This window comes from Talpa occidentalis, unplaced genomic scaffold, assembly GCF_014898055.3.
Source record: "Talpa occidentalis isolate TD23 unplaced genomic scaffold, MPIMG_talOcc4v2.1 talOcc4.3, whole genome shotgun sequence".
In the NCBI taxonomy this organism is placed as follows: domain Eukaryota; kingdom Metazoa; phylum Chordata; class Mammalia; order Eulipotyphla; family Talpidae; genus Talpa; species Talpa occidentalis.
Genome location: NW_023603184.1, coordinates 11,922,019 through 12,194,784, shown reverse-complemented (window position 1 = coordinate 12,194,784; position 272,766 = coordinate 11,922,019). Strand labels below are relative to the sequence as shown.

The following is a 272,766-nucleotide window of genomic DNA, read 5'->3' as shown; positions in this document are numbered from 1 at the left end:
AAGCATTTAATTTTGCAGCTTCCTCCGAACACTCCAGGTAAATAGATACAGTAGGCAATAGAAATAGTAATTCTGTACAGCCCTCCTTATTCAGCAGATTCCAGGAGGCACCTAAATCCATTTTAAGCACGTTGCCTGCAGGGACAGCCCAGGATGTCATCGGCAGGAGGCCGTGAAGTCACTCTGTGCCCAAGAGACAGGCACCCTGGAGGTCTCCCTCCGGATAGCGGATCCCAATACTTGAGCTCATTCATTGCCAATTCGCACACCCCTCCCCTGCCAGCTCCCATTGGCATTTGCTTTCTGTGGTCTGCGGACAAGGTAGCAAGGAACTGCAGTTCCTCCTTTCACTCCTCTCCTGTTGACATTTTTTAAGCCATTACACAATTGAGCAAGATTCTAAAAAGGCCACCCAGGCCCTAGTTCCCAATTACCCTCATCAGTGAGTTTTGGTAGCAATCTCAATTCCTATTAAAAAATGCCCTTTTCTACCTTAAGTAGCCAATTAAGTTCCTTACCCTCCAGCTAATTCTGTAACTGCCCTGGGCCTGTTTCTTAGCAAAGAGGCCATTAGCCAACTAGGTCCCTGGGTTATCATTGGTGCCTTCTTCATCAGAAGTGAGATCAAGCTCTGAGGATATACAGCAGCCCAGAGCAGCTTCAAAGAGCTCTGGGCTCACCAGGGACTTCCTCTGTGCCAAGGCGCTTGTAAATTACAGGCCATTGGTAACAGTTGGCTGTCTCTGTAGCACTTGTTGCAAATGTAGGGCCTTTCAGGGACACTTCTGTCCCCATTCCCAAGGGCGGGCACGTGTGAGGGGTGGGAAGGACAAGAGCCCCTTTATTCTCTTGGAATGAGAGCAACTGAGAATTCCCAGGGCCTTGTCTGCCTCCTACTCTCTTCTGTTGGAGAACTTTTTCATCCCTTACTCCTTGCTCTCATTTTGAATTCAATCTTATAGCACTTGTACCCTGATACTCCTGGGCCTGGAGACCCAGCTTCCTCTTGCCAGACAGAGCCCCTCCAATTTCCCTCTGGCACAGGCCCAAATGTCTCCAGCGGTGATCTGTGAGGCCGGCCAGGCCGGGCAGTGTGAATTTCCCATCACCCTCTTTTCAGTTAATTTTAGAAACTTGAGTTGCCATGGTAATGGTTCAGTGAGGTTTTTGTGGTTTTCTTTTGATTCAGTCATTTACTGGTCTGCCCTTTAAATTAAACTTTTTCAATCCGCATCTAAATTGGGTCTGGAGATGTGCTTGGAATAGGGAGCCACGAAGGGGCTGCAGCCAGCGGGGTATTTAAAAAAAACAACAGGGAATTCAGGTTGGATGTGGGGATGTCTGTAGTTCTCCACGGCCAAGACAGTTTCTAGAAGCTTTTCTGTTTGAGAGAAGATGGCCTCAGGCACAGTAGAGATAATCCTAAGCTTTCAGGGTCTCTCGCTTGCCAGTGAGCTTCCCCAGGGTTAGTTCTACACCATTTTGGTTCCTGAATTCCTGGCACAGGGCCCAGTGCAGGTTCCTAAGTGGATAAATGAAGTGCCCCAGCCAGAATTCGTTCCTTGATTCTCTGCACAATCCTTTGACGAGTCCCTAAAATCTCCCCGTCTGAGCAGCGCCTCCCTCTGCCTCCCCTTCTCCCCATCAGCACTCACCTGGCCCTCTTTAACTGGTATTGAAATCAGTCTTTGCCCAGTTATCAGTCCTCTCACATCAGTCTTTGCCCAGATAGAAGAAAATCACAGAAGCCAGTGCTCAGACAGTTTACTCAGATCTAAAGTGATTGTTTTGCATGTTCCTCTCAACTCTGTGGCGAGAACAGGTTTTTAATCTGAATTTTACAGGCGAAGCTTAGAAAGATGGAGTAAGTTGCCCCTAATCCCTGTATGATCCGAGGGAAAGCCAGAACTCCAAGTCATTGAACCCAGCCCACAGACGAAGCTCCATGCGCACTGCCCTTTCTAAGGGGGTAGACCTTCCCTTCTTGATCCCTATGTGAAGACAGGGGTGCAGGGTGACTAATATTGGTGACTCTGCAGACTTAGGACAGGGATGCCCCTGTGCGAGCTCTCCGTCTCCCAGGGACTCCACAAGGAGGGTGCTCTTTGCCTGCAAAAAAGGAAATGGGACGTTATCACAGGGAAAGAGCAGAAGTGGCCTCTGGGCCAGACCTGAGGACGTGGACTAGATAGCCAGTGAGGGCCTGAGTATAGGCAGTGGCCAGACCTTGTGTAAAGGCAGAACTCTGACCACAACCTGTAGCAACCAGCCAGGCAACCAACCCACAGTCCACAGTCATCAGCCGAGGATCCAGTCAATGTATGTCCTGACTTCAAGGACATGGATTGCTGTCAGTAGGGGAAGCCAGACAATAACTCCCATAAGATGAGCCCAAAACCCCCTACACTTGATTAATAACTAACAGCTTTCCTAATTTTTATCCCCACTTCTTACATAAGACACAACAGAGAAAGCCACACTTGCTCCCCTAACGCATCACATACAAGGGCCCTCTTCTAGCCAGCCCACCTCTAGCTGCCCCAGGCCAGCACGCCCAGGCATGGTACGTATCTGGAGCCTTCCTTTCTTCCTACTATCAGGCTCACCCACCCCTCTGCCTGCCTCTGCATCCCTGCCAAGACACAGGTGACGTGGTGACTTCCTTGCTGCAACAAACTCTGAATGAACAGCTTTGCTGTCTTGCTTGGTTGGTTTCTGTTTATTTCTGCATCAGGTAAAGTGGTCCAGGGCGCCACTGAAGGAAGGGGCTTCCCCGAGCAGAGCTGTGAGGATGGCCAGGCAGTGCTGGGCAGCATTGGGCCAGGGCTGTGTCTCCTGGCCTCAGCGTACAAAGTACCATGTAGTCAGGGCTCCCATAGAGGGGAGGATAATGTGTAGAGAGAGCACAGAGAGGAGCCATTTCCTCCCCATGTGGGGGGTCGGGGGGGGTGCAGTGGACACTCCATAAAAGTAGTAGCCCTGAGCAAAGGCCAGAAGATGGTAGAAGTAGGTTCTAGAAGGAGCTCCTGCAGCCACAGGAGGAGAGACTGCAGAGAGCAAGTGGGGCCAGAGCCGAGGTGAGTGTGACTGGGTGAGGGTGGCTGTAGTGGAGGAGGTGAGACATGGGCGCCAGGGCCAGGCTCAGCCAAGAACTGGGGTGCAGTCCTCATTGGGATCAAATGTGCCTGATGTCCCCGCTTTGAGAAGTCCTTGTGGCAGCAGCACTGGAGCCAGAGCACAAGACCTCAGTGTGTGCCAAACAAACAGCCCTTCCCTGGTGTGGTGTTCCCAGTTGTTGTATTAAGATTTTCTGAAACCCAGAAGCTGTGAATCTGTTCATGGTCAATAAAACTCCCCTTTGGGAGCCCCTCTTGTAATGCTTCTGTTATCCGCCCTTCCCCTTAAATTATTCAGAAAGTTTTCTGCACTCGGAAGCTCCCAGTGTGCACACTCAGCATTTCCCCAAGTAATAAGGTTTAACAGGCAGATGTAGCGCCGATGAGCCGATGATGCGGGGGCCGTGATGAACTCGAGCATCCGGGGAACAGACCCAGGGCAGCCTGGGGTCCTCGTGCATTTGAACTAGTTCAGCTCCTGCCTACTCGGTCTTGTCAGGTGTCAGCATGGCAGGGTGTGGAACAGCTCTCCCGACAGCTCTCATTTCACTCTCACAGAGCCTCCTTGGTGCTTGTCGATGAGGGTGATGCTAAACCTTAACTGGGTGCAGCCTGGGAGGTGAGTGTCGCTGCTGTAGGGGTCCATCAGTGGGGGGCTGGTCAAGTAAGTTGTGATGTGTCTGCACCGTGGGACTCGACACAACGACCTTTAACAAAGGTGTGGGCAGGTGAGGATATATGTTCATACTGCAGGATAAGCACAAGGGGAAGAATCGTATGTGTACATGCAGAGAGAATAGTCTAGAAGCACCTGTGCTATGAGTCAGCCGTCTGCAGCCAGGGGGCCAATCCGACCCACTACCTGTTTTTGTAAGTGAAGTTTGCTTGGGACACAGTCACACATGCGCTGGCACGTTATCCCTGGCGGCTTTCGTGCTGCAACAGCGCAGTTGAGTGGTTGTGAGTGAAACTGTAGGGCCCACAAAGCATAAAGTATCTATTATCTTAACCTTTGCCAGAGTTTGCCAAGCCCTCATCGACACCAAACTGTTGTATTTCTTTTTTTTTTTTAGTAAGTCAATTGGAGGGCAAAGGAGTGGATTTTTCTGTCGTGAACATTTCTGTATACATTAATCTTAATGACTGTTTATACTCAGAAATAAAGTTCTTTTTAAAAGAAAAGAAAAGCTTGTAGGACTCACATGCCCCAATTTTGAGACTTACTATAAAGCTGTGGTTATCAAAACACTATTGGTGTAAGGATTGGTATATTGCTCAATCAAACTAAATAGAAAATCTAGAAATAGACTCAGACTTCTGCAGTCAATTGATTTTCAACAAAGGTGCCAAGGTAACTCAATAGAAAAGGATAGACTTTTCAACAAATGGTGCTGGAACAATTGTGTATCCAGAGGGGGGAGGGAGCGGAGAAGATTAAACTTCACCTTGTTCCATAAACAAAAATTAACTTGCAATGGATCATAGATGCAAATAAAAGAGCTATAGCTATAAAATTTCTTCCAGACAAAGATTTCTTGGATAGAATACAAAAAGCACAAAATATAAGAGAAAAAATTAATACAATAGGCTTCATAAAAAAATTATAGAACACTAGTCTTCAAAATGACACTGAACACTAGATGAAAAAACAAAACAGACTGGAGAAAACATTTGCCAAACGTTTCTGGAAAAGGACTCTTATTGCAGAACATTTAAAAGGCTTACTACTCAGTAATTAGTAGTCAAACAACTCAATTTAAAAATGGGCAATAGGTTTAAATAGACATTTCACCAAAACAACGTATAACTCAGCACAGGAACAGATGCTCAACATCATTTGCTACTGGGAAATGCAACTAAAAACCTCAGTATGATACCAGATAGCTAGAATTAAAAAGACTAGCCCTAATAGGTGCTGGTGAAGATGCGGCACCACTGGGGAGGTGAGATGCCATAGCAGCTTTGAAGAACAGGTGACATTTTCTTACAGAGTTAACATACCCTTCCCACATGACCCAGCAGCATTACCCCTAGGAAAAGATCCAAGAAATAGGAAAAAATATGACTGTTCCCAGACCTGCTGCTAGGAATCTATTAAGATCACTGCACAAATGATGTGGGGGTGAAGAGCACCCCAGGAGTTGTGCAAAACACTGCCTTCTCCACCACAGGCAACTTCAGGAGCCACGGGCAGTTTTGAGAGCACAGTATTCTCTGGTAGTGATCAGTTTGCCTGCAATTAATGCAGTCGAAGCGGCAGACACCGGATGGGAATTCAAAACTGTTTGACAGTGGAGCGTGAGGGCATGGGCTTGAGGGACAGCCAGAATAAATGGAAACTTCATTATCCATGGATTATGCGCTTGGAGCTCAGGTCCCAGGCAACTCTTGTATTAGTGATTTGGCCGGCAGGCTCATTAAGCTCTTAAGAAAAGTGAGTCTAGTTAATGAATTATTACAAGATGACATTTTACACACAGAGCAAAAAAACGAGATCAGACGCCCCAGAGTTATATAACATCATAATTTCTGGAGCGAATATGATTGCTGCTTCTCCCCTGCCAAAGCGGACAGAAATGGAGAGAGCTTGCTTTCCGAGACCTCACGGAGACTTTTGGGATCTGCAAGCTTTTTGCATTCCATTCATTTTATTTTTTTTTTTTTTAAATATTAAATTTTATTTTTATATTCCCCCATACAATTGCAAACGCCCCATTCTGACCCCAATCCTTCCCCTCCCGCCCCCCACCCCCAAAAAGTGTCTCTGGTTCATAGTTTTTTGTTGATTTTGATTTTCACTTTCTTATATTCATTTTCCTGGTCCCTTATTTAAGTTTTCTAGATTCCTGCTATGAGTGAGACCATCCGGTATTTTTCTTTTTCTTTTTGGCTTATTTCGCTGAGCATGATCCCTTCCAGTGCCATCCATGTTGCTGCAAATTGCATGTGTTTATCTTTTTTGAATGCTGAGTAATATTCCATGGTATATATGTACCACATCTTCTTGATCCAGTCATCTATTTTTGGGCATTTGGGTTGTTTCCAAAGCTTAGCTATTGTAAACAGTGCTGCTATAAACATAGGAGTGCAGGTGCTCTTTGGAATTGATGTTTCTGTGTCCTTTGGGTAAATACCTAGGAGTGGAATTGCTGGATCATATGGAAGCTCTATGTTTAGTAGGTCCAGAAATCTCCACACAGCTCTCCATAGTGGTTGGACCAGTTTGCACTCCCACCAACAGTGCAGAAGAGTTCCTTTTTCTCCACATCCTCGCCAACATTTGTTGTTGCTAGTTTTTTTAATATGTGCCATTCTCAATGGTGTGAGATGGTATCTCATGGTAGTTTTGATTTGCATTTCCCTGATTACAAGTGATGTTGAACATTTTTTCATATGTCTGTTGGCCATTTGCATTTCCTCTTCAGAGAAGTTTCTTTTTAGCTCTTCTGCCCATTTTTTGACTGGATTATTTTCTTTGTTGTTGCTGAGTCTCATCAGCTCTTTGCAGATTTTTGTGATCAGTCCTTTATCATTAGTGTTGGGTGCAAAAATGTTCTCCCAGTTGGTGGGGTTTCTCTTTGTTTTTGTTATTGTCTCTTTTGCTGTGCAGAAGCTCTTTAATTTGATGTAGTCCCAGCTGTTTATCTTTCTCTTCACTATCACTGCTTTGGGTGATGTGTCTGTAAAGATGTCTTTGATGTGCAAATCCCGTAGTGTTTCGCCTATATTTCCTTCTATGTATTTTATGGTTTCAGGTCTTATGTCTAGTTCTTTAATCCATTTTGAGTTGATTTTTGTGTATGGTGTGAGGTAGTGGTCAAGCTTCATTCTTTTGCATGTAGCGACCCAGTTTTCCCAGCACCATTTATTGAACAAACTTTCTTTGCTCCAATGCATAGTCTTTGCTCCTTTGTCAAAGATTAGTTGACCATAAATCTGTGGGTTTATTTCTGGATTTTCTATTCGATTCCATTGGTCTGTATGTCTGTTCTTGTTCCAATACCATGCAGTTTTGATGATTATGGCTTTGTAGTAGAGTTTGAAGTCTGGGAGTGTGATGCCTCCATTTCCTTCTTTTTTTTTCAGTAGAGCTTTGGCTATTCGGGGTTTTTGGTGATTCCATATGAATTTCATCAATAATTGTTCTATTTCTTTGAAGAATGCCATTGAGATTTTGATTGGAATAGCATTGAATCTGTATATTGCTTTTGGTAGGATGGCCATTTTAATAATGTTTATTCTTCCAATCCATGAGCAGGGGATGTCTTTCCATTTCTTTGTGTCTTCTTCTATTTCTTTTAACAGTGTTTTATAGTTTTCTTTGTATAGGTCCTTTACCTCTTTTGTTAGATTTATTCCCAAATATTTGATTTTTTTTGTTTCGATAAAAAGGGGTGGTTTTTTTGATTTCTTCTTCTTCAGATTTATTGTTTGTGTATAGGAAGGCTACTGACTTTTGCGTGTTGATTTTGTATCCTGCCACTTTACTGAATTGATTGATGAGTTGAATTAGTTTTTCTGTGGAGATTTTGGGGTTCTCTATGTATATTATCATATCATCTGCAAATAGTGATAGTTTGACTTCTTCTTTTCCTATTTGGATTCCTTGGATGTCTTTCTCTTGTCTTATTGCTCTGGCTAGGACTTCCAGTATTATATTGAAAAGCAGTGGTGAGAGTGGACATCCTTGTCTTGTTCCAGATCTTAATGGAATTGCTTTCAGCTTTTCACCATTGAGAATGATACTGGCTGTTGGCTTGTCATAGATGGCCTTTATGATGTTGAGGTATGTTCCTTGTATCCCAAGAATTTCAAGGGCTTTTATCATGAATGGGTGTTGCACTTTGTCGAAAGCTTTCTCAGCATCTATTGATATTATCATATGGTTTTTATATTTCTTTTTGTTGATGTGTTGGATAACGTTGATTGATTTTCGGATGTTAAACCATCCTTGTGCCCCTGGAATGAATCCAACTTGGTCGTGGTGAATTATCTTATGGATACATTGTTGGATTCTGATAGCTAAAATTTTATTGAGGATTTTTGCATCAGTGTTCATTAGGGAGATTGGCCTATAGTTTTCCTTTTTTGTGTTGTCTTTATTCGGTTTTGGTATTAGTGTAATATTGGCTTCATAGAACGTGTTTGGTTTTCCCTTCCTTCTCAATTTTTTGGAAGAGTTTGTGAAGGATAGGCACTAATTCGTCTCTGAATGTTTGGTAGAATTCATTTGTAAATCCATCAGGTCCTGGGCTTTTGTTTTTGGGGAGGTTTTAATTACCATTTCAATTTCGCTGCTTGTAATTGGTCTGTTTAGGTGTTCTATTTCTTCTTTATCTAGCTTTGGGTGATTGTAGAGTTGTAGGAATTTGTCCATCTCCTCTAGATTGTTGAACTTGTTTTCATATAACTGTTCATAGTAGTTACTGATTATTCTTTTGATTTCTGCTGTGTCCGTTGTGATTTCTCCTCTTTCATTTATGATTATGTGTATTTGTGCTTTCTCCCTTTTTTCTTTTGTGAGCCTGGCTAGGGGTTTGTCTATTTTATTTATTTTTTCAAAGAACCAGCTCTTGGTTTCATTGATCTTTTGGATTGTTTTTTTAGTTTCAATTTCATTTATTTCTGCTTTGGTTTTTATTATTTCTTTTGTTCTACTGGTTCTGGGGTTTTTTTGTTGTTCTTTTTCTAGATCTTTGAGCTTCGAGATTAGGTTGTTTCTTTGAGTTCTTTCTTGTTTTTTGATGTGAGCTTCTATTGCTATATATTTTCCTCTTATTACTGCTTTTGCTGCATCCCATACATTTAGAATATTGGTGTCCTCCTTGTCATTCAATTCAAAGAATTTTTTAATTTCTTCTTTGATCTCCTCGTTAGTCCAGTGGTCTTCCAGTAGTGTGGCTTTTAATCTCCATGAGGTAGGATAGTACCTTGCCTTCTTTTTATGATTTATTTCTAGTTTGATGCCTTCGTGGTCAGAAAAGATGGTTGGTATGATTTCAATCTTGGTGTATCTGTTGATGTTTGTCTTGTGCCCCAGTATGTGATCGATCCTGGAGAATGATCCGTGTGCGCTTGAGAAAATGTGTACTCCGTTTTTTTGGTTTAGTGTTCTATAGATGTCTGTTAAGCCCAAATGCTCTAGGTCCTTATTTAGAGCTTTAGTTTCTTTTTTTTTTTTTTTTTTTTTTATAGAGGCATGTTTTATTTATTTATTTATTTGTTTCTTCATTTGTTTTGTTTATACATGCACTGGGTACAGTCTGAGAGAATTCACCAGAGCCAGAGCGGGGAGCAGAACAGGCAGAAGGACCGAAGTACATGCTCTAGGTCTGCGCACCATGTGGGACCCTCCTTGGCCGGGGAGCAGCCGGGAATCGAACCGGCGCCGCAGAGGCTTTCGCAACCCAGCGCTCTTTAGAGCTTTAGTTTCTTTACTTATTTTTTGTCTTGTTGATCTATCCATTGTTGATAGTGGTGTGTTGAAGTCTCCCACTACATATGTGTTTTCTCTGATGTCTGTTTTCAGAGAGGACAACAGTTGTCTGATATATTTTGGTGCTCTTTCGTTTGGTGAGTATATGTTAATGAGTGTTATTTCTTCTTGAAGTATTGTCCCCTTAATCATAATGTAGTGACCATTGGGGTCTCTTTTTATTTTTTTGAGTGTGAAGTCTGTTTTATCTGATATAAGTATAGCTGTTCCTGCTTTCTTTTTTGGCCCATTTGCTTGTAGGATTGTTTTCCATCCTTTGACTTTGAGCCTATTTTTATCTTTTGTAGCTAAATGTGTTTCCTGGAGACAGCAAAAGGTTGGGTTTTGTTTCTTAATCCAGGCTGCAACTCTGTGTCTTTTTATTGAAGAGTTTAGTCCATTTACATTTAGAGTTAATATTGATATGTTAGCATCTGTATTTGCCATTATGTTTGTCTTTCCTTTGATTTTATTTATTTATTCTTTTAATAACTTTTTTTTTTTTTTTTTGGTCTTCTTTCGTTGTTATTCGTCCCTCTGAGGTTCTGGCTTTAGGATTCCTTGTAGTATTTTTTGGAGTGGGGGTTTAGTCGCAATGAAATTCCGGAGTTTCTCTTTGTCTGGGAAGGTCCATATTCTTTCTTCATGGAGGAAAGAGAGCTTTGCGGGATAGAGTATTCTTGGTTGGCATCTGTTTTCTTGGAGTCTGTTGACTATGTCCCTCCACTCTCTCCTTGCCCGTAGTGTTTCTTCAGAGAAGTCTGATGTCAGCCTGATTGGTTTTCCTTTGAATGTTATCTGTTTCTTCCCTCTTGTCAGCTTCATTATTTTTTCCTTGTCCTGGATTCTTGGGAGCTTTACTATTATGTGTCTTGCTGTGTTTTTCCTTTCGTCGTGGAAGTTTGGTGTTCTTCTTGCTTCTTGTATATCAATTTTCAGCTCCTTCTTCTCATTTGGGAAGTTCTCTTCAATTATATCCATGAATATTTTCTCTGTTCCTACATCTCTCTCCTCTCCTTCTGGAATTCCTATAACTCTTATATTTCCTTTCCTCATGGAGTCAGATAGTTCCCGAAGTCTTTCTTCATTCTTTTTCCTTCGTACTTCTCTTTCCTTTTCTGTTTTGGTTCTTTTTATTTCTGTGTCTTCAAGATTACTTATTCGTTCTTCCATTTCATCTATTCTGCTTTCATTGCTTTTCCCAGAGTTCTTTAGTTCCTCCATTAATTCTTTGATCTCCTGCATTTCTCTTACTTCCCTCTTTAGGGACTCAATTTCCTTCTTCTGATCTATCACTTTTTTAATCATGGCAATTTTAAATTCTCTTTCTGGAAGGCTCAGAAGTTCTTCCAAGTTGCTGTCGTTGCAATCTGGGGAGTGGTTTTCTTTTTGTGGTGTGCTTCTTTCCTGAGGAGTTTTTAGGTTGCGTGTGGTTCTTCTACTCCCTACTGTCTGTTTTCTAATTTGTCGTATGCGTTGGGACACTGTGTTGCTCGGACTGACTGACATCTTGGGTGAACTTCTCCGCTCCCCTCTGGCTCTTCCAGGAGCCATCTCTGTCTTCTGGGGGAGCTTTCTGCTGGTTTTAGGCAGTTTTTACTGAAGAAATGTCCCTGTTCTCAAATGGCGAAGCGGGATGCAGTCCCTGCGCCTCCGGTTTCAGGCACACTCTTCTGCGCACCCAGTCTGCCCCAGACGTGGGTGCCTGCTCCCTCTGTGGGCTCAGACTGCTGATCAGAAGGGGCCTGGCATGGAATAACTTCCCGGCTGGCCACTGGGTCCTCCAGAAACCTTCTGCCCTTTTCAAGCAGTCTTAAGAAATGTCCTGTTTTATAGGGTGTTAGTGACTTTTTTTTTCCTGGTCGCTAGGTGGCGCCAGAGATCTCTCCTATTGTCCTTGGGGGGCTGTTTTTCGCCTCCCCCCACCCCGTGGGACAGAGAACAGAGCGGGAATGGTACGGTACACCTCAACAGCTTTGGGGTGCTGTGTCTGCCTTGTGCCCCACCGTCGTGGAGAAACCACGCCCCGAATTTTCGTGCCCCGGGTCTCAGTTCAAAGCCCTCAGTTCCAGGACGCGGGCTGTAGCCCAGTTCAGTGGCGCGGGAATGGCGCCTTTTGCACAGCTCCCGTGCCTGGGCGCCTGGTTCCTGCTCACTCAGGGAGGGACCTTCACCTCAGTGAGGACCTCCGTGTGTCTCCCGCAAGCCTAGGTCGTCTCCCCGCAAGCCTAGGTCGCAGGCGCGGGGACCTGGGCAGCCGAGATCCAGGTCTGCACTTGCTTTTCAAGCTCCCCGAGCGCGCCGCTCTCCGCGCCAGCTTACCGGCAGCCCGGGCTGTGTGCGCGTCTCCCGGGGTCTTTGTTCTTCTCTAATGGCGCCCGGAGCGGATCCTGCAGGGTTCGCCTCAGCTCCCGTTCACGGGGTGTGGTGGCTGCAATAGTTCCTTTCCACTCACAGTCCCGCTTGCTGCGTCGTTTGTTCTTGTGGGCCGTTTTGGTGTGTTGTTTCCTCCTCTCTGCCGGTTGGAGAGTGCCGCCTCTGTGGGCGGGGGAGGGGAGCAGGGTTCTGCGCTTCCCTCCCTTCTAGTCCTCTTTTATGGCCAGTTTCTTCTTCGGGCAGTTCGCTGGCGTCACCCGTTTATCTTCCGTGTCCCAGTTCTCACTGGGACCTGCCGCTTTTCCTCCCTATTCACTTTTTTTAATGGGAGATCTTACTCGCAGCGTCTCCTTGCCGCCATGTTGCTCCGCCCCCTCTCCTTATTCCGCATTCCATTCATTTTAAAGCGTTCCCGCTTGGATTTTTAAAATGTCAAATGGTTACAAGGAAGTCAGTGTTACAGAATCTCCAGACCCATTTGTTTTCTCGGTAGAAATTTCCCTGGTTAAGAAATGTATCTCGGTCCTTTGGGTAGATCCCTAGCAGTGGAATTGCCAGGTGGTATGGTAGCTCCATTGTTAGTAGACTGAGGAACCTCCAGACAGCTTTCCATTGTGGCTGGGCCAGTTTGCACTCCCACCAGCAACGTAGGAGAGTTCCTTTTTTACCACAGCCTCGCCAACATTTGTTGCTTGTTTTTTTGGTATGTGTCATCAAAAACATTGATTCAAAAGAACATCTGTACACCTATGTTTATTGCAGCACTATTTACAGTAGTTAAAACCTGGAAACAACCCAAATGCCCAAAAATAGATGACTGGATCAAGAAGATGTGGTATATATACACAATGGAATATTATTCGGCAATCAAAAAAGATAAACTGATGCCATTCACAGCAACATGGATGGAGCTAGAAGGAATTATGCTCAGTGAAATAAGCCAGAAGGAAAAAGAAAAAATATCGATGGTTTCAGTTATAGCAGGAATATAGGGGAAACCAAATAAGACATCAGTGTAAAAAAATAACAACAGTACAAAACACAACAAAGCAAAATTGGACAATTATAAAGCAGAGACATCCTGCAGGGGAGGAGGCGGGAGAGGGATCAGAGGGAGGGAGGGAGCAGCACAGGGGGCTGAGGTGATGGTGCACGGGTGCATTGGGGAAGGAAACTCTATGGGACTACACCTGAGGGGGGTGGGGGGAAGCAAGTATTGTTTAAAAATGAACAATGATGTAAAAAATTTTTAAAAATTAATTTTAAAAAAGTAAAAATCAGAATCAACTAGCAACTATAAACCAGAGACACACTGCGGGGGGAGAGGGGCTAGGAGAGATTATGGTCAAAATAAGGGGGGTGGGAATTGTATGGGGACTATAGCCAAGATGAAAATGCATGCATTGTGCAAAATGAAAAATGATGTAAAAAATATATAAAATAAAATTTTAAAATGCATCTTGGAGCCTTCCTGGTGGTGCAGGGGTTAAAGTTTCAACACTGTCAAGCTGTCACCAGCCACTACAGCACGAGTTCAATCCCTGGCCAGGTTGCTGACCCACATGGCACAGCAGACCTCTCCTGTCTGGCCCGCTGCTCCCCTCAGCAGTGTATTTCAGTCCATCTGCCTGTTCTGCTCCCCATTCTGTCTCTAGTGAATCCTCTCAGGCCCCGCACCTCTGGTCTACACCCCAGTTCTTGTATGCATAAATTAAAAAAATCTAAAAAAAAAAATATTTCTTGATGGAAAGGAAAAACAGTCATTCTCTTCCCAGCTCTGTCCCTCCCAAAGGGGAGGATTCCTCCATCCTCTCCACGGGTCCAGAGTCGCTGGTGGCATAAAGGAAAGAATGTGAATGCTGAGAATTAGCATTAACTGTGATGCTGAAAAATGCTGGCAATGGAGCGTGGGATGCCCACCCCAGAACTGGCTTTGAAGTGAAAGCATGGCCAAGCCGCTAACTCTCACTCCTTTTCTTCCTCTTGGCGGGGTCTCCCAGAACCAGGCAGCGGGCAGGTGTTTGTGACTTCGGAAAACCAGCTGGTGTACTACCCCAGCATCACCTACGCCATCATCGGCAGCTCCGTCATCTTCGTGCTGGTGGTGGCCCTGCTGGCGCTCGTCCTGCACCACCAGCGGAAGCGGAACAACCTCATGACGCTGCCCGTGCACCGGCTGCAGCACCCTGTGCTGCTCTCCCGGCTGGTGGTCCTGGACCACCCCCACCACTGCAACGTGACCTACAACGTCAACAATGGCATCCAGTACGTGGCCAGCCAGGCCGAGCAGAACGCGTCGGAAGTGGGCTCCCCACCCTCCTACTCAGAGGCACTGCTGGACCAAAGGTATGTGCTGGGTGAGAGAGACAGAGAGCGGGGCGGACCGTGGTGGGGGGACTTCATCCAGTTCGAGGAGGGGGATGTGTGCACACACCTGGGTCTTGAGGTTTTGCCAAGAGCCTGCATTCAGCTGCTGAAGGCACCGGCCGCATCTTGCATTTGCTGAGTCTTTGCAAAACGTCTCACTCTCATCATCTAGTTAACCTCATCCACGCACCAAGCGAGGTTCTATATTTGCCTCAATTTTACAGATGAGGAAACAGGTACTGAGATTTGAAGTTACGGCTGGTCCTTGAATAACCTTTTGTTCTAATGTTGATGAGAAAACAGTTACACATCCTTCTCTGAAAACCATGGCTTCCAAGAACCTATTTATGAGGTTAAATGAGGAGTCTGACTGTGCTTGTCTGAGGCTATGCAGTTAGGATCCCGGTCACCCCCTGGTCATTCCACACCAGCAGGCATTGGACCTCTGACTAGCTCTGAGGCCTCACCAGCTACCCCTGGGCAGTGCCCAGTATGTAGGGAGATGTGGTTTGTGAAGTGATGGATGGATGGATGACTGAATGAATGAATGAATGAATGAATGAACAAATAAGTTCCTCAACTTCGTGTGGCCTCATCTATAAAATAGAGGTGATGGAAGAGAGCCATCTGGAGCTTCCTTAAGCAGGAGAGCTCTGGTGACAAGTAGGGTTGCACAAGATACCCAACATACAAAATCAGAAAAGCAGAACTCTGTCATGCTTAGCCCGCCTGCCTCCTTTGTTGCCCACCTCCAAGACCCCATTTTGAAGCCCCTGGAGGGCCCCGCTCAGTATCACCATCCTCTGACCCCAGGACTCACTGTGTGGCCAGGGGTATTTTATAGGCTGCGTTCTCAGGGTGACTCTTCAGGCCCCTCTCTGGTGGCAACGCTTGTATCATTTAATCTTATTTTCTCTCTTCAAAAGGTGAGAGTAGCTTGGGGACAGTGCTTAAGGATCTCCTTACAAATAAGTGTAAGGGCGCAGGTCTTCACTCACCCCGCATAACCTCTTCGTTTGGGCTATCCAGTATGGACGAAGGCTAAGCTGCTGAATTTAAAGACAAGAGTACCTGGGTTCAAATCCCGGCACTGCTGCTTACTAGTGAACTGTGATCCTGTGCAGTCACTGACTATACCATTGCCTCAGTTTCCTCCCCAGTACCATAAAAGTCGTGGCTCCCAGTTAGCATCCTTGGGAGCATCCTTAAATAAGGTCACTAGTGTGAGACACGTGGAACGGTGCTGACTCTCAGTAAGCCATCAGTAACAGCTGAAAAACAAAATGTCCTCTGCTACTTCATTGCCACCACGGTGTTTTCATTATCCCATTCTGCAGCTACAGAGATTGAGTCCTCGAGAAGCTGCCCTCTCACTTATGCAGGTCCGCACAGGCAGGAAGAGGTGGCTTTCAGTTAGAACCTCAGATTCTGTAGACCATTAGTGGCTCCATCAAAGCAGCAACCCAGCCTCTTGGCCACAGGCCCCTAGCTGGGGGAGCCAAGCAGCCCCGCCAAACCATCTAGGATGATCCCAGGGAGCCCTTGGCGTCCTCATGCTGGGCCCACCCAGAGGATGTGGCTTTGGCACTGCCCACTTGCAAAGACCCGCCAGCACACTGACCCTTTGTCTTGTTGCAAACCACTGCTTCTCTGGGTGCTTGGATTGCCTTTATACTCAGAGGGAAAATCTCATCACTCACATCAGCATCCGCTCAGCAACGGGCAGAAGTTGGCTGAGCTTCCTTGCCTGGGCGCTAACGCATTCTCTTCTTTCTCCCCGATCTCCTCCACCCATCCTGCTTTCTCCATGCAGACCCGCGTGGTACGACCTTCCTCCGCCTCCCTACTCTTCGGACACCGAGTCCCTGAACCAAGCCGACCTGCCCCCTTACCGCTCCAGGTCCGGGAGTGCTGAGAGCGCCAGCTCCCAAGCAGCCAGCAGCCTCCTGAGCGTGGAAGACAGCAGCCATGGCCCGGGGCAGCCTGGCCCTGCAGAGGGTGCTGCTGAGCCCAGGGACTCTGTGCCCAGCCAGGGCGCCGAAGAAGTATAAAATCCAGTTATTCCTGAGTCCATATGAGTTAATCTGCTCTGACTTGTTACCGTCCCACAACTCGTGCTCATGGGAAGCTCCTCAGGGTGCTGCAAGGAGTGATTTGGGGTGTCTCTCCACTCTCCTCCTCCCCCAGATTTCAGGGATGTTCTTTGGAGGGTGACCTGGCATTTTGCTGGCCTCTCAGTTGACGTGATGTATTGTGCATCTCTGCTGGGAGATCAGCCTTCCTTCGGGGCCCAGATCACAGCCTCACACACCACATCATTCTTCTGTTACTGTTGGAATCTTGCTGAGTAAGCAGCATAAATTTGCAGGCAGTGGGATAAAAAGGTGTTTAAGTGGTCTTAGAGAAAGCAGTGTTTCCGGGCGTTGCTGTATCTTCAGAGGGGCAGAAGGCACTGTGGGCTGCTACTTTCGGTGAGCTACCTTCTCCCTCCATTTGGGGGTAGGGGTGGATGAGCCTGCAGGAGGCAGGCGTGGGCTGGCCACCCTGGAAGGGGTCCGGGTCAGCATTCAGACCTGCCTGCGCCAGCCTATCCATACATTGCTTTCAGCTCAGCAGAGGCAGCGGCCAAAGAAAACGGTTGACATGAGTTTGCACCCATCAGTGCTTGGCAGTGTCATGAATGACTGAAACCATCTACTCTGGATGGATTCAAGTTTAAAATTTTTACCCACAGATCCTCTTTTTGAGAGCTTTCCTCTGGCGGCATATAGCATCAACCTCATCCCAGTTCACACAGGGACCCCCCCACTGCAAGTTTACCCGAATTTTCAGCTCCTGAAGTGCAGGCTGCCAAGTGTCTGGTCTGCTTTGGTGATTGTTCCCTCCCAGCTGACCTGCCGAAGGCAGATGATCCAACTTGAGTTGGCCAAAAATCTCATCTGCCCCTTGGTTTCTGGAATCACACCCAACCTGCCTTGCCTGTTCATGCAGCTTCAGTGCTGGCCTCCCAGTTTCCCTCAGTACTCAGAATTCTCTTATCTGTGCCTTTGGACTTGAGAACACTGTGGTTTCTAACACATGCGAGAACCATACTCATTACCTCCCGCTGCCTGTGCTGCCCACACTCCCCTGCCCAAAACCCACATACCAGCACTCTCATTTAGGGTTAGGATTAGGTTTAGAGTTTCTCCTCAGAGATGTGGACAATAGACAACTTAGAGTCAAGATTTGCCATTCGGACTTAGTTTTTTTTTAAATCTCTTAGAAATGCATTTAAAACAGTGTGTTTGTTTTTTCCCTTCTAGTTAAGGGACTATTTATATGTGTATAGGAAAGCTGTCCTCTGTTGTTTTTCCTTTAGTGAGGTCCAAAGAAAGATGCAAAAGGAGATCACGCCCGTGTCCCGCTGAGCGCTCAGGACCCGCCACCCATTGCGGCTGTGTGCCGTTGCACTTTGTGTTATTATTTATGGAGTTCTTGGAAGATGCAGGAGGGACGTCTTCCCTCTTGGTTCACAGTCTCTGCTTATGCTAGCCTCCCTCTGTCTGTGTGCCCAGCCAGCCACAGGGCCCCCACCCCCTCGGGAAATAATTGGTAGGAACTTAGATGTTTTGGGGGCTAGAAATCACCCCAACTCTCTGAGGACAGAACTGGACCCAGACGCAGCCACTGCAGGCAGCTCTCATCCATCCAGGGCTTCTTCCCACAGCGGAAGGACTTTTCAGTAATAACCTCTTTGAAGCTCACTCAAGTGGCACCTGCAAGAGGGGGCGTGAATGGCATTCAGTGATCCTGTTCTGCAGACTTTTTTTTTTTTTAAACGAATCCAAAGTATGTTACAGGAAAGTGAGCCACTTGGTGATTTTTTTTTTTTCAAGTAAAAGAAAAGGAAGCTAGTAACTTGCATCTTTCACTTTTAAAATAACACTTGAGTTGATTGCTGAGTAATCCAGTAAAGAAGGAACTTTAGATGGCAGCCAGAGTGGGTTAGAAACTCTAGCTGAACATTTCATCTCCTATGAGTCAGAATGCCTTTATTTCTCCCTGCTTCTTTCTGGTGCTGTGAAAGTTGTTTAGAGGGAAGGAGTCTTATTTTAATTAATTGTGCGGTGAATTAATCTCACATGCTTTTCTGCTGCCAGACATCTTAGAAAAAACAAATGGTCTTAGTAGATAAGGAGAGCCTATTAATGTTTTTTTAAAACAAACACAGGGACATTTTTATTATAGATTTGATTTTTTAATGAATGTTTTTTAAAAAATATATAAATAGGACACCAAAGCTTCAGGGGTTTGTTTTTTGTTTTTCCCCTTCTCAAGATGACAAAGAAGTGGCCAGCAATATTTTTTCACTCATTCCAGCCAGGATGTTTTTTTATACATAGCCTAAATTGTATGCCAACCGGAAAACCATCTCTTCTCTCTTTCCTCAGATGAGATCAGTGAGTCCTTTTTGTGCTAGCATTAAAATAATTTCACTGCAATCAGTCTCTTATCACCTACCCAATTCCCTCTATTTTGAAGTTGACATTATTTTTAAATTGCAACTAAGTGGTTAATAAATATTGTGTGATGTTCCAAGCTGATGTAAACTGGAAAGGTTGTGTGTGGTTGCTTTTTGGTTTTGGTTAGGTTTTGTTTTGTTTTTTTAATTTTTATACTTTCAAATAAACTTGCAATTTCATTCTTTCTATTGGTGTTGGATGGTTATTTCTGTCATAACGTCTGCAATGAATGTACATCATAATAAAAGGAGGACAGGAAGGGGCGCACTGATGAGAGCTCAACATGAGGATCCCAAGCTGGTGTGGTTGGAATATGGAGGTGAAGTCTGGGACACCCTGTGATGTCAGTTCAGAAGATGGATATGAATTGCCACAACAGTGGGCACCCTCTGATAACTGTCAAGATACAAATTCTTGCCCTACAGGAGCTGCCCTACAGCTCCTGGACAGTGCTATGACCGTCATTCTTGTTGAACCACAAATGGCTCAGATTTGACTCCACCCTTGATGGGAACAACTTTCTGCTCTTCTAAGTCTCATTTTGGAACCATATGTTGACTGATGGTGCAGGGACAGTTATACAGGAATTCAGGTTGTCTTGGAGGTCACCACCACCATCAAGTTCCACCCACAGAGTGGAGAAGTTACCTTGGCTTTGGCCAAAGTCCACTGAATTTCTAAACACAGGATCTACAGGGCTAAGATTTAGGTCACATATTCATTCCTGTACATCTCAGAAAGAAGAATAAATAAATGCCAGGTCTACTCTAGATGGTCTAGAGTAGACCATCTCATGCACTATGATCCTAAAGGCTTGTCAAGATAAACTACTTCCCTCATCTCTTAAAGATTACCCTTTTTTAATGGATGTCAGAATGAAGAAATGCTTAAGAAGCACCAATCAAAAGCAAAGATCATTAAATGTTTTGTGTAAAAGGCCAAGTAATAAAATATTTTTGACTCTGTGGCCATATGGTCACAACAGCAACTATAAAAGCAGCTATGGATACATGTAAATGAACGGGTATAACTATGTTCCAAGAAAGCAATTTAAAAGAATAGGCAGCAGGCTGGATTTGGCCATGTGTGTAGTTTACTAACCCCTGATACAAAAGGTTATTCCCACACTGGGTCATGGATCCCACCCTAAGGACATTGTAGAAAAGAAATCGTGTGTTAATGGCCTGGGCTGTTAGAACCTTTGAAATGGCATCAACCCCCAAAAAATTAAAAACAGAAGAATTTACAAAGCAGTTAGTTCAGTAGTCTATGAAATTAATCTTAATTGACTCTATTAGCTCCTTTCCAGTGAATAAGAAAATATAGGATTAAGATGAGTAGAGGCTTTCTCTACTTCACTTAGAGTGAAGTTCTGAACACATCCAAGTCAAGACCTTGTTCTCACTAGAATTCCTCTGAGATGATAAACTGCACAGCAGTCTGTCTTTTAGAGAAAAATCCTGGAGATATGTGATCTGAGAGGTAGTGGTCATCTCCATTTGCCACTCTGAGGCCAGATAGTGGATTCAGAGAGTGAGCTATAAGAAAGAAGGAGCTTCAGATGGCTGCAGTCGAGGCATGATAAATGTTCATAAGGAAAGGAAATGCACCTAGTGAGACCCTCGGAAGAAATGTCAGTGAGAAAACATTCTACAGCTAAATAAGTCCATGGGAACCTTATTAGCACCCCCAGTTGTAGATGATAGCTATGCAACTCATAAGCTTAATTGCATCAAATTTTAGAGGATGCATTTCTCTTATGGTTCCTAGCCAAGGATATGAAAGAGTCGGCTTCAGGCAGGACTTGATCTGGTTGCTCAACATCTGTGATTAGGAATCTGTTTCTCCCACTCCAGTTTGAGAGGTGTTGCTTTGCCAGTGTTGGTTTCATGACTTTACATACATTAGGTCTTCTCCAGAAGACCTGGGTTCATGATCTCAGAAAAAGGGATACTGTCTCTCCAGTGTAGATTCTCTTCATGTACTTGTGATTGGTCATCTTTGGTCGTATGACCACGACTGAGAGTGTGAATCAATCTTTTGATTGACAGCTATACCTAAATTATATAGGGTGGGAGAGGGACTATTCCCATATGGAAGGGGCTGTTGGTGGACAAAATACCAGTATGTCTACTCTAGTACCTAACCAAGGAATAAGACACGCAACTGACTGCCATATCCAGAAAAAAACTAGCATTCAACTATGAACTTCATGCCTCATGGCCAGGTCTAAGAAGAGAAGAGGCAATGTTACAGCAAAAATTTCGGGACTCCACAGCCTCTCTCTAAACCTGGGCCAGGCAAGATCACTTTCAAGTTTTTTAAGTTTCAAGACATATTGGGTGTGGACTAGGTGTGCAGTTATGAGACAGTCATCTAGGATAGATGACACAAACATGGATAAGCTGTATAGGAAGAGTTCTGCTCTAAAGAAACTCAGTATCTTGTGGGCTTCAGAATTGTCTCCAAATCAATTGAATGTGCCAAAATAGGACACATTCTACAGGTGCAAATTACAAAGAGTTGCTCCCAACTTGCACAGGATTTTTAAACTGATAGGTAAGATATATTGCCAGTTTTCACCCTTGTCAACTACCCAAAGCCTTAGGTTGAGTATGCATCCTGGGGCCTCCCTCGTGGCACAAGGGTTTAAGCACAGCCCTGTGAAGCTGTCTGCAGCTTCTGCAGCACAAGTTCGATCCCCGGCTGGCCTGGGAACTCCCCACATGGCGCAGCAGACCTCTTCTGTCTCACCCACTGCTGCTGATCCCCTCAGCACTATGTCTGTTGGTCAGTCTGCCTGTTCTGTTCCCCACTCTGTCTCTGATGGATCACTTCCCACACCTCTGGCCTGTCCCCCAGTTCTTGTATGCATAAATAAATAAATCTTTTTTTTTAAAAAAAGGATGCATTCTGTTAACTAGGCTTTCCACAGTTCTCCCTTTACCACCTAGGAGCTAGGATGCATCAATCTCACAGAGAAGCATAGGAGTTGAGATGGCACTTGAATACATTGCCCACTAAGGTGGGGGAGGGAGGGCGGAGAGCTCTTCTTTTGGTGAAACTGCATGAAGTATAACTCATTTGCAAAGATACTTGAACTAGACCTTCATGTCAAAGTGTGTTCCTGGTATACCAGTCTGTGAATAGGCTAAGAGCACATGGACTTGCCTAGAAACTTCCTAGCAGCACTACTCTGTTTGGAGATAGTAGTGATACACAGGGCAAGCTAGGGTTATTAGGCAGTTTTAGGGACAGTGCAGAAGGGGACCTCTGAAAAAATTAGGGAGGCTTCAGAGATAAGGACAACCAAGGGAATGTAACCAATTCCACTGGGAAAAACAAACATCCCAGAACCATTGTTAACAATAGGGGAAAAACAAACATCCTAGGACCAGGACAATATTGTTAAGGATGGTCCTGGTTTTCTTCAGGTGATAAAGTGTAGAGATGCTCACCTGGAGGACTAGACCATAAAGATAAAGCGATAAGCATAACAAATGGGGAAAGAAAAAGCTGTTAGATAAGGAATGTGAAATTCCCCCACTTAGTACCCCCTGGGAGTTAGCCAATCAGGAAGAGAGACTGAAATTTTAACATAATGAGAGAGAGAAAGTATATATTCCTAAAGTAATATCCCGTACAGGTTCATCTCAGCCCCTCCCAGGTACCTTATACCTGGGAGTCTTTCTTCTTTGTCTCTTTTCTTCCTAAATAAAACTCTTCTTTCAAAGACAAGATTTGTCTCTCTCTGCTTACTTACTCCAAAAAGTCTGTGAATTCCTTTCTACGGTTTCGCGAGACAAGAACTCGTGGTAAAGCAGCAGCAGTTGTTACACACGCCGGCATCAGTAGCATCCCCAGTTGAGAGATGAGAAATTAATATTTTGTTCAGACGGGAAAAGTTAGAGAGACATTATAGACAGACGAAGCGGCTGGCTTTCTTGTAATTGAAAAACAAGCCACTTAAATATCTCATTCCTCCAGTTGGAATTGTTAGGGGGAAAAGGATGTCCCAAAGCTAATTCCATATAGGCTTTGTGGACTCCACCCCCACCCCAGGCCAAAGCCAAAGCCACTGGGAACTCCAAATCCCATCACCACCAAAGGGAAGGTGGCTGGGACCTGAGGGTGGGGTTAAGCAGCCAGGTTTGGTAAAACCGGACACGTGGCTCTCCACCAGCTCGCGGCCAGCTCTGAGAGTGCCTTTGGGTTTCCAGGTCGGCGGATCGGGTAGGACGCATGAAAGACTTTATTTCCCTATTTTCTCCCTGAGTTGTAGATTTCCTTAATTCCCTTTCCCTTGTAAATAAACCTTTTATTAACCTTTTGTGTGTGCCTGTAGTGGAGTACTAATAAGTCCCTTTTTAACGTGCGGGTGAGGACCCACAGCCAGGAACCCGTTTTATATTGGGGTTGCCCCATAACAGAATCAGTTGCTAGGTAATGACCGAGTGTCTTGCCCCCCTCCCCCCATTGACTTGGCTTAAATTTAGTAGTGACTCTTTCCTGAAAATGTTTGTGTTTGCCTAGTGTGTCTGCTGGGATCACTCAGAAACACTAAGTATAACAGGAGTAAGGGATTGAATATGGAAATTAGGGTTTACAATAAGTTGGCAACAGCTGGAGGGCATGCAAACCTCCAGCTGGAAGACCTCAGACGACACTGCTTGAGCCTGGGGCAGGTGGGGAAACCAGAGCTTGCAAGGAAGGCCTAGACGTCACCACATTAACTCCACAATGGTCCTGAAGCAGTGGCTTATAGAGAGGACTACTAGTCGAGTGTCTGATCTCTCCCAATCCCCTAAGAACAACAATGGCTGCACTTCTGCCTTTGAAATCTCACATGCACTCTTCTCAGTGGCACATTCAGCCCTAGAACCATACGGGGAAGTATGTGTCTCAGCTTTAGACTAGGGCAGAGCCCACAGGCATTGAGTACACTGTGGCAGGCACCATGATCTCGGGCCATGCATTGGCTTCCAAAACACACACTCCATGCTCCAGGTGAGAGGATTCTTACTATGTAGCAACAAGTGTAGTGGGGCAACCAGGCACAAGGTGGGCAGACAGGGAGGCCAGGAGGCTAGCTGGCCTCCTATCCCCCGGCAAATCTGTACTCCTTTCTCTCTGGACCCTCCAGCGTTCTCCCGTGGTCTTTTCCTCTTGTATCAGTAGCTCATCCTCTCAAAGTTGCTCCACCATCACTGCCCTTGGTCTCTGAGTGACCCGCTCTTATAGCCTCTGCCGCCAGGCTCAGATGTGCCCACTTGCACATGCCCACACCACACTCCAGGTGTGGCCACCATCAGGCACGCAACGCATGCCCCGCACCCACGCTCTCAAGGGCCTCCTGCATTCAAGACCGCAGGTGATAGCCACTGAGGCCGGTGGCTTAAAAGCCTGACCAATTTCACTTACCCTACATGCCCTAATTTCCTTGTGTTTAATGAGGAAAGCAAATTTCATTTTTACCCTTTTCTAGGCATGTCCAGTAATGGAAGTTCATGGTTTTCACACTGGGCTGATTCCATGCCACGGGAGCTGCTCGGACATCTTGTGCTGGGAAACAGGCATGGCTTTGGAGTTACTCTTTTTTTTTTTTTAATAGAGGCATGTTTTATTTATTTATTTGTTTGTTTGTTTTGTTTATACATGCACTGTGCTGGGAAACAGGCATGGCTTTGGAGTTACTCTTTTTTTTTTTTAATAGAGGCATGTTTTATTTATTTATTTGTTTGTTTGTTTTGTTTATACATGCACTGGGTACAGTCAGAAGCGCGGGAGGGTGAGAGAATTCACCAGAGCCAGAGCGGGGAGCAGAGCAGGCAGAAGGACCGAAGTACACTGCTGAGGGGAGCAGCGGGCGGCAGGAGAGGTCTGCGCGCCATGTGGGACCCTCCTCCGGTGGCCGGGGAGCAGCCGGGGATCGAACCGGCGCCGCAGAGACCGCGGGCAGCTTCGCAACCCAGCGCTCAACCGCTGCGCCACCAGGGAGGCCCTGGAATTACTCTTCTTAATGATCTGTTTTGTCACTGAACAAAACTCCCACCCACCATGGGTCTCAGGGAGACTCAGAAAAGGACAGTTGTGGGTATTGGGTGAGCAACTTCATGACAATGAGAGTAAGATGTTTGTCTCCTCCCGTGCGAGGAAGGTTAATAAGGGGACTGTAGGTTTGACGATGAAGCCAAATGAGTAAGAGAAAATAACACTGAAAAGGGTAAAACTTCTGGCCCCTCTCCATGGTTTCCCTCTGTAGGGTAAGTGGAAATTGTCAGGATTTTCCGCCCTCCCACCATTGGCCTCTAAGGTCCACACCTGTGGGTTTACACGTGTGCCTGATGGCAGACACCTGGAGTAGTGTGTGGGCATGTATAGGTGGGCACACCTGGGCTGAGAGGCTGGGCATATAAGGGTGGCGTCACAGGCATGCCAGGGGTAGGAGAAGCAGAAGCAGCAATTGTAGCAGAGAAACAGAGACCACGAGAGAATGCTAGAGAATTGCTGGGGGCAGGGATGCCTGCCAGCCTCCTGGGCCCCCAGCTCCCCTGCCTGCTGTGTACTACAGATGATGTAAAAAAAAAAAAAAGAACCTCAATAAAAGCCTGAAAAAGCCACCGAGGACCCCAGAACTATCCTTTACCCATCTGCCCGGATCACAGAGAACCTCTTCCGTGCCTTGGTGGCACGACCCCTTCTCTCCTGCTTTTTAACACCTTCACAGAGAAGCAAGTGTCCCGGGTAAGAGTCAATCAAGTGAAAATATCAATCGGGCCATGTCAGCCAAAGGACAGATTGTTCAAGCCAGGAACAAGAATTTCTAGAGATTCCAGAAGGAGGCAGCCTCTAGAAAAGGTTGCAGATCCCTCTCTCTGTTCCTCTCCTGTTCTTTTTCTCCCATCTCTTTCCCTCCTTCCTACCGGCTCTCTGTTCCTTGGCTAATGAATTCTAAAGACAGACACTTTGTGTTCATTGGAGCAAGCAGGGTGGCTAAGTGTCCCTGGGGTTTAATCTGTAGCCTTAGTTCTCCCCAGTGGAAGATCTGAAGGTACTAATTTGGGAAGTAGGAGTGTAATAATAGCAGGTCCTAGTTATTTTAGGTAGTAGTCATGTCTTTATCAGCCTTTATTAGGGAGACTAATACTTAGAACAAGAACGGGGAATTTGCATCTACTATTAAAATTGATATCTTGATATTACCTTGGGTTCTTGCCTCTATACTCAAACACTGAGTCTGCAAACCAGCAGCCCAAGGGTGTTATTCAACCAAGAGGTATATTTTAAATGGCTTGTAGACACTCCTCTTTTTCATTTGAATCTGTTGCCAGTGATGAAAGTTCAGGAGATTTCACATAAATATTTAGCTATCTGGCTTCTTTTAAAAACCAGAAGATATAGCAACCTCGGGCTCCCTTCCCACATGTCAAGCCTGCCAGAGCTGAGGAACAGCTGCCCGGCTCAGATGGAACATTTGTTCTTCGGTTGGTTCATCAAAGTCACCAATGCTCCTTATTGTCACCCATCCAACCCACATCAGTCGTCTAATTGCTTGTCTGGCCACCCTCCCAAATGATAAGCTGGAGGGAGCAATTGAGGAGCTGTGTCCAAGCTTCTAACAGTACAGTCACCAGCAGTTTCTTGCTGGAAAGAGCAGGTTTTGGAGATGAAGACAATGGCCAACATAGCCGCTGATTAGTCCTGTCACTTTGGGGGCCTCCATTTCCCCTTTTCTATATCAAAAACCTGAGTTCTGACCGTGGACATTTGTCATGCCCAGCTCCTTTTTTTTCTGTGGTCAAATGTGAATAACAGAAGTGGCCAGGTCAGTGGCATTAAGCACATTTACACGGTCGTGTGCCATCACCACCCTCCGTCTCCAGAACTTTCCCATCATCCCAAATGAAAGCACTGAACCCATTCAACTGTAATTCTCCATGTCCTACATTTCCCCTGGCAACCGCCATTCTACTTTCTGTCTCTATGTATCTGACTGCTCTGGGTACTTCAGAGAAGAGGCATCATAGAGTTCTTGTCTTTCTGTGACAGGCTTAATTCACTCAAAATGCTTTCCAGGTTCATCCATGTTTGTAGGATATGTCAGAATTTCCTTCCTCTCAAAGTCTGAATAATATTCCATTGATTGGATTCATGACATTTTGCATCTCCATTCAATGGTAAACAGACAGGGGATTTGTTTCCACCTTTTACTACGGTGACCAACAATGCATGTGCACTCACCTTCCAGACTGGGAAACTGAGGACTAGAAATACAAGGAGCTGCTTCTAAGACCCAAAGTGAGTAAGTCAGCTTCAGATGTGAGTTCCAAGGCTGTGATCCAAGGGCTAAGTGTTAAACTTCCCATCATGCTATGATGATGGGTGTGTCCTTTTCATTTCTTATTCCCTAGTCCCTCTGAGAAACCAGTGCATGACAGCCACTTCCTTCTTCAAATGATGCCCTCAGGCCTCTACTGAACTGTGTCTGCTTCCTGCCTCCAGCCCATGCTGGGGCTGGAAGTTTCTTCCCTGGGGATTATTTATTGCCTTGGGAGTCTCAAAAGCATTCAGGCCCCTGAGGTCACATTACTCTTGCAGGTAATTTGTGCATTTCAAGGAGCTGACTCCAGGGCCCTGGACAAATACAGTGAGGCCAGGCTTTGTGGAAACTCTAGAGCACACATTTACTGGGACTCTGTTCTTTTCACCCCAGTGTCCCTCTGCTACACTCTCACTTTAGGGAGCCTCGAATCCCAGAGGGCATTTTGGCATATTGTATAGTTCTTATCTGAGTCCAAGTCCAATCACTTAGGCAGGATCTATCTCTGACAAGGCACAACCAGCTGTTGCTGGTCGCCACCTGCGCTCTGCTACAAGGGGCTGGGACTGGCACCCACCCGCTGCTGTCAGGGTAGAACTAAAGGAGGAGCAGCTAGGCAGCCCCTTTCAGGGCCAAGCAGTCCCACCTGTCTGCCCTGAACCTTCCTGTTCAATTGCTTCCTCATCTCTGTAGCTTTCCATTGCTTTTAGCCATCTTAATTCTGGGTGTGTGACTCATCAAACATTTCAGGATTTGGGGAAAACAGGTGGCAGGAACTGGTCTGGGAGGCCCCTGGTAGTTGGGTGTGCCTGGAAGGGGTTGGCTCTTTGGTGTGAAGCCTGAGAGTGTGCATTTGGGCCTACGCACTGCTCAGAAGCCTCTGTCAAATAAATGAATGCTGATAGAATGTTTCTGATTTTCAAAATGAGATGCCCATGGTGCTTACTACCTCTCAGAATTGGCTCATTTGTCATTTCTGCATGTGCCTGTCATGCATAATTCCCAAAGACAAGCCCATGTGTCACCAGGACTGTTTCCACGTGTAAGGCCCTTCTCTGTGCCTTAGCAACCCACTCTGTAAAATGGGAAAGCAGCCAGCCAGCCCCCAAGGAGCCCCCATTTCAGAGCATTGAGGTCCCAGGAGACCAGCATGGTGTGTGGCAGCATTAACGGCAGAAAAGTTCTGCCTCCAAAAGAAAAGCAGGGCCTCTACAGATAGTCTCTCAGTAGGCCTTGTTTCTTGAATAAATTGCATGTTGGAATTTAATTTGGAATCCCTGCTGTTTCTTTGATGAACGCAAACCACACTGCAATTACAGTGATGAAGCAGGCTGTGGCTGCCCCTGGCAGGGGCGATCTGTCTGAGCAAGGAGGGAGGAGACGAGCAGTTGGCAGGTGGCTGGTAGACCCGTGCTGGGCACGTTCTCTGCACTTTTCCCAGAGAGAAAGGCCCTCAGGGGTGAGGGTTGTCTACTCTAACCTCAGCTCAAGGGCAGGGCAGAGGGGGAGGCTTCATCACAGTATGGGGAGTGCCACAAGAACATTGGAAAACATGAACAATTGTGGGCAAATTTCAGTATCTCTTGAATTTCATTAGGCTGATGCACATATAAGCGTGACTGCTTGGCTAAGACCAAAATAACACTTGCTCAAACAATATGGATGTTTCTCACTTAACAGTGCAACCATAAGACATTATGGCCATTTGGATGGCTCTAGGAGATGAGGGATTGAATTCCTTCCATCTCGTGACTCTGCCATCCCTATGTGTTGCCCTGGTCCTTATGAGTGACAGTGGTCTACCACCATGTTCACCTTCAGCCAGCAAGAAACAAGGATGATCCAAAAGTTGCTGTTCACATTCTATTAGCCAGTTTAGTTATATGGCCACACCCAGCTAGAAAGGTGGTTGGGAAGGGGGTTTTTGTGTGTGTGTGGCCATGTGGTGATGGCTAAAGATCTGGGATTCTATTTACGATGTGGAAGACAATGATAAATGGGGAACAAGTTTCCATCACTGCCATACTTGCTTTTCCCTCCTTTAAACCATGACCAAGTGCAGGGTCAAGTGCTATTCTAGTCCCAGAAGACAGAGTCCGCAGCCTGTAGACTAGTTGGAAACCAGAGAATCTAGGACTACTGTAGTGCCTTTGGACAAAGAGGCTAGTAGGGAAATTAGCCATTTTAGGTATTTCCAAAAGAGGGTGTTCATACAGGGAATGGGATATACAGGCAGTGGAAGAGCAAAGTTACCAACAACCCAGTAATTGCAACTATGGGGAGTCATTTCACCCCCAGATTTGAAATGAACAAGGGGAAGCTCAAAATCAGAGACTAACTGGCAGGAACCATCACGGTGTTGGGTTATATCCAGTGAGACCTGGGACCACAGAAGAAAGGGATTTCCATCAGAGAATTGGAACCAAAAGGAGATGCAACCACAATTGGAGATGCCACTGAGGCAGAAAGAGAGAGAGAGAGAGAGAGAGAGAGAGAGAGAGAGAGAGAGAGAGAGATCGATCCTCTAACTATTCCCTTCTTCCCACCTTCTGTCAATCCTGGCCATTGGCCAGAACTATCTGGAAGTCAATTGGAAGGGGATTCTTGGAAATCTGGTTCTCTGCAGTGCAGAGTTGAACAAGGGGAGGTGGTAGATAGATTTGAGCACAGACAAGCACAGAGTCCAAATCCCCATGGGACAGGCCTTTGAGTGTATTATTGAAAAATGGTATTTTCTCCAGGCTAGAATTAATTAATATAATATAGTGGGCATTGATTTTTATGGAATAAGATAGAAACTGGAGTCCTGATTTCAAGAGATAAAGTGAAAGTAGAATGCCATCAAATTAGTTTCCTATCACTGTTGTAACAAATTACCATAAACTTAGTGGCTTAGAACAATGTAAATAATAAGTTATTTTGCAGTTCTGGGATCAGAAATATAAAATAGTCTTAGTGGACTGACATCAAGGTTAGCAAAACTGTGTTCATTCTAAAGGCTCAAAGGAAGAATCCACTCCTTGGCTTTACTAGCTTCTAGTAGTTGTTCCATTTGCCAATCTCTGTTTCCATCAGCACATCTCCTTCTCTCTCCCTCTCCTTTCTCCTACAATGGCATTTGTGATTGCATTGGGCTACCCTGATAATCCAGAATAATCTCTCCATCTCAAGCCTTGACTTAATTGTATCTGCAATTTTCCTATAAACCTGTAAAATAACTTCATCACAGGTTCTGGGGATTAGAAGATGCATTTTTTTCCTTGTTCTAAATTTGTTTATTGGGGTTTTAGGTGGTTTTTTTTTTTTTTTTCATTGAAAAGGTATTGATTCACAGCACTGTATAACTGTCTGGAGAACAGGTTCAGATATTGACATTGGGTGGATAAGGGGGATATTATTGTGCCTAATAAAGCCCTTATTTAATTTTAATCCAAGATCTGAATTTAGGACCCCAAAAACTAAATCAGCAGGTAGAAGTCATATAACCAAACTTCTTTAACCTCTTGGTAGGTCACCCATAGGTAGCCTGAACCATGGCTACTGTCTGAGATTTACAGTGAGCTTTGGTGGATGGGCAGAGGGAGCTCATCTGGCTTCCTTCCTGGGGAGGGTGGCACTGGGTCAGTTAGCAATGCTTCTGACTGAAAATCTGACTTAAACGATGCATTTGTTTTTTCTCTTGGTAGCAAGAGTTAATAGGTAGCTACTGGCATTTGTTCAGTGGTTCATTGATGTCAGGACCAGCATCTCTGTGAGTGTCTTGGCAGTTCCTTAGTGATTTTGCTCCATAATCACTAGATATTGCCCCATGCAGGCTCCATGTCCAAAGTAAAGGCTGGAAGAGGGAAGAGGTGGGACCAGTAACTTCGGTGCCTGTTGTCAGGAAAGCACATTTTTCTAGACTTCCCAGCAGACTTCCACTTATGTTGCATTGTTCTAAAACAGTCATGCCACCAGCCCTAGTATCAAGGGAGGCTGAAAAAGTCAACATTTGACATTTCTAGTCTATAGTGAAGTTGGGTGAGGAAGAAAGAAGTTACATTCAGAATTAACCAAAAAGCATCTGTCACCACTACCTTTCTTGGATGCACTTGGGTCTGCCTATTGAATGTGAGCATGAAATAGAATTGGTTTGGGTGGATCATGCTTAGCAGCAACTGTTATCAACCTTTTCTCTCCTAATTCCTATGGCAAAGTCAACTCTTTGGAAAAGTCTACCGCCTTTCCATCCCTCCTTGGTGAAATCAGGGATCTGGCAGGCCAGTGCTGGAATATTTGGCACTCACTAGAGACCCGTAGCGTGGATGATAATGATTGATGCTGGTGGTGGTGATAAATATATTTCTTTTAGGTAGGTTCTGTTATTAGTCCTATTGTACAGAGAAGGATACAACTTGGAAAAGTTGAGTGGCCTAGCAAAGTACATCACAAGCAAAAGCCTACATTTTGGGTCACTATGCCCTCCCACCTCCTGGAATTCACTTTCCAGGATGAGAAGATCAAAAGGCAGCATATCTACAAAGGTCAGAGGAGCGATACTCCAAGATTAATGATCCAAGTGATGCTACCAGTGTCTGAATTTGTTGCATGCACAGTGTCAGTGGAGTTGGAACGTGATCTGGAAAGGCAGCAGGCATACCACACACTTAGCCTTGTCCCACAGTTCATTAATCACCCTCAATTCAAAAACATTTATCATGATTAGATCCAGCTCAGCCCCTGTGGTAACGGATTTTTTTTTTTAATAAGGCAAATAGAAAACCACATTTCCCTGTGGTTTCCACAGATCCAGATCTGAAGGTCAGGCCAATTCATTCATTTAACAAATATTTATGGTTTAACTACTGTGTACCAGGCACTGTTCTAGTTGCTGGAATTCTACCAGGGATCAAAATAAATAAAAAGCTCTTCCTTCCTAGAGCTTACATTTCCCAACCAGTATAGACACAGCAACAAGCCAAATAAATAGACTTATTTATGATTACTACACAGAATTCCTACACTCCTAGGAAAGGGTTGATTGTTGTTTGTTCTATAGTCATGGTTACAAATTTCCACAAGAACGTTTAAACCTGTCTAATCCATCAATGACACTTATATAATCTTGGTAGTAAGGAAATCAAGAGCTAGTTTTAAACTTGATGAGCTGATAAGCAATAACTCATTTCCATGAGCACAACTCTGATAATCAGGCAATCAACAACATCTGCTGGTGGCAAAGTCAGCCAGTTGGTGGTGGACTTGCTCCTGTATACATACTTGGCTGATACCAACCAACTTCTGCTTCTAAAACCAACACAACCCAAAATACACTCTCTCCAGCTACTCTATAAAACACCAGCAGTTTGCTTTGCTCAGATAAATTTGCCTGAGCAGCACGGTTCTTTCTTATTTAAAGTTAAAGAGGAATTTTATATTTTGATAAATCTGGAGGCCCCAGTGAAATTGTCTTGAAGACCCTCAGTCCAATAGACCCTTGATGTCCAAATTCTACTTGCTCTCGATTTCCCTAGCATGCATCATTAAAATGCCTTTGCTGAATTAATTTTATGTTTGTATTTGTAACTAAATAGTTCTTTGTACAAGAAAATTAGACCTTAGTCATTGCATAATCAGAACTTTTTTGGGATGTGCATCATTTGGTGAATATTTTTGTCATTGATCTGCTATTCTTTTCCTGTTTGCTTTGCTTTTGATTTTGTTTGACTATTTGCACAGTCTCATCTTGAGTGTTTGTTTTGAGCTTGATTGTCTTGTGTCTGGTAAGTGCACAAAGAGAGCTCCATGGGGAGCGTTAGAGGCAGTTCTAATCCAGTCCAAGCCAGCCCCAAAATGATTACAGGTTGGAGGTGCAGAGGCCAGAAACCAACTCATATAAAGTTGATGGATCAACTTGTTCTCAGTCCCCTTCAAAATTTTCTGAGGATACTCCTTGTCTTACAATTCTGGAAAGAAGATCACCATCCCATCTATCCCAAGGTTAACAATTGTTGGGTCATAGATTTCTGGCCTCTGGCTGGGGAATTCGAAGCACCATTCATAAGCACACACACTTTTGACCAATTGTAGTGATGCCTTTGTCCAAGTGCCTTCTTGTGGCAGAATTCCTGTTTTTTATATGAATTCTCATTTAACTTGGTAAATGGCAGAGCAATCAGTTTTTTTAACTTGGTGTATTAATTTGCAAATGCTGCAATAACAAAGTACTATCAGCTGGGTGATTGAAGCAACAGTAATGTATTTTCTCCAGATTCTGGAGAAACTGATAGAATTTTGAAGTCAAGGTATCAGCAGCATAAATTCCTTGCCTTGAACATGACCATCTTCTCCTTATGTCTTCACGTGGTCTCCCCTCTGTGTCTGCCTATGCTCTAATGTCTTCTCAGAAAGACACCAGTCATGCTGCCTTTGGGTCCACCAAATCATCTTTTGACTTAATTCCCTCTTCAAAGATCCTTTCTCCAAATACATCTTATTCTGCAGTACTGGGGATTAGAACTTCAGATGAATTGGGGAGGTGGGGGTAAGGAGATGCAATTCAGACTATAACATTTGCAGCAATCAATCATTGGGGGAGATTTTGACTTGTCAAAATGAAAAAAAATAATACATTTAGCCATAGTTCCAAGATTTTATGAGGGGGAAAAATGTGTAATAAAATTCAATAGGCATCTTAGGTGACTGATATGCTAATGATTCCAAGCAAAACCCTGGCTCCAGGAAAGTCTAGCTCAAGGACTCTATTTTATTTGCTGAAATGTTCAAAATCTCCCCTTTCTGCACTGCTCTCTTGACTTCCTCATCATCACCCACTCATGTCCTCTCTTTCTTCTTCTCTTTCTCCTGGCTTTCTAAATTATGTTTTATCTCAGGAAAAGTACAATCCACACTGCAAAATACCCCCTTAAGACTACTAGACCAGAGGCACAGCTATAGAAGTTGAATTTTAATCATGGTCTAAAACTATACTAAGTTGAAGACCATAATTATACTATTCTGTAAACCTCAGAAGAGAGACAGAAATTTGCTGCAAAATTCAGGATTTTATTATACTGATTGTCCTGGGCTATCAGATTTATACCAACTAGTTCACTTAATTGCCAGTCCCACTGGTGAGGAATAATATTAAAAGTAGCAGTGTAGGGGAGATTAAAGAGAAAAAATGAAATAACTCAGCTATGCCACAATTCTTTAAGAGGTACCTAAAGGACAAGAAAAATAAGAATATTATTACAATAAGGGCATCTCAGAAGACTTTTGGTGGTGTAGGTGTGTTTAACCTATAGCTTTCCTGAGGGAAGGTGGGGACTGTGATTTGTAGCATCTGCAGATTTCTGTGATGTAAATACTGCCCCTGAGGCTGGTTTCATATGACAGTTGACACTCTTGGAATTGTGGGAGCATGCCACTGCTTCCAGGTAGCTCAGATAAATTAAGATTTGCAAATAAAATGCTGATGAATCAACAGGGACTCCAGGAAACTTTCAAGCCACATTCTGAGTTAGACCATCAAAGTCAACGGAGTCTCTCTTTTTGAGAGATGTCCTCTGGCCTGCAATAGGAGAATAGAAAATCAGAATGAAAAGCTGCCAATTAAGACATTTTTGCCGTGGCTTCATAGGAATAAATAAGGAGAAATAGGAAAAAACATCTGGCTTTCTGGGACAAACAGTGAGACCAAACCAAAGAGCTTGATGAAAGGCTCACCTGCTGATGTTGCAAGCAGGAGCTGAGATGGGACTAAGGTTCCACAGTCATGCAGAAACTGAACAAGACGCATCAATTCCATCCAGCAATGCCTCTCAGAGAGACGTTCGTATCCAACAACCATACTCTCCCTGCCCCTGAACTCCACATATAGGGTAGTAGACATCTGTCATTTTGGCTTGCCCAGGTACCCCATCTCTAGAGTGAGAACCCACTTTCCAGGTGGTGATCCACAAGGGAGCCGATCCCAGCTCCCTCTCCCTCTACTGACCTGCTAGCAGGGGACTCAGGTGGGCCATCAGGAACACTAGCCCCTGGACTCAGTGATGGGGAAGTGCCCCCACCTCAGCCAATGTGTGTCCTCCTAGATCTCCAGGATTTTCAGGAAAGATGGTGTCTCTTCAATGGACTTAAGCTACTTGCTAAGCTGATGAGCAGGCATCCATTTCTCCTCACACCTGGGCTTGCCACTGGGGTGGCCCACCTGTATTTTTGCTTCTGCTTCTATTCTTTCTGCATTACTTTCCCTTCTTCCTCTTCTCACCACTCAAAGCTGCTGTTTTTCCATGGCCACTGGTACTTTCTGTTCTTGTCTGTCCCCTTTGCTCTGAGCACCTCTCCATTTCTCCCAATCCCACCCCTGTTTCATGTACTGTTGCAGACCCAGGATCTGGAATACCTTGGAATAAGGGAATGATCTTAATACTTCTCTGGTCTTTTCATGCACACTTGCCAGAAGATGGGATCTGATGGGGCTGAATCCAGCAGGTGTGTCTTTGGTCAAACATCCCACCCTGTTCTAATCCAGAATAGCCCATGTCGAGCAGGGGGCCACTTGTGTGAGAACTCCCTGCAGGTAACAGAAAGTTTTTAGAAAAGAAGTGTAACTTGCAGGCAAGCAGCTCAGTGCCAGAAAACTATGGTGGGTGGATTCTGTCATGATTGTAAGGATCCCTGCCACCTACACTTGAGTAATCCCTTCCCTTTGAGTGTGGGCTAGGCCAGTGACTTGTTCTAACCCAGAGAATACTGAGTTGTTGAGCTGCATTTCCATGATTGGGTAACCAAAGATTATGGCTTCTTTCTTGCCAAAAGTCTGACTCTGGTTTTTTCATATACTTGTTCTGATGGAGAGGACCATTCATCAAGGAACTGTGGGAGACTCCAGCCAACAGCTGGAAACTGAGTCACAGCAACAATCACATGAGCTGGGGAGTTTACCATCCCAGCAAAGCCTTTGAATGAGACCCAACCTCCACTGAGGAGGAACCTGAGGCAGAGGGCCCTGCTAAGTTATGCCTGCATTCCTGCTCTATACCAATGGTGAGATAAATGTTTTAAGTCACCAAGTTTTGAGTTAACTTCTTTTTTTAAAAGATTTATTTATTTATGCATATAAGAACTGGGGTGTAAGCCAGAAGTGCAGGAGGTGAGAGGATTCACCAGAGACAGAGCAGGCAGATGTACTGAAATATACTGCTGAGAGGAGCAGTGGGTGAGGCAGGAGAGACCTGCTGCACCATGTGGGCTGCTCCCTGGCCAGTCGGAGATTGAACTCATGCTGTAGAGGCTGGCAGTAGCTTGATAGCACTATCTTTAATGCCTGCACCACCAGGGAGGCCCTTGAGTTAATTTCTTATGCAAATTTGAAAAGGGTAGTATTTCTTCATTGTTTCTTAATTTGGGGTCTCCCAGTCTGGGCATGTGGTGTGATAGAGCCAGTTCTTCCTTAACTTCCTTTGGAAGGGCCAGAGACAGTGGGAGGAGAGTAAATGTGCATAGATGATCTCCCAACTTGGCGTGGCATCAAGGAGAATGCAACCTCTGGCCTCTCGTGCCTGGAGCATGGGAGTTTTGGTTTCACTGCCCAGGGCATAGGTGACTGACCCTCTGAAGAGAGACCAGAAGGTGCCATGTGTAGGGTAAATGTATTAAGTCAGGCTTTTCTCCACCCTCCTGCCACTGGCCTCTGCAGCTGCCACCCGAGGTCTTGCCTTCTTCCTAGGTTGTGTGGACATGCAAGGTCAAGGGGCATGGGCTTGGGGCATCTGTGTCTTTGATTATGGACACCTGGGCCCAAAGAGTGTGGGTGTGCACATGTATAAATGTGCACACCTGGGCCCAGATGGGTGAAGAAAAGGGCAGCATCATTTTGAGGCGAGGTTGGGAGACTACACAAGACTGAGAGGGAGATTGCCAGAGAGAGACCAGAGCAAGCGCAAAGGTTCAAGGGGGACTAGGAGGCGCTTTGCCTGCCTGCCTCCCAGCCCTTCTGCCAGGCCAGTGCCTGCCTCCCTGCCTGCCAACTTTAAAGGCCTGTAAAATCCACTGAGGGACCCCAACTCTTATCTTTCTGCCCAGATCAACTGAATCTGCCTGGCTTGGGATGGTTCCACTGCACAATGATAATGAAATGATGACTCCTGTTGGGACTCAATCCTCCCTTGCTCTCAACGAATGCTTTATGTTTCATTCCCAGATGCCCACTGGCACCCCTACATACTAGTCTGGGCCTCTGAAGCAAATCTGAGCTGCCTGTGAGTAAGAAGCCATTCCCAGCTTTCCCTGTTTTCAGTCTCTTGTCTTCCCAGGCTCCTGTTCTGCTCCAGCGACCCCCGTCCGCTGGGTCTGGGAGTTACTATGCCCCGTTGCCCTTCCACCAGGACAAAGGCCTGCCCAACCAGGAATGGGGCAGAGTGAAAGCCTCTCCCTATTCTTCCCCAGACAACTGTCTCTTTGGGAATGGAAAACACCAGGCTGAGGCCTCAAACTGAAGACAAAGCATCCCTGTTGACTGAATGTTCTGCTGCCATTGAATAGGTTATGTGGCTCCTCTGAGAGCAGCCAGGAAACCAAAGACAAAAGACTAAAGGTCAGATTTTCTATCGTCCTCAGGCTTCTGGCCGGAGGGTGTGAAATGTAAACCTCCTCTGCACCATCAGCATCTTCGAAGTCCCCAGTCCTAGAAAGGCAGAGCGGGCGCCTCCCGCAGGCCTTCCTTTTGAGTCTCCCTCCCTCTCTTCACTTCTGTGCTGCAGACCAAGGAGGTGGCCTGGGTGGGTGGGGTCTGTGTGCCCTGGCCCACCCGCAGAATCATCACCATATCACCCTCATCTGGAAGAGGAGGGACGCAGAGGGTTGCCACCATCTCTGGGGGGCAGCTCTGAGAACAATGCGGTGTGTTTGAACCACAGTGGCCCTTCAGGCTGTGGACTGTGGGGCACTCAGAAAATGCTACAGGGGCAGCTTCAGAAGTGGAAAGAACAGAGGCCTGGCGCCAGACAGGCCTGGGATTGAATGAATGACCCCTATCCCCCCTGTGAATGTGCGGAGATTAATTTAAATAGTCAGCAGCGCCTACCTTGATGGATTCCACAGGACTGGGGACTAGTGTGAGGCAAGCAAGATACTTGCCTTGGGCACAAAATTTAAGGAGATGCCAGAAAGCTCAGTAACCAATGTAAATGATATTTTAATGCAATATTTTTAAACAACTAAACTTAATGCAAAAAAAAAAAAAATCCCGGGGAACAAAAATCTTGCAGTTTTCAACAAAAGCAGAGCTGGTTCAATAAATGCTTGTAAACATGAGCAGCCTTTGTGAGATGCTCCCAGGGCCTGCTAAGGCTCTTCAAGAACAACAGGCTGGTTTGTGCTACCTGCTACAGTGGTTAGATAGGTGGGTAGGAGTGGGGAGGTCCCACAAACCAGGTCTGAGTCCTGCCTTCACTGTTTACCAGCTTTGAGATCTTGGACATATTACTTCACCACTGACCCTCAGTTTCTTCACATGTGCATGAAACAGAATGATGCCATCTCCACCAAAGGATCATTGGCATGCAGGACACCTGGCTTACATAGTGGTTGTCAGGGTGGCATCATTTAACAAACAGCCCAATTCCCTTGGCTGGGCTGAGGATAAAACACTGGCATTTTGTGCTCCTGCATGCCACTCTGCAAGCTCTCCAGATAAGCTGCATCTGCCCAGCTCTTGTTCATCAAACACGCAGCTGGTCTGGGAGCTGCCTGCCTGGAGCTGCCTCTACCGCTGTTCCTGCCGCCATCTGGATCTCAGAGGGCGCACCAAGAGGGGGCAGGAGGCAGCGTGCAGAAGCAGGAACAGCCGAGGCGGGCGTCCTGGGCTGCAATCTGTTGTTGCATACTTGTTGGAGGCACACAGTTTTCAGCAGGGAACAACTTAACCAGCCACTATCTGCCTTCCTTACTATGTAAGGAGCCTAGAGTTTTGACCCACTTTTGACTGCTGAGCAGGTTTTTTTTAAGGTTTATTTATTCATGCATACAAAAACTGGGGTACAGGCCAGAGGTGTGGGGGTGGGAGGGCTAGAGGATTCACCAGAGACAGAACGGAGAGCAGAACAGGCAGATTGACTGAAATACACTGCTGAGGGGAGCAGCAAGTGAGACAGGACAGGTCTGCTGCGTCATGTGAGTCACCTCCCTGGCTGGGGATTGAACTCATGCTGCAATACCTGCAGATTGTTTCATAGTGCTGACGGTTAACCCTTGTGCTCACAGGGAGGCCCCCCTGAGCAGTTCTGATGGCCAACTTGTCCAGTTTGAGGAGCACTCAGGGTGTAGGACACCAACAGGACAAAGAAGAGAAATTCCTTTTTGGGTACTCCTTTTACTACTGAGCTCGCCTACTAACACAATACTTAAATTTGCATTGCACCAAAGACTTGATATTTGTGATATCAGATGCAGGAAGAAAGGCTCTCAGCAGGTGGCCTGAGTAGGTGACAGTGTTCCTCTGGTCATGTAATAAGCTGCAGCTTCTCCATGAGGTACCAGCGGGGCACTGGAGGAGGAGAGATAGAGCATGAGCAGAGTGCAGGGTCTCAAACTTCAACACATATCGGGGTCACCCCCAGGACCCATTAAAACAAAGAGTTTCTGATTCAGTAGATCTGGGCTGAGGCCCAAGAAGGTGCATATCCAATAAGTTCCCAGGGAATGAGGATCCTCAGGGGTTGGTAGCAAATTTTGAGAACCACCGACATGAGTGGCTATAGGCAGTGGGGTCAGGCTGCCTGGATTTGAGTTAAACCCAACTCAGCTGCCCATTGGCTGTGGGACCTTGACAAGCCAGTCTCCCTGCGAATTCGTTTCCTCATCTGACAAGAAGCATGAGAATGCTAATAGCTACCTCCTGGGTTTCCTGAGAGCCAAGCAAATGGGAGCGCAAAGCAGCGCCCAGCATGTAGGAGGCACTTCATATGCATTAGCTGTCAGGATCTGGAACATCTAAGCATTTTGCAACGAGCAATACTAAATGTGTGCGTTTATAAATAAGAAACGATGAGTAAGAAAAGGTCACTGTGTATTTTTGCAGATTTAAATGTTTGCATATGATTTTAAGGACTCACAGACCTCTGAGAGCTTATTCTGCTTAACACCTCTGGTTTACTAGATGACAGTCACAACGGCTTTTGAGGCTCTGCTGTGTTACATGAAGTGTGGCAGGTAATTCATATATTAAATCACTTGATTCAATCCCCACCGTCTTCATAAGGCAGTTATCATCACCATCATTCTATTTTACAGACAAAATAATTGAGGCTCAGAAAACTTCCCGAGGGTGTGTTGAAGTCAGGATCTATACCTGGGCCTGTCAGCCCGTGTGTCTTACTGCCTCTTCCCTTCCTGGCAATTACTGTGTCATCACTTTACCTAGAAGAACACATATTTAGCAACAGCTAAGTACTCAGCCCTCTAGGGCAGTAATGAAAGGTTTCTCTTGACCTCAAACAAGGTAGATCCAATGGAGGCATCAACAGGTACATATACATATGCAAAACAGTACAGAATTACAGGCCAGATAATGGGCGTGGCAGCAGTATATGAGGTTTTCTTGATAATCATTTGCTCTTCACATTTCTAGCCTCCATTGCAGGTGGATTAGAGTCACATGACTGGACTCCAGCCAATGAATGGGTGTGCGTGTGATGTAAGTTACTTCCAAGACTGACATAAAAAAAGTCACATTATCATTCATTATCTTGCCTTATAGCAGTGATTTCAGAAGCCACATATTCCAGGTGGCTAGCTCAAGATGGAGGAGGAACATCCAAATGATAGCAGGTTGATTCAGGAGGGGGAAATGACCCTCTGTGGGTTAAACCATGGAGAGTCACTGAAACATGATATCTAGTAATGGGATAGGTGTCGTGTTCTGGGAATATTTGTAAGTCTTGATGCCACATCAGTAGAAGGCCCTAATTTAGACCTAGTAAGTCAAGCTATATAGGGAAGGCCCGGGGAGTCCTTATTTTTAATAAGGAGATATTGAGAATCGGCCAGTTTGGGGGAGCCTGGGGCTGTGGTCTGCTATATCCTTCAGAAAATGTCCTACAACACAAGCACCATCATGTGGCCTTCTAGAAAGCAAGTTTGGGGCCGGTGCCTGGGCTGAAATCCTGCCTCCACCTCCTGCTAGTTATGTAACTTTTGGGCCATTTGAGGATCTACTTTATAGCACTGTTGCAATGATTAAATCTATTAGTTATCTATTACTACCTAACAAGCTACCTCAAAAGTTAGTGGCAAGGAACATCAATAACTATCATCTCTCCCAGTTTTTACATGACAGGAAGTCAAGGGATTTCCAGTGGGCAGTGCCAGCTCAGAAACTCTCATGAGGGTGCAGTCAGCTCTTTGTTGGTGTTGTCTCATCTGCAGGCTCATGTGGGGACTTCATGCATTCCACTCCCATCCTATACTCTCTTAGTCACACAGGTCAGCCCGAATTCCACGTAGGAGGGGACTAAATAAGGAGAGTCTGGAGACAGGGACCTCTGGGGGCCATCTGGATAAACATTTCCAGTAATACCTGAAATTCTTCAAATGATGCCAGACCTGTAATTAGCATGCATTAAACATTAGCTATTTTTATTGCTAATGGAATAATCGATAAACTAGCTGGGAGCTCCAGCTCCTCCACCATCTTGGAACTCTTCAGTCATTCCTCAACAGCTCCCCTGAGCTGTGTGCATGTCTGTGTGACTATTGTGCTAGGCTGTGTGCTGGGCACTTGTCTCCAGAAGGCAGGATTCCCATCTGGGTACCTGGGTAGCCCTGGTATGGAAATACTATTGTGAAATGCTGGGAGCCAAGGAAGAAGAAGATGACTAATAATGAATTCTTATATGGGGGTGTCACATTTAACAAGACTTGTTCACGTTGATTATCTTGCTTCAGTGACAAGTGCTGGGGTGGTAAAGCACACGAAGTCTGGAGTGAGACTGCCTGGAACAAATCCAGTTCTCATTTTACTCACTCTGTGACCTTGGACAAGTTACTTAACTTCCCTGGATCCCAGTTTTCCCATCTGTTACAAATAGGGATAATAATAGCTCTTACTCTACAAAGTTGTGTGAATTTAATATTCTAAGCATTGAAAATGCTCAGAATAGGGTCTGGCTGATAGCAAAGTTTCAAAAATACAAGCTATTGGGCCTCCTTGGTGATGCAAGGGTTGGGATGCAGCCTATGGGGCAATCTGCAGCCACTGCAGTGTGAGTTCGATTCCCAGCCAGCGAGGGAGGAACCCACCTGGTGCAGTAGACCTCTCCTGGCTCGCCCGCTGCTCCCCTCAGCAGTGCGCTTCGGTCAATCTGCCTGTTCTGTTCCCCACTCTGTCTCTGGTGAATCCTCTCCCACACCCCCCACCTCTGGCCTGTACCCCAGTTCTTGTATGCATAGGTAAATAAATCTTTAAAACAAAAACAAAAACAAAAACAAGCTATTATTCTTCCTTCCAAGTCATCCTGAGGAGGAGGTCAAGGGCAAGATAAAGAGACAAGGAAGTGGGGGCCTCCCTGGTGGCGCAGGGGTTAAAGTCTGAGCTCTATCAAGCTATTACCAACCACTGCAGCCTGAGTTCTATCCCTGGCCAGCGGGCTAACTCACATGGCACAGCAGACCTCTCCTGTCTCTCCTGCTGCTCCCCTCAGCAGAGTATTTCAGTCAGTCTGCCCGTTCTGTTCCCCACACTGTCTCTGGTGAATCCTCTTGCCCCCTGCACCTCTGGCCTACACGCCAGATCTTATATGCACTAACAAATAAAAATAAATCGTTAAGAGACAAGGAAGTAAAGAAATGTGTGAGCTGCTCAGACCCCCTCCTCCTCATCCCTAACTCCTCAATAATTCCAAGGCAAAACTGGTGTTCATAAGAGACTTGCCTTCAGGACTTGCCCCCAGAATCCCAGACTTTATTAGGAGTGGAAACCACTGGGAAAGCTTCACTGGGAGTGTCTGGGATGGCAGGAGTCGGGGCTGGGCATCCTCAGAGGCACGGGCCCCCTACTTCTATGATGGGGTTCTGGTAGCTGGTTCCCCTCCTTCCATATTTTCTAGCTTTGTGTCCCTTTGTTAGTTCCTTTTGTTTATTTCAGATTGTAACAGGGTGGTCCTGGGAGATGGGGCATTTCCAAGATCCCTGCTGAGCTTCACCCTTCCTTGAGTGGGGCAGGGAACTTGGAAACGCCCCATCTCCTGAAACCACCCTGTTACAAGACTAGTTCAGGGGTTCCTGAGCACATCTTACCTTCCTTTGATGACTGAGAACAAGGAAGGCAGGGCTGGACTGAGGGGCCTGGCCATGGGGCAGTTGGAGGGGGCTGGGCTAGGAGCAGTTAGAGGAAATCAAAGGAAAATTCCACACTGGGGAGAGAGGAGCCCATCAGCTCCAATTTGTGAATGTTGGTTCTATGTTTCAGAATCCAAAACCATGAGGCCACTGGACCTCCCACCTAATGAAAGTGCTTGCTGAAAGGTTCCTAGATTGTGATCAAGATACAGATCCTGTGGGGCTCTCCAGAGAAAGGAGTTCAGTTCTAGAATGTGGGCTCTCCTTAGTGAAAATGACAAGGAAGGGTCATGCTCTCCTGGATCTTGCCTTCTAGTGGGAGGAGACAGACCACACCCAAGGAGAACATCTCAGCAAATGTGCTAAGGACCAAGAAGCCAGTGTGGAAGGTGTCTGAGGGGTACTTTGGACTGGGTTTGAAACAGGGTGCTCCCCAGGAAAAGGGGAGTTTCCATTTCTTTACTTCCTTGTCTCTTAAAGATTTATTTTTATTTGTTTGTGCATACAAGATCTGGGGTGTAGGCCAGAGGTGCAGGGGGCAAGAGCATTCACCAGAGACAGAATGGGGAACAGAACAGAACAGTTTCCTCCACCCAAGGGCGGGTGGAGCTGAGCAGGGATAAGAAAAAGCTGGAGAGAAGACTGAAAGGGAAGGAAGCAGGATGGAAAGCCAAAAGGTAAGCTGAAGAAGGCACAAGGAGCAGAGCGACACTTGAAGAAGCTGCGCTTGCTTCTTGGTCCTGGACTGGTTGGAACAGATGTGGGTGGGAGACCCGTGGGGAAGTTAACCATGGCAGCTTTTATCTTGATTTTGATTTTGCTCTTTTCCACCCAGACTTGTCTGCTTCTGACCCTTTTCTATGGGTCCCTGCTGGAAGGTGCTTTAGTCCTGTGGCAGGCTTTTGGGCCTTGCTCTGGGCCAATCCTGATTGACAGGACATTTACCCACGAGGGGACAGGTAACTTTGGGCGCTTCATTTGGAAACTATATTCTTTGGCTTTTCCATATTATACACTAATTATATTAAAGTTCCTTTCCATTAAATGTCTTATATGTTTTGTCTTGATGTGGCAGATGGCAGAACCTATTTAGAGTGGGCAAGTTTTGGGGCTCTAGGTTGCCCTTCTTCCTGCCCTGTAGCAGCTTGTATAGGGTAAATGAGTTAAATTTTAAATTTTAATTTTTTAAATGAGGCTTTTTACACCCTCCTGCCATTAGCCTCTTTGGCTGACTCCACCTTGCACGCAGACCTGTAATCACGGACACCTGGATCCAGAGAGTACGGGGCATGCGCAGATGTAAATGGGGGACACCTGTGCCGAGGGGCGAGTGGCTATAAGGGCAGCATCATTCTGAGGCATGACTACAAGAGAGAGGAGACAGCCAGAGACATGCTGGAAGAGAAATCTGGTCCATCTCCTGATTCAGCATTAGAGGTCTGTAAGTATCTACTGAAGACTCCAGAATTCTCTTTTCGACTGCAAGAGCTGATAATGAACCTACAGGGCTTGGGGGGGTTGCATGACACCCCTGAAGGGCTTGGTAAAGATAGTTTGGTAAAGAATGGATTTTAGTGGACAAAGTAGAATGGGGAAGCCTCTTAGGGGGACTGTAAGAGTCCCATAAAAGGGGTCCTTAACCCGAGCTTGTGCAGACAGTGGAACTGCAGGAAGTGGGCAGGCTGGAGCTGTGTGCGGCTCTGTGTAGGGTAAGTGAAATATTATCAGGCTTTTCCCGCACTCCTGCCATTAACGTTAATGATGGATTCCTGCGGTCCCACACGCACGCCTGATGGCAGGCACCTGGAGCAGAGTGTGGGCATGCATAAGTGGGCACACCTGGGCTGAGCCTGGGCTTATAAGGGTGGTGTCACAGGGACGCCAGTAGAAAAGAGTGGAAAGAATAGCAGTGGTGGAAGCAGCAGAGACAGTGGAGACACCACCAGAGAATGCCAGTGAGCCCAGAAAGAGTGAAGATTCACCAGGGGGGCCCCTGCCTCGTAAAAAGCTCAATAAAAGCCTGAAAAGCCACCGAGGGCTCCAGGACTCTCCTTTGCCTGTCTGCCCGGATCATAGAGATCCTGCTTCTGAGCCTTCCTGCCCCTGAACTCTGGGACCAGGAGAACATGCTGAGCAGGTGGGGCTGAGGGAAGGACAAGCCAGGCGCCAGAGGGGGCTGGGGCCGCGGAGTGGGAGAGATTCCATCATGGGCCCTCATGCCTCTGATATTTTTGATCTTGGGATTGTATTCCCAATTTAAAAATTTAAGTAAAATGAACCTGACACTAAAATGAAAACATTTTTCATCACTGAGATCCCAAAGGCCAAAGGCAGGACAGTAAATGCCAAGGCCCCACCCCATGTTGTTTGCCAAGACAGGGCTTGGAAAGGAGGCACTGAACATGTTTTGAGGATTTAAAGATCAAAACCCACCTTAAGAGTGTAGCAGAGTTGGGCCTCCCCGGTGGCGCAGCGGTTGAACGCTGGGTTGCGAAGCTGCCCGCAGCCTCTGCGGCGCCGGTTCGATCCCTGGCTGCTCCCCGGCCACCAGAGGAGGGTCCCACATGGCGTGCAGACCTCTCCTGCCACCCGCTGCTCCCCTCAGCACTGTACTTCGGTCCTTCTGCCTGCTCTGCTCCCCGCTCTGGCTCTGGTGAATTCTCTCACCCTCCCAGGCTTCTGACTGTACCCAGTGCTTGTATAAACAAACAGATAAACAAACAAACAAATAAATAAATAATACATGCCTCTTTTAAAAAAAAAAAAGAGTGTAGCAGAGTTGGAAGGATTATATCTAGGAGATTGGAAATGGAGAAAATTTATTTGGAGGGAGATGCTGGTGGGTTGCGGGTCCCCTCTGCTCCCCAGGGATGGATGAAGATGCTCCTCTTTCCCTCTTCCCCAATCCTAGGCACTTCAGAAGGCTTTTGACACCTTGACCCGGGGCCCTGGAGCCTCCGCCTCAGAGGTGGCGTGGACATATATTCTGTGCAGGCCTGTGCTGGAGTCCCAGGACATCGTGTTGAACAAGAAAGACAAGTTTCATCTAATCACGGTATGGCCCAGTCAGGTGACCATAAGTTAAACAAGGACATGCATCCATTCATTCAATTAATAAGACTCTGTATTGGGGAGTGGGAAAGAAATGAACAGGATGCTGTAGTGGAGAAGAAAAGGAGGAATCTTCTTTAGAGAGAATAACCTGGGAAAGTCTCTCTCAGGAAGTGACTTTCTATTGTAGCTGAGCCTTAACGATGAGATGAGAAGCTGGTCTCATGAAAAGGAGGGAAAGTGTTCCTGGCAGGGTGGGGGTGGGGGAGCCCCAAGTGCCAAGGCCCTGCAGCAGGAAACTGCTTGCAGGCCCCTTGGAACTGTCGGAAGGCTGATGCGAAAGGAGTGTTGAAGGAAGGAACATGAGGTCAGGAGGCTGAGGTCAGCAGATGTCATCATGCTCTAGAGGGCACAGAGGAGTGAGGTGCTCGGAAATAAGCTGGTGCAGAGATGGAGAGAAATGAACCGATGGAACTTTATTTGGGAGCCAGAAACAAGAGGACTTGCTGGTGGATTGACAGGGGTGAGGATGGGGCAACATCAGGGAGACGGAGGAGGCAGTGATGTCTTGCACTTTGCTGGCTGGAGCTGTTACTGCTGAGATGCAGAAGACCAGGAAGGGGTGGTGCCAGTTTGGAGGATAAAACAAGAACAAATTTACTTTACGGGAGCATTGTGAAGGCTGGACTTGGGGAAAGACAAGCCCAGGACAGGGAGCCCAGTTAGGGGTCGGTCCAGTATTCCAGGTGACAGGTTACCATGAGGGTGACCTTGGGCACTACAAGGAGGATGGTAGGAAAATCGATGTTGCTGCCAACAGAGCAAAGAGAGGAGTTTTCCGCCTCTTTAAATGCCATGAATTTCTGCCTGCAAGGTGACTGAGCAGGCCAATCAGGAAAGAGTTCTTTCTGGAGAACACTGAAGTGAAACCACCATTTGGAGAGGAGTGGAGGAGACGGATGTGGAAAATGGGGTCAGGAGGGAGACCAGGCGGAGGCTGCAGCAGAGTGCGTCTTCTGCAGGCGGCTGCTCGACATGGGACAGGGAGAACTGGCTGTGCAACATCTGTGCCCGAGAGATGGGCATCCTGGGAAACAGACGGCCGGGCAGCCACACCAGTGCCTCTTGGCTAACCAGAGGCTGCACTGGGAAAACAGTGACTACCCTACAGCCAGGTGACTTTGTGCAAGGTTTAGGACAGAGCATTCAGAGAGGGTCCAGGCACAGCAGGTGCTGGGATTTCCCCCTCAGTGCTGCTAATACCTCGCCCTTGAGCTGAGTTCCCAGCTGCACCAACTGAGACAATCTCTCTCCTCCTTGAACCCCTCCCTCCACCTACCCCCCTCTAGCAGAGTCCCTTCCAGTCTCTGAAATTAGCCAAGCCAGCAGGGAAGGAGGTTGGCCTGGCAGCAGTGGGAGAGAAAGAGGTATACCCCCTTATAGGCAAAAGGCAGTGGCTGGGGGACAGAGGAGTGGCCAGTCAGTCAACCCTAAAGCCTGTTAGACCATTTATTCATACATTCACTCACTCACTCATTCATGCCTGTATTTATTCAACAAACACTCGCCGAGCATGTACAATGGCAGGCAGCAGGAGCTGTGGACAATACAGCAAGCAACTCAGTCTTTGTCATCAAGAAAAGGCAGGTCAAGAACTGGTCGATGTTGACCATAAATCCTCTGGCTCTTTCTTCCTCACCCTGTCCCCTGCTTCGCTTCTTCCTAGTCAGAGCTGTTCAGAATCACCACCCCAGGCCCATCTCTCTGGTCCCTGAACTCACACTGTTTATTGTGCCTTCTTTAATCTTGTTTCATGAGACTAAAAACGTAGGCCGAAATCAAGTTATAAAGAGCACCGAATGACATTTCTCAGTTTGACCTTTCATTCTGAGGACATCGAGAAGATATTTAAGCATTAAAGGCAAGAGAGTGGCATTAGATTTCCATTTAAAAAAACACCTGCAGCCACAATGGGGAGGATGGGGCAGAGAGAAGGATGAGAAGCCTGGAGGCAGGGAAGCCATTTAGGAGGCCTTTGGAATAAACCAGGAGAGAGAAGACAAGGGCCCTCGCCACCCCACCCCTACCCATCACAACCAGCCTACTCTCAGAGGAGAACTGAGGAGTCTCCTGGCCTGCAGGAGGGTTTGCCCCAGCAGAGGTGTCTGTGGTGTTTGAAGTTGGACTGGACAGCTTCTGTGTTGTCAGGAAAAATCAACTTAATTGCTTTTTTAAAGCAATGAAGAAACTGAGAGTTGGCTCCAAGCCAACCTGAATTTGAACACTCACTCCCGTCTTGGTCACTCAGGACGATAAAGCCTGTGGGCTGGGAACTGGACTTTTGGTTCCATGAACAAAACCTTCTTCAGAAGAGTTGGGGCCCACCAGCACTGGGATTTCTGGGATAGCAGCAATGAAGAGACAGTGGGTACTTCTGTGACTGGGTCTTGAGCACAGGCACAAATGGGCTCCCTGGTGGACCTGCCATGCCCCTCTTCCTCCTCCTTCGTGTTTACTACCCTGAGACTAAGGGAGAGAGTCCTATAAATGAAGGGGCCTGGATCTGCAGGCTTCTCAGTAAGTGTCTCTTCTTGCCAGGGTTCTAGGAGAAGCCTGCCCACACCCACACCCTCCCCACTCCTTCCTGGTCTTTGTTTCCATCCTAGGCCAGGGTGGGACCATAAGGAGAGCAACTGCGCCATCTGCTGGGCCTGGTTCGCAAGTACCTACTGCACCCAGGTGAGGAAGAGGTCCGTGTTTCCCTTCTGCAGTGGATTTTGGGCATATGAGTCCTGGCTCACCAAAGAAGGCTCACGAGTGACAAGTGACCTCTGTAGGAGTGACCCTGGAAAGAGAACCTCATTTCTTCAGGTGGCAGGAAGCTTTCATGCTATTGTTAGTCTAGGTATTGGGGGTACAGTGGTAAACAGTAGGATGGGGGTGGGTGGAAGGCAAAATATAGACTAGTAAAAGGCTGTGTGGTAAGAGAAATGAGTTGACTTCCAGGGCCCCTGTTAGATACTGCTGGATATGGAAGGATGAACAGGAGTTCGTAAGGTAAAGAAAGACATTCCAGAAAGAGTGCACAGCAAGGCCTGGAAGTGTGTGCTCAGGCTCAGGGGTGCCCCCTCCTTTGCTGCCTCCTCCTCCAGTTGAAGAGAACGCATGACCTTCACCCTGTAGGTCCCTAACCTCTGCGGCAGAAGATTCTTACTCTCCCCCCAGGGCTCCCAGCTGCTCCTCCTCTTACCCAAGCAAAATTACCGTGGCCAGGAGACTTCTGTGAGCAGACATCCCCACACTCATAGACCCCAGTGAGTTAAGGCCAGAAAGCATGGCAGCAAGAGGGGAGAAGGGTCCTAGTTGCCACGGATACCACTGCAGGTGTTTGAATGAAATCACCTGGGGTGTAAGAGGGATACTGCTGAGAGATTTAGCAAGAGGAATTCAAGTCAACTTGAATTCCATCACTCTGCCTTTCTAATCAATTTGATATAAATTCAACCATCATTTACTAATACAGATCAAATGACCTCTGTGAGCTTGTGGAAAGTAAGACCCAAATGAAGAGTTACTGGGCCTCCCCAGTGGCGCAGCGGTTGAGCGCTGGGCTGTGAAGCTGCCCGCAGCCTCTGCAGCGCCGGTTCGATCCCTGGCCACTGGCGAGAGTCCCACATGGTGCGACAGACCTGTCCTGCTGCGTCCGCTGCTCCCCTCAGCAGTGTATTTCATCAGTCTGCCTGTTCTCCCTGCTCTGGCTCTGGTGAATTCCCTCACCCTCCCGCGCTTCTGACTGTACCCAGTGCTTGTATAAATAAATAAATAAATCTTAAAAAAAAAAAAAAAAAGAGTTACTGCTGTGGGCAGCCTACTGTGTGCTCAGCCTTGTGAGCTACTACAGATACCAAGGTGAAGAGGCGTCTCTCCACCCTTAAGAGGCACCCTATCCCCTCACCACCACCACACACCCACCCACACAGACATTCTGTTCTCTTCTCTTCCTCCAAGAAGCTTGTTCCCAGGAAAGCAACTGATAAATTAAGCCACGCTGAGCTGTACTCAGCCAAGTAGGTGTTTATGACTGGGTCTGTCAATTGTCTCTCTCTAGTTTCTCTTTTATACTACGAGACTTACTCCCCGGCCTTGCAAATTTTGGCTAGACATGTGACTGGCCAGTCAGAAATTGTATTTTCCAATCTACCTTGTACCTAAGTTGTACCATGTGATTGTAGCCAGCTGGAGATGAGTGGAAATGGATGACTCGTGTTTTTTTTCTTCTTCCTCCTTCCCCAGGGGCTGGGATGCAGGCTTAGAATATAATGGTGAGCAGGCCCTGCTCACAGGGATGAAGGCAACAGTTGGTAGTTGGGGAAGCGACGAGGTAGAAGGAACCTGGGTCTCTGGAGCAGAAGCATCCAGTCTCTTAAACCTTCTATCAGCCCAAACTTCTTTATGAGAAACAAAATAAACCATGGAAAATTGGAATTTTGTTAAAGCAGACTCAAATTAATATCCTACTACTATGACTCACTCCCAGAAGTTGAATAAGCCAATGAACAGCCTGAAGGAGGACCTTTATCAGATTCCTGTCACCCCCCAGCACATCTATAACAATGACCCCAGTACCCTCTGATACTCCAAAGTGTTTCTCAATTCATTGATCATTCAGTGGACTAGGCAGACTTTTATTTCACCATGGTCTGTCTCAGGTCACATGGCTGTTGATACCAACAGCCAAGAAAATGGCAGGAGGGCCAGATGTTTGGGCCCCTCCCACTAGCTGGTTCTCTACACAGTGGGTGCTCCATGCAACAGTCATTCATCTAGTTCTGTGGTCTGGCATTTACCAGTTTCCAGGAAGTAAGTCCAGGGTGCAAGAGGCTCTCCACTATTTTGTTCAGTAAGCTGAGATGTTATCAAAAGTGAGAGAGGGCTTTTATTTTTAAAAAGATTTTCATCTAGCAATCGTTGACTACTTGGCATTTTAGAAGTTTTTCAGTAGCTGAACATTCACGAGAACTGTCATTGTTGACTTCCAAATACTGACAATTCCTATACTGTCTTTTACCTGCACAATGTTGACGTTCATACAACTTCTCTCTTGCTCTCCTTTCTGTGCCTTGTCACTTTAACAACTGTCCTAATAGTATTTTCTGGTTGGTGCCAGGGAACCCTAATCTCCATGGAGAACCAGTCTTCTGTTGAGGAAATGTCAAGAGCTCTAAAGGTAAGTCTGAGGAGCTAACTTTGTGTTAACCCTGGACTCGGGAAAGCCTCCAGAGTGGGCTTCTCTGCCTCACCTCTAAGTGAAGGGAACAACTTGGGCAACAACTTGCAATACTAACGAGCAAGGTCTGGAATGGCTGGGGGATAAAACTTCCTCGGCTATCAGACTGGGCAACTTAACATACGATCCTGGTGTTCATTTCCTACAGAAAGGAATCAGAGCTTTCATCAGCTTCGCAAAGGGTTAAGAACTGCCATTTTAGCATAAAGGATATCAGAAAGTGGCAAAGCTTGGAATTTGCTTTTCTCGACTTTCCTCCTATCTCACTAGGCAAACAGAAGCTAGTTCTCACATCTCTACTTCAGCTCCAAGGTTTTCCAAAGGAAGCTGAAGCCACAGAGCTTCACATCCTTTGCAGAGTCCTGTGTGGGAGGGAGAAAGCGAGAGAAATCTGGGCCCACATCCTAATGAGGCCATTTACCAGCAGGTGACTTAACCTGCACGAGTTGATTTCCTTGTTGATAATGACACTTATGGTTACACCAACCCTCCTATAGTGGATGAAGCAATGAATGCAGAGAGCTTCCTACCTTCCTTAATAATCAAAGCTGACATTAGCAAGTCCTTCCCATTTCCCATAACATCGCTAAGTGCTTTGAGGTACATTGTACCATTTAATCTTCACAAAAGTCCTATAGAATAGATACTATTATTATCCCCATTTAATTAAAAAAAAACCAGGTGGGAGAGAATTGATGCTTAACAATCCAGCACCTACCACTGGAAACAGAGCGGGTTCCCAACTCTGGCTGCCTGGCTCAAGAGCCCATCCTCTGAACCTGGGGCTCTACTTCCTCTACTTACACCCCACCCCCTCTGCACACACCACCTCAGAAGCTGCTAAGACAAAGCATCCAGAGAGTAAGCTCTGGGCTGTTGCTACTGGGGTGATCTGGATCGGGGAGGTGAAGTGTCTTCACAGAGTCCTTGTGACTTTTCAGGCATGTGACAGAGATGAACTGGTTGGTTAAACTCTGAGCCTTGCTTTCACCATCACTCTGGTGACAGCTACACAGACTGTCAACCTGGCTGTCTTTTGCTCTTCATGACAAACACATGGAAGGTGGCAAGAGTCATATGCCTGGTTTAAGGTTATCCATGGTCAGGGGCTTATTAGCTAGGAATTAGGAAGCTGGATCATCTTACAAATGAGAGGTGTGCTGCTCAGGCCACAACTCAGGTTAAAGACAGAAGCTCAAGAAGTGTGACCAGAATTATGAAGGTTTTAGAACTGTTATTTATTTCCAATCACTCCTGTTTACTTTACTCTGGGCTGCCCTGTGTCCAGGAAGCCCCCCCCCACCCCCCCGTTTCACGAAGTAGGGAATCAGCACCCATTTCAGACTTCCTACACTGACTGGGAGGTACAGCAGGGCTGAGAGAGCTGAGAGAAGGCCATGGACTTAGGGCTGGGGTGGGCCGCAATCTCAGGCCCTGCTCTGTGGGTCTGCCTGGCTTCTCTGCCAGAGAAGCAGAAGCTGTTGGCATCACCCACCTGATTCCCTCCATGGTTCCAGGGCTGGAAATGAACTAATTAGAGCTGATGCTGGAAAGGAACTTATTAGACATGCTCCACAATTTGGGCCTGGATTTTCCAATCAGCCATGCAGAGGCAGCTGACAAAGCAAATGCTCCCTCACCCAGCCTCAGCGGTAATTAAATTGCACACAGGGGCCTTTCAAAGATGGAGGTTCTGATTGCAGACTTTAGAAAGAGAAAAAAAACGGGCCAGGAGAACAGCGTGGGGGCATGGCATCTTCCTCCCAATCCAACTGCACCTTCAGGGGGCGCCGCCTGCTGGCCCCAAACACGCCATCTGTTGTTGGCTGCAGCTGCTGCAAGGGCAGCTGGGGTTGGGAGGCTCCCCATCGCTGCCGAGCTTCAGACCGGCAGCACGCTGGGGTCACTTGTTGGCCACGGCAGAAAGCTGGTCTCGGATGCGGCCCAGCCCGTCTAACATGGTGTCCAGCGTTTCCTTACTCAGCTCCACGGTGACTGCTGACACAGAGGGTTTGTCCCCGCACAGACAGGGGTCCTCCTGGATCTGAAAGGAGAACATGGCCACAAAATCAAATCTGCCCTTCTTCCTATTTACTGCCTGGACTTGCGAGTTTGACTGTTCTTAGGCCTCCAAGTAGGCCTAGGCCTGAAGTCACTTAGTGATGGGGAGAGCAGGTGTCCCAGAGCCCTGGCCAGCTTCCGTCTGCAGGGAGTGACCAGCGGGTATCAAGCCATGGTTCATACACTCCTCTGACACCCTAACTCAGCCTCCCTGAGGGCAAACATTACCAAGGAGGCTCTTTGAAATGTGAAGGCTCACCCTGCTGTTGTAGCTGAACTCCCCTCAGTGTACACAGTCACCTTTAGGTAGCAGCAAATTATGTTTAAAATGTGTCTTTTGTGTTTGTCTTATTGACAAACATCTACTTTGACATGTTTTACAGTGTCCCTGGCATGGTTGTGCACGCATACATTATAAATACATACTGCACTTGGGGATTCTAATATTCTCTGTGAGGGTAGAGATTCCCAAGCTTTGGACCCTGTCTTCCATGGCCCTCAGGGTGCCCCTTCTTTCTTCCTGAGGAATGTGACAGCAACCTACCTTCATCTGGAGCAGGCAGGTGGGGACGGCCATGCGGCTGATGCTATCTGAGGAGGTTTTGATGTCCACTCTCCAATCCAGATCCACCAGGCGTGGCAGGGAGACTATGGAGGAGACCGTTCAGCTCCCAGCTTATGCCCCCATGTTCACCAAGCCTGCACCCCCTGATGGGAAGCTCTGAGATCTCTACCACTATAATGCATTGACAACCCCCCCCAACAAGTCTCTGAGTGAGACAGACCTCCCCCAACTCCCTGACTGGGCCCCTCACAAGCCTCACCACTGCTGCGTGCCCCTGCACTGAGTCCTTATTCATGGGGCCGGGGGCAGCATCTCCCAGCTTCTGCCAGAACACCCAGCCCTCCAGATGTGAGGACAGAATGAGAAACGACACAGGTAGAGAAGAAGGGGCCGTGGCCTGTGTCTCAGGAAAAGTGTAGCTTCCACACTAGCGGGAAGAGCTTTCATTTGAGAGACAAGGAGACGTGGCTTGTCTATGGGTTCTATCACTTGATTAAATTCTGGGTCTGCTTCCACATTTGTAAAATGGGAATGGTCTTAGCCTAGCTCCTAGGCCTTTGGGGGGACCAATGGAGTTAATGCAGGCAGAGGTCTACAGCACTGGCACTGGCTCAGAATAAGTTTAGTGATCATTTATTAAACACCTATGTTTATTCAACCTTTCAAACTCATCTCAATGAGGGTTTACTTTTTCCTGATTGAAAATTATTTTCAGTCTTTCACTTTCTGCTTTGGATATTTCTGGTGGGTTTTTTTTTTTTTTTTATAGAGGCATGTTTTTATTTATTTATTTGTTTGTTTGTTCGTTCGTTTTGTTTATACATGCACTGGGTACAGTCAGAAGCGCGGGAGGGTGAGAGAATTCACCAGAGCCAGAGCAGGGAGCAGAGCAGGCAGAAGGACCGAAGTACACTGCTGAGGGGAGCAGCGGGCGGCAGGAGAGGTCTGCGCGCCATGTGGGACCCTCCTCCGGTGGCTGGGGAGCAGCCGGGGATCGAACCGGCGCCGCAGAGGTCGCCGGCAGCTTTGCAACCCAGCACTCAACCGCTGCGCCACCAGGGAGGCCCTCTGGTGGTTTTTTTTAACAACTATATTATATTCAGTTTATAATCAGAAAAAAAATTACAAGGTGAAATTAACAAGACAAACACAATGCACACTGTGGATTTGTGCTAGGATCGCTCACCTTGGCTTCTGGTTAAATACTCCAGTCCTAGCAGGTTTAGAGCTGGGGTTGGCAAGGAGGGGTGAAGGGGAAGAGGCACATTTCGTGGTACTTACTCTGATTTGCTTGGGCTTCTGTTCTCCAGGAAGATCTGTTGAAGAGGGAAATATGCAGAAAAAGTAATGGGAAAGCATGAGAATTAGAGACTTCAGATAATGGGGGAAGCCCTGGGCCTCCACCCCATCTGTGATTTTTAACTCTGTAGTTACCTCCTGACAGGAAAGGACCACATAACTGCTTCCCTCCAAGAAGCAGTTTTTTGGTGCATTTATTAAGTTTAGTTATGTTACAGGCCACATGTTTCCTATTAGCTTTTCTGTTAGTTAGCATTAATTTTCTGAGCTAACTGATTCCACTTAAATTGGATATGTCTAAAAGGATTTGCCAATTGGGAAATGGAGCATTCACAAAAGAAACGAAAAGGTTAATAAACATTTGACATCACCAGTATTAAAGACATATCATTTGAAATGAGGTACCATTTGCCATTTGTGAAACTAGGAAAAAAAATTTTTTTAAATCCCTCAGTGCTGGTGAAGGCTTGGGGAGAGGAGCGCCATGTCCTATGGGGAGCAAACTACCACCAAAGCTTTTTGATGGCCAACTTGATAAAGTCAAAGCCTTGATATGTCCAGTGCTTTTAATCCAGTACAGAAATAATTAAGTAATGGGTAAAGTTTGCTCCATAAATTGGCCATTGAAGTGAAAACTGCCAACAGCCTAAATTCCCACACTAAGGAATTTCTTAATAAATAAAGTTATCCATGATATCTTCATGTAAAGGAATATATTTGGCCATTTAAAATGATATTTCAGGTAAATAGTTATCGATCTGCAATACTTACTGATCTGATTAGTACTGTTAACTGAAAACAAGCAAGTTATAAAGTGGCATGATGCCTCTGTGTTACAACAGAAACAAAATCATCAACCTCTCTCAATATGTGTAAATGGGAAAAATAAAAGGTTTTTCATAAGAAATGAATGCTGCTAACCCTGGGGTTTATGGTTTTCTCCTTTTTACTTTTCTGTGCTTTCTAACTTTTCAACAATGAATATATTATTTCTAGAACAAGATACAATTCAGAAGCATTACAAGGAACCCTCAAGACATAAGCACTTACACATGTTCCAGGATGATTTTGGTCAGGAGGTTTTTGAGGTTTTGGTGGAAATTTTCAGGAAAGAGAGCCAGGATCGCCTCAGCGGAGGACAGGTCACGGAAGGTCACCAGCCTGGTGAGGCGGTGCAGAGCCTGGAGCAGCTGCAGGGCAGATGGGGGCAGCCAGGGAGTGAGGAGAAACGGTTCAGGGGCAGAGGGCAGAGGTCAGAGGTCATGGCTCTACCCCACTACGGGGAAAAGGGAGTACCACACCCTGGCATGGCCATTCAAGGGCATCCCCTGGGTCCTGAGGCCTCTGTCACAGATGCAGATGCCACATGCTTCTGTCTTCCATACCTGACTGTTGCTTTAGAGGACAGGTGTAGCAGCTGACATAGGAAGTTGTCCACTTGCCAGACACTCTCTGCTTGCAAGCAAGGGCTACTAAATCCCCTTTCCTGCTGCAGAGACTCTGACCTTCAGTCTACATTCTAGCCTATTCCCCTGGTAACCTGACACAAGTGGAAAGTCAGTGTGTTTGTAGGCCATGTTGCACTGGTCCCCTGCCCCTGCATGGGAGGACTTCTAGACACCCTAGGACTCCACACCTTTGGGTTGTCCTGAGTATGGCAGCAGGCTCCTTGCCAGATCCTGAAATTGTGCTTATTGGATTGTTACCAGAGGTACTGGTTCCAGTGGAATTTAGGCCTGGAATCCAAGGTGGTAGGAGTTGCATGTCCTTGCCCCTAATCTGTCACCTGAGAGGGGACAAAGAGCTGCAGTCCATCTGTGTGGACTCTTGTGGAAGGAGCGCATGATACTACCCTACTAGGATACCGTGATCTACCCGATATCCTTCTAAGTGAATCTGTAGCCAAATGTGGCCTATGGCTTTTTGTGGTATTACAATGATTGGCTAAACCTAGGACTTAATATTCTTTGCCCTGGGGCTTTCTCTGAAGCCATAGAAGGCTGCTTGGCTATAGAGGTACAACCTAGAGGTGAAGGGGGGAGAGCAAGGGATATATGTCCCTGCCTCCCTGCTACCCAGGAGGACCTTCCTGGGGTGTGTTCTATATGGTTTCCTACAGGATCCCAGCAACTGCTCATTAAAATACCCATTTATTAACTTCCTTTCCTTGTTTGATATCCCCACTCCCTCCTTTGTGCTTTCTAGAATCATTTCCAAGTTATTACCTGCACCTAAATCTTGGCTTAGGGTCTGCTTTTGGGGAATGTAAATCAAGTCTCCAACACAATTCCATTATCCTCTACCTTTTACTGTTCTGTAGCTCACGTCAATGAGCAAAGCTCCAGATTGAAAAATAATAACATAGGCCCCCTTTCGATGAACTCCTGTTTTAGAAACATATTTGCCCTGGAAAGATAAGGCTGTGAGTGCTTCATAACTTGAGTCACCTTGCTCTCCCTCTTGGTCACCATCTGAAATCAGCTAAGGTCCAGCAGCACATCCTCCCAAATTATACTCCAGCCTCAGAGCTTCAGCCTGCAATCCCTGAAAATTCTGCACTAAGCTATTCAGTTGACAGTTTATCAGGATCAGCAAGCTACAGGCTGGGAAAGAAAATCACACAAAGGTTGGCTTTTATCCATACTGTCTACGTGACAAGTCTGAAAAGGAAATAGTCAAGAACTCATATTCTGGGTAGAGTTCTCTTAGCCAAGCCTCATTTATAAGGAAGTGAAGATTTAAAGACAATAGCTTTTTAAGTTCACTAACATAATAAAAGCATCCATTTCAAATCTGCTATAATAGCAACAAACATTTCAGGCATTAGACTTCCTTGGATGTAGCAGTGACAGAGAAGCCAAGAAAAAGACAAACGAGTTGAGAGCCCAGTGACCAAAGGTCATTTCTGACCACACTTACTTGCTCTGCCTCCTCCTGGGTCACAGACAGGCTGGAACATGTGATATCCAAGAGCTTTTTTGAGCCAAGGGCTGAACTGGAAAAGCTCTCTTGGCACAGTTGTCTGACAACATCTTTCGAGGAGGCCTATAAATTAATTCACAGATGGAAGCAAAAACTCAGATTCTGAAAAATAAGTTTCAGAACACAAAATTTTCTCAATAATGGCATAATACCTTTGAGGTTCAAGATTTAAAGATGCATTAGACACTTCTAATTGGGGATTAGGTGTAGCTGATATACTTTTCCCTGCTTTTCCAGTTAAGCAAAACTAAAATTCCTGGACATGATATAGAAAACAAACATAAGATGACTCTAAAAGAGAGGACACACATCTGCTTTGGACCTCACAACCAAGACATGGCATGGTGCTAAGTTCCCTGGGTTTTATTTTTGTTCATATATCCAAAACCTCCAGCTGAAAAAGAGGGCAACCCAGAATGTCAATGGGCTCAGGAAGAGAAAAAAAGCCGCCAACAAATATTTGCTCTGTCTAGCCAAAGGACCAAGAAAGAAGCAGACAGCAAGACAAAACTTTTTAGAAAAGAATGATCCTACTCCAGCCAAACACCACAGAAAGAACTGTGGCCCTGGCCACAGCCACGTCAGCAAAGGCTGAGTGGGGAGCTGACTTCCACCCTTGTGAGGCTATAACAAGGTGTCCCAATGCTCTTGCCAGATTAGTGTCCAAAAAGGTAAGATAGGGAGCTGGGACTTTATCCCTGCCATCAGTAACCTGTCCTACTGCATGTGGTATTAGTGGAGACTACATGAAGCCAGAACTCCCACCCACCCCTGCCCAGTAGTAACAAGGGGCTCTCTGGGGTGTCAACAGAATCCAAGTGGGGAACCCAGACTTCACCTTCAACTGGTGGTAAGGAAGCACTCCCTCCCCCTACTTGCTGAGCAGTGACAGAGAAAGCCAGTAAAAGCAAAAGATGTAAATAAGATCCAGACTCTCAGCAAGTAATATAAAGATGTTTAGGTCTCAAATGAAAATCACTCATCATACCAAGAGCCAGAAAAATCTCAAACTGAATTAAAAAAGATAACCAATAGATGACAACACCAAGATGACAGATATTAACATTATCTGACAAAATATTTTAAAGCACTTAAAATGTTTCAATAGATAACTGAAAATATGCTTAATTATAAAAACAAAACATGGAAATTCTCAGCAAAGAAACAGGAAACATAAAGAACAAAACAGAAATTTTAGAACTGAAAAATACAATATCCAAAATAAAAAGTTCAGTAGATTGGTTCAATACCAGAATGGAATGATAGAGGAAAGAATCAATGAACTGGAGGACAGCACAACAGAAATTACTCAATTTGAACAGAGGAAAGAGGCTGAAAATAATGGACAGACTATCAGGAACTGTGGGACTATAATATAAAATCTATCACTCAAGCTTTGGATTCCTGAAAGGATAGGACAAAAGATAGCAAGACTGAAAAAGTATTCAAACAATGGCTGAAAACTTTCTAAGTTTAGCTATTAATATAACATTGTACATTCAAGAAACTAAGTGAATGCAAACAGGTAAATCCAAGGAATCTATGCAGAAACATCATTATTAAAGTTCTAAAAAGTAAACAATGAAAAAAATCTTTAATGAGGGAGAACCAAAACTTATCTGTAACAGATTTCATATCAGAAAACACAGAAGCAAGAAAAAGTATATTTTTCTTGCTGGGGAAAAAAGAAGTGTCAACCTGAAATCCAACATTCAATAAAACTATCTTTCAGGAATTAAGAGAAAATCAAGATGCCTCAGATGAAGAGAAACTAATACAATCTGTCTTATTTCCAAGCTTAAAAGACAGGCAAAAAGAACTTCTCTAAAGAGAAAGCAAACAATAAAAGAAGGAGCTCTGAAACTTCAGGAAAAATACAGGACATGACATGCAAAATACAGTGTAAACAGCTTTTCCTTCTTTTCAGTTTCTAAATTTTGTAGAGGGAATATCAAAAACAATTATATTAAAAAAGAAGAAATGTGAACAGACATAAAGAGAGATAATCTGTTGAAACATTTATACTTCACTCTAGTGATATGATTACAGTGACAGACTGTGATAAATTTTGTGTATATATAATGGAATAGCTAGAGCAACCACTGGAAAGGCATTAAATAGAAATGCATTTTTTAAAACTATAGATAAATCTAAGTCGAAGTCTAAAAATTATTCAAATAACCCACAGGTAGACCAGAAGCAAAAAAAGAAATGAGAGAACATAAAACAAAGCAAAAAATGGAATGTCAAATTTAAGGCTAACATATTAATAATTACATATTGATAATTGGATAAAAATCGGATAAAAATATGTCTGAATTAAATTCTCTTTAAATGTAATGATATAGACTGGTTTAAAAGTAAAATTATAGAAACAGATATAGCATGCAAAACTTTAAAGGAAACAATATTATCAGTTAAATCGCACAGTAAAGAAAATTACCAGGACAGGGACAGAAACAGACAATATATAATGATAAAAGATTTTACTTGTTGAGATACTCTAAACATGCATGCAACCTAACAAGAGAGCAGCAAAATATGTGAAGCAAAAAACAAACAACTGAAAGGAAAGAGAAAAACCCATAAATATACAGAAGACTTCAACACCCCTCTTTCAACAACTGATAAAACAACTTGACAAATATTCAATAAGGACACAGAAGTACTCAACAACAACACCATCAATCAATCTAATTGACATTTATGGAGCACTCTACTCAGAAACAGCAGAATATACATTCTTTATAAGTGCCCACTGAACATATACCAAGATAGATTATATTCTGGGTCATAAAATAAACCTCACTAAATTTAAAAGAACTGAAAACGCGTAAAGTGTGTTCTCAGTAATTACAGTGGAATCAAACTAGAAATCATAACATACATAATAAGAAAATATCTAAATACTTGGAAACTTAAACAACACACTTGCAAATGATCAATAGAGCAAAGAGAAAGACTTAAGGAAATTTTAAGTTACACTGAATGAGTGGAAATGAAAAAACAACATAAAAATTTGTGGGACAGAGCCACGGTGGTGCTAAAAGGGAGATTTATAGCATTAATACATACATTAGAAAATTAAAGTCTCAAATCATTAAAGCCCCACCTCAAGAACCTAGAAAAAGAAGAGTATTATAAAAACAAAGGAAAAAGGAAGCTTTTCCCCTGGAATAAATCCCACCTGATCATAGTGAGTAATCTTTTTCATATATTGCTGAATTCTATTTGCTAATTATTTTATTTGAGATTTTGCATGTGTTTTTATGAGGGATATTGGTTTGCAGTGGTAGTTGTTTTTGTACCATGATTTTGGTATCATGGTAACACTAGCTGTATGAAATGAACTGGGAAGTGTTCTTTCCTCTTCTGTTTTCTAGAACAGATTGTGTAGAGTTAATTCTTTAAATGTTGTTTAGAATTCTCCAGTGAAAACATCTAGACCTGGAGATTTTGTTTTTGGAAATTTTAAAATTATGAATTCAATTTCCTCAATAGTTACAAGGCTGTTCAAATTGCCAAATTCATGTTGGGGGAGCTGTATTTAAAAACAAAAAAAAAATTACTTTTATTTATGCATACAAAAACTGGGCTGCAGGCCGGAGATGGTGTGTGTGTATTCATCAGGGACAGAGTGGGGAGCAGAACAGGCAGATCCACTGAAGTACACTGCTGAGGGGAGCAGCAGGCAATACAGGAGAGGTCTGCCTTGCTGTGTGGGCTAACTCCCTGGCCGGGGATGGTACTTGTGCTGCAGTGGCTGCCCAGAGCTTCACTGTGCAGAGACTTTGCCCCTTGCGCCACCAGGGAGCTCCCAGTTGTATTTTTTTTTAGGAATTGTTCCATTTTCTTACATTGTCAAATTTATGTGTAGAGTTGCTTGTATTCTCTTACTTTCCTTGATATCTGCAGGGTCTCTAGTGATATGCTCTGTTGCATTTCTGATATTGGTCATTTGTATCTCCTCTCTTTGTCAGTCATGCTGTTTGTCGGTGTTATTGATACTTTCAAAGCACTTGTGGGGGCCGTGGGATGAAATGGGGAAGTGGTAAAGCGAATGTAGGAACTACCACCCGAATGCCCCATCCCAAGAGTTAGTCCCAGAGACTATTAGTCCGGGGCACTGGTGCAGCGCATTCAAGTCTGTTATCTATTTATTACCCCACCATCCGGTATTTTGTTCCTGCTTTTAAAAAGCTCAGACAAGCTCAACGATCTGTCTAGTGTCACACAGATGCAGTGGCAGAGCTGTTCGTCCAAATCGGTCTATTTATTCCCAATTCCTGATCCGCCCAAATGCCCAAGGACAAACGCTTGTTTCATGCTGTCCCCACCCCTCACATTTACCTTCAGCAGGCTCTGCAGCGCGGCAAAATTTTCTGCTGTCACAGCAGCCATCTTGTCCGAGTCATGTGACCACGACACGGGGAGGAAGTAGGTCACGTGCCTCAGAGGGTAGCGAGGCATGCCGGGGGCTGTAGTCCTCAGGGAGGCGGGAGGTACCGGTTTGTGGCGCTGTGAAATGGGGTGCGACCAGGCAGCATGTGATGCTGGAGTGCTCAACCCGGAGTTGCTAGCACCTTGACATGGGGAAGACGAAGGCGCGGGAAAGGAAATTCACTATCCTCGTCTATTTATCAGGTCGGGGAAACTTTTTCCCTTGACCCACCTGGGTGGGCTGGCTGATTTGGGGAGTGCACCTGCGGGCTTGACAGGCTTCTCAAAAACTTAGGTTTTCTTTAATTCCTGGCCGCTTGGAATTAAAGTGTGGCTATATATTTTGGAATTCTTGGGATTGAGGACTTCACGCTCCCCACCCTTCCACCCCCCTGTCCCGAAGAATGTAAAATTGCTTTCATATGTATCCTGCCTGTCTTTCGGGATAGGTAGGAGCTGATCTTATTTCTTATCCTGACAAAGAAACTGAATCACTTGTTTTTCATTGACTTTCCATAGACCCAGGAGAGATCTGTTTTGACGAGCAAGTGAAGATGTTTTTTGGGAGAGAAGGTAGGAATGGAATCTAATGAAAGGTACTACCTACCAAGCTCCTGTTACACCTATGACCAGCTGATTGGGGAAAGGGTTTGACTTGTTCCATAATGTAATCATAACAGATGTAAGAGTGGTTTTGAGTGGGCAGGATAGGGCTCTGATATACCAAAGGTTCAGAGTTCCTACTTTGAAACAGATTCAAATTGTAGTGTCCTGGAATTTGGTTTTAAAGAAACCACCTGCCTCTTTTGCCCTCCAACCCCCCAGTTCTGGCATTTTTCCTTATGCACCTTTGATATCTGCTTGACTCTGTCTAGGTTCTGATAAATTCGAGTTGAAGAAAGAATAATCTAATTGTGAAATTCCATACCTTGATAATCTGCTAAGGTCATTGTCTCTCTGCCTCCCATCTCTCCCCTCTTCCTATTTTCTCTTCTATTTTCTCTGGGGGTGTTGTCCAGCCTCAGGGAAGCAAACCTAGCCTGAGAATGTACACATATCTGGGTTTTAGAACCACAGGTCACTGAGTCCTGATTCCAGCTCTCTTTCTTGGCCCTCCCCTCTCCCTTCTCCATGGTTTAATTCTTGTTTTCTGCCTTAAGTCACTATACACTTTAGTTTACTCCTGCCTGTGCTCGGAGGGCCCAGCCCAGTGACTTCCATAAATTAAATGTTTATTAAATAAACACCCATGCACCCCAAAGTGGTTTGCTATAATTAATTTCTGAGACTTTTCTGCAGGGTATTGCCTTAGTGTTTGCCTGATTGTGACTTCTTGTCTTACTTTAGAAAGATGGACAGTATGCTCACCAGCCTCCAAGATGATCCCCCAGGGATCCGTGTCATTAGATTTCCCCACGCTTTGAGAGTCCCCCTCCCTCATTGTGTGACCAGTGGCTCATGACAGAAATGATGGTCCATCTTTTCGAAGATTAGCTGTAAAAGACTGTGTCTCCTGAATGCTCTCTCATTTGCCTGCTTTCTTTTTCTTGAATCTCTTGCTCTGGGAAAAGCAAGGTACCATGTTGTGGGCAAGGTCATGTGGTAAAGAACTGAAGCTTCTGGCCAATAGCCAGCAATAGTCATCCACAAACTTCATTACTAAGATTGGGGAAATATTTTCCAGCCCTGCTAGAACTTTGAGATGGCAGTGGCCTTGGCCAACATCTTGACTGCAACCTCATGAGAGATTCTGAGTCAGAACCAAATAGCTAAGCCAGTCCTAGATTTCTGATTTCAAAATCTGTGTGATAAATAATGTTTGTTGTTACAGTAATAATAACTAATGCATGGGGGTAGTAAAGCATGGAGGATTTAGAAGTCAACCTAAACTTGAATCTCAACACATGTTATTAACTGTACCTTGAGCAAAGGTAAGAGTTCTCACATGTGCAAAATGGTGTTGCTCTCCCCTACCTCAGAGACCAGAATTGAGTGGTAGGGGCTGCCCAGTGGGAGGATATTCATGGAATACCATTACTTTGCCCACTTCACCTTATGGGGAAACTGAGGCACAGAGAGGTTAAGCAACTTTTTCAAGGCCATACTGCTAGGTAGTCGCAGAGCCCAGATTCAAGCTTAGGAAGTCCAGAATCTGTGCTGTTAACCTCCAGCCTGCGCATGTCCCCTTTTCTGCCTATAACTGAAAACTCAAACTTCTCTCTGGGTGTCTGACTACCTTCTACATGGAAACAAGAAAAATCTAAGAGTATTTTTGGACAATCAACCCAGTGGCATGGTGAGAGGCCACAGGATGAGTGGAAGGGGTACACTGAACTTTGGAAAAAGACCTAGATTCTATTCTTGGCTCCTGTTTGCTTCTGGCAAATTACTTCAGGTCTCTGATCCTGTTTCCTCATCTGTAAAATGGAACAATAATAAAAATACCTTTTGGCCATTAGGGGGAGCCCAAGGATGACTTATAACCAACATTAGTTGCAGGGAGACTGCATTCTAGCCTTTGACATCTCTAAAGGGCAGATCTCTCCCGGGTTATGGGAGAGGATTTGCATTAGGATGATCAAAGGTTTCAGTTTACCCCGAATAAGGGATTGCCTGGGACCCAAGACTTTCAGTGCTATCACAAGACAGTCTTGTAAGTTGGTCACTGGAGTTTAGTCCAGAGCCTTAAGAGAAACCATCCCTTTGGAGTTCTTGTTCTGTCTTCTCCAGTGGGGCTGATGTAGAGAGAAGGATATGGGCACAGAAATTTTTTATAGCAGATGATTGAGTGCAGCAATCTTAGTTTTAGATTTTGTTTTTTTGGTGATGACTTTACAGAGATGCAATTCATTGACACAAATCACCCACTTAAGTAGACAACTCAGTGGATTTTAGTGCACTCACATGGTGTGTAACCATCACGACACTCAATTTTAGAACTTATTTACAGCCCCCAAAGATACTCTCATGCCCCCAATTGTGTCCATCACACCCCTAGACCATTATGAATCTTCTCTCTATAGAGCTGCCTGCTCTAGACATTTCACAGACATGGAATCATGTATTTGTCTTTTTCATTTGTGATTTTGTCCAATTAGTCCACAGTTTTCAAGGGTTATTCACATTGTAGCATGTGTTAGTATTTTCTTGCTTTTGATCATTGAATAATTTCCATTGTCTGGATAAACCACAGTTTGCTGGATAAACCACAGTTGAATAGCTTGTTTCCACCCTTTGGGAACCACGAACAATGCTGCTGTAAATACTCCTGAACAGGTTTTTATGTGGATTTGTGTTTTTATTTCTCTTGGGATATATCCCCAAGAGTGGAATTGCTGGATCAGTTTTTGAGAAGCTGCCAAACTGTTTCCCAAAATGATGGCACCATTTTGCATTCCCATCAGCAATGTAGGAAGTTTCCAATTTCTCTACATCCTCATCAACACATATTATTACATGTCTTTTTTTATTTATTTATTCTAGCCATTCTAGTGGGTGTGTGGTGGCATCTCACTATGAGTAATCTTGTTTGAAAGTTGCATTTTCCTAGCAAGTACATTTTGTCACTTAGATACTCTTGCTTATTTGAGGCAACTGGTGGAGGTTAGGGGAGTTTAGCCCCTGCCTGCCCTTCAGTCCCACCATGAAGTCCTGATTCCTTCATCAGAGGAACACCTGCCACAGGTGCAATAGGCCACAGTGCCTGTGGTTCTTTGGATGATCACCCCACCCCCAATTTCCTGGCTGTCCCTCTTGCTGGCCCTGAATCCATGGGCTGAGATCAGAGCAGGTGTTCAGTGACTGGGGAATATTCTGTCTTTCTGGCTTTATTCTACCGGTCCTAAACCAAGGGGTGGCTTTGCAATGACCTGATCAGCTCACCAGAGACTGCAGGCAAGCTGGGGACACAAGACTGAAAATAGGAGGCCTACCCTGGCTGGGACGTGCCATCTGTCCAGATGGGGCATCACAAGCTGCATAACATGGTCTCACATGGCATGGACGATGTCTTAGTTCTGACGGAGTGTTAACATTGGGAGATTTGACACAAAATTCCATATTTCTGGCTTTTCTTTAAATATTGGCTGCTCCCGCCTTTCCACACAGCAGCTATTGCTGAAATTGAGTGCTGGTTGCTCCCCTGAAGACTGGTTGACTGACTTCTCTGCCCTCCCTGTTGTGGCACAGCTGGCCTTTTCCATGTGCACTTATCACCTGCCTTTCCCCTGAGAGTATCTACTAGTGTCTAACTTCCTCAGCACCTAATGGGGTAAACTCAGGCCACAATAGGCAACAAGACCCATTGTGGGGATTTGGGCTCCTGTCTTTCTAGCTGTCTCCACACAGCTCCTCATGGGCCAACATGAGTTGCAGGGGTAATGTGCCTTCTAATTTATTATTCACGCTTCTGGAGTGGTTTTTATGGATGATGCACTAAAATTATGAACTCACTTAATCCTTAAAGTAGCCCAAGAATAATCCCAGTTCACAGGTGGGAAACGTCAGAGAAAACACTCACAGTCCATGGGAGGTTAGTGGCAGAGTCAGCATTTGAAGGCGGGAGCAAATGAGGCCCTTTTGTGAGCTTGTTCATAGACTAGTGTCTGGTATGACGGGGGTCTGTTGGCTACATCGAGATCCATCTGGCCTTAGCAACTGCCACCAGTATGCTGATATACTAAATATGCTACTACGCTGATAGGCTACGTAGCTGGGCATGGTCCTTGACAAGTGCCATCACTAAGATCAGGAGTAGGTGATATATATATTTGGAGAGATGATATTTGTGATTCAACTCTAGCTTTTTTTTTAAGATTTATTTATTTAGGCATATAAGATCTGGGGTACAGGCCAGAGGTATGGGGGCATGAGAGGATTCACCAGAGCCAAGGTGGGGAACAGACTAGGCAGACTGACTGAAATACACTGCCGAGGGGAGCAGTGGGCGAGGCAGAAGTCTGCTGAGCCATGTCTGTAGTGGGCTGAAGTCTGCAGTGGGCTGTAGTCTGAAGTCTGCTGAGCCATGTGGGTAGGGGCTGCAGATAGCTTCATAGTGCTGGGCTTAACACCTTGAGCCACCAGGGAGGCCCTCAACTCTAACTTCTGATGAGTCTCTAAAAGCTGGTAGAAGAGGAGAGTGAGGAATAAGGGCATTTGGGGATTTGCTTGCCTAGGAGGCTGGCTCATACCTAGTTGGTTCCCCCCGGTACTGAAGGCCATGGCTGGGAGACTACATTTCCTCTCCCAGCTCTGACAATGGCCTGGTGACTATGATTAATCAAGTCTAAGCGCATCAGATCCCGGAGGGTACTGTGTCCTCATTTCTCATCTTCCCTTCCCCAAGAGAAGTGCAGAAGTGGCTGGTGACACACGGCATTGTCCTCACACACACAGGGTCCCTTTGTTTCCTTGACACGCGGCGCAGCCCGGCTGTGCTAATGGCCTTGACTGGCACTTTACTCTCCTTTCTCCAATGTTACACTTGTTTTTTCAGTTTGGGAATCTGCTAAACAATGATTTCCTGCAGGGGTGTGTCATTTTTTCATCTTTTCTGCCTACATCTCCCTCAGCCCTCAGGCCCTGGGTGAGTGGGAACTGAGTGGAGAGCCAGGCTCCCCTCTCAGGAGGCTGGGAGGCCCTGGGACCTCGCCTCTCCCCTACACAGTGGGACCTGCCCTGGAGGTAGGAATCAGAAGGTAACATGGGAGAGAGGCCGAGAGCTGCTGGTGGGAACTGGGGGCTGTGCAATGACTGAGAGTGGCTCGGGGTTCAAGGTATCATGTTTGCTGGAAAGCCACTGCCTTCTGGTAAACACAAGTAAGAGCAATATAGGTCAAGATCAACAGCCTCTCAATGAGGGAAGCACTCAGCTTGACTGACCCATTCAATGCTCTTGATATCTTGGGGTGACCAGAAACTCCATGGTCCATGTGGATTTATTGAGGTTGCCACTCCCTTAATAACAGCTGCCTTTGTTCTTAGTATATGTGCTATACGTGTAGACATGTTACTACGTGTGTCTTGTGTTGTTACCAAAAATAGCAAACATAGGATGTGCTTTTCATTCTTGCTTGATTCAAGCCCAATCAGTCTCATAAAATCTTTGCTTGTCATCACCTCAAGTATGATGTTCTTTACAGTAAATCAAGGTTATCCCAAGGCTTCACTTTGAGAGGCGGGTACTTGTAATGATAACTGTATGTATGGAGTTCTGTTCCAGGCACTGTTCTAAGTATGTTGCATCTGATTCTGTGTGTAGCATTCCATGTAATAACTCTATTGGATGGTACTTTCATTATGTCTGTTTTATAGATGAGGATATGATAGCACAGAAATGTTAATAACTCATCCAGAGTCTCCCAGCTGGCAAGTGCAGAGGTAGGATTTGAACTCAGTCCTCTCTGGTATTATGTGAATCCACCCCTGTGACTGGTTTGAAGTTAGTCTCCTCTGGGTCATGAGATAGACCTAGAGAGGGTGTTGTTCTTCCCGGAGTTTGTAAATCATCTGCAATTGAATTGTCAGCTGGAGAAATGCTCACAAGTGGTTTATCTGCCATGTTAGCATTTGCCTTGCTCAGAGGTGGGATTGTTCCATGGTGACAGTGAAGGAATTTGAAATGATAATAATTGTTCAGTGATGCCTCTTTATAAACGGTGGCAGGAGCAGCCTGATTTACATGCAGCTCCTATGTCCCTTACCCTGGTCTCTGTTAACCATTGCTGATGCCGTGTGGTATTGTTGGAAGTTTGTCACCTGGAACTCTTACAGTCTGTAAGTCATTCCTTTAGCCCAAGTTTGCTAGCAGAACATAGTTAAGTCACAGTCCCTGGTCCCTTTCCTAAATGTCTTTCAACCTATCCTGCATGCAATTAGCTTTGAATAGTGTGACCTCAACCCCTTGCTTTTGATCTCTGGGTCTCCTCAGAGGGTGCAATGGGGACCACAAATTAAACAAATATTGAAAAGATGACAGAGAAATTCTTGGCCTTGTCCTTCAAATGTTTATTGATTTTTTTATAAAGATTTATTTTTTTGGGGGGGGTCCTCCCTGGTGGTGCAGCGGTTGAACACTGGGTTGCAAAGCTGCCCACAGCCTCTGCCACGCCAGTTTGATCCCCGGCTGCTTGGCGAGGGTCCCACATGGCGCGCAGACCTCTCCTGCCGCACGCTGCTCCCCTGAGCAGTGAACTTCGTCAGTCTGCCTGTTCTGTTCCCCGCTCTGGCTCTGGTGAATTCTCTCACCCTCCTGCACCTCTGACTGTACCCACTGCTTGTATAAATAAATAAATAAATCTTAAAAAAAAAAAAGAGAAAAGAAACCAATTTTATAAAAAAAAATAATTTTTTTTATTTATACAAGAACCGGGGTACAGGACAGATGCATGGGAGGGTGAGAGGATTCACCAGAGACAGAGCAGGGAATTGAACAGGCAGACTGATGAAATACACTGCTGAGGGGAGCAGCGGGCAAGCCCGGAGAGGTCTGCTCACCATGTGGGTTGCTCTGAGGCTGGCAGGGATTGAACCAGCACTGCAGAGGCTGCGGACAGCTTCACAGCGCTGAGCTCAACTGCCTGCGCCACCAGGGAGGCCCTGCTTATTGATTTTTACAACTCTCTCAGGTGAAAACAAGATTCACTGCTGGCATCTTGAGTCCTGTTAACTGAGAGTGGCTTGTGGATCAGAGTGGGAGTGCCCAACAGGGCAGGAATAGGCAGGTTTGCCCCTCCGGGTAATCTACCTCTAAGGTAGCGCTTGGTAGGGAGGGAAGTGGAATCACTTGAAGTGAGCTGCACTGTTTGTCACCCAGGAGGGTCTTCTTGGCTCTCTCCAAAGCTACTAAGGCACTTCTCATTTCCATACTGACACTCTGGTCTATTTGTCTGTCCATCTGTCTGTCTGTCTGTCTGTCTGTCTGTCTGTCTCTTGCTAAATGCTCCAAGAAGTCCAAGTTATTATTTTTCTGTATCAAAAAGATACAGCTACTACACATTTGATGCACACAGGACATGGGTCTGCAGAGTAAAACTTGAGCATTGCTATGAACACATCTGTCTTCCTTTCCTTGCTCCAAAGGAATCATTCATTTAACAACTAATATTTATTTAGCTGCTATTCTGTGCTACATTTTGTTCTAGTGTTGGTGATAGAGCAGTGCACAAAGCTAAAAAAAAAAAAAAATCCCTCTTGTCCTGGAATTAACTTTCTAGGGAATATTGGGGGAGTTCTGTGTGTGGCCTTCCAATCCCCATCTTTATCATTGGTATCTGTGCTGTGTCGTTCATATCATTTATATCCATATCATTGATATCTAGTTCTGTACCATTTACATCTCTTTGTGCAGGTTCATGGACACATGATTCTGTAACTGACTTTTTTCACTGCCGTTGCATGTTGGGGTTCATTCCTAGCAGCATAAATGGATCTTCCTCACTCTTTATGAGCTGGCCAGTGGTCTTCTGTAGGGAGAAACGCCTGAAGATACATGCTCAGATTGTTCTCATTTTTGTCTCAAACAGTGCTAAGCAATCTTTCCTCTGCCTATGCTGTTGTGTACACAAGACTCTGTATGCTCAACCAGTAACCATGGGGTAACCAAATTAACTTCTCTGGTTATGAAATAAAGATAGTAATGGTACCTCCCTCTATTCATCAAAGAAATGCAAACTAACCAAATGAGATGCCACTTCATGTTCACTAGGATGGCTATCATCAAAAGAGAGATAATAACTGGTGTTGCTTGGCAAAGACGTAAAGAAATTGGAACCCTGTAGACCGCTGGTGGGGATGTAAAATGGAGCAACCACTTTGGAAAAAAGCTTGGCAGTTCCTCAAAAGGTTAAACATAGAATTACCACATGATTCAATAATTCCACTCTGACATATATACCCATGATAAATGAAAACACATGTCCATACAAAACTTAGATACAAATATTCATAGCCACATTATTCTTAATAGCAACAAGGTTGGAATGACCCACATGTCCATCAACTACTGAATAGATAAACAAAAGTTGGTGTTTATACACATTGAAATAGGAAATGTTCAAAAGAGGCAAATCTGTACAAGCAGAAAGGAGACTGACAGTTGCTACTGGTTGAGGGATTGAGGTAGTTAATAGACAATGACTGCTAATGAGGACAGAGTTTCTTTTTTGGGATGACAGGGCATGTTCAAAAATTGATTGTGGTGATGTTTACACAACTCTGCAAATAACTAAAAACCATTGAGCTGTACACTTTGAATTGGTAAGCTGAATGGCATGTGAATTTTAAAAAATAATAGTATCTTTCTCATGGGCTGCGAAGGTTAACTAAGAGGACTTTAAAATGCTTAGGAGATTCCCTAGCATTCTGTAAACTCCAAGTATCTTTCTAACTACTCTTGTTTCTGGAGAATAGATTCCTAGAAGCAGAATCGTTGATGTCGGTATGTTTTCATTTATTAATTTTGAAACACAGTGAAGCAACTATCCCAAAAAATCTTCAGAAGCAGTATACAAAGATGCCTGTTTCTCTCCCTCCTTTTCAAAGGAGTTACCATCCCCAAAAAGTATGAAAGAACACATGCCAGTGTTCACAGTGGTTTCTTTTGGTCAATGGGATCATCTCATATTGCTTTTCTGCATTTTCCCTATTATTAAAAAAATAACATGTCATAGTTATATAATGATTTAAAAGTAAAAATAGCCCTCATCTACTCTTCACCCCTCACAGGCTGCAGTGGTTAGGGTAGGAGACCATGTTATATTTAATCAGACCACCTTAAGAAAGACAAAGATCCTTCCAGTTTTGAAGGTTTTGTTATAACTTTTTGGAGAACAAAACAGCCAGAGGGCAATATTTGTAAACTTAAGAAGGTGCCAGAATTGTAGCTCTCAGCTCAGACCTGTGCTCTCTGCTCTATGGAACCAAAACTCCCTATAATAAAAATCATACCTGTGAGTTGTTTGCACCGTCACCAGGCATAAGCCACTACAAGTTTGCAAATGCTTCCTCTGTGTTGTCATTTAATCCTCATAGCAAGTTTATGATATAGGTAAAGGTACAAAAATGGAATTAGAGAATTTAAGTGACTTGCCAATGACAGAGTATGGTGAGTGGTTGAGATAGACACTGCTTAAGATGTCTTTAACTACAAGTCAAGAGTGAAAAACAAAAAACACACCAGAATTGTTTATCATTGAAAAGTAAGGGTACATTTAGGGCAAGGTTTGGGGGAGTTTGATGCAGCAGTTCAATTGTGCCCTCAGAAAACTTATTCTTTCCATCTTGTTCTGCCATCTTTCTTTTGTTTCCACCTTTAGGGAGTGACAGGACTCTAGCAGGGATATCTCAAGATAGAAGGTTCAGAGAGAAACAGGGTCAGTTTTTTTCTAGGGCTTTCTCCTCACCTTACTTACTTTGTCCAGAAGCCCATCCCCACGCCTCCAGCAAACTTTCCCCACAGGCACACTATCTCATTGGTCCCTTCCCCAAATAATAACTGGCAAAAAAAAAAAAAAAAAAGGAATTATCTCTAGGCCAATTAGGCCCATCCCTAAAGGGAAAATTCTGAGCAATATTAGGATTCCACTTGGAAGAAAAAGGGGAAATGGATGTTGAGGAGTTGGGTGGAGAAACCAATAGTGTCCAATATGAGAGACCAATTTATATTGTCCAGCTCAGGAGTGTCTGCTCCTAGTTGGCTGCTGCTTTGTTGTGCATCTTGACCTAGACTTCCATTGCTAGAACCTTATTATTTAAAATGAAGCTTATAAATCACCCATATCTGCTTTTCTCTATCCACAAGTCCCCCACCACCACCACCTCCATGAAGAGGGACTTGAAAGCTTGATTTAAGAGTGAAATAGTTGCTTTCTGAACATCCCAATCTCAACTAGATAATTTCCCTCTTGGGGCTCTCTAGTCTTGGAGACTGCAAATTCATGGTCCCCTTGGGTCTCCCCAGAAAGGTCCCTTAAGGATGATCTCTTCTTGACAGCTACAGGACTGATGTGATGAATAGGATAGTGTCAGTTTTAAGATGTGGAGGACTTTGGAAAGACATGCTTGACCTCCCTCCACATGTTTAACTGATATGACAGATTGAAGTATTATTCAGCAAATCTTCATCTGCCTAGCTTCCACCTTGCAACATAGTATATGTATTAGCACACTGACTTTGGCCTTGGCCAGTGACTAGTTTTGACCAGTGGAATGTGAGTGAATATGATGTTAGTGATAAATAATGTTTGCAGAGGTTGGCTTCTCTGCTGTTACTGTAACCAACATAAGGATAACACACCTTCCTCTGGGCCCCAAGAGAGCCCCATGGAACAAAACCAAACCCCAACTGGAGCAGCAATGCCCCAACCAAACTGCAGACCAGCGAGCAGGAAAAATCTAAGCTCGTTTTCATCAATCACAAGTTTTTATTCTGCAATAGCTGACTGCTGCAGGTGGTTACTCTGAGTGTTGCCCCACGCATGTAGATCCTGCAGCAGACACAAAAGGACAAGCTGTCCTGTAAGAGCAAGTTTTGAATATAACTCAGATAGGGAATGACTGGAAATGGTTTGGATGAGTTTCTTAAAATAGCCCAAATTCTAAGAATTTTCTATAAACTATTCTCTGATCCATTCTTACCAAAGCAAGCTTCACGGCCAAGAAATTGCTAAACAATATCTTTCATCACCAGCCCTCAAGTGTAGTATAATGTGGAGAAAAGGGCACTGGACAGTGTGTAGATTTGTGCCACAGTTCAGTTCATGTCTAGTCTTGAATTGGGTAAGTCATTGAATTTCACTGAAGCTCACTTTTCTCGTGTGCAAATTGGGATAAAAATACAATGATCATGTATTAGCTATGGTTTTCACAACAAACTTGTAGTGGATGGGATTTTTCTGAAAAATCAATATATAAAAAAGGATACATGGATACTACTGTTAGTTGAAATATTCATTATTTGGAACCAAGTCTCATTGTTGGCAGGGTCTGTTAGGTACCTTCTCAGAGCACAGGTTCAACATAGCCAAATATGGAGTGATCTTACGCAGCTAAACCATTCTACAAACGGTGATGGTGGTGGTAATAGTGGTGATGGTAGCATGGGATTTCAGTCTCCTAAAAGTTTCCTTACCTGTCTTCTTTCAACATCCCTACACTAACTATAATTTGAAAGGCACAATTAAAGACTTTTCTGGTGTGTTTCAGCACACTTCTAGCTCAAAGGGATGAAGAGACTCAACCACACTCAACAATCAGCCATAATCACAGCACATCCCTGCTACAGTTCTGCAATGTTTCACGGTGTCTGTGCAATCATATGTGATTATCCCTCTAGTCACATAGCTGTTCTTCACAAAATGTCACTATTTTAGCATGGTAGCTTACCACCCCGACCTGAAACTCTGCTGTGTCCTCTCAAATAAACACATCATCATTTGTGGCTTTACGTAATGCTTCATTACTCTTCTCTGCCGTATATTGTGTTACTTCCCTCCTGTGTCCTTCCCAGTCCACTGCCCATAGAGTCTTAGCACTTGTGATGCTCTAATAGTGGGATTAGCAACACCAGCAAGTGTTCTCTTTCGCCATGTGACTAGGAAGTGATCCATCTCCAAGAATCCCACCCTAAAATTGCGCTTTTCAGGAGGACTTCTGATACCAAGAAGACATTGAGAAGATCCTAGTATCACTAGTTCATTTTGACAAATGAAGGAAGCCCCAGCAGAGAGTGAGGACATGAGACAGGCAAGAGGAAGTCAGTAAATGGCACATTATCCAGCAAATTACCACAGTGGGTTTAATCCTGCAGGGAACCCTGGAAATCAACATTGCATGCAATCCTTAGCTTTATCCCACCTAAAGGGCAATGGAATGGGGTAATTTCTACTAACTTTGGTCAGTCCTCAGTTGAAGATTGTTGGGCTGGCACTGGTGATGGTGGTGGTGGTGGTGGGGTTTATTGCTGAGTCCTTCCAGCTTGCCTTGTGCCTGGGCAAAGTGGACACAGCGAAAGTTCTTAGGCAAAGAGATGCAGATACTGGGCATTGAAAGCAAGTCAGTGTGCCCTGAAATGGTACCAACCCACAGAACGTGGGCAGGGCACCAACAGCATCAAATACAGGGAGGGCGGATGGGGATAGCTTGAGAATGCAGGGACTCAGTTTCGGGAAGGCAAGGACATACCAAAGAATAACTGGTTGTGAGGACAAATCAAAAGGCACACAAATTGTCCTAATTCTCATTGTTTTAGTACCAATCCTTCTTGAAGGGGTAACTGCTTGGCACTACTGTTTTTTGGTAAAACCCTTAAAGATGTAGACGAAGAAACACATACCATTTCCTGGTGGCGAATATAGCACCAGCGTGATATTTGCACAACTGCAGGCAGGCTCCTCTGACTGGGGCGGGGGCGGGCTGGGAAACAAATGTGTCTTAGCAAAGAATGTTGCTTGGCCCCTAGTGAGCCCAGCCAGAAAAGCAAAGGCCTCCTTGCTTGACCTCCTCTCGAGTTGGAAGGCTAGACTGGATTGAAGTACTTACTATTCTAATGAACTCGGTGAAATTATAGCTAAAGAAACATATGTATGGATTATCTAGTTCAAGGTGTTACATTTTTTTCTGGGCCACAGAGACATGGAATCTTTGGGGAGAAAATGGCGTTTATGGATTTCTCTCTTGACAAAGCAAGATCTTTTGACTATAGGGCTTTTACTGAATGTGTTTTATGTCTTTGCTCTGGTAGATCTTAGGGGTGAGAGTGTTGAAACTTTGGGATACCTTCAATCTCCCCCCTCACTGAGTTCTAACCTCTTCAGATATAAACACAAGGAGTTTATATGTTTGACAAGAAGTCGAAATATGAACTTATGAATAGCAAAAGCTGGCAACAATGTGAATGTTCGCTAAAAGGAGGAAGATTAAGTAAAAGCAGGGCATCTATAAAATGGAACAGAAATGTAGCTATGAAAAAACACAGATGCTTTCTCTGGAAAGTATTCACATGGAAAGAGCACCAAGAAAATAGAGTGTGTGTCGGGGGTGGGGGGGCGGGGGTGTAGCACACATTTGTAGTGTCTAACACATGTAAAGAAAGTTTAGGAGGGATTAAAAGAAAATACTTATGAGTGGAGATCTGCAATGGGCTGAGGGTGGGTAGGGGTCTGAGTGGGAGCAGAGGCTCACTCAATACCATCTTGGAAAATGGGTTAATATGTTACCTTTATAAATCAGAGATGTAGAGAATGACATAGAGGAGAGGTTGCTCCGCTCCTCACTGTAAGGCATCTGACTGTCTCTTGTTCTGGCTTTGGGGAATGGAGAAGAAAAGGGTACAAAAAAGGGAAAATATGAGAAAGTTCAAGTAAAGAGCAGCGGGAAGTATCTGCTGGAAGGTTGAGGAGCATCTCACCTGCTGATGACTGGAGTGCTTCAGACACCTCATCTCATTAGTTGTACTTGATTAGGGACTTTTCCACCTATTTTTCATCTTACTGTTCCACTGGTAAGGTCTGAGCCAGACAAAGTGCATAATCTTGGCACAGCTCTTTATTGCTACACACTTGGTAGTGATGGTTCAGGATGATGGTTAAGAGCATGGGATCCAGGTGCAGCAGACCTCTTCCACCTCTTTTGCTGCTTTCCTTAGCAATGTATTTCAATAAATAGGCCTATTCTGTTCTCAAAAAAAAAAAAAAAAAAAAAAAAACATGAGGAGCATGGGCTCCAGCATCCAAATATACCTATGTTCAAATCCTGGCTTTGCCACTGTCTAGATCCCCATAATCTGCCAGATGGTATTTAGCCCATTGTAGATGTTCAATAACATTTAGAGTTTCTTTTTACTAGTTTGATCATTTATTTTTAATGGCCTGGAGCACAAACCCTGACTCTGTACTTGAGACAGTCTCCAGTTTCTCAGCCTGGGCAGGTCAGCCTGCCCCTTCCTGACTTCCAGGCTGATGCACTGGCCGCCTTCCCATCCCAGGGCTAAGGGCCCCACATAGGGCTCTCCTGAGGAGCTACTCTGCTAGCAGATGTGTCCCTAGGCTTCCAGAGGCAATGCCAGATGTTGAAATGCAGCTGTGCTCTTAGAACACCCTATCAGTGTTTATTCCCTGCAGACTTGCAAAGTAAATGGCTTTCTGTGATCGTGAAAACGATGCTAAAAGTTAATGTTCCTCTAATGAAAGAATCCCCCTCCCACCTCCCAGCAACACCAGTTAGTTCTCAGTCTTCTTCCTGCCTCATGGAACAAAAGCAATGAACCCAGACTACAGCCAGAGTGAGGAATTTACTTGGAGTTTCATTTATCAGAATCTAATCTTGGCCAGGGTGAGGGGAAGCAAAGCAAATGATAGCGATGTTATTGGGGATTTTGTACTCTTTATTATTATTACATTTTTAAAAAAGATATATGTATTTATTTATTTACTTATTTATTTATACAAGCACTGGGTACAGTCAGAAGCACAGGAGGGTGAGAGAATTCACCAGAGCCAGAGCGGGGAGCAGAGCAGGTAGAAGGACCGAAACACACTGCTGAGGGGAGCAGCGGGCGGCAGGAGAGGTCTGCGCACCATGTGGGACCCTCCTCTGGTGGCCGGGGAGCAGCCGGGGATCGAACCGGTGCTGCAGAGGCCGCGGGCAGCTTCGCAACCTAGCGTTCAACCGCTGCGCCACCAGGGAGGACCTATTATTATTACATTTTTAACTCTGACTTCAGAAGTTTTAAGCCACACCAATGCCCAAGATTTGAAGAGTTAAGTGTTTAAGCCTGTAAAAATATTTAATACTTCAAAGATGGTTTTATCCTGGTCCCCACATTCTGGACAGACAAGTTTTACTCTGCTGTGCTGCCAGATCCCGTCTCCTTTGGAAGCAGCAGCAGGTGACAGAGCCCATGAGAGAGCCTGCCCTTCAGATCATGCAGAGACTGCGCAGAACACAAGGCCTGCGACTGGACGACTGGCTTGCACACCCCATCTCATCCCCAGTGTCATCTCTTGTAGGAAAAAGCCAAACTGATCAAATCGGGGCTCATAGCACCCAACCGCCATTGCATTACCTGCACTGCAGTTCAGGCCACCTTGAAGAACAACCCTAGTGTGTGACCACCATCAACTCAGGATCTAGAGATTGGAGGTGAAAGGACCCCTCCAATAGTCCTCCGTGCACTGTTGCCCAGGAAGCGTGGTGCAGTAGTTCAGACCAGGCCTCTAGGCCACACTGCCAGAATTCCAGCCCCACCTGGGCGTCTCACTAATACCTGTGTGGTTGTGACCCCCTCACTCAATTTCTCTTCTATAAAGTGGTGATCATAATAACATCCACTCCATAGTACTGGATATGGATATGGATAAAGCACCGCTATATAGTTTAGTCTCAAATACCCTGTAACGGGTCATTTTCCTTTTTCTTGTTTGGTAGCTGCCACTAAGAGTACCTAGTTCTGTTGAATCATGTGGCTGGCGAGGAACCAAAGTAAGTGTCCTGCAAATGATTTACAGCTTGGACGGATGTCAGTTGGCCCCTTGGGCGTGGGCCCTTGTGCCCACATGAGCCGTTCGCCTCTGCCTTAAAACAACCTAGATCTTGGCTCCTTTTCGAGTTACCCTAAAAGAAAACCCTTGCACATCAGTGAGCAGGTGGACTTGATTGACTTTATTCTGGCAAGGCCTGAGCAAGGAGTGTATAGTGCTCATGCACACATACCTGCACACATGTGTGCACAGAAAGCCCCATTGGGGCCTCAGAATCCTCCCTAATCCACTCCTGTCCATAGGACTTCTCTCCAAAGTCCCTGCTTGGCTATGCTTTGAGGGTTTCCCTCCATGCCCTTTCCCCCACACCCAACTCGGTGTTATTCTCTTCTCTCTGCCTCTTGGGAACTTTAAATTCCTTTTAAAAAAAAAATGCAGAGCTGTTTGGCCCTGCCCTGGTTTCAATCCACAAACTTACCCAATCACAGTCCAGCCTCTCCAACTTGATTCATTTGCTTTATCAGGATGGTGTTTTCCTGAAGGGACCTCAAAGCACTTTGCAGACACCCATATGCCCATTCCCCTAGTGAGTCCCTGCTCTGTTATTTCCCGGCTCCGATAGTGGCAAGTTACTCAACTTCTCTAAGTCAACCTCTTACTCATCTGACAAATGAAGATAATGATAGGACTGGTGGGCTGTTGGAAGACAACATGAAATTGTGCCTGTGGAACAGAACAGTGTCTGGTGTATAATAGGAATGCAGTCTGTACTTTTAAAGTAAATAATAGCCTAATCCCTCACAAAGCATAGATGGGATTTCTCCCAGTAGAAAGTAGGTATTGATAACTTGTTATGATGTGTATAGAAGAGACTATGGCACTAAGGAGTGAGCAGTTATTTCTCCCTAGATGGCATTGGAAACTATTGTAAGTCTCTCAATCACCCCGCTTGTCAATTTGTCCCGTTGTAAAGTAGGGATAATTATAGTTTATTTAATGGTTGTTGGGAAGATTAAATGAGATAATACCTGTGAAAGCTGAGTCTAGTCTGAATTAAAAGTTTAGACAACTGGCTATTATCATTAAAAACTTATGCTTTAAATTGAAGTACTAGGGTGAGGTGGAAGAGTATATTTCCTGGCATAAAATTCAAATGGACGAAGTTCAGCTTAATTTAGGAAACCCCAATGAGATTTTACTGAGCCTGTAGTCCAGATATAAATTATTTTGTTTAAGCTGATAGGTTTGGATTTAGAAATTTTAAATCACTACACAATACATAAACTTACTAATGGTTCTCTCTCAATATTTAGATTGGAAAATCTTAGCTTCTATTTGGGCTGTTAGCTTTGTAGTACTTTTCTTTCATCAGCTACACATTATGAATTAATTTGGGGTATGAGCTAATAGCTCAGCACTCCTGACCAGTGTTCCCTTTGATTTTGTGTAAATTGTGAGCAGTTGGCCATATTCCATGAGCGACTAGTTATGAAGATAGAATATGCATGAGCAGAGTTCAGTGTGGGGACTAATAAGGCTTACAACAAATTTAATGTGGCATTGTAAAAGATATGCAAAATCAATATTGTGCTGTGGGCTAATTAGACATAAATGTAGTCCACGCAGATGACTGCAGCTACCTTGCCCCCTACAAGTTCTTCCAGAACAAGTTATCAAAGGAAGGGGTGAGTCTTTTAGGAGCAGAAAGCCCCAGTGGGACCTCAGAATCCTCCCGAATCCAGAGCAGCTGCATGTCTGCCTTTTGGAAAGAGAGCTGGGTGGCCAGAAGGCTTGTTATTTAGGACCAAGACATGATGGAATCAGCTTCCTTCTGGTTCTTGAAGAGCTTTGACCAGCAAGGGGAGTTTATTAGTTTAGGTCAGGGGTCAGCAAAAGTTAATGAGCCAGATAGTAAATAGTGTAAGTACAGAGTGCCAACTATCTGTATTTCAATGACTCAGTTTTGCTATGGTAGGGCAAAAGCAGCCATAGCCTGACATAGAATAGTGGATCTGACTAGGTTCCAATAAGACTTGATTTAAAGAAACAGGTGATAGGTTGGATTTGGCCCAAGGGCTATTGTTTGCAGACTCCAGATCTAGCCTAAGGCTCTTTTTTTTTTTTTGGTTAAAGATTTATTTATGCATACAAGAGCTGGGGTACAGGCCAGAGGTATGGGGCAGGGGTAATAGGATTCACCAGAGACAGAGTGGGGAGCAGAACAGGTGGATTAGCTGAAGTACACTGCGGAGGGGAGCAGGGGGCAAGTCAGGAGAGGTCTGCTGTGCCATGTGGGTAGCTCCCTGGCTGGGGATTGAACTTGTGCTGCAGTGGCTGTGGATAGCTTCATAGGTTGCCTCTTAACCTCTGTGCCACCAGGAAGGCCCTCTAGCCTAAGGCTCTTAATGGGAAACCAGAGTAAAGACAAACCCAAACTACTTGTTTCTGGATGGCACAGGCTAGCAACTGGCGTGAAAGATGAAATAGGGGCAGGGGATGCTGGGGCCCTGGGAAGGTTCATATCCCCTGTTTTCTTCCCCTTATTCCCTGCACTTGACTTTATTCATGAAGGCAACAGGATGGACAAAAGTATGGTGACTGACTGGCATCAGTTTAAACCTTAACACCCTTTCAATTTGGCTGTGTGACCTTGGGCAAGTTATTCTACCCTTCTGAGCAGGATGATAACTTGTCATAATGTTGTGAGGACTAAGTGGACTTTGCTATGTAGACTCTTCAGCACATACTAAGCAGTAGACCTAGTGTGTCTGTGTACTACATCTTATGGACAATTTAAGGAAGACTCAAGATTAAATTTTGCCTTTGGGGGATTTTTCAACTCTCATACAGACGTTAAAATGCTACTCCCCATAAATTGGGCTGGTGTTAAGGGTTATTTAACTAGTTCTATGGCATACCTAGGACTGGGATTGTTGGGTCCTAAATTGTGCCTGTGGAGACACTGAAATGCCTCGTGGACCCAAGTGGTTTTCCAAAATGGCTCTACCTCCTTATGTTTGCTTGAGCACCTTTATGAGAGTCCCATTTGTTTATATTTCTGGCTTCTGGAGGCTTTAGTTAGTGTCTTCCAAGTGGGTAATGAATTTCTGTGCCTTTTCATAGCTGACTAGTCATTTGAATATCCTTTCCTGTGAAGTGTCTGTTCAAGTGACAAATTTTCTTATTGATTTGTAGAAGTTCTATTTATAGGCTGATATGAGAACTTTAGCTATTACAGGTGTTTTCTGATAAAAGAAAGTTTCTGGTTTTAAGCTAGTTCTATTTATCAATGTTTGCTTTACATTTTTAAGTCAATGATTTATGTAAGCTATTTAGTACTATTTTTACCACATTGCTTGTAACACTTCATGCAGCTGATCAACACACACTAGTAGGAACGAATGGACTAGCTAGTTTCCTTCCAACCCTGAGATAGGGTGAATCCACAAAGCTGCTGCTTGATGTTCACTGGGTTCATTTTTTTAAAAAGATTTATTTATTTATGCATACAAGAGCTGGGGTACAGGCCAGAGATGTGGGGGGTGAGAGGATCCACCAGAGACAGAGTGGGGAGCAGAACAGGCGGATTGACTGAGATACACTGCTGAGGGGAGCAGCGGGAGAGTCAGCAGAGGTCTGCCGTGCCATGTGGGTAGCTCCCTGGCAGGCCAGGGATTGAACTCATGCTACGAAGGCTGCAGATTGCTTCAGAGTGTGGTGCTTTACCCCTTGCACCACCAGGGAGGCCCTGGGTTCATTTTTTATACACCTGACAATGATGGATGTGTGGAACTACCATCAGGTATGAATTGTTGTATACACCAAGAGTGGGAATCTTGGAGCACATAAGTCTGCACTAGGACAGGATTTCAGGGGTGAGGCTACATGGTGGAGTGAGAAATGCAGTCCAGCTAGGTCGGGGTCCTGGATGTCTAGAAAAGCGAAGAGAAATTAAGAAGGGGTGGGTGACAGTGTAGGAGGCAAAGGAAGAAAAGGAAGTTTAAATTAGGTAGCAAATGACAAGAAACTAAGTTATAACTAAAGAAGATGCTTCTGTCTTTGAGAGAAGCATCTTCTTTAGTTATATCAAAGACATCTTTACAGACACATCACCCAAAGCAGTGATAGTGAAGAGAAAGATAAACAGCTGGGACTACATCAAATTAAAGAGCTTCTGCACAGCAAAAGAGACAATAAAATGGGTTAGAAACCCCACCAACTAGGAGAAATTTTTGCACCCAACACTAATGATAAAGACTGATCACAAAAATCTGCAAAGAGCTGATGAGACTCAGCAACAGGAAATAAAATAATCCAGTCAAAAACCCTCAGAAGAGCTAAAAAGAAACTTCTCTGAAGAGGAAATGCAAATGGCCAACAGACATATGAAAAAATGTTCAACATCACTTGTAATCAGGGAAATGCAAATCAAAAACTACCATGAGATACCATCTCACACCAGTGAGAATGGCACATATTAAAAAACTAGCAACAACAAATGTTGGCGAGGAGCAACTAAAGGAACTCTTGTGCACTGTTTGGGAGTGCAAACTGGTCCATCAACTATGGAAGCTGTGTGGAGATTTCTGGACCATATCTCTATTTTGCCTTCATTGCTGTTGCTGTCACGCTTCACTTACATGCATGGCACAACCCACCCCCTAAGAGCTCCCCACTCCCACCTCTTGAGAGCAAAATAGCTAAAGCAGTCATGCTAAAAGCATCCTACCCTGTCCACAGGAAGACTGGGGATCTCTTTGAATGTCTCCCACATAAGACCTGGGATATATAAGCTGTCATTGGCTCAAGGTGCGCCACATGCCTGTTCCTCAGCCTATTACACGCTGCGAGTCTAAGGCTAACCGTGTTAGACCAGGGTCCAATGTGGAGCTGCTGCAGAGTTGGTTCTGCCCAAACTATATGACTGGAATGGGGCAGGAGTGAGGTCCTCAATAAAAGGAAGGATTGGGGATGCTTGGGGAAACATCAAACAGTGGCCATGATACCTAGCAAGGGAACTTGGACTCTCAGGGAAACTTTATCAACAACCATATGATTTAGGAACCAAAAGGCTAAAAAAAGTACAGCTTCCCAAGGTAACTATGGGGTCAGGAGACTAGGCTGGATTGTGGCTTCAATACCTAACAATTCAGTTATCCAAACTTTCTGAACCTTAGATTCCTTATCTGTAAAGTAGGGAAATTATCCCAGCCCTCCAGTTACTGGAGGAGCAGGTGAGAGAATATCTTCATAGTCTTTAGACAATATTTGAAAAAATAGGCTATGGATGTATAGTGTTCTCACTGTGAAGGAGCTGGAATAAATCAACCCCAAATCTGTAGTGTTTCCATGTAAGTTTGACTTCTGAAGCTAATATATGTACAAAGTAAAATTTGGTTGGGCCATCAATAATGATGGTCAGGATCATAATCCTGATTATGATAAAAGTTCTAACCATTAATGTCTATTTAGGGTTTTCTATGTGTCAGGCAATGTTCTAAGTGCTTTCCATATTTTATTTTATTAAATCTTCAAACCACCTTATGAGTTAAGCCCACTATTATCCCCATTTCACAGATGAGAAAATGGAGCAACAAAAGGATTAAGCAACTTGCCCAATATCCCTCTGCTAGCAACTGTAGAGCTGGGCTTCAATTCCAGGCAGCCTGTCTCTAGAACCTAAATTTTGAACCACTATATTATCCATAGCTAAAAGCTTTGAAATCTAATGCTTAGCAAGTCAAATTATGAGCAAATTTGCATAACCATTTTGCATAGCCACATATTAATGTAAAATATGTGAATGAAATCATTAGTTGTAAAAATAATTTCTAAACAGAAGCATTTGTTATGTTTTGCTTTAGCTTTGACTTCTGTGTGTGTGTGTGTGTGTGTGTGTGTGTAAACACGTCACAAGGGGAATGCATGTTATTTATGGGGTGACAGCTCCTGCGGTAGAAAGATTTCAGGATAAGGAGACTAGAATTAGAGGCACAGCTCAGTCAACTATCAGTGATATCCATTTGGCATTTCCATTTTCTCATTTGCAAAACAGAGATGGCGGCTACTGCAGACAGTGTGGGGCCAAAGGCAGATGGTGCATAGGACTGTCTTTTGACAGCTGTCAAGCACTATATAGATCTATGACATTTATTAATTTTCTTATTAATAATGTTCCCAGAGGCCATTTGCACTACCAAAGAATAATGTTCCACACAAACATTTAAAACTTATCTGTATTTCCATGGGATTCTGTCGTTAAATTTCCTTGGAGTCTGGCTCTCCCATATTGCCTCATTGCTCTGATAGCACTATCTGGATCAGCAGTCAGTATGATGTAATGGGTAACTTTACCTATCTTGGGGGCCACCTGAAGCTGGCATAAACCATTCTCTCTTGAGGGAGGGTTTGCAGTCCATGTAAGCCCACCAAGGAGTACTGTCTCAGGGTTAGCTCCTGCTGGGCACCAATGTCAGATTCACCTGTAGATATGAATATTTTATTTCCTTTAAAGCCACATATAGTTCCCATCTTCCCTCATTTATCGGCTACCATAGGCTCTTGAACAACATCACTGTGTTCAACATTGTTTCCTATTATTCTGGTTTCCTTAATACCCCAAAGGTGTCCATGTTCGGGTTGTCTGCATCTTTACATTGCCCAGCTGGAGTGAATTTGGGTGAATTTAAGGGTGCCCTGTCCAGGGTTGGTTGCTGTTGTGCCCTGAGCTGCCAGGATAGACTGTAGCCACCCTTGAAGCTCTGAACTGGATTAAGTGTACTGGAAAATGAATGAATGAATGACTACAGATGGTTATTTCATATTAGAAATATTTTAGGTTTTCTTTTGGAAGTTTGGTGATGTTTTTGTGACCAGAAATATGCCATAAGGATGTAACTCTTGTTAATATCAATCAGCTATGGTAAGATTGATTTCATTATATTTTCTTTCACTTAAAGTCATTTTTTAAGAACCTATGGATGATATTGAGGACTCACTAGAGTGTTTGGTTGGTTGGTTGGTTTCTGCTTTTACTATCTAATATCTATTTATTTTTATCTGGAGGAAAGAGTCCCCACAATGGTTTGGGTAAGTTTAATCCAGTGTTGTGCTGGAGTAGAAGGGTAAGAGCTGACTAAGTACGAGCCAGTTGTCAAGCATAGCCTTTATTAAAAATCAAACTATATAAATGTGCAATTAAAGCAAAGTAATAAATACTCCAAGTTCATCATTTCCTAATTATTTTTCTGTATTTTTTTATTATCTAGCAATATACCCTTGAGGATATTTATGTTTATTGTCTCTCTGGGGGAAATACTATCCAATGATGGGCTACTGCACATCTCATCCCAGCTTGGCCTTCAGTGACATGTTGATGATTTGAGAACAGTCATAGCTGGAGTATTTACCATGGGGAATTCAGCAAATCAGAGGTTTTCTCCCTGAGATTCTGATTTATTCCACTTTCAGCTTCTGATTGACTGAAACTAATCGGTAAAGTCTGTCCTTACCACAGTAGAAGACTATTTGGGCCCAGAGTATCAGCTTTAGGCCCAAGGCTTTTAATTGTCTGTGGAGGGCATGAAGCTGTTGTTGCTGATTCAGCTGCAACCACAAAGAGAGAGCTGTCTAAGAAGCTAACACACAACAGAAAACAAAGAGAAGTTGAGAGATCGAGGGCCTGGGCTTTGGAGATGTCTGTTGAGCCCCTGGATCAAACTACAGCTGACTTTTCACCTGCTTGAGTCAAGTATCGCAAACTGTCCCTGTCAGGGGACAGAGAGTAAGGTTTTAGATTTTGAAAGTCATTTTGTTCTGTCACAGTTATTCATCTCTGCTATTGCAGCACAAAAGTCACGGAATATACATAAACCGAAGAATGAGGTTTTGGTCTAATAAAACTGTCTACAGGCCGGTGATTGACAGTATTTGGTCCAAGTCACATAATTTGCAGATCCCTCATTTAAGGCACTAAATGCCTTTTTTTTCCTTAAGCATATTTGCCTTGGGTTTTCTAATACATGTAACTAAAAAGCCTGCACTATACAGGATTTGGGGTTGTGAACAATACAAATCAACTCTTAATTCCTTAAAGAAGAATAGAGATGTATTGTCAAAATAAAAGTAACCAAAATTCAAATTCCCTGGAGAAAGATTCTCATTGACCTACCTCACGTCACAAGACCAGTGGAGGGAAATTGTTTAGTCCTTCTTAGATTTTCGAGAGGGAAGGGGTTGTTTTCTATAGGGAAAATTAGAGGGTTATTATTAACAGGACAGGCACTAGAGACTGAAATTACTCCATTAAGACATGCAGAAGTTATAAAGTCAAGCATATTTATACAGGCAGCTCATCAAAGGCAGTTTTATGTGTCAGGGAAAAGTGGTCATTGACAGAAGACCCGTGTCCTATGTGTTTCTCTGCCACTAACATGCTGTGTTGCCCTGGACAAGATATGAACCTTCTTTGGGTCTTAATTCTTCAAGTACAAAAAGAAGGCAATGAACCAGGAATCTTTAAGACTCATTGGAGTGCCAAGATTTAGTGGTTCTTTCCATATATCAATTATCTTGCCTGCTAATCCCCAAAACTTAATACCCTATGCCCTGTGGTTCACCTTTTTGCATCATCACCAATGCCTTCAGGTTGCTTAATTTCTGTGAGCATGAATTTCCTCATCTCCCCACCTCATTATTGTAGGTTTACACCTTTTCAGATGTATGTTGCCACACCATATCCCACACCAAGACACCCACAGTCCTCCACCATAGTCCATGGGCCCCCTCCTTTTGTTTCCAGTCCAATCTCCCCAACCCCTGGAGTCTCAATTCGGTAGTCAGATTTCTAGGATTTGTTAAAAATAAGCAAAATAGTCCATGACATTTTCTTTAGTATGTGTTTGGGACCTTGACTGCAATGGCATGAGAAACAAGAGACTATAAACAATTGGTACCATTATTGAACTAAAAAGCTTATGCACAGAGAAAGAAATCATCATTAAAACAAAAAGATATTGAACCAAATCAGAAAAAATACTGCATATCCCACATTTGACAAGGGACTAATAGCCAAGATTTATGAAGAACTCATGAAAATCAGCAAAAAGAAAGCAAATAACCTAATTAAAAAATGGGCAAAAGAATTAAATAGAGGGCCTCCCTGGTGGCGCAGCAGTTGAACACTGGGCTGTGAAGCTGCCCACAGCCTCTGCAGCACTGGTTCGATCCCCAACTGCCAGGGAGGGTCCCACATGGCACGCAGACCTCTCCTGCCATGCCCGCTGCTCCCTCAGCAATATACTTAGGTCCTTCTGCCTGTTCTGCTCCCCGCTCTGGCTCTGATGAATTCTCTCACTCCCCCATGCTTCTGACTGTACCCAGTGCTTGTATAAATAAATAAATAAATCTTAAAAAAAAAAGAATTAAATAGTCACTTCATACAGGCACGTGGAAAAACGTTCATCATCACTTACTGTCAGAGAAATACAATGAAAACCACAAACAAGCTACCACTTCACACCTGTGAGAATGGCTTATATCAAAAAGGCCAGAAACAAGTTAGCAAGGGTATGAAGAAAAAGGAACTCTTATAGACTGTTGGTGGGAGTGTAGACTGATCCAGTCCCCATAGAAAACTGTATGGTGGTTTCTCAAAAATATTAAAAATAGATCTAACATATGATCTGGCAATTCCAGTCCTGGGTATCTACCCAAATAATTAAAAAATACTAATTCAAAGGGATATATATATTTATATATCCATATATATACACATAAATACTTATATATATATATTTCTATGTTGATTACAACACTGTTTACAATAGCCAAGTTATGGAAGCAAACTAAGTGTCCAAGACAGATGAGGTGGATTAACATGCAGTATGTGTACACAATGGAATATTACTCAGATTTTTTTAAAAAAAAAAAGATGGAATCTTGCTCTTTGTGACAACATGGATGGATCTGGAAGGGATTATGCTAAGCAAAATAAATCAAAAGGAGGAAGAAAAATACAGGTTACTTTTTTAAACCCTCTGGTACACATTATCCAGTTTTAATAATCCTAATTTTGATGATCTTGCTTATCTATGTTCTTTTCCCCCTACCTAGTATATTTTAAAGTAAGTTGTACATGTTATAGACTTAACATAAATACTTTAGTGTGTATCTCCAAAAAAAACCCAATTATTAAATACACCTTTCCATTTTGCCAACTACCCACCCCAGACCCCGCCAAATTGTTTTAACAGTTGGTTATTGGAATCAGTATCCAAACTGACATTGTATTTGATTTCTCTATCTCTTAAGACTCTTTCAATCTCTAACAGTTTCTCTTTCTCTTCCCTCCTCTACAGTCCGACCCCTCCCCCATAATTTCATTTATTTGAAGGCCCTTGTCAGTCATTTGACCTATAGGGGATCTCATTATTTCTGAGTTAACTGACAGCATCTCTGTGGTGTCCTTAACTTGCTCCTTCCTGTCATCTCCCTCCCAGGTGGTAGCTGGTAGAGAATCCAGAAGATTGTTTCACTTAAAGTTCCTAAACTATTTAAATGACTTTTTCAATACTCCCTGGAAAGGATGTAACTATTTATAGAATCTTAAACCAGTCTTAAGGACCCAATTAAAAGTTAAGGTAAGTGGTGTAAAGCCTTGTTTACTTAGGAGCAATAAAATAAAATCCTATTATTCTTGGGTTGAATTTCCCTGCTCACCAGTGGGACATGAGATATAAATTTATAGAGGTTTTTTAGGACAGAGTAAGATACCTCACTCCCCACTTACTTCGTGAATTTTCTGGCTTTGTCCCCCACGACTGGGTCTATGGAAAAACAGACAATTATAATACAGGTAGTTTTCACTTTAACACCATCCATAGGGCAGTCTCTCTTTTATTGAACCTGTTGGGTAGGAAAAACTTTCATCTACCCTTTTAAGTTTCAGTGAACAGAGATCTGCAAGTTAAACTGATAAAAGACAAATTAGGGCCTTCCTGGTGGCACAGGGGTTAAACTCAGCACTATCAAACTATGGCCAGCCATTGCAGTGAACTGAGTTTGAGGCCAGGAAGTTAACCCCTATGGCACAGCAGACCTCTCCTGTCTCACCCACTGCTCCCCTCAGCAGTGTATTTCAGTAGATCTGCCTGTTCTGCTCCCCACTCTGTCTCTGGTGAATCCTCTCCCCCCACCCCCTGCACCTCTGGCCTACACCCCAAATCATGTATGCATAAATAAAATAAATCTTCAAAAAAAAGACAAATGAACAAGAAAATAGATTTTTATTTGCAAATGTCTCTGGAAGTTCACTGAAAAATGTGACTCAGAGATGGTTAGAATTGGGGGTTTAAAAGCCATCTTAACAGAGAAAGAGGAGGGAGAGAAAGGCACATAGGGAAAACAAATGCGACCTTAAGAAGAAAAATAGTCCATAAATGGAACATGATAGTTTAGCGACAATGACTGTCTAGTGATTTCTTATCCCAGAGCCGTTTCTCCTCTCTGATGTTAGGATTCAGTCTCCCTGGTTGTGAAACGCCTCAGGAGGAGATTTATGACAATTAACATTTGGGAGATTCTGCTGTTGGCCAGATAAGAATTCAGAAAACCAGGATTCCTCACAGTGGTTATGTTCTGGATCCCTTCATTGACTCCATTTCAGGCTTTCCTAGACTGCTCACAGAAAAGAAACTGAGTTATTTGACTGGTCCTTGCCCCACTGAGCTGGTATCTCCATCCTGGGAATTGATCAATCCAGTTTAAACAGGGGGTCTCTTTCAGGACGCAGTGGTGCAGATAGAAATAGAACCTTTATGTGGTGTTGTTGGGGGAAAGGATGTCCTGAGCTAATTCCATGCAGGCTTTATGGACTCGACCCGCACTCCAGACCAAAGCCATCAAGACATTGGGAAAGACAAATCCCGTCACCACCAAAGGGAAGGTGGCTGGGAACCCGTTTTGTATTGGGGCTACCCTGTAACAGTGTGAGCCATCGGGCAGTGAATGAGAACATTTCTGTGGAAACCAGAGAAAAACAAAGATTAATGGTTGGAACAGATTATCAAGCAGTTTCTTTCTTTCTCTTTCTTTTCCCTCTCTCCCTCTCCCCAACCCTCTCTTTCTTGCAAGTTCAGTGCCACCTGTGAGATTTTCAGCCATGGAGGCCTAAATGTCTTTAGATGGTGGAGTGAGTATGGTAGGGCTGTGTTATAGACTGATCTTGGAGGAGAACATGGAAGAGGATGGTGCCCTGGTGAACTTTCTGAGGGGCACAATATTGTGGGGCTAAGTCTTTTGAAGTTCCAGCAAGTCACCTAGCTTTAGCTTGGAGGGCTTTCGGGACAGTACGTTCATAGTTCTCAGTGATAACAGGTCAGGAGGGTGGGGAAGAAAATTGGAAATATTAGTTACTGATAAAATGCGTAAGATAGCAGAATCCAATTCACAAAAAGATGCAAAAAGCTCAAAGACCATAAATAGAACTAGAATCTGATAACCCACAGAGGCAAATTATAGTTTTACATTAAAAGGTAAAATTTCTCTCTACAATTACCCCCATTTTGATCTGAGATAATCAAAGATTACTCTTGTTTAGAAAATAAATCAAGTCTCATTATAACTGGCCTGCTCATTTACACAAGTGCAGTAAAAACTCTGATTGACCACATAGGTCTTAAAAGTGCCTTTGCCGAAACATTTTTAAGCAAGCTCAGATTGAGCTTTTAATACTCTCTTAAGGTTAGGAAGCCAAACCATGAATATACCATTGGATTTCTCTTGCAGTACCTATAGGCTTGTGTGAATTCCTCTCCCAATTTTTTCCAAATATCCAAAGTTTCCCAGGTCTGCCTGGAAGTGACTTTCCTTATTCACCTGGAAGGTGGACACCCTGTCATCTAGGTAACAGGCTGCTTTTTCAAAGAAGGCTTTTGTAAACATTGGCCCCAGCCAGTCTATCTTCATTCCTTAAAACTGGTCCAATCTGAGTCTATACACATCAGTCTCAAATATGTTTCCCATTATTTCCTCTTAGAAGAAAATTGGATCTTATTGAATTGATGCAAATAGCCATGTTGCCATACAAATAAGAATCCCCAATAGGAATTTCCAATTTCTGGAGACTGTTTCATTCCTATCTACAGAAGCATGACCTGCTAAGTTGTTATAAGTTATAAAGTTTAAGAGAAAAGCGAAAGGAGTTTTTTATGATAGAACATTAAAGAACCAACGTGTCCCAAAAGGTCATAAAAATTACAATCATACTTCATCTGTTTATTCAATCCCATGTAATTAATTTTTGTTCGTCTTGATCTTGGGTTAGCAGGGTTTTGGGCAGAGGGAATGTTAACAGTTTTATGAACCCATCAGCTTCTTTATTAGTTCTGGAAATCATTACTCAGTCCAGTGGTATGATCTTGAAGTTACTGAGGAGCAACATCAGAATCTTATACCCCAAAGTACCTGTCATAGTCCTTTCAATGGTCTCTGAGACAGTCCTGTTCTTGATGAAGCCCTTTGGTCTGTGTTGATTGAAAGAGCTTTCAGGAAGGCATCAGAATAAAACAATAGCTTTCTGAGAATGACAAAAGACTTAAAATGGTCATGGTTAAAGATATGATATGGGGTCATTATAATGCAATTGACAAGGAAATTTGGTTGTCTCTGTGACAGAGTATTTTAAGATAATAACTGATATTATGATTAAAAACATTTTATCAGGACATATCATAGACAATAAAATAGACATTGACAAATTACTAGCAGCCTTATATAATATCTGAAATACTTATATTAATGACATAAACCCACACAAATATAACGTAGGGAAGGTTAAGTATCTCTTGTCTGACAAAGCTTCCCATGTAATTTAGCATATCAAATCTAATTCATTTAATATCTCTCTCTTTACAAGGTGAGAGAACAAGTCCTTTGAGATTTTCCAGGGCCCTTCTGGGAATTCTCAAACTCAGTTTGAAGTAAAAAAGACTGCATTTAGAACTTGATTTGGGGAAAATGTAAAAAATGTTAAAAGTTTTAACCACTTAATTAAATAGAACCACAGATCACTTTTTTACAAAGACTTGGGTATCTTAAACAAAGACATGAAAAAGATAATATAAAGAACAGGAAGATATCTCAATAAAACACAAAATCTTTATTTCCTTGGTGGATTACTTAAAATGCAAAGAAAATTCAGTTTTACTCTTTTATTAAGAGCAGATCAATAATCCCAGACATTTTTTTTTCCTTTTAGAGAGAGAACGCCGAACTCTAGTTTTGTGTTAGTACCTTATTGATAATGAAACTCATTTGAAAACCTTATGATAAACCCATTCAACCTTAGGTAGCTTCATGCATAAATTAAACTTAAACTGACAAAAGGAAGATTAGCAAGAGAAAGGGCAGATTTTCATTCACAGGAGATCACAGAAAAATGTGATTCCAGGATGTGGCTAGAATATGGGGCTTGTATTCGTCAACATTTTCCAGGGAGCTATAATCAATAGGAAATACATATTATGAGGAGTTGGCTCACATGACTATGGAGGCTGAAGAGTTCCACTACATATCTGCAAGCTGGAGACCGAGGAAAACCAGGGGTATAATTCAGTTTGAATCCTAAAGCCTGAGAACTAGGAGACAGGATGGTATGGGCATCAGAAGAACAAAGTCTCAGCTCATTCAGACAGAAGGGTCAAATTCTTCCATCCTCTTCTGTTTTCTCTGTTCAGACCCTCAAAGAAATTGGATGAAATCTACTCATATTGGGAAAGGCAACCAGTTTTAGCGAATCCATGGATTCAAATGTTAATTGAAAGGATTGGGCGCGGTAAAGAGAAGGAGAGCCAGGCCAAGTTTCTCACAGGCCGAAGACTTTATTGCGCCCCTGGGTGAGGCTCCCTGACCATCCTGGGTGTTGGAGAAGTTGTGCTGTTGCTAGGGGGAGGCAGGCCTTTATAGGGTGAGGAGAGGTCAGGTGGGAAACTGGGTTTGCAGGATCAAGAAAGGTTTATTGTCTGATTTTTTCTAGGTGGGCTTCTGCATTCCTGCCCCCAGGTAGGCTTCCGCATTAATCCATCTGGAAGTGTAACACTGTGATTTCCATAGAAAGGAGAGGTTCCAGGTTCCCTTCCCCACCCAAGGAAGGGTAGAGCTGAGCAGGGAGGAGAAGCTGAAAAAGAGGAAGAAGCAGAGAACTGGGGAAAGTAGACCATGGCAGCCTCCCCACCCGTCTCTAAGCCATGTCACTTTTGAGTGTCTCTTTTCACATCCCCTAAGAGCCTGGTACGAGTCCAAGGCTGTGAAGCAAATATGACTTCACCTTCACATATCTCTTTACTCCATATGCTTCCTCCATTCTTTCCCCATCTCTCACAGCTTCTGTTACAGGGCAGCCCCGATACAAAACGCTGTGCCTGACTGTGGGTCCTCACCCGCATGCTTAAAAGGACTTATCAATACTCCACTGCAGGCACACATGAAAGGTTAATAAAGGGTTTATTTACAAGGGAAGGGCAAATGAGAAAATGTACAACTCAGGGAGAAAAGTGGGAGACAAAGTTTTAAATGCGTCCTACCTGATCTGCCGATCTGGAATCCCAAATGGCACTCTGAGAGCTGGCCACGAGCCAGGAGCCGTGAAGCCAGGAGGCGAGCGATAGCGAGCCCCCCAAGGCCCACGTGCTTGGTTTTTATACCAAACCTGGCTGCTTAACTCCACCCTCAGGTCCCAGCCACCTTCCCTTTGGTGTTGACGGGATTTGTCTTTCCCAATGTCTTGATGGCTTTGGTCTGGAGTGGGGGTGGAGTCCACAAAGCCTGCATGGAATTAGCTCAGGACATCATTTCCCCCTAACACTTCTTCCCCATCTCTGCTTCTTCCTCCTCTTCTTTATTTTCTCCTCCCTGCTCAGCTCCACCCTTTCTTGAGTGGGGCAGGGAACTTGGAACCTCCAGTTTCTATAGATATTAGACTGTTACAGAAACACATTCTCAGACATACCCAGAAATAATGTTTAACCAAATATCTGGGCACCCCATGACCCAGTCAACTTGATACCTAAAACTAACAACCATAGGGCTTATATACTATTTAACAGAGGAAGAGGAGGGAGAAAAAGACATTATGGGTCTCCCTGATGGTGCAGGTGGTTGAGTGCAGAACTCTGAAGCTGTCCGCAGCCTCTGCATTGCCGGTTCAATCCCTGCCAGCTGCAGAGATACCCACATGGCACGGCAGACCTCTCCTGCCTCGCCCAGTGCTCCCCTCAGCAGTGTATTTCAGTCAGTCTGCCTGTCCTGCTCCCCACTCTGTCTCTGATGAATTCTCTCACCCTCCTGCACATCTGTCCTGTACCCTGGTTCTTGTGTAAATAAACAAATCTTAAAAAGAAATTTAAAAAAAGAAAAAGACATTATGTGAAAATAAATGATTGTTAGGAATGATAAATGGGCCCTTAGGAGACTAGATGGGAGATAGAATAATTGTGTGACAAGGTCTCTTTAGTTGAGTTCTCATCCCAGTGCCAACTTCCCTCTGGGGATAGAAGTCAATCTTTCTGGTGTGCAGCTTCCAGAAAGGGCATTTATGAGAGGTGAATCTTTGGGGAGGTTTTGTTTTTTGGCAAATAGGAACTCAGGAAAAAAAAAATTACTGATCCCTTCACCCAACAGCATTTTTCTCCATTTGCCCTGACTTGACAACCCCAGAAAAGTTATTCTCATTTTTCAGATTGGGAAATTGATGCTTTGCAGGACTGTGGAATTTGCACTCAGTCACCAAAGTAGGAAGTAGGGAACTGGGTGTCCAGCCTAGCCCAGAGGATTCAGCTTTGTGTTCCCTCTAGGTTGATTATGTTTTGCATTTAAATGGGTCGGCAGGCCTCCCTGGTGGCACAAGGGGTTAAGCACAGCACTGTGAAGCTATCTGCAGCCACTGAAACATGAGTTCAATCCCTGGCCAGGGAGCTACCCACATGGCTCAGCAGACCTCTCCTGTCTCGCCTGCTGCTCCCCTCAGCAGTGTATTTCAGTCAGTCTGTTCTGTTCCCCGCTCTGTCTCTGGTGAATCCTCTCACCACCCCTACACCTCTGGCCTGTACCCCAGATCTTGTATGCATAAATAAATAAAAATTTTTTAAAAATAAAAATAAAAATAAATGGGTATGCATGGACCTGGGTGCGTGAGGCCAGAGGATCAACACAGTACATATCCCTAGGATGTCCAGTTTTAATTAAGATTGGTAACTTTCCAAAAGGGAATTCTCCATAAAGACAAGGATGGCTAACTGGTAGAGGAGAAGATAACATATGCGAGAATTTTTCAGCTCTGTCTAATAATGTTCAAAGGAATTTCCCAGTTGTTGAGCTATGTCTGGGTACTCTGCCCTACTTCTTGTGTTCTTCCCCATAATTCCACTGATCTGATTTACAACAGATCACTTGTATAATTTTCCCATTTTGGCAGTGAAGCTCCACAATGTAGGAAGCATCACTTACAAACTGTGTGACCTTGGGCAAGTTACTTAATCTCTCTGAGTCTTAGTTTCCTTTATTTGTAAAATGCAGAAAAACACTGGATTGTTGTGAGAGAGAAATAAAAACTATCCACCCAAAACCCACTGTTTATTTCTGGGCTTCATTTGGGCTTATTCTTATTTAAATCCTTTTTTCACCTCCGAGTTGGAGGGAAAATAGGAAATATACAGAAATAAATGATAACAATAAATAATTTTATGACAGTGAATAAAAACAGTAACATTATTACCAAAAATCCTCATGAATGCTAAATCAACATTTTTGTATAATCTCCTGGGAAAGATAACATCCTCCACACCAAAACGAACAATCCAAATAGCAAAAATAATAGGTTTATTATAGCTAAAGCTGGAACAGTTCTACTTCCTGTGACTCTGGCTTCAAGGGGGCAAAGAGAACTGTGGTTTGGAATATCAGCTGGAATTAAATAGACCTGAGTCTGAGACCGAGCTACTCTACTATGTAACTGAGTGATTTTCTTAACACTCCATATGTAATCCGTTAGCAATCCTTAAGCCATTTTCTCCTAAACATTTCATCCATCCATCCATTTCTTGTCATGTCCATGGCCTTCCCCATTTCAATGTACCACCGCCTCTTGCCTGAACCATAGAAGGCTCCTAACCAGTCTTCTTCCTTCCTCTCTGGCTTTCTGTATGAAACAGGATTAGATTTAGCTAACAGTGATAGAAAATTCTAAAATATGACTTAAACACAACTAAGAAGTTAACTTTTTTCTCACAAAAATATTTAGGTAGCTTACCACATGTCCATTAGAATAGTCAAAATTGAACAGACATGCAAAGCCAAAGACTGGCAAGAATATGCATGCAATTACTGCTTATGGAATATAAAATTCTGCACTCACTTTGAAAAATTGATTGTTTCTCATATTGTTAAACTTATAACTATCATGTGGTCCAGCTTTTCCACGCGTAGGTGGTTGCCCAGAGAAATTAATCATGCACCCAGACAAAGACTAGTACATAAATATTCATAGCAGATTTGCTCAGAGTAATCCAAACCAGTAAGCAACCCAAATGCCCATCAACTTGTGACTAGACTAAACAAACTATCACACATTCTGATAATAGAATACTACTCAGCAATAAAAAGAAATGAACTGTTAATACAGCATGCATAGATCTCAAAATAATTTTGCTGACTCAAAGAAGCTGGACATACAAGGGTACCTCATGTATGATTTTATTTATATAGATTTCTAGAGAACAAAACTGTAATGACAGAAAGCAGATCAGTTGTTTTCTCATCCAGAAATAGAGAGAAGGGTAAATTGCAAAGGGGCATGAAAATCTTTGAGGGGGGGGGGTATGTGACAGAAATCTTTTTTTAATAATATTTTTATATTCCCCATACAACTGCAACCCCCTGATTTTGATCCCAATCCTGCCTTTCCCTGCACCGCCCCCCCAAAGTGTGTCTCTGGTTCATAGTTGTTTGTTGATTTTTATTTTTTTCTTTCTTATAGTTATTCTTTTTCCTGGTCCATTATTTAGGTTTTCTAGATTCCTGTTATGAGTGAGACCATCCGGTATTTTTCTTTTTCTTTCTGGCTTATTTTGCTGAGCATGATCCTTGCTTATGTTGGCAGTTCCATGTATGGATGCAATGATCAGAACACACCAAATTAAATACATCTTAATAGGACACATTGGGGTATTATTTTTATATATAAAAACTGTATATAAATTATACCTCAATAAATTAAAAAGTTGAAGAAATTTTTTCATGGCTGGTATTATTCTCCACAATGCCTGGAATGCAGGATCCTTTCAACTTGCTGCTCCTCGTGTGTGGCTTTGTCCCCCTGGTCCAAGATGGCAGCATCTGGTTTCCAAGCTGCAGGATGAAGGAATGAAGAGAGGGCAAAGAGCACACTTATCTCTTAAAAGGAAGTCTTAGAAGCCCCTCCCACATGGTACAAGTGGGTTTGTCTGTCATTGGCCATAATCTAGTCTTAAGGACACACCAAGTTACAAAGAAGGCTGGGAAATGTAGTCTTTATCCCACATGATCAACCGTCCATCCTCGGGCAAAGGGAAAAATGGATATTGAGCACAATTAGCAGACCTGCACTGCCACTTACATCTCATTTTCAAAATGCACATCTGGTCATCTCTCTGCTTAAAGATCTTCAGTGACTTTCCACTGCTCTCATAATAAATCCAAAGTCCTTTGCCAGGGCCTCCAAAACCCTGCCTACCTTTGTACTTTATTCTCTTTTGTTTCAGAAGAAACAGAAATGGATGGATACAATTCAGCCATTATTTACTGCCTTTAGCTCCTAGCACACCAGCAGGGTTTTATCTATGTTGTTTCTCTCTGCTTGGAACACATCTCCTTTATCCTTCACCTCCATTGCTCCTCAGCTTGTTTATCTTACTCCTACCTTCCCTGTCTAGCCCCTCTTATAGTTTGAAATGTTCTATTTATGTGGTTTTGATTGCTGTCTCTACCACACAGTGGACTGGAAGCCCCATTTTGTTTACCTTTGTATTCCAGTGTCTCACCCAGTATCTAACTAGGCAGAAGAGCTCAATACCCTTATTGAGTGAGTGAATACATCACTTTATCTAGTACTGTTAATTGAAGTGAGGTTGCTAAGGAGCGGTTTTGTAGTTGCACTGAGCCTTGACTACAAAACAGCTCAGTCGATAATTACCTTTGTTAGGTGTTGGTTTTGAAAGGCTTAGTATTTCATTTGATCATCTGCTCTCCTCCTCCACCCTAAATGTTCATTTCACTCGCTGTGTATGCTTTGAGCCCAGATTTTCCCATAAACGTTGGCAGCTTGGATGGTGCAAGGTGGGGGTTGATGTGAAATGAGTAAAGCTTGTTGGAATAAAAGTTACTGTACAGTTCATTAATTCTTGTCTCCCTATGGGGGAGACTGAATTATTTAGGGTAGGAACTGGACTGGTGTGCAGCGGGTTCTGGGGGGAGGGCAGCAACATGCTATAACTTGCTATGTTGTTCATTTAACTGGGGAGGTGAGACTCTGTTGATCTACTTGAGGGACAAATTATTCTCAAGTACGCGGTGTTTATTTCGAATGCAGATACAATATGGCCTACTTAAGTGGGAGCACTGACAGGATAATTATAGGATATTAATAGATTCAGCAGAACAGGTTCTCTATAGTGCCACTCGTGGTAGCCAACTATATATTAAGCAAAAGCAAAAACCACTTTTCTTTGTAAATATTTTCTTATTTAAAGTTTTCTTTATTTATAAAGCTTTGACATAATTAATCTAATTGATGGGTTTTCTTATAACCTACATGGAAATACTCTGATGTAGTATTTTGCACACCTAAAAACACAGTCAAAAAATAAATAAGAGACTTGTGACATGAACAGAGGGAGCAGAGGGAGCTGTGGCCAAGTGCTTCATAGTCATTGTGCCAGGCTGGAAACCCCTCCTTCCCTTGGGCACGTTATGAGCTGCCTCCAGCCTAGGCATCCCAGATGTGGCTCAATTTCTATCCCTATCACCCTTTTTGCCATATTTACCAGCCAACCAGGCATTGTGTACTAACAGAATGGATTCTCATTTTCAAATTAAATTTACATAGAAAGGCAAACTAAATTTGTGGTGAAGGAAATGTACAATGCCAGCTCCAGCAGGTCAGGGAATTTTCTCTTTTGTTCTCTGCTATTGCCCCTCAGTGTCTATCCAGTAAAGTATATGGTAGGTACTCAAGGAATATTTGTTGACTGAATAAATATCATTATCATCAATAGGAAAGCAAGTATTTTTCTAGGTCAATCTATAGCTACTGCCAATATAGAGCTATTACAAACAAATAGAAATGTTCATCTGTTTCCCGTGCAAAATCCTCTTGCATGCCATCAATATACACCATGCATCGTATTTTTCTAGACCTTATAGCAATTGTCATTGCAGAAATGGTCTCATTTCATCCCTTGCTTATTGTCTTTCTCACTCACTATTCTTAATCATTTTGTCCAACCCAATCGCCAGCGCCTAGCACAGCATGAGGCACATAACAGGTCTAATACGATAAGCCTCTGTGACTGAATGAGTGACTCACCTCATTTAGTGCTTACAGCAACCCTAGCATGCAAACGATTACCCCCATTATCATATAGATGAAGAAGAAATCAAGGCATTGAGACTTAAATAACTTGCCCAAGGTTGCTAAGCTGGTATTGATGGAGCCAGGATCTGAACCCAGGCAATCTAACTCCAGAGTCCTCCTTTCAAATATTATCCTATATACTTTAATATACTCTGGTCCTGCCTGAGCCACTGAACCTGCCAATTTTAGTTAGACCAATTTTAGAAGGATCTGTATTGACTTTCTTATTCCAATTTTTAGAATGATTTTCCCCTCAAAACAGGTTTTAGCACATACTCATTTGTGATGGTTAATTTTATGTGTCATTTTGACTGGGAGCCCAGATACTTAGCCAAACATTATTCTGTGTGTTTTTTGGATGAGGTTGGTCAAATGTTTGGTCAAATATTATTCTAGGGGTGTTTGGGGGGTAAGATTGGCTTTCAGCAGAAAGACTGATAAAGCAGAATGCCCTCCCCAATGTGGGTGAGTCTCATTCAATCATTTGAAGGCTTGGATAGAACAAAAAGGGCTAAATAAGAGAGAATTCAGTCTGTCTGCCAGATTATCTTCGATCTGGGACATTGGTCTTCTCCTTAGATTAATACTTGGGCTGGTATCATCAGCTCTCCTGGGTCTCCAGTTTGTCAACTACCGATCTTGGGATTTCTCAACCGCCGTAACTACATGAAACAACTTATTGTATGTGCATATATATATCTTATTGGTTCTGTTTATCTGGAGAATCCAAATTAATATACTCATGTATTCATCTCATGTGTATTACATCAGTAAACTCCTCTCTAAGTGTCCAAATTCTGTGTTCTCCCTCCTCCCATCCTGACTGCCTAGGTGACAGCAGATTGTTCCACTGCACACCTACCACACCACAATTCACCTTATTCTCCTGATCAAAACCTTCCAATGATTGCCAGCTGCTCTAAGATAAAATCTTGGACTTATGTGTGGGTCAGGATTAAGTTTAGCTGTATGTGAAAAAATGACCCAAAATAACAGCGGCTTAGTTTAAACAGTGGTGTAATTTATTTGTCTGAGTAGCCATCTAGAGGTAGAATGTCTGAGGCTGGTGTAGTCATCACTGACTCCTTCCTTCCTCTCACATCAGCCTTATCAGTCTGTCTCACAATCTAAGATGGCTGCTAAGCTCCAGCCATTGTGTCCACATTCCAGACCTTCCACATAGGACTTTTCCTTAAGTCCACTGGTGTTAACTAAATCATAACTTAGTCACAAACTGTTCCCACTGACAGGTGAGGCCAAGAAGTATAAACTATTTCTGGCAAATAAATTTGATGTGTTGTCACAAAGAAGGGGGAACATTCTAGTTATCTGGCATGATAGGAGGCCTTTCTCAATCCAAGTATCAACCCAGATTTCCAGGTTTACTTCACCTGCCAGATTTTCTGAACACTGTGTTACCACTGAGGTCCTTTGTCCAGTGTCCCTAGTCCTTTGTCACCATCTCTCCATTTACTCAGCCCTCTTGGAATGCATTTTTGCTTCCTATCCAAACCACACCTTTGTCTCCAGGAGACTTTCCCTGACTGCTGGAATCTGAGCTAGTTTCTTCTGAAGCTGAAATCTTCCAGCAATGCCTGTGATGGCTCAGAGCCCCATGTTCTGCTTCAGACTGTTCTTCCCTGGATGATTGAACAGTGTAAACACTCAGTGTTATCCATTTGTTTATTTTTACACATTTCAGTCTTGTCCCCCTGCCCCATCCCTTAGTCTAAATTCACTGAGGACAGGCACCCCTTGAAACCTCAAATTCAGCTCTGTGCTCTGTCTTAGGAATGTAATTGTGACTAAGACATAGGGTCTCTTCTCGAAGTCCTAACACATTCCATCGAGTCTGGTTTTAAAACTTGCCCATGTTAAATGCCCCATAAATTTGCATTGCTTTGTTGAGCAATAAGAACTGAAATGATTTTATTGAAATGATTTATTGAAATGATTATATTACATTCCTAATAATATTTATTGAATAATTGCTATGTGCTAGGTACTATGCTAGCCTTTCATGTGTATCATTTAATTCCTTATGATAGATATGAGATACGCAAGGTTCATTTTTACAGATAAAAACAAGTCACAGAAAGGTTAAATTGCTAGCTCAAAGTCACATGGGTGTAAGGGGACAGGGACAGGCTTTAGTGCTCGTGGCTTGATTCCTGAGTGCAGGCTCTTAGTCACCAAGTTAAGGAGGTGTCAGGAAGGGCCTCCCCGGTGGTGCAGTGGGTTGAGTGCAGCGCTGTGAAGCTGTCCACAACCTCTGCAGTGAGGGTTCGATTCCTGGCCAGGCATGGAGATACCCACATGGAACAGCAGACCTCTCCTGTCTCGCCCGCTGCTCCCCTCATTAGTGTTTTCGGTCTGTCTGCCTGTTCTGCTCCCCACTCTGTCTCTGGTGAATTCTCTCACCCTCCTGCACATCTGGCCTATACCCCAGTTCTTATACAAATAAATAAATCTTAAAAAAAAAAAAAAGGAGGTGTCAGGAAAGAAAGGATGGTCTCTTAAATCAAAGATTTAGTGGCATCATTTATAAAGCCATCCACAATTTGGACTTTGGTTGCTACCCTGTCCCAACAGGGCTCTTTCATAGATTGGGAAGAACACTGCCAATCTAGCACTCCCCATCTGGGTCTCAGCTTCACATCCCTATCAACTCTCTTCCCCTTTGATTGTCAAATCCTACTTCAGATACAACGAAATAGGCTGAATAGCTCTGACCGCATCCACTCTGCAGGAATAGAATGGAGTAACTGAGCAGAGGCTGCAGTTGGGAGGTTCCCAGCCCGATCATGCCACCAGCTTGTTTTGTTTTGTCCATTCCAGTGTTTAATAAAAATTTTAAAGTTCACTGTCAGCATTTACGAAGTGCAGGATGTCACATAAAATCTGCATTTGGAGATGCTTTCAAAAAACTGGAAAATTTTGGAAGCACTGAGTTTATATGCCCCTGGGCTCAGGCTGCCTAGTTCAGATGAAGCATGACACATCTTCTGTCTAAATTGGCATAGTGCCCTCTTCTCTTACCCGAACACCCACATTCAATTTCCTTCCAGCCTGTGGCAAGTAACAATACAATGCATATGCATATGCATATCACACTGCGTGTCACACATGGTGCTAAGGGCTTCATCTTTTATTGCCACAGTTTTCTTTGGGAGAGGTGCTGTTACTAGTCCCCTACTTTCCAGGCGAGGAAATGAAGGCCTGCACAAATTACAGGGAAGGGCTGGGACACACACTGGCCATTCTGGCTCCTGTCTTTGCTTTTGAGCACGACGCTGCTACCTTCCCAGGTAGGCAAGGAATTTGTATCCCTGCCCAAGAGAGAGAGGGAGGTTGGGAGGGGACCTGTCACTGTCCCTCTTGCTGCCTACAGCAGACACATGAAAACACAAACCCACAGAGCTGATTCCCTACACAGCTAACATGCACCAGGCAGAGATTGCTTATCCTTAGTACTCTGAACACAGTTGAAACTGCACCAGAAAAGATCAGAGCAGTGAAAGGCCCCTGATGAGCACCTGGCCGTGTCTTTGGGGCCATCTCAGAGCCAGCTGTGTGAGTTTTCCCTTATCTCCCTTTCCTCTTGGCACAGAGAGAATTAATTAATTCTATTAAGACTCCATCCAACTCCCGCTTGAAATGTTAACCCATAAACAAGTGTAATCCATCTCAGTCCTGATTCTCTCCCAGGGAGGTGGGTGGAGATGAAATGCAAAGCCGGGCTGAACAAGCCTCTCGACCTTCATGCTCAGATGGGGTGTCCACGGGTGGTTGACCCCCCTCCTGTGTCTCCTGGGCTTCTGGGTCCTCAGGGAGATAAATGGAGACAGCAGCACAGAGAGATTGATTTGGTCAGCCTGGGGAAGCTGAGCCTCCACATACTCAGAGGCAGAGGCAGGGGGAGGGTGGCTGGTTCAAGTGAGTGGCAACTGTCCTAGGACCCACGTAGGGACAAATGTCTCTGAAGCTGTTCTTTGAGCACTTCTGCATGCCAGGCACTGTGGGTGCAAAGAGGGACCATGGCTTTGTAACAGGGTGGTCCCCAGGAAAGGGGGAGGTTCCCTGCCCCACCCAAGGGAGGGTGGAGCTGAGCAGGAAGAGGAGAAGCTGGAGAAGAGACTGAGGAAGGAAGGAAGCAAGATGGAGCCAGGAGACCTGGAGGAGGCGCATGGAGCCTAGAGACATGTGAAGAAACTGCGCTTGTCTTTTGGTCGTGGACTGGGTGACACAGATGTGGGTGAGACCCGTGGGGAGGTGACAATGGCAGCTTTTATCTGGATGTTGATTTTGCTCTTTTCCTTCCGGGCTTGTCCGGTTGTTTGTGACCCTTTGCTGTGGGTCCCCACTGGAAGATGCTTTAGACTTGTGGCAGGCTTTGGGGCCTTGCTCTGGGCCGACCCCATATGGATGGAGTTTTACCCACGAGGGGATGGGTAACTGTGGGTGCTTCATTTAGAAACTAGACTCTTTGCCTCACCTGTATTGTTTCCTAGTTTTTATTAAAGTCCCTTCCCATTAAAGTGTCATATGTTTTGTGTTGATGCGGCGGATGGCAGAACCCATTTAGAATAGGCAGGTTTGCGGGGTTTGGGCTGCCCCTCTCCCTGTCCTATAACAGATTCATTAGGATAATCACAAGATTCCAGACCAGGGAGCTGCTGAGAGTGAGCCCCACAGGTTTCAGCTGGGACTCTGGAGCTAAGTGGGACATTTGCTTAGAGGAAGCTGACCTTCTCCATGAGCGTGGCTCTGGAGCTCCCTGTTCTAAACCAAGTCAAGTGACAGTGCAGTGGGCTAGGGAACCTCTGAGCCTGTCACTGGCTGTATGACTGGAAATGAGAATAGTCTAGACGTCTTAGCAAATGTGATGGCTGGAGCGTGCTAAGAAGCCCTCCCTGCAAGGAAATTCTGGTGGGCAAACAAATGGGCTGAGGCACCAGGTGGACTTCTCGGGTGAGAACCAGTGCTCAGTGGATCTGGAAATTCGAGAGAATTACGGAGGCTAAGAGTGAGGAAAAGAAGGGAAAAATGAAGAGATAACTGGAAGAGGAAAGAAACAGGGGTTGTGGCAGAAGGATACAGCTAACAAAGATTTTAAGTCACGCTGTGCTGTGTACACCGACGCTGATCTTCATGCCCCTTTCTGCAAATATCTTCAGTCAAAAGCCATTGCTCATGCATGCCTTGGTGGAGGCAGATCTTTTGGGAGGAGGTGACAGGTTCTAGGTGGGCAGGTGTGAGAGCTGGGACTGCCTTTTCCCCCTAACAGTTCCTGTTCTTAATCACCATCAATATCATGTGCACCAGCTTGGGTCTGTCAACAGTAACCTGGAAATACAAAGCCAAGAACCAGTGGGGTGGGCAGGAGAGTAGAAATGGCCCTGAGAACAAAGAGAGTTTTATCAGAACTCACCATTCCTCGAGAAACCAAGTGCTGGGCAGAACTGACTTCAGGAAACCTCAGGCCAGCTTTGGGCAGCTCCAGACCCACCCCAGTAAGATGTGGGTTGCACTCCTCCCAGATGGGTTGTTTGTAGAATGAGAAGAATGTTAATTAATCGTGTTATCTGAGCTGAGTTCTTTGTGGTTTCATTTCTCTGATAAAACCCGCCCTGAGTGGAGAGTTCTCAGAATACCAAAGGAGGCCCCTTTATGGGATTCCTGAGGTGCAGTGAGACCTGCAAGGCCTGGGGGTGGGGTGGCAATTTCCCAGCCTAGGAACCCGGTTGGGGCACTGACGCTCAGTATTCCCACTGGAGACTCTTACCATCCGGCTTTTTCCCATTCAGCATGGCCACGCTCCAAAAAGCAATGGGAAAAATAAATAAATTACAAAAAAGAAGAAAAAGAAAAGAAACTCCAGTTCAAAACCTGTAAGGCAGTACAGATAGGAAATGCAAAATTCAGAATATGGCATTGCCTAGAATTTTTTTGCCCTATTTTATTAGTCATATAATTGTATGCTTACTTTTACCAGGGACTATTTTTATTGCTTTACAGGTATTATATGTGTAATTTGCTCTGAAGCATTTCAGAATAGACCATGGGATTAATATTTATATATATCATGGAGTGACACTCCCCACCACCACACTAGGCAGTTAACTTTCTAGTCAGGCATCTGATTAGAATTATATCAGAAAAGTCTCACTCTAGAAGAGGCCATTTTAAGTGTTTATCTTTACCTCTAAGAAACACCAAATGTTTTGCTAATTAGCAAACTAATGTTAGAAGTGGATTTTTGTTGGTGGAATTAGTAGCTTGTTGATAGGTATAAAAACAGTAGAAAGGGGCTTTGGGTGACTGAGGTTTGCAGATTGGCTAGAATGATTCATTGCTGATACCTCCTGCCTTCTGTGAATAATATATGAAAATTCAGTTCTTAACCCCTAGATGACTCTAATTGGAGAATTTCTACAGTTGCCTGTCAGCATTCCACAACTCTGCCTCTGAAATACGGTTTCAAATGCCTTAGGGACCTTTTCACCCAAGATGGGTGTTGGTCTGAACAGCTGAAAAGGCAGAGACTCCAACTGCAGCATAAGATACAAAAACTACATTATTCCTAGCAACTGTTGGTAATGTAGGGGGAAAAGTTTGCTCTGTCCTCTTAGGTCCAGTATCTGAGTCCTGTGCATTAAACGGACTAAATGGAAAAGACTTATTTTGTATGCAAATGTTGGTCCTCAGAAAAAATAAGTACAAAGGGAAGCTAAGAGTAATTTAGGGTGGAGGCATTATAAGACCAGAGACGGGAGGGGGGGTACAAATGATTAACATAATTGTTAAACCAGTTTTAGAAATGAAAAATCCTTTTGTGTCAACTACTATAGCAAGTAATCAGAGTCCTATAAAAAGTATCAGGAGGTACAGACCAGAGGTGGGGATATGAAGATGGAGGGCCATTGTCAAAAATCCCCAGGTCCTTACAAATCAACCCAGTCACACCCTAGAAGTAATTAATTTAACTTTAGAGAACAATTCCACAAAGGAATGAATTGCTCCAAAAAGAACACTATAGCAATACAATTTCTGCGCCAGCAAAAGGTAGCTCTCCTGCCTGCCTGTGACTGTGCAGGTGCCTCTCTGTTTCTTTCTCCTTTTCCTAGTAAATCTGTCCTTTTAAAATGTGACCTTCCCCTGCCTGTGTCCGTGCAAACATCTTTGTCACTCTTGGGTAAACTTGCCTTGTGCTGCTGAAAGGGCAACTCTGCCAAAGCTTTTCTCAGAGGTAACCCTAGGACTCCACTCACCCGACCCCACATCTCATCAAAATGACACCAAGCCCACTAACAATGCTAGGCCTGGGAGCTTGTATACCATTTTAACAATGTCTGATAAATGGTGGGAAAGTGACAAAAAGGGATTGGGTTTCTAAGGGTGGTAAATTATGGAAAGAAATATTTGGGGGGCCTCCCTGGTGGTGCAAGGTGTTAAGACTCAACCCATGAAGCTATCTGCAGCCTCTGCAGCACGAGTTCGATCCCCGGCCAGGGAGCTACCCTCATGGTGCAGCAGACCTCTCCTGCCTCACCTGTTGCTCCCCTCACCAGTGTATTTCAGTCAATCTGCCTGTTCTGTTCCCCACTCTGTCTCTGGTGAATCCTCTCACCACCCCCACACCTCTGGCCTTTACCCCAGTTCTTATATGCATAAATAAATAAATCTTTTTAAAAAAGAAATATTTGGGGGGACTAATGGCAGATAAAGGTTAATTAGTAAGGTTTGTTATACAGATGATAATGATGCAGAAGATAAGTATCTCACCATAATTCTGTGAAGCAGACACTGTTATTACCTCCACTGACTGTTGAGGAAACAAGTCCGAGGGGATTAAGTCACTTGCTCAAAGAATAGGCAGGATATAAATCTAGATCATTTTATTATGAAGTCTGTGCTCTTTCCACCATGCAGAAATGTTTTATGATCTCCCCCCCCCTATGATTTTACAAATATCACATCCTTACCAGGCAATTGGAAAACATGAATGTGGAAAATGACCTCATTCCACTAGTCAGAGAAAACAGGCTAGAGCTTGTGCTTTACTTGAGATTAATTTTTGGGTATGTGTAGTTGAGGGTGTACAGTGTTTATGATTTTGTGTCCTGCTTGCTTAACCTGTTATAAATATTTCTTCCTATCACTAAAATTTTTCATTAACAGCATTTTAAAGATGAACATAACATTCCATCTTATGACTGGGCCATATCACCTGTAGTGGGACATTTAATGTTGACTTTGTTCTGAATTTTTACTACCATCATTTCCAAGATGCTATCTCTACTCTTATTTGCATTTCTTGCTATTTCTTCAGGATTGATTCCTGGAAAGGAAATTTCTGGGCCACAGGGTTATAAGGCATTAAAACAGACAACAGTGCACTCTGCCTTTGTAAATAATGAATGCCGCGGACCAGCACAGCAGTAGACGATGAGGCCACCTCAGGGTTGAGAGAAGCGTGCAGGGTGGTCAGGGCATCGGCAAAAGAAATGACAAACAGACACACTTCAAGAGTGAAAATCTGAGTGTAATTTTCTTTGAGTTTGTGACCAGTATATATATGTTTTCCAAAAGCACAGGAATGAATATCAAAGAAATTAGCTTGCTCCTGGGCTCAGTCTATCACCATCAGGGAGGTGATCTACATAACAAACAATGACCATTATAGAAGAAAGAAGGAAGTTTAGAAAGACAGATAAAGGATTAAAGTTTGTAGTTCTAGAAAGGAGGATAAGATTTTTAGCATTCTTGTAGTGGTTCTTGGTGGTCTGGTGGTCGTTATCTATTGATAAGCTTCTGCCTTTTCAGGGAACTTCCGCTGAACTTCCTCTGCTTCAGGCTGTTCTCCCGCCCCGCGCTGTTTGCCCAGCCGGATCTAGGGACTGTGGCGAAAGCCATTCCTAAAGATCACTGCGGGGGGAGGTGCAGCAGGTAGGGTTTTGCTGTTCTTCCCCTGCGCGCTGGTTGCCCAGCCCGACCTAGGGCCGGTTAGCCCTAAAGGTCACTGTAGGGGGAGGTGCAGCAAATGAAGACCAACGTTCCTTTCTGAGACACAGATTTAAAATCAAGATAAATTAACTGAGTCCTTGACTGAGGTGGTCCCCAGTCAGGTTTATCTAGTGCTTCTTTTCTAACCAGTAGGGGGCAGCACAAATACCTCTAGAGAACCTCCTTGGCCATTGAATTTGACTTTTTTTTTAAAAAGATTTATTTTTATTTATTTATACAAGCACTGGGTACAGTCAGAAGCGTGGGAGGGTAAGAGAATTCACCAGAACCAGAGCAGGGAGCAGAGCAGGCAGAAGGACCGAAGTACACTGCTGAGGGGAGCAGCGGGCGGCAGGAGAGGTCTGCGCGCCATGCGGGACCCTCCTCCGGTGGCCCGGGAGCAGCTGGGGATCGAACCAGCGCTGCAGAGGCTGCGGGCAGCTTTGCAACCCAGCGCTCAACCGCTGTGCCACCGGGGAGGCCCTGAATTTGATATTTTTATAGTATTTTTGGTCAAACTTCCTTTGTTAATATTTAGCAACTACAGAGTCATCAAATTTACAGACAAGAGCCAGAGAGGAAAATCTAGTTTCCTTGAAAGATTTACAGCTTTTAGGAATGTTCCAGAAGACTGATCCAGATGGCAAAGGACTAGAGAGGAAAGGGTTTTTCCAGTGTGGACTTGCACCAGGGCCTAGGAAGCAGGTCAGGGTGAGAGCAGCAGCAGGAAGAATGGTGTGGGGCAGTGGAATTGATGGTGCCATTCTGTGCCCAGTGAGAGGTGTCTGAGGGCTGGGAATTGAATTTATCTTCCCCAACAGGATAGCCGGAAGGAGGAGGAAGCACATGATAGCCAGCCTGAGGAAGACCTTTGGAATAGCAGGCACAAGGTCAATGATGCAAGGAAGAGAAGTGTTAATGAATCACAGAGAAATCTGCTGTGTCTTAAACTAGTGACAAAGGGAGGGTGAACTTACTTAGTAAGGAAGGTGCCTGCCGTGTACCTGGGGCCTGGCTTGTTGACCTAGGATTGCATGCCATAGATAACATCTTCAGGAAGTTTGCACAGACCTTGAATTTATGCAGAATTCATAGAGAAAGCACGCAGGTTTTTCTGGGGAACAGAGTTATAGCTTTCAGGGGTCTATGATCCTAAAAAGGTGAGAAACAAATGATCTGTATATATTCCCTGCATCATGAGCAACAGAGGTACTTTTTCCTAGCTCACCTCATTTTCCCCTGTTCCAAAAGCACATTTTGCCCTACAACTGGCAGAAAACCCTACCTAAATAGAGTTTTGGGAGACCCCAGCTTAAGGTGATAGAGGAATTCACAGGAGGTGAGGGTGGGTCAGGTGACAGAGACTGGATGCCCAGGACAAAGCTCTGTGGTCCAGCAGAAAGCTGAGATGTGTCCGAGTAAATCTATCAGGATAAGATTTCTGCTTGGAGACTTAGTCTTTTTTTTTTTTTCCCAGAATTCTTCCCATGGAATTCTGGCCGCACCCAGACTGGCTGCAACTGCTATTTGAGGAGGCTTATTAGTATGGCAAAGCTCCACACTGAAGCCATGTGGATATAGTCATTATATTCAGGGTTGGTTTTGTTTTTTGTTTTTTTTTTTGGATGCTTCAGAGAATAGATGTTTATTATAGCATCGTCTATAATAGCTGAAGTCTGGAAACAATCTGACGGTTCATCAATATATTACTACTATGATGAGCTGGTATACCCCCTTTACTTCTGCACTAAATGTAAGCGTATCCACACCAACCAGTTCTCCAGTGCTTTGCAGACACTAGCTGGGTATCCTACAAATATCAGTTCTGGCACAAATTACCCAGCGTTAGCCCAGAACCCATAGGACAAGTGTCCAGTCCCATAAAGACTTTCCCTTCAGATGCCAGCTGCTAGTAGTGGGGTCTCAGGTCACTTACACTTACCTGATTTGGCTACAAATCCAAGGAGGGTCCCACAGATTCAATACTTTTCTGTAATGGACCCAGGGAAACCACCTACTTGCTATTACAGTTTATTATAAAGACTATTACAAAGGATATATTATAGGACAGGGAGAGGGGCACTCCAGAACTCTGTAGTTGCTGAATAGATGGGCCATCTACCACATCAAGACAAAACATATAAGACCTTTAATGGAAAGGAACTTTAATACAATTAGTAAACAATACAGAAAAGACAAAGAGTATAGTTTCCAAATCAAGCACCCAAAGTTACCTGTCCTCTCGTGGGTAAAAGTCCACCCAAATGGGCTAGGCCCAGAGCAAGGCCCAAAAGCCTGCCACAGGTCTAAAGCACCCTCCGGCGGGGTCCCATAGAAAAGGGTCAGAAACAGTCAGACAAGTCTGGGAGAAAAAGAGCAAAATCAAAATCAAGATAAAAGCTGCCATTGTTAACCTCCCCAAGGTATCTCAACCACATTTGTTTAAACCAGTTCAGGACCAAGAAGCAAGCTCAGTTTCTTCATGTGTCTCTCTGCTCCACATACCTCCTCTGGTCTCCTTCTGGCTCTCCATCCTGCTTCCTCCCTCCTCAGTCTCCTCTCCTCGGTGCTCAGCTCTACCTCCCTTGGGTGAGGCAGGGAGCCTGGAACCTCCCCTTTTCCTGGAACCACCCTGTTACAGATACCTGTGAGCAGCCAGATAAGGAGACACATAGAACAAGACCTGTAGGGGTGCACCCATTGAATTTGGGGTGCACCATGCTTCCAGCTTGATAAATATGCTTATCAACACAGATGTTCTCCGGCTCCTTTGTTTAGTGTGTTTTACGGAGATTCTGTCACAAAAGCATGATTGAGTGAATCATTCGCCATTGGGGAATGAACTCAATCTCCAGTTCCTCTCCCATCCTAGGAGACTGGGAGTTGGGGTTGAAAGTGCCAACCCTCTCATCACCTGATGAGTACCTCTAGCAACCGACCCCCACGCTGAAGCTATCTAGGGGCTCACCAAGAGTCACTAGCATGAACTCAGATTTGGTTACTATAAATAACATGAGTTACTCCTCTTACTACTATCACTGGAAAGTTCAAGGATTTCAGGAACCAGATGAAGACAAAATACATACTTCTTATTATATCACAAATAGTGAAACCATAAAACAAATTGTTTCATCCATATTATGAAATATTCAATAACTTTTAATTAATGTGTTAGGTCTATATCCAGTAACCTAAGGGGTGTCCATGGTATTTTCTTAAGTGGAAAATCAGATTGGAATGTAATGCATAAGGCAGTATAATGCATTAGATGAATATTTTCTATAAAGGCCCAAACAGTAAAAATTTTAGCCTCTGCCACGTAGTGCAAAAGCAGTTACAGACAATACCTAAATCAGTAGGCATGGCCGTGTGCCAATAAATCTTTACTGACAAAAGTCAGTGGTCACTGTTTGCTGACACTTGACATTACAGATGACCCTTTTGAAAGAATGCTGTACATTGTATATATGGTTTGTAAAACTAGGCTGCAAACTGTTAATATTGGTTACCTTGGGATGGGGGGACAGGGAGATTCACTTTTTCTTTATTCATTTCCATTTAATTTGATTTTAAACAGAAACACATGTATTGCTTTTGTGATTTCTCTTTCAAATTCCTGGAACAATAAGATTAAGCATTGGGAATTCTCTGGAGATTTTGCCCACATAGTAGGAAAGTTTTGAGTTGATTTAAGGAGGGTTAGTTGACCACAAGCTCCACAGAAACCTGCAATTACTAAAAACCTAATCCAGTTTGAGACAATAATAATGAAAGTATGATTTCATGATAAATAGAAGGGAGAGCCCCGTTGTTCTTTGTACAAGTCAAGTCACATTCAGGGCTTTCTTTTGGGTTTGGGGTCCTGGGTTGTCAGGCAGATAAGGACAAACTTGATTATTGTTGAAACAGGCTGGGGAGGGGAAGAGCAGGGAAGTCCTGTGAAGAGGAGCAGAACGTGATTTCTCTGCAGTTAAGAGGGCTGGCCCGGAGAAGAGGAGAGGTGAGCTGTTGACCCGGGCTCCAGAGTCTGCTCGAACCACAGAGCCTACATGATCCTCACATGGCCCCTTTCTAAAATACTCCAAAAGAAGCTGGTCTCTGAAGGACTCGGGCAGCAGCTGCTATGGTGGTTTAGGGTCTGGGGAGGAAGGACCTGGGTTTGCAGCTGACCCTGCCAGTTATGAATCCTGCAACCTTGGGGAAACTTTCTGAAGCAATCCAAGACTTTGTTTTTCCTCTATAAAAATTGAGCCTTCCTGGTGGGCCTCCCTGGTGGTGCAGCAGGTTGAGGGCAGTGCTGTGAAGCTGTCTGCAGCCTCTACAGCGCAGGTTCGATTCCCAGCCGGTCAGGGAGCAACCCACATGGCGTGGCAGACCTCTCTTGTCGCACCCGCTGCTCCCCTCAGCAGTGTATTTCCATCTGCCTGTTCTGTTCCCTGCTCTGTCTTTGGTGAATCCTCTCACTCTCCCCCGCCTCTGACCTATACCCCAGCTCTTGTATAAAAATAAATGAATCTTAAAAAAAATTTAAAAAAAATTAACACGAATAGTATTTTTTAAACCATAGGGTTGTCATGAGAATTGAATGAGTCAATCCACAGTTAGGACTTTCCCTGATACCTAGCACAATAACTGAGTGCTCAGCAAAGGTCAACCATTTGCTGTGAGATTCTTATTATTGTGGTTATTACTCCAACTGCCAGACTACTCTTTGAGTCGACTCCTACAGCTGCAGTGCCCATCTTCCTACCCTTACACATTTTTGCCCCCCCCCCCCAATCTCTGACAAGTTCAAGTTGAGATTGACAAGCCCACATGGTTTTTTCTGGGTTTCAGATTCTCAACTACAAAGAAGGCTTCATTGGGCCTTTGTCCTTCTGTAATCAGGCAGCTGACATATGTGCAATCCCAGGGATATGTTGTGGGGGAGTACCAGGCAGGCTATGGATAGAAAGTGACGTGATACCCCAAACCTGAAGCTCCCCCCTTTCCTTGCCACATACCCAAACGCTGTTCCTTTTCCAACCAACTCAACTCCTGCTTCTAATCTCCAAGGATGTCTTCCTGAGAACATTTGAGCGCCTTGGCCATTTGAACTGGCAATTCTACGCCTTGCATCATAAATGGATCATGTTATATGTGTGTGTATCAAAGCCACACGTGAAAGGAAGATCTGGGAGAGTCGAAACTTTGTCTTAGGGATTTCCAAGTGATTAATTATTAATAAGAGATTAATTAAAAACTAATAATAGATGCTAAATTCAAGGAAAATGCTGTGTGCAATGATGCCAGATGCCTGCACATAGAATTAATATTTATTAATATCACCACACCACTCTCAGCAGGATCCATGCTCCTGCTTTACTGATGAGAAATGGAGTTCAGGAAAGTAATTAAGTATTTTATATCAAGTAATTAAGTATATCAGGTTGAGTTTGAGGTGCTGAATTGTTGATTCTTTCCTATTTTCTCAGTGCCCAGAAGAGAATCAGCACACAGTAAGTTCAGGTAAATATGAGGTAAAATACCTACAGTATCCGCCCCTGATGACTTTGAGATTTAAAAACTTGTTGCTTCTAAAAACAATGAAGTTAAACACAAATGGTGTGAACTTGCACCTTAGACCTTTCTGGTGTCTGCTTACCAAACAGGCAGGTAACTCCCTAGAACTGCACCAGGGCCAATGAGGTTGGGGGTGTAGGGGACCCCAGAAAAACCCAGGTTCCCTGCTGTGTGTGTGTGTGTGTTTGTGTGTGTGTAATCCAGGGCTGAGTGTTCCGGCTTCCTTCTAGTGGATTGCTCATGGATTCTATTCTTTTTTCTGGAATCCTATGGTGCCTCCTCTAAAACTAAGCAAGAATCATGAGCACCCCCACACCCCCAGTCAGTTCTACTCATCCCACCATGGAGAAGTGTGAGGGGGGCTTCAGGGGGGGCAGTAGCGCTACAGCTTTCTCTTGTTTCCTCCTCCATGGCAAGGACACACAGGTTTGGCTTACCACTTTTTAAAAAACATATCACTTTCTGAACCTTGCGCTATTGAAGGCATCTTAGAGTGGTAACTTGGTTGGTTCTTTCCTTTAATAACCAAAGAGGGGGGCAGGAAAAAAAGACCATGAAATAAGCCCATCCCCACAGAGCGCAAGCCATCTAGGGCTCTGAACTCCTGTGGGCTGATTTTTCTCCATCACCCCCAGCCCCACCCTCACCGATGCTGGGGTCTACTTTCAGCTCTCTGTACCACTTGGGCCCCAGGGCAGCCAGGATAAATTTAGTTTGCTCTCAGTTTTACTTCCCATATTGTTCTGGGCTAACGGAATTACATTGCTAAGTAAGCACACTCACCTGCAATATAGTAAAGTGGTAAAAAACACAGATCTTCAAGTCAAACTCTTTGGGGTTCAAATCTCAGCTGTGCCTCCATTCAGCTGTGTTAAGTAAGTTAAGTAAGTTGCTTAACTTCTCTGTGCCTCAGTGTCCTTATCTGTAAAATGGAGATAAATAATTCCCATAGGATTGATGTGGGCATGAAATAACCCTGTACTTGTAGGATACTTAGGGTCATGCCGGCACATAGTAAGCACTAGATAGTTATTAATACCCACCATAGCATCTAGAACCTCTCTGCCTTTGACCTGGTTATTATTTCCTGTGTTGCGAAGCCAGAGAAAGAGTACTTTCTTTCATTTTCTCCCCTTATGTAATTCCAGAACCTCTCCAGTGTGCCTATGGCTTAGGCTACAAGGGAAAAATGAAGAAATCTTGTTACTTAATTAGAGAGACCATGTTTAGCTTCCTTTGTTTCTGCTTTCTCACTCTAGTCCAAGCCAGAGAAGCTTTTATACCTGAAGACTCATTACCATGCTTTTTTACCATGCTTTTTTAAACAAAAGATTAGTCCTCCTGCTTCCTCTCCCCCACCAAAATAACAATAGACAATACTTTTGTCTAAATGGGCTCGTTATTTAGAAATGGCTGTGTTTGGCTGTTTTCTTAATAATACTTTTACCTTTGTAGGTGAGAACATTTTTTCTGCTATACGCTTAGGTTCTAGGACTAGAGTCTGTAAAGTAAGTTGACAAACAATAGATTAACAGGAGAAAAACATAAAAATTTTGTTTAATGGTAATATTTTTGTGTGGCATGGGAGCTTTATAGGAAAGAAGTGAAAACCTCAAAAAGTGGTTTGACTTGGAGCCTTTGATGCATTTTATTAAAGGGCAAGCAATTGTGGAGTGGTGGCTTGGCAAAGAAAAGGGATCTGAACTTCTGGGGGTGTTCAGTTGTGGAAATGTGGCTAAGAAATATGATATGGGGGAAATGAATGGATGATTAGGATCATTTTTAGTAAGGATTATTTGTTCAGGACCATCTTGGTATCAGTTCTCCATCTCAGTAATAAGGATGTTCTCTCCTTTCTGGTACCAAATGGACACCTTTCTTGTAAGAAATTTATGCACCCCATTTAGGCCAAGAGGGGGACAGCAGAGGGTCCTTTCTGCATCTCTTGTTTCTCTATTGCCTTCAGCTCAAAATAGCCTTTCTAAGGGTGATTTGTTCATTCATTCAACAAATGTGTACTGTTTATGTCCCATGTGCGAGACTCTGGAGAGGCAAGGGTGAATGAGATGGAATCTAGAGTGTTTCCAATCACAATCGGTGATGCTGTGAAAATAAGTGATCACCTCCCAGGCTTGAAAAGTCTCACAGAGGAGGGTGCAAGGGACAGAAGCCAGAGTGGACATCAATAGAGGTGCTGGAGAACCAAGAGAACATGCTGCTACAGAAGTCAGTCTAAAAATTGAGCTGCTGAGAGCATCAACTTTGAAGTCAGATGCACCTGTATCTGAATCTCAGCTTATTATGACTTGGGCATATTATTTGTTTAACCTCGGTTTCCTTGCCTGTAGAAGGGAGATAATAACAAGAGTAAGCTCTTGATTGTTTTGAAGATTCTATAAGATAATTGATATAAAGCTCTTAGCACCGAGCCCGGGACCTGGTAAACACCTAACCTACAGATCTAATCATCTTTCAGCTTGTACTATTTTATAGTTAGGAGCAAAGTAGTGTTTTCAGCAAAGGCACACCAGTCGCCACCAAAGGGAAGAGTGAGTCATAGGGGCAGTTATTTTAACTTTAGCCAACTGATTGTCCTTTATGTGTGGTCTATGGGTTTTGTGTGTGCTTGGTTTTGAGGTGTTTTATGATTATTACTAAATTTGGTTATTCCCTATATCACAAAAGCAGTGCACTTGCTGCTTAAAAGAGATGTTCACTCATAATGGAAATGAAAGTGGAGGTCATTTTTAAAAATTGGAAGTGAGATAATGCGGTATCCTACATGTACATTGGAGGTGAGGCATTAGACAGTGGGGCTAATGATATACATCAAGTTCTTAGGAAGGAGGTTGGAACATAGTGAGCATGCAGGAAATATCTCCCGTGATGATGATGATGATGATGATAGGCCAGAACAAAGAGGAAATTGTAAAATATGTGGAAAATGTTGAGCTTATGACTGTGCAGTTGACAGCCAGAGGCAAGGAAAACTGAAGAGTAAGTTAGAAAAAATCTTGAATATGTGCTAGAGTTGAGCATCAATTTCAAATTTAGGAGACATGCAAATTTAGGAGACAGCTGTGCATTGAAGAACGTGGGAACTTAGATTGCAGAAAGTAGAAAATGCTGTTTGGAGATGTTTGTTGCAAGCCATGGTGTTCCATGAACTTAAGTTCATTTGACTCTGTTTCTCATTAAAATGGATCATGGGTTATTGGAATATGGATTCCCTGTGGGGATTTCTAAGATGCTTATGGAGACCATCTAGGGAATATCATTTGCACAATAGATTTCCAAATCGATCTGTTTTATGCCCATATGCCCTAGAGAGGGATGCATGACAGCAGCAAGGAGAAACATAGCAGCAGAGCAGAAACTAACACTTACATTTAGTGACTATGTGAACAGCTACCGCAAACTTAAACTCTCCTTGGTCATCTTAGACTTACAAATATTATAGCAACAAAAACAGCTCACACTTACTCAGCATGTAACATGTGCCAGGCAGTGGAGAGTCAGGGAATGTTATGTTCCAGGTATGGAAGCTGAGGCATCACTTGATGAAGGACTGAAGCTGTCAATTTTGGAAGCAAGAGTTGTACCAGGCAATCTGACTCCAAAACCCATACTTTGAACTACTGAACTTACAAAAGGCCTTTCAACACCTGACCTATTTTTAAGTATAAAAGCTTCTGTATTATTATGACAACGACTGCGATTAAGGAAGCACCTCACTGTCATCAAGGAGAATTACCACCAACTCGGAGCCGGAGCCGTTTGATTTAGAAATAAGCACATCATTGACCTCGGTGGGTGGTTTCTGCAAAGGGCTGGGACAGCAGCCAGACTGCAAGGGCTCCTGGAAGACAGGGGAAGTGCTGCATCTATCATTTCCAGAAGTCTGTCAGCCCAGAACGAGAAAGAAATAGATGTGTACTACACGGAGCAGTTAGCCGCTTGAATGTTTCTTTCTTCTTCTCCCCAAAGTGCTGACTATGCACTGGAAGGAAGGAGAAGGGACTGGTGGAGAGGTAAAGGAGGAAGATGCCCCAGGGGGGAGGAAAGTTTCAAACAAACATATGGGAGGGAGGAGATGGTGCTCAGGGCCAGCTAGATTTGGAGGAGATATTTGGGGCTTTATTTTTATATATTAATGATCGGCAGAGAAATCAGGGGTCAGTTTTTCAGCCATCATGGCTCTGCTGTCCTGAACTCATCATGCCCGCATTCTCTGGTGTGGACGTCACTTACCTCATTGTTCGGAGAACTGGGTGTATGCCCGAGTGCGGCTACTAAGCAGCTCTGAGATCTTGCACAAACAGCACTTTGTGTCTCTGAGCCTCTGTCAAGCGGCAGATTTGAACTAAAGGTCTAGAGTCCTTTGCTCTTGCAGTAGTATTGTGTGATGTCTGAGAGTGGCCACAACCACTGCCCTCTGTGCTGGAGAGAAAGGTGGTTGGACCATATGCAAAAGGGCCTGCATTACATGTATAAACATGCAAGGAGATGAACTAATTTGTTAAAAGACTTCTAAGACCATCATTCATTTTTTTCCCCCACCACTATCCCTTACAGCCCCTGTCCTATTCCCTCCCTCATCCCTCTTAGCCTCAGAGACTCTCACATTGTTTATGGATGTCCATTGGTTTGTGAAAGAGTTTTACTTTATAGAATCATCTGCCAGTTGTTAGCAGCATTAAGTAGAATTTCCCCTAGTCACCAGAACTATGTAGTTCAACTCAGCAAATGCATAGAGTACCTACTATGTGTCAAGCATCGAACAGGAAAATGGGGACCATAGATATCAGTTTTGCTCATCAAAGCTTGTAACCACAATAAAAACACAAAACAGGAAACCATGTCAAGTATCTGACTATCTGGTGTGCAGTCATCTGGAACATAAGGGGTGCAATCCATCAGCTAGTGGGTGTGTGTGTGGGGGGTCAAGCTGAATAAGGGTAGAAGGTTTGGGGGTAGACAACCACAGAGAAAACACCTGTACAAGTTATGTTTTTATCTTGTTATGCATTTGTATTGGTCAAAAACATTTTTACCTCCAGCAGCTTAAACAACATGCTTGTGTGCACACGCACACACACGCACACGCGCACGCACACGCATACTCCTATCTCCATAGCACTTGGTGCATACAAATAATCCCAAGTCAGCTATTTGATTCAAGATGCAGGTAGAGCAGCAGTGGTCTGGGGACCCTTGAAGTTGCCCTCAGGACCTCTGCGGTCACACAGGGGCCCCCCATGCCTGAATACTCTGCTGTGGCTATATTGAAATTCTTAATAACTATTGAACAAGGGACCTCACTTTCACAGCTTGAATTGCAAATTATGTAGCTAGTTTTGGTTACTTTCTTAGCATCCATAAACTGAAAACTATTTTAATAATAATAATAAAAGTACTATTTTAATAATAATAATAAAATTTAGGTTATTACTACTAATATTAGTTTTTGGCTCTCCCACTCTAGTTCTCACACAAACAGTGGAGTTTTCCAGAGGTGACATGACATAGGTCTTGCAACAGATTGAATGCAGAGGCAGCTATGAGAACCCAGCTATTTTCTCTTAAACCTGGCACTAAAATATGTGCACCAATGAAAAATGCCACTCTCCTTGCTGTATATATTTTGCTTTGAGAAAATGCAGCCAGGTTTCACAAAAATATGTTATTTGTATTAACATGCAATGGATCCTTAAATTAGTTTTTAAATGAAAGTAAAGAGCTATTTAAATTTTTTCTGTTTTAGTTTCGGAAGCATAAACACTGAGAGGTGAAACCCAAAAAACCCCCTATTTTAGGGAACCATGAATAAATTTTAAGTGTATAGAGGGGTCCAGAGTCCAAAATGTTTGAGAACCATGGGTGTTTACTCTTTCTGTTTGCAAAAAGCAGATTTTGAAGGAATATGATCAAAAGACTGAGTGTTTGTTTATACTTGTTAGTTAGGATTCTCTAAAGAAACAGAGAAATGTGTGTGTGTGTGTGTGTGTGTGTGTGTACACATACAGTTTAACATTGCCATTGGAAAAAATAGGGGAGCCAGAAGCACTGGTGCCCAAGGCCACTGATGTCCTGGATCAAGCAGAGAACATATTTGCCTGTCCTTTGCTCTTTCTGTTCTAGGCAATGGACTGGATGATCCTCACTCACATCGATGAGGGTGATCTTCTTACTTGTCTGCAGATGGAAACACTGATCTCCTGCAGGAACACCTTTACAGGCACACTCACGAATAATGTTTTACAGGTTATCTGAGCCTCCCTTAGCCCAGCCATGTTGACACATAAAATTAGCCATGCTTGTTCATCTTGTAGGTAAATTTATATCTATTTTTTAAAAAATGAGGCAGAGACACACCCTTTTTCTTACCCTGAACTTATGCATAGTTTCAGAACACCAGCTTCTGGTTCTGTCCAACCCGTGGAATTTTCCAGACTGGAGGGGTCACTTTGAGTGGTAGCACCTCTTCCCTGGAGGGGTTCAAGCAGAAGCCACCTGTGCACTTCTAGAGGGGCTGCTGCGGAGGACTCTGGCAAGGGGCAGAGCATTAGGTCAAGGGAGCTGTAGTGTCTCTTGCACTTTGGGGTGCTAGTTGACAAGAAGGCCTTCTCCCTTCACAAGTCCAAAGTCATAGAACTGAAGTAATAATGAGCAGGTACTTATCTTACAAGGGAAAATGAGAGAGAACAAGAGATAGAGAGAAGAGACATTCTGTCAGCAACCCAGGCGGTGTAGCTGTCATTAGTGTTGCATCTTGCGTGTAAGAACAGGGCCCCAGGGAGAGTCTGAAAAGAGAATTTTGCCTAAGTGATGCCCACAGGGAGAATGTGGCGGCAGGCAGGGCAGAGTGGAAATGGGCATGGCATGTTCTCATCCTTATCATTCAGACTCACTGAGGTTGACATATTTTTAAGCCTCTGACCCCTCTGTACCCTTTTTGGGCCCCCTTTCTCCACGGTTAGTACCAAGTGCTGATGTGCTTTGCTTTCATTTGTCTTTTGCAAACCCACAGTGTAAAAAACAACCAAGGTGCTTGACTGTTAATAGTTTAACACATTCCTCTTAGAAAAGGAACAAGGAGATCCTGGAGACAGTGTCTTTTTTTTTTAAAGATTTATTTATTTATACATACAAGAACTGGGGTACAGGCCCTCGAGACGGTGTCTTTATCCCAGGAACGAACCACCCAAGGAGATTTTAGGTAGTGGGCAGGCAGAGTAGACATTTGGGGGAAAGGAACACTCTTCCAGCATCTAATAGCAAGCTGCTGATTTAAAGACATAACCAATGATGCCTGCCTCCTTCCTGTCTCCATCTGTCTTTTTCCTTATCCTCACTTTGCCCCTTTTACTTCCATAAAAGCTTTTAAAGAGGCCCTCTGCCTCCCAGCCAGGTTTTGGGGATTCAAAGATAAATCACATGGCGTCAATGATGTTGTATTTGTAAGCAGAGACAGGTGGGTGAGCAGATCACGGAAACACATGGAGCCAGGAGCTATAGGGGCGGGTGTGTAAGTCCTGGGGTGGCCTGCCTGGGGTGGAGGTGAGGGACAATCCCTCCACCTGGTTCCTGGAGCAGAAATGGATGCTCTAAGGGGCAGCAAGAGAGCAAGGTGCTGTAGGGCAGGGCATGGAAGGAACACCTGAACTCACCGTGGTAAGTTATTTAAAAGTGAAATGCCCTTCGCGGGTATTTCAAGACCAGCGCGGAAAACTGGTTTGGCTCCCTGGCCTGTACCTTTGACCTGTATGCCAGCCTGCCTGTTCCCGACAGACACACAAGCAACCCACTGACCTGGCATCAGGTAAGGGGGGACCGAAGAAAGAGCATCCGGGAATGAGGCAGTGGTCAAGATGTCACATAGCACCCTTTAGTCATGCTGGCGGACAGAAAAGGAAGGCAAGTGTTTATAGACCAGAAGAAAGTAAAGGCCAGTTCTTTGAGATGCTGCTCAATTCTGTTCAAGTCCCAGGTTATTTTACGTGTATCCACTGAGGGCCTGCACATGCCAGGACAGCTGTTCCTCCTGGTCCTCTGTCCAGTCACCACAGGTCAGCTTACCGCCCTAAGCGGGATTCACCGCCAGTGACTCAAGTCCTTTCTGCAGATGCTGTGGTGGCAGCTCCCTGCTGCTTCCTGAGAAGACCTTTTGCCCCTTCTGCTAACAAACAACTTGACTCATCTCTTTCTCTCTTCCTTCCTCTGCCCCCTCTGTCATTCCTCGGAAGGATTGTGAACTGTCCCCACACAGGTTTCCTGCAGCAGGAGAAGGGGCGCAGCTTCTAAGTCAGGGGGATGACCAGGAGTTGACCCATGTCTGCCGAGCTCACATGACAAAAGGAATTGGCCTTCCCCCACCCCCCTCCCGCAGCTTTACCTGCCAGACCCTGGTTGAGAGCTCACCCTTGCACAAGCAGCAGTGCCAAGGAGAATACCCCCCCACAAGAATGCACAATAACAATTGACTATTAATGTCCAGGGCGAACAGGAACCCATTCAGCCAGAAAATCCAAATTGAACAGCAATTAGTTGTGCAAGTTCCCTGGCTCCTGTTAACTTCCAGGACTGCAGGTGGCTCTGTGCTCCTCTTCCAGTCCATTCTAAGGGGCTTGGAAGGGTATTTCACTTTTAACTGTTTTCAGGCAGAGCTCTGAGGTCGTTAAGCCTAAGAACAGGGGGAGAAGGGGTGTCACCATAATGCCGGGGTTTGAATCCCAGCTCTTCCACCTCCTATGTGGCTTTGGCTATTACTTTCTGTGCCTCAGCATCCTCATCTATGAAACGGAAATAATAATTATACTGGCCTCAGATTGTTGTTTTGTAGTATTATGAGAATCCAGTGAGTCAATATTTGTAATGTGGGCCTCCCCGGTGGCGCAGCGGTTGAGCACTGGGTTGCGAAGCTGCCTGCAGCCTCTGCAGCGCCGGTTCAATCCCTGGCTGCTCCCCGGCCACCAGAGGAGGGTCCCACATGGCGCGCAGACCTCTCCTGCCACCTGCTGCTCCCTTCAGCAGTGTACTTTGGTCCTTCTGCCTGCTCTGCTCCCCGCTCTGGCTCTGGTGAATTCTCTCACCCTCCCGCGCTTCTGACTGTACCCAGTGCTTGTATAAATGGATAAATAAATCTTTAAAAAAAGTATTTGTAATGTGCTCAGGATTATGTGTGGTGAACACATTTAAGGGTAAAATTAATAAAGATTTTATTTATCCAACTGTGAGCAGTCCTTGCCCTTCTCTCAGGATTTCTGATGTTGAAGATGAAGTGGATTTAGTAATGAGGCTAAGAGCAGGAATTTAGAGGGGCAAATTCTGATTTCACCAGTTAATTAGAAGTTCTCACCTAATCTTACTTTATCTGTAAATATCTGGGTAAAATGTAAAATCTGGGTTATAATTGTACTTATTTCTCAGGATGGTTGTGGGGACTGAGCCATGTGAAGTTTGTAGTGTCTGCCTGGCACATAGTAAGTGCTCATTAAAAGTTAGCTGCTATTATCAGGCTCGCCAAAAAAAAAAAAAGTACTAGATAAACACAGCAATTTTGGCTGCACAAACTACAATGCCAAAACTAACATTCCAAGAACCCTGGGACAGCTCCTAGCAGCGAGTTGTGTGCTAGTTAACAAAAGCTTGTCAGCTTGGGGAGGTACAGAAGGACTCAATGTTTCTGCATTTAATTTCTGGCTCTCCTGCTGCAAGAGGTGTGATGTTGGGCAAGAGACCATCACCAAACCTCAATGTTTCCTTCCTTCCCCCCTCCCTTCCTTCCTTCCTTTAATAAATATTTATTGAGTATCTGCTGAGTGAAGGCACAGTGCTAGGCTTTGGTGCAGTGCTCCAAATGACAGGTTGATGATGCATCATGGGCAGGCTATAAGGAAGTTTCTGTTTGCAGGGGTCCTCAAGGGTGCCTAGGGGTGGGGGACCTCAGGTGCACTCAGGAAAAATGGCTGCTCATGCTAATTTACTGTCCACCCTCCTTACAGCACATCTGTATGCAGACTCCTCATCCCTTCTCATGGAGGAGATCGCTGGTTATTCTTCTCTCCAGCCCAGATGAGGTCAGGGAGAATGATTGTTCAAGGTCACTCGTTTTGTTTCTGCAGTAGAAAGTGAAGCAGGGATATTTTTTTCCCTGTAAATTTAGGGCACTATCAGTAGATTAGTCATCCAAGAAATTAAAAAGCAGAAAGCAGAGTCTACCAAGTAGACTCAATTAAGATCTCCCCTTGATCTTATTTAGTCCTGGGCCCTTTTCAGAACAAATTTGACCGAGATAATTCTGTCTAGGACAGCATTTCCCTCTTGCGTTCTGGGGAACATTATATCCTTAGATTGTTAATAGTATTGCATGAAAAAAAGGATGAAATGATTGAATGTTGCTTTCCTGCAGACCCTTCCCCCATGCTCTGAGTACTCTAATGCATGTCATGCTATTGTGTGCGGTATTACCAACAATTACTTGACACGGGACCCTTCCTCTAGTAACACTAGCAATATCTTGAGATATTATATCTCCTCAGAGAGCAGTTTGAGAGATGCCCATCTAGGGGCTCTAAGCTGAGCTTCACTGATGAAACTCAGGGGACATGAGTATCACACAGATGGAGAGAAGTGCAGCAGATGCTGAGTGACTGGCTGTCCTGTGTCCTCTCGGCCCAGAACTGTCCCAGTTAGTAGACAGGATGACAGCTCTCTGCCAGGATGGCATCCACTCTCCAGCCTGGCTTACCTTGAACAAGAGACATAGTCAAGCACCCTTAGGGGCCTTACCTACTTGGGACAGGGCATCTTTGCTCTGCCCATGCTCTGTTTCTGCAGAATTCCCCTCAATTCCCATGTCCCCCAGAAAACCTCCCTGCAGTTGGTTTGGATGAAAATATTTATCTTCCCCGAACAGCTCTGCAACTTCCGCTCCCTAAATTGTGAGGCAGTATGACTAAGGGTAGGGAAGAGCTCACAATGGGAAATAAAACCTTGTCATTTGTGGTTATTTCTATTTCTAACAAGTTGTGTGCCTTCGGGAAAGGGCAAAACTAATTACCCCCCATCTGTAAAATGGGGGTAACAACAGCACCGTGTCTTAGTATTGTCTGAGAAGATGCTGGACCTAGACTTGGCGCATAGAATATCTGTCACTGATATTAAAGTCAGCTGTAATTGTTGTTAGAGATTCTATGTATGTGTGAGAGAGAGCGAGAGAGAGCGAGAAAGAGAGAGGAGCAAGGAGGGAGGGAGTAGGGAAGAGAGGCATATGCAATATGCAAAGCTTTTTAAATTCCATCTTAGAAAGGAAGATTTACATGAAAATGGAAAATGAAAAAATGAATAACTTTTCTATTAATGCTGACTCTTTCACCCAAGGAAAGAATTTATCGCTGTGGTTCTAAGCAGAGTCCTGGAAACCAGTATTGCTGGTTACACATTAACTATTATCTTAGTTTATACATTAGTATGTTAGTGTATGCACTGGAGAATTTAGTGAGCACGAGTCAACCCCAAACAGCTTAGGATGAACCTTGAGGGTCTATCTCCACCTCCAGGCTCCTGAAATAGTGCTTAGAGGGTTGTGTGGTGGGCACCAACGCTGAGGAAAGGAGTCCAAACGCCTTGAGGGATTTTTTTATCTGGCCTCTTGATGAAGCCCAGCAGAGCCATCCTGGTCAGACTGTTGCTACAAAAACTCATTTCTCCCTGTCTCCTTTTTCTCTTTCATTTCCCTCCCCCACAGGCAGGAATGAATACGAATACACACTTTTTTTGTTTATTTCCTTTACCTTTATTTTTTAAAAATATTTATTTATGTATACAAGAGCTGGGGTACAGGCCAGAGGTGTGGGGGTGAAAGGATTCACCAGACACAGAGTGGGGAGCAGAACAGGCAGACTGACTGCAGTACACTGCTGAGGGGAGCAGCGGGCAAATCAGGAGAAGTCTGCTGCATCATGTGGGTTGCTCCCTGGTGGGGGGGCCTTGACCTCGTCTTGACCCCTTGCACCACTAGAGGCCCTATTCCCTTTGTCTTTAAATATAGACAGTGCATATACTATATTGTGCCATTGTCCTTGCTCTTAATTTTTTATTTTACCCGTTATTGAAGTGGGGAAGGTTGAGTGTCATGTGTTAGTTTTAAGATTCCCATTTTATTTGCGTATTCTTGGACCACTTATTGAAGTCTCCCTTATACTCTTCTTACAGTATATTTAATACTATGGTGTATTTGTATTGTAGAAATACAATAATTATTAGAGTATAAATAAAGACCAAGACATACGTGAACCAAATTGGAAATCAGGCACAATATAGGGGTTAACCATAAAAGAATTGAGATGATTTACTTAGGGAAGCAAACTTACGGAATATAAACCCACAGATCTCTTATTTGAAATATGGTGGCCTTTACTTTTTGACTGTTACTATAAAGAGGTACTATGATGTGCCAAGGGTTTAGCCAAGTATTTCATCTAACTCTCATAAACCTGAAAACCAGGTTATATTGGCAACTGAGACTCCAGTGGTTTAAGGATCTGCCCTCAAATATTGCTACTACATCCCACCCAAAATTCAACTTCTTCCCACAAGGGAATGTTTCCTGACTTACAGGTTTGGCTTGGCTTACACTAGAAGGGATGACTAGTTTGGTCTATGTCACAAAGGACAGCCTTACATGCACTCCACTGTTAAATAAGAGAGAGACCTCATGTAGAAAAAAGACCAAGCTGGTCTTCAGGAAGCTAGAGACGGACTAGAAAGTGTCCTTCTCTCTCTCTCTCTCTCTCTCTCTCTCTCTCTCTCTCTCTCTCTCCCCACCATCCATCTACCCACCCCAATCTCCTCTCCCTCTGTTTTTCCATGTATTCATGCACATGTATATGTGACTTTTCTGTGGTGACTTTTTCTGTTTCTGAGAATTCATTTATTCATTCATTCATTTCTTCAACAAGTATTCACTGAGCAATATGGGACAAGAAAATCAAGGGTAACCTTGACAGGTCATTTCAACAGTATTGAAAAGATAAAATCCTTATTGGCGAGGGTCAAGAAAATGGAAAAAGAAGACATATTAGGGGTGATGACTGTGGAAAACTCTTGGAAGGTGTTTTGCTCTATATAAACCAGAGGGGTAGGGGTAGGGAGAACCCTAGTGCCCCATTAGGGGGTAGGGAAGTGGAAGGGATGGGATGTAGTACAGAATAGAAGGTTTAACCTCAGATTCTATGCTGGAAGCTCATTGCCCGGAACAGGAGGGAGACAGAATATGGCTACCAATTCTAGCTGGAGGATAGATACAACTGTGGTAGTATATGTGTCTTAGCTTTGGTGGCTATAATAAATACCTTGGTAGGGTGGGACTTAAATAACAGATATCTGTTTTCTCATAGTTGTGGAGGCTGGGAAGTATAAGATCAAGGTACGGGTAGATTTGCTTCTTGGTGAAGCTTCTCTTCCTCATTTGTAGATGCTGCCTTCTTGCTGTGTTCATATGACTTTTCCTTGGTGGAGAGAGACAGATGAGAGATCTTGTGTCTCTTTTTCTTTTATTACAGGCACAAGTCCCATCCTGAGGGACCCATCCTCACAACCTCATCTAACCTTAACTGCCTTTTAAAGGACCCAGTTTCCAATACCATCACATTGGTCACTAGGTGTTCAATATAGAATTTTTCTGGGGGCAGGGGGTACCACAAACTTTCAGTCCATCTTGGAAATTATTGTTAGGTGTTCCTGTGTTCTTACAGAATAAGAACTCTCAGATGAGAGTGAGAATGTGGAAGAAATTTTTGGAAAGATGGATATAGTGGACAGTGAGAGTAAACAGACGGGAGACATTTGGTGTGAGTGCTGAGCAGAACTAAGGACCCATGGTGAGAACGATTAAAGGGGAAAACAGACGGTGTGGTTGTGAATATTTCTCCAGTCATGTGTACACTGATGCAGACACCAAGAAGAAGGAGAATTGTAATGAACAGCTTCTACTTAGCAAAGCAAATGCAATGAGGCAAGAAAGGGGCAAGAGAATCCAGGGAGCATTTGAGGAAGTCACTATAATAATGGAATTTTTTCTGGGTGGGGAGGACACAAGGTTAATGAGGGGTCATGAAAAGTAGTTTAGCCCAAGAAGTTGAAGAATTATGTGAGTTAGGGTCCCTGAGGGAGTAAACTGGAAAGATGGGAAAAGGTGATTAGAGAGGGTGAGAGGGTGACAATAGGAAATGATGTGGTCAAGGTCAAGAGTGATGACTGTTGTAGAGTGGAGGACAAGGTCATTGGAGCAGAGGTCAAAGAACTGATCTGTCAGGAATGGGAAGTAGTATTTCCATGAATAGTGAAATCACCAAAAGAAATCGTTAGGAGAGTGCCCCCGAACTTGGAGGTCAAGTTTCAAGGAAAGGAACTTTCCTACACTGCTGGTGGGAGTGCAAACTGGTCCAACCACCATAGAAAGTTGTGTGGAGTTTCCTCAAACTACTAAAAATGGAGCTACCATATGACTCAGCAATTCCACTCCTAGAAATCTACCCAGAGGACACAAAAACATTCATTCAAAAAGATACGTGCATTAATTGAATAACTATAAGAAAGTGAAAATCAGAATCAACAAAAAACTATGAAACAGAGACACTTTTGGCTGGGTGGGGGGCGGAGGGGAGGGATTGGGATCAGAAAGGGGGGGTTGCAACTGTATGGGGAATATAAAAATAAAATTTATTATTAAAAAAAGGAAAAAAAAGATACGTGCATTATTTATAATAGGTAAGATACGGTAAAAACCCAAATGCCCCATGGGATCAAGAAGATGTAATTCAAAAAATATAAACTTATGCCATTTGCAGCAACATGCATGGAATCAGAAGGGATCATTCTCAGTGAAATATGCCAGAAGGAAAAAGAAAAATATTGGATGGCTTCACTTATAGAAGCAATATAGGGGAACCAAATAAGGGATCAGGAAATAAAATAACAACAACAACAACAATAATAAAAAACCAACAAAATTAGCAGACAACCATAAATCAGAGACATTCTGTAAGGGATGGAAGGAAAATGGATCAAAACAGGGAGAGAATGTTGTGACAGGAGCTTTGTGGCCGCTTTGTGTTGGGAACACGATGAGGGACACAGCAGTCATGAAGCAGGTTGGAAGGCAAGACTCTGCTACTTGAGCAGAAGTTCTTGTGCCATTTATTGAAAGCACACAGGCTAGTAAAAGCTGGTCATGTGACAGTGGTATGAGGAATAAAGTCCAGAGGGTGGGATAGGACTGGCAAAGTTTTACGAGGGACAAGGAAGGGGATGTCACGACCATATGTCAAGAGGCATTTGCGTAAGCAAAGTATTTGATGTTATCACAGGCAGAGTTATCCCGAGACCCCCATGGAGATAGTCACATAATCAGATCAAGGGCAGCCTAGGCGTCTCCAGGCCTGCCTTGTGATATGAGCTATACTCTGAAGGGAGTCAAGGAATGCTCTGCTGAGATTTGTAGATAGCAAATAGGTCACAGTTGCCATGAGTGGCCATAGGAACCCACAAGAGAAGAGCACAACAGACTATGGTGGTGGTTCACGGGTGAATTTTATGGTGGGATACACAATGATGTAAAAGATGTAAATAAAAGGGCCTCTCTGGTGTCGCAGGCGGTTGAGCGCCGTGCTGTGAAGCTGTCTGCAGCCTCTGTAGTGCTGGTTTGATCCTGGCTGGCAGGCAAGAATCCCACATGGCATGGCAGAACTTTCCTGACTCCCCCGCTGCTCCCCTCAGCAGTGTATTTCGTCAGTCTGCCTGTTCTGTTCCCCGCTCTGTCTCTGGTGAATTCTCTCACCCTCCCACTCATCTGGCCTGTACCCCAGTTCTTGTATAAATAAAATCTTTTAAAAAAAATATAAAAAATAAATTAATAAATTATGCAATGTAAAAAAAAGAAGGGGATAAGCCAGAAATTTGCAATGGTTATAATAAGGAGGTGACATGAGTACAATATTCTGATGGTTTGATGGGGATTTTTAGGGTGATACTGTGGTTTGGAAGGGATGTAAGAAGCAAGGAAATCAACACTATCCTTCCCAGTCCAGCGATACACGGAGTGTTGGAGAGAACCACAACCACTTAAGAGGATTTTGGAGGAAGGAAGGGCTCCAGAGGAGAACCAGGCTTCTTTTAGGAACAGTGGTTCCCAAAGTAAGGTTTGGGAACCCCGCAAAATTTCTGAGCTCCTGTCAGAGACTCACAAGTCCAAGATTGTTTCCTAGGAACACTAAGATATTACTTGTCTTTTTGCTCTCATTCTCTCATGAATGTACAGTGGAATTTTTCAGAAACTATGTGAGTTGTGATAAGACGACAGATTGAAGGGAGAAGGGAGCAGCACAGTCCAGGTGTCTTTCACTAAGCCCAAGTTAAAGAGATTTGCAGAAATGTGAAACAGAACAATTCTTCCCATGACTTAAAAAAAATCTATTTTTCATAAAATATGTGATGATTTTGTTATTTTCAAGATAATAAGTCAATTTTAATGTTTCATTTTCAATCCAGTAAATGTTGGTAGATGTAACATCCACACACAAAAACTCTCTGGGGTTCCTGATGATTTTCAAGTGTCCTGAAACCTTGAATGTTGGAGAACTATTGAGTTAGGTCATAAAGGCCAATTGAATGTTCAGGAAAGAAGTTGAGGACACAGGGTATTCTGTTCTTGAGGGACTAGGGATTCCAAAGTACATGACAGAAGGTTTGGGGGGAAGGACCAGGAAATAGATCAGCAATGAGATTGTAAAAGGCCTCCTGGTGATGACAGTCTGGAGGATTAAGGGTAATCTTGAGCTCTGCATGCTCATGAGGAACCCAGATTGTGTTGTGCGTGTAACCAGGAAGTCAAGACCAGAGGGAACCACTTCTTCCTGGGGAAGGCAAGAAGCCCCTTCATTTCAATTTTTTTAAAGATTTATTTATTTATGCATACAAGAGCTGGGGTACAGACCAGAAATGCAGGGGGATGAGAGGACCCACCAGAGAAAGAGAAGGGAACAGAACAGGCAGATTGACTGATATACACTGCTGAGGGGAGCAGCGGGCGAGACAGGAGAGGTCTGCTGCGCCATGTGGGTAGCTCCCTGCCCGGGGATTGAACTCGTGCTGCAGTGGCTGAGGATAGCTGCATAGTGCTGTACTTAACACCTTGTGCCACCAGGGAAGCCCTCCCCTTTGCCTTTCAATTTTTAAAACGTCTCACTGGCACTCTTCTCCTGCCCACTCCCAGGCCCAGTCATCTGTTACAACTCACAGGATGATCTGCCACCCCATCCTGCAGAATCTGAGGTATGTGACGGTTCCCAGAATGTGTGGTCTGATCAGGCATTCCCAAATGCCTGTGAGAATGATGGAGAAAAATGAAAGTTGTTTTTTGGAGCAACTTGGAAATTTAATTTGGAGTGTTTTTTCATTTAGACCTGCTTTAAGGTGTAGAGATGGATTGAATGTATGCTATCTTAAATTGTGACATAAAAATTAGGATACAGAGTTTGCCATCTACATCTGCCATCACCTCTGGAGGTAACAGGCCTTCTGTTCTGAAACAAATTGAGCAATACAATGTCACCGTCCTTGAATGTGGCACTGGTGAGTAGGTTGATGTTTGTAACCAGATTCTTACATCAATGGAGGAGAAAGTTTAGAAGGATCTGCACCAATGGTTGGTTGGTGGAAGAGGTAGGCCAAAGAAGCTTTAGGTCAGGTCTGCCGTCTTGCACAGCTGCAGGGGACACCACTCACCCTGCCATCCAAACGACTGGTGTTCCTTGCAGTTGGACAATGCAGAGCCCTAGTATGAGAAGTTTCCTGTGTGTGTCAGTATCTTACTTCTATATTATTATCTTACTTCTATTTCATCATGACCTCAATATGTCTATGTGTTACATTTAAAAATGTGCTTGGGGCCTCCCTGGTGGCACAGGGATTAAAGATAACAGTATCAAGCTATTGCCAGCCACTGTGGCATGAGTTCGATCCCTGGCCAGCCAGGGAGCTACCCACATGACACAGCAGACCTCTCCTGTCTTGCCTGCTGCTCCCCTCAGCAGTGTATCTCAGTCAATCTGCCTGTTCTGCTCCCCACTCTGTCTCTGGTGAATCTTCTTACCACCCCCACCCCCACACCTCTGGCTCACACCCTGGTTCTTGTATGCATAAATAAATAAATCTTTAAAAAAAAAATGCACTTCACAAACCCTTGAAATCTGACTGCAGAACAGCAGCTACCAGAAGGGGAGGATGAGGGTGAGAGCAAAGGGGATGAAGATTGGTGGGGCTTTATGCTGGGCCTTTACATTTGTAGAAATGTAAATCTAGGGCCTCCCCGGTGGCGCAGCGGTTGAGTGCTGGGTTACGAAGCTGCGCTCAGCCTCTGCAGCGCCGGTTCGATTCCCGGCTGCTCCCCGGCCACCTGAGGAGGGTCCCACATGGTGCGCAGACCTCTCCTGCCGCCCGCTGCTCCCCTCAGCAGTGTACTTTGGTCCTTCTGCCTGCTCTGCTCCCCGCTCTGGCTCTGGTGAATTCTCTCACCCTCCCGCGCTTCTGACTGTACCCAGTGCTTGTATAAACAAAACAAACAAACAACAAAAAAAAAAAGAAATGTAAATCTATACCCCCAAAACATATACAGTGTTGTAATCAACATTACCTCAATATACTTATTTTCATTTTTTTAAATATAATTCATTTATATATATTTTTCATCATTGTTCATTTTTGTACAATGTTTGCTTTTTCCTCTCAGGTATACTCAATATACTTAATTTAAAAAATAAATAAAAATGTGCTTCAAGGTGCCACATTTTGAGAACTTGCTCAATGAGAGCATTTGTTTTTCTTTTCCATCACCGCCCCCCAAATTGTGAGTAGGAATGTGAGTAGGAATGTAAATCAATTTCCTCTACTGGGTAATTCACACCAGCCTTCAAAACATGGCTTACTATTTATTATCCATTTTATTTATTTATTTTTCTTTTCTTCTTTAAACAATATTTGCTAACCCCCACCCCCTCAGGTGTAGTCCCCATAGAATTTCCTTTCCCAATGCACACGTGCACCATCACCTCAGTCCCCTGTGCTCCTCCCTGCCTCCCCCTGACCCCTCTCCCTCCTCCTCCCCTGCAGGATGTCTCTGCTTTATAATTGTCTGTTTTTGCTTTATTGTGTTTTGCACTGTTATTATTTTTTGTTACACTGATGTCTTATTTGGTTCCCCTATATTCCTGCTATAAGTGAAACCATCCAATATTTTTCTTTTTCCTTCTGGCTTATTTCACTGAGAATAATTCCTTCTTTACCCATTTTAAAATCAGTCAAACAAGGGCCTCCTTGATGGCACAAGGGGTTAAGCACCACACTATAAAGCAATCCGCAGCCTCTGCAGCAGGAGTTCTATCCCTGGCCAGCCAGAGAGGTAACCCATAAGGTGCAGCAGACCTCTCCTGACTCACCCACTGCTCTCCTCAGCAGTGTACTTCTGTCAATCTGCCTGTTCTGTTTCCCACTCTGTCTCTGGTGAATCCTCTTACCCCCCCCCATCTCTGATCTGTGCCCCAGTTCTTGTATGCATAAATAAATAAATCAAACAATCGAGTTGACATATTTTCTATTGGTTCTGTCCTGCCCCCACGTACAGCTTCACTTTTCTTCAACTCTTTGAAAGAGTTTTCAGTGTTTTCAACCAAAAAGAAAGTATTCATTTTCTTCAACCTGCTTCCTTTCCTCAGTTTACTCTGTTGGAATTTACTTCCACATCATCCCAATTAAAAAACCCTTATCAGGGTCACCAATGTCCTACATTTTGTCCCCCCAAAAGCTAATTATCTGTTCTCATTTACCTTGACCTTTTGACAGCATTGAACATACTTGACCATTCCTTCTTTCTTGGAAAACCTTCTTTTCTAGGTTAGAACATTCCAGTCCCTGGATTTCCCTATCTCACTAGCAACTCATTTCATTTTATTTCTCCACTGGTTCCTCTTCTTATACCAGACTCCTGTCTATTTTGCTTGGCTTCTCTATCCATTGCTTACTCTCCAAGACATCACCCCTACATGAAGGCCTTTTGGTTTTTTCGGTTTTTTGAATACCCTCTATATATGCTCAAATGTCTCTCTCTAGACCTCAGTGCCATCTCATATACTCAAATGTCTTTTAACACCTGTACTTGACACTCAATTAGGCATTTCAAAGATAACATGGCTTAAGTAGTACTACTGATTGTCCTCCAAACTTCTCTCCATCCTGTGTCTTTCCTATCTCAGTAAATGGCACCGCTATCCTGCCCTGCCTGTTGCTCAAAAATACCAAAGCATCATCCGTGATGCCTATATTTTCCTCACACACACCCCCCATCAGAGTGTCCCACCATCTCTACTTCCATGTCTTATAGTCATTGTTGCTCCAAACATAATCCAGCCACGATCATCTCTTTCTTGGTCTACTGTAACCACCTCCTTAAAGAGGCTGCAGTACTTCATCTTAGCCTTTTCCAAGTCCACCCACCGCACATCAGTCAGGGATTGTTCCAATGCAGAAGTCAGGTCACATGACTTCCTTCTTAAAACCCTCCAATGACTTCCCATTGTGATCAAACCCTTCCCATGCCCCACAAGGCGTCTATGACCCGACCACCATCTGTTTCTGGAACCTCATCTTGTTGCCTCTCTCTACGCCTTTGCGTATGTGTCAATCTTACTGACTTCCTTTTTTATCCCTCCAAATTTACTAGCTGACTCAAGGCCTCTGTTCTGGTCATTTCTCCTGTTTAGAATGTTCTCTTCCCATAGATGCCTCTCTTCACTATTGAAATCTCAACTCCAAATCTCAACTCTGAAAAACCATCCCTGATGCCCTAGCACAGATCAGTACTTAAACTTATCTCCTTTACGTGTTTATGTCCATGTTTATGGGATGTCTTCTGCACCTTGATGGTAGAAGCCCTGTCTGTCTCATTCAATGTTGCATCCCCAGTACCAGACGCCAGTAAAGGACCAGTTAATATGTGTCTATCAACTGACTGACTTGGAATTATGGGAAGGAATAATTGAACTCTGTGTTATCCAGAGAAAAATTCATTTGGGATTGCAAAAATTCTTTTTACTCTTAAGATTTGCTTATTCTCAAGCCAGAAAGAGAAAGAAAAATACCGGATGGTCTCACTCATAGCAGGAATCTAGAAAACTTAAATAAGGGACCAGGAAAATGAATAACTATAAGAAAGTGAAAATCAAAATCAACAAACAACTATGAACCAGAGACACTCTATGGGGGGTGGGGGGCAGGGAGGGGAGGGATTGGGGTCAAAATAAGGGGGTTGCAATTGTATGGGGAATATAAAAATAAAATTTATTTAAAAAAAAGATTTGCTTATTCTCAAAACACATTCAGATTTAATTAAATACCAGCCCCTTTAGATTAAGGGCAGCCACTTCCCAAAACCAAAAGAGGAAAAAGTAAAAACCAACAAATCACTAACACTCTATTGTTATAAAACAAAATGGATGAAACCAATTTTTTGTATTATCCAATCCAAAATTTTCCAAGTTTCTCAATTCTTCTTGTGTGGAAGTTGAAAAGAGGGAAGGAGGGCAAGCTTTTTTCCACTTGTGTGTGAAGTCTTCCTGCTGTACCAAAGGTCATTCACTTTATACCCTGGTGTTAGATCAGATGCTGAGCTTATTTCTGAAATGGTCTCGTTTTATGGATGGTGAAGTGCTCTGGATATATATTGAGTGTTTACGCAACTTCTGTATCTAGATTGGTATTCCTCATAAGTAACTACATTAACCTGTTTTATGACTGAAGCTCTGAGGACCTGGGAAACTGTTACAGTGCTGTATGGAGACAAGGATCACGGGTGAAGGGGCTCTCTGTGCTTCTCATAGCTCTGTTAGCTCTGTTACCAGGTGTTAGCAAAGGGTCTTGGATTTTCAGAGCCTCCAATTTCCCAACTATAAGAAGGAGAAAACTTACAGAAGGATATGACACTTTTTTCACTGGAGTACATTTACTCCATAGAATAAGACATCAAGGTACCTGTACTGAATTGGAGATCCCTTCTTGAACAAATAAATTCAGCAGACATTTATTTTATACCGAATGTACACCAGATCCTTAAGGCATTAAATGCCATGATTTTATGAATTAAAGTAATTACAACTGTTATTCAGAGAGGGAAGTAGTTGATCAGATCAAGAAGGGAGTATAGTGCAATGAATAGGATGAGAACTCCCTACACTGTCCTTTCTCGTCCATGTATAACTTTGGACAGGTTACCTAACCTTCTTGAACTGAGGGCTAAGACTTTGAGGGCTAGAGAGGAGAAATGGGGATGAAGCGGGCAGGCATTGTGTGTGTACAAAGGGAAAGTAGAACAACAGATTTCTGGAAGAGCAGAATTGAAAGGGGATTTGGGCTCCAGCGCAGCTCCAGAGAGGGCCTCCGCTTCTCCTCTGTCTTATGCCTACTTGCCTCCATATCTCCCCCATAGCTGCCTTTATCTTAGTAATATTCAAATTATGTGATTCCAAGCACAGTTTTGTTTTAAAAATGGGTTCTCTTGTTAAGGAGAAAATGTTTTGAACCCATGCCCTCTGGTTGCATAATTTCTGCTTCCTCATAGCTCTGGCCCCTCCTAACTCTTCTGTGCCAGCATCTCTTCTTTGGCTGCCTCAGGGTGGCAGGGAAATGGGTGAAGCAGACAGGGAACAAGAAAAGCAGGGAGTAGCAGGGAGTGGCCAGGATTGGAGCTGGATGTTGCATGCCCTGCCTACAGTAGACACAAGAAACTGTAGCACAAGCTCATTGCAGCCATGCAGGCTACAGCATAATAATGCTAGGTCTTCCAGAATTTTTATGGCAATTTGAAATCCATATTTTGCATGAAGTTTTCTGATTTTTACACTGGCAAGTCATTTTAAAAAGGTTGACACCATGGGGTTTGAGTAATATACATCTACCTGGCCCATAAGCAGCCAATCTATAGAGTCTAGAATTGAGAGTTCAGATAAAGTCATGACTTGGCAGCTTTTGTTCTGGACACTAACTATGTGTGTGTGTCCACATTCCTGGAAGGAATCTGATTGGACCATTGTACCTTTTGGGGCCAGAGTTCATCACAGCACAAATATGTGGATTTGTTACATCTGAGTCAGGTATCCACCAACAGCCCTAAAAGGGCTGCCTAAGGGCTACCCTTTCAACTGTAGTCCTGACTGGGCCAGCCACTTTAGAGGCTGGGACTGTGGCAAGCTGTGTGCCTGGTATACTTAGTAAAGACCTAAAATTCCCTCCTTCATAAATGCATGTTTAAATGGAATGATCTGTACTGATTTCTCCTAAAAAAAAATTCTGTTTCTTAGTAAAAAAAGGTGATGTTCCATGGGCATTTAGTTAGAATTTTGGTAAAGAGTGGTAACAAGAATAATGTATTGGTATTAAGCGTTCTTAGAAGCGCTGATTTAAAACAAAATGTTGACTACTTCTCATTTTAAGAAATTTCTGCTTACAAAATGAGCAAATCTTACTTTTTGAAAACAATGTAACCTCTTTAAACTTCCCTTCCAGTCCTTGAAGCCTCTTTAATGTCATCTCCACCACGCAGGCATCGCCTACCCTGTGAATACTTCCCTTTATCAGGGAGTGCCTCTTTTATCCTCTGTAAGTCTGGTGTCTAGGTTCTTTTTCTTATTACCTAGTGCCCAGCCCACTAGAGGCAATTGGTATCACATATATTTGCTAAATGAATCCATTCATGGAATCACTCACGAGATATTATCTGGGGGCATACAATGTGCCAGGCACAGTTTTAGGATCTTGGGCTGAATCCATGAACAGAACAAATCCACCTTCTTGTAGAGCTTACGTTCTAGCTTGGAAGTAGGAAGTAGTGGAAGAGAGATCAAAACACTTTTTTTTTTTTTTTGAAGAAACTAAGATAGTATGTGACAAGGTGTGGAGATGGAAAAACAGAAAAAGTAGATTTGAATGAGGGGGTTAGGAATGAGAAGTGAGTTGCAATTTCAAGTCAACCAAATAGGATAGGCCACTTTGAGTGAAGTCTTGAAGGAGATCAGGGAGTTTTAGCAATGTAAAATGAATGTTCCCGAGTCAGTCTCCTGCAGCTCTGTAGAGATTGTTTCTTTTTCTCTTCCCAGACTTGCAGGCTAATAACAGTAATAATAACATTATCTTAGTATCTGTTGACTCTCAGTAGAGATTCTAAAACACTTTCTTGATATGAATTATGAAATCCTCATAAAAATTTTAAGAAATACCTACACTTTTATTACCATTTTCTTAGGAGTATCTGAGGCCTAGCTCAGCTCATCACCTGTTAACATCCTACACTAGCAAGAGCAGGAGGTGGTATGCAAACTACTCTGGCTACATGCTTTGACTCTGAAGCCTCCAGCACCGTGGCTTAGAAGACAACTGTGAAGTCTCCTCCCTGCTCACTGCTCCCTCCTGCTTTTCTTTTCCAGGTTGTCTCCTGCCTATTCCCTTTCCTGTACAAAAGGGTCTTCTTTTAGTTCAATGTCATTCCACATCAAGTCGCAATTTCCACCATAAATGAGAACTAATTTTTGTACGTGACATTTGAATTCCCTTCACCATCTTGGCATTTGTATTGAGACTTAACCTTAGCTGTAGCTAATATCCCTGGACAAGTGGGGGCACCCAGAGTTTCATCAGACTCCCCTTGGACACACACGGATCAACAACTCTTGCATTCGCTGTGTAAGGTCACAGTGACCAAAACAAACACGATATTTTTTCTCAGTTTTGACATAAAAAGACACATATATCTTTTCTTCAGCAAATGTCACTGTGGTTTTAGAGCCTAAGTGTGATGTGTGAGAGGGCTGCATTTTAAGAGTATTTCCTGCTCAAACATAGGGTAAAAATTATGCAAGTCAGTGAGTCCTGAAAACAGCTGCATGAAATTCTTAACACCTGCACAAAAAAAAAAAGTCTTGAAAATAATTTTTCATTGTTTTTAACTTTAGGATTGGTTGATTTTCTGTTATTTCACACTCTGAAGGACCTTTCAATTCATAAAACCTTCAGCTAGAAAGAAAATTGGCGAGCTTTTAAAGAATCTTGCAAATCTAAGGGAGCAACTTCACTGCATTAATGCACTTAAAACAACTTCTCTGGAATCAGCCTGGGGACTGTTTCTTAAAACAACAGCAGTCCCAGCCTCTAGCCCTCTAGCGAGCCCTAGAATCACCCCCTTGGCTTCTTGGTAGAGTTTTCGGTTTTCGCGGAGAGTGGTGGACATCCCAACCAGGAGGCGGGGCTGGGGCTGGCGCAGAGGATCTGGTATTGTATGCGGGAAACACAGCAGCACCCAGCTCTGTCGACCTGTTGCATCCTCCCCAGCTTTTTAAGTTAAAGAGCTGCATTTCCTGAAATTGTTGAGCTGGATGTAAGTGCATACGTTACCCCACCCCCTCCCCCAGCGGGGGTGGGTGGGTGGGGGAGTTGCCGCTGGGGAGGAAGGTTGGGATGGGGTGAGCTGTGGGGGGGCACCGGAGAGAAACTAAAGTGATGAGCATAGGACAGGAAAAGTGTGTGTGGGGGGGGGGGGGTGCGGAGGGAGGAGGAGGCCGTAAGATGCCAGAGGAGGGAAACGAGTCACCAGCCGGGCTCCGGGAGCTGCGCGCCCCGCGGAGTTTGTTGACTCGCGCTGGAGAGGAATCGAGTCTCCCCAGACCCTGCCGAGGGCTGAGCTGGAGACCAGGGCGGAGGGAGAGCTGCGCCGAGGTCGCCCATTTTTCTGCGGTGAGAAAACTTTCGCGGGAAGGCTGGAAACTTTTCCCAGGCGCTCGAAGTCTGGGGCGGAGGCGAGCTGCGGGTGTGCGCGCCTCGGGGTGACTCACCCCCGGGACCCCGGGGGTGTGAGTGGGGAAGTTCCCCGCCGGGGCTGGACCCCAGTGGCCGGGGTTGCGGAGCAAGTGAGCAGGCGGGCAGGGCACAGCCCAGAAGAGGGGTCGGGGAGGGCTGGGGTAGGGGCTTAGGGAAAGCGTCCCATTTGGGGGCGTCTGGGTGGGGCGCCCCACGTGCTAGAGAATCCTCTGATCGGGCTGCAGGCGGGCGTGGAGGACTGGACCGGCGACCACCATGCTGGGGGCTGGGGCGGCAGGGCCAAGTCGAGCCCCCTGTCCACCTCCGGGGGGTGAGTGACCCCCGTGGCTGCGCAGGGTCGGAGGGGGCTGCTGCCGATCGATCGCGGGACCCAGGCTGAGCTAGGCGAGCGAAAAAGAAAGTTTGCTTGTTTGTCTCGTTCGCGCTCGACCCCAGGCAAATCTAAAGGGCTGCCTCTCTCAGGCGCGGGCGACTGGACGCCCCCAAAAGCCTGTCTTTTCCAGCCCTGCGGGCCTTTCCGGAGGGCAGCGTGGGAGGGGAGCCGGGGAGGGCGCCCGCTTTGTCCTGCGCGCCCTGGCCGTGCGCGCTCCGCGGGCTGGGCAGGCCGGGCGCTGCCCGCTGGCTACCCGGCTAGGCCCTGCGGCCCCGGCGCCAGCTGCATCCCCTTCATGCCCATCTTTCCCACCACCCCTGGTTTGGGGAGACTTTCCCCTGGGAGCCTACTGTGCACGCCTAGTCCTGGCCCAGGGGCCCGGACCCTCCCTTCCCAGTTATTTGCTTCTATTCTTAGGGGTGGCTGCGGGTTTGGGGAGGGCTGGGGGTGAGGTGTGGGAGGCTGTGTACTTGCAATCTGTGCTTCAGGAATCGACTGAGGGGTGTCTCCCATGTTGGAAACAGGGTTTCCCCCCCAGTTCTGCCCAGCCCCTGCGCACAGTCACATGCAGCTGCCTCTTCCCCCGCCGTGCCAGGAGCCCGCGTTTTGTTTGTCAGCAGCAAGGCGGTGAATATTTATAGACACCGCTGCAGTCCTGCGGTGTGCAAGGTTTCAATTACTGCGATATGCCTCGCAAGACCCGAGGCTCACGTGTGGCCACTCCATAGCATGTTCAAAGACCCGCATGGAAAAAACTCTGGGCTGGAGTCTCAGGGCATCCTTGCTTGGGCGGAGCTCTGGACCTGTTGCCCCCAGGACACGTGCACATCCAATGACCCATACAAAGGACTGAAGCAGTCAGGATGCCAATGGCCAGATTGCCTCCGTTCTTTGGTGTCCCTCCCCCACCAAAGGGCGCTGGAGGGTCAAGCCTAAGACCGCCCTTTTTCACCTTCTCGGGGACCCTGACCACTGTGGTTGCAGCCTTCACATTTTGTTGCTCTGTATTGTGCAAAATGTCATAGTGTTGTGCTCTGGTAAGTCACTCTCAGGATGAAAGGCGTGTTACTGGCAAGGGGAGGTAGTAAGTGGGTGAGGAGGGGAAATAGAGCTTGCAGAAATGAATTTAGCCACATTTTAAATTTAGCTCCTGCTTAGGTTCCTAATGCAACTGTGAAAGGTGCAATGCCCCACTCTGGTGTGTGCTCCACTCTGTGTAACCTGTGGCTTGGTAGACTCTGGCTTGCAGTGGGGAGCCTAGAATTCCACCCAGGATGCTGCTGTGCAGAGAGATTTCTGTAGAATATAGCAGATAAAGGAAGGATGATTCGTCAATGCAGAGTTGCCCTGAGTCTTTCTAATTCCAAACATTGTCCCTTCATTATTTTTGTTTCTGATGGTTTTAATAGCCAGAACCATTCATAGTGTAAAAAAGGAAAGGCATTAGGAATCAGCTAGTCTAACTGGCTCTTTTCTCAAAGAGTTCGTTTAGACTAAATTGTTCAAAATGACAACTATTTCTTTGCCACCCAGAGGATAACGAGATGCATATTTATTTTAGTGGATAAGTTTTGAATCATGTTCTGTGTTTGAATGTTACAAAAATGATCCTTTATTTAAAATAAGGGCAGGGGTGGGAGGCAAAACCTCTTCAGACCTTATGTCTTTCAGTTTACAGTAAGAGATTTTGATATCATTGTATGATAACATTGTATAATCTGCACCAAATTGATGATGAAACACGCACTGTTAAATTCCAAGTATAGTCGGGGGTTTATAGACGGAGGCTTAAAGAACACAAGTTATGGGCCTCCCCGGTGGCGCAGCGGTTGAGCGCTGGGTTGCGAAGCTGCCCGCGGCCTCTGCGGCGCCGGTTCGATCCCCGGCTGCTTCCCGGCCACCGGCGGAGGATCCCACATGGCGCGCAGACCTCTCCTGCCGCCCGCTGCTCCCCTCAGCAGTGTACTTCGGTCCTTCTGCCTGCTCTGCTCCCCGCTCTGGCTCTGGTGAATTCTCTCACCCTCCCGCGCTTCTGACTGTACCCAGTGCATGTATAAACAAAACAAACAAATAAATAAAAAAAAAAAAAAAACTTTAAAAAGAACACAAGTTATTTGTGCAAAGTCACATACAAACACAGAGGGGTAGAGATGAGAATGGATTCCAGATCTATTACTCTGTGTTTGTCCTGCCAGACAAGCTTGTCATTCCTCAGGTGTTCATTAGACCCCATATAGACTAGTGGCTTCCTATTTCTTTTTTTTAATGTCACAAAGGAGCTTGATTATTGAAAAATAGTCCATTCTTTAGAAAATTGTTATATTATCTGAGATTTTCATGCTGGCATTTCAGACCTAAATGGCATACTCTTTAATTTGTTCATGGACCTCATGTGCAACTTTTAAATCATTTTAACACATTAGGGACTCTGGATTTCTCAATTATTTCTCCATGTAAGGATTTATAGGTGTGCACGTGTATATTTTTGTTCCTTTTATCCTGTTCTTGTATAAGGCAAAATATACTGAAATCTTTCTTGAATTACAGTGTTTTTTCCTTTTAATCTTTTTTTCGCTATTTAACTAGTACAGAATTGTTTTGCATGTGAGCCCTTCTGAAAGAGCCCTGCAACATTTAACATTCCTCATTAAAAGTTCCCTAGATTTCCCATCCATATACAAACTATTATACAGATATTTGTTAAAAGCAAAACTTATAGAAAATATTATTTGTTAACAAGTCCATGTGAATTAATATCTTCATTGCTGGAAGTTGGGAATAACATATTTTGTGGATTTGGTATGAGGTATGGGGTTTGGAATTTGAGAACAGAGAGTGGCACCCTTATGAGCAGAAGGTGCTGTTATAAAAGGAAAGGGTCTACTTTGGCACCAAGAAGGGACTTGGGAGTATAGGCAATGCCTGGGGCATCAGAGCTGAGTTAATTCATGATTTGACGGGGGCTAGGGATCCAAGGTTTACTTGGAAACTTGTTCAGTTAAAAGACGTAAGTCAGCCTGTTTATTGGGCAAATCCTGTCAACCAGGCACAGTTATGAAAATATTATTTGAGCCTCCCAACAACCCTGCCACAGAGATAGTCTTTCCTGTATTTTATGATGTGAAAATATAGGCTCAGAGAGGTTTGTTATTTTGCTCATGTCACACAGCATCAGCTTAAGCTCTTTTTCTTTTCAGTACATTTTGATATCACCCTTGGAGGCCTTCCCTGAAGAACCCAGAAGGTCCTAGTGGTTCACCTAGAAGTTTCTGGATCAGAAGTCATTACTAGAACATCATGAGAGTTCTGAGTGAAGCAACAGGAGGTAGGTGGACAATGGAGGCTCAAGGCATAGTCTGGATAATTCTGACAGTAGTCATTCCATCAAAAAAGGAGATGCTGTAAATATGTAGTAACTATAGAACATATTCACAGGACATAGAGAGTTGTTAGCATTGGTCTGGCAGGGGTAGTTTTCACAGTGCAGAGCAAGATCTGGTGATTGGCATGTCAGAGGAGGTGCCCAGGAGAGGAAAGGGGTGAGCAAGCACCTCACCTTCTTAGGAATGTGTCTGTTGTGAACATGCCTGGTTTGACTCGCTGGGTTATAGTTGACATAAACTGGGGAACCCATGAGAACTGATTCCATTTTAAGTGGATTTAACTCTTTAAGGTAACAATCACCAGTCTCTCCTTAAATATTCTTTTCTTATACTTTACCAATTTATGGCCTTTGTCGATCAATCCTTGGATTTCACTTAGAGAGTGGGAAAAAAAAAAAAGTAAAGGTTAGTGATTACCTAAATTGGATTAAGTTCTGTCTAGCAAAGTTTAAAGAAATACCGCTTGCTCTCTAATTACCATCAACTAGGAATTTAAACGGTCTATTAAATTTAAGCTGACTTTCTTTTTTTTTTTTAACCTCCTGACAATTCCAACTCTTAACTAATCCTGAGGTTTTTGGAGGCTGGCTTTTCTATATTCTTCAAATGTGAAGAAGATATTCTCCCTTACCCCCTCTCTTTTAAAAATATTACATTTCTGCAGCAGGATAATATGATATCATTATGTACTGGCTTCATTAAAAATGAGAAACTGGGCCTCCCTGTTGGTGCAAGGGGTTAAGCACAGCGCAGTGAAGCCATCCGCAGCCTCTGTAGCAGGAGTTCGATACCAGGCCTGCCAGGGAGCTACCCACATGGCACAGCAGACCTCTCCTGTCTCATCCCCTCAGCAGTCAGTCTGCCTGTTCTGTTCCCCACTCTGTCTCTGGTGAATCCTCTTACCCCTCACCCCTCTGGCCTATACCCCAGTTCTTGTATGCATAAATAAATAAATCTTTAAAAAAAAAGAGAAACTGATAGTGAGGTTCAGTCAGACTCTGGAGAGCAAACCAGTTAACTGAGTGATTTGTCAGAAATTTAGGGATACCTGTGGAAGCTTTTTGGATGGGTGCTTATTTTCTTCTGTAGTAAAGGAATGGGCTTAAAGTGAAAATTATCTACCTCTACTTTGTGTTTGATCTTTGAATTACCCTTCTAAACAATATAAGGGTTCTTTATCAAAGTAGATGGTGGGTGTGCCTGGGAGTCCAGACTAGGGTGAGCCAAGTCAGATACCAAGGATGTCCTCCAAAAGTTTAGGGCATGATCCTGAGAGAGAGCACCTCATCCCCACCCTGGTCAGCTTCTAGGTGAACTATGCCTAGAAGCATTCTGGAGAGCAGTTGAAGATCTTTCCAGAAGATCTTTCTCCCTCCTTTGACCACAACCTATGGGAAAACCTGGTTAACACCTATCCTTCCCACCACCCAGACAACAGATCATAATTATTTGTATAGTTTACTCTGTGTGTAATTATGTGTTCTAGAAAAGCAGGTATTTACCTCTCTAGGCTTTCGTTCTTATTCCCTCTCCTCAATTTTGAGGTATACAGAGAATAGTTCCCCCACATACTTTCACTGTTCTGCTTTCACTTTAGCTGGTCACCAAACACCAGCAACACCCCCAGTTTCTTGTTTCTCTTCTTACTTGTCCTAGAACTTTATCCAACTTTGCTGGCCCTTTTTGACCCAGGCGGTGTTTTGTGTTTTGTTGAAGGCATCTGAAACAGCAGTTAGATTTCTAGCAAATACTAGGATTAAGGAAACCACTTCAGGTTCCTGGGGCACTCAGGTGCATCAGCTCAAGCTGAGCCTGGGAGAATACCTTGAGAGGATTTGTTCTGTCTTCTTCCCAAGGACTGGGGGCAAAACCCCAGCAAGTACTGTGATGTGTGTCTGTATTGTTGTGAACTAAGCTGTCTCCAGCCCTGTCACAACCTGCTCCATGACCTCAGCTGTATAAATCCTCGTATCAACCGGCATATTCTTGCCACTTAACTTTAAATACTCCTTTGGAACTGGTTCAGCATCATTCCCCAGGTGTCTTTGGCGGAGACCACATCAGCCGAGGCCACCATTTTGGAGAACTCTGCTACTGCAGGCGGGATGCTCGGCGTTCACACCTGTGGGAGCTGTGTGGCCATTTGTTGTGAAATATCGGGAGACAGAATTAGTGGGTAAACATGGTAATCCTTTGTGGTGTTTGTTCTGAGGTAAATTTATAAAAATTCATAACCCACAGAACAATAGATTCCTTTCAGTCTTCAGAAAAGCCTCTAACACACTCCATAATATCAACTATGCACAGAAGAGAATTGTTGAAAGGGCCCACTCCTTGGTCCTCATTGGCATTTTGGAGACCAGACAGGTCAGAGAGTTGAGGTTTGAAATCTGATCTCGGGTCTGGCAGAGGCTGGCTATTTGATGAAGAGTGTGTTGCTAGATTGCTCTAGGGCTTAGTTTTCCTGTCAATAAAATAAGATTGGCCCACTCCTAAGATTCTTTTCTAAAATTCCCTCATGACCAAGGAAGCATGGTCTCGAATAGTGCTTCTCAAGTGCTTATGAATCACCTGGGTACTCTTCATTAAAACCCCAGGATCTGATTCAGTGGGTCTGGGCTGGGTCTGAATGTCTAATGCATTTCCACATGATCATAATTCTGCTGAATCTCACTTCACAGTTTATAGCTTGGCCCCGGAGCCCAGATCGTATTTCTTAATCTTGGCCCTATTGATATTTTGGGTTAGATAACTTGTGGAGAGAGCTGTGTGTTACTGTAGGATGTTCAATAGAGTACCTGGCCTCCCCACCAACTTCCTGTAGCACCTGTAACCCCTCCCTCTCCGCCCCCTCCGATATGACAACCCAAAATGCCTCCAGATACTGCTGAACACCTCCTGAGGCAAAGGGGAGGCTGCAAAGTCACCCCGGGGAGACATTGGTCTAGACCAGTATTAGCAAGACTAGTAGATCAGAATCACCTGGAAGATGCCTAGAAAATACAAATTTCTGTAGCAAACCTCAGACCTAGTAAATGGGAATCACCAGATAACAGCCCAGAAGTCTCTTTCTTTAATAACCCAGTGATGGAGATGGAACAGGGTGGTCCCCAGGGAAAGGTGCCAGGTTCCTTGCCCCACCCAAGGAAGGCACCTCCCTTTTCCCTGGAGACCACCCTGTTACAGTGATAGCCTAGAGTTTTTTGCTTTGAAATTCTGGATAATGCAAGCCCTCAACTTGAGTCCTGGTGCTATCCTTCCATAGCTGTGGAGCCACAGGCAAGTTGCTTAAATGCTCTGAAGCAGAAAATTCACTTCTAAATTGGGGGTAAAAATGGTGCCTAGTGACCAGGAAAATGAATAACTATAAGAAAGTGAAAATCAAAATCAACAAACAACTATGGACCAGAGACACTCTATGGGGGGTGGGGGGGCGGGGAGGGGAGGGATTGGGGTCAAAATAAGGGGGTTGCAATTGTATGGGGAATATAAAAATAAAATTTATTTTAAAAAAATGGTGCCTAGTTCACAAGGTTGTTGGGGAGATCAAAGGGTATGGCATGGGAATGTGCTTCAGAAACTGTAAAGTTCTGTGCAGGTGTTAGTGGTGAGTGCTATACCACAAGGCTTCAGAGGTTTTATTTTATTGGTTTAATTACTTTATTTATTTTTCCCAGGACTGGATTTATTTTCCCTCAGGCCTGCTTCAGTGACCTTCACACTCTTTGCCCATCATTCCTTCAATCCCACATTTACAAACTTTTCTCCACTTTCCAACACAAGGGTCTCAACCTGGTGGCCTGTGGGCCAAATTTTGGCATCAGATGTGTCTGGTTTGGTTAGGATTGTGTTTTGGTGGGGGGATTGCTTTTCTGGTATTTTAAATTGGGAGATTTGACTTATAAACTCAGATTTCCAGCTTTTCTTTTAAAACTAAAAGGTTGGTCTTCAGTTTGCCACAGTCCCCACTGGGCCTTCTTGCCACATTCCTTTCCCTGCTTTGGCCCCCTGCAGGCATCAAATTTGTCATCCCTGCTTCAGACTTTCCTGTCCTGGCCTTTAATCACTACTAAATTACTATTCTCTCTCTCTCTTTTTCCTGTAATTTTGGTAGGACCATATCCAGCTCGTCTTTGTGTCCAAGGTAGTAGGTACTCACTAGATGTTTATCCCAATGTGATATTTTCATCCTATCCTTGCTGATCACAGACAGAAAAGAATATACATTGAACTTTGAAGGTGCTTACCTATGAGGGCTTATTTTATTTTCCTCAGATTTCCTTTCCAGTCTCCAGTGTCCCTATTCCTTAACATCACAGACAAGAAAACAGAGAATCCATCTTTTTCAATTGACCTTTCATTAACTTTGGTAACTCCAGGAGGCGATTTAACCTTTTTGCCTCAATCTTGTCTCAACTCTCCATGCTCAGTTGCAGCCCTCTGCCTTGGGCTGCGTTTAAAACATGACTTTTGACTGTTTCCTGCAGGTACTTTCTTCTTTGCCTTCTCTGTTCACTCCTGGGCCCCTGGCATATGATCCGTCTTCTAACATTTGATTGTTGAATGGACTTGAGTTGAACCCACTGTGAAATGATCAGATCCCACAGCCCCTTCAAGTCTCTGACCTTGCCATTCAGTGCTCTTTCCACCTGGTTTCCACCTGGTTATCCGGTTATCTTTTCCCTTCATTTCCTTTTCTTATGAAGAAGCATTTCATCCCGCTCCTGCAGTGGAGAGTCCATGTTAATAGCTAGCTCATGTTCAACTAGGGCTCATTTCCCCACACTGAAAACTCCCGTTGGCTGCCAGACAGTAGCTTTTGACCGCTTCGTCACCCACCAGGGTTATTTTTTATATATGTCCAAGGCAGAAATGTAATTGTTCACGTAATGGTCAGTCTCGGCTACCACCGGTGTCTAGACTTTTCTATTTATCATCTAGCCGGCACTACAGTCACTTCGGATGGCATTTATGGGCCACCCCCAGTTTGCACTGGAAGAAACTTAATACTTAAAGTGGGGCTTATAGCTGAAGCAAATAAGATATGTGGTTATTCCTCCACTGTTTTGCTTCACTTGAACCAAAGGAGGGAATTTTTCTGGTGATTATACAGTGGTTTGCAGGCCAAGGTGGCAACGATGATGTGATGAAATAATTACTTCCAGGTGGATCTAAATGGTCAGGCTCGGAATCCTGTGGACATTGAGCGATGACAATTATGCAGAGATAAAATAAACACTGCAGCTTGCATCCTGTTTGTGCTAATATTTGCTGTTGCACAAATTTGGACTCCTGGACTTGCGTCTGCACTTGGTTTCCAGTGGAGCTTGGAGAAACTTGTATCATTCTTCCTGTTGTGCCTTTGTCATGCTTCGAACTTGACCCTTGACGTTTTCTAGTTTGTAGGAGCCAGTGTCTGTCTCTCCACTGGCTTTTGTCTCCTAAGAGGAAGTTTCATCCTTAATTGAAAACAAACTCATGACTATTCAGCAGGGCCTCTCCTCTGCCTTGTTTATAGCTTCTGCTGGTGAGAAAACATCCCCAGGCCTGCTCGACCACATGGCCCATGCCCACAATCCTACACATCATAATGCTCAGGTGAGCCCATGCTCAGTAGCCCTGAAGAGAATTTTCGGGCCCCTTAGATGTGGGAGGGCTGGGCCTCTCTGGTGGCTCAAGGGGTTAAGCACGACACTATGAAGCTGTCTGAAGCTTCTGCAGCATGAGTTCAATCCCCCAGCCGGCCAGGGAGCTACCCACATGGCGCAGCAGACCTCTCCTGACTTACCTGCTGCTCCCCTCAGCAGTGTATTTCAGTCACTCTGCCTGTTCTGTTCCCCACTCTGTCTCTGGTGAATCCTCTCACCCCCCACACCTGTGGCCTGTACCCCGGTTCTTGTATGCATAAATAAATAAGTCTTTTTTTTAAAAAAAAGAAAGAAGTGGGAAGGTTGCACTTCCTGGTGGCTTGGGAATCCACATTTCATTCCATCCTTCAAAAATAATTACTGGGTGCCTTCTGTGTGTCCAGCTCTGCCCTCAACAATGGGATTCAGCAGTGAACCAGACAGAAAGGGACTTTGTTTTTTTGTTTTCTTTTTAATTTTTTTTTTATTTTTATGTTCCCCATACAATTGCACCCCCCTTATTTTGACCCCAAAACCTCCTTTCCCCGCCTCCCCCCCTCCCAGTGTGTCTCTGCTGTTTGTTGATTTTGATTTTTCTTTCTTATAGTTATTCTTTTTCCTGGTCCTTATTTAGGTTTTCTAGATTCCTGCTATGAGTGAGACCATCCGGTATTTCAGAAAGGGACTTTGTTGTTAAAGAACTAATCTTCAGCCGGGGCTAGTCAGACAACAAGCAAGTCAACAAACCTGATGACTCCTGCTGGCTTGGCCAGTGTCTTCAAGAAATGAAACCTCCTTCCTTTGAGGGATAGAGTGTGCTTGTGCCTGAATGAGACAGGAAGCCGTTGGGATGTTTGAGAAGGGAAGTTGTAGTGATGGTGTCTCTCAGCCGTGCATGGGGCAGAACTGAGTGCTGTTTTCGAACAGAAGACTGGGGAGTTCAGATCCTGGAATCTGATAGGATTTGACTGTTGGCAAAATGGGACTTACAAGACCTACCTCGCTGGTTCAGGGAAGAAATGAACAGAGATGACACATGCAAAGGCCTGACACCATCACGGCAGGCCTCTGATACGATTATATTCCTATCAGCAATGCTAATAATAGTCATGACAAGCAATTGATTTGCAAATGGTAGCACCACTTTTGAATACCTACTTCTGACTTGGTTTCCATCCAGGGGGCCAGAGTGGGTTTGTGGAGTTCAGATCTGATCCCTTAGGCTGGTTTTGGTGGGTTGTTTGCTGTTTGTTTCCTTTAGAGAAACCACATGTGCTGCTGGCTTGACCTGTCTGAGGAGTATATTTAGGTGATTGGAATACAAAGGGGTGCTTGTGGCTTCACTGAAGAGTTAATGATGGGGTGAGAGTGAGATTAGACAGAGCTAGTTAGTTAAGAGACTGGCCAATAGATGATGTGGCAGGTGGGAGCTAAAGGATCAGCTGAGGGCTGGCTCTGGGTTTGTGCTGTCTTGGGATCTAATCCATGCCTAGTAGGGGTGCAATGCATAGCTGGTGATGCTCAGAGTTAATCATGGCTGTCCTCTAGGCCAGACTATTAATTAACTGGTAGGTCAGCAGAGCTGGGGAAGTGAAGGGACTTGCCCAAGGCCACAGTGAATGATTCATGTAGACTTATATTACCCCAGGCTTAAGTCTTGGGTAAAAGGTTTGAGAAGACTGGTGGTCAGACTGTGATGGGATGAGGTCATAAATCTATAGGTTGGGTCCATAGTCAGCGCTGTGAATTAATTGCCTGATGATGTCATGTTTTTTTTTTTTTTTTAATTTTTGATTTGGGGCTTCTCTTGGAAAAACCAGGTCTGGCAAAATCAGACTTACATTCTGAAATGCAAAAACCAGATTGGATTGAGTAGTGACTGCCTCCTTGAGCCTGGGCAGTCATTGTGATGTCCCAGGCATGACTCTTTTGCCCACTATATGATATGTGTGCAAAGGAAGGAAAGAAATGGGGCCTTCCTTGCATCTTCTTTTCTTACTAGGGTTTGTCTTCTGGCCCATGTGTCCCTATACAAGGCAACACCTATTGTATTATCAGTGCTGAATAAATAAATTTGTGTTGAATGAACGAATAGATGGATGAATGAATGACTGATAATTGATAGAACACTGCACCTGGGCTTAGAAGCTAAGTTTGAATCCTGATGTCCTCCAAACAGCTGAATGACTTTACACTATCATAAAACCTTTATTTTTTGTCTTTGTTTTTTGAGGGGGGAACTGGAAGTCACTAATGTCTATTTGTTTATTTGAATAAATGCTACACTCTCATGTTTCAAAACTCAAAAGGGTTTATAGAGAAAAGTCTTCCCCACTAGGTCCTTGCACCCCACTCCCTTTCCTGGAGTGTTACCAGTTTCTTCTTTTTTTCTTAAGATTTGTTTTTTATTTATGCATACAAGAACTGGGTGTAAGCCAGAGGTATGGGGGCTGAGAGGATTCACCAGAGAGAGTGGGGTGCATAACAGACAGATCTACTGAAATGTACTGCTGAGGGGAGCAGCGGGCTAGGCAGGAGAGATCAGCTGCGCCATGTAGGTTGCTCCCTGGAGGGGTGGGGATTGAATTCATGCAGCAGTGGCTGGGTATAGCTTGATAGTGCCGTCTTTAACCCCTGCGCCACCAGGGAGGCCCCGTTACCAGCTTCTGATTTGTCCTTCCAGAGATAATTTTCACACATGTAATGAATGTCAGTGCTCCTTTCCATCTTTCTTACATTGGTGGTAGCATAACACACACAGAAGCCTACTTTAGAACTTTAATACACTGTCATTCAGCATATCCTCCAGAGCGCTTCCAACCAGGATAGCAAGAGCTTTCTTATTCTGTCTTAGAGCTGCATGGGATCCCAGCATATGGGATACTGCAGTTCACATAGCCAGTCCTTGGGTGCTGAACATGTAGGTTATTTCCACCCCACTGCTGTTATAAAGAAGGCTGCAGTGAAAACCCTCGTCACATGTCACTTGACATGCCTGGAGTAAAATTCCTGGAAGTGAAATTGCTGGGTCAGAAGGTACAACTTTGGTCATTTTGATAGGTCTTGGAAAATTTCCCTTTGCAGAAACATCCACCAACTGATCTCCATTCGGCAATGTGCGAGCGTGCCTGTTTCCCCACACCCTGGCTGTTATATTTGCTGTTTTGTGGAACCTATGAGGGTTTTCTGAAGAACACAGTATTTTACAAAAATATTAATACTACAATTTTTGGAATCCCCCACTAGGGGCCAGGGAGTGATCTAGGTTATCTCGTTTAATCTTACCAATGATGGAATATGTTATACCCATTTGACAGATTCAGAAAGTTTGAGTATCTTGCCCAGAGCACCCAGCTAATAAATTGTACAGACTGAGTTTGAATCCAGGCTTATCGGATTTCCATGCCAGGATGTTTTCATATGGTCGAGTCCTGTGTAACTTTAGGTGTCTGTAGTCTGTATTCTGTACTGACACTTGCTACAGTTCCTGTGTCTTCAGCAGTAGTAGCTGGTAGGTGGCTGGTTCATTTCCACATAAAATATTTGTGGATGTACCTGAAATAATTGAGATGATCTCTGCCCTTTTTCAGAGGAAACCAGTGTTAGGAACATCATAAAAACAATAACAAACAACTTTGTCTTCCTTCATTGAGGTAGATTGTGACAAGACTTATAAAGGAGATGGCAGGCTACCTATAGGATGATGTAATCTAATCAATTGTGAGAGGGGAGGAAGCTCTCTCTGAGCAAGAAAAGGACTGGTGATTGAGGGTGTGTGGGTTTGAGGCTGGAGGAGTAGATGGGAAGTATTTCACACAGAGGACACGGCATGTGTGAGGGTCCTGGGGCAGAGAGGAACAGGAGGCATTGAAAGAAAGGAAGACCAGTGAGCTGGTATGCAGAGTGGTGACAGGTTAAGGATCTGAGAGTTCTACTCTCAGAACTGTGTGGAGCCTTTGAAGATATTGAAGCAACATGGTGACTGAGTTGGGCTCTAGCGGTTATGTTCTTGTGCCAGCACCTCCTCTCATAGCACGTCACCTCAGACAAGTTAAACACGTGGCACCTCCACTTCGTTCTCTGTAAGATGGGCATTGTAATAGCATGCAGGGCTTTTGAGTGTTATGTAAAATATGAAATACAGAATATGTTTCAACTCAGCACACAAGTACACATGGATTATACACATTTCCCCAAAATGCATAGCACTCTGATATTTTCTATTCTAATCTATTTCATTTAAATCCTTTTTGGTTAAAGCCTCCCCCCCCACCCAATTCACTTTAATAAGATGGAGATAGCATATGTCATGTGCTTGCTCTGTAGTTGAAACTCTGGAAAGAGTCCTTCTGTCATCATCATTGGCCTCATAGTGGTCATCTTAATAAAAAAAAATATTCTAACTGCCTTTAGATACTCAAAAGACTAAAAATGCATCTACCATTTGACCCAGCAAGTCCATTCCTAGGTATTTACCCAAAGAGCACAAAAACAGGAAACCTGAACTATGTTTATTTTTTTAAGATTTTATTTATTCATGCATACAAGAGCTGGGGTACAGGCCATAAGTGTGGGGAGTGAGAGGATTCACCAGAGACAGTGCAGAGCAGAACAGGCAGATCTGCTGAAATATACTGCTGAGGGGAGCAGCAGGCAAGTCAGAAGAGGTCTGCTGCACCATGTGCGTAACTCCCTGGCCGGCCAGGGATCAAACTCGTGCTGCAGAGGCTGCAGATAGCTTCATAGGTTGCATCTTAAACCCTTGTGCCACCAGGGAGGCCCCTGAACTATGTTTATTGCAACACTATTTATAATAGCTAAGATATGGAAACAACCTAAATGCCCCTGAGTGGATCAAGAAGATGAGGTATATATACACAGTGGAATACTACTCAGCAGTCAAAAATGATAAACTTTATCATTTGCAGCAACATAGATGGAGCTAGAAGGGATTATTTTAAGTGAAGTGAGCCACAAGGAGAAAGGTAAATACCAGATGGTTTCACTTATATGTGGAATCTAGAGAAACCAAAAGGTCAGACAAGACACACTGTAAGACTGACCCTTGAAAGCAGACCTCGAGCCTGAGACACTCAGGAAGGAGTGGGAAGAGGAGGGACAGGAAGAATAGAGAACCAGGGGGTGAAGAGAGTGCTGTGGCGTGTGGTGTAGGATGATGGGCTCTTTGGTGGTGGGAAAACTATGGTAAGGGGAGAAATCCTATATTGTGAAAAAATAAGCAAGGATGTTTAAAAAATAAAAAGAGAAAGGGCTGGTAGAATTAAATGACAGTATCTAAATCCAGCTGTCGGCTTCTGTGCTCATGTTCCAGAGAAGAAGTTCTGTGTTGGGCTCCCTGACACGGGACCAGCTGAGTGACAGGAATGTGGGCTGTCTCTGGTTTCCTCGGGAACTGCCTTCTGGTGTTCTGGGCAGTCACATCAGACTGTGCTTACTTTTCTTTGACTTCTTTGTTATTTACTCTCAGAGTGGCTTTTCCTGGAAGCCTCAGAGCCTTTATAGGGCACCCACTTCTCTAATTCTAAGTTGTAGCAAGATTCAAGTTCCCTTTTCAGCATCTATGTTAGAGCCTCAGGGGAATCCACTTGCATTTCCCACTAAGGGCACTGCTTTCTTCCCCCGTGGCCCCTCCCCTGGAGGCTGGAGGAGAAAGCAAGGCACCATATTCTTCCTCTCCCAGAAACACATCCTAGGTCTTGAGTGCAGAGGTTTTCAAAGAAACTCCTGCGAGGTGAACCTGGGAGATCAAGACCAGTCACCAGCACATGATGCCCCCAAACATGACCAGCTAAATCATTTTTCCAAGCACATTTTCTTCAAAGTTAGCTGTGTTGGTCCCTCAGAAGAGAATACTGTGGGGTTTTTGTTTGTCTGTGTCTTTTTTAACTCAGATACTTGATGAAGACCTTTTCGTAGTGATGGTGGTGGTGGTTGGGAGCTGAATTGTGTCCCACCCTAAACTTCATATATTGAAGACATAGACTCCCCAGTACCTCATAATGTGATTGTATGTGGAGATAGGGCTTTTGAGGAGGGGATAAAGTTAAAATGAGCCTGATGTCCTTAGAAGAGGAGGGAATTTGGACACAGACCAGGATTATGTCCGTGGAGGGAAGGCCATGTGAGGACTTAGTGGTTAGCAGTCATCTACAAGTCAAGGGGAGAAACCAAACCTGTCAACACCTTCATCTCAGACTTTCAGCTCCCAGAACTGTGAGAAAATAAATTTCTGTTGTTAAGTCACCCAGTGTGTGGTATTTGTTTATGAGCTGACTAATGCTGTGCTGGTGGTAATAAAAATAAACAACACGTTGTATTTATCAAGTACTACTGTGTACCAGGATGATCTTGAGCCTTACTTGAATCATCCCATCCATTCCTCATAGCAGTCCTAAGTCACCTGCCTGGTCACACACAGTTAAGTGTGACTTCAGCCAGCATCCGGTCTCTTTGCTCTTGAGCTTCACTGCACTGGTGTCTGGCACATGCACAGTTCCAGGACTGAGCCGGCTCTTTAGAGACCATCTTTCTCAGCATCACAGCAGTTCTCTAAGGTAACTCTTCTTATTCCCATTTTGCAGAGGTAGGAACTGCAGTTTGGAGTGGTCCAAGGTCACGTAGTGAATGGACTCCTTTCTCGTGGCTCTTAGAGCAAATTACCACCAGCTCACTCGATAGTCTAAAGCAACAGATATTTATTCTTCTCATATTTCTGGAGGCCGAAAGTCTGGAATCAGGATGTCACAGGACCATACTCCCTCCAGAGGCTCTGGGGAGGAGTCTTTTCTTTCCTTCCCAGCTTCTTCTGGTGGTTGCTGTTGTTCCTTGGCCTGTGGCCACGCCACTCCAGGTTCTGTGTTTTCACATCCCCTCTTCAGTGTGGGCCGGTGTCTTCTCTTCTGTCTTCAGTCTCCCTCTGCGTCCTCCTTATAAGGATACATGTGGTTGTACTTATGGGTCCACCTGGATAATCTAGGATAAACTCTTTGAGTTCTTTAAACTGAGCCACATCTTTCCCATTTAAGGTAATATTCCAGGTTTGGGGCCTAAGAAGTGAATGTGTCTTGGGAGGGCCGGTTTTTCTGCTGACACAGTTGGTGCCTGGCAGAAGGAGCACTGATAGCAGGTTTTGTTTGACTCCCAGGCCCCTAGTGGGCACCCATCCTTCCGAGCTACAGCCCTGCTGCTTCTCAGCAACTTTCCTGTAGTTCTGGTTCTGGGCTGTAGCGAGGCGGGTGTCCGAGTCAGAGTCACAGGATGAAGCTAACCACAAATGAGCAGGCTCTTGGACCCAGCAGTTCCACTGCTGAGAATGTCCCCTGCAGAAGTGATTATATGGCCCCTAACACTGGTAGATAAACTATTTCTTTGCAGTTGCAAAAACCTGCTAACTACAGAAATATGCAGCCATATGGGACCGGTTCTATCAAGTGTGGTGTCCCCTAAATGGAATAGTTAAGAAACTATGAAAAAGAATGAAGCAGATGAATGTTCAGTGGTATGGGAAGATGACCATGGTGTATGAAGAAAGGAAAAAATACCCTTTTTTTTGTTTAAAGGATTATATGTACGTACATGTGCATGGCTATTAAAAATTAAAATTGAGTTACATTAAATTAAAATTCAGTTCCTCAGCTGTGCCAGCCACATTTCCAGTTCTCGGTGGCCACATACAGCTGGTGGCTACCACATTGTACAGCTAGAATATTTCTGTCCTCTCATGGAGTCTGGGCACAGCTTCTTCCACGTTTAAGTGGCCAGAAAGAGGCCTTTTGCTTTGCATGGTATGGATTTATGCAAACATTTACATTTTTTATGATAAATAAGCAAGTTTGCTATTATCAGAAACAGGCAGTTGCCAAGACAACATGCTATTTCTTCAGCAGGCAATAGCTTATTATCTTTATTTAAGATGTGTGTGTTTATGTGTATGTATATACTCCTTTTTAAGCATGTTGCATAATGAAAATATTTGAAAACATATAGGGAAAAAAAGAATTGCTTGGCAGGGCGCCCATAGCTGACTCGGCTTTGAGGTTAGAAACTTAGTGCCAGGTCTGGTTTCCTGACCTGACAGCTTTCCAGCCTTGGCCAAGTCACAGCTGCTTGGGCTTCAGCTTCCTAATCTGACAGAATCTCTACTCTCCTTCCATGTGGGGTTAAGGTAAGCTGTGGAAGTGTGATGATGTGTGGGAAAGCAGTTAACTGAAGAATATGCTACACAGAGGTGAAGGGTCAGAAAACAGGGTCACAAGTTACCAAAAGCCAGAAGAGACAAGGCCCAATATATTGTGACCACTTTGGGGGCTCAGAGGCTTTGCCATCACCAGGGTGGGGGCTTTTCCAGATGTTGCTGAGGTTGCCAGAAGCAGGGTAAAGGATTGCGGTAGTCCCACTGCTGTCATTACTGAGAGTTTGAAATAACAAGTTATTTTATTTATTTAGCAAGCTCTTACATAGCATTTGCTGTTTGCCAAGGCACTGTACTTTATAAGTGCTTGACAAATATGTTCTCATTTTATCCTCATACAACCCTGAGGCACTCCACATTAGCATCTTGTTTCATGTAGGAGAGAATTAAGCCTCAACGAGGTCAAGTAATTTGCCCAAGATCACACAGCTAGAAAGGAGAAGGAGGTCTACGCAAGATGTTCTGTGCTTTCTCCTTTTATCCCTTCTCATTGCTTCTCTGGTCCTTACTTAATGTGGCCATGGAATTCTTAAACTTTTTTTTTTTAATTTTTTTTTTTAATAGAGGCATGTTTTTTATTTATTTATTTGTTCGTTTGTTTGTTTTGTTTTGTTTATACATGCACTGGGTACAGTCAGAAGCACAGGAGGGTGAGAGAATTCACCAGAGCCAGAGCGGGGAGCAGAGCAGGCAGAAGGACCGAAGCACACTGCTGAGGGGAGCAGCGGGTGGCAGGAGAGGTCTGCGCGCCATGTGGGACCCTCCTCCAGTGGCCGGGGAGCAGCCGGGTATCGAACCGGCACCGCAGAGGCCGCGGGCAGCTTCGCAACCCAGCGCTCAACCGCTGCGCCACCGGGGAGGCCTTGGCCATGGAATTCTTTATGTCAATTTATCTATCTTAAGGGCATGAGACTTAAATATATGAAATCTCATAACTGGATGTTCCTGACTAACTTAATAACTTTGATTCTGACCCAATTTGGTAGGATGATAAGGGGGGTGGACTGTGGAATTAGGCCCATGTAGGCACCAGTCAGTAATTTGTCATTTATTAGCTGTGTGACCTCTGGCAGGTTACTTAACTTCTCTGATCTTCCAATGGGGTTTTCTGAGGGTTGAGCAAGCTTATCTGCTGTGACAGTGCTTGGCACCATGACAGGAGGCAGCTGATGCTGGTTTAGTTCCTATCCTTGCCTTCATCTTTATCTTAAGCAGCAGGCTGAGGCTTGAGGATATAGACATCCGTAAGCCTCCACGCCTGACTTCCAGGAGTTTGCAGAGTGGCCTAGTGTTTCCTACTTCAAAGTCACCGGGCAAGCGTCCCTGTCCTCATGGACTTCACTTTCATCCCCTGTTAACAGGGACCTGCATTGGCACGTCTGGGGGTTCCATCTTACCCTTTTCTGACTTATCATATGTAGGTCAGGACAAGGGTGTGCTGGAGGGGCCAGGACTACAGCAGGTGCATGTAGGGTGCATCCACTTTTCCCTTTGGGCCTCTCTGTTAGCACCTTCAAGGGCTTCCCCTCACCAGTAGGACTGGTGGTGACAAGGACAGTTTTGGATTGTCTTCAGCTTGTTGCGCTCTGAAGGTGGCGGAAAAAAATGGAGTGAGATGCAGCTTCTTGTGGTGTGTTACCCTGTGGCTGGTAAGAGCCCGCAAGAGCTGCAGTCATGGTCCTTTTTTTTTTTTTCTTTAAAGATTTATTTATTTATTTTATTTAAAGATTTATTTATTTATTTATTTATACAAGAACTGGGGCACAGGCCAGAGGTGTGGGGGTTGGAGGATCCGCCAGAGACAGAGTAGGGAACAGAACAGGCAGATTGACTGAAATACATACAGTGCTGAGGGGAGCAGTGTGTGAGTCAGGAAATGTCTGCTGCGCCATATGGGTTGCTCCCTGGCCGGGGATTGAACTCGTGTTGCAGTGACTGTGGATTGCTTCATAGGTTGCATCTTAACCCCTTGCGCCACCAGGGAGGCCTAGTCACGGTCCTTTGGACTGAACATGACCCTGATTTAAAAAGGGCCGCATGGGGTGGGGCTAGACCTGGCTGGCTGCACACACAGCTTGGAGTGGGGGTGCTAACTGAGAAGTCAAGGTGTCAGGATCCTCTGTGCCACATGGCTTCCTCCCCTGGAGTGATTGTTCCTGCCGGAAGCCGGAGGGTAAATACCTGGAATGATCCTTTCTGCTTCCCTGTACAAGTGCCATCGAGTGGGCAACAGCTCCATCACCTCGAGTTTAAGATCCTCGTAAAAGGAGTTAATATCCTGTTATTACCCAGCTGAATTGTACTTAGCAGGCCCGTTTGAAGAAGGGCAGTGGAATGGATGTGTCTGAATGGTGTAACCTTTACTGAGCAAGATAAATCCCAAAGCCAGCAGTTTAAGGATGGTAAGGGGCTTCCGTGGTTTTCTGACTTCTTGGCCTCATTCATTGATTGGCATCGACCTTTATGAATTCCAGGGGCACTTGTGGAGTTATCGGGACCCTCTGAAATTGAGCAGGATTATTGTGACTTCCCCGGGCATATGTGGACACACTTCTCTCCCTGTTAGCTCTTTCTAAGTTTGGGGTGAAAGGGCAGATGACTGAAAAGGAAAAAGGCACACAAGTTTGCTTTCCTTGAAGAAAAAGTGTAAGAGGTGGGACAAGCTGTTCCTTTTTTGGCCCTCGGTCTTCCAAGTTCCCTGTCACTGTGCCATTGTTCTGGACAGCTGCTAAGCACCTCCCACACCCTCTCCTGGATGGCCTTGGGCCCTGTCCTAAGAAGGAGCCTCATTCCTGTGTTTAATTTGGAGGTGGCTGCAGTGGGGACCGCAAAGCTTATTCCCTGCTATCCTGAAGGTTGACATGAATGGCTGGAACCTGTCTTTTCCTTTCAGCACTGTTTTCTGGGATTTCGCAGAGTTAGTGGTAAGAGTCTATCTCTGGCCTAAACCCTAAACTCTTGAGGAAAAAAGTGATTAGCCTCAGTGGTGGTTCCTTTTGTCCTTTGCACTGACCAGCTTCACAACTCAATTTAAGTCATCGATTTAGATTTAGATTCACTAAGGACTCTAAATGTGGAAAAGGCAGGTCTGGAGGTGCTAAGGAAGGAAGAGATTGGTCTACATGGAGATAGTTGAGGCTGGCGGACGTGGCTCTGCTGCCCTGCTGGGCGGGCCCCACGGCTCACTCCACCTCTCCCCAGCCCTGCTTTCAGACTCCGGTGCCCTAAGTCTCCACACTTGGGAGTGCCCTCATTAAGACTGGAACCCATGTTCATTGCAAAGCCACTGCCTTCAACCATGAAGCCATAAAGCCTCCTAAGAACTGCTCAGAGGACAGTAACCTTGAACTCAACCCTGCAGGATGAGTTGGATTTAGATAAGCGGAGAGGAAAAGGAAGGGAATTCTGGGCAAGAGGAGCTTAGATACAGTCAGAAAGCCTGAGAGAGGGATAGGCCTGCTGGTTATCAGCTCCACAGGCAGGTAGCTGGGCCGCCATGTGTCTCCAGTACCTAAATGAGTGCCTGGTGCATAGTAAGTGCTCACTGAATGTTTAGTGTGGGTGAATACACAAACTGACAGTTACTTCTAGGTAGCCCATAGGGCTCTTGAGGGCAAGGAGTAGGTCTTAAATCCTTAATAAATGGTGAATAAATAGCAAGCACTCAACAAATAGGTTCTGATGGAATTAATATGCACAGCAGGTAGGAATGGTGAGCGATGCCTGAGTGAAGAACTACTGATACTTTAGGAAATACGGTCCTGGGTATGCAGTAGGCCTTGCCATCTTAAGTTTGCATAATTATCCTCTGTGACCATCACACACTGATGAAATCACCTAATGACATCTTCAGGATGTGTCTCTATTGTTAAGCTTCCCTGATGGACACAAGTTGGCATGGTCAGGGCGTGGCATGGAAGGTCTTCTGTGCCTTGACAAGAAATTCTTGTGGTCTTGAGGCATCTTTTTAAAAAGCTGTCTCTTATTGCACAGTTTTGTGGGGTTGACAGAAACCCAGCCACTTCCCAAACTTTGCTGGCATGCCTAAGAGCCACAGTCCAGCAGAGCTTAGAAATCACTTTTCTGTAGGACTGACCTCACCCTGGTCCCCTTGCTACTGCCCTCCCACTTTTGGGGTGGCCACACTGTCATAATCAAGAAAGAGACCTGTTAACTATCCTAAAGTCTTTCTTAGGTTAGTCTCAGCCAATTTCTTCTGAGATGTGGTCTGTTCAGTCTTGTTTTCAATACAAGCTGTTCTCTCTTTTCAGGTGTTGGCTAAACTTGTGATTTTAAGAAAGCCAGAGGGCCAGAAAGTACTCTTGGGAGAAGCCCTGTGTATGGGCAGTTGGATCAAGAGGAGAAACTGCCCCGTCACCCGGACTTATGACCCGCGGCTTCTCTCCCAGCCTGCCTGTCGAGTTCCACAAGATGGGCTCCTTCCGCAGGCCCAGACCTCGCTTCATGAGCTCCCCGGTGCTCAGTGATCTGCCCCGATTTCAAGCCACCCGGCAGGCTTTGCAGCTGAGCTCCAACTCGGCCTGGAACAGGTAAAGGAGGTGCTGGCTATTGAGGGGAGGGCTCCCAGGGGCCAGGGACGGGCTTAGTTCTATTCCTCTGGGATGTCTGCTTCATAAGGTCCTGATAGAGGGACAATTGATGATGACAGCGAGGATGTATCCATCAGCCTTTCTAATATTTAGTAGAGGAAAGTTGATCACGGGGGTCTCTGAGCTATCAGAGGCAGTGAACTGACCAGGATGGGTGGAGTGGACCTCACAGTTACTGTTCATGCTCATTAATCATACCCCAGACTACCAGATTACCCCAGAGTGTGGCCATGTAAGTAATCTCAAGTAACCTATTACCTACTGGGGAAGATAAGACATGTATTTGCGAAAAGCTAAAAAAAGCTGGCCCAAACCAGAGGTTAGTAGTACCTGTGAGCCGAAGAGGTTGGAAGAGGAGACACAGTTTTTGTGAGGAGTCCAGCTGACCTTTTTATACTTAGCATTGAGCTGAGACTGAATTAATGCTAAGTCTGGCACTGCTGTGGGCTACTATTATTTTTCAAATCTATGCAGTTACTCTCTGGATAAATTAGATACATCATTTCAAAGCATCACAGAATTCTTTATAGTTTGGGTCATTTGAATTTTCTCAGTGACATGAACGCACCACTCCTGATGGGGATGGGCAGAGGACTCTGAAATGTTCTGGTGTTAAATTAATCCTTGTTCTTTTTTTTAAAGATTTATTTATTTATGCATAAAAGAACTGGGGTACAGGCCAGAGCCTTGGGGGGAGGAGGTGTGAGAGGATTCACCAAAGACAGAGTGGGGAACAGAACAGGCAGACTGACTGAAATACACTGCTGTTGGGAGCAGCAGGCCAGACAGGAGAGGTCTGCCATGCCATGTGTGTTGCTCCCTGGCTGGCCGAGGATCGAACTCGTGCTGCAGAGGCTGCAGACAGCTTCACAGTGCTGTGCTTCTCTCCTTGTGACACCAGGGAGGCCCAATCCTTGTTCTTTAGAAAAGACCCAGGACCCTTGATAAAGATAAGAGTGTAATCAGTGGCTTGCTGAAGTTTTGGGCTGGGGTTCCAGAAATCATAGATTTAAGCTGTGACTTCTCCAGGGGCTGACCCTACTTGCCTGTACACCTCCAGGAGTGGGAGTTAAAGAGGTAAATGAGACCAGCTTCTGTGAAGTTCTTCCAAGGAAACTATTAAAAGGGCAGTGAATTATTTCCTACTAGCCCCAGGCCTCCAGGCTACCAGTAAAGACAGGAGCTCCCAGGTGAAAGAACTTCAGTCACAGGCCAGCAGCTGCTTGTAGTCAGCACCATTTGGGTTCTCCGGGCCCAGTGGTGCTGGCCACACCATTTCCTAAGACCAGATCCCACTGCCTGCCTTTGTTATTGCCGCTCTCCAGCTGCCAGCAAGGCCAGGGAGGAAGACAGCTTGCTTGCAAGAAAGTGGAGGGAGAGGGGTTACTTGAGGGTCCTTTTGTCTTCCTTCCTCCCCAAGGACCCTGGGGAGGATGTGAAGAATTCCATGGATGGAAATCGTGGCTGTGTTTGTGCCACAGGCTTCCTGGCCCCCCCACCTGCCTTCAGCCCTGAGCTATTTGTTGAGATGGCCCCAGGAGGCAGATCCTCTAACAAGGAGTCATTTCTATTTCCCCACAGTGTCCAGTCGGCCGTGATCAACGTCTTCAAAGGGGGCGGTCTACAAAGCAATGAGCTCTATGCACTGAACGAAAACATCAGGTACGTGTCTGGCCAGGCCAGGGACTGTTTCCCACTGAGCTGGGGCACAGGGGGCTACCCCACCAGCGGCTTTATCGTAAGGATTTTTTTCCTACTTGGTTCTCCTTGCTTCTTCTGTTGGCATTTATGTCGCTTTTATGGCTGTTGTTAAGTTTTGAGACCCTTATCTTGTCTAGACCTCTTTTCCAAAGAGGATTCATCCATTGTTCATGTATATAGAATGTGTGTGGCAGAGGAGGGGGCACCAATGGTGCAGGGTGGCTACCTGGTAGCTCATGGATTCTGTAAACATTTACTGTACCCCGTTTAACTATTAGGCAGCATATAAAGCAAGGTAGCTTGGGGTTGGAACCAGACCATATGGGATTTTATTGTTCTCCTTTTTACTAAATGACTTATCAACTTCTTTGTGATTTGGTTTCCTCTTATTTGAAAACAGAGAGGGTAAATGCACCTAATTCCATAGGATTCTTGTGGAAACTGGGTATGACACAAGGAATCTCTTAGGCCAAGTTTGAAACATGCTAAGTACTTGGTACTAATAGCTCTATCACTAGCAGCGTTGTGTTGCCATTACCATTAGATTTTGAGACTGCAACCCTCAATTAGACATGGTTTTTAGGGAGTTTAATGTCTTCCAGAATCTTCCCAGTAGGGTTGTGTCAGCTTTTCATACATTAATCTGTAACAAATATCTGATTGTCTCCCACGTGGCTAGGTACTGGAGAGATGACAATGAGCCAAGACAGACATAGACTCTGCCCTCCTGGAATTTATATTCTGTTGGGGTGATGATATCAATCAACTAATGATACATGTAAAATGTGAAGTGCAACTGGGACAGCCACTACCACATAGCTGGCAGCATGAAAATATATTTTAGCGTGACTTATTCTCTCCAAGGAGGCCAGGAATGGTACATCAGAAGGACCAGTGGGAAGTAATTATGTGAAGAAGACACTAAGTGGTGGAAACTGTAGGTGCAAATGTTCGGGGGGACTATGAGCAAGACACCATATGTATAGAGCTCCAGGGCCTGGGTGTTGGTGTGGATGGGCATGTATTTTGATGAAATGAGGGCAGAGAGGCAGGCAGCACTCCAAGCAAAGGGTCTCCTGGGGACAGGAGGTTGAACATCAGGTCATTTAATGCCCTGGTGTTCATTCCTCACTGGTGTGTTAAGTGGAGAACATCAAGGCAAAAGGCCCAGCCCTGGAATGGGCAGAACAATAAACAAGGCCATTATGTGGATTCTGTTTACATTTAGTTAAGACCTGTATTAACAGTCAATGAGGTGTTTTAAGAGCTCTGCTTTCATTAAAATCTTTAGGGCTCAGAAGTAAACACAGTTGTGTTGAATTTCTACCCCTGCACTTGAATTTCACATAATGTTTAAACAGATATGGGAAGAGACAATAGGGATCATCTAACCCAAAGCCTTCTTGTACAGAGTAAGAAACTGAGGCCTCGAGAGGTTGAGTGACAGGGGCAAAGAGGGGTTGGCCAATCCTTGAGTTGCAAGAGCTCAGTTTTACTCCAAGAACTGAGATTCTGTCCTGCATAAGATTTCTTTCACTCGCAATGAAGTAAAAATAAATAAAACAGTGAGTCCGGAAAGTGCAAATTGTTCCTCACTTCAGGAAACTAATCCTGAAACTACCTTAAAAATCTTTGTTCTGTGCTGTTAGGAAAGGACTGTCCATGCCAGATTTCCCCAGCCTTGTGAACCCAGGGGCTGCTAACTCAGAAGCCTGCAGGTTCCAAGCAAGTCTTCTAAATGGGTGGGCCTGGCCTGGGTGGTTGACAACAGAGCCAACCAAGGAGGATTACCCTGGCAGAACACAGAATTTATTGTATTTCTCAAGAAGAACTGGAAGCTGGGTTTTTATGTAAAATTTCCTGATCTTTTGTGTTGGTAAGTAATCCACGTTTCTCCAAACATTGGTGTAGGCCAACAAAATACATTGGCACAGGCCAACAAAATACATCTATGGGGTGAATTTTAAAAGATCAGCTAATAGGGTGTGGCACATCCCAGATTCTAGCTCTGACTGTGGATGGGGAAAAGGAAGCTAATGTGGATGGCAGTGCTGGAAAATGCATGGGTACCCTTCACCTACATCCACATACTAGGCCCCCCCCTCGTAGTCATTTGAGGAACATTGTCACCAGCACACCTTTGTCACCTGCATGTTCAGGAACCATGCAGCTAAAAACAGTAGAGTTGGAATTTGCACTCCTGTATGACTTAGACATTGGTGTTAGTTGCTCAGGCTGCTGTAACAAATACAACAGACTGGTTGGCTTAACCAGTGGACATTTATTTCTTGCTGTTCTGAAAACTGGTGAGTCTGAGGTCCCGGTGTAGGCAGGTGTAACACCTGGTGGGGGCTCTCTTCCAGCAGACGCCAGTGCCCTTCTTGTAAGTTTGCTAATGCCATCCTAAGGGTCCCACCTTCATGACCAAACCCAATGACCCTGCAAAGGGTCCCATCTCCAGGCTACCATCATATGAGGAGTAGGGCTTTAAGATATGAATTTGGGGGACACACTGTTACATGATTGTGTTCATAGTAATGTCTGTGTTCTTCATACTATAGTGAGGTGTGAGAGAGAGAGAGAGAGGTTTTAGGTCAGAGGAAAGAGTAAGGTGATGGTCTTGATCTTCCTGCTGTTATCATTCCTCTTCTGAGGTCTCTAGGGCCCCATTTCTCATCCTGTGCTGTTATTCTTAAACACCTTTCTGAAGAGCAGGATATTCCCTGATTCCTCCTTTCCAGTGTTGGGCTCAAGGGGGCTGCTGGCTGTTCTTCTCTACGTCTGTGGTCTTAGTTTGAAACATAATTGCTCGGATATGAATTGAGCCCAGAATCAGTCAAAGCTTTCAAAAATCATTTCTCCTCTTACCCATGTTTCTGGACCTTCCATCCCCCAGCCTTCTATTTAGGATGATTTTTAGAACGAAGATGGGCTTTCTCACTTCAGAGACTCAGAGTGTAACTGAGAATGTGAAAACAATCCTAGGCACATATTTGACTTGGTGGTCCCAAGTTGAGTGAAGCAAGCTCACCCCATGTGTACCCACATCTGCAAGTGTCTATATGAAAATAAACACAGCTGTTTTGCTTCAATAATGAAAATGCCAAAATAGACATGCCACTACTCTCTGCTCTCTGGTTACACTCGAATGGACTGTTGGGTTTAGATTTTCCCTTTTTTTTTCTTGAACGATATGTTTGCTATATAGACTGGTAAGCACAGCAGGGGTGAGGCATGACCTGTGGGGAAGATGCATACATGAGCGAGGAGCACAGGATGGCAGGAATGTAGGGAAGCAGATATGGAGAAGACTAGGTTATTTTCACTGTCAATCAGTTGTGACAGTTTTGTGGGCATTAAGAAGTAGCTACTGGAGTCAGAAAAACTGGGGATCAAGATTAGACTAACTCTGTTACCTTGGGCAAATTACTTTGTTTTTCGAAACCTCTTTTTATTTTAGGTTTTTTTTTTTTTTTATAAAATGTGGATCCTAATAGCATCCACCTCATGGTGTTTGGGAGAACTAAGACAATGCTAAAAGCATCATTGGCACAGGATACAGTGCATAAAATATGTGAGTTGTCATTATTCCTATTATTGTGACAATTCAGCAATGATAAAGTGATAAGTGATGGGCGTGTTCCATGCTAGCAAGCACAGGGAAGTGTGATGAATTGTCCCATGAACAATACTGAATAAAGATTGTCTAGCAGTTTGGGTGAAGTGAGCTCACTTTGAGCTAAGAAGGTCTGGGACAGACTCCTCCAAGAATGTGCTGGATACAAAGCTTGGGTGAGGCTGAGTTCTTACAAGGAGAGCCAGCTGTTCCTCCTTTTCCGCAGAGAAAAGAACAAGAGGAAATGAGGCTCTTGGTTCTCCATTCTGCTCAAGCCAAACCATAATAAACTTTGATGGATTATCCATGTCCAGTGTCAAAGACTAAATCAACTTTCTCCTGGTCACCTTACCCAGCCCTGGCTATCTTTATAACGGTGGAGTTAGTATTGATGCTCAGGAAGCAGGAATTCATTTAAACCAAAGCCAGATGCAAAGGATGACCAGGAAGTAGGAACCCTAAATGGGCCCTAAAATGTAGGCTTGCAAGAAGTTGCTCCTTTCTTCTGAGACACGTCATCGAAAATGAATTCTAGTTTTTAAATGTTAGCAGGTAGACTTTGGAGTAGCTATGAGAAATAACTTTGCACTAAGGACTGTCAAGTTCTAAACACTTCGTTAGATCAAGGGAGGAATGTGGTTTCCTTTTAAGAACAAATTCACTAGGAATGTCACGCCTCAATAAGGCAGCAAATTTTCCCCAAGTAAAAGTCAGGGCATGTGGTCTCTCAGTATGCAGACCATACATCAGAATGTTTTCTACTGAAACCACCTTAGATAATAGGATTTGCAAGGCAAGAATATGTCCTTTTACTAAAGGGGGAGGGTGAGGGCAAAGAAGAAAATGGGAGAAGGCCCATTGGACTTTGGTGGAAGATTATGGGTGCCTTGCCAGTGGGTGTGGTGCAGTACCATGCACCTGAAGAGGTGGGATCCTATATTTCTGAATCATATACAGTGTTGTAAGCCGAATGTTAAACTTAAAAAATTATACAAGAGGGAGATAAATAGGCATAGTCTAGGGTAATTCCTAGTCATCACAATCCACAGTTCTGCCTTCCCTGAGTTTGGACTGGCCCAGAGTGTCTTCTTGTGTTTAAATTCTCGGGCGGGGGGGGGGGTTGGAGGGCTCTCCTGGTGGCGCCAAGGGTTAAGACACAGCACTATGAAGCTATCCGCAGCCACTGCAGCACTAGTTCAATCCCCAGCCAGGGAGTTACCCACATGGCGCAGCAGACCTCTCCTGTCTCACCCACTGCTCCCCTCAGCAGTGTATTTCAGTAGATCTGCCTGTTCTGTTCTCCACTCTGTCTCTGGTGAATCCTCTCACCCCCTACATACCTCTGGCCTACACCTCAGTTCTTGTATGCATAAATAAGTAAATCTTTAAATAAATAAATACATTCTCCATGGGGATGGATGTGGGTTTTAACGTCCCTCTCTAGTTTGTCCTGTTGTGGCTGCATTTGGCAGTGGAGACCTCTCTGGGTTAGGAGTTCAGGTTTCATGAGCTCTTCCAAGAACAAGAGTGGCCAAACTCTGACAGAGGAGCACATGTTTCCCAAATGTTTTCAACCAACTATTCTACTGACTGAATGTCATCAAGAAGACTTAGAAAAGTGTGAGAAGCCTATGACTTAAGGGTACTATTTTTTAGAAGAGCCCAGGCAAGTGGTTTTTTTTCCACTACACTTCACACTCACACTGGCTGGTGTGTGTGTGTAGAGGTGGGGTCATTGATACTTATACTCATTTCCTGAATGAATGTTTGTGAAGTGCTGGGCCAGGTGCTGGGTTCGGTGTTAGGGTGGCTGTTGAGTAGGTTACTTCTTGTTTTGAGGAAACTTCCTGCAGAGTGAAAGGGAACTGATCCAGCAATGATGACTGGAGATGTTAAGGGGGATCTTAGCAAAACAGATTGCTTGGGGAGTGTGGAAGATGGGCGCGTAATTAGATTTGAGAGGACAACCACGCTTCTGTTGAAGTCTGAGGGATGAACAGGTGGGGGGTCAGATGGAAAAAGTAACTAGGATATTATTTTCTCTCCAATGCTCTCTCCATGCCTCTCTTCTCCCTGGGGGGATTTTATTTTTTTCTTTGCAGAAATAAGTGCTCAGAGGGTTTCTGGAAGCCAGAGATGAGTTATCTGCAGCTGGCCTAAGGCAGGAAACTCACATTTTCCTTCTCTCTCCAACCACTCTGCTTCTGTTCTTGTTGGAAGGGAGGCAGCAGTGGGGAGGAAACCCAGAGATTTTCAGGGTAAAAAGAGGTTCCAAGAATGGTGCTTGACCTCTGACAGGGCTGAATCTAAAAGTCCCCCTTCTGAGGCAGCAGGCTCCTTGAAACCCCGAAGGCAAATCCACCTCTGATATTTCCAGCTCTTTAAGGGAGTGCTGAGTGTGCTGGGACAAGGAGGAGGAGAAGGAGAATAGCCTGGATGCAGGTGACTGGCCGGCTGTGTAGACCAGTCTGAGATGGGATTCCATGAGGTAGTGATGATAGCTGACCTTTGTTTTGTCTTCAGCACCTGCCAGCTTCTGTTCTAAGTGCTTATGAATACTGACTTGTTTAAAGCTCACCAACCCTCAGAGACAGGCACTATATCTCTATCTTTCAGATGAGCGAGTAACGAGTCAGAGAGGTGCACCAACTGAGCTAGGGTTTGAACCTGAGCCTCCTGGGTTCTTAAACACAGTAAGTTAGCTGCAAGACTCACACAGGGCTGGCACTGTCCACAATTAGGCTTGATGTGCTGCTGCACAGATCCATGAACAGATCCTGAGGTAAGAGGGCATTGTCTTCTGAGGACCCTGGTTGGGGAAAGTTTAAGGTGCAGTCTCCTCTTTTTGGCCCAGGTGTCTCTGCCTGACTACATGTTACATATTTTGTCTTCAGTGATTGAGAAACAGACCTGACTTTTTGGCCGGCAAGAGTAGTTAGAGGGAAGTGGCAAATTGGAACCCTCCAGGACCATGCCCCACAGTAGTTGGCCTATGTGGTGTTCAGAAATCTGACCAAAACTCCAGGCCTAAAACTTCAGGCCTCTCTGAGAAGTTCACATCAGGTAATGCTGGACCCATAGTCTAGACTGGGGCTGGCTGCTGGCTTTAGTGCCCCCGCAGTTTGCACCCACTACTTCCCTCTCTCCCATTACCTACCTGCCCCTGTGGGCCTGGGGCACCACAGGCTAATATTAGCTCGGGTTGGCCTTTGTTTGAGTTGGGATCCACCAGTGTCTAGCCCCAGGCAAGGCTCTGAGCATCAGTGGTGTCACCTGTAAAAGGAGAATCATTTCTACTGATTCTCCAGCTACTGGAGAATTCTATAAACTGTGTGCCAACTGCCTAGCATCATGTGTGCACATGCACACGTGTGCGCGTTTGTGTGTGTGTGTGAATGTGACAGAATTATGAACTGGAAACCTGCCTTTTGTTGGTTTCTTCCATCCTTTTCATTGTTTCCACTGCAGCACAGTAATAGAGGTGAGGGAATACTAGCATTTTCCCTGAGACAAGGACACCACCTCTAATGGGTCCCCAAGGAACAGTCAGGGAGGAAGGGTCATGCCCATATGTTCCTGCTTAAAATGCTGCCTCATTGAAGCATATCCTCTTGCAGAATCGAGGTGTGTGCTCTAATAATCAGGTTAGACAGGCACTGTCCAGCTATAGAGATGGACAAGGACCCTGAGGCCATCAGCTATTGCAGAGTCGTGAGGCTTCCCCAAAGGGTCAGGGTGGAGTGGAAGAGTGGCGGGGGGATGGGGGGCAGCCCCTAATTACCAGATGGCACAGAAATATTTAACATCTGACACAGTTACCCCAACTCCTCTGGCTAAACTTGAGCCCCGCGCTATCTGTCCCCAAGCTGCTCATCCTCTTCTGAGGATTTGCTGCCTTGCGTCTTCCGTGTGTGCCAGGGACAGTGTGGCTCTTTGCCCAGGTGATTTCTCTGTCATCTCCACTGTGCCATCATCCCTGCACTTCTCAGCCAGTGTGTCTGTTACCTTTAAGCCCACAGAAATGGGAAGTTAAGTTGACAGACAGTGAGGGGCAAGATCTCAGGCCTGTGTCAAACAGGAAATCCTGTCAACTGAGGTGGCGTCTCACCCGGTCAGCCTGCAAGGGAGGGCTGGGTGAGATAATACAGACCAGTGAGCGCTTCCCCATTTTTTCCTATTATGGCCCTTTTGGCTTCTGACTGAACCACCGAACCTCATGCCCTGCTTCCCTTCTGGTTTGGGCCCCACATAAGCCTTCCCTTCCCATTACTCTCAGTGTCCTGCTTCCTTTGTCTAGCTCCATGGCTGCTGCTGATGGTGGTGGCTGGGAACAGAATTGTGTTTTCAAATGAAACCTGGCGTGAAGTCTAATGTGTGGACCAGAGGAGGCAGGAGTTATTTAAGTAGGGAAGTAGCTTTGACCTCAGTCCCCAAGTCCTGAAACCCCTTCCCCTGGGCTCTGCCCCCACCATGTGATCTGTGTTGATCAGGGTAGGCTGGCCCCCATCTTGAATTTCACCTGGGACTTTAATACTAGGCCCCAGGTTGCCGGAGATGCTGAGAAGGGAGTAGAAGGGAGTTCTCAGGAGCATGGGCTCAGGGTCAGCTGGACCTGGGCAGGATCCCAATGGCAGACACTTGCCAAGCCAGACCTGTGCCGGCACTGTGCTGGGAACTCCCCCTTCTAGGAATAATGTGTTTAGTCCTTGCAATATTCCTGAGAGGTAGGTGTCCTCATGATCTCCAAATTCCCTTGAGGGAGCAGATATAAGGGACTAACCTGCAAAGCTCACTCACCGCGGTGAATGTTCACCACAGGCTTCAGGCCTCCAAGCCTGCACCCTTACCCAGTCTGCTGGGTCTCCATCTTGTGGGCCTACTTGCCCTACTCATCACCTCCAGAGTTGCTGTCCTTGTGTGTCAAGACTGGAGCTGTTACGATGACCTTATAGTTTTGTTCTAGGCTTAAATCCTAAAGTCTTTCCTTCTCTATGTCTCTTCTCTCCCTTCTCTCTCCTCTTTTCTCCCCTACCCCTCTGCCTTCTCCACTAAGTAATTGCTTTCCCTTTTCCAGGAAGAAACCCTTGGGAGGGATGACAAAGCAGTAGGCAAGCTGTGGACTCCGGCCTCTGTGTCCACCAAGAAGCACGTGGGAAACCGGGATTTCCATCCCTGCCATGTCTAGGGAGCCACTGGCACTTTTCATTCTTCGTCCTTCTCCTGCTTTTCTTTCTTCCTGTGTTTTATAAGCTGAAGACATAAAGGGAATGAGGAAGGTCCTGGGGTGGCGGCCCCTCTGTGGGTGTAGGTCTCCGGACCGCCACTGCCTTGATACTTTCACTCTTAGTTTTTGGGGAAGATGTTGCTCTTGTGTCTCATGAGAGGCCCAGAGAGGAGAAATCTAGTCCCCACTCCTGTTCCTCTAGCCTCTAGCACTATGTCTATAATATGTGGTTTTCAGTAAATGGCTGTGAGTCATTGAACTAATTCATGGGGTCCCTGTTTTCTATCAGCTGCTCCTTCCTTTTTTTGGAGGGGACCTTTTGCTGAGTTCCCCCTGGAAATGGTGGATCAAAACAGAGGGAGGGAAAATCCCTTTTCTCTCAGTTCAGCTAAGACCAGAGTAGCATTTTCAGAAGCACCCCTTCCTTAAAAACCAAGCGCAAGAAGAGTAAACACCGAGTAGTGAGCTACATCAACAATTTTGCAGTCTGCCTCAGCTGCGTTCTCTCAGGTCAGTTTGGCCAGCCCAAGCTACCCTCAACCTGTCCCTCTCAGCATCAGTCCTCAGGTTTCCAGCCTGAGGTGGATTTGGATCGCAGGTTAGAACCCGCTACCCCCACAACAGCCTGCTTCCTGAGATGTGCCCTTGATGGAACTCATTCCCACAATTCTTTCTCTAGCTTCAAGCCCTCTGGTGATAGCCTTGGTGGTGGTTCTTGTTAATTAAGAAAATTAAAAAGAAATGAATAGGTTTGATTCACAGGGTACAAAATTATTACATGTATAATTAAGTCCATCAGGAAGAATCTTACTCCCCTGTACCCCAGAAACCCAGTTTCCACCCCACCCCGAAACGTGACTATCCTAACAGTAGTTTTTAGGTATTCTTCTAGAACTTCTTTTTGCATATATAAAGACCATGTATGGAAAAGCAATTGGGGAGACTGGACCTGTCTACGAAGAACACAGACTGGTCTGTAAACAGGGAGTAGAGTTTGTTAAAGTGTTTTGTCCTATTTCATTCCCAGCAACAGTTTCAACCTTTTCTAACCCTTCCCCGGGGAGTTGGCGAAGAGGAGGGAAAACTCAGTACATTTAAGAGAAGCTTTAAAATGCTTGTCTATTTAAAAGTCAAGACACTGTATATCTCAGTCCAGAGAGTCTGTTGGAACCCAAATGTCTAGCTGTTGCAGAACCGTAGCTTTAAGAAAAGATTTGACAAATGAATTTGTTGGTATCGCCTATATCGAAATAGGTATTCTTTTTATTCTTTTTCTCTTCCCTTTTCACAAGGTAGCAGATTTAACACACTGTTCTCCATTTTGTTTTTGTTTTCACTCAATGTAATGTAAATTCTTTGGTGTCCTCTACAGCACTTTTCACTCTTTTTTCAGTTGTACAGAATCCCCTTGTATGAATGAACCCTAATTTTTTAAAGAAAGCTGTGCTGCCCGTAGCATAACTTTTTTTTTTAAAGATTTATTTATTTATGCATGCAAGAACTGGGGTACAGGCCAGAGGTGTGGAGGGTAAGAGGGTTCACCAGAGACAGTGCAGGGATCAGAACAGGCAGACTGACAAAATACACTGCTGAGGGGAGCAGCGGGCAAGTCAGGAGAGGTCTGCTGCGCCATGTGGGTTGTTCCCTGGCTGGCCGGGGATTGAATTTTTAATGAGTATTAATTGGTACACATTTTTGTTGTTTCCCATATTTTGCTGCAGTGAAAATTCAGTCCATAGATTCAGTGACCTTGTCCAAATCAAAACTAGCTCAGACAGAAATAAGGTTTGTATTTATTCTACAGCCATCCCAGGCTGGGGAGGTTCATCAGTGGTTCAGGCAGCTTGAAAGAGAACATTGGAGCCCTTGGCATCAGCCCCACAGGTTAGGGGAAACAAAGTTGCTAAGAGACAGCAACTTGGGCCTCAGCATTCATGGCCACAGGGGATAGCCACAGAGGCCAGCAGTGCAAAAGTCTGAGCAGTCTTCATTTACCCTACAGTTTGGTAAGGGTCAGAGCAATTTACTTATTTACCCACCAGGGCCATAGAATGTTAGCTCACGTGATCACATAGTCTGTGCTGTTCTGATAATTTTGTATAACAATACCTTCTGGAGAGGGTTTGGGACTCGGGATTTGATAATAGGACAAACGTGTAATTCTTTTGACAAGACTGGTTCTAGTTCATTAGTGTAAGGGTTTAAGACACAGCCTATGAAGCTGTCTGCAGCCACTGCAGCACAAGTTCAATCCCCAGCCAGGGAGCTACCCACATGGTATAGCAGACCTCTCCTGTCTCATCCACTGCTCTCCTCAGCAGCATATTTCAGTCAGTCTGCCTATTCTGTTCCCCACTTTGTCTTTGGCAAATCCTCTCACCACCCGCACCTCTGGCCTGTACCCCAGTTCTTGTATGCATAAATAAATAAATCTTTTAAAAAAAAAGGTTTAAAGGTTATAAAGCAGGTTCCCACACCTGCATTTGGCCCCTGCTCAGTAAAGGACTGGGGTCACCTGATGGAAGCACCTCATGTCTTCTTTTTTTAATTCTCATCCATTTGCACCTTGTTGAGCTAACTCTTTTTGCTCGAGTTAGCTCCAGAGTCCTTTTTGGAAGCCTTTGTCTTGTATCAGGTCCCCTCATCAGGCTGTGCTCCTTTATCAGCTGCTTCCTACCTCAAGCTTGGCTGCCTGTGCCACCACAGAGTGCTGGCCTTGGCCATGGCTTGCTGCAGCTCTGGGCCATCACATAAAGGCTGAGCCTGCACCCTCCCTGTGGGCCGCAGCCTTTGTGCCTCCCTGGGAAGGAGACGAGACCTCTGGGGTGTCCTGAGTTGGGGAACATCATGGTGACATTCCGGGGGCAATAATCACCTAGTTTAATCACATCCAGCCCCAGTGTCCCCTTGTTACACCCGCACAGATCCCTCCTCTCTCTTGGTCCAGGTGTGTTCCCTAGTTCTTGACCTTGATGCCGACCCTTACCCCTGGCCTCCTTCTTGTTCCGTTTTTCTGAAGCATCCTCAGGAGCAGTTTTCCTAGTGTGGGTTCCTTGGGCACCAGTTCCACAGAGTGTTCTTTGGTCACATAACTGTGTTAGTCCCTCAGCTCTATGGGTACCCAAGATATGCTTGGGGAACTTTGTTCCTGGCTTTGGTTAGGGCATGTTTTTTACTTTTTGATACAACTTGGTTTCTTCACCTATGGGTTTGAGACTTCCCAATGGCTGCTAAGTCTTTGTCAGGAGATGTTTCTTGCTCCCGTGGTTAGAAGCAACCTCTTTGCCTCTTCCTGTTTCACTCTCCAGCTGGGGCTGCCCACTAGATTTCTGGTTCCTGTAAGGGAGATGCCTCTAGCCTCAAAGAGCAGCAATGACTGGCCTGCCCTTGGCCAGTGACTGATAAAGGCATCCCTGTCTGCATAAGCCCCTGGATTGTGCTGGTGGGATAGCCTTCCAGGCTCTTCTCTTCCTGCTTGTCTGGATATCAAAATGCAGTGTCCACAGAACACATTTTCTGTTGTGGGAAGAGTATGTATTTTCCTTGCTTAACACACATTTGTAGCTGCACAGAGGTCTTCCTATTACAGAAATTTAGATCATAGGTGACACAGGGGTTAAGTCTCAGCACTATCACTACTATAGCCTGAGTTCAATCCCGGGCCAGGGACCAAACCCACCTGGTGCAGCAGACCTCCCCTGTCTTAACCTGCTGCTCCCCTCAGCAGTATATTTCAGTACATATGCCTATTCGGCTCCCCATTCTGTTTCTGGTGAATTCTCTCACTTGCTGCACCTCTGGCCTATACCCTAGTTCTTTTACACAAAATAAATAAAGTCTTTTAAAAAAGAAATTTAGATCATAGATATCTCTCTGTCTCAATTCTATTTGTCCATGATGTTCTGTACAGAACACTAGCTCTCTGTAACTTCCTGTTCCTCCTACTGCGACATGTGGGAACGAGTTTGGGGGAAGAGTTAATGCCCAGCAGGTGTGTCAGAAGCTCGAGGGCTTGCTCTTTAAGAATCATGGCTGGTGAGATGAGTAAATGAAAGCATTTGAAGTCATGAAGAGTTTAGTTCCCAGGGAATTCACTGGTTCCAGGGAACCAGTTATCCTTGTTTTTTTAGCTCGCTTGCCTTGTCTGGGTCAAATGAAAGAAAAAACAATAGGGATGGTCCAATATTTTGTAATAGATAAGGGTATCTGGTACCAAAACCCCTATTTAAAAAGAAAATTTGAGTACTGATGACTTTTTGAAATTATTTTGGGAGTTTATTTAACATGCTGTCTATCCACACTTCGTTCCCATCTCCAAGAATAGAAGCTTCCTGAAATAGTCTTTGCCTGTTGCATTTGTTTCCGTACATCTGGTGCTAGAACAATCTCTACCACATAAAGAGCAGCTCAATAAATGTTTGATGCATGGGTAATGATTGTTTTCCCTGTAGTGAATCCCTTTGAAGGACTGCTTCAGTTGCCCAGGGAATGATGTTAAGACCACCCAAATCACAGCACCAAGTTGAATGGTCTCCAGTAGATTTGGAGGAGAGAATAGGGTGGGGTTATGGGAAAAGATGTTGAATTTGCAGAAGACTTGGGTTCAAATCTTAATTCTGCTATTGACTTATTTGGGGGGCCTCTCTGAGCCTCAATTTCTCTAACTCTATAGGATGTATAATATATAATTGCAACCCAAAAAATACACCCACTTTGCCATCCTTGACTGAAGAATGTATGAAAAATGCATTTCAGAACATAAAGTCTGCAAATGTGGAGTGTTTCAAAATAATGGTCTTTCTCTTTCTGGCTTTTTTTTTTTTTTTTTTTTTTTTTGACCTCACGTGAAGACAGGTGCCATGGCCTACCTCTGCTAACTCTTTTTGAATTAGATCTCCTGCAGTGGCCCTAGTGAGCTGGCTGTCTTTCATAGAGTGATCTAAGGAGTGGACCCCGTCTAGAATTTCTACTACCACAGTTCTCTAAAAATCTTGGTGGGGGTGATGCAGTTACAAATGACTGGTTTCTCAGATAAGAATTAACAAGTTTGTCTTCCCCCATCATCTTGCAATTTCCCCCTTATTTGACAAGTTTGCCTTCTTTATGACTGGTTACTCACATAAACATGAACAAGATTGTCTTACCTGTATTTCTTGCAATGTCCCCCCCCTGCTTGACAGGTTTGTCTTCTTGCATTCCAAGGAAAAGGGAGCAGTTGTTGAAAAAAGCAAGCTGGCGCCCACCTGTCTCCCGTGCAGACCCTTCCCCCCTCCCCTTTGCAGACCCTTGCCCATCTGCCCCTTTTTTTCCCTTTGTATAAACAACCCTGCACTCTGCCAAAGAGCAGGACAGTGGTCTTTCAGACATGCGTCTGCGGCCCTCCTCATTTGTCAACAAATTAAACCACTTTTCCTTTTCCTCACTGTTTCCTTTTATTGGCTGAGGGAAACTGAGGCCGGCATTCAGTGTCAGGGGTATTACCAGGGCGCAGAGAAGTGCCCTCCCTTCTTAGCCCTGGCCTTGGCCCCACTCCAGGCATCAGAACTCCAGCACTGTTTTGCATCCTGAACTGCACACAAGCTGAACCATCACGGGCTGCCTGACGGTGTTTCTCTTTCCCCAGGCGGCTGCTGAAGAGTGAACTTGGATCCTTCATATCAGACTATTTCCAGGTAAGCTGAGCTTGTGTCATTATGCAGCTGGGTACATGCACCTAAGTAGATGACTGATGCTGTCCATCTTGGCATTTCTTCAGCATCTCAAATCACATATATCATGCCCCTGCTATGAGCCTGCACTGTGGTGCTGTGACCTCAGAGAACACAGGTGTGGGCCTGGCTGTGCAGACCTAGTCATCCCAGGCAGTCACTGTCCAGGTTTTGGTCCCAGGATCCCTTTATGCTTTTAATATATAGAAATGATCCTTTATTTGGGTTATTTCTGTCTTTATCTATTAGCAGTTAAACCTGTGACACTTTAAAATGTGCCTTAATTCGTTTATATAGAAACCTATTTTATGTTAACATTTTTATGAAAAATAACTTTCTGAACAAAAAATATGAAGACTGTGTTGTATGTTTGCAGTATGTGGTGTAATATTAGATGTTGTCGTGTATTATATGTTTGCAAATTCTTGCACTGTCTGACTTCAGAGAAGACAACTGGATCCTAGCCAATCTGTTGTGACTGGCAGGTCATGCAATTTCTGGAAAACACTATGGTTCACTCCATGGAGGGTGCGAGGATACACACAGATAATGCCATAGTTGTTATTAAGGAAATAGTTTTGACCATGTGAAAAAGATCCGAGGACTCTCCTAGGGGACCCCGATGCTCACTTTGAGACCTTTTGCTCTGGTGTCAGTCTCTCCCATCCCCAGGTATGGATTCTAATCGGGTGTAACTATACATACCCTTTAGCCAAGTTACTCTTGTCACTAAGTCTCCTCGTCTGATCTATTAAAGAGAGAACTGAATCAGATGATCTCACAGCCTGTCTGCCTAAGCACTGTTGTCATGGGGCTAATGAGTTCAAGGTTCCAGGTTCAATTAGAGGCTGGTTTCTAATCCACTGACAGGAACTGCCTCCCTGACTTCAACCATAGATACATGGGCTGGGGAGACATCTTTTGTGACTGTGAATATCTGGGTGACACTTTGGTGAAATCAGGGTCACCACTTTTCACTGACTAGCTAAGTGGTCTTGGGCGGGGTGCTTTGCCTCTTGTGCCTCAGTTTCTCCATCTGTTATGAGAGTAAAAATAAGAACTACCTTATAGATCTTTTGTTTACATGAAATAACACATGGTTATTTGGAAATAACACATGTTTATGGTTTACATGAAATAACACATGTAAAGCACTTAGCATGTGGTGTGTGTGTCATGGAGAAGGAGGCAGCATAGGAGAGTGGTCAAGAGTTTGGCCCTCTCAGTTAAACTATCTGGGTTCAATGTCCAGCATAGCCACTTCCTAGCTGTGTGGGCTTGAGCAAGTTACTTCACCTCTCTGCACTTTCTTTTCCTGTTCTATATAATGGAGATAATAGGAACTAATCATATAAGATGAGGGCCAAATAAATTATCTGTAAAGTGCTTAGAACAGTGAGTAGCAGCAGCACAGAGTAATAAGTCTTCCTTAAATTGATATATATATGCATATATGTTATTTTAAAGCATAAACCATTCCTTTTAATGGGAAAGTAACATTAAAATACCTTACCTCCTGGTTTTGGGCTGGTGATACTGCTCTGTATCCAAGGAGAACATACATTTAAGACAGTTTAAAAAGCTTTTAGGTTTTAAAAACAACATAGGCATCCTTTTATTTATTTTTTTCTTTCCAAAATTCAGGAGGGAAGATTCTATTTTATGTGCACTTTAAAAGAATGACAAATGTCAGTCGTTTAAAACAACACACATACACACACACAGCAGAAAATGGCCACTCTAAATCTGGGCAAAGCAAGACCCAACAGAAGCCTGGAATTCAGTGGGATCAAGGGTCACAGCTGCTTGAAAGAAGAGAGACAAACATAAAGATTAAGAAAGAGATAATTAGTCACAAATGTGAATCATTTCAATTGCCCTGTATTCAAAGGTCACTCCTGTCCTCCCTCGCTTCTTTTGCTGTCTCTAGTGGTTGATTTTTAAATCTAAGTACAGAGATGTGGTTTTTTAATCAGTCCTGGGGAAGCCTGCTGGCCCAGCTGCCTTCCTCACTGACATTTAAAATACACAGGGTTTCGTGTGGTTTCAATCAGGTTTTAAATGTCAGTTGTCTTTTGGCATTGGGGGCCACCCCGAGGATGCTGGGGAAGAGCAGTTGGGTGGGGACTTGTTTATCTGGGAAGCCCTGAGGTTTGGGGGGTGGTTATTACTGCTTACAAAGTATGCCAGACACTTCACGACTAATAACCACATGTCATTTTTTATCGTGAACATAATCAGAAAAACTGTTGAATATTGAGTCTCCTTCTAGGGGTGTGGTTTAGTAACTGATTTTCATAGTTTTGAATCTGGGCTTTTCCTTAGGTTAAGATGCAGACTGCAGAGAAGCCTATCCTCGACACTGTTTATTCAAATGTTTGTTTTAAGTTTCATGTGGCCACAGAGCCTATCCCTCCCCTTTTAAAATATATGTTTGTTTTCCCAGAACCTAGAAAGTACTGGGCGCATAGTAAATGCTCCATCAACATTCTTAGGAGAGAGGAGAGGTTCTCCACTACAGATATGTGAGCTGATTGTAGGGGTACATGAAATGGCACTAAATAACATCCCTTAAGATTTGAAGTGTCTCCGTTCCTTATTTTCTTTGAACATTTCTGATTGTGCTGGGGAGAGTCTTGGTTTGCACCACTGTGTTCTTTGCATTTCCCCAAGACTTGGCCTCCTTTGTTTAAGGAAGAGAGATGGTTACAAACTTGTCTTCAGCTAGAGACATTATCTAATGAGGATGTGTCATAACATTGTTTTGTTTGCATTGAGTTGATCCTTGAGTTTCATTCTGTTTCTGGTAAATGATGTTGCTCTCGGGTCTGTTAAACATATTAACATTTTTTAAAAAGTGGATGGATTCATGAAAAATCGTATGTGAAGAATAATAACTCTGGCCAAATAGTGAAGGTGTTTCAAGAGAGACTCAGGTTTGGAGAGCCCTGTGTTCGGCAACTTGAAGAGTTACACTCACCACAGTGTTTATTACAGCATTATGTACAAGAGCTATAAAATGAAAACAACCCAAGTGCCCACTGATAGATGATTGAATAAAGAAAATGTGCTTTATCTATACACAGAGGAATACTATTTTGCTGTAAGAAAAAAAAGAGATTTTGCCATTTTCAACAAAATGGAAAGAATTTGAGATTATGGCAAGTGGAAATTAGAAAGATAAAGACAAATATTGGATGATTTAACCTACATAAGCAGCATAAAGGAATGAAGCAAATGAATAGATACAACAAAATAAAAATAAACTAGAGGACACTGATCACCAAAATGAGGTTACTAGAGGTGGAAGTGGTGTAATGGATGTTGGTGGGTGTTTTGTTCTGTTGTCTTTTAAAAAAAAAAAAAATCAAAGAAGAAAAAAATGGGTAGGTTTCAAAGTCATGCAAAAAACTCTCCAGATGAGGGAAATCTAGGAGGGAAGATTCTAGAGAAGAACTTAGTCTTCACATTCAACTACCACATGTAGTTTCAAGAAGGAAAGTCTGAAAGGATTTTGGGAAGCCTCCTCCTTTGACAAATGAGGGACACAACCAGAGTGGGACAGGTAGGACCCCAAAGACAAGGATGTGGTTGTCAGGGAAGGTGACCAGTGGACTCTTTGGGCCTGGACTCCTCCCTGTGGGGTATCAGATGGTCTCTCTAATCATCTTCGTTCAGCAATGAAATCCATGTCTTCCTGGGACCCAGACCCTTTACCCAGGGATCACCCACCCCTTGTGAAGTCGTCTCTGTGGCTCGGCTTTTGAAAGTGAACATTGTCATTTTGCAGCTTTAAAGAGATTCACAGAGAGAATATTTTCTGTGAAGAATAGTGACGTGAGGTGAGGGCCGGGGGGAAAGCAGGTGGGAAAAGAATGCTTATCTTATGTCTGCACACAGAAGACAGGCTGTTTGATCCTCAGAAGAGTAGATGAATTTCCATAAGACACTGGCCAGGAAAATCTTTGACATTTCTAGTATTGATTTTCCTTCTTTCTCTGTTTTGAATTGTGCCCAAAAGGAAAATTGGGGTTTCCACAAGAAATGCTATATCCTTGCACCAGCTCTGAGGGATAATTGCTTCTTTATAACTCTGGAAACTGGTAATATGAAATACTCTGCATTTTTCTGTTGTCTAATTAGGTACCTTGGTTCAGGGCCTACTGGAGCTGGAGTTTGCAGATAGTCCTTTCCCTTCCAGCATCTGCTGGCTGAGGTGTGTGTGTTAAAAGCTTTTTTTCCCCACATCCAGAAAGTTAAATTCCTTTGGGTGGAGTTTCAGGAGAATTTTACTTGATACAGAAACTCAGTCTATAGTCAATGGCCCTGAATGAGATGCTTCTTCGGAAAGAGCAGAGAAGCCACCACAATTGCCAGTAGGTCTTGGACGGCCTGGCAATGTTTGAAATAAATATTTCCACTTACTTCTTCTATCTGTGAGAGCCCCAGGAGGCCAGTTTCCCCTTAGCGCACCATGAGAAGGTTGAATTAGGGTTTATCGCACTGGCAGAGTTAAAGAAAGACTCATGGAAGGTCACCAGGGTTTGAAATTGAGGACAGCACAAGGATATAAGTGCATCCAGGAGGTAACTTAGTCATCTGAATGGGCGATAAAGGCTGAGTCACCTGAAGGGGGGATAAAGGCTTAAGAATAGGCCCAACAGAAAATATACCTTATAAAAACAAAGGAGAATCCCCAGAAAGTTGAGGAGAGAGATGATGAAGAGTGGGAAAAATAATCTTTGTAATTTCCAAACCCAAACTGAACAGAGGAGAAACATTTCAGCTCATTTATGATCAGCTTGTGGGCACCCCAAAGCAAATGGTATTCCCAAAATGGAAAAAAAAATAAAGATAGGTAGGCAGATGGCCATAAGGAATGTTGTGCATAAGTACTTGACTTTGAAAGTAAAATTGGGGCCAGTACTCAGAGGGGCTTTGAACAAGGGGAGTTGGACTCCAGAGAGGAAGAGAGAGAGGGAGAGGATGTTTTTAGGTGAGAAAGCCTTTAGGGGTTTGCATTTGGGATTGGACAATACTTGGGAGAAACATATTGTGGAGTTGTCTACCTTGGGGTGGTCTAGAAGCATGCCTTGGCTGCGGTAAGGGGAGAGGGTGGGGCAGCACTAACCTGGGGGTGCAAGAAGGAACCCTGGATGTTTCAGGCTGTTACTGTCTATGGGGCAGCCTGCCAACCAGCAGTTAACTTCTAGCAGTTTTGTCATACTTAATCTCCTAGGCAATTACTTGCCTTTTTTATTGTACTTTTCTCAAATTTTATGCAGTTAACTAGAAAAAATGAGTCTTGAAATTGATAACCATAGGTCTTAATGTAATTGAGAAAAAGATGAAAGTCAATAGCAGGCTGAAATGGCAAATCTTTAGCCTCATCAGACTTAGGTTATTGCACATTCAATTGTTAAAGAAGGAGCATGCAGGTACAAAACGCTGAAAATAGATCACCCGGAGATGAGGTGTAATTAGGGATTTTATCGTCCTTTTTAGCTCAATGGGAACAGAACTCCTCCTTATATCATGTAAGTGTCTTGTTCCACATGAGCACGTGTTTTCAGGAGCCCATTATGTATGAAATTGGGTGATTTCGTGTGGACTAAGCGAGGAATGGCAGGCGCTAGTTTAGGGCCCCAGTGGGGAGAGCTGGAAGGCAGGGGCAGACTCTGGAAACCTAGTGTTCCAGTAAGTGGAAACCTCCAGCAATTCAGCAGCCATGAGAAGTGAAGACCGATTTGGAAGGACCAAGAGATACTTGTTCAGTATGAAAAGCAACAGGGTGCTCTTTTCTGAGTCTGTTTAAGAACTGTAAGGGGGCCTCCGTGGTGGCGCAAGGGGTAAAGATGCAGCACTATGAAGCTGTCCGCAGCCACTGCAGCACGAGTTCAATCCTCGGCCAGGGAGTGGACCCTCATGGCACAGCAGACCTCTCCTGTCTCACCCCACTGCTCCCCTCAGCAGTGTATTTCAGTAGATCTGTCTGCTCTGCTCCCCACTCTGTCTCTAGTGATACTCTCACCCCCCACACCTCTGGCCTATACCCCAGTTCTTGTATGTATGAATCTTAAAAAAAAAAAAAAAAGAACTGTAAGTACAAAAATAATGACAGTGGTAATGGTGGTTAAGACTTCCAAGCATGTGTGTCAGGCATTGTTCTAAGCCAGTGGTTCTCAAAGTGTGGTGCCTGCACCAAGAGCTTGGGCTTCACCTGAGGCTATGGAGAAGCCAATTCTCAGACCTCACCTCAGACAAAGTAAATGAGGAGCTGTAAGGTCAGGGCCAGCCAGCACTGTGTTTAAGCAGGTCCTCCATGATTTTCCTGTCTGTACCAGCCTGAGAACCGCTATCTAAGCGTTTTTACTGTGCTAACTCATTTATTTGTCCTGAGAGTGGATGAGGAAAATTCTGTTATTACCCTTTGCAGATACTGTAGCTGACGCCCAAAGCAGAGAGGTTATCTAGTAAGAGGCAGAACAAGCATCACACTTATCTGGTCTCTTGGGTTGTACTTTAAATGTTAAAATGTCCTTAAGACATCCCCTGAAAAACCCCAAGAGGAGAGATTTCAATGTTATTTTAGATTAAAAAAATTTTGTGTGTGTGGACTGTTGTCCTGCTTCCTTATAAGTTTTTTAAAAGTGCAGTTGAGGGCCTCCCCTGGTGGCGCAGCGGTTGAACGCGGGCTGCAAAGCTGCCTGCAGCCTCTGCAGTGCCGTTGGATCCCCGGCCTCTGGCGAGGGTCCCACATGGTGCGCAGACCTCTCCTGCCACCCTCTGCTCCCCTCAGCAGTGTACTTCGTCAGTCTGCCTGCTCTGCTCTCTGCTCTGACTCTGGTGAATTCTCTCACCCTCCCGCGCTTCTGACTATACCCAGTGCTCGTATAAATAAATAAATAAATCTTAAAAATGGGGGGCCTCCCCTGGTGGCGCAGCAGTTGAGTGCTGGGCTGCGAAGCTGCCTACAGCCTCTGCAGTGCTGGTTCGATCCCCAGCCACCAGCGAGGGTCCCACATGGCGCGCAGACCTCTCCTGCCGCGCCTGCTGCTCCCCTCTGCATTGTGTTTCGTCACTCTGCCTGTTCTGTTCCCCGCTCTGGCTCTGGTGAATTCTCTCACCCTCCCGCGCTTCTGACTGTACCCAGTGCTTGTATAAATAAATGAATAAATCTTAAAAAAAAAAAAAGGCACAGTTGACCCTTTCAATATCATGGAGTGGTGCCAAATGAAGAATCACCATTTATACCCAGTTTTTAATCTTCTACCATCTCTATATGGGGATTTCTCTCTGGTCTCATCACACCCACACACACAGCAGGCCTGGTTTTTAAGGAACTCTCTGGGCCAGGGTGTGAGTTACATTTAAATGACTTGTCAGTTGCTTATCAAGGAAGGCATCCAGGCTTACAGGAAGTGTACATGTTCTTCGAGATGATGCGCGTCTTTTCAAAGGCACAGAGAGGGAAACAAATGGAGCTGGCTCATGATTTCCATCGCCAGCTCTGGGCCAACAACAGGAACTCTGTAGACACTGAAGTCACAGGAAACAAGGGCCAGGGGTGGCATTTGTTAGCTGACACAAATGCTCAGTTGGCAGAGCAACACAGCTGATAGACCCCCGGGGGAGGAGGGTATAGGAAAGTGTCTCAAATGGGGATAGAATCCACCTGGGAGCCAGGTGTTCGCCTTGCTAGACATTGAGTGTGGGTAGCAGAGAGGAAGGGCTCCAGACAGTGCTTTTTGAGAGGAGGAAGCTGGGAAGCTGGCAGCAGGGTTGAGCAACAAAAATGACGCAGCCCTGGGGTGGAAGCCCTGGGGTGGAACCCAGTTACACCTGGGCCTGAACCCTCCCTCTCTGAGAACCCTAAATGGATCTCATCAGCTTTCCTCTGTGAGCAAGGGTGTAAGAAATCTTGCCTAGTTGACAAGACAGGAGAGCAGAATGGTGAAAAGCACCATACCATTGGCCAGGTAGACCTGGATTCCAATCCTTGCTAGAATACTTATTGGCTGTGTGACTGCAGACCTATTACTTAACCACTCTGAACCTCAGTTTCTTGGTAGTAAGCTACCTGCAATCTGTTATCAACTTCCTACGGTTGATGTGGTTACTAGATGGAATGACATATGCAGTGTGCTTGTTACATAGTGAGTAGCCAGCTAATGATGACTGTTTGTGCCTTATTATTTTTTTTATTATCATGTTCAAGTACACCAGAGGCCTATGTGAAGGGAAAGACATGGGCTCTGGATTCAGACCAACCTCAGTGCAAATGCTGGTCTCACATTTTGTAGTTGCTTCTTTGAGGCCCAATTTCTTTATCTGTAAAAAGAGGATAGGTCTGTGGCAAAGGTGAAAGGAGTTAATACAGGAAAAGGGTATCTTATATTACCTGACAATGAGTTATAACCAGTAGGTAACTCTTATCTTCCCATTATCATCATCACCGCTAAAGCATCAAAATCTCTCAGTGACTGGCACCCTTGGCATGTGCAGAACTCCATAGTGGCCTGTCCTTCCCTTTGGGAAGATGGGGTAGCCTTATTTTCCTTAACCATTAGTCCTGTTGGTTCCCCAGTTTTCCTGAGTCCCTCAGGTAGGGCTGGGGAGGTACATGGAATTGACAAGATGGCATCATTGCCCCCCTCCTCTACCTCCTCCTGGCTGCCCTCCTTGATTACCTGGGACGAGCTGGTCTTCCTACCCACTGAAGACTGGGTGAGTTTGGATGCCTTTTCTGCAGGCATCCTTGCTTTTTGCATTTTTTCTTGGCTGAGCCCTGTTTTCCTGTTGTAATCCATTTTTCAATGTCTTAGAAAAACCTGGTATGTAAAGTATTTTTCACTTCTGGGCTCCTTTGCCACTTCATTAAAGTGCTCTGTGTTCAATATCTAAACTTGTTTATGGGGTTGGGGGGATACATTAAGTGACTATGGGCACAGCTCCAAGTCCCAAATTGTTTCCTAGGTGGCTGCTAGTTCACGTAACCGTCCTTTGGCATGAAGCCCTGGACTAGAGAGGTGGTGGGGGTGGGACAATAAAATAGTGGGATTCTTTTCCAGCTCTGTTATCGAACAACTCCATCACCACTGCCCCACAGCAAACATTACTCAGTAGCTTCTGGGTCAGGCATCTGTCGGGATCTGGGAGTAGCGAGAGGTGAGGTCCAGGGAGAACAGATACTTAAAGAGACAAACTGCAAAATAGCCGACTGAGTCAGGTTGGTTTTCTTTCTTTTTGTTTTTTATCTTAAGTCTCTAGAAGCCCATTTGAGCAGCCTTAAGCCCCACAGATGTCCTGTTGCTCCCCTTGGGAAGTGAGCAGCAGAGAGCGGATTTCAGAATGCACTCTCAGGCCTGGTGCTGGGTGGGGAAGTCACGCTCCCCTTCCTTGGCCTGTACTCCGGCCCACAGTGGGTTACAGCACAGCACAGCCTCCATGCTCCTGGAACACAGATCTGCACAGGTCTGGGGTGGAGTGGTTGAGAAGCCCTGGCTGAGTCACCGGCACCCTCACCACAGCCACTCTACATTTCTCCCAAGGTGCTGTGGGTCTCATGCCCAACCCCCGCCCTCCCCGGACTAGTACCTCGGTCCCACCCTATAGAAGATGGTGGGGCAGGACCATGGAGGTGGGGTGTGGATGCGGGACCATGAGCCAGCTGCCCCTCTGCAGCCCCAGTGCCTGCTCCGTTGTCCCACTGGCATTTACTTAACACAGATTCAAAGATAAGTGTGAAAATTGAAGATGGCAAGCACACAGCTTTGAAGCCCAGGCCCTTGGGCTTTCAGACCACCGGACCTTTATGAAGACAGGACCCTTTGGGGCAGAGGGCCTGTGTGACTGCTCATTTCCAGAAGAAAAGATTATTGGCTCAGTTTGAGGCCCAGGTGGGGTAGGGGCAGGAACCAGGCTGTTCAGTTAGGCTGGACGATGCAGGTCATGGTCAAGGGTGGGAGTTGGATGTCAGGGCACAGATCCATTAAAAGAGGCAGACTGTTCTGAGAAAAGGTGCTGTGGACCAAGCTGATGCAGAAGAGCCTTATCCAACTAGCACGTGCAGAATAAAAATGGGGACCTTTTTTCTAGCTTATTTATTCAACTGTAAAATGAGAAGAAAATCTACCAAAAAATGCCTAAAGGTATAAGACCTTTTAAAAGGTGTTTAACTTCCTGGAAAATTAGAACTGTGTGTGACTAATTGATTTTGATTATAGGACGAGGGAGAAGGGAGGACTAGATGATGCTTGAGTCCTCCTTTTAGCCCCAAGTTTTTGTTAGTCTTATTTCCGCCCAAGCTGCAAAATTTCCATGCTGTGTATCGTGAGAATTTTTAAAAAGAATGTTTTCTTTTCCATTTCTCTACAATACGCAAATAACTTCTCTTTCCTGAAAACAAATTTTTTTTCCATATGTCTCCTTGAAGGGGGAAGAACTAGGAAGAGTAGGAAGAGAACTTAGGTCGTTCTTAAAAATTTAGCCTTTCAGATACAGACTAAAGTCATTTTTAACCAATGAAGAACATAGCAACAGATTTAGGGACCCTGTATCATTTTCTTACCCTCTTAAAAATATTCTCTCTTGATTTCTTAAATATATGGTGTGGTCTTTAACAGACCACATAATAGATATGCTCAGCTAATGTTTACTAGCACCTGCTGTGCTCTGGGCGCTGTTCTTAGAAGCGGGACTAGTAACATAATGGTCTTCACCCCTAAGGACCTAAAATGCTGATACATAGGATCTAGGGTGTCTGGACTAGATTTATATTCTCTTGATGCCTTGGTTTCCCCTTTATCCCTTTAAAATGGGTAAGGTTATAGATAAGTGATGAAACAAGATGATGAAAATTGCATCTTAGAGGGCATCTCTGTAGGTCTGCAGGTGCTTCTGGCAACATGAAATTCAGGAGGGTTTGTGAAATTTTTTTGGATGAAGACTTTGAATGCAAACTTTGGATGTCACTGTTCACATTCAAGGTGGTGGGAGAATAAAGACAAAGGAGCCCTTGCAGAGCACTAAGGGAACATTCTGGGAACTTTATCCAGACCAGTGAAAGGCACCCAAGTGAGGACTTCTGGCCCCAGTTGGAATTTTTGCTCAGAAGCATTCAATGGTATGGTAACCATCTGGAAATACCTCTGCAATCCATTCCTGTCCCACTCAGCCATCAACAGTGTCTTGTTTTTGATAGTCTAAATGTGGTTCTGTGCTGTTTCCTTGCTTTTGACCCAGAAACTACTAGGATTTGTTAGCTTGACTGGAAGATAGCAAACACAGTAGGGTTTCTCCTTAATTACTGTCCTTTCCATAATTCTTTGTAAAGGAATTGATTTTCTTTAATGGAGTTAGTATACTCCTTGAAAGTGTCACTCTTAACATTGATTTGAGGTTCCCTCTGCCATCTTGAAATTAAAAGGTGACCAATTACTACTTTAAATTAGATCATATCCTATGAATTTTAAAAGGACCTATAAAACGTGCTTTATATGTGTTAGTCCCAGAATGTGATGGTATGTTCGATAAAATATTTTAATATGTTTGATGTAAGCCCACTCATTACCAACTCTCTTTACCTCCTACTTTTTTTGTGAATAGTTGGTCTGAGAGGGCAATTATTATCGCTGCCCACTACCACTAATTTCAAAGGACAGAAAACACCTACTGTGTGTTTGCAATTATAATGATGAATTCTTTATGATGTTTCTGGTATCACACTGTTTTACAAATGAGGAACTTAAGACTCAGGGAGATTATATCCAAGATCACATAGCTGGAATGTGTCCATGCTAGGACTTGAACTCCTGTCTGATACCCAAGTTCTTTCTACTTGTGCCAACAGGGTGCCAGGGTTTTTTAAAGGAAGATACCAAGAAATGTGTTTAAGGTTTTTTGTAAGATATGTATCACCTTGGACTCCCCCAACCCCATCAGTGTAGACCCTTGATAATCTGATAATGTGTGATGAGTGGAGAGGCATAAGCCTCTCTGCTCTCTGAGCTTCTGTAACTTGTGCAGAGGCTGCTTCATGCCTTGCAGGACCAAGTCATGGAGATGGGTGGGAAGTCTTGCTGGAAGGGAGCAAAGCACAATGAAAAGAACTTGGTTTCTGTAGCCAGGTGGGCCAGTTCTGTCTCCTGTGGGCTAGTTTCTTCTTAAGTCATCAATGAAATAGCTGTAATAGCACCAACCTGGGAGGATTCTAGGGAGTTTGGAATTAGGTGAGACAAACTCTGAGATAGACACTGAACACTCAACACTTGTTAGTTACAATTGCCAAAGTCTGCATCTTTTTCCACAATTCTTCCATGCACATGCTCATTGATGGACACGTGGAGCTGTAGAAGCTTCTATAGACAGTCTCTCACATACTGAGGTGGGAATCCCTAAATTTGACATCTTTAGAAAAATTTATTATTTCTGCATCATTTCCCATTACTTCAGTGCTTCCTTTTCTGAGTTTAGAGTAAGGGCTTGAAGGAGTCCACCATTGTCCTTCCAAAGCTTCAGTCAAGCCTATGGCTGGCCCTTCCCTGGTCAGAGGATGGGGTTTGTGGTTGGGTTTGGCACTTGTATTGCTCTTTGGTGCTGAGCTGCCTCAGTGTCTTCTCTTGAGCTTTGGCTTTTCAAGGGGACAAAAAGCTTACCCTTGGAAACATGACCAGCACACAGTAGTTCCTTGAACTCCGTGCCCTCGCCCAGTAGGTTTGTCACGCTGTGAAGTAGCCCAACTTTGTGTTCTCTGTTCTCTTTTGGCAGAACCAGCTTCTTGCAAAAGGACTGTTGTTTGTGGAGGAGAAGATTAAGCTGTGTGAAGGCAAGTACGAGGCAGCCCTGTTACAGCGGGGCCCCTGTGACTCAGCCTTTGATGTTTGGACAGCTGAAGCGCTTCTGTCCAAATGTGGCAGGCTCCAGGGGGTGACTCACCCTGGCCGTTGCTTCTCAGGCTAGGCGGCAGCACTCTGCTTTGAGTCAGCACTCAGGGAAGTGCAAGTCAGAACTAGGTTTTGAAAGGTGAAGTCGAATTGGGGAGGAGTCCTTGGAGCATGCGTGCCAGTGGTCTCCTTTGAAGGAATAAATTAGCCTGCAGATCCTGCTATGCTGGTCCCTCTGGTCTGGTCCAGGCTATTTCCTATAAGCTTTTAAAAAATTTCTTAAGGTCACACATGACAGGAGACTTTCCCATCTGAGGTACGTTAGGCTAAGCAGGCACCCATTGCTAAGGTACGATTTGACAGACAGGAAAATCTCCTGACCTTAAAAGATGTTAGAACTTAACTGACAAGAATGGAAGACACTGAGGTAGAGGAGGGAGATGGGCCAGAGGAAAGAATCAACCAAACCATGACTTCACCGAAGACCACTCAGCCCCCACCACTGTGGGTCCAGATCTTAACTCCCACCTACTGCCTGGTGACTTGGGCAAGCTTCTAGTTTCTCTGAACCTTCTGGGAGTGATAATAAAAAACTCTGTATAAGGTTACAAACCCATGTTGCAGCAATATAAAAAAGTAAAAGACAAAGAGAAAAGGATAAAGTGGAGCCAGAGAGTGTAGAGGGTAGGGAGCACATACCCACATCTGTACGTGACACATGAGGGGTGTGCAGGCCGCTCTTTTTTCGACTCCAGCCTAGAGACTTCCATCTGTCCAACTTACTTCTGGACCCAGATTTATTAGACATTAGATCACCGTTCTTTTCTTACTCACTGGAAAAGTGACTTGTGTTTAGTGAAAGTGGTTCCTAGAAAGACAAAATAGCAAGAAAAATGAGAAACTGACCCTGGGAGGTTCCAGCACCTGGCACCCAGAGAGTGTTCAGAGGGAGAGGTTGGAGACTGACCTCTGTGTTCTTGAGATCCTGCCCGAACCTGCAGCCTGTCTCCCTTGAGCATGTCTGTTCTGCGACTTTTTCAACCTTATCACTCCCCACCCACCCAAGGCTGTTTTTGGAGTGATTTGCTTTGAACTAAGGGGCCTTTTTGCATTTTGGATTCAGGCCAGTGCACAAGTGTGAAAGGCAGTGCCTAGTGAAGGAGGGAAAAGCAACGTGGTGCCTGGCCACGTTATTTATCTGTAAATCATTTCAGGAATTGTGACATGCTCTTGGCAATGTGGAAAACCCAGCTTTTATCAAAAGGCCAGTGAGCAAAACTGGAGATTCAAGTGCCCTTGAAGGGAAAGCTGCCAGGTGACTCTTAACATAGATACATCAGTGAGACTCCAGAAGGGGCTGGATGGAAGAAACAGTGGTCACCCAGGATTCTGTGCCCCTGCCGCCCACATGACCCGAGAGACCTAGATCCCTGAGGTGCTCCCAGTGGGCGTCCTCTAGTCCTGGGGTCTGGGTGTCAGGGTCCTTTCTGCACAGTGAAGGGGCATGCGGGGAATCTTAAAGAGACTTTCATGTCTTCAGCCAGAGTGTAGTGTCTCTTATCTCTACTCTTCATTTTATATCACAAGTCTAAGAAAGACCTTGTTTGAAAAGGATTCTCTTGCTACAAAATATAGTTGGGAAGCACCTGATTGGCTCCCACCTCTCGCTGACCAGACTTCACTTTATTGCCCTATTTCTTGTCTCCACGCCCGCCTGTGGCTACAGAAAGGACAGAGGCAGCCCTGTCCACCTGTTCTGCTTTTGTGGGCAGGAGGTACCACATTACCATGAGTCACCTTTTCCTAGTGTATTAGTGATCTTGACCTTAAAGGAATTTCCTGAGCTGGTTCTATACAGTTCTGGTCATCTAAACATCCATGGTAACTTAGAGGACAGTTTTTATAGGATAATCATCTAGAAACTTCCATCCAGCCCCCACCCCACCCCACCCCACCCCCAGCATCATTGTAAAGAGCTAAGTCCTTGACTTGTGGGCTGTTTCTGGAGGTGAAGACACCTCCTTCCTTTAACTCTTTCTTCCCCGGGGATTACCCTGTTTTGTTAGCCTGTGTCTGTCTGATGTTCTTCTCTGAACACTTTCCAAAACCTCCATTACTCTCTGAAGTTTGCAGCCAGCAATTAGATCCAGGTTCCCAGAAGGCGCCACTGGACTGCCGGAGGGATTACCTCATGTGCCAAGGAGGTCCCCATCGTGGTGGTAAAGGGGAGTGGGTACACACCTGCACTGACCTGCAGAACCTTCCTTTCCTTGCCCATGTTTGGGCTGCAGGGCCTCTGTTTGTCTTGTAATGAAAGGCTTCAGAGAAGAGCCTTCAATAAAGGAGCTGGACTAGCCTTTTCTCCTTTGGGGTACATTGTGCAGGTGTTGGGGTCCAAGTTAGGTACCAGAGTGACCTAACACTTCAGCTGGTCTTTCGTGAACTCCCTAATTCCTCCTTGTACTAATTAGATAGCTTATATTTGAAAAGGGGAAGGCAATTCATTGGTCTGTTTAAATACTTATTGATTCCCTATTATATGCCACATACTTTGCTAGGTAGAGAACAAAACCCTTCATAGGATTATAGGCTCTCCTGGAGCTCACAATCTGATAGTGACGGGTAGGTAATAATCGGATCATCACCAAATATAATACAACCACCAGGGCAGGTATTAAGAATATCTGGAATTTGAGGGATTTGACCAATGGGGCAAGACATTCCTATGGAGATCCTCAAGTTGAAACTAGAAAGGTAAGCAGGTGTAGGTTAGGCCAAAAGAAGAGGGGAATAGTGAAGGCAGAGAAACAAGCACATGCAGGGGCACTGTGGCATGAAAGAGCATGTGAGTGTGAGCGCTAAAATAAAATCCACATAGTTAGGGCTCAAAGACTGAGTGGAATACAGAAAGGATGAAGACACGAAAGGAGACAGACTCTCCGTCCAGGTCAGCCTTGTCATAGAGCTTTTCTTTATCATGAGAGCAAAGGAAAATATTCAAGCTAGCTAGTAAGTCCCATATTAGGGTTCAGTGGTAACCTCCTTCCACTTACCAACTTTAACATCCCCAAAAACCTATGCACTTGATACCTGCCATTCATTCATTCATTCATTCATTCCAAGATTTCTCAGGATTGATTTATCTATATGTCTGGCCCTGTGCTAGACACTGGATACACAGTGGTGAGTGGGATAAAAACGACCCTCACTCCCGTCCTTTGGGAGGGGCCTGGGAAGTCATGGAGCTATTCCAATAAAGTGCAATCAGCACTTTACGAGGAGAATAGAGGGAGCCATGGATTTGCATTTCCCCCAGTGTGTTTCACACTGACCTTTCAAAGTCTGCAGGGCTTTTGGCCCTGCTAGCTACTAGTCATGCCTTTGTTCTCTCTTTCTCCCAGCCACAGCTTTTATTGCCCATTAAATTAATAGATGGAAGATGCTAAATGAATCTTTCAAGATTTGTTCAGTGGAACTGGCAGTGTTTTGCCAAATGCCTCTCTCAGTGACTAATTTTGGCTGACCCAGTTTCTCTGCCTCTGATGAGCAAAGACAGTGCCCAATCAGTTCTGTTTTCTAGGCCATTAAACAGCCTCCTCTCTGCTAGGGCCCACCTTTCCTGCAGGTGGAAAGTTCACTGGGTGACCTGTGTATGTCTGACCTGGGGTGGAATGTGGCCGTCGTTTAGGCTTCCTGACGCTGGGGCTGAGAGGAGCTTTGCAGGTGACCTCTCCTGAGCTTTGCAGGTGACCTCTCCAGGATTACTGTACAGCAGTGGGTGGGGTGACAGTTGCTGGCCCTCTCAACTGACAGCTCAAACCCAGAATAAAAATCCAGTATCTTAGTGATTAGAAAACACTATATAACTGTGCACTTGATCTTCCCAGATTATGTTGGTCAAGAGCATACGTTCTGGAAATCCAGCTCTTCTTTCTAGCTGTTAACTTGCCCTCTGAGCCTGTCAAAAGGGGTATAGAGTGATATCTACTCCTGAGAGAGTTTATAGATGAGTAGTCTATCACAATTGCCTGCTAACATAACCATTGTCATGATAATAGCAATTATTGTGTGATTTTCAAATTTTTGAAATTTCAAGTTGAAATTTCACATTTCAATTCCTTTTCTGGTTTGGGGATTGAAGGTATGTTTGTATAATCTCAGTTGGATCTTCCCACCCAGTCCCACTTAACCCCATGGGCAATGAATTCTCTTTCTCTCTGCCCCCCAAAAGCTCCATTTCACATCAACCTGTCCTCTGGCCTCTCCTGCAAGTAATGACAAGTTATTTTCTTTCTTTCCCTCCCTGCCCCCACCCTCTCGTCTTCCTGTAGGTGAAAATCGCATTGAGGTTCTGGCTGAAGTCTGGGACCACTTCTTCACTGAGACTCTCCCCACTCTGCAGGCAATATTTTACCCAGTTCAGGTCAGTCTCACTGGGGAGCGACCTCCCGCTGTCCTCAGCTCTCTGTCTTATTTTTGGGCCTTCAAAATCTGGAGCCTCCTGGTAACTGGAGGGAACCAGGAGATGGGATGCTTGAGTTGAAGGACTCTGGAGATCTTTGGAGGGCTCTCTGGTTCTATATTTAGTGTCTAGCCTCAAGCAAAAAAGAGCGCCTGCATACCTAGCAATTTGTCAGCTTCCTCACCCACTTGGTTCTGAATATGTCTTCATGTTCTTGGAGTGGTTTGCTTTTTCTTTTCAGAAGTAGAGAGTAGATCGGGAAGAATATTTAGTGTGTTTTTTTTTTTCTTTCCTTCCCCTTTTTTTCTCCCCCCACACCTTTTTTTGAAGCACAATTAGAAGCAAGTTCCCTGCTGCTTCCACAATGTAGGAAGGGAATACTGTGCCTTGTCCTCCATTAAAGATGAAATGCCGGGCCTCCCCGGTGGCGCAGCGGTTGAGCGCTGGGTTGCAAAGCTGCCTGCGGCCTCTGCAGCGCCTGTTCAATTCCCGGCTGCTCCCCGGCCACTGGAGGAGGGTCCCACATGGCGCGCAGACCTCTCCTGCCGCCCGCTGCTCCCCTCAGCAGTGTACTTCGGTCCTTCTGCCTGCTCTGCTCCCCGCTCTGGCTCTGGTGAATTCTCTCACCCTCCTGCACTTCTGACTGTACCCAGTGCTTGTATAAATAAATAAAAAATTAAAAAAAAAAAAAAAAGATGAAATGCCACACACTGCCGCAGAAAGCAAGCCTGGACTTGGCCTTGGTAGTGTGGGTTTGGGGAAAGCTACCACGTTGAATTTCTCTGAGCCTAGCTCCTTTTCTCTTCCTGCATAATGAGGGATTTAGAAAAAAGCCAAGCCATAGTCTAATTCCGTGAGCTCAGCTCCTTCAACCAGGAGGCTCAATTTCCTTCTACCTTCCTGCAGAGGCTAATAGAGGGACTGCTCACTGCCAGGGACACCCCCTGAGGCAGGTTGATGAATAGCTCTTCCTACATCTCACACTTGGGCTGCTCTGGGCTCACCAGCCCACTCCTTCCATGTCGGTGACAGCTTTCTACCTAACCTAACCTAACCTGGCTTTGCTGAAGTTTGGGCGTGGGGCACAGCAGTGATGCAGCTCTCAGCCATGGCAAGATTACCTCGTGCCAGAGGTAAGGCGCCACGTGCTTTGTTTACTTGAATGATGGTCTAAAGGAATTTGAAATTCTTTTAAATGTGTGTGTTAAATGTTTACAGATTAGGAGGTTATACCTGCAGTCTACTTCCCATGTTAGGCCTGCCGCTGGTGACCCCAGTAGACTATCCTGCTGCCCACTGCTCTTGTCCTCCATCCTCGGCTCCACCCTGTGCAGGATAGGATTTACAGCATTTATGTGGACAGTTCAGTCCCTGTGCCCGCAGACCTCTCCTTGCCCTGCAATAGTCTCTCAGCCAGTAGTGGATGTTCTCATAAGAAGACAGACCTGGGACTAGGGATGCCAGATTTAAAAAATAAAAATATGGGAGGCCAAGGTAAACTTGAATGGCAGATAAACAATGAATAATGCAATATTTGGGAAATACGTATACTAAAAAAAACTACTTAAATTTAACTGGACATCTTATCTGGCTGTATAATGAGAGGAAGTTGTGCGGACCTGAGTCTCTCTTAGGACCATTTGGGCAGGGCATCTAAAGTGTAGGTATTCAGGTGGGTGTAGAATGGGAGCGTGTAGAAGCTGGGTTGATTTGGCTCTGAATTTAATCCTGGGGGGCCAATAAGGGCCCTCTGCATTTCCTCCAGAGCCAAAGGAATCTAGTGGCACGTGGCTAAGGATAGCACTGTCCTGCTTCTCTTGAAAAAAAGTAAGATCTCGTCATATTGGTATTGCCCCCATCCACCACCCCCCTATGACTTCCCAAGTGATACTGCTGCTGCTGATCCAGACACCCCACTTTGAGAGCCACTATGAGGGGTTCTCCCTACTTGAGGTGTCTGTTAGTCCAGCTAGGCCCTTCTCACAGTTTTCTGTGTGTGTCTGTGTCTGAGAGACCTGCTTCCTGGGTGCACAGTGCTTTTGAGTGCCCACTTTGTTCAAGGGTGTGGAACTTTGCCTCCCTTTTCCTACCTTGGTGAAGTGAAAGGCACCCTGGAGATGAAGCTAAGACACAGAAAGCTATGCGCAGCAGTCACTGAGAGAGCTGGGTGCAAAAAAATAGAAAGTGTAGGAGCTTGGAAGGGGCTGGGGGAGAAGCTGCCCATGGAGCTGGTTGGGGAAGGCTTTCCAGAGGGGGTGGCTGAGCTGAGCCTGAAAGTGTGGCTAGTGGTGTGTGTGTTCCTTGGGACTCACCTGCAGGGGAAGGCGAAGATGGCCAAACCATTCTTGCCTGTGATTCAGCAACCTAAGAAGTTAAACCATGAATCTCCCTTAAACCTTGGCAGACTCAAGGGATGGGATGTTTCATCCTGTTTGGAGGGGACCTCAGGGACATCTGATTCTAGAAAGAGCAACAATTTTGGATGTATGCTGTATATACAGGTACAAAGGAGAGCCTAGGAAGTTCCCTTTTCCTTTTCTGTTTTGAGAACATTGGGAGCTTACAAATTATATACAGCTGATCCAGAACAAAAAACGTCTGAACTCTCATTTATTCACGGATCTTTTTTTCCTGACTCAAGCATTCTGCATTCTCCTATTCAACCATCCCCATGTGTTGAATCCACACATACAGCACCTGCAGATAATGAGGGCTGATCTGACTTACACATGAATTTTCCACTGTGCGGGAGGTCACATTCCCTAACCCTGCATTGTTCTAGAGTCAATTGTATGTGATTAGGTTTAAAATCCAGCTCTATTTGGGTAAATTGCTGTCACTTTGGGCTTTAGGGTTTTGGACATGTAAAGTGAGTTTTATGATCATATCTACCTCAAAAGGGGTTCATTTTATTTACATCTAAACTATTGAGAATCATACCCAAGCACATAGACTTTAATCAGCTCTTACAATCACTTGTTTTTGTCCTCTGTTCCCCGCACGTGGTTGAACAAGCCCCTTTCCATTTATTTTCCCAATTATTTTTCCTCCTAAGTTTCTTTTTTTTTAATAGATTGATTGATTGATTGATTGATTGATTGATTGATACAAGCACTGGGTACAGTCAGAAGCGCGGGAGGGTGAGAGAATTCACCAGAGCCAGAGCGGGGAGCAGAGCAGGCAGAAGGACAGAAGTACACTGCTGAGGGGAGCAGCGGGCGGCAGGAGAGGTCTGCGCGCCATGTGAGACCCTCCTTGGGTGGCCGGGGAGCAGCCGGGGATCGAACCGGCGCTGCAGAGACTGCGGGCAGCTTCTCAACCCAGCGCTCAACCACTGCGCCATGGGGGAGGCCTTCCTCCTAAGTTTCTTTTGTCTATAAATGAGTCTAAGGGGTCTGAGGTTTTCTAAGGGGGCACATGATGGCTGCTCAGATCTGTAACGATGCAGTCGAGGCTGCAGTCTTGAATGTGAGGAGGTGGGACTGATCTCCTTTCTCCCTGTCTTCCTCACCATCTAGCAGCATGGCCCGATGACAGGTGTCTCGTGTTACCTTGAGTCAATTAGGCAGGGTGAGTCGCATCTTACCATCATCAGTGCTTTCATTCTCAAAGACAGAGTCAAATCTTTGACGCCCTGACAGCCCCAAGGGGATTTGGAGACACCTCGTCCTGTCCTGTCCCATCCCAGCTGCTCTGTACACATCATTATCCTGACCCCATGTGGTTGGCGGCAGGTCCACCTCCTGACCCCGCCTATTCTCTCATTTTCAGGGCCAGGAGCTGACCATCCGCCAAATCTCCCTGCTGGGCTTCCGGGACCTGGTCCTGCTGAAGGTGAAGTTGGGGGACCTGCTGCTGCTGGCCCAGCCCCAGCTGCCCTCATCCATTGTGCAGATGCTGCTCATCCTACAGGTGAGGCAGGTGGGGATGTGACCCCAAGGCCAAGGGCGGGGAAGAGAGACGGGACTGCCCCTGCAGGGAGTGGGGGAGGGGACCACATAACTGGAGCATCTCAGCTTAATTTGGCATCTTTAGTCAGTCACGATCAGGTCTTCATTTGCTGCACATCCAGAGCACCTCTGGGGTCCCTGTGCAGTGCTGGAAGCTGGGATTCTGGTGGGGAAAGGGAGAAGCACAGTCCTGTCACCCAGGAAGTGGACGTGCCTCTCGGCCGGCATGCCAGGGAGCCACATGGCAAGTGACAACAGGAGCCCATTGCAGCCCAGCTCGAGCCACACCAGGGGCTCATTGGCAGGTTCAGGGGGCAGGCGGGCTTCCTAAGCGACCTGAGACAGCTGTGACCAGGAGCAAAACCAGGTCAGACTACAAAGTTGTCAGCCTTTGAGTGGAGACCACTTAACGGCCTCTGCTTGTGTGTGGTCTCCCTTGCCTTGATTCGGTCTCCTTGGACTTGGTGTCTTTCTCCTTCTCTCAGCTAAGTTGTGGTCTGTGCTTTGGTTTGTGCCCCATTAAACATTGGCACCCCACAACTTGTATGCTTCCACCATCAATGAGCTGGGACTGAACCTGAAAGTTTGCCCCATGTGGGGATCTGGTTCCTTCCAGCAGGGAGTTGGCCAGATCCTAAGGTCACCCCAGAATGGTGCCTTCCAAGGGGACCCACCTACCCAGGCAGCAGGCAGGGTGTGCAACCCAAGCGTTTTCATTTTGCACTGGGCCTTGCAGATCCACAGCTAGGTAGGCAGCCAGAAGAGGGCTGAGGGCAGCTCCTGCATGCAGGGCCCCCCAAGCCAAGTTCACAGCAGCTACCCTGGGAGAAACCATCGCTCACCAAGTCATGTGTTCCTCTTCCATTTTCTACCACCTTTTACCTCTTCTCCTTTCTACGTCATCAGTTAGCTTAATGCTTATGAACTGTAGTAGGAAAAGGCTTGTGGGGAGAATCTGGCAGATGGGAAATATCAGGAAGGGGAAAATAATGAAAAAAAAAAATCCCCTCAGTTCTGAGGCCCCAAATACTTTGATTTGAGTGAGGCCTGGGGTGAATCCCCAGGGGCATGAATAGGACCCTCTCTCCCTTCACAGCCTTGAGATTCCCTCCCTCTGGGCGGGTGTGTGCCTCCCTGGCTTTCCCCTTGATTTTCTGAGCAGAACTGCAGCGAAGCAAGCCTGAGTCCCCATCTGTCTTCTCCCAGCACGCGTTAATAGGTGTGAGGGCCTCAGACCAGTGCCTGGCACACAGCATTGTCTAAGTGCTAGTCATTAGCATTGCTGATGATTTTTCAAGAATCGGGCTATACTCAAATGCCGGCCAGTGAGAACAGGAAGGGCAGGGAGACATTTCCCGGCTAGTGCCTGAGACATCACACGATCCTCGCTTATAGGCCACCACACAAAAGAGGGTCAGGGATAGAAGGTGCCAGAGAATTTTCTGTCCTCTGTCCCCAGATCCCATCTCTCAGTTATCAGTAGTGACATATCACGTTGATGACCATGTACCATGTCTCAGCTGAAGTGCTGTTCCGCGGGGCTGAGGTCCCCTCACATTGTCTCTATCTTGTCCCATTTCTGCTGACCCATTTCCAGTCCCAGCTTCCAGGTCTTCTGTACCCTTCTCAGATATGTTTCTTTGTTTGTTTCCTTAAGTGACTCAACAGGGGTCCCTCCCTCCCAGGCCCCCCCCCCCCCAGCTCAGACAGGTCTCCCTGTGACCAAGCCTCTTTCCTGGAGAGCTTTCCCCTTGGCCAGTCACCCGCCCCCCTGTCAGAGTCCCTTCCACTTCTGGCCCAACCATCTTCCCTGTGGTCCACCCAAACTTCAGTGGTGGGAGTCTTCACTTTTTTTTTAAAGATTTATTTATTCTTGCATACAAAAACTGGGGTACAGGCCAGAGGTGCGGGGGGTGAGAGGATTCACCAGAGACAGAGTGGAGGACAGAACAGGCAGATGTACTGAAATACACTGCTGAGGGGAGCAGGGGCGAGACAGGAGAGGTCTGCTGCACCATGTGGGTAGCTCCCTGGCCGGGGATCGAACTCATGCTGCAGAGGCTGTGGATAGCTTCATAGGTTACGTCTTAACCCCTTGCACCACCAGGAAGGCCCCTGTCTTCACTTTTTAAATGAAGGTGATTAAATCTGATCCATTTGGAGAAGCTGACAGGACATCCCGTTGGGCTGAGCATAACCCCATGGAGTTTGTCTCTCCGCTTCCCTGCAGCCCCTAAACATAAGAGTGTGACCTCCAGTCCTCTGTGGCGAGGGCCCAGTTCCCTAGGAGTCTGCTGCTTTTCTAGAAAACATGGGTTACTTCACTGGCTCCTTCCTGCTTTGAGTGTTGCGGTCATTTGGTGTTTCCTCGGGGCTTATCTCTGGGGGCGCCTGTCATTCTAGGCTTTTGAACTGACTATTCATGGGTTGCTAAATGCGTGTCTAGTTCCAGAATGACTCTCCCTTTTCTTCTACTTTTCGGGACTTACCCATATCCTGGCCCCTTTCTTTTCTGGCACTAAATGGCAATAAGATGGACTCAGTGCCTGGGTCCAATCCCAAGTCTTTGAACATTTACCAGCTGTGTTTTCCTGGGCCAGTTACTTGAGTTATCTCCATCTTAGTTTTCTTTTCTCCAGAAGGGCCATAATAAAAGTGCCACTGTCCTTGGGTTGTCAGGAGGCCTCTGTAGTGATTGACATGGAAATGCTGATGTGATGCGCTTATGTAAAGTGCCTGCCTGCTGAGTGTGAGGGGTCAGCATGATGGTGGGGGTGGGATGACATCATCAGGACCAATCAGATCTTAACCCTGCAGTTGGGCGGGATGGAACAGTGCTGCCCATGCTGCAGAGGTGGGGACCATGCACCCCAGCCTTTGCATCTGTCACACACAGTCCTAATCATGGTCACCCATGACAAGAGACTTGGACCTCAGGCCTCTGGGTCATCTAGCCATGCAGATGCCACCTGGGAGGACCACAGCCGTGGACGCAGGGTGATCAGATGTGTTGACTGAGGGCCAGTTGCCTCTGTCTGACCTCTGTTTCTCTTCATGTTCATTTCCAGAGTGTTCATGAGCCCACAGGCCCAAGTGAGGCATATTTACAGCTGGAGGATCTGGTGAAGCAAGTGGTTTCTCCCTTCCTTGGCATCAGTGAGGACCGTGGTATCTCAGGCCCCACATACATGCTAGGTAAGGCCATGGCTGGCGCTGCAGGAGCCGCTGTAATAACTTGTGTTTTACTGATCATGTGCCCAGGCCTTTGGTCCCCACGTGGGTCCCTGCAAATCTGTGTATGTTTATCATTCACATTTCCTGGCTGACCCATGTTGCGGTAACCTCCCCACTTGGGGCTTCCTCCCTGGGGACCAGTAGTGGGTCTTTGTGGTGGTGCTTGCCTGATCGGTGGCTTTGATATTTCACCTGTGCCTGGGATGTTAGTTTTCCTGTAGCTGATATTAGAAACCAAACCTTATTGCACCCTCTTTCCCATGGACTGGACACTCTCCCACCCCGCCACAATGTGTATATCTCTTTGAAAACTGCTCAAAATGTGAAGCCAAAATGAGTATATGATCAACAAGATCGACCCCACTGTTCCCTACTCTTATTTATTGCCAGAGTCTTCATTCAAAGGAAAGTCTCCTGAATTTTGGGACAAATCCCTATGGAGCCTTTGTCAATGCCTGTACGTCAAGCATTAGCATCAGGCTCTGAACTAGACAATCTGGCACTGAGTTGGATCTGTTCCTTGTTTCAGGGAGACCACAGTCTAGATGGGGAGACGGCTTTATAATAAGGCTAGTCCTGAAAGACAGCCTACAGTTACCCTCTGAAATTAAGTCCCCAAAATATAGGACCGTTTTGTTTCTTGTTCTGTCTCCAGCAACTGGAAGTGTGCTTGGCAGATAATAAGCACTCAAAAAAAAAAAAAAAATTGTTGGCTAGATAACAGGCAACTGTAGCCTGATGTCAAGGTGACCAGCACCCAGACAGGGGCAGAAACAGAGAGACATCCCCCAAATTTGGAACCTTTTGCCCCCTCTTCTTGCTTAAATGAAGATTCCCACCCCTTCTTGCGCCAATCCCCTGCAGAAAAAGGCAGTTTTCACCACCCGCACATGTTTCTCTGGAGACACCACCATAACCTCAGCCACCACAAATCAGAGGGTACTGGCTCCAGCCTGCTGCCTGCCAGGTCCTACGTCCCCCACCCCTCCTCCTTCACTTACTCATTCTCCCAGGACCGGCAACAAAGCATAGTTGAAATGACAGCCGCCAGGAGCCCACCTTCCTGCTGCAGCTCAGCCTGCGGGCCTGGCTTTCTGAGTGTGGCGCAGGTGGACAGGGCTATGAATGGGACTCCACCACCAGCTGGACCTTGAACCCCAACAGGCTAGATTTGTAAGTGTGTTCAGTGAGGACTTGCTCTCAGGGGACGCCTCCAACTTTCTAGCTAAACTAAGAATAACACATTTATCACATTAAGCAAAGGCCTAAGGTTTTTTTCTTGCACCAAGGACAATCCTTTTCTAGGGGGTGCTCCTCACTGCACCTACATACCCAGGCATGTTTGATCCCCTGGGGGTTCTTAGGAGGTCTCTCTTCTTGCCAGCCAAGCCAGTGGTTTGAGGAGTAAAGCTCATCGCTCTGGATGTGGATATACAAGGCTCACTTCAGAGGTTAAAGATGAGTTCAAGGCCTTGGAGAAGTGAGTGTGTGTGTGTGTTTGCACGCGTGCATGTGTGTATGCGTGTGTATATGTGCATTCTCCCATCCAAAGCTGTCACTGTTCTAGGACAGAGCAAGAATGGGAGTATAGAGGAAGATAATGAAATGTTAAAATTTAGAACAGGCAGATTTGTTAGAGACCAGGCCTGTGTCTCTGTCTAGTTCCTGAAGTTTCCATGCAGCTGTCCTGGCTGCTTCCAGCCCCTCAAAGTGAACACTCAGCCTGGTTTCTCCCATGCAGGAGCCCTGGCCTCCTCCTCATCTTCCTCCATTTTGTCCCCCGGGGAGGGCCGTATTCCTCAGATACTGTAGCGTCTCCTCTTGACAAACAGGCATTCGTGGGCTTTCAGGTGCCTGGGCCTGGAGACCGGGTGGTGAAAACTGCATTTTTCTGCAGGGGAGAGGCGCAAGAAGGGGTGGGAATCTCCTTTTCTTTGAAGCTCAGCTATGGGCTTGGTGCACAGAGGTCACAATGGCTGCCCCTGTTCCTGTGAGATCAAAGGGCTGGGAACTGAGTTCCCAACAAAGCCCCCTTCCTGCCCCCCAAGGACGCCTCATCTAGGCTTTGCTTCTTTCTGGGGGTTTGAAAGAAGCTGCCATTGCTGGCTCTGGTGCAGAGAATAAACCAGCCAGAGCTCAGTGGGGCGCCTGGTGAGTGAGGAAGGAATGCAGGCCCCCCTCACCCCACCCCGTGTGAAAAGCCAGGAGGCCTGGAGGTAGGTACAGGCTGAGGAGGTGGGACCCAGACCCCACTTCTGCCTCTCTCCTTCCTCAAGGGGCACCACTGCAAGAGAAATACCAATTTTAGGCCCCAGGGGATCCCTTTATCTTAATCAGTCTCTTTTTTTTTTTTTTTTTAAAGATTTATTTATTTATTCATACAAGCACTGGGTACAGTCAGAAGCACGGGAGGGCTAGAGAATTCACCAGAGCCAGAGCGGGGAACAGAACAGGCAGAAGGACCGAAGGACACTGCTGAGAGGAGCAGCGGGCGGCAGGAGAGGTCTGCGCGCCATGTGGGACCCTCACCCAGTGGCCGGGGATTGAACCGGCGCTGCAGAGGCTGCAGGCAACTTCGCAACCCAGCGCTCAACCACTGCGCCACCGGGGGAGGCCCTTAATCAGTCTCTTAATGGGAGAATTTCTTCTGAGTGGCAGGGTCTGCTTTCCCTGGTGCAGAGAAGAAAAAGACAGTGAAGAAAGGAAGCAGCAGCAGTGTGGGGAGCTGTCAGCCCCAGGCCTAGCCTTCAGTTTTAAAGCATCCCAAGGGGGCCCAGCGGGAGCCAGCCCCCCTGGGGACGTAACTGACGCACTTCTCTGGGGGTTGGCTTAAGTCTGGTGGGATCTTAGTGAGCAAACACTGCTTGCCCAGGAGTCTTAACATAGTCAGCGGCCACCGTGATCTGGGCTCTGCCCACACCCAGTCTTGGGAATCAAAACATTCCACCCAGAAGCAGAAGGAAGAGCTGTCAGCCTCCCCTGTGAGTCATCAGCAGTGAACAGCCAAGGGCGGCTTCGGCTGTGTGACCTGGAGTAAATGACTTACCATCTCTGAGCCTCGGAGGCTGAGCACAGAGAAGCTGTTTGGTCTCCAGGCAGGACCCCCCAAGCTGCTCCCTGCGGTGTAAAAGCCTAAAGCTAGACGGGTCTCTGCCCTCATGGAATTACTATAGATGAGCAGTCATGTGTGCCTCTCCATCTTCTGTGGACCCCAAAACACATCCTCACCCTGGGGGCGCTATGTCATCATGATCTGATTATTTGTCAGTCTTCCCTTTAGACCACGAGGTTGTTGGGGGCAGGGAGCACATGGCTCCCCATGGTGTCCCATGTCCCCTGAGTGACTTAAGGGCCAGTGTGAGTTCAGACATTCATTCCCAAAGGCTCTTCTGAAATGATTTCTCTTCTGAATACCCAGAGTGCTCTGTACCTTGCCCAGGTATTTGCCACATTGACCTTGTTTGACAGTTACCTAGCAGATAGTAGACCCTCCATTAACAGTTATTTCTAAGACCCTGCCTGCCCCCAGAACAAACACATACCTACCCTCACTCACATGCAAACACACTCACCAACACACATGCACGCACACACACACCAGGTTCAGGCTCCTGTAGCAGACCCCATATCAGATCCCTCTTCCTCACAACAAACAAAGCTTTTTCCAGGTAGTCTCGCCAGAAGTGTTTGTTGAAGGAGGGGTGGGCACTGTGGGGACCGCCATCCTTTCTGGCTCAGTCTGTGAGTCCTGCTCAGCAGAGCTCCAACGGCCTCTTGTCAGTTGCTGCCTCCCTTGAGGTCTCCAGGGACACTGGGCTGCTGGACTGAGGTGAGAGAGATGGGTGACACTTGGCACCAGCTGAGACATCTTTCCTGGCTCATTCTACCAGCTTGGGCCTGAGTGTCCCATTTCCTCCAGAGATGCTGCCCCTGGTTCCCTGATGCCCTCAGCTTACCCTGTGTCTGCTCCAAGCCCAGCCCTTCCTCCAGCTCTTTCCTCTTCCTAGACTACCCATCCTGGCCCTGTCTGCATGTCCCAAGCCTTAGCCAGGTTGTAACATCTAACATTAGTACCACTTCTTTCCAGATAACCCCCCCCCATTCCAAATGAAATCCTTTTCTGGGTACTCCACTCCCATAGCACGTTATTGGTCACCCATAGAAATTACATAGCTGCTGTCTACCCTTTTGTCTCTACCCCTTGCACAACACCCCCCCTCTCTGAGCCTCCTCCTGCTGGCACCTACCACCAAGTCTCAATCTGCACATAAATGCTCAGAACTGGTCTCGCCCAGTCTCCTGCTGGGCCGGTTGTAGGGCCTAGGGCCTAGGCCTGGACAAGGGTTTGCCAGCCGCCAATCTCAAGTGCTTGCTTTTAACCAGCAGCAAGAGACAAACAAGGGCTTTTTTAAGGATGGTTCTTTAATGCTTTGAACTATTCTGATGTTCCTGTTTTATTGTTATCGGTTTTTCTGATCATAAAAGTAATACGTGTTTATTGTAAAAATGTGGGAACATTATAGAAGCGTGTGGTCAGAGGGTACATGCATTCGTGCCTCAGAGAGAGCCTCTGTCAATGCCTGGCCTAGATTGTTCTGCCTTGGTTATTCCTTGGCATTGTGTCTGCTATTCATTCTTCCCCAAAGAGGGGGGCTGATGACTCAGCCTCCCGCTGGCGCCTACTGGGGGCCAGTGTTTGCTATTTCTGACTTCAGAGAGGGGGCCAGTTTGTCACCAAGGGTGGCAGCCCATACAGAGAAAGTCTCCATGCTGCCATTTAGAACCTGAAAGAACTGGGCTGGGCCTCTGTGTTTCCCACCTGAGCAATGGGGGGGGGGGGCATGAGAGCAGCCCCAGTGTTTAAGAGGGAGGGTGGGACTAACTGTGGGACAGCGTTGGGAACACTCAGTAAAGTTGAGATTCTGCATATGATTTGGTAGTGAGAGATTATTATCGCTGTTATGCCCAATGTCTAGGGTTTCACTATTTTGTCCTTCTTTGTCTATGTGAATATGCATGTGTGTATATCTGGGCTTATGAAACAGCCTCACGGGAACGGCTGTGAGTATAGAAGGCCACGATGGGGCCTCCCTAGTGGCGCAGCGGGTTGAGTATAGTGCTGTGGAGCTGTCCACAGCCTCTGCAGCACTGGTTCAATTCACGGTCAGCCAGGGAGATACCCACATGGTGCGGCAGACCTCTCCTATCTGTCCTGCTGCTCCCCTCAGCAGTGCCTTCGGTCCATCTGCCTGCTCTGCTCCCCGCTCTGTCTCTGGTGAATCCTCTCATCCTCCCGCATCTCTGGCCTGTACCCCAGCTCTTGTATAAATAAATAAATAAATAAATAAATAAATAAATAAATAAATAAATCTCATATAAGAAAAAAAAAAAGAAGGCCATGATGGGTCTCACGACGATGCCACCTTGGAACAGAGTGTGTATCTAGGGTCCTCCGGGTTCACAGGAGAGCTGAGAGCTGAGCAAAGATGCTGAGCTGAAAGTGTCTGAGTCTAGTCTATGGAGAACATGTTTGCTTTCCTTTTAGGAGCTGTGTCCCCCAAGTTTCTGTCAGAGTATGCAGGGGAGATCCATGCTGCCAGGCCCTTCTCTGTCTTTCCCCACTGCATCCCCCTGCTGAGAGAGGGATGTGTTTTCTTTGTGGGTCTTGGGGACATTGGTGCTGTGGAAAGTGGTGACAGTAGGCACGGGGTGGGTGGGTGGAAGGCGGGGAGAGGTGTGCTTTGGCAGGAAGGAGGTGGTTGAAAAGTAGAAGAGGCCTTGGCCAGAGCCCACTCAGTTCCCCCTCCCTCCACCTCACCTCGGACTCCCTGAGATCCTCAGGGAGCTCCTGAGGCAGATGCAGCATCTGGGGGGCAGGAACTGGGCTAGAGAGGTAAAGTTGCAAGTGAACTCTTCAGACATCACTGAGTTCTCCCTTGCTTTTCCTCAGGGCTGCAGCTAAAGCTGTTCCTGAAAGTGGCATGTGCACCTGCCTCTTCCCCCAAATTAATCAGGAACTTCCAGCCTTCACCCATCTCCCCATTTGAGCCTTTACCTGTTGGTCTTTTGCAGCCAGACGCCACTCCAGGGTCCGGCCCAAGGTGATGCTCCTAAACCATGGCTCGCCCACAAACACGGTCAGCCGGCCACTGAATGAGAATGCCCTGACCCCACTGACAGAGCAAGAAGGGGAGGCCTACCTGGAGAAGTGTGGCAGCGTCCGGCGGCACACGGTGGCCAACGCCCACTCGGACATCCAGCTACTGGCCATGGCCACCATGATGCACTCGGGCCTCGGGGAGGAGCCGGGGGGTGAGGACAAATGCCTGCTCCTGCCACCCAACTTCTCCCCGCCCCACCGGCAGTGCTCCAGCGAGCCCAACATCACCGACAGCCCTGATGAGCTGGCAGAGGTACCAGGGGGCGACCAGGAGCACTCGGACCTGAACTGTGCTTCCCTCAGCTGAGTGCCTCCTCAGACTTCTGAGCTCCTGCCCAGCAACCGAGATGAGGACGGATCCAACTGTGGGTCTCCCGGGGACTCTGCTCTGGGCAACACTGCCTTATTTCTTTCTGGGTCCAGGCCTGGCCTAAGTGCCCCGGGGGAAATCCCTTTTGACATCCACACAGACACAATGGCCCAGCGTCCACTTTCTAACTTGCAGCCTTACCTGATTCACATCCTCATCTCTGGGCCCTGTTCCCTCAGTCGTGGGGCTGCCCGCTGCACCCCCGTGCCCCTGGCATTCTTACCACAGCGGGCATCGTCAGGACCTCACAGAGCCAGCATAGGTGTGTTGTTGGCTTTGAGGCTTCCTCGTTGGGTTCTTGTGATAAGAGGCTTTTGGGTGAAAAGAGGTAGTAGAGAGGGGTCACCCCCCTCCGCTTTCTGTGCAGCGCCCTCCAAGCTTTTGCTGGACATGCATCTTCCTAATTTAATTTCAGAATTACTGGGAAAGAATTGCCCCCTGGTGGGTCAGGGGCCCTCCTCACTTATCTCAGATCCTACATGCTGCCTCCACAAACATCTTTCACTCACAGGGTGAGAGAGACCCCGTCCTTCATTAAGCCTGGGCATTTCCCTCCCAGGCTGCCTTCCAAGCTCAAGGAGACTAACCTTCCTGGTGGAGTAGCTGGTGTCCTCATCCCTCTCTCATTTCACAAATGGACCATTTTCCTGATGTGAGTCAGGGGCCAGCTGATACCAACCAACTAGACTGTTCCTGGATTTGACTTGAATTTTTTAAATGTGCATCATTTCAAAAAAAAAATTGTTTGCAAATATTTGCACATAGGGTCTTGCACTGTTCATTTCCAAGGGGGTACGTCTTCAAACTGAAAAATAAGCAAACCCCCATAGGAGGGGAGACTGTCAGTGGTTCAGGGTGAAAGTGATTGGTGGTTGTTGAGGCTCAGAGGCTGGAGCTCTGGAAATGGCTGTGGTATGAGTGTTACGGTTATTCAGAAAAGCAGTAGTGAGCTAGGGAGGCTCCACGCGCCTCTTGAGCAGAGGGTTGCAGCAAAGGGAACGTCTGGGTGCTTTACACTGGATGAGGTAGGGGCAGGTGAACAGGAACTTTTGGGGAGATGTTCATTCCCTGTGATTAAAGAAGTGCCTGGAATGTTTAATATGTGAGGTCTAAACATGCTGCTTGGGGCAGCAGGCTGTGGTACTGGGCTGTATCCGTAACACTGCTTCCTCCAGATTGGGGCTTTCTGTCCAGCACAAACCCCTGTGATCTTCTCTTTGTATTTGACTGTTGACTCTACTGATAACAGCTTCAGAAAAAAAGAGAGCTCACTGGCCCTCCTGGCTTCTTCTAGGTATCCTGTTAGTCTTGAGAAAGTTTGTTTATAAAATCTCAGAGACATGAGCCAGCTTGGCTTCCAGTATGGCAGGAGGTGGCTGGGAGAGGTTGGGAACAGTTTGAGCTGCCAACAGGGGGAGAGACCGTCTAAGCTCATCTAAGCCCTGATATTTTTTCCCTCTGGGTGAAGATCTGAAATGTGACCAGACTTGTGCTTTTGATGACTTATAACATGGAAATTTTGTTTAAAAAGTTGTTTTATTTTTATTCTTCTAAGAGAGTGATAGAAGAGAAGTGTCCAAAGGGGATCTGAGAATTTCAAACAAAAATAATCTGTGTATTTGTTGAATGAAGTCCTCAAACAGGTTGACATGTATTAGTAAATGAAACATTAGTAGGTAACAACATGATGGTTTATTTAACTGCTGGCTTCTGTCCTTGTTAGTGCACTAGCACTTGGGGTGAGTATTTATGGATCCAGGCAAAATAAATAATTATGCTTGGGTTTGCTTTTTCAGTTTCAACTCCAGTGGTACATGTTTTTAAATGTCTTTTTCATATACTACATGCCTCTAATGAAGACAGCAGTCATCAGTTAAATATATAAGCTCTGAGGTTGAGATGGAATATCAGTACAGACCTAGTGTATTTCATTGCTGATGACTGTCAGTTTAGTTCACGACTTTGCCTTTGAACACACCTGATATTTGTACGGTAAATATTTCAAACCCTACATGTAAAGTTTTTGCTGATGTTTATGGGCATTTTAGCCATCAGAGCTGTTGTGAGAGTGATAGCTAGAGTGTTTTTAACCACTGTTTCTCCCCTCTGAGCTGAAGATTCATTTTTGTTATTTAAACTAGATCTTCCTGTGACTGAGGTCTAATGACAGGAATCCATCACAACTCTAATCTCTAGCTAACAAACCAAAAACCTTTCGTGTGTTCTGAAATGGATTCAATAAACATTTTATACATATTACCTGGTCCCAAGCTGCATGTCTTGATGAAATTGACAACCCACCAGGTCTTTCTGCATCCTGTCCTCACCTCCCTGTGCCTGCCTGCTCTTCCTGCCTGCACCAGGGCTTTGCAGCAGAGTAGTCTTATCTCCACCAACCACCCCTGGGCTTTGTCTGACATTCTCAGCTGCAATGGAAAGTCATTTCCTGGAGAAATAGCACTGTCTCCAGAGCTTGGAAAGCACTGAACAAAGTCTGAAGGCGAGGCCTGTCTTCTAAACCTATGCAGCCACTCATCCTTGAGCATTTGGCCTAGAGGGAACACTTAACCGTGTTTACTCAGAGAGCATCTCCTCAGAGATCCCCCTCCGGCTCTGTTTGGCAGAGGGAATTTACAATACAGGTGACCCTTGAACTATGTGGGGGTTAGGAACACTGACCCTCCATGCAGTCAAATATCCACATATACCTCTTGCAGCCCCCCACCCCCCTCCAATTTAACTACTGAAACCTCCTGTTGCCCAGAAGCCTTATTTCTGGTAACAACGCATATTTCATATGTTCCATATATTATATACTCTATTCTTAGAACAAAATAAGCTCGGGGAAGAGAACTTTAAGAAAATCGTAAGGAAGAGAGTGTATATTTACAGACATTTAAGTCTTGTATTTACTGATACTTATGTGAGCTTATATCATCTGTTTAAAAGAACATCCCTGTTGACAAGCAGGCCCTCCCAGTTCAAATCCATATTATCCAAGATGATTTGGATGGGCTGGATTCTCCATCCCTTCCATCCACTATTTGCAGAAAGGAACTTCACTCCCTTCCTTTCTCCCAGGCAGGAGCCCTCCCCAGGCTGCTCTCTCTAACGAAGCATCTTCCAACTGTGGCTTCTTGCCAGGTGAACACAGATGGGAACCAGGCCTCAAAGTTTATGCTCTTTGCATATATTTTTCTTGAAGGGCTGTGTAAGGGTCAGGACACAGTGCAGGTTTTCTGATCCAGCAGACCGGGTAAAGGAGGAGTCAGAGTCCTCAGTGGTTTTTGCAGGTCTTTTATTGGGATTACCAGGTACACGGCAGGCAGGGGTGCTAGGGGGCCGGGAGGCTGGCAGGCCTCCCAGCCCCCAGCAAGTCTTCACTCTATCTGGGTTCTTCGGCCTTCTCTCAGCTTCGGCTTCTCTTTCAGCTTCTGCTACTGCTCGGCTTCTTCTGGCATCCCTGTGACGCCGCCCTTAAAAGCCCAGTCTTAGCCCAGGTGAATCCCATCTACCGATGCCCACACCCTACTCCAGGCGCCCGCCATCAGGCATGCATTCAGGACCGCAAGGATCCATCATCTGTCCTGATGGCGGGAGGGCAGAAAAGCCTGACATTTTTCCTTACCCTACAGGCTGAAGCAGGATTAGCATGAGATCTCCAAAGGCTTTGGAAGGACATTCAAAGAGGTGTGACCTGGACGGATGGAAAAATCTTGAGGTTAGGAAGGCAACTGGGTACATTTTTGTTGAAGCTTCAGAGGTTGAAACGAAGGAAAGGAGCCACTGAGCACGATGTCTCAGTAGGTTTCCTGACTCCTGTGGGCCCCCAAGTTCACTCATCCATCCACTCATCCACCTGTCAAATAATGGTGGAGCTGCGGCTTGTGTAGGCACTTTTCTTGGTGCTGGGGATGCAATGGCGGTCAGATAACCAAAGACCTGCTCTCTGGGAGCTTACAATCTAGTGGACGAAGAGGGCCCACAGGTCAGCACAGAGAGCAGATCTTTGGTTATCTGACCATTATTGCAGGTTTTTCTAATAATGAACAGCATCGGATGAAATAAAATAGCAAGATGCAGTGACAAGAGAGTGATGAGGTTAACTTTAGGTAAGGAGGCTAGAGTAGTCATCTAAAAGTTGATTTGAGTCAGCTGAGACTTAAATGATAAGGAGTTGGCCTTTCATTTCCTATCATGGCCATAACAAATCACCACAAACCAGCGCATGAATTTATGAGCTCACAACTCTCACTAGTTAAAAGGAAGGCACTGGCCGGCGCATTTCCTTCTGGAGGCTCTAAGGAAGACTCCATTTCGTGCCTTTGCCAGCTCCTAGAGGCAGTCCGTGTTCCTTGGCTCGTGGGCCCCTTCTTTCGTCTTCAATCCAGCAAAGGTGGGTTGAATCCCTCTCACTTCCTACTGTGCCAGCCTACGTGTTGCCTCTTCCTTCCACACGTGAGGACCTTATGAGGGTCCAGGCCCACCCAGATCATCTCAGATAATCTCCCTCTCAGTGTTTCCATGGGTGCTGCCCCTGCTGCCTCCTCTGCTCACATGTCTCAGTAGGAGAAAAGACCAGTCCTGTCCAGTCCTAGATATCTACCCCACGAATGAAAAAACACTAATTCAAGGGGCGTGTGCACACTTACGTTCACTGTAGCTCCATTTTCAATAGCCAATCTCTGGAAACAACCTAAGTGCCCAAAGACAGATGAGTCATTTAGAAAGATGAGGTACATATTATCTATATGATGTAATACTACTCAGCTATAAAAAATTAAACACTTGCTATTTGAAACAACAGATGGAACTGGAGGGGATAATACTGAGCAAAATAAGTCAGAAAGAGAAAGACTAATACCAGGTGGTTTCAATTATTTGTGGACTATGAAGAGACAAGAAAGCGGTCAGAAAAACCAAGCCAATAACAAAACCTAAAAATCTGACTACAGGATTGAGGCTACCAAGGTGGAGGGGAGAGAGCAGAGGTGTGAGGGAGCACCATGGACTATGGTGGAGAAGCTGTGGTGGTGGGTACTTTGTGGTAGCTATGGTATGGTAGCATGCATCTGAAGATGTGTGAACCTAGATCTCTAAATCAAGTACAGTGTTGTAAGCCAATGTTCTCTCAATTAAAAAATGAAAATATTTAATAAGCTTGGTGATTAGTAATAATTGAGTAAATGATACAATCAATAATTTTGTGTTTAGAGTCAGTCTTCAATTTTTAAAAACAAGTTTAAAAATCCTTTAAAAGGCTTTTAAGTTAAACTTACCAATTTTATTATTCTATTTATAAGTCTAGCAAATTTGGGCAATAATTTTAGAGGAGGTTTTAAATAATGTTTGGTCCTATTTACAAGCTTAGCACAGCACTCCAAACACTTTTAAACGCATTTATAGGTGTAATAGGTTTATTTCTTTTCAAGTACTTAAGTTTTTCTGACAGCATGCAAAATCCAAATCCTAAATTCTTATAGAGACTAACAAACTTATAAATAAAGGAAATTTTAAATGTTTTTACACTCTACTTAAGCTTAGATGTCACCATAAAAAAGTCACAAGTCTAAATTAATTATTCAATTACACATTTTAAAGTGGAGTCATAAAACTGTCACTCAAATAGGCCTTTATTCTCTTAAATATCACATGTCTAAAACACCCAATATGCATAATTTCTTCCTAACATAAAAAATGTCAGTGCTCTCATTTTATTTTAAATCTCTCTACATTTCAGCCTAAATCTTCCTGGTGGGCTGGTTGTTAATCTATTGTTTCTCAGCTTCAAGCCTTTTGTAGAAAGCAAGTCCTCAGATGATGTCTTTATAACAATAATGGGGGGAAAAATGGATTCCTGGCCTGGGCCACTGTCTCTATGGAGTTTGCACGTTCTTCCCATGTCTATGTGGGTTGTTTCTTGGTTCTCTGGTTTCTTCCCACATCCCAAAGTTGTGCACATTAGTTTCAATGGCTTGTCTCAGTTGATGTGCCCAAAGAAGTGATGCTGTAGATGATTGTCTTGTATAATCGCCTCCGTTCTTCTGTCTACTTAAAAAATAAGCCTTTCTCACCAAGTCACTCATTAAATGGGTTCTTAATTTCTCTGACCCTTTTGACCTAGGTCCAATAACTTTTGAGAAGAAACCTAAGCTTTGTAACTATCTTGAAGGTTACAGACTTCTTTTGTTTTTTTTTAAAGGTTTATTTATTTGTGCATACAAGAGCTGGGGTGCAGGCCAGAGGTGCAGGGAGTAAAAGTATTCACTAGAGACAGAGTGGGGAGCAGAACAGGCAGAACCACTGAAATACACTGCTGAAAGGAGCAGCAGGTGAGACAAGAGAGGTCTGCTGCGCCAAATGGGTAGCTCCCTGGCCGGCCAAAGATCGAACTTGTGCTGCAGAGGCTGAGGATAGCTTCATAGTGCTGCATCTTAACCCCTTGCACCACCAGGGAGACCACAAGGTAATAGACTTCTGAACACTCAAATTCTCAGGACCACGTAACTTTTTAACGAATACCTAAACTTCAGTCTGCTATTAGCTGAATGTCTTAGATAGCTTTGTCTGCGGTCCAATGTATGAGGTCATTCCATTCTTGGTAGACTAAGAGCAAATCAATTGCATGCCAACAGAAACTTTTGCTATCCCTCTAAGGCCGTTTTGAGATGGACTCAATAAGTGAAAACAGTACAGGGCTTCTGGCTTTGGCCATAAGGAAAGGCTTGTATCAAATTATCTTCCTGCCAAAATAATTATAAAAGCTGGGCAAAATATATAAAGCAACCATTTGAGGGACTGGAGGGCACCCAATGAGGGTAGTATCTGGTGGCCAAGCTGCGGGTCCATCCTGGTTTTTCCCGAGGGCATTTTTCCAAATCACTGGTGTGGGGATAGTCAGGTGGGAGAAGTGGGGGAGAGCAGAAAACTGTCTTCCTGAGCTGAGGCCAGAGTTTAAGGCTGCCAGAGTAGCTGCAATTTGAAGGGGGTTATGGGGAGAAATAAATGACAACTCTACATACACATTCCCCTCAAGTCGTTGGCTGACTCCTAAGCTGAGCATAGAGGGAAAACCCTTGGAAACCCAATAGAACACTTCAGCCAGGAAGCTAAAGAGCTGAATAGATTTTAGCTGTTGTACAATGCTGAGGAAACAGTTCAAGTTCCACCAAAGTGGACAGATTTTTGGCAAACATCCTGGGCTTTTGGTTGAGACTTCAAAGGGTCACATAATAGGAGCAAGCTAGCAAGTATGATAGATTTAAACACTACTGTACCATGTCAGTAATTACATTAAATGAAAATAGAATAAACACTCCAATAAAAAGAAAAATATCTTCAAACTAGATTAAAAAATAATAATTTGTTACGTTTAAGAGACATACTTTAAATATTAGGACACAGAAAGAATAAAAATAAAGGGATGAGGAAACATACACCATATAAAAGCTAGCAAAAAAAATGATCTTACTAATTTAGACTCATAGAAATTCATAATATAAATGGTCAATTCAAAAGGAAGGTATAAATTATAATACATAAATTTTCATTTTTTGGTCATCAACTGTATGCCAACAAATTTTCCAATCTAAGTATTTCACATTCATTACTTTGCGTAATCCTCTGAGAAATTTTATGAAGTAAAGTTTATCATCCTTATTATATGAGCAAATGGAAGCTCAGAGAGGCTGAGCCATTTTCCTGAGGTCACACAACTAGAAAATGGTAGAGACGAGATTCCAACCTGGCTCTGTCTGATCTCCCACCAAAGAATTGTTTAAGTCATTTAATCCCTGCTATGCTTTCTAAACACCAGACTGCCTGTGGGGTGCTTGCTTGAACTAGGAGGATTGGGCCCCAAGGGAAAGGTTCTGGAAAGATTCCTGGAACGCTGGACTGGGAAACCTTGAAGAACTAAGATTGATTCTCTCTCTCTCTCTCTCTCTCTCTCTCTCTCTCTCTCACACACACACACACACACACACACACACACACACACACACACACACACACATGATCCCCAAAAGGTGCAAAAACCTTCCAAATCATGGACCACTGCAGCCTGACATCATTGAATTTCTCAGTCCAAATTCTCAGGAATCTGATTGGTCTAGTTCAAGAATCATGGCTCCATGCCTGATTCCATCAGTGCACAGTTACAAAGAACCGCCATCCCCCATGGTTTCAGATTCAACCTCTGGAGTTAAAGGGGAGGGTCTGGCAATTCTCAGCACAGAGGAGACTAGTGTCTATTCCAGACTGAATTGGTGCACATAGGTGCATGGGAAACAACGCAGTCTTTCCTGCTCATTCTGCTCCTTGCCCTAATTGCACAGTTGGCTGGAGGGGAGGACGGTCAGCAGACTTGGGCAGAAGGGACTGGGGGAGTCCTGAGAGGAAATGGGGCCCATATTAAGATGGTAGGGGGTGGCTTGGAGGAAACCATGAAAAGGAGCATTTCCTACCATTGGTACCCTGAGTCTGGAGCCCACTCTGCCCTTGAGCTACCAAGGGAGCACTTTTAGGGAGGAGTGTCGGCAGCTGCTGCCCCTCTTGCTTCACAGGCAGGGACAACTGGGAAAGCTTAGAGAGAAGATAGAGTGAAGATCTGGGCAAAATGTACCATGGTGAGGTTCCATGTAGGGTGTATGGCCAGGATGTAGGGTCCCTCTGTGTCTTCCAAGCTTCTGGATAATTCTGTGGCAAGTAATTAAAATCATTAATACTTATTCAGGGTTTACTATGGGCAGCTGCTGGTGTAATCCTTGCTGTCTATTATTTAAACCTTGTAACAACCCAATGAGGTACACAGCATTATTGTCCACATTTTGCACATGAAGAAAATGAGGCACAGAGAGGACAAGTAACTTATCCAAGGCCACAGAGCTAAGAAGTGACAGCACCAGAATGTGAATCCAGCTAGTCCAAATCCAGAAGCTTTGCTTTTAGCCATGGTGATAAACATTTCTTCCACTTTGGAAAATGCAATTTAAATTGCATTCACTGAGAAAAGCAAGAGTTTGCAGGATGGTTGCCCCAGAGACCTGGATGCCGAGAGGGAAGTTATTTCTTCTGAGAGGCTCCACACCAGAGCATAGGAGCCTCTGTACGGTTCAGCCCCCCAGAGCTACCCCCAAAGAGTCTGTGTGCTGAAGTTAGGGAGCAGACTCTGCAGAGAAACCAGGGGCTTCTGCTTACAGTTTAAACTTCACTCTCTCATCTGTCACCCTGCTGCCAGTGCAGCTGTCAGAAACTGCTGCATGTCCAGTGAAACCTCCAAGGTGACTTTGGTATTTTACCCTCTTTTCTCCAGCAAAATGCAGCTAGTGATGCCCACCTTGCAGCATTAAAGAAAACAATATACAGACACATGCACACACACATGAATATATGCATAGGCACACACATACACAGACATGCACAGACACGCACCCACACGTACACACACATACACACACACAAACACACACAGCATGGAAAGGTTTAGGCTCTCTGGGTAAGTATGATGATGAAGTTCGTAGCCCCAAACTGAAAACAACCTAAACATCCATCAGTTGATGATGAGTATTTGGCAATCCAAGCTATATCCACACAGTGAAGTTCTATTCACAGAGAAAGGGAACAAACTACTGACACGTGACATCATGAACAGACTTCAAAAACATTCCGCTAAGTGAGCAAGTCAGGCACAGGAGACCACATTTTGTGTAATTCCACTTATAGGAAACATCCAGAAAAGGAAACTTTAGAGAGACAGCAAGTAGATCAGTGTAAGCAGGCAGCAGGGATAGTACAGCAGGGGTGGAAATATTCTAAAATTGATTTTTTAAAGATTTATTTATTTATGTTTACAAGACCTGGGGTACAGGCCAGAGGTATGGGAGGTGAGAGGATTCACCAGAGACAGAGTGGGGAGCAGAACAGGCAGATAGACCAAAATACACTGCAGAGGGGAGCAGTGGGTGAGCTAGGAGAGGTCTGCTGTGCCATGTGGGTGGCTCCCTGGCCAAGGATTGAATTCACATTGCAGAGGCTGCAGACAGCTTTAGAGCACTGCACTCAACCCCTTGCACCAACAGGGAGGTCCTAAAATTGATTTATGATGATAGTTGCATCATTTTGTGAAGTTACTAAAAATCACTGAACTGTACACCCGAAATGGCATTTTTTTCTTCCCTTATGGTGGTAAAGTACACATGAAATTGGCCATTTTAACCATGTTAGCAGAGAGCTCGGTCGGTAGCACTAAATATATTCACATTGGTGTGCACCCATCACCACCACCCACCTCCAGAATATTTATATGGTCCCAAACTGGAACTGTGAACCCATTGAATAATCACTCCACATTCTCCACTTTCTGACTAAGGAGATGGGCGCCCAGCCTCGAGCAACCACCTTTCTACTTCTATTTATGAATCTGACTATCCTAGACATCTCATGTAAGTAGAATTGTAAACAACCAAACAGGGTCTGTCATTCACACCCAGAAAAATTTTCTTTCCATGAAGGATTTTTATTTGAGATGGCCATCAAGAGAATCAGGGGGACAGGCACCCCCAAACAACCAGCTCCCTGAATAGCAGGAGTGCAGGGATTTTATAAGGGGCGAAGGAATGTGAGGGAAGTCAGGGCTTCACATTTCCCGGCCCGAGGATGTCCTAGGCAGTCCAGGTGACAGGAGTCAAGGTGTTTTCTCAGCAATCAGTAGATGTTTGTTCCTGATGCCACTATCAACTCAGAGAGACAGAATTTTATTAAGGATGTAATAATCATTTCTCCAAGTTCCCAGGAATGCAGGTGAAGGCAGCTAACAGTTAATCATAAGGAGGGAGTAGGAGGTGTAATTCAGTGAGTTAACCATCCTAGAAAGGAAATGCCATTCAGTGAGTCAACCGTGCTGAGAAGGAAAGCAATTCAGTGGTTAGAGATTAATTCCACTTATTCCTAATTTTTAGTCTAAGGGTGTTTTCTACTGCATAATGGAGAGGATCCAGCTACAGAATTATACAACATTTGTTCTTTTATGACTGACTTATTTTGCTTGGAATAATGTTTTCAAAGTTCTCTGTTGTAGCACATAGCACTGTCAAAATTTCCTTCCTTTTGAAGGCTGAACAATGTTCCATTGTATGTAAACAGCTCATTTGTTTACCCATGCATCTGTTGATGGGCATTTGTGTCGTTTCCACCTTTTTTTTTTTTTTAAATAAGCACTTACATTTATTTTATAGCAACAAGAATTCTATAAATCAAGGAGTAACTGAGTGATGGGACAGGTCCACAATCTGCTCTCCATCTCAGAGGCGGTTATGCTGTTTTAGTCCTTTCCTCCCCAGCTACACTTACTAAAAACATACCTTTTGGGGAACTCCCTGGTGATACAAAAGGCTAAATCTCAGCACTATGAAGCAATCTGCAGCCACTGATCCCCAGCCAGGGAGCTAACCCACACGGCACAGCAGACCTCTCCTGTCTCGCCTGCTGCTGCCCTCAGCTGTGGATTTCAGTCAATCTGTCTGTTCTGCTCCCCACTCTGTCTCTAGTGAATCCTCTCACCCCCACCCCTGCACCTCTGGCCTGTAGCCCAGTTTCTTGTACGCCACATACTTTGCTTTCTTTCCCTCTTCATCAGCTTAAAGTCCTTTCTTTCTATGGCAGGTCCCCCTGCTCAGGGGACATTCCTTCTGTGGGGTCTGACACCTGTTCACGCTTCCTTTCTTGCAACATGATGATTCCTGGTTCATACTCTGCAGTCAGCACACCTTGTTTTTCTTCATTGTGACACAAAGTCCTAGGTCAGAAGGAGTGCAGCATTTCGTGGCAGTGAATAAACATTTGGTAAATTTAGGGACAAGAGGCCTTCCTGCCTCCCTATGTCCCCATCACCACTGTAGCTCCTGCTTTGGGTCCAGCCCTGAGCTTGCCCCAGCTGACCTGTCTCGTCTTTTGATTACCACAAATAATACTTATGAATATTGGTTACGAACATCTTGACACTAGTGAATTTTATGACATATAAAACATATCTCAATAAAGTTATTTAAAAATAAAATATATTTCTTCAAAATTAAAAAAATAAATGACAGATGCCCTTATCATCAGTAACTTTAAAAATGGTAAATTTGATGAATGAAATGAGATTTTAAAAATTACGTTAATTAAAAAAAAAGACAGGGCCTCCCTGGTGGCGCAGTGGTTGAGCGCTGGGTTGCGAAGCTGCCTGCAGCCTCTGCAGCGTGGGTTCAATCCCCGGCTGCTCCCCGGCCACCAGAGGAGGGTCCCGCATGGCATGCAGACCTCTCCTGCTGCCCGCTGCTCCCCTCAGCAGTGTACTTCAGTCCTTCTGCCTGCTCTGCTCCCCTCTCTGGCTCTGGTGAATTCTCTCACCCTCCAGCGCTTCTGACTGTACCCAGTGCTTGTACAAATAAAAATAAGTAAATCTTTAAAAAAAAAAAAAAAAAAAGAAAGACAAGTTCTTGTTTTTTAAAAAAGGACAAGCTTAGGAAGGTACAAAGAAAAAAGACATCTCTGTAACCATATTTACAGGTAGCCACTGAAAGATGAGTTTACAAAAATTGCTAAATTTTAATTGTACTGGAAATTGGTGGAAGGAATGGAAATAAAATGAAGGAGTTGCTGGACTACATGCATGTTTATTCACAGCAGAGACACTCATTCCTGAACTATCCCTCTAAGACCAAATGATGTTATGAAAAAATACTGAGGTTGGTTGGGACTCTTGGCACGTGGTTTTTCGTCTTTCAATTCATGTTTCTTAATGGCCAAAGTTTAATCCCCAGGGGGGGACAATTGTTTCACCAAAATCAGAGAATATCACTGATGTTTAAACACATGCCTGAAGTTTTAGATGAAAAGAAAGAAAAAATGTGAGAACCTTAGCAAACTTTTAGGATAAATTTCTAAGAGGAATGACTACTTGGCAAGCCAAATAACCACAAAGATGACAAATCGCTTATTTAAAAAGCAGGAGGAAGTGGTTGTAGCTAATGTCTAAAGTAAATCCAAGGAGGTTACACATGAATTCTGAATAGCAGACAGTTTTCTCCTCCCTCTGAATTAATTGGTTCTTGTTTGTGTATTTATCTGTTTCAGCCTGAATTTTCTCACTCAGAGAAGAGTCCATACATTTCATGTTCTGCTGACTTTATTCACTGTAAAAAAGAATGATTTAAAATTTAGAAATGAGGGCCTCCCCGGTGGTGCAGTGTTTGAACACTGGGCTGTGAAGCTGCCCACAGTCTCTGCAGCGCTGGTTCGATCTCCGGCCACTGGGGAGGGTTCCACATGGTGCAGCAGACCTCTCCTGCTGCTCACTGCTCCCCTCAGCAGTGTACTTCGTCAGTCTGCCTGTTCTGCTCCCGGCTCTGGCTCTGGTGAATTCTCTCATCCTCCTGTGCTTCTGACTGTACCCAGTGCTTGTATAAATAAATAAATAAATAAATAAATAAATAAATAAATAAATAAATCTTTATAAAATGTAAAATAAAATAAAATAAAATTTGGAAATCACGGGGCCTCCCTGGTGACACAAGGGGTTAAGTCTCAGCACTGTGAAGCTATCTGCAGCTACTGCAGCGTGGGTTCAATCCCTGGCCAGGGAGCTGACCCACATGGCACAGCCAACCTCTCCCATCTGGCCTGCTGCTCCCCTCAGCAGTGTATTTCAGTCAATCTGCCTGTTCTGCTCCCCACTCTGTCTCTGGTGAATCCTCTCACCCCCCACCCCCTCCTCTGGCCTATACTCCAGTTCTTCTATGCATAAATAAATAAAAATTTCTCTTAAAAAAAAAGTAAATAATGCTAGGAGGTGGGAGGAGGTATAGCCCTTTGAGGGAAATGATGTCTATCTCAAAATCAAATCATAATTGTTAAAATGGTAAAATCATGATTATTTCAAATATAGAAAGGACACATGTCAAAGGTTTTATTCAGCTCATTAATTTGTGATGGAACCACTGGAGGGTAAAGCTGATTCCAAGAACATTAGAGGAGAAAGAGTTTATATAATCTAACAAGAAAAGCACTTGCAAAACAAAACAAAAAAAGAATGCTAAAATAAGATGGCTTAGGTTACAGAAGAAACTGACTAATGTCCTGCAGGCTAATAAAACCATAACCTTTGAGGTTATCTTTCCTACCAGATAGAAAAATGCAAATGAACATGTAACTTCACAGTCTCTGGACTATAATCAAATAATAAATAGCAAAGTCAAGCTCAGATACATTCTCCTAGACAATTAAATGCTCCTTGGGTGAATTTGTTAAGTATTTCCCCGGTGTGACTTTGAAAGGGCATGCCTCCCAACTTTTGGCCTGATTTCCAAATTTTATTTATTTTTATTTATTATTTTTTAAAGATTCATTTACTTATGCATACAAGAGCTGGGGTGCAGGCCAGAGGTGCGGGGAGCTGAGAGGATTCACCAGAGACAGAGTGAGGAACAGAACAGGCAGATCTACTGAAATACACTGTTGAAGGGAGCAGCAGGTGAGAAAGGAGAGGTCTGCTGTGCCATGTGGGTAACTCCCTGGCTGGGTATCCTGTTGCAGCTGCTCCATAGCTTGAGAGTGCTGAGACTTTAACCCCTGTACCACCAGGGAGGCCCCACTCTCTTTCTCTTTTTTTGCTGAATGGTCACCTGGAGAGCCTATTTTGAATGCACATTCGCTAACCCACCCCTTCAAAAGTTTAATTCTGGCATTGGCCATGGGACCTAATGATATGCATCTTAATAAGCTCCTCAGGCGATTCTGATGCTGTGGTCCTCAGAACAGACATCTTAAGACCCCTCCCCCACTCCCAGTGAAACAGGTGGGGCAATGGCCTTAATGGCAACTTGGTTCTCGCTTTTCAGTGTGGACAGAGACAACTGGGGTTAAACATTGAGGCTGTCAGGGAATAGGAGAAAATCTCCCACCCAACTGGGTTCTGCTCAGCCTGGATGAGTAATCAAAACAGCATCACACAGGTTAGCAAAAAATAAATAAATAAATAAATAAATAAATAATGAATCCAATAAAGTGCAGGGGGAGCTAGGATGATTGTGCAGGTCCTGCTCTCAGTCTGGGAGAAGGGGGTATATGTACCCAGGGAAGGGAGAGATTTCACCTGCCAAAGCAGACATAACTTCATCTTTAACCTGAGTGTAAAAATGAATTCAGACAGGGCCTCCCTGGTTAAGGCTCAAGGGGTTAGGATGCAAACAATGGGGCTATCGCAGCTGTTGCAGCACGAGTTTGATCACCACCAGGGGGCTACCCACATGGCGTGGCAGACCTCTCCTGGCTAGCCCGCTGTTCCCCTCAGCAGTGTATTTCAGTAAATCTGCCTGTTCTGTTCCCCGCTCTGTCTCTGGTGAATCCTCTCACCCTCTCACCCCAGTTCTTGTATGCATAAATAAATAAATCAATCAATCTTTTAAAAAAATGAATTCAGATAGACATGTTTACAGATAAACCTATACCTGGATGATCTCCCCCACCTCCCAAAAAGCCTATATTCTTCTAGGTCATAAAAAGGGCATCAGTGAGTACTTCTTTGATTAGCGAAAATGGCAAAAGCTTAGGGAATGATGATCTCTCTTTTTGGATTAGGAATGGGCAAAGGACTGAGGCTCAGGACTCGAGCTCCTTAGCCTCTGGGGTTTTCATTGCTTTCAGCTCAAAATAATCCGCATTCTTCAAATAATGGTAGCAGTGTCTTCCCAGGCCCACAGGGCTTTGGCTGACCTTAGCTCCACATACCGAGGTGACACCAGAAAGGCCTATCTGTACATATTGAATAAAGCCTACTTGACCTTTTTGGGGAGACTGATCCCACAAGCTGTTCATTTTCCTAAACTTCAACTTGGAGATGGCAGTTGATCCCAGGTGGTCATCTACCCATGGGCTGTCTCAGAACAGGGACAGGAAAGGAGGACCAGGAATCTATCCGTGACAGAGGCATTCCCTTAAAAGGGAGAGGTACCATGTTTCTGGCCCCCATTTTCATGGCAGCTGACTTGGCCTGGCTACTGGGAACTGGGGGACAGAACTAAGCAGCCAGGTGAAACTACATAACACAGGAGGCAGGTAGGTTCGAGGGGAGACACAGGGAGAGACACATGGAAAACGGTGCACTTGGGGGCCTCCCCCATGGCACAGCAGGTTGAGTGCAGCTCTGTGAAGCTGTCCTCAGCCTTTGCAGCACGGGTTCAATTCCCCACCTGCCAGGGAGATACCCACATGGCATGGCAGACCTCTCCTGCCTTGCCTTCTGCTCCCCTCAGCTGTGTTTTTGGTCCATCTGCCTGTTCTGTTCCCGGCTGTCTCTGGTGAATCCTCTCACCCTCCCGCACCTCTGGCCTGTACCCCAGTTCTTGTATAAATAAATAAATCTTTTTTTAAAAAAAAAGAAGGTTGCACTTGGTTCTCTGCTTTGCATTTGCACAGGGACTTGGGGGAGAGACATGTAGAAACACTTGGAAGAGGCGCATGGGGAGGCTGACAATGGCAACATTACCTTGATTTGTACTGATGCTTTGCTCCTTTCATCCCAGACTTGCCTGGACCTCTCCCCCCGAAACCCCCACCTTTCTGTGCTTCCCCACCAGAAGGTGCCTTACACATGTAGGTAGCTTCCAGGCCTCAGGGATACTGCTTCTGGCCAATTGTGTTTGCCATAAGGGTATGGATGACTTTGGGTGCTTTATTGACAAACTATAATCCTTTCTTCTCTTCTCTCTCTATGCACACTCATTGTTATTACAGTTCTTCCACACTAAGTCTGCTTAGCTTTTGAACATATGGATAGCCATATGCAGGTTTACAGCATCCAGGTTTGGGGGTTCAGAACTGCCCCTTGGTCTGCATTATCTATCTATCTATCTAGCTAGCTGGCTATTTAGCTATCTAGCTATCACATATCTACTGAACCTTGAGAAACTGTTGAAACTCAACTCTCTTTTGACCTTACAAAAATAGCAAGATTGTAGGCGTCAACCTAATAATTAGTCAGTTGTTTCTAACTTGAAACTAATGGTGACCAACTTGTGTGATATAACAATTGGCACCTGGAATTTCCAATATTTGGGGAAAATCCTTCAGAGCTTTCATCACACTTACAGGAAAAAAAAAGTTTCTTCCCAGAAAAATGCCCAAAGTAGTTTTTGGTACACAACTCAGGGGAATTTATGGACTCCTTAAATATCCGGGGACTCCACGTAAATTCTTTTTTAAATTTTTCTCTGAAGTCTGCATTCTTCAGGGATGGAACTTTGCTGCCCCCTACTGCTACCTGCCCTTGAGCTCTGTTTGCGCTCCTGGTGCCAAGTCTTCTGGTTTAGAGTTTTGAAGGAGGCAACTCAAGCTGTCATCTCACACCAACTGGCAGTCCGAATCTACGTGGAAATGGAGACCACAGATGTTTTATTATGTCTTCCACAATGCACTGAGTTATTGTTAGTGGAGGGCGAGGTGAAAACTCTGTGCTTTGTTGGAATGCTGTGCACTGTCCAGTCTAGAGCACACCCTGATTGATTCTGATTCTAAGGATGCTATTTTACAGCTCTGTTAGATATCTGAGCGTACTGCAAAATAACTCTTGCCTCTAGAAACACAAATTGTGTCCTTTGTGGTGCTGTTCACTTGACTTCCCTCCCCTCCTGAGGAAGAAGCTAGTTTTCCCTCCAGTTGGGCCTTTATTTAATACTCCTGGTCTGCCAGATATCTTGCCTTTGGATTTTCCCTTGAACAGATTATAACATCTGCCTGGTTCCCTCATTTCAATTTAAATAAAATCTTTACTATATGCTTATTTGATATCTATGTGATAGCCATGATCTGACTCTTTCTTGAAAATTACCCTTTTACAAAGACCAGGATCCTACTAGATACTAGATCCTACATCCCTCCACCTCTCTCCACCCTCCCCGCCATTGTATAGGCGCGCTCCACCCCTGCAGGGTAAGGAAAAAGTATTAGGCTTTTCTGCCCTCCTGCCATTAGGATAAATGAGGGAACCCTGTGGGCCTGAATGCATGCCTGCTGGCGGGCACCTGGAGTGGGTGCACCTGGGTTGACAGACTGAGTTTTTAAGGGCAGCGTCGCGGGGATGGCAGCAGAAGCCAAGAACGAACGGAAGCCAAGAGAAGAAGAGAAGCAGAGAGAACGCATAGAGTGAGGATTTGCTGGGGGCTGGGAGGGCTGCCAGCCTCCCGGCCCCCCAGCACCCCTGCCTGCCATGTGCCTGGTAAATCCCAATAAAAACCTGAAAACCCACTGAGGACTCTGACTCCTCCTTTACCGGGTCTGCTGGGTCAGAAAACCTGCTCTGTGTCCGTCCTGCCCCTACAACCCCCCATTTACAAAGGAGTTTATAAATCTTTCTGGATTTTGTTTTCCTTCTGTAAAACAAAGAAAATACCTCAGACAGAGGGAAGGAAAGAGAGAAACACACACACACACACAGAGAATATGAATTTGGCCTTTAGTTTTCCAGGGGTATTTTAGATCTTGACTCAAAAGGCAAGCTGTGTTCTGATACACATGTGTGTGTTCTGGGGCTGCTTTTTTTTAAAAATGAAAGTGGAACAAAAATTGGGGAATGCATCAGACATAGTAAAAGCACGTGCTTTATAAACCTTCTTTAACTGAGAAGGTATAATATTATTCATCTCCATCCAAGCATCCATCCATCTGCCTACCTACCTACCCACCTATCATCATCATCATCCTTCACATCTCTCTACCCATCTTATTTACTGTGGTTATTACAGAAAAAGACTGCAAAACACTGACCCTAGAGGCATTTTTTTGAAAGTCAAAATTCAGCTCTATTAGCCTTACTTATTCAGAAATCCTGCTTCCTTTCCTTTTCTTTTACAGTGGTTCTCAAGGACTCCCCAGTTTGAAATAAATTCCCCTCTCAGGCTCCCAGGTGTTCTAGAGGAAATGGATGCTTTGGGTGCGACTCGATCTACTTTATGTAGGCACCTCATGTTCAATGACCAATTGGGCAGCAATGAACTTGGAGTTAAATAGACAAAGAAGCCAGACCTTCTTGGACAGGGGCTCTTTTTCTTTTACATTTTAAAAGGACACGTTTATTACGAAAAGAGGAAAAAGAGAGGCGCCTGCACTGCCCCAGGCTGGCAGGAGGCTGCTACTACTGTTTTTCAAAGAGAAAATTTTGTGAAAAAAAACACCTGTGTAGTCACAGATAGGAGAGCAGCCTTGTAGGGTGAGGTAAAAAGTATCAGGCTTTTCTGCCCTCCTGCCATTAGGACAGATGACGGAACCCCACGGTCCTGAATGCATGCCTGATGGCGGGCACCTGGAGTAGGGTGTGGGCATAGGTAGATGGGATTCACCTGGGCTAAGACTGGGCTTTTAAGGGCGGTGTCACGCGGACACCAGCAGAAGCCGAGAAAGAAGCAGAGCCATGAGGAGAGCAGAGAGAACGTGAGAGAAGGCCAGAGAGCCCAGAGTGAAGACTTGCTGGGGGCTGGGAGGCCTGCCAGCCTCCCGGCCCCCCAGTGCCCCTGCCTGCCGTGTACCTGGTAAATACCAATAAAAGCCTGCAAAAGCCACTGAGGGCTCCAGGGCTCTCTTACTCCTTTACCCGGACTGCTGGATCAGAAACCCTGCTCAGTGGCCATTTCTGCCCTTAACAGGCCTCTTTGGTTTTTAAAATCCACCTCTGCCATCCAGGCTACAGCAGCAAGTGGGAAGGTGAAGGAAGGATGGGAAGAATTTTTTTTGCAGGATTTTGGAATCTACATTTGTGTGCGATGTTATTATTTGCCTTGCAAGAGTATAAATATCGTGACAATTAGATTCACAGACTCAGTTTTGTAATAATTCCTCTCCAGACCAAGTGAAAATTGTGACGATGCATCCTTTCCTGATGAGACTACAGCTGTGACTTTATAAAGGAGTTCCTGCCCCTGCCGGTCCCCACAAGAAAGCAGAAGGTTAAGTGTCAAGAAAATAAATCCACACTACAGGTGGGATATTTATACAATCATTGGTATGGGTTATTCTTGGGTTAATAACAGACTTTATTGTTTGGAACTTTAACTTCAAATTTAGAGTGATGCTTTGTAAAGTATTGGCATGTTTTACCAGCTTTTATATCCTATCTGGAGAAGTTGAGTCTAATTTAGAATGGCCAGGGTTGATCCTAAACAGGCTTTTAATTGCCCCACAAGAGAGGCAGCCATTAATTACAAGTACATGCAGCGAATTGGCTGAAATGAGACAGGGACAGCCACTGCCCTGGAACTGGTGACAGCCTCCTCTTCTCATCTGTGGGGAGTAAGTTCAAATGCTGCTACCTGATTTCCCACTTCCTATTTATCGGTTTAGTTCCTCTCACTTTGGGCCAATTTTTATCCCCTAAAATGCAGTGTTAGAGCCCCCCCCCCACGCCCCCCTGACAGAAACCACATCCTAAACCAAGGGTTACAATGAATCCTTATTTACCATCCTGAAGTAGCAAGATTTAATTTTATTTCAGGTGCTTGGGATCATTCTTGTCTCTCAAAACAGTGAGTCACAGTCTCCCAAACGGAACAAAGATAAAGCAAAATCAAAGCAGCCTGAGTTTATTTTAAAGATTTATTTATTTATTTATGCATACAAGAACTGGGGTACAGGCCAGAGGTGTGGGGTTTGGGGGCGGTGAAAGGATTCACCAGAGACAGAACGGGGAACAGAACAGGCAGACTGACTGAAATACACTGCTGAGGGGAGCAGTGGAGAGGAGCAGGAGAGGTCTGCTGGGGATCGAACTCATGGTGCTGAGGCTGCGGATAGCGTCACAGTGCTGTGCTTATTAACCCATTGCACCACCAGGGAGGCCCCTAAGAATTTATTTAAAGAACACTTGGAATATATATATTTAATATTTGGTTATATCCTTGCAACAGCTACTTGCACTCGATCTAAAGTAAAAACTCCAAGTGCCTTTCTCACATGATTGTGTATCTGTACTCATACCCTCGTTTGAGAAAAAACCCCGGTCACACTCATCTACTGAGTGGCATAAAGAGGCTTGCTAATGCTCTGTCAACCATGCAACTGTATTTAGCTGATGGAGACCATCTACGACAAAGCTGCAGGCAGGAGCGTTGTGATTGTGGGGGCATGGGCAGGGATAGAAGAGGGTGTGTTGCAATGAATCTGGATGATTTCTTTAATCCTTACTGCCTTCTCTGAAACTGAACACTGATTTCCAGTCTCTCTGTGATTCCACCCCCTCCTCCTATCTCAGCATTTACTCCTTCTTGAAAACCGCATTATTCTCAGAGTCCAGATGGATTAGGAAAACTGCTTACAAATTCCATGAAAGTAGTAAGTTCTAAGCATCTGCAGGCTTTTTGCTAAGACCCTTTGACCACTGCACCTGCTTCAATTTTTCAAAAGTCAGGTTGCTTTCCATTGCCTGTCCATGCAGTTATAGAATTCTAACAGCCCGCTGGATTTATAAATTGTCCTTCTTAATAGATCCAAGCATTAATCAGTGTTACCCATTACTATATTTCAAAGTCTAGTTCCCACTTCATAGGTAAACAGACATGAAGACAGTGAACTGATTTGCCCATGGCTGGTCAGTAAAATCTTATTCTCTTAGCTCCCAATTTAGTAGTTTATATGTGAAGTTACATTGCCTTATTCAGTCCTTGGGGAAAATAATCCTGGAATCTTGTATAAGCAAAATGGACCCCGAATTACAATCTCACCAGAGAAATTAATTGACTAATTTATCAAGTGTGAAAGTAACATTAGAATATTCTGCCCAGTTGATCAAAACCTGAAGTAAGTTCATTTAAAAAATCCCTTCAGGCAAAATAAATGATTGAAATTCAGCATAACAGATTTGCAGGTATAAAACCAGCTGAACGTGAGGACTACAATTCCAGTTACAACGATCACAAATCCCCAGAGTTTAAGACAACTCACAACTCAATTAACACTATTCAATTATCTTAATAATGATGTTTTAAAAGAGAAACCAAACTTGAAGTTTCATTAAAAATAACAAAGCAAATGTAACACAATGTTATTTGTAGCTTCTATGTGGTAGATGTTCGTGCTAGATGTTCTTGCTACAATTAGTTCAACGTTTTTGCCTGTTTGAGAAGTTTCCTAATAAAGTGCTGGGGGAATGAGCAGGGAAAAAAAAAAAAAAAAAAAAAGCTAACAGCTATGCCTTGCCACCTGAAACTTAACAATAGAAATAACCTAAGAGAAAGTGGTAAGCTTCAACCAGTACTTTGATTAAAACTGTGAACCATAGGGATGTGTGCTGTGTCCAGGCTCTGCTAACTGACCCTCCCTCAGTTTAATCACCTGGCACCTCTAATAGGGATCACCTGCTAGGAACACAAGTCCTGTGACACTAGCTTTAACCCTGGAATCTGCCTCGGAATGAATGTTGGGATAAATGGAACTAGTCAGAAAAGGCAAAGGTGCCCCGCTGACAAGTTCTGTTCAGAGAAAATGGCTTGGCGGTGGCAGCACCAATCTTGCAGGTGTGCTTAGGTGAACTTTCCAGCAACCAGCCTTGGACCCACAGAGTCTCAAGCCTTGAGAGCAGAGATTGCCCCCCACCAAGCCTCACGTGCTAAAGGAGGGTGAGCGTTCTCTGAGAAGCCACTTTGAGAGAGAAAAAGGAGCACCATACACCATGTCTCCTCATTCCACAAAACCTCTTCCCGCGCTACAATTGTTTATAAGAATTTTATGACTTTATAACAACCTGAACTTGCTAGGAGGAACAAGATACAAAAACATTAAGGCTTACATGCTCTTCAGCAAAGCATCTCTTTGCAAGTGTGTCTGACTGAAAGTGAAGGCTGCAACTGAATACTACAATGTCAGGGATTCATCTAATTTGATTTCATCAGTTACCAGCTTTCTGACTAGTGGGGATTTGGAAGTGCCAACCCTATTCTATAGACACAATGGCAGCAACTGTGAAACTAATTCTGGCTTATGTAAATCTAGGGATTTAAAAAAGGCACATACAAACCACATTTTTTTGTCCCTTTATCATTTCCTAAATCATTGTACTGCTTAGGTTCTTCAGAACTAGGGAACTAGACCCCACAAAAAGCACCTAGTGGTACTAAAATAGTGGAATTGAAGAAAGTCAAGAAAAGAGCAGCAAAAGCTGAATAAAAGTATTTGACTCATATTACAAAAATGTCTCTAGTAACTAAGAATGTTTTCTGGATAAAAGGACAGCAAGCAACTGTTATCTTTAAGACTATCCTGGGCCTCCCTGGTGGAGCAAGGGGTTGAGACACAACCCATGAAGCTATCCGCAGCCGGCTGAGTTTGATCCCCGGCTGGCCAGGGAGCAGCCCATATGGCACAGCAGACCTCTTCTGACTTGCCCGCTGCTCCTCTCAGCAGTGTATTTCAGTCAACCTGCCTATTCTGTTTCCCACTGTCTGGTGAATCCTCTCACCCCCCATACCTCTGGCCTGTACCCCAGTTCTTGTATGTATAAATAATCTTTAGGAAAAAAAAGACTGTATTCTACTTGTATGCAAAATTCACAAATATGCTTAGTTTACCTAAAGCACGTTGATACAAAAACAGTAATGAATTTTATACCTGCCACAAAAACTAATTGCTAGAGATTATCCAACATCTCTCTATTCCATCATCACAGCAAACTCACCTCATTCTAGTTGTTCATTTTTTTCTATTCACCCCCTAAATAAAAGTTGAGTCATCTGGCGAACAGCCAGAAACTGGCACTGCTGCACTAGCCAAAGGATAGTACAAGAAACAAAGCTAAATTCAGCATTCTGACTAGTTTCCCAACAGGAAAATAGATGACTTGTAGCCAAGTTTCATCCAACACTGAGCCGGACACCTCTGGGAAAAAGAGGAAACTATTTTTGAGTTAGCAATGTCCAAGAATGATGTCAAAAGATAAATATGTGAAAAGGTTAATATAATACATGGCCCAAATACATGAAGGTCTATTGGGTGAAACTAGCATGTTTGAGTAGGTAAGACATAAAAAATAGGACAAAAAGCTTTCTATTTGGAATGAGTGCAACCATTATTTTTAGTCTGCATTCACAACGAGTAGCCAGTCTAAGATACATGGCTGGTTTATGACAACATCCCAACTGTCAAATGTTGGGGGTTTAAAAATTGGCTTACGTGAATTACGACATGACCCAGCTGAAGTATAACATCAGCAAAAACTGTTAAAGCAACTTGCCAGTGGCAGAATCCTTGAGTAAGTATTGTTAATGTTGTACTGGTTAGAACTTAATTCCTTGGAGAGAACCTTAAGTCAAGAGAAGTGGAAGTTAGAAAAAAACTGTTTTTGTTTGGATTAAGCCTCCTGAGTTAGTAGGAAAAAAAAAAAACCAAAGGCAGGAAATGACTTGCTCTGTACCTAATGCGGAGCTATGCTTTTAATAGAAATTGGACCAGGAAGCTTTCAAAGATCATTTCCTTTTTTGGTGGGGTTGAATGTTTTCTGTGGGAACAGTTAATGTTTTTTCTCTGATAAATGTACGTAGTGCCTTGTAGTAAAACATGTAAGAACAGACAATGAGGACAGTCAGTCATCAAAAACAGTGTATTTTTCTTAAAATGCTTTTCTTATACAAAAATAACTACCCTTCACTTTTGAATTGGAACTTGACAATTATTTTATTGCAAAACAATCACAGGAACAGCAGTGGGGCAGGTCCTCTACCCAGAGGGGGTGCTGCAATGATTCTTGGGGCCAGCTGGAAAGCACAGTAGCCAAGGGACCCAAGCTGCCAAGAAGCCAACCCAGAACGAGCGTCCAGCACGTGGTGCTGCTGGTGGCGCTGGGAAACAGGATCTCTATTTTCATGATCTTTATTTTCACTTCATAACATAAACCCACCAGAGCAGGAGTCTACACGTGGGCTGCAGCGGGAGACAAAAGCCAAAGTGACATCGCTGGGTCTGCCTGGAACTGAACCATCCTTCTGGCTTCCTCTTGAAATTAAGGCTGGTCTTGACCGCTTGTCAGGATCTTCAACTCGGCCTCTCTGTGGATAAATATCTCTGGTGACCAGACAACTCAAACACAGTCTTGCTAAATGGCATAGTGTACAGGTTCTCTTAGGTTCCTATGATGAGCCTGTAGGAGCTGCGGGACTCCTCCCTGAGAACTAGATTTCACCGGACTATTTAACAGCCATAGGCTTAACAAATATCAAATGGCACAAAAGTTCTCTCTCCTTTTGAGGAGTATTAGTCACTTCCATAGGTCTTTCCTCAGAACCTGCTATGATCCATTGGACTAAAGCAACCTACTCAGCTGAGTCCTCAGCTACATCTTCTGCTGAGATATTTACCGAGTATTGAGAATATTTTACTGAATATTAAGAAATTGTGCTTTTAGCATACAGATTCTGCTCCTTTGATTTGAACTAAACCAGAGGATGTTTGAAAGCTAAAAAATTTTTGGTTCATATAGCTTTTGTCACCGCCAAAGAGATGCCACCTTGGTTGACTAGTGGAGTCATTTTTAATTTTCATATTGGTGATTATGCATCTCCTCGCCCCAGAAGCATTCAGCAGCAGAGAACAGGTGCAGGGCTGTGGAACTCTCTGCATTCAATAGACAAGAAAGGACTTATAAGGTGGGGGCGGGGGAAAAAAAAAGGACTTATAACACTGAGCAGTTGGTTGCGGCACAGTTCTTAGCATTCTAAATTCTGGAGAAGATGCTACTTTGTAGCCTCAAGGAAGGACAGTGGCTCAATTTAATACTTAAGACAGACAACATGATCACACTAAATAAGCTATATTTAGTGCTTTAACTAGTCCCTGACTATCCTTAGCAATACCCCTGAGGGGTAAGGGGGAGACTGAGAACTTACGCTTTCCAAGGATTAAGGTTCAAATGCTCTGAAATTTATAGGAGGTCAAATAAAATGAGAACTCAACTCTAGAGTAGAAACTCTTGTCGCTGGCACCAGCACGAGGCAGTAGTGATTCTCCGGTTTAATAACATTACATATACTATAAAAATAAAATGAAGTTTTAAGAAAGTCCATTACCATGTAAAGGTTTGCATTTTACTACTCCAACCCTGGACTTTTGCACAATGACACGCACTGGAGCCAAAAGCCCGTGGGAGTATGACTAAGGTGTACTGGCTGACAAAGGCTGCTGCAGTATGCCACAGGCACTTCAGTTGTAACAATTTTGAAAAAAAGTATGGAACATGTAGATTCCCAAGAAAAAAACTGCCTCAGATATTTAAAACAAGTAGTGGTAAGCGAACTCACTAACAACATTCGTGGGTAGGTATGACTTCTTTCCCACTGCTTTTTTTGATTACATATGATCACTGAGAACATGGCAAGGGAAGGTGCTGTTTTTTCCAGACAGGGTGCTTTGCTGTGGGCTTTTCTGAACAAGTGAGGGGTGCTATACCCCCGCATCAGTACTTCGTGGCTGGAAACCCTCCCTTCTAAGACTACCAATGTCAACGCGGGTAGAGACCTCACATCGTACTAATAACGTATCATCCTTAATGAAGGTTCTCTGTCTCAGGGCTTCCAGATGCATAAAAGTCACATAGCCAAAACCTTTTGGGTTCCGTGGGATTGTGGGTCTCTGGAAGGCAAGCAGCTCTGGTTTGGCATCCATTATCTCTTCATGGTTTTGCCTTAGAGGTCCTTCTGACTGATCAAGAATTGTAAGGCGTATTGTACCCTGGAAGGGCCAAGGAAGGAGGCTGTCATACTCTCCCTGCATTGTGTGGACAAAGAGGGATATATAATTGGCACATCGCTGGGCACTGGGTAACTGAAGGTGCAGGCGCATGCACAGTTTGTATCCAGGTTTGCCTGTGTAGAATCCAGGGCTATGAATGACAACAGCTTTCTCCTCTTCTTGAGATTTCAAGTGCATCCCAAAGTTGCCAATTTTCCAGATGTAAATCCCATTGCACTGCTGTGCTTCTATTTCAGCCACTTTGTCCTCAAGGGTACGAATAGTTCTTTTGATATCACTTACATAGATGCTGTGAGTTTCCATTTTAGCAGTCAGCTCTCGGATTTGATGGTCTTGTCTTACGAGGCGACCCTCTAGCTGTTGAATGGTTTCTTGGAAATTCTGGACCTCTGTATGACACCCAGAGGAAACCCGGGATGGAGAGGAAGAATCATATGGAAGCATTTCACGTGGATGCACGGGAGCTAAATTAAGGTTTAAATTTTGAACAGCCTGGGCCAACATTCTCATGTGAGACTGGGTATGCTCCTGCAGGTGGCGCGCCAAGTGATTCCTCTGCATCTGAAAATCAAGCATGAGCCTTAGGCTGGAGAGAAATACTGTGAGAGCTAGGAGAGGGACCCTGGCCAAGCCAGTTAAGTGTTCTAGGAAATGCCATGACTTCCTTCAATCCCCTACAACCTCTTTTGTCCTCATCAGATTCTCAAACCAATGAGATGATCTTGCCTCTTAAGTCAAAGGAAAAGTGAAGCTGTCCACTGAATACTTTGTTTTCACCTATTTCCTTCCACCTGCGAAAGTATCAGGATCTACACCCATTCTCTTCTGACTCAGAGATGACTCTCCTCTCATCCAGATTACTGCTTCATCAGGGCTCTGACGGGCACCCACTCCTTCCAACCCTTCAAAGAGTTTCTTCAGTTACCCCATTTCTTCTTTGTCTTCAGTCTCCTAACCCTTTCCCTCAGAATTATTATAGTCTTTCTCATTATTAAAGAGGGTAAATGTCTCTAGAGATCTTGTGTAACTCCCTCTAGCTAATACCATTTTCTCCCTTTCTTTCCTGTCATCATACTCTTCTCAGGTTATCGAGAATATCCTTATTGTTATAAGAAAAAACATTTATGATACTAACAATTATAAAACTATTTAAGTTGTTAAATGCATGCTCATGGTAAAAAAAAAAAAAAAACAAAAAAAGCCAGATAAAGAAGCCTCTTTTCCTGGTCTACTTCCCTTTCCTAGACACACTCACTCTGTTTCTATGTGACCTCAATCACTTCTATTATCATCACCAACTACTTCTCTAAATCAATAGTCCAACTTCTGATTTCTCTTTAGAGCTTAAGATCATGTATATAACACACCTGTCAGTCACCTCTATTCCCACTGCTGTTCTCCACTACATTATCCAACTGAATGTTCTTAATCTAGACTCAAAAACTAAAAAAAAAAAAAAAAAAAAAAAAATTCCTTACCTTTTCACGGCAACCAAAAGCACTGAATGTGCATGGAATTGGGGCAGTAGGACAATCTAAGTCATAATGATTAGGCATCTGAAAAACAAAGCAAAGGCTGAAAAATTTTTTTCTTTGCACATCATGCTCTGGTTTGATGAAATCACACTTGAAAGATTTCCTTATATTTCATTTAAACAAAATCAGGTATTTTCCGTGGCTGCTTTTGTATTACAATGGCAGAGTTAAACAGTTGCAACAAAAACTGTATAGTCTACAAAGATTAAAATACTTTCAAAAGTCATAATGAAAGGAAATAACCCCAAATCAATCACTCAAGTCAAGAAAATAAAATTGTTCCTATTGCTGAGAATTGGCACCCTCTAGTGGCATTTCAGAGAAAAAGTACCTTCTGATGTGAACTACACGTAAAAACTAAACCAGGTGTGGTCCAGGCCGTTATACAGTCAACTGTATAACGCCACTGAGTAATACCCATTATTTCCTTCATGACCACCTTTCAGAAAACTTACTTTTTATTAATCTCAGTGTCTTTTGGCTATACTGGACTGACTCAGATGTCAGAAGGTATTTTAAGGAGTCTCTAAAACTCATTCTTTAAGGGAACTCTAAAACTCATTCTTTAAGGTTGAAATCCAGTATGCAGGATAATATTCTTGAAAAGTGGTGCCAAATTCCTTTTAGACTTATATAGTCAGGTAATTAAAGCAGAAATAACCTTAAAGAACTCTTTTCCCAATCCTTCATTTTGTATAATCCAGGACATCATCAGCAAAATATTTGCCAAGAGTGAGACTGTACAAATTCTCAATTCTGTGGGCCTTATGGACTCTGTCCCAAACTCTCAACTCTACCAGTGTGGTACAAATCCAGCCATAAACACACAGACATGCAGGCATAGGCTGTATTCCAATAAAATATATACAGAAACAGATGGGGGCCAGACCTAGCTGATAGACTGATTCATCAACTCCTGATCTAGAATACTGACTTTCTTGTCAAAGATGGTGGGGCAAGTAGCTGGCACTGCCAGGATTAAAACCTAGGTTTTCTGACTCCTAACCTAGGTGTTTTCCTAGATTATTTTTGCTGGGTTTTAAATGTTTTATATAGTTTTCTTTAAATATTAAAATAGGAAACAAAAGAAAACCAAAGAGGTGAGACTTCATAAACAGAAGTTTAATGCTTTCAAACTAAAGCTTTGTTGGAAAAAAACTAAAGGACTCTGTTAACAGACAAATGGAAAAGTTTAACCCAGTTAGAGGTTTTGCTTGCTTCGACTTAGGTAATCAATTATGATCTCTGGGTCTGCAGAGTTCATGGGTGTATAAATATTTAGTGACTAATATTCAAATTTTGTGGGTAAACTCCCCAAATGTCAAAAGATAGCAATCAGATGGAATTTTCCTTTCTCTGTTAATAATAAAAATGTGTAATTTTCTCGTAAGTACTACTTCTGATGATACCCCATCAGTGGCCTACAGGACAACTGAATAGAGTGGCTACAGATCCTAGAAACCTCAATCTCCCAATGTCTGTCTGGAGTGAGAACTAACAAATAATGCTCTCCTACTAAAGAGAATTCCTTTGTTCAACTCTTCAACTCCACCATTCTCTTACTCCTCCAGCTGGTCTCTGGTCACCTGAGATCCTTGTTTCACAGTGTGTGCATACGTATTTTTTGAAGAATTTTTTTCTTTAAATGGGAATTTTTGATTATTTTTACCTCAGAATTATCCGGTTTTGTTTCAAATTTTTATACATATTTTAAATACAGGAATAATGTTATTGGCTTAGGAATTTTAACTACTTAGAAAGGGGCTGAGTATTTTGTTCTTACTGGAAGTATTTATTATGCTAACTTACATGAAAAATATCCACAAAGTACTAACACTTCTTAAATCCATATTTATTTTGCCTTACTGATTTAAAATTTCAACTAAAAAATCTAATTCATTTGGGCCTCCCTGGTGGCACAGGCGGTTAAGTGCAACACTGTGAAGCTGTGCAGCCTCTGCAGCACAGGTTTGATCCCAGCCGCCCAGGGAGATACCCACATGGCGCAGCAGACCTCTCCTGTCTTTCCCGCTGCTCCTCTCAGCAGTGTATTTCAGTCAGTCTACCTGTTCTGTTCCCTGCTCTCTCTGGTGAGTCCTCTCACCCTCCCACACATCTGGCCTGTACCCCAGTTCTTGTATGTATAAATAAAAAATAGATAAATCTTTTTTTAAAAAAAAGAATTGTTTAAAATTAAAAAAAATCTAATCCATTTATTTGTAGAAATGTTAATTTATAAGAGGGAATCATTATACCTGTTCTCTGATGAGCATGGTATTGCAGTATTCACAGATGACATTTGCCAAAGGACAGCTCTTATCATGGATCTGTATTTTATTAGAGAAAGAAAAGCATGAGAAAAATCTAAAAAAGAGCAAACTATTTTTATAAAAAGTGATCTTTCTCACTATGTAATAGTGAACAAATTAATGACATAGGTTTGTAAAACAAAAATGTAAGAATGTAAAGGTTGTTTTCTCTCCCTTTGTGTAGTAAAAAGATTCATCTCACCTTTCTGTTCTTTAAAAGAATTTGCTAATCACACAAAAGAGAAGCTCTTAAATCACTAAATCTGAAACACAGCATCTATGACTAGTTTGAACATCATCTACCAATATTAGCATTGTCCAAAGGCACTCCTTTAAAAATTTCCAACAGTATCCATGACGATTTAGTTAAATTCTTATCAGGAGGGCTAAAGAACAAAAGTATAATTGGGGCAGGGGGCTTCAATGCCCAGGTTTTCATAGGGCATGGAAGGGTGAGCCCTGTTTTCGAGGCCACAATGAATTTAGTTTTATCGCGCTGAGAAACAAGTAACATTCCAGGTTAAGTCCATTTAATTTACTGAAATTTACATCAATTTGCCCTACTTATGCCTCAGAGTTCTCTACATTCTAAGCAGGTTAGCAGACTTTTTTTTTGAACATTTCATCAACTTAAGTACAATTTGCTTGATCTCATAAGAAATTAGGAAAGATTACCAAGATATTTGTAAAAAACATGTTTAAGGAAATATTTAATAGTTACAAAAGAACATAAATAAATGTAGACTATTTTAGTAAAGAGAACAGAGGCTGGGGATTCAGAATGAGGCTCTCAGTGCTTGCTCAGCCACAATACCTACATGAAATTAAGTGCCATTTTTTTGTATCCTTAATTTTTTGACAGCACAGGATTTCTCTCCGCAGGTGTGGCCAGGTGTGGTAGCTCTCTCACCACCAAAGTACCCAGAGGCCTCTATTACAGTTTACTGGACTCTCCCTCCTTCCTACCCCCAGTCCTGCTTTCACCCCTCCCTTTCCACCCCCAGATCTGTGGTCAGCTCTCAAGGGTTTGCTTTAAAGTTTATATGAAGTTTCGTTTTAAAGGTAAATGTTTAATTGAACTATACACACACACAAGCGGCAGGAAAAAAAAGTGAATCCGTCGCATGTGTATAGTCTGATGGATTATCAACAAAGGAATACACTTTGTGGGATTTAATTGCTTCTCTATAAAAGTTTTAACAGCTCATTCTCTTTTTCAAGGAAAAGAGTACAAGTCTTATCTAGGAATCATTCTACTTGTTTTTCTCCAATCCAAGATTGCTCATTAAAAGCCACAGGAAATCCTAGGGGCTTTTATTACTTGGAGGTCTACTGCAGTAGCAAGTAGTATATTTTCTAAGAAAGATTTGCAAATATAGATCCTACACTTAATTTACTAAAATGGTTTAGTGAACTTGCTTAAAAATCAATTTTCCACGGCCTCTCTGGTGGCGCAAGGGGTTAAGACGCAACCTATGAAGCTATCTGCAGCCTCTGCAGCATGAGTTCGAGTCTCGGCAGGTCAGGTAACAACCCATATGGCACAGCAGACCTCTCCCGGCTCGACCACTGCTCCCCTCAGCAATGCATTTCATCAGTCTGCCTGTTCTGTTCCCCGCTCTGTCTCTGGTGAATCACCCCCAACTTCTGGCCTGTACCCTAGCTCTTGCATGCATAAATAAATAAATCTTTAAAAAACAATCAATTTTCCAACAATTGATACCACAGACCCAGAGCTGGAGTAACATCCTCATCCACTGCTAACCACCTCAAATGTGATTTAAAAACTGTTCTAAGAAATCATGGAATTAACAAATCCAAGTTAATACATACCTCTTTCTCTTCAAATGCCATCGACATAGCACAATTTACACAAGAAACCTGTCTCCTTGGGCACTCGTTGAGAAAATGCATATGGTATTGGTATCTTGGGAAGGGACGCTGGCACTGGGGACAATCCATAAGAGCAAACTCACAATGTGCTTGATGATCCTACAATAAGAAAAAAAAAAAAATTAGTATTTGCTAATCCTTTAGACATCTCTTAATCTCTTCTAAAAACATGGTATTCTCTTTCAGAGAGCTGGCTACTGAACCAACTTTGTCTAGTCCCACCAAGGAACCACCATCTTTCAGGTAATGGTTGTAAATTGCAAGTTTATACATAGAATGTGAATCCTCGAGTGCAATTAGGGAAGGGAGTTAGAAAGAGGTCATATTTTTCTAATTTTCAATTTACTATTGTATTAAAAGGACACTTCTTCAAAAGGAGCTAAGGGGGCAAATTATAAATATGTCCTAAACAGTGAATTTCAAATACAACATAAACAATATTTAATTTCCTGTAAAACCCAGCTAAGAACTGATTAAAAGCAAATTCTTTTAATTGATTACTTCAGTGTAGAAAAACAGAAACAAGCATAATGGCACTGAGGCGATGGCTCCGTAGAGTGGTCCTGCTGCTTATTTCAAAATGAGAGAAATGAAATTACTGGGTTAAAATGTGAACTTGTGTTGAAAATGCTTAGTTTTACTTACCAAAAAACTTAAAGAATAATGATTTCTTTTTTATTATCACTGGAGCAGTCAGACTAGATGGAATAAGACATTTCTGGTTTCTACTTTATATTCAATAATAAAAGGGTTGGTATTAATTCACAAGAATTTATCAATCAGTATATGCAAGGTACTGGGGCAACACATGGATGGACACAACAAAGTCCCTATTCTTTAGAACTGCTTTGCATATTTGCTAATGGCTAGAAAATAACTTTGATACCTCAAGGTGCCTCAGTTCCATCTTATGCAAACAACCTTCATTTGGACATTTCACCATCAGAGAAAGAATCTCTCGTTTTGCAAAATTGTCAGGAAACAGATGCTTTTCCAGCAGCATTTCATTATCGACTGGACATTTGTGACCCGCATCTCTAAACAAAACAAAAATACACATTTGTAAACGTTCATATTAAAAAGTCCAAACAAGTCACCACATATAAAATTTCCATTTATTATTTCCTATGGAAAACTCTAATCATTATATTGCAGAGTATCACCAAAAAAAGCTGTCCTATGAATGGTTTATGAACAATTCTTTTATGAAATGAATATAACTAATACTATATTGATTACCATCAAAAACTATGGGACTTTAGTTTGTGGGATAGATTTCAACCAAAAGAATAAATGAGAAAAGTTAGTTTATAAAATCTTACTTTGACTAGCATAAAATGAGTTGAAAGTAAAATGAGTTGAAAGTAAAGGGGATTTTGGCAGCCTACCAAGTCTCTGTTCTATACAAGATCCTACTGATATAGAATTAAGTATGCTGCTTACAGTAACAACATATCTCTAGTGTCTTGCACAGTCATAAGTAAAAATTAAACCAATCAGCAGTACCCCTATGAGGCCCCATTTTAAGGTGTACTCCGAACAGTCATTACAACATTCTGGTTCATAAGGAACAAAAGGTTTCCTTTATTTTAACATATAGGGTACAAAGTAGTAGGCAATTGAAGGGTCTTTATGTCCTTCTTCCCAATGGGTTTACTCCATCTTCTGCTGTGAAAAACCAACCCCAGGATGTGTAGGTGTCTGTCATTCCCCTATAACTTTTTGGGATGTCTCAATCTTCACTCACAGAATGAGTGAGCAGGTTGGGTAGGCTATAGGAACATTAATCAATCACTCAAACATTTGCTGAGTACTTGCTATGTATAAACCAACTGCTAGTTGCTATAGTATGCAAAAACATGCTAAAATATGGGGTCTGCCATCAAATATCTTGTAAGCAATACTGATGAATAACAGTCAATCTTCATAAGGCCTCTCACATCTTTCATAATGCCTTTTTTTTGGTATAATGCTATTTTTATAGTCAAATATTTCTGAGAAGCTTAGAAAGCCATAAAATATGTAGAGAAATATCTAAGTGACGGATGTCTAAGAAAATAAGAGGACTCTTAAAAAGTAAATCAGAAAACATTACCCATAGCATTAACAATCAATCTAGGGGGAAAAAAAAGGAATTAAGGTATGTTTTGAGTCTGAATGGCTTAAACCAATGAGAAATTTCAGAGCTGTTCCTTTAATAACAGCGTCAAAGTGGTCACCTCTAGCTTTAGAAGCGGACAAGGAAAAAAAAAGTCTCAGACTTCCTTTTGTGGGTTTTACTTCCTTTTCAGACCACTGCCCTACTACTTTTGTTTCTATCTTGCTATTAAAAAACTGCTAAAGATTAGCCACCTTCCTGGGTATGGGTGATACTTAGTAAAATACTGTATATTTCTACCTACAGGAAAATCAACAATCTATAATATGGTAGATTTTTACCTAAATGCAATTTAAATGAAAACATATAAACAGGGAAAAAAATGAAGCCTTTAATATTGCTTACCTGTATACCCTAAACCAGTGGTCTCAACTGGGGCACGTTTTTGCCATACAGGTGACATTGGCAATATCTAGAGACAATCTAGGTCTCAAAATTGGGCGCTAGTATCTCCTGAGCAGAGGCCCAAGATGCTGTTAAATTATCGCGCAACACAGTTGCGGCATCAACAGTTCTTTAATGAAATTAATACAACCAGCACCATACTGGTTACCTATCAGAAACTATGGGACTTTAGACTGAAGGATAGATTTCAACCAAAAAAAAAAACAAAACAAAACAAAAAAAAAACAGAAAAAAAAAAAAAAAAGAAGAGAAGTACCTTGCCCCTAATGTTAATAGTTGGGAGTTTGAGAAAATCTGCTCTCAAGAGATCTTGCCAATTCTACACTGGGCATAAATTTTTCAAAAAAATTGAAACAAGAGACATGCTCCTTTGCAACTTAAGTTCTGAGTATGGACAATTTCACCCTAAATTCAAGTTTTACAGAAAAGTTGATTTAAAAGTTGAAAGAGAAAAAAATTACAAGACTAGTGAATAGCCAGCTTAATCTACTTAAGAGTGATTACAGCAACATAATACTTAAGAAAATAAAATTCCCCCTCATCTCCCCCTACTTATTTTTTTCTGTATAGAACTCCTTAGTCATCTAAAGATATTCTCATTTACTTTTGGATTATAACAAAATATATCTATTTCTTAGGAGATGAATATAAATCATTTGCAGAACTATGTGACTTACAGAGAACCTACTGTGTGGCAGGCACTCTTTCTGTAGCTTAGGAAATACCAAGAAATAAAACTAGATTTCAACCCTTGCTCTTAAAGAGCTTATCTTCCAGTTGGGCAATATGCACACACTATGCACACAAATTATCTGATATTTTAGATGGTGATAACTGCTAAGGAAAAGAAGAAAAGTAAGAAAACAGACTGGGGATATTGGAGGGAGGCATGCTGTGGTATAAACAGAATAGCCAAGTCCTATGAAGCACACTGGAGTAAAGGGAATTGGTCAAGCAGATAGCTGAGTAATAGTTTTCTAAGCAGAGAATAGCTAAAGCCAAAAGCAGAAGCATGTGTGACATGTTCAAGGAACAGCAATGAGTGGATTGAGAGGAAGAAGAAAGCAGAGGGAGAGAGAGGAGAAAATGAATTATGAATCTATCATACAGGGCCTTAGAAAGGACTATGGCTGCTGCTTCCAGATGACCTGCTGCAATGTTCTGAGCAGAGATGACATCATCTTACTTATTTTACCAGGTTTACCTGCTGCTGTATTAAGAACAGCCTGGAAGAAGGAAAGGACAGAAGCAGGGTGGTCTTTGAAAGCTGGTGATTGGGAACAGGGTGGTAGCAAGCACAGGAACTGAAAAGAGATTAGATTTTGAATACATTATGAAGGCAGAGTCATCAATTAGTATTTTAAGTCTACTGTTTATTTTACGATATCAACACACATCTGGTAACAGATTTTATTGTGGCTGGGATCAGAGTAACTAATCATTTAAAAAGTAAGCATTCTTTGTATGGTTGAGATTCTAGTAGCATCATTATTTTTTTTTTTAATTATTTATTTACTCAAGCACTAGGTATAGTCAGAAGCGCAGGAGGGTGAGAGAATTCACCAGAGCCAGAGTGGGGAATAGAACAGGCAGATTGACTGAAATACACTGCTGAAGGGAGCAGCGGGCGCAGCAGGAGAGGACTGCGTGCCATGTGGGACCCTCGCCAGTGGCAGGGGATTGAACCTACGCTGCAGAGGCTGCGGGCAGCTTTGCAGCCCAGCGCTCAACCACTGCGCCACCAGGGGAGGCCCAGTAGCATATTATTTAAGACACGTCCATTCTATATTATTTTGCTAAAGTATAGAGACTCACAACCCCACCTCCTCTCTCCCCCAATCTGCAACAGAATTGCTTTAAATAGAAGTAGCTATTTATTTATTTATTTATTTATCTATCTATCTGAGGGTCAGGAACAGGGAGAGACAGAATTTACCTTTTATATCACAGTAGGAACGAGAATGAGAATAAGAATCTAAATTTCTCAATCTTCTGTCCAGTGTTCTTTTCCCCAAAGTAGTTTTTTATGTATAATACTACACATAGGATGTCCTGTGCGCTAGGTAGTAATGTTTTCTGTATTTGGTTTTATTATAGGACACAGTTTCCACATGTGCTCACATACCTGATTGATTTGATGATGCAGGCTTTGCAGAACCTATGGCCACATGGTGTTTGCACGGCTTCCCGTAATGCCATCAAGCAGATGGGGCATTCATACTTGCTTTCCAGAGGTGGGTCAAACTCCACATCATATCCCTGGATCTCTTCCATAAAAGAGCTGGAGAGGTTCCCCGTGCTAGCAGTTCCACTCACACTGTCATCTTTTGCTGCCGCGCTACAGGAGCTGGCCATGGTGGCACAGCAGTCGCTTTCAGACTGGCTGGATCCACAACTGTTTTCACAATTTAGCAGACTCATAGTCATGTGATTTTTAATTGCTCTGTAAAAAAGCAAGGAAAAAAAATGCCTTAACACACACACACACACATATCATAGCTTATCCATGCAAATCACCACTTAGTTGTATTAATATTTACAGAAAATTTTCAAAGATTTTGTACTTATGAGGAGCTGCTGTCTGAAAGTGATCCTCAGCCTATGCAGCTAGGTCTCCATGGCAGGTAATTACACACTGAGGGAAATTCCTAATATATGCTAGATACAAATCAAGAAACAATGTAAACCTTTGGCAATACAGTGGACAATTATCCCCCTGCCTATCTCGCTCTTATATACAAAATCTGGCTCCCGCCATACCAAACAGCAGCATAAGAGAATCACCCTAAATCTTTTTATCACCACAGGCATCTTTTTCTTCTCGAAAAGAGTCTGCCTACCATTTGACGAGCACCTACAAAGGGATGAGGCACTGCTCTGGGTGGAGACGCAGTACCATGAAGTGGTGAAGAGGTTAGGTGCTGGTAATAGATGAACGGGGTTTAACTCTTTTCTTCATCACTTGGTACATGACCTGGACAAGTTATGTAACCTTTCTGGGCTTCAGTTTCCTTATCTGGAAATGAAGATAATGATAGAATCCACATCTTAAATTACTGAGAGGATTAAATGTGTTAATACATACACAGCACTCAGAACTGTGCCTGGAAGTAAGAATGGGTTATGATTACGTGCAACTCTACGTAATAATTTTATTTACTAGTTGTATTGTCCCCACTTTACCCAAGAGAAAACCATAGAACTTAAAAAGGTCAAATAACTTGTAGAGAATTAACCAACTAATATGTAAGAGAGCTGGGATCAGAACCCACATCTATCTGTACTCAGCACCTATGTACTCTGTGCTATGCTATGCTGCCATTTGGATGAAGCTGCATCTAAAAGTGCATTGCCTTTACTTCTATTACACTAGACGAAGAGGCAGACCACAGCTTCTATTAATCAGGAACTGTCAAATGTTATTATGCTGGGTTGACAGAACTCCAAGAATGAGCAGAGAAAAACGACATCTTTTATTTGTTTAGTTTTAATATTTTTTGAAAAATAAAAAAAAAAAATAGCTAGTTAATATGGACAAAAAATGTTTGCGGCAGTGTGATTGTGACTAAAGCTCTAGCTTGCATGCAGAAAATATGCTCCACCACAGGATTCTTTTCAACTTCATGTGCTACAGATATCCACATCATGAGATGCTACAAGTTAGACTGGGATAGAACTTTGGCTTTACAAAAGCTACAATCAGTAAGAGTTAGTAGATATTCTTACCAGTAAAATAAACATTTCTTATCACCACTTTTTGCCACTAATATGCAGAATTCATGTGACTTTCTACATGAATTAATAAGAAGGGATGGAACAAAGTTTAAATTCTGACTTACCTTATAGGTTAAGAGCTTCATGCCCACAATTCCCTTTGCAGAGTTGTGAATCTAGTATAGTAAGCACTCCTTTACATGTTGAAGGGTGTAACCATTGCCAGCTTGTTATTCTTATTGCAAAACGAATAAATACCACGGATTGTCTTGTCAAAAATTATGGCTTAAACCCATAAAGCAGGGCCTCCCTGGTTGTGCAAGGGGTTAAGCACAGCACTATGAAGTTAGCAGCAGCCTCTGCCACACGAGTTCAATCCCCCGGCCAGCCAGGGAGCTACCCACATGGCGCAGCAGAACTCTCCTCTCTCACCCACTGCTCCCCTCTGCAGTGTTTTCAGTCAATCTGCCTATTCTGTTCCCCATTCTGTCTCTGGTGAATCCTCTCACCCTCCCACACCTCTGGCCTGCACCCCAGTTCCTGTATGCATCAATAAATCTTTTATAAAAAACCCATAAAGAAGTACCTGGGTATATATTATAATTCAGAGATATACTGTTAAATGTTTTGAGGGAGCAGAGAGTAAGGTGATGATGTGCAAACACTTGTTCCTCTAAGATTAACAGATGCTAATGAGAGAAATGTGCTACCTCAAATCAAGTTCTGCCTGGTTAAATATATAATGCACATAAAGTTAAACCATGGAAAACAAAACAATATGTACAGAGAAACAGGAACTATTTGCCGACTCCTTAAAATCCATTCCTCAGTACATTTCAATCTATTCAATAGACGCCAAAACCTGCACAAGTACCCTCCATTGGTATACTTTGTTTTGAATACAACTTTCAGGGGCCTTCTTCCTCCCAGGCACTATTCTGTTCTTTAGAAGGCAAGATTTGAAAAACTTCTTTCAAAGCCAAGCGCTCAATTACTTACGAGCACTACCTATCCCACTTTATCACAGAAAAGACCTCAAGCCACAATTATGAAATCCTAGGATATGTGTGTGTGTGTCTGTGTGTGGTTTTGCTTTTTTTTTGGGGGGGTGGGGTGGGGTTGGGTACCCGGAGGCCTGAATGTCCTATGCGATCCTTGTGCTCATCACATGGGCAAGAAGCGCCTGAAACACATTTCTTCCTTGAGTCACAAAAGAGGCCAGACGATCCTTACCCCACCCCCAAACTCAAACTCAGAAAAGTCCCTTCCACGGCCCCTGGCAATCACAAGGAAATGGACAAAATGCCAGCGGTCAGGTTCGAGAGGCCAACACTTAGAATTTCTTTACATTGTTCCCTCGCTTCCGAGTGGCAAGACAGTGAGTGAGTTGCTCTGCCGAGAAACAGAAGCGGCACGCACACCCCCCGCTCTCGAGCTGCCGCCAGTAGGTGCTTTCTATTCACGTTCAGGACACTCCTGACTCTCGGCTGGAGTTCCCCTAAGGCCAAATACTAGGAACAGCCTCATCAACCGAGCGTCTGGAACCGGCGCTCGAACTCCCGAGTGTAGGGGCGGGAGGAAACGTTCGTGTCATCTGCACTTTCTTTTTGTTTGAACCTCTCTCGAGTTCAACCGGGAACCCAAAAATAGCTTTCCCCGGACGGTGACAGAGGAAATCGGTGGAAATTCAGGGCGGACTTTTTAAAAAAGTTTCTAACACCTCCGAGGGCCGGGAAAATCCAGGAGGCAATTTCCTTTTCTGGGAAGGGGGGAACGTGGGGTGAGGGGAAGTGGGGCGGGGGAGCCGGCGCGGGATTTCCGCGGGGCTGGGCTGGGTTGGGGTGTCGGGGTGGGGGGCGTTGAAGACAGCCCGGGTTGGGGGGGGGTCCTCCGAGGGCCAGTGGAGCAGAGGGGAGGGGGCGGCGACCCCTACCTGTGGGAAAGGAGAAAAGAGGGGGCTCTTCGGCGCCCCCAAACTGCGACACAAGAAAGGGGGTGCGTCTCCAACCTGCGGAAAGAGAGGCCGCGGCCGCGGGGAACCCCTGGACTCACCGCTCCGGTGCGCTGGCCGCCGACTCCACCCGGGCAGGACTCCCTCAGCCACGGCGTCGGAAGAGATCGCACCCCGCGCTCCGGGCCGAGGCGGCCCCGACGCCAGTCTACGGGCCCCAAGGCCGCCGCCGACGCGTCCCGGGGCCGCCGGCTGCCCAAGCCCCAGCGGCGGACGCTTCTACTTCCGCCTTCTCGGCCGGCCTGCGGCGGAGGGGCAGGGAGCGGCCGCGGCCGCAGACAGAGCGGCCGAGCCGGCGCGCGCGCCCCCTGGCGGCGATCCTCCAAGGCTGCGTCGCGGCCGCCGGCAGGTTAAATGGGCAACCTGTGCTGTGGGGCTGGGCTTGCCTCGAGCTCCCCTGGGGTTCCCGCGTGGGAACCCCTCAGCCAGCAAGCCTGAGCTGTAGTGAGTGATGTGAGTGTGTGTAGGGGTGTGTGTGGGGGTGTGTTTGTGATCTGTCGAGTAGCCGCGAGAATAGAAATCTCAAGCTGTGTTTTTATAAGTTTTCCCTATTCAAGTTTTCTCCTGAAAACTCCAATCACTGACCTGCTGGAATTCTTAAATCCCCCCTACCAGCTCCACCTTCCTTTCCCAGGGCGTTTTAGGGCTCGGTAGTACGCCCCCATAGCATCTTGTCTTTCCTCTTCCACCAGTTCAATGGAGTCAAGCCTATGAGCAAACACTTCTTTAAAACTGCTGCCAGCTACACTACACATCCCTTTCGCTGGCGCTGTCAGGAAAGAGCTATTTTGAATTCCCTGTTTAAGTGGATGCAAATGTCTAAAGAATTTACAGGCACTTTGCAGGAGATGCCCAAAGGATTTCACTGGCAGCTGCAAGATGACTCACCTCTCAAGGGAGGTGGTAAGGGTGGTGATTTTTATAGATACCTGCCCTGAAACCAGAACGTTGTTTTCAAATCCAGTTTTTCCCATTTATAAACTGCATCAGTGTAGATAAATTTCTTCATCTGACTTTCTGCGATGTTGTCATCTCTTATTAACACCGGGTTAATATTGGTGCCTGTCTCATAGAGTTGTTGAAGGGATGAAGTAATTCAGTATATGTAAATAAATTATTTAAAACTATCTAGGACATAATATGGGCGCAATAAATATCAGCACTACTGTATCACCTGCCCCTTCCCCATGGCCAATATTCATAGAAAATGCTTATGTTTTCAACATAAGAACCTGTTACTGGTTCTCAGATTCTAGCTGCTGCCCCTTCTCTTTTTTAAAATATATTTGGAAATATTGAAGACTTGAAAACTACAGGAAAATTTACACATATCTGTGTGCTTACCACTCAGATCAAAAATTAAAATTTCACCAGTAGAATTGCCAGCTCCAGTGTCTCCCTCCCCATACTTTTCCTTCCCTTTATGGAATTAATAGAGTATCTTGATAGGTACAGCAATTGTTGGCCCAGATTTTCTGAAGTGCTGCTAATGAGAAATGAACTCGGATATACCTGGTAGACTGTCCCAGGTAGGAGTGGGTAAGAGAGTCTTCTAGAACATAGAAATAAGGTGGCTCTCTTGCAGTTAAGTTATAAAATTCAAACATAGTTCATTAGTTGAAAACTTATTGGACAACCATTGTGTGTGTGACAGTCAGTCTTGAAGATGGTGAAATCCGTGCTCTGTGTGATCCCTTTCCACCATGAATAGGAACAGACTTGTGTAACCATCAGAATATTGTGGTAATGACAGAATGTGACTTCCTAGGACAGGTTGTAGAAGATGTTGCGACTTCTGTCTTGATAGCTCTTAAATTACGAACTCTGAAGGAAGCTACTGTCTTGTCTTGAGGACTCCCAAATAGCGCTCTGGAAAGACCCATATAAGAAGGAAGTGAGTCCATCCGCGAATCACTACTGGGGCTTCCTGACAAAGTAGTCATCTTGAGAGTGGCTCCTCCAGCCCCTGTCAAACTGTCAGATAATGCACACCACCCAACATCTTAGCTACAACTTTAGCAGAGAAACTTCCAGTTAAGGTGCTTCTGAATTCCTGACCTACAGAAGCTGTGAGGTAATAAATGCTTGTTCACTTAAGCTTCTAAATGTTTTGGTAACTTGTTGCACAGCCTTAGATATAGGTTAAGTTAAGCACTCTTCTTGTCCCAGGAGACTTAGAAGCAAATAAAATGGACCAGACTTGTTTCTCATGGGACTTACATTTCAGTAGGGGTTAGGGACAGACCATAAATGGACAACAGACAAATAAGATAATTTTAGATAGTGAAAAGTCAGAAAGTACCTGAGAGAAAGTGCATTTATAGTCAAGGACAGCCATTAGAGGAGCAGAGGTTTGAGCTAAAATCCTGACTGATGGTTTCATCATGCAAAGTTTTTCAAGCAGAGAGAACAGTCATTGCAAAGGTCCTAAAGCTGAACTGAACTTGATCTATAATTTAGTGCATAAAGTCAGTGTTGCTAAAGCAAGGAGAAGTAGCTAGAGTGGCAGACTTCAAACCGGGGGGTGCTCGAGGGGTCTCTGAAGGGAGCCAAAGGCTTTCCATAAGTTTCCTGCAACTGGCTAGTTGTCAGAGAATGAAATTTAAGATATCAACATCTCAATTCTTTTCCTCAAATCAGCTTCTCATTCTTTCTTACAAATGTTTGACTTAGTTCTCCTGGCCCTCTCCCCATTTTACAGAAGAAAGAAAAACCTTTCACCATGCCAAATCCTTTTTTTTTTTCCTTCTGATTTTGTTATTGAAGTAACATGGGTTTATAGCATTGTGGGTTTTAAATGTACGCTCTTGTATGTTATATATAAGCTCTGCTGAGCTAGAGAGTAGCAACAATGCAGACAGAAATGCAGGCAAGGACTAGTAATCCAGGAAAAGGAGATTTGTAGGCAGGAAAGTGATATGATGTCACTCTGGCTGCTAAAGAATGGGGACAAGGATAGAAGCAGGTGACATCAGTTGGCATTCAGGGTAGTGGGCCAGGAAAGATGGTGACTTGTACTGGAGGATGTGGCAGATGTGATTAGAAGCAGGCAGGTTCTGGAAACATTTGGAAGGAGAACCCCCATGTTAGAACTAGCTGACTGGGTATGAGCTGGTGATAACAAGGGACTGTGCTATATTTGATGAACACTTGGGTTGGTGGAGAAGAATTAAAGAGGAGCACGTTGGGAGAGAAAAGAAGCAAGAGTTCTAATTTTGACCCTTTGAGATTTGTGGTGCTTAACAGTATCCATTACAGACCTTTAGTAAGCTGCAGAATTTAAGCCTTTGAAGTTTGAGGAAGAAGTCTGGTCGGAGTTTTAGGGAAGACCAGAAGACACTATATAGGGAAGAGAGGCAATCTGGTGCATACTATCTTAACAAAAGTTCTTCAGCATCTTTCTCATGCCAGAAGCAGGAAGAGAAAGCAAGCAGTTTGGTTAACCTTTGATAGAAGTATATACCAAGAATGAATGAGTCAATCAGAAGAGTTGAAACCTAGAAAAAGGTCAGAGATCCAGTGTGGTATTTCCCACATACATTCTGTTTGGGGGAGGAGATAACCTGAATCAAAATCTTCCTCCAGCCGTCTGTGTGCGAAGGCAGAAATTTTGAAGATGGCTGGATTAATCTTTGAGTTGTTAAAGAAATTAGATCCACAGAGGACTTTGTGATGGCTAACAGCTGCGCCAAGCCAAGGGAGCACACAAAGGCCTTGTACCCCATAGAGGACACTGCCCTTAAGAATACATTCCAAGCCCCCCCCCACCCCCCCACCCCCCGGCCCACCGTGGTGCAGCGGTTGAGCTCTGAGTTGAAGCTGCCTGCAGCCTCTGCAGTGCCGCTTCCATCCCTGGCCACCAGGCGAGGGTCCCACATGGCGCGCAGACCTCTCCTGCCACCCGCTGCTCCCCTCAGCAGTGTACTTCGTCAGTCTGCCTGTTCTGTTCTCCACTCTGGCTCTGGTGAATTCTCTCACCCTCCTGCGCTTCTGACTGTGCCCAGTGCGTGTATAAATAAATAAATAAATCTTAAAAAAAAGAGAAAAGAATACATTCCAAGAACAATGAGTTTCAGAGCAGCCCCTCATTTCTCCTACCCCCTTCCTCTACTCCACCTAAATAAAGAAAAGTTTTCAGAGCAAAAGAAGGAGGTTGTGGTGCTGCAGACCTCTCCTAACTCGCCCGTTGCTCCCCTCAGCAGTGTATTTCAGTCAATCTGCCTGTTCTGTTCCCCAGTCTGTCTCTGGTGAATCCGCTCACCTCCCACATCTCTGGCCTGTGCCCAAGTTCTTGTATGCATAAATAAATAATTTTTTTTTAAAAGAAGGAGGTTGTGAGAACTGAAGCTGGATAAACAAAGAGGTTCAGTGAGGAAGGAGTGTGGACCTGTGGATATGTACAGGAAGGCTCTTTGGAGCCTGCAGACAATAATAACAGCTTTGGGGTCATATTCTTGGCTCAGTTGGCTGTTCAGGCTGAAAGCAGTGTAAATTTCAAGGAGACAGAAGTTTAGTTTTGAGGTGTACATGAGTTCCCAAAATTGTGCTCTGATTTTCTCTTTGGTAAAGTTTGCTTAATTAGCAAGGAACAAAATTACCTGCCCATCTTCTTCTCTACGCTGTTCTGAAATTGCAGTCCAGAGCCTAGACTACACTTATTTTTCCTGTTCTTGGAGAATGGTGGGGTTTGCTTTTTTTGCTTTGTTTGGGAGAGTGGGCAAGGTAGGAACATTTCCACTGCGTTACATGATTTTTTCCCCCTTGTTTCACCATTGCTCATCAAAGAATGTTGTGTTAAGTTGACCCAGTTTGCAATATTCCTGGAAGGAAAGAATATACCAGCCAGAGGATATAGGTAGCAGATCTATTCATAGTTATATTTTTAATGTTAAAGAGTTGCATTGGTCTGATTTGAATATTTGTTTCCTGTCAACTGAGCTGTGTGCAGTCACAGTGGTGTATAAAATCACTTTCTGAACTAAAGGAGCTAAGGGTCAGGTTCATTCATCAAGATAAATAAAATCTTATGCCTTCTCTTGGCACAGTCTCTTCTGGACATGTTTTTAAAAATTACATTAAGACAAAAGTCTAAAACTTAAAACAAGAAGAAAGCTACTTGTCCTTTTGGTGTTATTATGGAACTTTTCACCTAATAATTATCCAGTTATCTGTGTCAGAGAACACGCCCATGTTTCACTTGGAAACCAGAGACTGAAGTTACACATTAACTAGAGATTTTTGCCAGGTTTAAAAAAAAAGAGATAAATGCACAGCTTAATGCACTATAGGAATATTTGCAAGTTTTGTATCTATAAAGCAGGTAAATTCATTTCACCATCCCTTTGACTGACTTTGTAAAATCTTAATTTCTCCAATTTTCTTTGAACCAGCTTTATCATATTGATTCTGTTAATTAAGGAGTCAAATAAATTCTTCAACCTGGGTCCATTCTACTTTTAGGTGACAGTCTTGTGTTTAATTTTTTGAAAATCATATTTTAACATTACATTTATTTCTAAGGTTTTATGTTGTAAATAAATAACAGTCAGATTTTACATGTTTGACCTGTTGAATTGTATTTGTTGACTCTTTCAGGGCATCAGGATCCATAGTTTAAAACCCTTAATCATGGCACTATAGTATAAAACTGAAAATGTGCATTTAAATTTTTGGCTTATCAGTATTCTAGAACAAGTGGAGATTTATCATCCTGGGAGTTTCTGAGCTCAAAAGCCTGACTTCTGTGTGTTTCTGCTTGCTGCCAGGTACAGACTTCATCAGAGCAGCAATGAAAAGCAGAGTCTCTGGGGCAAAACCAGAAGTGTCCTGAATTGTGGTTTGAGCTGGGTGGAGAGAAGAGATGTGTTTCCAATGCTCCTGATTAGAATTTATAATAGAATTTTCCAAAAAGGTAATTAAATCAATGATGATTTGTTTCCTTGAATTACCCACAAGATAGCTGAAATGATGTGTCTTTTATGCAACAGTATTCTTTTCAATAATTGTATCTTTTCATTGTAAATCTAGTCAACCACAAGTTCTATTGCCTTTAGTGGGCAGACCAGGAAACTTGTCCCAATTTATAACATTATTTTCATAGAAAACATGTATTTTTATTCTAAACAACTAAATAAAAATGCTTCGGGGAAAATATACAATTCTTTTATAGATAGGGAACAGCCTGCAATTAGGTTTATTGCAATGATAAATGCAAGTGCATTGAAAGTTGCTTTACTATAAAAGAGAATGGTAGAAAATAAGATGTGTGTGTGTGTGTGTGTGTGTGTGTTTTGCAAATACTGTCACCTCTTTCAGTGTTCGTTTTTTATCATTACTGTGTAATGGGACAGATTCCAGATTCCTGACGCTTTTGTCCACTTTTGCCTTTTCATTTAGTGTTATTGGTAATGCCTTGTGAATGCTAAGAGCAAGATAATTTTCAATTTCAAATAGACTTTTCAACATTTCACCGCCAAAAATGTTTTTATTCCAATTTCTTCCAGAGCAGAACAGATTTCTTTCTGGATTTTATTTTATTTTATTATTTTTTTTTCTTTCTTTCTTTCTTTATTTTAAAGATTTATTTATTTATTTATACAAGCACTGGGTACAGTCAGAAGCGCGAGAGGGTGAGAGAATTCACCAGAGCCAGAGCAGGGAGCAGAGCAGGCAGAAGGACTGAAGCACACTGCTGAGGGGAGCAGCGGGCGGCAGGAGAGGTCTGCGCGCCATGTGGGACCCTCCTCTGGTGGCCGGGGAGCAGCCGGGGATCGAACAGGCGCTGCAGAGCTGCGGGCAGCTTTGCAACCCAGCGCTCAACTGCCGCGCCACCGGGGAAGCCCTCTTTCTAGATTTTAAAAGTAGAACATCGCTTTAATAAAGAACACCAGGCTGTCCACTTTCTTACAGCTACGTAATGTTCACATGCTAAATCATAGCTAATATTATACTACTGTATTATACTGCTAATATTATACTCTTTCTTCACAGAGATTCTTTAGGGGATACAAACAAATAATGATTATGTTAAATGAATAATGGTTTTTAAAGATTTAACATCTGCACTTTGAAAAATTTCCAAAATGGTGTTTTTTTTTTTTTTAAAGATTTTTTTTTTTTATAGAGGCATGTTTTTATTTATTTATTTGTTTGTTTTTTTTTTTTGTTTGTTTATACATGCACTGGGTACAGTCAGAAGCGCAGGAGGGTGAGAGAATTCACCAGAGCCAGAGCGGAGAGCAGAGCAGGAAGGACCGAAGCACACTGCTGAGGGGAGCAGCGGGCGGCAGGAGAGGTCTGCGCGCCATGTGGGACCCTCCTCAGGTGGCCGGGGAGCAGCCGGGGATCGAACCGGCGCTGCAGAGGCCGCGGGCAGCTTCGCAACCCAGCGCTCAACCGCTGCGCCACCGGGGAGGCCCCAAAATGGTGTTTTGAGGGCAGTGATGGTGACAATTTCTTTTAAAGGCCTTTATTAAGGGTCATTTATATATATTTTTGTTTTCTGCACCAGTGAACTATGGATATAAAGGGTCAATATTAGAAATCAAAGGACCTAAAATATTTTTAGCCATGACCAGAGAAGCATGCTTTATGATAGGAAATCCCTCAGAACTATATTGGAAAAGGGCCAAATATCATATTCCAGGAAGGAAAGAAAGTATTAGAAATTGGAAACTGGAATGATTCATTGACTTTATTTCTGTCACTCTTAAACCATTAATTTGCTTCTTATACCAACATTTCCTATAAAGTTAAAATGGCTCAGAATAATACTAAAGAGGGCATATTATCCTATCTATATGACAATAAAGAGGAGCAGTATATACCACCCCAATATATACCTCTAGAGAAGGAAAATTTTCCTTCATCTGGCTACATTCTTTGATCTAATTATCAGAATGACAGATGACAGATTAACAGGAGAGAATCAAATTTAATTACATATGGACAGGGGTTCCACAGTGACATGAGAAACCAAGAGACATTAAAGCAAAAATGAAGTATATATTGAACTAGATGAAAGGTCAGGGATGCGGATTTTCATTTATTTATTTTTTATTTTATTTATGCATATAAGAACTGGGGTACAGGCCAGAGTGCAGGAGGTGAGAGGGTTTACCAGAGACAGAGTGGGCAATAGAACAGGCAGACTGACTGAAATACACTGCTGAGGGGAGTATCAGGTGAGAGAGGAGAGGTCTGCTGCGCCATGTGGGTAGCTCCCTGGCCAGCCTAGGATCTAACTCTTGCTGCAGAATGTACAGTGCTTTGCTCAACCCCTTGTACCACCAGGGAGGCCGGAGTTGTGGATTTTTAAAGGGGAAGAGACATTTTACAGGAAGAAAGAAGATGTTTGGTAAACAAATGTTTGGCATGCAATGCATGGACAATGGAACATGGAGAGAAATTTTAACACAGAGATTTTGCTAAGTTCTTCCCTGTCTACTACCTCCAGCTTATATTATACTGCAGTTATCTGTGATGATAACAGATTAACAGTTAACTGGAACAGGCCCAGTGGAAATTGGTAGTCAAATGTTATGGATGTTTGTGACTCCTTTAAAAATGATTTCTTAGAAAGACTGTCAATTTGTGTTCTGCCTGGCTGGCTCTGACTCACTCTCCCTAGGACCTTAGTATTTACACCCTCGCCCTGCCCCACATGGCCCAATAACTTTGAAAAGAAATTAAAATCCACATACAAGATAAAATAGTCATGCACATTTACAGAAGTATAAAAAATAGAAAATTTTCCCCTTCATTTTTGGAGCTCAGTTCTACTTTCCTAGAGTAACCAAAGTGATAAAAAAAAAAAAATACCACCAACTTAAAAACAAGGCTTTGTTATTTATATAACCACATTTGGGAAAGAGGAGAGTTTATATGCTGGGATTTGGGCGTAATTCCTACCTTCACCAACATCACAGCATGAGTATAATCTGAGTAATTCTCAGAATTGTTTTACATTTCTTGCTGACATTTCTGTGGGGAAGATGAAACTTCAGAACATTCAGACAAGGGGGATGGTAGACTTTGGAGCCATAAATGAGCAAAGTGGAACGGGCTTTTGAAAGGTGCTGATATTATGGCTTTGAAAAAAATTATACTGTTCAGTGAAACATTTCATGTTTATATTAACAGTTACAGTAGTATTTATTTAAGAGAATGGAAAGGGAGCAATGTGCTTGTCTAGGCAAGTAAGTCATTAAATATTCTTAGCATGGGACAAAGTTCATGAGGATTAAGTATGGAGACTGCTTTCGTCATCACCTCTCTTTAGAGCATCTTGCTGATTTGATTATTTTTCCAGAAATATTCCATGTTAGTGTGCTCTCTGCCTCTCTCTCCTTCTATCTCCGTCTCCCTCCCTTCTCTCCATCCTCACCCCCAAATTTGAGAGTTAAGTGCAGATGTTGTTACCTGGTATGACTGAATGCTTAAGTGTTCTAAGAACAAGGATAGTTACATAATTACTATTATCACACTCAAAAATTTAATTTACAGGGCCTCCCTGGTGGCGCAGCAATTGAGTGCTGGGTTGCAAAGCTGCCCACAGCCTCTGCAGCACCGGTTCGATCCCCGGCTGCTCCCCGGCCACCCGAGGAGGGTCTCGCATGGCGCGCAGACCTCTCCTGCCGCCCGCTGCTCCCCTCAGCAGTGTACTTCGGTCCTTCTGCCTGCTCTGCTCCCCGCTCTGGCTCTGGTGAATTCTCTCACCCTCCTGCCTTCTGACTGTGCTTGTATAAATAAATAAATAAATCTTTAAAAAAAAATTTAACTTACATAGTAAATACTATCCAATATACATCCATATTTGAATTTCTTCAGCACCCCAAGAAATCCTTTAGGATTAAATGATGATCCTTTAAATCATTGGTTTAGTTTTCCATCTAGGACCAAATCCAAATTTAACATTACATTTGTTTTTCATTATGTAATTATCTATCTACCTACCTACCTTACCTGCTTACCACTGGTTTTATTTACAATACTATGTTTCAGGGTATAGCTTCATACCTGCATAAATGCATATACCACACTCCTCTTGGCACTATTCTTTTTTTTTAAAATAAATTTTATTTTTATATTCCCCATACAATTGCAACCCCCTTATTTTGACCCCAATCCCTCCCCTCCCCGCCCCCCACCCCCATAGAGAGTCTCTGGTTCATAGTTTTTTGTTGATTTTGATTTTCACTTTCTTATAGTTATTCATTTTCCTGGTCCCTTATTTAAGTTTTCTAGATTCCTGCTATGAGTGAGACCATCCGGTATTCAGCACTATCAAATTGGCCCTTTCTACTCAATTATCCTACCCACCTCCCTCCTTCCCCCGCCCCCTCCACTCTCCCTCCCCTGCTCCAGAGTAACCACCATATTTCTCTCTCAGAGTTACAGCAAAACCAAAAACAAACCAAAGCAAGGAAGCAATAGTTATCCTAACCACAGTAAAAATCAAAGACAACACATCAAATAACATAATGGAATTCATTGATCATACTTTCTAATTTTTGCTTTTCAATGGTAATTTTTCTGTGAATGGATATTTTCAACATTCTTCACTGTGCTTGAAACTTTAAATTTTTAATAGCCCATCTCTTGAAAGAGATTGCTGTTTGCTTTCTTTATCAGAATTTAGTGATGAGCTCTCTTTTTAACCTAAAGCTTTATTTAACTATGGAAAATTGACTTAAATATTATCTTGACTAATACATTTATTCCTTTTGATATGACTGAATTCAGCCTTTTGGGGGGAACACCTACCATTCCTTGAGTTTCCCTACACCATTTCATTCATTCAACAGTATTTATCACTATCATTTATTCCTCTTATTATTTGCATCTTTTCATTCATTTCCCCTATGATTCAGTGAGTGTTTCTCTCGTTTCTCTTTTGTGTCACCAACTTGCAAATTTGTCTTTTGTGGCATCCAATGTATTTATTTTATGTCTTCTTTTGGGGTGTTAGTTTCATTGCCTTCCTTCTCTTGCCTTATCTTCTCCACAAGAGCCTTTCTTGTCCAGTAGAGGCAATTCCTTATAGAACAAGAGCAAATATGTCCCCATTTTCTTCTGTTTCATAAAAAGCTTTTTCCACTGATTTTTTTTGGTTAATAAAAGTGTTTTTCGTTGTGCTGTGGAATTTCTTCATAGATATTACGTTGATTTTGTTCTATCATTCATCCTGAAAAGAGGAGAAATCTATATAAAGCTGGTGTAAAGATCACTTATGTCTATTTCAGCTTGTGCTCCTACCTCTTTCCTGGGCCTAGGAGCAGTTTATGCTTATTTTAAGGCTGGACCTACTATGTACATATCAGAAACATAATGCAAGTTTTCCTTCTAAATGTTAAACATTTCAAACGCAAATACACATTGAAATTGTTCTTACCTAATTCAATGGGTTCTTATTTGACAGAATGAGAAGTCAAATAGGGATAGGTTTCTGCCTTCTTGTGTATTTTGCAAACTCCATTTAAATTTCACAACGTCTTTTATTAAAAATATGGGAAAACAAACACAAGCTCATTGACCTGACAGTTGATCTCATATGCATTTAAAAACTGCAGTTGCAAAGAGGCAAAAGGCAGTTTGAGAGGGATTTTTGGGGTGCTCTTTAACCTTTCCCCTCTCTGATTTCCAGGCTGATTGGTTGCTTTACTACTGCTTGCTTGAAGTGGGTGTTTTTTTCTTGCCTTTGAGTTGGTTTCCCTGATACTTTCCTGAGGTGGATTGTCTATTCTGCTCTAAGCTCCAAAGCCCTTTGGCTTTGGGTGACGTTATTTATCAGGGTACCTCCCTTCCTGTTTCCAAGTTGGAAGGTTGGAAGATCTCCAAGCTAGAGCTGTGTGTCAACAATGTGGCCTCAGTTCAAGCATCAAGGAGCATTCCCTTTTTTTCTTCCTTCTCTCTGCTTCCCTTTCCTTTCCTGTTTTCCTTCCAGTTCTGCAAAAATTGAAGAGTGGGCTGGGATTGTTACAGTTTTATCTCCATCCCCCACAAGTTCACATATTGAAGCCCTAATCCCCCAATGTGGATGTTTTTGAAGATGGGGCCTTTAAAAGGGTAATGAAGGTTGGGCCCCTCCAGTGGCGCAGTGGTTGAGCAAAGCGCTGTGAAGCTGTCGGCAGCCTTTGCAGTGTGGGTTCGATTCCCGGACGACCAGGGAGATCCCCACATGGCGCAGCAGACCTCTCCTGCCTTGCCTGCTGCTCCTCTCAGCAGTGTGTTTCCAGCCATCTGCCTGTTCTGCTCCCTGCCCTGTCTGGTGAATTCTCTCACCCTCCTGCGCCTCTGGCCTGCACCCCAGTTCTTGTATAAATAAATAAATCTTTAAAAAAGGGTAATGAAGGTTAAATAAGGTCATATGAGTGAGTCCTAATTCAATAAGATTGTCTTCTTTAGAAGAAGAGAGACAGCGGAGATGTGTGAGTACAGAGGAGTGACCTGGTGAGGATGCAATGAGAAGGTGGCTGTATGCAAACCACAGAGAAAGGCACCAGGAGAACCCAAACCTGCCAATCTTGGATTTCCAGCCTCTAGAACTGTCAGAAACAAATTCCTGTTGTTTAACTGACCCAGTCTGGGATGTGGTGTTTTGTTATGACAACCTACGCAGACTAAAACAAGACCCTAACCACCCATCATTCTGCTAATACATAGAGATTCCTGGGGATCCTGGCATGTCTAATTTTTATCACTAATATCCAGTGCTACTGTCATTTCCTCTCATTTTGGATGCTTTCTTGGGTATTTTAATGGGAATAGGGAAAGAAGGAAAAAAGGGTCAAATTGCCCTTCCTTACTTAGTCTCCTTTGAAACTTTACATTTCTTAAGGTCTCTAGCATGCAGTTTTGTCCCTACGGTGTTTCATTCTTGGAGAGCAACAGCTTTAATATCATCTGCCCAATTAACCTATAGCTTGCAAACAGCAGGCTATTATGTTCTATGATCCCTTCTAGCACAATCCTTATGTTCAAAAACGCTGGCGATTTGACTGATTGATTTAAACCCAGAATTGGATTCAGTTCCTAGGCTTAGAAGGCAAATGCAGATTCCATGAGGAATGGGGGCAGGGGCCTGAAAGCTGCATCCCCTGCTCCCCTTTGAGTATTTTTTAATCTTCAATTCTTGTTTCCACTTGAAGTGATAATGCTGCTCTGTTGTTTTCCTCCAGGACCTCCAGGCAGATGTAGACAAACAGCAGGTGAGGAGGAAGAGCTGTGCAGGCGAGAACTGTAAACAAGGGGAGCTATATTAGGAAAGTGCATCTGCAGTGCTTGTCTCAATCCTGCCACCCCCTGGGCATATTCCTGAATTGACTTTCTGCGGGCAGCTGATTAGTGGCCCTGTGGAATGACACACAAGTCACACCATCTTGGAGTTGGGAGGATTCCTAGACAGCACATCCTTTGGTGGGATCTGTGTGGTACCTGAAATGGTCTAACGTAGTACACCAGGTAATTTCAGGTGGATAGCACAGTGATAAAAGGCTCTCTTTTTGCCCCACCAGAGAAGCATTTCTCTCTCCTTGATTTACCCTCTAGATTTAACAACCTTGTTTCTTTTTCACATTTCCAGGGAAAGGAGATAACATTCTGAATTGGTGACCACCAGGCTTTTGGCAAAAGCAAGCTGGTGTCAGCTGGTTGCAGGTTTAAACATGCTGACCCTTGACCACTCTCCCTTCTACGCCCTTGAAACTCTGGATAAACATCCCTACCCTCTGCCAAAAAGCAGGACAGTGGTCTTTCAGACGTGAGTCTGCTGTCCTTCTCAGTTTGTTGACAAATTAAACTACTTTCCTTCTCCTCAAACTCATTTCCTTAAGATAAACTGAGACTGGTGTTCGCTAACATGGAGACATATCAACTTTGGCTGCACATCAACACCAAATTGCTTTTCCAATTTTCCTTCAATCCTTTGGCTGTTGGGCAGAAGAAAGTATCTGGCACTGGTAGAACTTTAAGACTCCCTAACTTTCCTTTCTAATAGACAGCATTTTCCCTCCTGTGTTGTATCTCTGCTACCACCATTTGCTGACATTATAGAAGTTCTTCAAGTAAATTAAGTAAACTGACTTCCTTTAAAGTCAAGCATCAAACCATTGATAGTGCGGGTGATATTGGCTAAGGCAAACTTGTGAGGGTGGTGCAGAGCTAAGTTTCAGAGACCCTGGCATCTTACCATCTCTCCTTTGCTTCTACATGAAGAAAATGAGGCCTCTGTAGCAATGTTTCACCGAGAGGGTGAATTGGGGTAGTTGGGGTAAGGGATAGGTGGCATCCTGTTTTGACCAGGATGCCCAAGGGAAAGGAGAGGCTGTCCAAGAAGTAGCCAGAGCTTGGCATCTGTATAGGGACGTCACAGTGGCAATGCCTGATCCACAGAGAAAGTCTCTGACCCACCACCCTTCCACTGGTCACCAGATGGCAAAGAGGATGGTCAGGAGAAAGAACACTTGTATTTGGGAGGGTGGTCGCTGTGGCAGTCAAAGGCAAAAGAGTGACTGAGAAGATAGTACAGTGAATGAGCATATGGTGTCCTCACCTGCTGTCCTCTGTCACACTAGTCTGGAGCATTCGCCACAACTAGTGAAGCAGTAAATGTCCCTTAATCATTTATTTTTAGCATGGCTACAATAGGCTAAACAATGACTCCCAGAGATATCAGGTTCTAATTCCTAAAAGCTACTAATCTCCCTTACTTGGCAAAGATATTGCAGGTGTGCATTAAGGATTTTGAGATGAGTTTCCAGATCCTAAATGCAATCAGAAGAGTCTTTATAAGAGAGAGGCAGAGGGACATTTGACACAGTCTGAAGAGGATTGGGCATCGTGGCCCCTGGGGCAGAGATTGGAACGATGTGGTTTCTCCACAGGAATGCAAAGGATGAAAAGATGATCTACATTCTGCCAAAATGCAAAAGGTAGCAGAGGAATCTAACAGTTTTTCCAGTATTGCCTCTTCTCTGAAGGCAGCCAGTGTTACCAGATTCCTGTGCATCTTCCAGAGCTATGAGATGCACATGCACCCAGCAGAGATAGGAGTAGTCCCTCTCCTTTCACCTAAATGAGAGTCTATACATTGTACCCTGCTTCCCTCCAGCCCCACTCTAGAAGATGATTCCATATAAATACGTATTTTCCTTTTTCTATTCTTCATATGAGGAGAAAAGGATACAGGAAAGGAATGCACTGGCACAGAGAAAGAGACACAATAGTGAGGGCCAAGGGAGAAGGTGGTTATTCTGCAAGCCAAGGACCAAAGTCTCACTAGGAACCAACCCTGCTGGTACCTTGATCTTGAACTGCCAGTCTCTAGAAAGTTGAGAAAATCGATTTTGTTGTTGAACCCACCTAGTGATGTTTTGTTGGGGCCGCCCTAGTAGGCTACTACAGTGCATAAGTAATTTTGACAGTTATTGCCAGTTGCTGCTCATACAAGTTGGACCAATTTGTATTTCTTCCAGCCTCTGTTTTTCTGTTGATAGATTTTATGCTATTTTAACTATAACAAATAGTGCTACAATGAACATTGCAGACTTTTAAAAATAGGGGTTTTTTTTTGATTGCCAGTTAATAGTTGTATACCTGGTCACCTGGTCAAAAGATAACCAGATAATTAATTCCTTTAATCATAAACCCAAATCTGACTTAGCTTAAGTAAAAAGAAGAAGCCAAGGAAGAGGTAGAGGTGGTGGGGGGTTGGGGGGTGGGGGAAGGAAGGGATGAGGAAGGAGGGGGAGCAGGAGGAGGTAAAGGAGAGAGGAGCTTATAATTTGTTGGTCAGTCCAGTCTTAGAAGAACCCAGACAGGGTGGGACATTTTCCTCCGCATGCTGACCAAGACATGGTCTTCCAGGCTTCACTTGTTTGAAAATAAGGAAAGGGCATTTATTACATATTTCTGGGACCAGTTAGCAGTAGTGAGACTGGAATCCCCATTACTCTTTTGAGACTGCAGTTAATCAGGAGCTGGGTCATGGACAAGTGACTTGGACAGCCTCCCTTTGGGCACTATTTCTCAATCTAGAAGTGATACAGGGATCTCCTACAAAGGTAGGAGATTAAAGAAGGGGTGGGTAGTGTGCCCAACGTCGACCAGTGCAGCCCCCAAGGACACAGACAACCGATGCAAGGGCACAAAGGAGTTTATTACGGGCTCGAGTCCGGGCCCTCGACATGCACCAATGCAACAGCAGAGGTCGAGAGCCCCGAACAGAGGAAGCAGGGGTATCTTATAGGGTCACGAGTGGCGCGAATTTTGAAAGAAGCTGGCAATTACCCATTAGCTACTACAAAGGCATTTTGGCGTGCACGGTTATAGTTTCAAACTGATTGGACGGTTAGTGATGCTGTCCCATTTATGGATAGGACTGTCCTCATTGGCAGCTGGGGTGGTCTGCTTTTTCGTCACCAAGTGGAGTGAGGGTTGTGACTATTGAAACTATCTCCGGAATACGGCTGGACAAGGACTAACATATCAAGGTGGAGGATATACAAAATGGCGAAACCTTGGCTAAGCTTGGTTCCACAGGTAGGGAACATAGAAATTGGGATAAAGGAAGGAAAAAAGGAACAAAGGTATGATTCGTTTGTGGACCTGTTCACAGATGCGATAACTTCTTGAGTTTTTCTGATGACATTGTTTTTTCTTGGCACAAGTTCTTTTTATCAGATGTGATATGCAAACATTTTCTCCCAGCCATTTTTTTATATTGAAGTAACATTGCATTATAACATTATATAAATGTCAGATGTGCATTCTTAAAAACCATCTGTATGTCCCTCGTGAAGCTCGCCTCTAAAAGTCCAATTCTTCACCAGACAGTTGACCCATTTTACCTTATTTACCCTCTTCTCTTTCCTTCTTCCCTTCCAGTAGCTTCTAGTCTTATCGTTTAAAAGTTTATTTTTATTTAGTTCATTTGCTGCTTGGTTTCTCTAGGAATGCTATCCTGTGGAGTCTGTCTTTCTGTGTCTGACTTCCTTCAGCATCGATGCCTCTCCTGACAGCTCGAACATGTGGACCTTTTTGTCCACACGATGGCACTAGTTGTTTACAAAACAGCCTTGCAAACATCCAAAGCCCGCTGCGGCACTCCTGAATTTGAGGGGAATGAGCTGCAGCTGACGTTTAGAGCAATTAATAATACATTAGAAAATTTACTAACAGGGATAATCCACATTGAGTTAATTAGAAAGCAATTTCAAGACTGGGAAAGTGGGGAGAAATGAGCATGTGGGGATGCTCCAGTCTCCTGCCAGTGTTAGAGCCAGTCTGCATCGTCAAGGAAGGCGCTAATCTAGCAATGACCTGTTTAAGTTCTGCTCTTTGCCAACTCAAGTTCTTTTCCCAGCTCAGAGAGACAAGATGGCTTGGGGGTGGGAGAGAAAGGATTGCTCCCGTTCCAGTGTAGGGAAAAGAATGTGAGACCCAGGAGACCAGGTTTGTGATGCCATTTCCTTTCAGCTACTAATCCTCTCCTCCACCCCACCCCTCTGTGACATTGAACAGGACACTTTGCCCTCTGGGACTGCTTCTCACCTATGAGATGCATCCTTTGGGTCAGATAACCTCTAAGTTCCCCTCTAGCTCTGGCATTTGAATTGATGATGTTACAATACAAGAGTTTTGCTCACTGGTGATAGATAGATACATGCTTATATATGTAATCACAATGTCAGTAAACAGCATCTGCTGGATTATGATAAGAGTGCAAAATGCAGTGTTCACACACCCAGACTAGGGCTGCAGGAGTAGATTTTGATTGATATCAGCAACTACAGCTCCTGGCTGTCTGGGAAGAAATTGAATTTGAAAAGTTCTCTTAAAAGGGTCTGCAGGGAGCCAAGAAGAATAAGTGTAGGCAACTTGCTAAGGAGGGTTTGGGGCTAGGGCAGAGAGGGGCGGGTGAAAGGAGGAGCCTGGAGGGAACCTGGCCAGGGCAGGGCTATGGGCACTTTTAGGATTATCCACAGTAATCACTCAGCTGGGAGGGGATTGCTTGAAGAAGCAAAGTGCCCGTGAATCCTCCAAACTCTAGTTTGCCCCTTTCTTTCTTTTCGACCTGCTAAATTTGTTCAAGGTCTGTCAGCAGTGTTTTATTTTTAACTGGCTTGGAGCAACATGGAATCCTAGATGGCTCTGACTGCTGTTTCATAATGGAAGTCTAAGTTTGCTCTAGGTGGGTTTGGTTGCATGGAAAAGATTGGAAATAAGGATGGTCAGTGGCATTTCAGTGGCCAGGAAAAGGCCAAGGTCCATTGCTTAATTTGTTTGTCCTGGTGACCCAGTGGAGGACTTCTCTCTCAGCAGGGCCGACATGATTTCAACAGGGGCAGGAGAAAGAGGCTGCGGATGCAATGGGGAAGATCATGAATATATTGCCAATCATGCCCTCGATTCTGATAAACAAAACCATAAGAGTGCATCTTTATCTAGACACAATATTTTTTTCCTGTCATTAAAACCACTGTCATTAAAACCACTGTCATTACTTTGTAAATCTTAGGTTTTTGTTTATTTATAGAAGTAATAGATGACTGATCAAAAATTAAGCCTATACACAAGTCTGTGGTAGAAAAGGGAAAAGCACATATTATATGGTTTGACCCTCATGCCCCTGCTCCCCATGGTCTTTGATGAATCTCTTTGAACATCTAATTTCCCCAAGAAAAAATGGGAAAGGATTCCATTTACGAATTTAGTTTAATGCAGAAGGGTAACCAACCGGTTCTGCTTGCTTTAGACTTTCAGAGCCAAATCCAGGGAAGACCAGGGCAATGTGGGGCAATTATCACCCTAGTTTCACTTAGCTTCTAAGGGAGTCTGCAGAACTGAAGCCTGATCCTTAGAAGCGAGGCTTGCTGCTTTGCTTCAATTCTGTTTGATATTGTTGTTTTGTTTTGTTTTGTTTCATTGAGGGTGAAGCCAGAACATCTGAGTTGCTCCTTCTCACTGTGTGAGTCCAGTGGAGATAAAGGATTTGGAGTGTGGAAGGATGGATGGGAAGACGATCTTCTTCTATGTCAGCCTCATTCTGGCCCCTCTTTCCTTGCAGCACCTGTATGAAGAGGACGACAAGGCCTTAGTTCCACATCCCGGAAGCCCTGCTTCCTGCTGATTTGAACCTGGGCCCTGTCTTCAGGAAATTCTCGGCTTCCACCTGCCCAGTATCACAGTATCACGAGAACCTCAGATGAAGACTCCATCCCCCAGGGCATAAACACATGGAAGCTACTAGATATGACAATTAAATTATATGTAAGCCATAGGCCAGCTTCTCCTTTCTTTTTTTTTTTTCCTCAAAGATTTATTTATTTATTTATGCATAGAAGAACTGGGTGTAGTAGGCCAGAGGTGTGTGTGTGGAGTGACAGAATTCACCAGAGACAGAGTGGGGAGCAGAACAGGTGGATCTACTGAAATACACTCCTGAGGGGAGCAGTGGACGAGACAGGAGAGGTTTGCTGCGCCATGTGGGTCAGCTCCCTGGCCAGGGATGGAACTCAGGAAGGCCACGCCAATATTATTTTAGTGGCTTCTGCTCCATATTTCGAGAGCAGCAGCTGTGTACCACACGAGGTGGGACTGACCCAAACATGAAATTGTGGAGTTGTAAGAGGAGTTTCTAGGGAGGGCAGCACAGCACAGAGAAATCCTTCACCGGCCTCTTTGACAGTTTTTGCTGAGGATTGAATGAGAACAAGGCAAGCCCTCACATCTTAGCTGAACACAGCAGGTACATTGCACATAAATCTGGTCTAGGAATTTTAAAAGGATTTGAAACAGAAACTGTGCTAAGTGTGCTGAGGTTCATTGTTGAGTCATCTTCCTGTTACCATAAGGCTCTCAATTTAACATAGTTGGTAAGATCATGGACTTTGGAAGTGTACCCCACTTTCACTGTTTACAAGCTGTGTGATCATGGGCAAGTGACTCCATTGCTCTGGACTTTGGTTACTTCTCTTTAGTGATGATAATATCAAATGCATAAGATGGTTTTGACAATTAAATGATATGTAAAGTTCTTAGAAGAGACTACTGCTCTCAATGATTGGGGGGCTGCTAGTATCAATTGTAGTTTTAGATGATGAGAGTGAGGCTCTTAAAATTTAAATAATGATTCAAAGATCCGAAGCAAGATTTAAATCCAGGTCTGTGGACTTCACAATGCCAGTAATGTTCAAAGTTTATTTTGTTCCAAGGAGCACTAAATTCCCTTACTGAGTATTGACTAAGGAGGAGAGATCTGGGGTGGTTTGGATACCATTTCAAAATAATAAAAAATTATGAAAAAATGACTTTATTAAAAACAGATGAATCAGAGAATATCTCATCTAGATGTTGTCAAGGCTTATACAAAATGGAAAGTATTTGTAGACAGAAAAAGAGTGTGTAAGGTTGTTAGCAAAATGACTATTTCAGGGAAAACCATCATCCCTCAGGGGAAGGCAGGGTGGGGGGTTCTTGTGTCTTGTGCAGACTCCCTCATTGGCACTGATTAAGGAACTCCAGATTGATTGGTTTGGGATTCTACTTTTGGGAGAGGTTGAAGCTGCAAGAGATATTAAGTCTGGTTGGGCATTGGCATGAAGGATTCCATTTGGGCCAGACTTTTTCTGTTTTTAACATGGTATATCGGTAGTTAATATTTGATGAGTATCTATGAAG

At 44.3% G+C, this 272,766-nt stretch overlaps 4 protein-coding genes and 1 long non-coding RNA gene across 13 annotated transcripts in view; 3 read left to right on the top strand and 2 right to left on the bottom strand.

Annotated features, from left to right (window-relative positions):
* The window catches only part of LDLRAD3 (low density lipoprotein receptor class A domain containing 3), a 65,992-nt gene extending 46,219 nt beyond the window's left edge, over positions 1-19,773 (top strand). The window contains exons 3-4 of the mRNA XM_054699434.1: positions 13,913-14,313; positions 16,148-19,773. Coding sequence (XP_054555409.1) covers positions 13,913-14,313; positions 16,148-16,385 — 639 coding nt within the window. The 3' untranslated portion in view covers positions 16,386-19,773. The remainder of the gene's footprint in view (positions 1-13,912; positions 14,314-16,147) is intronic.
* Positions 19,774-44,813: 25,040 nt separating this feature from the next.
* LOC129146578 (uncharacterized) lies at positions 44,814-50,333 on the top strand. The gene is made up of 4 exons (XR_008553458.1): positions 44,814-44,920; positions 46,391-46,534; positions 49,197-49,269; positions 50,054-50,333. It is a non-coding gene; the product is annotated as an uncharacterized LOC129146578 (long non-coding RNA).
* Positions 50,334-51,511: 1,178 nt separating this feature from the next.
* COMMD9 (COMM domain containing 9) lies at positions 51,512-63,161 on the bottom strand. The gene is made up of 6 exons (XM_037522454.2): positions 63,075-63,161; positions 58,662-58,787; positions 56,793-56,932; positions 55,725-55,759; positions 54,423-54,526; positions 51,512-53,861 (listed from the first exon to the last, which is right to left on the bottom strand). Exons 1-6 carry the CDS (start codon positions 63,123-63,125, stop codon positions 53,721-53,723), a joined length of 597 nt encoding a protein of 198 aa, XP_037378351.1. The 5' UTR covers positions 63,126-63,161; the 3' UTR covers positions 51,512-53,720.
* A 47-nt stretch (positions 63,162-63,208) lies between these two features.
* Positions 63,209-214,080, top strand: PRR5L (proline rich 5 like). Of its 8 annotated transcripts, XM_054699265.1 has the most exons (12): positions 63,209-63,368; positions 63,684-63,737; positions 133,147-133,205; positions 145,359-145,486; positions 163,655-163,933; positions 165,575-165,655; positions 180,158-180,206; positions 193,011-193,068; positions 197,458-197,549; positions 201,360-201,500; positions 204,607-204,733; positions 210,845-214,080. In XM_054699265.1, exons 5-12 carry the CDS (start codon positions 163,770-163,772, stop codon positions 211,237-211,239), a joined length of 1,107 nt encoding a protein of 368 aa, XP_054555240.1. In that variant the 5' UTR covers positions 63,209-63,368; positions 63,684-63,737; positions 133,147-133,205; positions 145,359-145,486; positions 163,655-163,769; the 3' UTR covers positions 211,240-214,080. The 8 variants fall into 8 exon arrangements, with proteins under 8 accessions (XP_054555240.1, XP_037378347.1, XP_054555243.1 ...); XM_037522450.2 differs by lacking the exon at positions 133,147-133,205; XM_054699267.1 differs by lacking the exons at positions 63,209-63,368; positions 63,684-63,737 and adding an exon at positions 68,674-68,846.
* A 22,240-nt stretch (positions 214,081-236,320) lies between these two features.
* TRAF6 (TNF receptor associated factor 6) lies at positions 236,321-252,243 on the bottom strand. 2 transcript variants are annotated; one of them, XR_008553457.1, is made up of 8 exons: positions 252,129-252,243; positions 248,488-248,805; positions 244,686-244,836; positions 243,740-243,898; positions 241,853-241,924; positions 239,541-239,618; positions 237,268-238,623; positions 236,324-236,363 (listed from the first exon to the last, which is right to left on the bottom strand). XR_008553457.1 is itself a non-coding variant. In XM_037522446.2 (7 exons), the coding sequence occupies exons 2-7, from the start codon at positions 248,787-248,789 to the stop codon at positions 237,754-237,756; spliced, it is 1,632 nt and encodes a 543-aa protein (XP_037378343.1). In that variant the 5' UTR covers positions 248,790-248,805; positions 252,129-252,243; the 3' UTR covers positions 236,321-237,753. The 2 variants fall into 2 exon arrangements, 1 of the variants encoding a protein (XP_037378343.1); XM_037522446.2 differs by having other exon boundaries at positions 236,321-238,623.
* Between the last annotated feature and the right edge of the window lie 20,523 nt (positions 252,244-272,766).

What these genes read in the sequence shown, in the direction of transcription:
- COMMD9 (XM_037522454.2), bottom strand. Translation starts at nt 63,125, where the DNA reads ATGGCTGCTGTGACAGCAGAAAATTTTGCCGCGCTGCAGAGCCTGCTG. An exon ending in CGCTGCAGAGCCTGCTGAAG is followed by an intron (nt 58,788 to 63,074) that starts GTAAATGTGAGG and finishes ATTAATTTATAG; the next exon opens with GCCTCCTCGAAAGATGTTGT. An exon ending in CCTGCCTGCTCCAGATGAAG is followed by an intron (nt 53,862 to 54,422) that starts GTAGGTTGCTGT and finishes TTCTCCTTTCAG; the next exon opens with ATCCAGGAGGACCCCTGTCT.
- PRR5L (XM_037522450.2), top strand. Translation starts at nt 163,770, where the DNA reads ATGACCCGCGGCTTCTCTCCCAGCCTGCCTGTCGAGTTCCACAAGATG. An exon ending in TCATATCAGACTATTTCCAG is followed by an intron (nt 180,207 to 193,010) that starts GTAAGCTGAGCT and finishes CTCTTTTGGCAG; the next exon opens with AACCAGCTTCTTGCAAAAGG. An exon ending in CAATATTTTACCCAGTTCAG is followed by an intron (nt 197,550 to 201,359) that starts GTCAGTCTCACT and finishes TCTCATTTTCAG; the next exon opens with GGCCAGGAGCTGACCATCCG.
- TRAF6 (XM_037522446.2), bottom strand. Translation starts at nt 248,789, where the DNA reads ATGACTATGAGTCTGCTAAATTGTGAAAACAGTTGTGGATCCAGCCAG. An exon ending in TGCATCATCAAATCAATCAG is followed by an intron (nt 244,837 to 248,487) that starts GTATGTGAGCAC and finishes TGTTTTGTTTAG; the next exon opens with AGATGCGGGTCACAAATGTC. An exon ending in TGGCATTTGAAGAGAAAGAG is followed by an intron (nt 241,925 to 243,739) that starts GTATGTATTAAC and finishes AATAAAATACAG; the next exon opens with ATCCATGATAAGAGCTGTCC.